The 288358-nt window shown below is 37.9% G+C and overlaps 1 protein-coding gene across 1 annotated transcript; it reads right to left on the bottom strand.

The window, feature by feature from the left end:
* Positions 1-65612: 65612 nt before the first annotated feature.
* SEMA3A (semaphorin 3A) lies at positions 65613-243378 on the bottom strand. The gene is made up of 18 exons (XM_068400555.1): positions 243357-243378; positions 242444-242644; positions 192151-192308; positions 189337-189399; positions 171429-171548; positions 138107-138200; positions 130812-130931; positions 102798-102940; positions 101530-101644; positions 101362-101431; positions 100144-100288; positions 93986-94205; positions 88728-88819; positions 84259-84300; positions 78449-78606; positions 73657-73724; positions 67852-67994; positions 65613-66280 (listed from the first exon to the last, which is right to left on the bottom strand). Exons 1-18 carry the CDS (start codon positions 243376-243378, stop codon positions 65825-65827), a joined length of 2430 nt encoding a protein of 809 aa, XP_068256656.1. The 3' UTR covers positions 65613-65824.
* Between the last annotated feature and the right edge of the window lie 44980 nt (positions 243379-288358).

The raw sequence follows: 288358 nt of genomic DNA, 5'->3' as shown, positions 1-288358 counted from the left end.
CATTTTCAATCACATTAAACCTCGTACATTGATTTTCCTGTAAGTTTTTCTGACCAAGAATTGAAATCTAGCTATTCAGATTTGACCTCTCATATTTATTCATTTGTACCTAATAAAAGAATAACCTATCAATAACATAATCATGCAGGTAGTTAATGTTATGCATAGCATACTGCCACTAAAATTAATGAAAGTATTATTACATATATTAATCATAGATATAAGTATTTGAAAGACTTGGGATTAGTTTGACAAACTTGAAAGAAAAATCCAAATTTAAATTTTAATCATTTGTGGTGATCATTTGGATGGGTGGGGGAAATTAATAAAATATATTTGCTCACAAGCACATCTACCAGGCTGCCCTTTTTAGTTAGACACTTGCAGGAACACACTATGACAGATTCCCTCCCTCCCACCATATGCATTAAAAAGGAAAGCCATGAAAGCAGGTTTGAACTTCTTGGTAGCACCAGAGCACCAGATTTCCAGTACGAATTCCTCTCTGTATAATGGTGATTCAGAACATTAATGGAACACGTCTGCTACTTGTTAATATGATGTTCATTGGAATTATGCGAGCTATTTGTTTTCCTGTTTACTCTTATTCTCTTCAAATATAACAGCATTTTCATATCACACCTAAGGTCCAGGTCCACCTCTCAGTCTTCCTTCAGAGATTTGCATCACACAATTTTCATGCAACAAAATTTTCAGCCTTAGCTAGGAATCCTCTTTCTCACTCTCTATACACCCAGTTTCAAGTTCTTGTTTCAGCTATGGTAAGAAAAGAGGCTGAAGTATTGGTAAGCTGCTGTGAACACTTCCTTTGATATCTAATTGGCAAAGTACGGAGTAACTTTGAAAGCGTGATAGTCCTGGCATTCATTCCTCTTCCTCAAAGGGTGGAGAACGTTGTCAGAGGTTCATCTTTTATGGATCTATCATTTCTTGATCAGTGGACAAAGAATTCAGCCAAAAGGACAACTTTGAGCTGTAGGATCCTGAAGGATAAATAACAGTTCAGTAAAGCTTTGGTATTCAAACAATGTCTCCTCAACACAAATAAATGCCATATTTCAATTTAATCACACCTTTTGGGATATCTGATATTTTCTCTAACCTTCAGCTCCTAGAGTAATATTTCTATATAAGAATCTCAATTTTGTTATAAAAAAACCACCACCTTAGCCCTCATGGTTAAAATGTTAACTGCTAAGTCTCATGTAAAATTGCAGAGGGCAAATAAAATGTATAAACATGATCATGCAAATATATATCTATTTAAAACCAAGATCATTATTATTCAGGGGCTAGTACATTCCTTTTGAGTGTCTGAGGTCAGCAGTACTGTAAATGACACAATTGTTAACCTAGCAATATAGAAGACTAACATAAATCAAGAAGGATAGGAAATAGTAAGGAGAGGGTGGAGAACCTGGCTGGAAAAACACTGATACCATTATGTACCCTTTCCATAGGTACTTGTGTGTGGCATAGCTGAGTAAGGGAAGCAATTGGAGACATTAGGCTTGTCAGCAGAAGTGGCCGAGTAACTTTAGTGGAGAAAGGGTGATGCTTTTGTGGATGGGTTTCCAGAGCACAGTATATAAGAGGCAATGTTAAAGAAAGTGGAGAAGCAGATAAATGGGCTATTAATGGTGACATTGCTGAGGGAGAAAAGGAGTGGCTACACATTAGTTTATCTATTTTAGGTCTGTCTAAAGTTGACAGAGATGGAAGCTCTGGTTTAGACAGAAGAGGTTGTTTCTACAACACAAAGACATAAAATATATTTTTTATATATTTTAGATTCTGTAGAATAAACGTATTTTAACTCTGATGAAAACATCTAAAGCTTCCATATAACAAATTTGTGATTTTGAAATTTTCATTCCATAATGATATTATGTATAAATCTAAAGTGATAAAGAAGAGGTAAGTATATATCTGCGTTATCATGTTAGTTGCACGTTGGTTTACAGCTCACATTCAAGTACAAATTCCTTGTTACTCCATTGACCATATACTGGTTTATATGTCAGCTCTACTCTGGGAAAGCCAAGCATGTTCCCTGTCAAGCCTTAGCTGTACAAACTCTATGGTTAAAGATATTGAAGTCACTTGTCTCTAAAATCTGAGATCAAACCTTGAGTGCAAGCAAGTTTAATTGTAGCTGTATCTTAAGTTACCTTAGACAGAATGACTTTACTAACATGGAAAGCGTATGAGAACAGGGAGATCTTCTGTTCACCCCCCTTGAACTCCTTCAGGACATACAGACAAGGGAAATACAGTTAACATCTCCTGATTGCTTTACTGTATTTAAAACAAGAGAAAGTCACGGAAGCAATGAAATATTACAGCCCTAGCCAAAACCAGTTCACTTTACTCTTATGCCAGAATCGGTGGAGCTGTCACTCACAGTGCCTGGATTGTGTGCAGAGCCTGGGGCAGTGCGTAATATCCACAGTGCAAGGTGGCCTCTCTGCAGAGCCTGTTTCTTGGCCTTTCCATGTCTACATGGAGTAATGCTTGGCGTATGCAAGCTCTCATTTTTTAAATGCTCTTTAAACATGTTTTTCCAAACTTTCCTTTGACTAGTTCAGCAGTCTCTAAAAGTGAAATACAAAGCTCTTGAGCTGTTAAGTCCAAAGCTTTGGGGCCCAGTAAATACAGAACATTTATTTAAGTTCTGTTCCTTTACTGGGTAATCTTCTGAGTTTATTACCACTGTACTACATGATTCATAGCTTATATTTCTTACTCGAATAATTTCATTCTTCAGAGAGTAATCATCTTTCTACCTGTTTGTAGCAGAGTATGCTCTCAGCTGGCCCCCTATTTATTTCTTCATTAACTATTCATTTCTAAGCACTTAATTTTAGCTGAGTTTTCATTCTCTATCTGCTTTTGAACACGGCCAACTAAAATGAGGAGTCAAGCCACAACACTATTATTTTGTATCTGTGCCTACACATGTAATATCAAGGAAAAATTAAACAGGATGTAGCCTACAGCATCAAATTCTGCCATGTAATGAATTGAGCACTGATTAGAACAATTCAGCCACAACTCAAGCCAACTAGCAGCATTGGGATCTGCTTGCTGTTGTGACCAATGTAACTTTTCAGGAACATATTCAGTCTCCATGTCACTGAAAGCAAATTCATTGCCTGAGAAAATATTCTCTACTAGCTCTTAAGACATCATGCCATGGAAATGGAATATAATTTAGTCTGGAAAATTAAATGCTGTCATGTCAACATCCTAAAGATTTAGACATGCTTGAATGCATGTGCACACACTTTATATTAGTTCCAACGTAAGGGGTGCTGTTTCATGTAAAGAAACCTGGCCTAGAGCTTAAAAAAACAGGTTCTGTAATTCCGAGTTTTCCAGTGGCCTGTTGGTTATCCTTAGGAAACATTCTGATGCCTTCTGTTTTCTATCTGCCTATTACGAAGATGATACTGCTGTCTTTTATGCTGCTTTAAGATCTATGGATGAAGTTAATGCAGGATGAGAAGACAAAAAAACCCACACTAATAAGAGTAATTACCTTAGCATCTCAAGCTTCCTTAACAGCTTAGTGTTACCAAATTATGAAAATAAGTAGAAAATGGCTAGACTGCTCTTTGATAGTCTTCACAGCAATTCTGTGAAAAGAGAGTCTGATTTTCCTCTAAAATTTCCCTTCACCTCACAAAGCACCACAAACATATATTACATCTGTACGGTCTAGGCTTTCATATCTGACTTGGCCAAACTTGCACAAAATCGTCCTTGTGCTCTGCAGACTGGAATGCCATCAAATTTAGGTCTGGCACACAACACTGAATTTATCCTGTGACAAAATGTGGGTTTGGATAAATCTTTATCCTGAGTTCAGATGTGTATCTCATGAAGTATGGATTCAATGAATACGACCTGCTCTCAGAACTGGCCAGAAGTAGAAATATGAAATGTGGTGTAGGGTATCTCTGCTCTCCCTTGATCTTAGTGCCAATTTGGCTGTTAACATATATCAGAACAGCTTCAACAAATGCTTAGTTATATATAGCCCCAGAGAGTGTATATAAACCACTGGGGTTATTCATTATTCTGAAATGATCTAACTCTGCCTCCAGCTATGTGTGCTACATTAGATAGTGTGCGGGAATCATCTGGCCAAATGTAGCTGCCTACAGAAGGAGTCATACAGATCTTGTTTATAGTCAATGGAGTGAAGGAGGTACTTGTAGGGCATGGTTCATCTCACTCTGAAGAAGACATCTAAGACAGATCAGATAAAATGCACCCTAGAAGTGCCAGAAGATGCTTCCAAGCTGAATCTGTGTAGACAAGAATTTAATTTAGGACCAAAGGGTGGTAGAGAGAGAAAGAGGCAACTCTGGAGTGCAATATGTCTGGCTAATTTTACAGGTCTATTTCAGGATAAAAGCTGAATCCTTCCTGGAGATCCCCACTTCTCTCCTCTAACTAAGAAGAGAACCTGGGATGTCAGTCTTGGGTAACAATATCCATGTGTGGAATTCTAAGATGGTAGTATGAATCCCACTCTGGGACAGATTAGGCCAAATTTGGCCAAATCTGCAGACCTTATAGACCTTTAGATTGACCAAACTGTTCATGGAAGCTTTACTGGAGCAGATGAGCTCTATTGGTAACTAAAAATTAAGAAACAATAAAAACTACAATATTATTTTAGGAGCACATTCTAAATGTTGTCTAATTAGGTATCTCTTATTAAAGATTTAGTTGCACCTAGTTGTGAAATGTGCAATTTGTTCCTTCTTATGATACTTCTGTGTCCTATCATATAATAAGGGTCGTACCCAGATCCTCTAGTTACTTCACATAGGAGCCTAAAATTACTTTGCAGTGGAAACTAATTAAAGACTTCATCTAGGTCATACCCCAAAAGCAGCGTAGTTGCATCCATGTGAGTGCAGCACCGTAGTAAGGTATGTTATTACTACTTGCAGAGTTGGTAGGGTGGTATATGCATAAAACTCCGGTAGTGTGCAGTATACCTCTGCCTCTAGCTTATTTTTGGATCTAGTCCTTAATTCTTCCCTAGCCTGACTTAATGCCATAACCTCCAATGATTCCAGTTAGTTTAGGTACCAGGTCACTGGAGTATTATGAAACCAAACAGCTCATCTGATGTATAATTTCAAAAAGGATTTATTTCATATATGGACAAGACAAAATATACTTTATTTGTTGAACAATAAAATTAAATCTTGTGAGTACTTGGACCATAATTTTCCCTCAGAGCACCTCCAGGAAATACTAACAAAGATTCTTGATAAATAATGAAAGCTCCCACACCTTTACATTACTATTTTGCTACCTATATAGCACAAAAACTCCAGGAAAGAAGTTCCATGCCACCGAGAAACTTTTCAGAACTTTAAGAAAAAATAAGCAACCAAGTAAAAGCATGAACATTTTCAGGAAGGTAATAAAATTTCTATTCTAGAATGCCAAAAAAGGAAAATCACATACTATGTGTTGCTTTTGATGGTGAAATAATCTTCACTTTGCAGAGGAAATGATGGAGGAAGAAAAGCCTTAAGCAGCAAATCTACCCTTAGGCAAAAGCAATTTATTCCCCTTCTGGCAGTAGCTTTTTAGAAGCCTGGGGTTTTTTTTGTCGAGGGTTTTTTTTTTCTTTTTTTTTTAATGCATTAGTTAATGAGATTTCCTTCTTTTCCCCAGACTACTTGCCTAAGTAATTTCTTTTATGAATGTACACATCTTTTAACATTTTGAGGAAGAGGAAGGGAAAGGAAATAAAGAATTATTTTTTAATTAGGTTTTTTAAGGAGTGAGTGACAAGTGAACTAGAATTGAGTAATAAATAAAAAAAAGGAAGTCACCTTCTAAATGCTAAGGATTTATAGGGGTATGACTGGGAGCTGAAGACTAATTTGCCTTAAATAAAAGTTAAGTTATGTACTTCTCTCTACTGAATTTAGAATATTTGATGTACCCCTATTACTAGTTAAGCTCCAACCATAGAATTATTTAACAGAGGAGATCTAAGATGATGCTTACACTATACAGTCTATCCTCATATTTGTGTTATTCAGCAATTACTTATATCTAAGAAAGCAGCAGTCCATTTAATACTGTAACTACTTTAAGAAGCAAATATGGTTACAACCTGAACTAATACATCCAATACCACCTGAACTGATGTCAGAGGCTGTGGAGAATATAGGTTTTTTCAGTACCGGAGCAGGATGTGGCATGGATGAATATTATTTGAAAGTATTTTGAAATAGAGCTTCACATGATTAACCTGAAAAAGCTATGCTACTTTACAAAACTAGGTTACAATTACTTTGGATCTATTAATTTGAATGGGGGAAATATGAATAATTTGTACATTTGAGCAAATATACATAATATGACTAATTTTCAGACTCGCTTTACATTGATAATGTAGGGAGACTAGCTTTGTAGTGTAATAGCAACAGCACTTCAGATCATGCTTGTGTACATCTTTGAAATTCATCCTGACAGGTTAAAAAGGAGAAGAAAGTTGAAAGCTAGGAATTCCCCCAGAAGAATTTGGCAAACTAACACAAGAGACATAAGAGACTTTTTTTTTAGCAATGTGTCCATTTTTTAATGACTGCCTGCTTTCACTCAATTCTGCTCAATATAATCTGTGATTATTTATTTTCTGTAAAAATCAGTTATGGAATACTTCATAACTATATTTCATATTATGGAATACTTCATTCATGACTGATTTTTAACTTTTGATGAGAGAAAAAGTAATAATAGATATATTCAAGTAACTAATGATGATTATGTCAACTATTCAATGACAGGTTGCGCTCAATCTCTCCTATGGTTCTGATTTTTCTTGAATATTTATTTAGATCCAGACTGAACTGAGGGAAATAAAAAGTGAGGTTACAGACTTGTTAATGCAAGTGATACTCAGGATGGGTAACTAAGCTTTTGAGGACTACTTGTGATCTCACAGCATATCTAAGACATTGTTGAGGCCATTATTTGGATACAGAATATAGAGGAGAAACATGACCTTCTGGAAATACAAGTAGAAGTCTAGAATACCTAAAGAAGAGGTTTTTGTTTAGGTGGCTCAATTCTACTTACAGCTTTCCGTTTTTCCTCTAATTAGTGGATAAGTATTCACATAAAGTAGAAGAGGGCAGATGGAGAACAGTTCACTGTAGAATGGTCTGTGTCATAGCACGGAATCACAGAATGGTTCAGGTTGGAAGAGACCTCTGGAGGTTAACTGGTCCAAACCCCACCCTGCTCAAGCAGGGCCACATAGACCCCCTGATAACAAGGCGAACTCCTCAATAGTGAAATACATCTTCAGAAAAGAAGGAAAGAAAGTTAGTTCCCCAGCACGCTGGGGAATTTCTCTAACTTGTTTTGTTGAACCTGAAAGCAATTTTGTTTTCCATTTTGATTAAAAAATGTAGGGGAAAATCTTGTGCAGAGGCCAACTGAAACTGATGTATTTTCCTTTCTGAGTTTGAACCTGATGAATCAAGAAGTGAATCATTCATGAATTTTTCTGGAGATCCCATTTAATCCTCGTGATGCCCCCCTTGACATGACAGCTTTCCTTCACTTTGCTCAGAACATGATTGTACCTTCACAATTTTGGAGTGGATCCCAGGGTAGCAGCTCTTATTATCCACTTGAGTTAACAAGTCTCTTTATCCTTTAAAGACATTAGCTCAGTGACTCAAAGAAGTCCTTTCAGAATAAGGGTATGTTAACCAAAGGGACAGTAAGCAGAATAATGGTAAAAACATTTACACATCAGTTTCTGTTTACCTAAATCTTAAATGTTTCTTACACCTCTGGTTCCACTCATTCTGCTTTGGGAGAAGCAGATTATGAGACTGAACGAAATGTCCAGCCTTCATTTAATGTCTCTGTCAGTATTTCTCATATTGCAGCTTCTGGTATTATGTTAAAACTTTCTTATTCCTTCTTCATATCCAAGGTATATTTTGAGTTTTATCTCCCCTGTTGTTTCTAAGCTATGTGAAAAGCAAACTCTTTTAGCCTAATTAAAACTAGTTAGTGTTGTTTCCAAATTAATATATTTCTCATTTCCTAAAAAAGTACAAGCATTCAGAAGAATTCCCTTCAGATTTCAGGTCTTTGCCATAGATTATTGTCCCATTGGATTGTTTTTAGTAGCCTCTTATTATTTAGTTAATACACCATCAGACAGAGTAATCATAATTTAATTTATTGCAAAATTGAAAAAAAAGAAACTGTTATAGAAAACCCGCTCTATCTCTTTGACTTCATATAATATTGTAATGCTATAAAGAATAAGTGACTTTTATTTTGCAGTAAGAAGTGTAGTTAGCTCAGTACTGCATGGTGTGCTGTTATAGAAACGTGCTTCCTGAACATCTCAGCGATTTCACCCTCAGTCATCTCATGTAGCAAGTGGTTTTACATACTCTTGTTTATCTTCAGGGCTAAAATCAAATACCATTGAAGGACTCTATTTTTTCTGATAAAATAATGTCCTTTGAGTAAACACAATCTTGTACCCCCAAAATAGTTTATAGGATGTGAAAACTATAGACAATATATTACTTTTGAAGAGACAATCGAGCAGCAATATAAGCATTCTCTCTTTAAAATTACAGTGCTTACTTTCTATGTTAGGTGTGTCAAAATGACATTTTAAGACACAAAAAAAAAGAAAAACAATAATGTATATGTATATATTTTAGATTCTCCTGTCATTCCGGCAATTGTTCTAACGGTTGTTATCTTGCTGCAAAAGAACAACATTGCAAAAAAGAACAGAAAATTGACATCAGCAATTTAAAATATTATTCTTCATAAGTCAAGATTTTAAGACCAATACAGACAATGACTCTTTCCTAGAAGAGAATAATGTTGCACTGAAAATAGTCCTATATTATGAAAAGTCATAGCGATAGGTTTCTTTTTCTCAATTACTTCTTTTTTTTTCTTTTTAATTAAAACAAACAAAAAAGACAGAAGACTCAGTTGAAAAATTTTAGGAAGTTTCATGTATAGTTTTCAACATGAAGTTATTGTTAAATTTCAAAAGTAAGATGTTAATTTTTTTCTTCTTCATTAGATGTACAGATGATTGTGAATTTCCCCTTTATATTTCTAGCTCTAATAATCAATACAATTTGATGGGTCTTTTCACTGTTCAGAGAATCACAGCATCACAGAGGTTTGGAAGGGGTTGGAAAGGTCCTCCACAGGTCATCTAGTCCAATCACCGAATCCAGCAGGTTCCGAATCCAACTCCTACCAGAAGTATTAATTCAATCACCGAAGGTGTTTCTGTGTAACAGTGATGTCAATCATAGATCACTTTTCGTTGAGGTTATATGACGGAAACTTAACTAGTGTTAATAAGAATGAAGCATTAAAGTTAAGTGACTATTGCAGCCATTAACACAGTGGCCCAAAGATTTTTTTAGAAGTTAGATTTGACTTTACACGTTTTTGTGTCAGAAGTTCCTGTCGGGGCTTTCTGTAGATTGTAATTAATAGACATTCTTGTGAAATGTGTCTTCAACTGACATGCAAAGTAGCAGCCAGAACAGATAGGAAACATATGGCTTACGCCGCTTCGGAGGAACAGATTAAAATTAGTGCCAATAATTAAAAAAAAAACAATTAGCATGTGAAAAATAAGTATACCTGCTGAACCTCAAAACAAATGTCTAAAACTAAATTGAACAAAACTGCTATTCCATCCATTAAATTTATCCATAGAGTTATGAGATAAGAGAAAGGAGACATTTTCAAAAACACTTTACAGAAGGCTATGTGGCAGAAAACTTGAAAGAGCTCTTTGTGAATTAAAGACTGCTGAAGGGTAGTGAATAAGGGAGGAGGATGTTTACTTCCCTTATAAATTGCTGTGAAGCTCTGCCATGAATTTATGTACAGAACAAATTACCTTGGTTTTCATATGTTGACAGTAACATTTTTGGAGACTGACATTGCCTACAGTAGTTTAAAATAGTTTAATTTCCAGAACAACAAGACATTTTCCTCCAAAACATGCAGCATCCTCTACAAAATGTTGAGACTACATTTCCAAGTGAAATGTCACCAACTGGATAATTTTGTTTTGCAGGACCCTCATACAGCTTAGGAGCTGTTATGGCAACGTAAGGACAGAATCAACCTTCAGACCAGCAAATGGTCACTTTGTGGGTGACCAAATGTTTCTACAATTCAGATGTGGGAGAAAGAAATACCTTGCACTCAAACATAGCATCTATCCTTTCAACCATAGTGAAGGGAGTCATGCTTGAGAATGATATTCAGATCAAGGACAACCTAGAGGTGCTTGACAGGCTTACTAGCCAGAATGAAATGATTTAAGTAGCTAAAGACAATATTTTTGTCTTTCAGAAATTGATTCTGAGTTACATGTTATGTTGAGGCTCAATGGAAAGTTTTTACCCACGGGATCGAGAAATAATGTCACAGCTGTGTGCATACATAGAACTTTATAACAGGGCTTTATTTTAGAGGTGGATGGGGTAAGAAAATGCTGATCCAGTTCTGATTCTAAATGACAATGTCTTATACTGTAGGATATAAAGTACAGTTTCAGTCTAACAATAAATGACGAGCAAAATCTCAGGCTTAGTGAAAACTGAATTAATTTTGTAGACAGAGGAGCAGTGTTCTATTAAACAGAAAACAGCTATGAGAACCTCACTGAAGAGTTGGTGGAAAATGTTACTCTTATGACAGAGTCCCCAGACATATTCTAGATGCTGGCTGCTATTCTTAGAGATTTATTTACAGCTCTTTTCAACAAAATGAACTTCATAAAACTTTCCAGAGGACAGCAGGTAATTATCATTATTCTTCATTATTTATCTTCCTTTAACACCTACAGAACTAACCATGAGACATTCAACACATTATTTAAAACCAAACACAGTACCAAAACTTACTAAATGCAGCTAAAAGGAATTAAAATGAAATTCAATGGAAACAAAGAAAACTTAATTCCTTATCAAGAATACGTTGCTGAACAGGTTTGTATTAGAAATCAATATTTCCTTGTTTGTGCTTGCTTCAAGAATCAGAACACTTCTCGTGTTTCTACTTTGGTGCATATTTTCAAAGGTCTTTTAAAGCCTTAAGGGAAGATCTTGGCTAATTTTAAAATGATGACAAAATTACTCTCTAGACACTTCTAGAAAGGACACACTTCTAGAAAATGCACATAGAAGAGAGTCACTGGAGACAGATGGAGAAAACCCTTAATTATTTGGAATTTACTGATGATTCTGCCACATTTCCTTCAGTAGGGTTTCCCTTTACAATGAAAGGTTATGTTTTGAACATGCTAATGGAATAGCTATCTGCATAACGAATCCATCCTAACACATCCCTACAGTCCTGTAGCAGGCTGACACTGATTCCAGTGAGAACAGAATTAAGCTGCAATACATTTTTCACTTAGGGATCTTTCTGAGAGTTTATGTTGCCAGAACCACTGCTGATTTCCCTATCTGGCTGAGTGGAAAAGAGTTGCAGAGAGTTTTGCTGAAGCCACTAATTAGGAAAAACTTACTCCTATCTTCTCCTTCAATTTCATCCACACTGTCTGTAAAGATACTCCTTTCAGCCTCTTCCCACTTGCTTATCTCTTCAGCTCTTTATCGATTACACAGAACTACCAACAGAACTAATTCATTTCAGACACAATAAGGACCCTTAAGGCTAGTAAAGATCTACTATTTCAACTGTTGAATCTATTTTGGTCAAAAAAAGATGGTCAGGGTGATGAAATGAAATTTCATTTTCTAGATCAGATGACATAGCTGCAGTTGGCTGGAGATCAGGATAAAGGCTGGAAGGAAGCCTCCTGGCATGTTAGAGGAAGTCTCTGAACCTGTCTTGATGATTGTAGGATTGGGTGGAGTTGGTTTGCCTGCTTACCTTGACAGTCCTTTACCTGGAGCCTTCAGATACATTCTGTTGGAGAGAGACATAAAGGAGATGCTGCATGAGACAACTCCAGCTGCCTAGTAGGTTTTTCTCTAGTACAACAGTAATTTCAAATACATGACACTTCAGATAAAATAGGAAGACGTATTCTCAGTCCCAAAGGACGGAATCCATTGTCACAAAGTATTATGATAGCTTGAGATAAAACAGATGCTACAAGAGTTGCAACACTGACTTATCACGCAATGTTGAAATGAGGTACACAAGAGGCAGCAAAGAGCATTTTTAGAGCCACTTTTTTGCTGCTGTTCTCTAGTAACATTTCTGTCACTTAGAGTATCCCAAGAGCATCAGTTAAAGCATCTGAAAGTCTTTTACATGAGGCTTCACTAGCTCAAGTACATAAACTCTATGGCTTTTGTCAACTCCATGCAGGACAATTACAAACTGTTATTTGTGGTAGGCTCCAGTTTTCCTTTCCTGATCTGTAAGCAAGGAGAGCCTGGGTTTTAATTACTTTCATTTTGGGTATCTAAAATGTAGGCTTTTTGTCTGAGCCTGGTGTTATCTTTTAAAGACAGCAGAGAGAAAAAGGCCTAGAAGATGTAGAAAAATATTATAGCATGAGACGGAAGTGCCTATGTCTTTTCGTTAACCAGAAAGTGGCTTAGCAGGACTAACTCAAAAGAAGGTGTCTACATCTGAAGAGATGAATCCTGTCCTTGGAGTCCAGGTACAGAAGGTGCCAATGTTTCCCGTGCATTCGAGCTCTCTGGCAGTGCTAAGCAGTTTAGGCACTATTATTTCAATGAATGAGCCTTACAGTGTCTTGAGTCTGCCCTGGCAGAGCTTCTTGATCATTTGAAAAGCAGCATTAAACAGAAATACCAACAATGCTAGGTCAACCAGTTTTCACTGTGCGGTCTTACAGAGACTACCCTGCAATAGCTGTTTAAACAGGCAGCAAATGCAGTAATTCAAACCATCTAGTACAACGCAGCTTTCATAAGAACTCAATTGTTTTGGATGCACTTAATCTTGAAAGATTAAATTTACTTGATTACCAGTAATTTCTTTAGAGATTAGGACTGAAATATCTTCCCAGTGCTAGCTAAGTGCTTGCTTAGGGATATGGTTTAGTGGTGGACTTGGTAGTGGTAGGTTAATGAGTGGACTCAATGATCTTAAAGGCCCTCTCCAACCAAAACGATTCTATGATTCTATGATCCTAATCTTTATTTTCACTTGTAACATAGTCTTCAATATGACATGACATATATATGTAATTACTACAATATTTTTGTGACAGATATATCACAATATTTGATATAATTATTCTCACTTCATTTTATTGCCTTTATATTCTTTTAGTTTTGTATTTATAGTTGTATATTCAGTTTTCACCACAGCTAAATGATTTGCCTGAGATCATACAAAAATTTCTGCTGCGAAGTAGAGAACTGAACCTCCATCTCTCAAATCATAAGCAAATGTCTAAGCACTTGTCAAACTCCGGAAAAAAATAATTAGTAAGAGCACATTCTTCTATATTGGATGCCTTTTGAAACTAACTAGACTTTTACTTAGAATCTTCAGAATTTCTTTACAAACATAACACTTAAGAGAAACACAACACCACCCTTCTCTTGATTTTATTCCTTAAAAACTATGAAAAATGTAATATCCTGAAAAATGCCAATCACAGTATAGAAAGGGAGCAACTGTGTCTGGAATTTTGTGAGCGGCATGTGTGGGCAGGCTGAGCCATTTACACTAACCAGTACTGGTCAATGCGGATACACAGAACCGTTTCAAAAGTAAATGCTTCAATGACTTCTTTGTTGTGTTGAAGGGTAGACCAGCCAATAACCACATGATCCCATCCTGTGTTCTTGGCAGTCTGAAACTTGAGTTCCTGCATATAGTAAAGTATAAATATAACTCATTCAATAAAAATTAACTGAAGGCTTTCAAACATTTTTTTAATAAAAGGCTTTTGGATTCGGTTCTTTTCTATGGAAATCTTCAAGTCATGTTCTTTCCTTCAGCCAAATCAGTTAAACTCCTCAGGTTGAATAAATAAAGAAATTTTTCCCTACTGCCTGTCCCTCCATTTGTGGAGCTTAGAAGATTATAGAAGGCTGTATCAGAACAAGTCTGTATGCGAGTGTGCTTCTCTTTTTTTTTTTTAAGGAGGAACTGCCTGATTCAATAAAAAAATCACTACCTCCCTCATTTAGTATTGCTGTTGGTTAACTGGATACTTGCAAAGCTACAATCACATAGAACAGACAAGCTTAGTGAGTTAAGCCCAATACATCACTCTTCTGTAGTTATATTTGAAAGGTAAAATGATATTAAACCTGAAACACTGCAGACTGCTTGACAGAGGTGTTGAAATGTGAGGCAGATAAAAATCATTGAAGGGGAAGGGGGGAAATAAAACATAAAGGGAATAGAGATGAAGATTAAGTTTTCATGGGGAACTTGCTTCACTGAACTCTGAATTGATATGGTAAATTACATTAACGTCTGATACAGACACACATTAGGTTTGGTGGCAAGATTAAATCCATATGTAGTTACCACTCTACCACACAAGCAATGTAGATCTGTCTGTGTTGGGCCTTTCCAATAAGAAGGCTCCCCATTCTGCTAATTATATCCGCACAAGAGAGGTTGCCTCCACTAACATTGGCTAATGTCTTGGGAGGTCTGCTATGATCTTCTTTCTGTTAGCCTGACAAAGGCAATAACTTCATTTAGTTTCATTTCTAGCCTCTGTGATACCCCTACTTTTGGAAGCAGTTTTTTCCTTCTTGTTCTTCATATCAAAGATTTTTAAAAGTGACTCTAAATTTTTGGGCAATTTTCACTGTGAAGTTTAATTTTCAGCACTTTCTGAAAACATAACTCATAATATTAATGCTACCAAAATCCCTGGAAATATTAGTCCTAGTAACACAAGTAATAGCATAAACTGAAGTGGTCCAGCTGACGGTGTAAGAACCACATCCAGTTCACAAGATGTATTAGTTAGCCTAGTGAACTTCTTGGAGGAGGTGGGTTACAGCAGATAATCAACCGAAAAGTCAGTATGGTCCAGTAACAGGAGATTTCTGCAGAGATGCCATCTGGTCTTAGAATGCTGATGTTGATGATGCAGAGAAGAGTAGCCCAGCAAAACCCCCAGCTGCTACTGACCCCATATCCTGCAAGATCTGGTCCCTAACATAGAGCCCTGCAGCTGCCAAACACCTAGGTAGGTTTTTCTGAAGGGCTGGGCAACCCATGTTACTTAGATAGTTGAGGCAAGGACAGGACAGAGAAAGGCATGGGAGACCAAGTCACTTGTGCAGAGGAAGACTAAAGGGAAAGCAAGGAGAGGCCTCCAATAACTTGATCAAGGTGGGGACATTTTAATGCTAAATTCCTGGACCTTTCTGGCCATTATAAGAAAGGAAATTCTAAGCAGCAAGCAAGATTCAATGAGATTGAAGCACAAGACTGATTCCCCTGAAGGTGTTTTGTTGCACACATGTGCTCTCTTGACCCCTATTGAAAACAGACATGGTCACTTCTGCCGAAATCTTCAAAGGTTTCAGAAACATAAGTATGCTGAAAGGGCTGAGTTTTGGTATGTAAACACTGACTATTCAGGTCATTGAAGCATATGAAATATTCAGAGGAACAAATATATGATCCATTTGTTTATGATTGGAGTTCAGATGTTATCAAGATGTTTCTGCTATTATCATGTATAAATCTGTCCTCTGCAGAGAAAAAACTCTTTGCTCTTCCCCTCTAGCAGTCCATCTCCTGTATGCCCTCCATATCTCCGCAGTGATTCTTGCTTTCTTCTGGCTTTGCTGGGTGGAAGGACACTCACTCAGGAAGGCACCAGTACCACACCCAGAGCCCTTTTCAGGCCCTACTCTCAGAAAAAAATTTATTGCTCTGAAATGATGCCACTGTTTTCCAGATGTTTTTTCTCTTGTTTTTCATAGCCCACAGAAAGAGGCCATCTTTATCTCCCGACATGAGTCATACACCTGGCAGGTAGACAATAACCCTTTCCTGGTTGACTTGTGGTGTTGTATTTTACCTTTACTGCTTCCACTTCTCTGTAACCCCTCACATGTAACCCCAGCTTGGTGAGTGTGAGGACCATGCTGAACTAGGAGCAACACATTCCCTGTACCGCCTTGTCCCGTTCAAAATGACACTGAGAGTCACTGCCTCTCATCGCACTCGCTATGGCTCTGCAGACAAAAACTGAGTATCTTCATCAGCATGTTGCTACAAGTCATTCTGCCTCTTCAGCTAGACTTTTAATAGCACAAATCTTTTATTGCAGTAATAAGATTAAATAATATCTGGACAGCAATAGCTTCAGCCTCGTCATCATGGAGTACCAGTGTAGAGTTTGAGGGCATCTACACTCAATGGTATAGCCATATGGCCAGCTGTGCTGCATACTGTATGGAAGGAGGACGCTGCTTTCGGGAAGAGTTATTTGATAACCCTGACCTGTCACTCCAGCTCTGCATCAAACATGGGGTTTTTTACAGCTCCCAGAGGTCTGCTTTTTAGGCAAATAACCTTTTTTTTTGCCTATTCTTACAGCTGTCTCTGATGGTAAGCATTGATAAACGAAAGATTACTTCAGGGACCCTTGCTTGATATGGATCAGACAGTATTTCCACAAGGAAGATTCCTGTTAGGAGAAAGACGCCTTTTACAAGAGCAGAAGCTCAGGATTCCAGACTAGTAGCAACCTTATTGCACTGTAAATAAAATTGTCCTCAGGCTGAGAATTTCTCATAAAGTGATTTTGAATAACAATAATAAGAAAAAACATTATCTTTGCTGTGTAACAGAACAATATGAAACTTCCAAAGCAAGGAAGGAAAAAAACTTTCTTCAAATAGGAACAAAAAATATTTTCTAATAAAAATAAGGCCTCAAGCTACAGCAGAATACCTCTCAGATACCTTTCCAAAATCTTAGCATTTGCATTATTCTTCCTAAGTTATGGTGGAACAAATCCAACTCATAAAGTCAAAACATATTATACAAATATTTATTTATTTAGAAGACATAATACGAAAGCCAAGTAAATGAAGAAGTGGAGTACCATCTTTAAAGCTTCAGTAAACTAACGGAAACCAGGAAGGAAATTTCTTCATAGCCAGATTATTAAATAATATTCACTGTGGAGCTTTTTTCTTAGTATTAACAAAAGCAGCTAGCAGTGGTCACTGTCAGTGACAGTAACACGGACACCTTGGCTGTTCCAACATTATTATTATTTATAATATGTACTGCGTGCACGCTTAAGAGTCCTGCTCAGGAGTGTAGATCCTAAATATAGTACAAACACAAAAAACATATCACAGAACTATATTCCTAAACATCTTTCCTTGTTTGTAGACCAGAAAACTCAACTCAGAACTGTTTGGATGCAGCAGGATTCACAGATAATGTCTGGTGTGATCATTGCAACATGTTTCACAAGAACTAAGCCTACCACAAAGATACACACACAACTTGTAAAAAGATAAAGTGCAGAAATAATCCTATGAAGCAATGAGTAAAAAATCCATTGTTGTATCTTACCTAACATCAGTATGACTTAACATTTGGCAGGAAGTGGACTGGAATCTTAACATTTGGCAGGAAGTGGACTGGAATTATGCATGCCCTATCCACTTTATCACAAAACCATCAAATGCTGCTGAATTATTTGTAATCTTGCATGTTTTACTTACTTTTGGATTTCCAGAATGGCATTACCAGGTCAGCCAAGATCTCCCAGATAAAAAAATGACATCATTCCTGCAAGATTTTGTGAGAATCACATCAAAACATAATACCTTATATTTTTTACATATCTTTATAGAACCACAAATAACTTTTCAAGTTGTTTATGTATCTCTCCGTATGTATAAGGATAGTGAATGTGACATCTCTCTGCCTTCAGCATTACATACCATGTTTAGGAAAGGAAATCCAGAGTAATGTAAACCAATTAAATTACAGGGTAATTTTGCATGGGAAGAATGTGATCACTCAAAGAGAATTTAGCTAGGTCATCAAGGAAAAGGCTCTCCAAACATTTCCCATGAGCTCTTTTCTGATATTTCAGTCAAGATCTGTTTTTTCTAAAAGATGACATATGAGAAACAAAGTGTTTTCTTAGCATCTACTGCAAAAAAATGTTATAGAGTTACCTACTGAATCTCTAATTTCCTTCCTACATACTTGGATCTTAGAAATCTCTCCTCCAAATATTAAACTTAGACTATGAAATCTACTACGATGGCAGCTGAAATACAATGGTGGCTGCAAAGTTTATCTCTTTGTCAGTCCAGAGTTTCTGAAGTTCGTCTGGATACCTTCCATTTTTACAATTGCACAAAGTGTTTTCAAACAGGGCGTTACAATCCACAGAATGATTTTTCCTAAGCAGGGGAATACTTGGATAGTAAGTTCAAAAATATCTCCTTTTGCATTGCTGGATGTAAAATTCAACATCTGGAGCAGAAGTGCTGCTTTTGTGGTCATGTCAAGGCTGTCTCTATGAGTTTAATGAGTAATCTCCAAATCTTTTGTTGTTAAGCTTCTCTTGAAAAACACACCTGGTAAAAGCAGATAAGTGCACTGATAAGTTTAATAGCTTACAGTATTTCACCTTAGTTTGAGGCAGAACTGTTAAACAATTTTACTTTTTTTAAGAAAAGCCTTTAGCAAACCTGTGCAAGAATCCCCTTACTGTATCCAAATAAACCCGAACTACCAGTCCTTCCAGCTCTCTGGACAGAAAGATATTAGAAATGATTGACTAATGTCTTCCAAGTGCCCTGTTCCTTGCTGAAGACCTGTATAATGGAGTAGGTGTCAGTAGACCCCAAGAATGATGTGGGATGAGTGCACTTGCATTAGACTCCTGGGAGCTTCAGGAACAGCTGCTGCAATACTGGAGAGAGGTTGGGAGAACAAGGAGCGACTAACTGAGGTGGTATAGCAAGGTCCTGCAGACACATTTTGAGGACCTATGGCAGGGAGGGAAGTCTGCAATTCTGCAGTGTGCTGCTGTCAGAAAGGAGTTACACTTTTGGTCTACCAGAAAGGATGAAGGCAATGAAGTCAGGGCTGCAGCTGCTGCCAGTTTCCTCTCTTGCCAAGACCTTGCAAAAGCCAGGTTCACTCAGCAACATACTCTTACTGTCATCAGTCCTTTCTCCAGGCTCAGTGAAGGGGAGACAGGAGGCAGAGAGCAGAGATAGGGGACGCATTCATGGTATTAAGGAAAATGGGCCAAGGACTGTTCTCTGGCTCTGTGAGCAAGTGGTGCGGCTCAGATTGCATCCATGCATCTTTCTGGCCATGGATGAGTCCCCTTCAGCCAAAACCAGAGAGGCAGCTTTTCGCATACTACTTATGGTAAATAGTCCCTAGTGCAAGCTATACCCTAAATTGTGTCTGGACATTTTCTTGGAGAGTGCCACTTGGCATGCTAACGATTAAACACTCACATGCCAAATCTCTCTTCTCTTGTTCTCTTGCCTCCTCATTGAAGTGAGTCCCATCAGTCAGGAAAACCTTTTGTAACTGGGTCTTTTTAGGCACAGGTATTGAACCATCATTGCACAGATTTTCAGTGAGGATTTGCTCCAAAACAAGTACCATGCCCTTTGCTGATAACAACACAAATGTCATATAGCTTCTGGCACCAGCCAATTTGAGAATTTCCAGCTCAAGCTAGTTAAAACACCATTCCCTAGGCTTAATTAAATCCCCCACATAAAATTAAAGCCCTGCACATAGAGCTTTCTGTCAGATTAACCCTGCCTGATACAATTAATGTGGAAAATGAAATTGTAATCAAATTAAAAGTAGATTTTATGTACTTTATAAACAATACCTGGACACTGAAGAATTTGTAGTGTCAGGCAGCTATAATTAGTGCAGGATTCAGGGTTGGCTAACTCATTACTTTAAGACATTTTAATCATTATTTAATTTTAAATTATTCATGCAAAATGAATCATTTAAATCTTCTTTAAGTCTTGCTTAATATTTCTGTAGTATGCTAAGTACACTACAATGTCTAAGTAAAATTCTTCTTGAGTTAAATAAGCCTGTTATCACAATTTGCGATGCAGAATTAAAGTCACTCGGCCAGAGTCTCTGATGTGTTAGTGTCAGAGTGCGTTACACAACCTAACTAGTTTAGGGACTTTATGGCTCTATTGACACAGTGCTGAAATGTCTTGATCTTGATGTATTTATACCCTGTGAGGTGGGAAGTACTACTATCCCCATCCTGCATATAGAATTAGACACAAAGAACTAATATTTGATCCTTCAGAGTGTTAGCCGGTTACTTCTGTCTGAAATTATAGAAGTGATGCTCTTAAATATCTTTATGGACCAATGCTTAAATGATTTATGGGGTCTCTTACAAAAGCTGTGGCTGGGTGTACTATCCTGAATGCCAAGCCAATGTCCTATCCACCCTTCTTAGTCCAGAAATACTGTAGAGTATTTAAAGTAGACAAAACAAGGGACTTCTGTGTTGGAAGGGGACCCTGACACTCTTTATCAGCTGACATCAGATGTTGTTAATCTCCCCAGTTTCAGTTGTCCTGGATGAGGAAGCCTAAATCTGACGAGGGGATGGCAGGGCAGAGCAGACAAGTGTGGCCTGTAAATTTAGAAATATAAATGACCACTCCGCAACTTTCACTTACTGAGTTGCTTTCATAACTGCTTTTTTTTTTTCTTTTTTCCTATTTTCCTTCTCATAATTTTGCAATATGTTTTACTGCCTGCTGAGCTGGCTATAAATCCCTGATATAAAACATATTTGTCTTTTCGAGGATTATGGAAATACAATGATATGGACATACAGCCTCGTGTGCTCACTAAGGTGAATGGAATGTAACTGCTTAAACCCTCAGGTCAATCTGTACGTGAGGTGTTCAGGAACATCATGGGCCAGTGAAAAGAGCAAAACTTCATGTTGCACCATTCTTCTCCCACCTTTAAAAGACAGTTGAGACTCCCTCAGTGTCTGGTGGTGTTTATATTATTTTCTGTTTCATCAGCATTCGTGTCACATAGGTAAGTATTTCAGCTTTCATTATAAACTGTAATGAACTGTGTTCCTCCTCTTGCTGATAATGACTGCCTTTCCAGGCTTAATGACAGGAAAGTCCTAGTAAATTATCAAACCTATCTCCCAAAACTGTTCCCCTGAGTACCTTTTAATTTAAGAGTCCCAAGTAACAGAGTGTCTACAGCTTCCCCTGAGACTTTGCTGATCATTCGGTTTGCTCTCAGGATCTTTTCTGGATATTCATCCCAGATCTTTGTGTCCTTAAATTAATCCAATTACTTGTTTAAATCAACCAGAACTTATATTGTGGAGCTGACAATCAAAAAAGGAGAAGAAAGGAAATGGAAATAAAATGTCTAGCAGGAAAATGAATACTGTGTATGGACACTTTTGTCTGCCATGTCTACATCCGGGTATGTCTACAGCCCTCATTTCTACAGCATCTAGGAACAGTTTCCAGTTCAAGCTCATTTTCTGGAAAAAGAATATTTGCATATATCATAATCACTGGCTTTCTTCTAGGTAAACAATGCAAAGTGTCTGTATGCCACCATGAGGGACAGACACACATACTTGGTGGTGCCTCTAGATGAAGAAAGAGAAGAGAGGCTCAATGGCCAGTTTTCTGTTTGCAGCTTTACACAGAGGTGCTACACACGGGGCCTTGTCTGCAGAACAACAAGCCCTATGCTCCCGGCAGCTTCAGGTGGAAAATGGTGTAAGAAACTGTCTCACAGTGAACTCTATCTCAACACAGGACAGAGTCTAAATGATGGTCTAGGTCTGAATTATCACCAAAAATACAGAGATTTTAATCTTACACCAACAAAGTTGGTTTCTTTGCTGACTCTGGTTAGAGAAGAACAAAACCAACTATTCTGAACTCCCTTGTTTACCCTGCCCTTTCTGTGTCACCTGCCAATTTTAAAAGTTAATTGCTAAGCCAGCTCTTTGGGATTTCGTTATCACAAAGTAGGAGCCATATACATGATGAAATTTAGAATTTATTTTCATACGCCTTTCTGAAGTTATGTTTCTGTTGTCATATACTCATTCAGATAAATATATGACATACCATGTTAGAGGTGTAAAGAAGATGTAAAGAGGTGTAAAGAAGATGTAAAGAGGTGTAAAGAATATTTAACACAGCAAAGAAAGAAGCCGTGCTTGTATGGTGCCCTAAGAAACCAAGGGACTAATTTGATAGAATTGAATAAAGTTGGTCAGAACTTTTTTGATAGGGGGAGGTAATTTGAAAAACACCTGTTCATTGAACTGGATTTGTTTTTTTACTTCCTAAGTCACTTCATACTTGAACTTTTCCCAAATTAAAGTTTTCAGGGAACTGTCCTGAGGGAAGTTCACTTGGATTTTTGATGATGGATCTGCCATGGCCTGGGAAGTTGATGCATCCTTTTCTACTCAACTCTTTACTTCTCTTCACACCCCCTTCTCCATTAATTAGTGTAACTCACATACAAAAAGTAGCAGGGAAACTGTCTCAATCACCTTTATAAACAACTTTGGAGAAAAAGACAGAAGAAATATTTCAGTAGAGTAATTACAGTACAACCTAGTGGTATTACCTAGTGGCTCCTTTGTCAACTCTTTTTAATCACTGTTTATAAAGGGATGAGTTATGCCATTCATGATGAAGATTTACCTTTCTTACAAATTTTTGGTATATTCCACAACACTGGGATTAAATTTTTGAGGGAACACTCTTATCTTTTCTGCTTTGAACATAAATGTTTAGCCTTGTTTTAAATGATGTAGTATTTTGGCCTCAATAATATTTTGTAACAAAGAAATCACAGATGCCTTGTCATTTGCATGAACAGAGTTCATTCTTTTGCAATTTTCTGCCAGGAACAGGGCAAAGGGATAAAAATATTTTGAGAAAACTTGAAAATGGAGACTCTCAACCTCACATCACTAACTCAAGATGTCAGACTGGTTCAGTTGTCTATCCAAGCATTTTGATTCCTACCTCAATCAAAGCTAAATGTTAAAAGTTTTGAAGTTCACCATTTCCCGCTGACTCTAAGATTTGTTAGAAAATCTCATGCCCTTTTCAGTTCTAACAGACAGAGTTTTTTGAGCTATCAGGCTGAGCTACCTTGTGAAGAAAAGTTTTGCAAGCAGAAAAATCACTGCATCTGAAATAAAGTGTCAGATAAATCAACATGACAGCTATGTGGAGTGACAGGAATCCAAAGACTTTTTTGAGTCCTGAAGTCTGTTTCCCATGTATCCTCCTCTGCCTGATATGACATTAAGTTGCAGTGTGTAGATAACTTGGAAAAGTGATCCCACATCTGTGATGTGCAACACATAGTTCCTGCAGAGTGACAGCTGCAACAAGAAATAGCTGACTTGTACCAAATGAGGGTCACTAAAGATGTAAATCAGTATCAGGAAACAGGAAAGAATGGTAATGAAAGGGAACATTAACTGCATCAAAAGTGCTCTTAAATGCTTTCTTACTCAAAAAACTTGCACCCTTTTCTAAAATTATGGGGTGTATTATAGCTAAACTGAAAAATGTTGTTGACCCCTGTCACAACCACTTGCACAAATTTTAGTTAACCCATTTTAACGAACACTGGAGATGTATAATAAATGTTATATATGGACTATATATTACACATGAAGGAAATTGTAGCTGCGCATGGGTATAGCTATACACTCTGTACTTGCATGATAGGTACTGATACACTTATGAAGAACATGTGCAAAGATGTTATTGCCAGGTATGTGCCCTTCTGCTCTGGTAATCTGTCATGGTTTGTATTTCTCTGTTTCTAGATGGTACATAAGAAAAGCAGGGTGATGGCTGCCAGGGCAGTGTGACCATACTTCCACATGACTCACTCAGACTACATCTAAGTATTTTTTGGACATTTCTGCCTGTTTGTTTTGATCTCATTTGTTGTTAACTTATTTTCAACAGGCAAGAAGAGCAGGGTTGTCTCCCCAAGACGAACAGGATCTGAACTAAACAAATTTTAGTGTATCAAAGATGGTTTGATTTACACTGTGGTTTCAAGAGAAAGCTGGATTTCATTATGCGCTTTGACTGGGTGATGCAAACCTGTTTGATGAGTTTAATACCCAGTTGCTTAGAGATAATCTTGAAAAAAGAATTTTCCAGCTAGATTGAACTGGGATAAATAAAAACACAACAGCAACAAAATACCCATCCACACAAAGAAAAGCCCTTCAATGATTCTGGACAGACAAAAAGAGAACAGATGTAATGATAGCAGAAAAAAAATATTTTTGGCATAATTAAGACAGTCCTGTGATTGCTGCTTATACTGACTTGGCTAGGTAGATGTGACTGGTTCTCTTTTTTCTTTCTGGACAAGATAAAAGTTATGTGTCTGCCAATGGTCAGAAAAAGATCCCTCTCCCAGTGGGCCAGTCACTTAGACTATTCAGCGCACAGCACACGTTGCATAGCAGTCCGATGCTCTGAAGCAGTATCTGGTTGAACCAGATGACAACTTCAGTACATGTTGTGCTATCCAGCCACTTCCCGTACTTCTCCACAACGGAGCACAGTAAAGCACACCACCACCACAGCAAATGTGACATACTTATGCTTTGTACTTATTCAAATACAAGCATGCAGCAGGAAATGTTATTACTTACAGGCTGAGACTGGCATGGAAAAAGAGCCCTTGCAGACTTACAAAGAGTAACCAGCTGGACAAGACGTTTGCCTCCAGTAATGTTGGATTCTTATCCAGGCTGTGGTTAAGCACCGTCTCTCCATGACAGGGAGTTCTTGCACTCAGGACGGTATCTCCAGGCAGTGAGATCCTGTTCTCTTAAGGATTTAAGGTGACTGTTGATGTTGCACAATTTTTATTCAAGGAGCCATTTCTGTGGGACATTATGGGAGCTTGAACCTTTCTGCACCTTCACTGCACCACCCTACTTGTCATCTCTTCCTATAGTGCCTCACAACCCTGACTCTCACCAGCAATGAATGTAATTCGAGCAAGTACCCTCTTGGCAAAGCGGCCTGCAAGGCTGTTTCAGTCAGCCTCCTGTTTCTGCTTCATCAACAGGACTCCTGGTTGATCTAGACCTTTGCTGACTATGGATTCTCCATCATCATAGGAGAAGGGATTTGCATTTCTGTAGTACGGGGAAAACCGGGGGAGGCGCGCTCGCGGGTGCTGGGGATCGGTCCGGAGTAAGCTACTTGATCTCAATGTGAGTATGGAAGCTTCTCGTTTATTAACAAAGAAAGCAGTAGTTATATAGACTATGCATATGTTAATCGCGCGCCCCGATCGCACTTGTGATTGGTCCATAGGTTTACATATTCAGAGCCGTGACCGCCCCCTCCCCTCCCGGACGTAGTTTTGCTTCCCGCGAAGCAGGCACCACGAGGTTCTTTGTTCTGCTCCGTGCAAGGGGAGTGCAAGGTCGCTAGCTCTGGGCTTAACCCTTGCTCAAAGCCTGGGTTGCTCAGACTGCTCAGTGACTGACACAGGATCGTGCCCCTTCTCACTCAACCAAACCTCTACAATTCCCCCTTCTTGTTTGTGAGCAAGCCAGGCCTGATTCACAAGTTTCATTAACGCTTTCTGCAAACAAGAAAATAAACATGGTAACATTAACAATATAACTGCAATCCCAAGAACTCCTGTAAGAACCATTTTTACCAGTTCCATCACCCATCTGATTTCTCGGGGAGGTGTGGTTTTACTGATCAGCTTGGCACCCAAAGTGGTCCCTGGTCAGTGGCCACGTACATATATCCCCGGCCACTAAGGATCACTGGCACCGGTCCTTTCCACTCCCCTGTAGCAGGTTCCCGATAAATCACCTGTAACTGAGGTATAATGGTGTTGTTATTAAATTTCAACTGCTGGTGATGTACAACAACCGGTGGTTCTTCTCGGTCCCCTGTTAAACACAGAAAATTCAAAGTAAACAACACTTTATGCAACCGCGATGTTGGATCAGTGTCTACCTCCTTCTGTCTCCTTAAATATTCCTTTATGGTTCTATGGGTACGTTCGATGATCCCTTGACCTGTCGGGGAGTGTGGTATACCAGTAACATGTTTCACTCCCCAGCGTGTTAAAAATACACGAAACTTTTGGCTGGTGTATGCTGGCCCATTATCTGTTTTGATCTGTTCTGGCACCCCCATAACGGCAAAACACGCCAACAAATGTTTACAAACCTGTTGCGCCTTTTCTCCGGACATTGCAGATGCCCAGATTAACCTCGAGAAGGTATCTACTGTGACATGTACATATTTTTGTCTCCCAAACTCTGGAATATGTGTTACATCCATCTGCCATAGCTCAAGTGCTGCCAAACCCTTCGGGTTTACACCAATACCAATGCCTGGTCCCTGAGCCCCACACCTCGGACATGCTTGAACAATAGATTTTACCTCATTTTCTGTTATTCCAACACCCAAAAAGCTTCATCTTTATTGTGGCATTTGTAGTGGCATTGGTTGTAGCCCTGGGGGAGTTCCCCCTTTTTGTTTTGCCACTGACAAATGACACCACAAACCATATTTTCACTGTTAATTACAAGCAGAGACACAGGTAGTTCACGAATGCGTCGCGATGACCATGCAGTTTGTAATTTGGCTATGATTGACCGCAACGTGCTTTGTTGAGTCTCAGACAGCTGTATGGTGTCAGCAGGGTGTGATCGTCGCAGCAGTTCGGTGAGGGGGGCAATCTCGGTGTTCGAGATACTGACACAGTTACGGACCCACTGAATATCTCCGAGAAGTGTTTGTACATCCCTCAGGTTCTTCAAATCTGTATGTAGCTCCACCTTTTGAGGCCGGATTTGAGCATCCAAAATTGTCCATCCTAAGTATTTCCAGGGATCAGTTCGTTGAATCTTTTCTGGTGCAATCACGAGACATTTCTCCGCCAACGTTGTTGTTAGTTTGTGGAGACTTTCTTCTGAAAAAGGATCGGCCTGACATAACAAAATATCATCCATATAATGATAGATGATAGTCTGTGGCCATAGCTGGCGCAATGGTTTCAGTGCCCATGCCACATAAAGCTGACATAACGTAGGTGAATTTTTCATGCCCTGCGGTAGAACTACCCATTCATACCTTTGAGCTGGTTCCGCTTTGTTGATAACAGGAACAGAAAAGGCAAACCTCATGGTGTCCTGAGGATGTAAAGATATGGTGAAAAAACAGTCCTTCAGGTCTACAATCAATATATGCCATCCTGCTGGTAACATGTTAGGTGACGGAATACCTGGTTGCAATGCTCCCATTGCTTGCATTTGCTCATTAATTTTCCGTAAATCATGTAATAATCTCCACTTTCCACTTTTCTTAGGGATGACAAAAATGGGTGTATTCCAAGGACTAACTGAGGGTTTGATATGTCCTGCTTTTAACTGTTCCTCTACCAGTCCCTTAGTAATCTGCAGTCGCTCTTCAGTCATAGGCCACCTCAAAGCAGTTGTAACATTAGGTTGGTCAATTTAAATACTGTGGCTCCCTGTTGGATATACACACTCTTTACACCCAAACATTAATGCATACAAAGCAACAAGGCATTGTTGAATAAATCAGCAACAAGTTAATTACTGCAACTTAGGCCCTATAACCAATTACACATGACTAAAATTACTTCCCACATTCACATCCACAGTACTCCTCCACCATTTAACATCTCAACCAAAACCTTACACATGTAAAACATTCACTAACAGGCAAAAAAAGTACTAAACCTGTATATTTGGTATAGCTACAGCGTCTGATTTTACTCCATACTGTGTAGCTGCAGCTTTTGTTTGTTAAAGAATTTTCCAATCACGTGATTCCCACACCGGGAATCGAACCCGGGTCGCCGGGGTGAAAACCGAGAAACCTAGCGGATAGACCACTTTCGCAACGGCGCTCGGCAATCTTGATTGACAGGGCCAAGGCGGGAGGGGCGGGTACTCCGGCGGCGTGGAGGGGAGGGACCGGCCCCCCCTCTCCGGACGCGGCTGAGCAGGGTGAGGGGCTGACCACCCCTCCCCCTCCTGTTTCCGCTCCCTTTGCCATGCGGTCCCAGGAGCGCCACGTGGTTCTTTGTTCGCAACCTCCTCCTCTAAATTCTTGCTGCTCCATTTCTCCCGGGAGTTCGCCGCTTCTACTGCCGTACGGATCTCAGCCACGGATGGCTTTATGTTTGCCAACATGCCCTTAACTGCCGGTAACCCGAAGAAACGAGCCAGAACCCCAGGTTTTTCTGTTTTAGCTGGGGGGGTAGGCTCCGGCGGCGCTGGCCGCATCTCAGCAGCCGCGCGGGCGACCTCTCCTTCTGTCCTCATATTTTTTAAAGTCTCTATCACGTTTTGCCAGAGTTCACGCACCTCCTTAATTTCTTCTTCCTCGGGGTCCCTCTCAACAGTCTTTTCCCACATAATGTCTCCCACTTCTTTCCATTCCTCCACAGAAAATACAAGCGCTGTGTCTTTAAAATGTCCCCAGCGCTGGCCCAACTTTATCAGCTTAATTAGCTGTTTCTCCACTGTCTTGCTCCTTCTCTTAGAGAAGATATATGCAATCAGCACCACTGCAGCCTCTATTTCCATGGCTGCCCTTTTTCCAGTGTCTGCTCTGCCCTTTTGACCTGAACAGCACCTGAACTCTGGGAGCTGGGTGGCCAACCCTTCCAGTGTCTGTTCTGCCCTATTTGACCCGAACATCACCGCTCCCAGCCGTCTTTTTCCCAACACCTCCTTTTCGCTGCTTACCGCAGTCTTGGAGAGAGCACGCCGAAGGGAACCATCCTCTGCTACCAGTTGTAGTACGGGGAAAACCGGGGGAGGCACGCTCGCGGGTGCTGGGGATCGGTCCGGAGTAAGCTACTTGATCTCAATGTGAGTATGGAAGCTTCTCGTTTATTAACAAAGAAAGCAGTAGTTATATAGACTATGCATATGTTAATCGCGCGCCCCGATCGCACTTGTGATTGGTCCATAGGTTTACATATTCAGAGCCGTGACCGCCCCCTCCCCTCCCGGACGTAGTTTTGCTTCCCGCGAAGCAGGCACCACGAGGTTCTTTGTTCTGCTCCGTGCAAGGGGAGTGCAAGGTCGCTAGCTCTGGGCTTAACCCTTGCTCAAAGCCTGGGTTGCTCAGACTGCTCAGTGACTGACACAGGATCGTGCCCCTTCTCACTCAACCAAACCTCTACACATTTCTGTCTGCTTACCATCCCAAGCAGCTATGACTAAATGTTTAGAGACTGTCTGAAACAACCAGAAGCTTTCTTAAAGTACATTGTAAGCTAAGAAAAATTCCTGGCTAGCATGAACACAAAGAAATAACTTAATGCCTGCTACTGTGCTGCTTGACAATATAGGGGAGTGAGGGAACCAACTACTGCAGGAGATCAGAGGATTACCATACTGTTTGGGGATCCCCAGAAAATTTCACTATGTCACAAAGTTATATTACAGGCAGGGAGCAGAAACAGTAGAACAACAAAGGAAAAATTATTCTTATTTTAGTTCACTTGCAATACTCACTTGATTAGTACAAGGTATTTGTAACATGTTGGTACTCCATATTATTGACAGTCAAGAGACGTACAAGAAAGATATAAGAAGTGGTTTGCAAAGTTTCAAACTAGAGATATATACTTCACACTCTCAAAAAATTTTAGTTAATACTTGCCCATTATTTATCTGTTAAGTGATTTTCTTACAGTAACATAAGAAATCTGATTCTAGCCTGTCTAAAACGAATCAAAAAGAAAGACAAGGAAGAACAAACATGAGATTATTGTTCTTCTCATAAAAAAGGTATTTTCAGAGTATATTAGACTAAGGACAGCTGCTTAAGGGACTTTTGCGCATCCAGTGAGGTGAAGCAGGAAAGCTGATGGTTTTGAGTTACCTTTGTTACTGAACACTTGGTCACAAATTGCCCTTTATCCTACATGTGTTTCTGATTACTATCATTCAGGACAAAAAGATCTCAAAGTCTTTGGTGAACAGGTAGATTCAAATTTTCTACTGTTCCTTCTTTTTCAGTAACAGATAAATGCAACCTGTGAGCAACCACCTAAGCCAGAATTTTAAATACAGAATTTCTAAAGGGAAATGGTCTATCATTCTTCTGGCTTATGCTTTCAGAGTGTAGGTTTCTTTTCATACAAAGCTGTAGCTGAACTGTAAAAAAACATAGAACATATAAACAGCTTTCAATGGATTACAAAATATTACTCACACAACGACATATTTTCTGTGTTAAAATTTTTATAGCACTGCAGGAATCAATAAGAATCAAGAAAAAGATTGGATGGGTGGAAGGAAAATGAAATTTTAATGAATAGTAAAAGAGAAAGTTAAGCTGCACATATTTAGTGGAAGAGGTGAATGTGTGTATCATTAAATGCTGTGCTTCTTTTCTACAAACAGAGATTATCAAAACAGAGGGATTTATTGTAACAGTGTATCCGTCTTCCTAACACAGACCATAGGATATTTTTATTTAAACTAGCATATGACTTTTAAAGAGAGAAGAAAAAATAAACTACAGCCAAAAAAACACCAAGCAAACTCCTTTTTTTTTCTTAATTCTTCAAGGCACTAGAGAAAGTGTTACAATGATTAATCTTCCTGTCAGTACTCTCCCTAAGTATATATTCTTTAAGCTGCACTGCTGGGTCACAGTCTGGTGGACTGTGGACTACAGACTGGCATCCCTGGGACATGGAAAAGTCATAAACATAGTGATATGTTTATGGCCAGATATGATGTCTGAGTAACCCAGCTGCTTAGAAGCAAATGTTCATTTTTTGTGTTTTGCAAAATTCAAGGAAAACCTTTTTGTCTCTATATTTATTGATGTTAAGCAGAAATGAAGGACAAGTATAAGACTTATACTGAAAGAAATTTCATGGTAACTGGATTCGCCCTTCTGACATCCCCATAAGATTCCACTAGAACTCCCAGAATTCTTAACACTACAAACTGGAAGACAGATGGCCACTGGATTTATTGTTTATGCTAAATTTATTAATGACATATGATTTCTCAAATAACTCATTTTGATAATACCAGAAATATTATGATTTCTGAAAATGAATAAAGCCTTTACACTGCCCTTACTTCCATTTCTTCAGCGCATTGGAGGATTCTTTGAGCTATATCAGTGTTCTTCATGGTACCTAAAATCTTTCTTCTGTGTCTCCTCAGAGACCTGGCTTCAAGTGATATCAACCAATTTAATATGAGTTTGTTTGGCTAGTTGCTCAGTTACATCACTTGATATGAAACAGTGAACCTCATTCTCCATTAGTGTTTTCTGTGCCCCTGGAAGACTATTGCATGATTCCAAACAATAACATCAACACATTGCACTCTGCTTTGCATTGAATTTTTCATTCACTGAACTTGAGCTGTAAGACTATTAAAAGTAATATCACTTCCCTAGTTCTCCTCAGGAGTCTTTGCTTCAGCCACATCTTGTTTGATGTTTCTCTGGGAGCTAAAATACAGTTAAATCATAGAATCATAGAATCATTTTGGTTGGGAAGAATCTTTAAGATCATCAAGTCCAACCATTTATATATATATAACATGCTATTTCTTCATGTCCAAAAGTCTTAGACATCTTTCTCTGTCAAAATTGTACCAATTATAGCCTGCTTTGATCTTTCATCAATTTTGTTATCCTTATTTTTTGGAAGGTGGATGATTGCCACTAAATATTCTATGTGAGGGGTTGTGGAAGCCTTAGCAGAAAAGGTAAAAACATCCCTCTGAAATTCACAATCTGATATGGATATTGGTCGTGTGATATAAGCACGTTCATCTTCCTGAGACATGTCTGGTGCTGAGTACTCTGAGTCCAGTTAAAAGGCTTCCTTCCCTTGGTGATAAAGACAAAAGGTAGGATGCTCATCTTCCCTTGTTTGCTGAGGTACAGAGGGACTTTCCCAGTCAGTACTTCCTCTGAAAAGTGTCATTATCAATGATTACTGTGGCTGAATGACTGTGAGCAGTAGATTTTTTTGCATAGCCCTGCAAGCAGGAGATACAGCAGCCCATGCTCTGGCTTCCAGTCTGAATCCACAAATCAGCCACATCATGTTTAAGACCAACATCAGGAAGTGAAAAATTATCTTCTGTTTTACTAGCTAACTTTTACAAGTACAGCTTCAAGATGTCAAAAAATACCCCAACAAAAAAAAAAAACAAAACATGCAAACAAACAGAAAATCTCTCTGTGACTTCAATGGTTTTCTTATTGCTCTGAGGAGGTTTTTATAGGAGAAATAATACCTGATGGAAGGAACTTCTGTCTGACCAATGGTGACAGTTAATTTGAAAGACTCACTTGACAATAAAGGTCAAACATGTATTAAATAACTTCTAGCCAGAGCTGCTATTGGAGATGGGCTCTCCTGGTCTGAAGTTTGGCTCACTTCTGTTAGTACTAAGACTTCTCTGATCTCTTATTTATGAACCACAAGGTAATAAGGACCTTGCTCTCTTAGTGGTCACCTACAAAAAACCTACTCTCAAAGGTCAGTCAGTGATCTAAGCCAATTCTCTGCTCATATGTACTAAGAATCTTAAAAAAAACCCCAAACCAAACAAAAACAACCCTATTTTTCTGCCTTTGTAAAGAATGGGTTGATGTCTGACAGTAAACAAGGGAGGAAATATTTTAGGTCACAGAATATTACAGTAGTGCAAGTAAGGAAGAACCCCCCAACTGAGCAGTTGGTTTAGGGTTGTATCCTAATAACAGACTAATGCTTTTGGAACCTCATCCTAGGGAATTTGAAACCCACATGAAACTTACTCATTGACAAATCCCTTTGGTAATACATTTTTCATTTAAAAGTATTGAACACAAAGTCCACTTCTATCCTACCAGCTCCATAAATATATGTTAATGTAAAATTTTATCAAATTAAAATAAAACAAAATAGAACTTCTACTTTGGTATTGTAGAGATTAACAACTATGCAGTGTATAAAAGAAAGGTGATCGATGGGCAGCGGAATTAAGAGAGACAAATAAACACTTGTTATACTTTGATCAGTGCGCATACGCATACGCATATGCGTATATGCGCATATGCGCAGATCCATACGCATTCGGTTTCAATTACAGATAACGAATTTTATCTTAATGTGTATGAACGTATGTTTAAGTCTTATTAGAGAGAAGTTTAATACCACCACTTCATCATTAAACAGAAGAAAGTTAGAGCTTTTCAGAAAGCCAGAAATAGTTTCAAAATCTTGAAGGATTTTATTAAAAATATTATTGTTTTCTATTTTTCCATGTTTTTCCTTAAGGAGTTATTTTGGAAGAAGTTATTTGAATCAAAATGGGAAACAGTTGCCAGAACTCCAGTTTTGGCAAACAAATTAAGCCTGTTAACTAGTCTGATAAAAATAGATTTGGGGCAGTATGCTGTATATTATAATTATAGATGTGTTTAGAAATGTATGAAATTGAAAGAAAATATTTTTTCAATCAGTACATTTTACATTATACAACTTAATAACATTTTCAATTGAAACTCTGACCATGTTTCAGATAGCACAATTATTACAGCTTTAATACGGATGTTTAATCATTAATATTCTTGTCTGAAATAATAAAAGAATATGAGCCCAGAACCATTTAAACTTTAACAGATTCTAAATCTCATCTTTCAAAGAACTGTTGGCTTTCTTGACTTCCAGCTGACACAAAGGAAGTGGGTAAACGTCCTCAAATAGTGATTGGCGTTTATTTAAATCAGAATGCCAAAGCAACTACAGTGAATTTTCCTACACAATGTCAGAAAGACTTAGAACTGCTCAAGTAAGGATTTAAGCATATCTCCAGGAAAGGAAGTCATTATTTCTGGAATAATAGAAAATAATTTTTAAATTTAAAAAAAAATCTTTGAAACTAAATTTTTACATATTCGATATAGAATGGATACTGCTATACTTGATTGATTCGAAGCTGTGACAAAGTTGAATGAAGCAACATAAAGTTCAGGAAAAGAGAGCTAAATTACAATTTCATACAGTTCTTTAACAACAGTTGAAGAAAGGATGTATAGTAGTCACTATTTGTATAACCTATTAAAATGTCCTAACTTCATTATTTACCTGAACCTTTGACTATTTGGATTGTAAGGGCTCTTTTAGGCACAGAGCCTAGTATAGAAATGTCCTAACTGCTAACTTGTGTTTTAACAGCAGAAATATTAACTAATAATAAAATAGGTTCAAAACTGTTCTGCATTTGACAGGCAGAATTAATACAACATAAATTGTGTTATTTTAAGTCTATCCATAGACTACTTATATCTTATTCCTGCCAAGCAAGATAACTCAATACTCAGACATTCCACAAGCTATTTGGATTTGCTGGTTCGTTTACTTGCAGCTCTTGTGTACAATGATGTTTCTGAAAACTATAAGAATATAAATGATGTCTGCTCAAATTTTAATAAACTCATTCTTCAACACTGAAGTCATTTTGTACTAAAGACTGAAGTATATTATTTATATGCTTTAATCAAACTGAATTTGAAAGTATTTAGTTTTTATTTAATGCCTGATCTTTGGGACAACATATAAGTGGTTTCAGACTTGTCCTTGCTCAACAGAAATGATTTGTGGATTATAGGATACCATGAGGCAGGACTGGGCAGTGTGCATATGCTTATGAATAATTCTGGACTTAACATCTCTCCGTGGCTGTTTTTCACTGAAGGGAAGTACAACTGGTAACCTTTGTTGTCCAACAATTAAAGAAAAGATAGAATGCAGTCATCAAGGCAAGAGTTCATATGGTGAAGTTTTACTAGACTGCAGTTTGTTTTGTTCATTAAAAGCTTAATAAGGTTTTTTTTGCCACTATTTTATGACCTGCATTATTTATGCACTTACACAAACCACTTTACTTCTTCAGTGACTAAGAAAGTGAGATTTTTATTTGATCTTCGTCAAGAAAATGGTGTGACAAACTTTTTGTTTGTCACAAAACAAAGATACTGCCAAAGTATTAGATCAGCAGCTGACTTTGAGGTGTCACTTAACATCAGAAGTTAGCTATGAAGTTGAAAAAAAAAGATGCTAGACAATATATGTATATTCCCTGTCTATTAATCTAACACATGTAGTCAACTTCAAAACTTTCCTTTAACGCCTTTCTTTTTGTCAGCAAAGGTACAAAAAATCCTATGTTGTAAAACAAGAATACTGCAACAGAAGTACACAGTCTTAAATTCAGTATTTGGGCTAAAAGTGATAATGCATATGGAAAGGACCAAAATTTTGTTTTCTACGAACTGTTTGAGATCTCTATAACTTAGACTCAGCACAGAGGAGGGATCTGTAGTATGGACTGTGATTCACTAGCTACAGATTACCATGTTTCTACCCTTGTTTATCTTCCATTATCAAAACAACCTCACCCTGGCTGTGTTTCAGAAAGTAGAAGAATGGAATGAAGAATGCACAAGTCATTGAGTTATAAGTTTCAGTGTCTCAGAGCAAATACACTTTTCCAGGGTTTGATACTAGTCACGAATTAGCTCTTGCATAATCTTTCAGCAGTCTGTGGTCTTGCTCAATAGATTTTGTTCAAGGGTGGTTTCTTCTGAGCAATATTATAATGAGTCAAATCTACTGTAAATTAATCTACCCAGGTAAATTATAGTCAAAGATTAAGTCTTCCTTCTTCAACTATCAGCTTCACAGGCTGTTATGATTTGTCTTCTTTTCTCTGCACAATTTTCTTTCCCAATTTTTTATTAATAGAAAGTGGTTTTTTGCTCACTGGAGTACAGAATCTGCCATCTTCATGGGCTCATACCTCATTCATTCCTCCAAGCAAGTCTTAAAGACATAATGCTGTATCTCAAAGATGCAATTTACTCTGATTTTTCAGAGATCATTACATATTTCACTATAAAATTAAATATGGAGCCTATTTGATCTCAATGTAATTCCCATAGAGATGCAAATGCACCAGTATTATTAAAACACTATTAATGATGGCTAGTCAGATGGTAGTTGATTATGGTTAATTGTTTTTTAAGTGAACAGAACAAGTCCAAATTGATATGACTTTGCCTTCCTACCAGCTGTTGACTACAGAAATTCTTTCTAGATTGAGGATGTCTGTCACTAAAGGTGCCTCATAACCTTGAGAAGTACCTGGATCTCTGACTGATTGCGTACTCTCCCATATGGTAGCACTGAGAGGTCTTCTCTAAATTTTTAACACATTCTTCATGTACATTTGGTCACAATGAAAACTGAATTTACAATATTTGTGCTTCCCTTTATGACACAATCCTTCCACCTCCTGGGTTTACTTTACAGGTCATGATAGTCCTTTGCATTGGCAGCAGTGTGAGCTAAACAAACACTGCTTCCTTGTATCTCTTCTGAGTGGGAATTTCTACAGTGCAGTTGGCTATTTTCCTTCTGCATCAATAGCATCCATATGCTGGTTTTTTTCTGCTCTATTTAATATTTTCTTTATTCTAGGATCTTTTCCAGTTTAGCTATGAAAGAGAAGGTTTTCTTTAGTCTGTTGCTGCAGCTAACACACTGTTAAAAAAACACAGAAATTTTGAAAAAGGGCAGTGTGGAACTTGAAAGAAGGAAAGAAGTCTGAGGAATAAGAAATGTAACAGAAATCAGAAAAATGAACACATACTGCTGCACATGACAAATCAACAGAAAGGACAACTGCTTAATCAGAGTCAATCAGCAACGGGAGATACAAAATAATTGCACATAAGGCTCAGACACATGTTCAAACTACCACTGCTCAACAAGTTTCTGAGCATGCATTGAACCCATGCAATTGTTGTGTTCTTAGCCTATAGCAACAAAACATCAAGTAACTTTGCTGAAGTTATTTTAATTACAAGTTTGATCAAATTGCATTATTTTGCTTTTGTTGTGTCCTTGCACATTAAAGGTGGATTAAAACTGTCACACTTTTGCCTGTTAATCTATGAGAACATATTTTGTTTTCTGATATGTTAAGTGAGGACTTTTTTTTATTAACTGTAGTATACTTCTTTAATATTGATTTATTTACTCCAAACATCCACTGGCTGCGTATGAATCTCAACTGACGTAGCCCAAATACTATAAAACTTGTCAGTGAGTGGCAATATGAGCATTTGTACTGTCCCAACAATCACTGAATTTCTGTACATGACTGTTGTTGTGACCCTGTGCTGGTAGAAAATGATATTATAATTCCCATTTCCAAATAGAAAAAGAAAGCAAGATCTTATATTTTGTTCACATTTACACAGAGAGACTATGCATAGCTTGTCAATGAAACCAGAACTTGTGGCTCAATCCAGACCCATCTTCTTTCAGAGGTTGCCATGTATTTAATTCTGGTTTTGTTACATATTAATAACCTGATAATACAGAGTGTGTCTGACACTGAAAGACTCAGAAAATCAGAAGAGAGAAGAATGAATGAACTGCAAAATAAAGAAAAATATTATGATGGACTTTTTAAAGAGTAAGGCAGGGCTTTTAATACTGAGACATAAAAGGAGATGTGATCATTAAAACAGACCTCTGATAAAACCGCGCAACTGTATTACTCAAGATAATTACAGTCACATTAGTTTTTTCCTGAAAAATGATAACTCTTTTCATGTGTTTATCTGATTTCTATACTGGAAACTGAAAGAATGCAATGTCCTTGTAAGTCACATTAATAACATAGATATCAATAGTCACACAGACATCACTAAGGAGAGGACACCTTCTAGTGGAGATCAGAGGGCAGGGAGCTTCGCCAAATTCATCACAAATGAAAACATGACTCAGTCTCACTGAAAGCACGTGAAATGTTCTTTGGAATCATTGAGTGGGAAAATACCAGTCATGCTATTTACTCCTTACTCTTATGAACATAATGTATTATTTTTGCCCACCCTGTATTTTTTTTAACCAGTTTCTGTTTATTACTATAACTTCTTTAATTTTGTGTTGGTAAAAACCAGGCACAGTCATGGTTAATAAAACACAAAAACACAAACCAGTACATTAAGGCAGCGGAACCATATTTTATCCGAATCAAATAACAAATCAGATTATTCCCTTGAACTGGAGTTGTGTCTTAACTGCTACTTTGATCCTTTTTTTTCTTTTTTTTTTTTTGTGCTTGAACCAGAATAAAGTTGAAACAACTTGACTATATTATCTTTTCTTCCTTCTCCATTTACATTTCTCCATTCTCCTCTTCCAACTGCTTATTAATACAAAATACAGTTGTATACTCTCATTAAAACTTCAAATAGCACTTCCATAATTAAGATATACTTAATCTAGAAATGTGGAGAGCTGTAGTTGAAATAGGACAATAAAGCAGAGAGACTGTGGAATGTTACACTGAAGTTATATTGCTGGGGATAACATACCAGCTCTAGCAATTTCCATGCTATACTAAAATTTTGAGTGGGAATCTCTAGCAGGTGATAGATCAGATCTCTAGTAGAAACCTCTACATAGATCACAAAATTGGCTAATTGGCATGTGTGGTGAATCTGAAGTGTCTAAGATGTGATGGACTCGTGATACAGGTTAGTTGCATATATGCAGTAGATTTGACATGGTTTAAGTTTGACAAAGTTTAACAATTGCCATATCAGTCAGTGTTGGCAAGTGTAAATGGGGCATAGTTAGGCTGACAACCAATTCAGTACATAGGAGACATCAAAAATATTTTTTGATACTGTTAAAAATGGAATATTGTCTTCCAGATCAATCTAATCCAAAATATTTTTTTTAAATTTATTTTCCAAGACAAGAAAAAAAAAGACAACTGTTTTCCCCCCGCCATGGAAAGTTTATTTGATAGAAATGCTTGGGATTGGGTTGATCCCCAAAATGTGATTGAAAATTTCCAGTTTGTTTTCCTTGAACTTCCAGAAGCGAATATGTATAACTGCAGTCAAACAATAGTCTCCTCTACGTTAGTAAAATTGGTCTAGAGTTAACCTATTTACATTAACCTTCACCAAAGCAAAATTTACTCCATATTGGTATTTACATAATAATGATCTGTATGTAATATTAATTTTCAGAATGTGCTGCAATTTAACAAAAAGAAAAAAACACAACTGTTAGAAAAACAAAAAAGATGAATACTCTTCTACCTCTTCTCTTCTCTGAATGATTCTTTCCATATCACGACACGCTTAATATATTAAACAAAAAATTACAAAGTCTTCTAACATTATCCAGGCTACAGGATTAGAAATTCATCACCACATATTTAAACATTTATAGGAGGATTGAGGTTTTTTGCCTTTTATTGTGGGATTTTTTTGTGTGTTTTTTTCTTCCAGCATTTTGTTTAAAATCTGCTTGTGAATTTAAGGTTCTTTTTAAATGCATACTAGAATAATTAGATGCACCATGAAGCAGCTTAAGCTAATTGAAGTGGCCACAAAAACTGTCAATGCAAATTGAGCCATCTGGATGAACAGATAAAAGCTTTGGAGACATTCAAAAGACAGGTGGCATTCAGTTACTTTCAATCTCTTCCTCACAGTATGGTTAGAAAACTGGGAGAAAGAAAAGTAAAACTACTCAGGCCACTGAGACAAAATCTAGTGTCAACAAGATATTTCTGAAAAGAACAGAACAAGTAGCCTACAGTATTAGGGAAAGGTAATGTCGCACCACATGGTAATGAAAAAGGATAAACTCAAGTACATAAACCAAAGGAGGAACAACTACTAAGTGTACAAAGCAGGGTCGGCCAAACTGTAAGATAAATCATTATCTTTATAGAGTAATGATCATTTTTTACTTAAGATACTTGACTGGACACAGAATAGCTGACTTAAGTTTCAACTCAGTCGTACATTTTGTGAAGGACTGGGCAAATCCCGTAAGTGTTAATTTTCAAAAAGTATGAACAGCAATTTTTGTATTTCATGTCTGTGAGAATTATGTGTGCTCAAAGGTTCTGAAAAATCAGACTGGACTGATTTTGAAGCCTTGTTTGTAAATGATCATGCAATTTCTTCTTCTGTATTATATATCATGACTATTCAGATTACCAGGGATTTTTTTTGTTGGGTTATTGGGTAGGGTTTTTTTTTTAAATAATGATAATTTACTGTAAACTGATATATTCCTTTGTACAGTTCAGTATTCAGCCAGGATCTCTAAACAATACTGTAAAAGATGTCAGAATTGGGCAAAATTGCCCAAACCTCCTGTTCGATTAAAATGAGCTTTTTATTAAACGGAAACTACCTGGATGGAATGTCTTCTTTATAAAACTTCTCTTTTTCATACATTTACACCTTGGCTGCACTTAAGATGATTTTAAAAAAGGCTCAAATAAAGAGTTCAGTGATGTTCTCATAGCATTTCTTCTTAAGATATTTTACATAACATTTTACAAAAACAGACAAGCCCTGAACACAAGCTTTCCTTTTTAGATTAACAGACATTTAAATTTTTCAGCTTTTAAAAAAAGTTCTAAAAAACAAGTAGGTCTAAAAATAATAAATAATAACCACAGGGATTACTTAGTAAATATCAAAAAATAAATGTTCATTTCTGATATGCTTATGGATAATATTTGAGCTCACCTGGAAGAAGCCCCTGTTGAGAAAAGCTGTTTTCACAGCTGTTTCTTTTACCCAAAGATAAATAGTTCTTTTATTGTCACTTACATGTATCGGAATAGCTTTACATTTCAAGCACATTTGGATTGTTTCACGTGGGCTACTGCACGTGGCTTTCCTATGAACTTTTTTTTGATGTGTGGAATTTCCTTGCAAGTCACCTGAGGAATCTGGTCGTTACACTGTGAAGGGCTATATGAGTACCTAGAGACTAGGAGAGACATGGCATCTGACCGCTATACAGTCATCAATCTCCTAGGTACCCGAACCCTTGGAAATCCAATAGAAACGAGCATCCTCTCAGGTCTCCATGCTCTTTCCCCGACAGGTCTTTTCTAGGGAGCATCCTGCCAGCTAGCCTCTGAGGGAAATGTCAGCAATATATTTGGATTTATAACAGAATTAAATGGGCTTTCAGATTTAGTATTTCATATCTTCACTGGGCTAATTCTGTAGCTCTGGCCAGGTTCAATGCGTGTAGTTTTTTGGAGTTTGAGACCAGCAGTGATCACAGATGTCTTAAATACCCAGTTTTCTAGGGTACAAACTTTCATGCAGTGGGTCATGTCGTGGGGTGAGAAACTGCAATATTAGGTCATATAGTGTATAAAAATGCATAGTTTTAGGCTGCAAAAGGGACAGACACCTTTTAGTGGGCTTCTTTTGAACAAAGAGGGCTACTAGGCAGTGTACTTCCCAGCTATAGGAGGATATATCACAGGGCATCCTTTGCTTTATGACCCCAGTTAGAAGGCATACCCAGAGGAGGTGATAGATCATGGATGCCATGGTGTTACGCTACATGAACAAGATACAGTACTAGCTGTGGGGTGCCACAGAGCAAAGGCAGAGGCTGCTGTATGAGTTTAGACAGGTAGGATGTGGTAGCTCTGTACCTGTAAACAACCAGTTTCCTGGTTCCCTGTTTGGCACCAGTGTTCCCTGGTGCCATCTTGAGAAATAAAGCTTAATGGAAAAAAAGACTATGAAAAACAAGCATAGGTCTATCTGGGGCTACAGATTACCACTAGAGGGTATTCTTACTCACTACAATAATTTCCAGCTGAGACTATTTCATGTTAGGCACAGAAGTCATGGGGCAATAAAGAAAAATCAGTGAAAAAAAAAAAATATCTAAGTGTAGTTGCATCTGTCAACAGTTTGCTCATTGTGAAGACCTGAAAATCTTGCATGAGGAAGTTAAAATTCTGCATATTATTAAACCAAGGTCTGCTTTAGGGCAGCTGTCCTTACTCAGGTGTACATTCTTGTTTCCAGAGTCCAGATGGAATAGACAGATATGACAATTCTTGACACTTAATGAAATATTAGAAGGAGAATGAGATCATTATTGTCATCTTGGTTTTCTTGTAAGGAAGGCCATTTGCACCTTCCTTATAGTGAAGAGATCAGGATTGATTGTTGTTTTTTGTTTTTTTTTTTTAATCTTCTACTTTTTATTTTTGTTATCAGTATAGAGAGCAAGTGTCTATGGAGTTATTTGCTGAATAAACCTTATAATCTTTAAAGTGATATATTTCAAATAACTTGTTAATTTTAAGGAACTGTAACAGGAATGTAGAATGATCAATGAAAATACACATAAGAGCATTGGTATTTCACAACTTACATAGGTACTTAGTGTCTGATCTATAAAACAGAGGTATTCGTTTCTAATTGTACAGCAACTGTTCGTTAAGTCTTTAGCATTAAACTTCAGATGTGAGAGATTACGTGTAAAATACAACTGCTTCATTCTTCTGGCTTAAATTTTACTACAATTGAGGGTCTTTTGGAAGCCCTCTATTTGAATTACCTCAAACAAGTTCATTAGTAGGATTATCATTGCAAGCAAAATGAACTGGATTTTGATATTAGTGACCAACGAGAGGTAAAATGCTTTTCTTTCTTTGCTTTTATGTTCGATAATTGTAATGTGTTTTAAAAAAAGCATTAGTAAGGGTTGTGAATGGATTTGAATAAGAATAGACTAAAATCTTTAAAAATAATCATGAATGGTCTCTTGAGTAAAGAAAAAAGGCTTCTGATCTTCCTAGGTGGTCCTAGCTTAGATTATGCTGGAAACAGAAGGCAAAATTCATTTGTCAAACTTAGGCATCTTTACTGAACTAGCCACACTATGGTCTTCACGTAGTCAAAGAGAAATAGGCACGTCCAAAGGGCAATTCAGCTCATCTTAGCATAAGTGTCTAAGATAAATAAGTTGAATAACCTTAGAGGGTAACTGCCTCATATTTAAATGTCTGATTTTTAGATGTCCGAAGTGAAGCAGGGTTAATTCACTCAGAATGACCAAAACCCAGAAAAAGCGTCTATGCTTCCAATATCCTGAAACGAAAGATTTCATTCATTTCAGTTAGTGTTCACTCTCTGATCAGATTCTTCCATCTGAAGGGCTGGGACAGAGAATGGAGGAAATGGGAGAGGGGTACTGCTCACCATAAAGAGAAAATGCTGAGGTTTTTAATATTGTAACTTTGTATGAAGAGAATGAGACAAAAGATTCTACGGTCTCTGGAGGAAATATAAAAGTCAAAACTATTTTTAGGAGCAACTTTTTTTTCCCCAAAAAAAAACCCATTCTTAATTGTGTTACTAGATATATGACTGATTGAAATATTTTGACATTTCACATATGAGACATTTTGAATGTGAACATTCTAGTATTTTCCAATAAAAGTGAGCAGCTGTTCCCTAGATAGTATTCCCATTTTTAAACTTACTTCATATGTTTTTCTTCTTCTCTTTCATCAACTGTAACAATTTCTGCTATTCCTAGCAAGTATTCCTAAAAATAAAAAAATTTTTACAAAGGACTCCACATATTAAAACATACTAAGGTCAGAGAAAACCTTGTGATAATCTAGTTTGATCTGTGGGGTAAAACAGACTATCTGATTTCTACCAGTAAACTCATGTTCCAAAAGAATGTTTTCCAGAAAAATATCTAAATTAGGTTTAAACATCTTCCCTGATTCTGAATCTACCACAACTCCTGTTAACTTGCTTCTTAAGCATTCTTACTGTTGGCATTCATGCCCTCGTTTGCATCTGAATTTATTCCATTTCATCTCAAGAACTGAATCTTACTAAAACTTTGCAGTCTGCAGTCTGGAGCTCTTCATTAACTGAGTTCTGTCCCCCAATAAAGAGCCACTGAACTGTGGTGAAACTATCCCTTTGCTTTCTTTTGGTTAAACTAAACAGAATGATTCATCCTTGTTAGAGAGTTTATTGAAACAAGAGTACTTGAACTTAATAATAACACTTAGAAAAGACAGTCCTCTATCTTCATTGATGCCCTGGGAGCCAGGGGGGCTACTAAGAAGTATTAGCTGGGGAGAGGCAGAGTGGAAGAAGTTGGTCAATGTGTCCTCCTTCAAGCCTTTTATAGACTTATGTCTTGTATAAACAGTATCAAGAAGTACACAAATACTCTCTTGTTCCTGAGGAGCTCGAAATCCTTTGTAATTCACAGTGTATTGAATCTCACATCTTGCCTGCAAACTAGATGAGCATTATCCCTATTTTAGACAGAGGGAAATAGAGCAGAGGGAACTTATATGAATTGCCTCAGGCGCAGATTACACTTCTTCCTTATTCACTAGCCTGAGCTTCATCTTCTCAATAGATAAAAACATTTATGTTTGAGTGGGATCTGAAAGGGGATAAACATCAGGAAATTTCCTTCTAATGTTACCTGTTGGTCTGTAGGTCCCTGGAGATAGGTATATCTAATATGCATGACAATTTTCCTCCAGATTGCATAACTTCAGATTTCCTTTTTATTCAAACAGGGCCAGATTCCAAGCCTGTTGAAGGATGAAATGATTCTCAAGAGCTTTGAATTAAGCTTATAAATGTCTTCCATTTTAAAATGTGATGTGTATTTTAACAGAACAGTATTATTTCAGCTATAAGGCATCTTTTTAAAATTATTTTATGCTTTTCTACAGTTTCGTGTAGGCAGAATGACTCCCAAGTTATACATGTAAAACCCAAGTCAACAAGAAGAAAAGCTAGTGATGATTTAACATAAGCTAATAACTTTTCTTTTCTCAGTGAAGTTTGCAGCTGGTGTGTTATCTAGGTTAAAGTCTAAACAAAAAATAAAGAAATTAGCAAATTAACAGATCCTGATTTAAACCAAGAGAACATGAACATTTTCTCCATCCTCTTGCTTTTAAATTCAGTTTTGTACTGAAGAAAAGCCGCTGGATGGCAGCCTTGCTCCTCACAAATTAGAGGATCCCATCTTAGTTAAACGTGTTTTGTTATAAACCTGCAGCCCAACCGTGTCCTTTGCCTGTGCCTAGTAACAGAGGTGCCTTTGCCTGATTGTTCAGAGGGACAGGGATTCTTCACATACAGGTGCACTTAATCTTTTCAAGATGTAACAAAGCCCTATGAAGCCACATTCTGTTGTGTAAAACATAATATATCCGCTGCTCTTTCATGTTTATTCAGCTTTTTTGGGGAGCGAGGGGGTGCCACAACAAAAGAGAGGTAGAGCAAAAAGTATGCAGCTTGCATGTTTAAGCAATAAGGAGATTGCTCCATTGTCTAACGTAAACCCCATCAGCGTGCAATTTCCTTTTTCCTGTTCTCCAAATTAGTTGGTAGGACCAAGTTCCCCCAGGTGGGAATAAGTTCTCCAGACTTCTTGGAAAAAGCTGACCAAAAGTTCTCTGCACAACTCCACTTTCTCCTTAAAACAACTGAGGAGTTTTGCCAAGATGCCTTGTATCCTATTGCAGTCCTACCCCTAAACCTGCTGATGTCAATGTGGAATTTTACCTTACTAAATTTGGGATTGAATCTTTTGTCCCTGAAAAATATGTTTTGAAACAATAATAATATTCTGCTTCTACAATAGTTAGATTTCTTCATACTTCTGTGAGATGTTTTTGTCCAGATGGGTAAACATAGGCAAAGAGTAGGTCAGAATAGGTAGATTAACACACTGCAAATACAAATCTTTTGTAGGATCCAGGTGCCCCAGTACTAAATGTGATCTTGGTACAGTTCTCAGCGTGTCAGTAAGGTTACAGCTGAAGAAATCTCTTCTCTACTGCCTTGGACACAGAGCAGATTCAGTTACCACTCCTTAGTTGCTTTCTCCTGCCATGCCCCTGCCAATGCCCAAGGTATCCCTCCTCCATGACCTGCTTCTGCCAGCCGGCAAAGATTTCCCTGTTGTGTCTGTCACCTTGTAAGCAACTATATTATCACTGTTCGTGATTTACCACACTCCTCTCTGCTGATGTTTTGCTGCTTGTCGTTTCAGCCTCAAGGAAGTAGCACCTATTCCAAAACCTTCTCATCTCTGTGAAATACTAGCACTTATTCATGGTCAGTAAAGATTTCTGCTTGTCACTGTGTGGCCTGACATTGCTATTTAGAGCTTAACAGAAGAACTTTTTAACAACAGAGCAAGGACCCTGCTTAATCAGTGGGGATTAATGAGGAGACTACTGCCCTGTCTCCTCATTCATCTCCCACTGAAGGAACAAGTAAGCTGCTTGTGAATGAGCTCTTGAACCACCTTTGTTTGCATGTGGCCTGTAAAGGAAATTCATTAGATGTTTTGGTACCAGTGGTAATTCCAGAGCTGATGCCCACATAACAAGGCCAGTACGCACCACTTAGAAAGGCAATCTCATGAAAAATCACAAGCAAAACTGTCATTGCTCATTCACAAACCTCTGAAAAATTCTTGCTCCAAAAGCATCGTTCTCTGCTGTTTCAAACACAGGAGAGTCTGCATCAAAAGATGAACTGTCATGCAGGTATCTAAGCCTCAGTCTAGGTGAGAAATTATTGCATGCATACCTGTTCCAGTTTATAGCAACCCCCTGCCACAGAATCACAGTTCTTAGTAGAATAATATTTCCACAAAATAGTGTCTGTGTGCTACACAAGCACGTTCCTCCCTCACTTAGGTCTGCAAAACAAAATGTCTAAGTCTATCACTGGGAAAGAGACGCTGCAATTTTAAAAGCATATTCGTCATCCCATATCTCATAGTTCTCATACAGGGTGAAGGCCTGAGACAAAGTAAAGAATTCACACCATTTCAGCTGAACTATGCAGACGAGGTGCTTGAAGTGGTGAACTGGTGACCGGGAGCTCTGCTGAGTGGAGAAGAGTGCCTAGGGTATCGTTTAGTCACCTAAATTAGATGCCTAAAGCCACAGGGTGAAGAATATTTCCCTTTTCACATGTTTTATTAAGATGTTAAGATCTGAATGTTTCTGTCCAAATCATACTGCATATTTCTGTGATACATATTTATTTTCTTGTTCCTGTACATTTGTTTTGCACGTGGTAAAGTATTGCACTGTGCTGCAGATGTAACATCAAAATTCAAGACCTACCAGGTGGCTGCCTCTCGAGAGCTTTGGATTTACTTGTAGAATATACAGCTATCACTTCTGTTGCACCGGAAGGAGCCTCAACAGAAAACACAATCACATTAAGATAAAATCCTCCACAAGTTACTATGACCCTTCTGCACAGCTGAAACTGAGAACAAAGAATCCTCTTTTGCTTTACAATGCAATCTGAACACAAGCCACCCTGGAGCCTAGCTCTACATTAGCAAAGTACAAAAATACACTTCTTAAAGAGCAGTTAGCATATCTGAAATAGAGCCCCAGACAGCAACAACCATCCACTGAGAAATGCCTAAAACACATACCAACTTCTTTCCAACCATTTAGCACACCAGAAAGTAAGGTATACAAGAAGTGCTAAAGGAACTCTGAGTCACTCTCACTGTTTCAGGCTTGTGCCTATTGTGCCTGATGAAAGATGTCCATATTCTTAGCGACTTTGTTGATAGACTTTGTCAACACCGTATTTGAAGAGGCAAGTCTATCACCTACGCTGCAGCCTGCCTAAGGCTCAAAAAATCTCAACAGATCTTATGTGCCATTGCCTTGTAGCAAACCTTCTATTTATAAATAAGATAGGTGATAAACAGTTAAGGAAATAACAGCAAAACTCTCTTTCCACCTTTAATATCCTAGATTGTTATAAACGTCAGCTGGGTCAAGCCAGAGAAGAGAGGAAGCTTCGGCAGTGATAGTGGATGACTTTTTCCTCAAAATAGTTACAAAAATAGTTACAATGATCTTTAATTCATATAACATCGGCAAATAACATACTCTTTCAGGGCAAGGATGATGACTATAAAGGACACATAACTGAGTAAATAAATATTCATATGATAGATTTTATTAGTTGTAGTTATGACCTTTGGTCTTGTTTTTCTTACTTGCATAATAAAATATGTTTACAATGACCATCCAGTGGAATATAAAAATTTCCATTTTGGGAATAACTACTTATTCAAAGGTTTTGAGACAGCTCTGTAGTGCCTAGGACCTCTGACGGAGACTAAGCACTTGCATCGAGGTTCAGCCTTCAGTTTTCTTTTTTTGCATAGGTCAGTCCCCTCAATCTGGCCTACTGGAGTGGTCACCATTTCAAGATCAGGTACCTCAGGCCTTCACCTCTCTTGAATGGGGTGAACCATTCACTCAAACACAAGGGTGGCAGTGTCGTGGTTGCTCATGGGGTTTTGCCAGTTTGTGCTAGTAAGTGAACGAGAGCCACTTTTGGGCTCTTGAGGGCTTGGGTTCAGGCCCTGGCTCACAGTTCTCCACAATGTCTAATTGTTAATGAATACCCTCTTACAGTTTTGGCCTATGTCAACTAGGGCTTCCCATACTTACAGGAGTGAATTGAGGGATAGAAGATGCTGTTCCCAATAGGCAATTTGGTTGTGCCCTGCCTGGGTGAAGAAGAGAGCTCAGTTGTGTGAAAGATATCATGTTGTGCCATATGCCTCCAAGGTCACCCAGCAGTAATACAACCAGTATGTTTTATCTGTTCTGTACAAGTAGCAATAGTGACCATAGTCATCAACAGAACCAAAATCACTACTTTGTTATCCCTCTTTTTTCAAGTATTTAGCCAAATTCATGGCTCTGTGAATGTTTTCTGTTTGAAGGAAAAATTTGAAGGAGGTAGAATGTCACTCTTTTTTTACTTTTCTTTTTCTTTTTCTTTTTCTTTTTCTTTTTCTCTTTCTTTTTCTTTTTCTCTTTCTTTTTCTTTTTCTTTTTCTTTTTCTCTTTCTTTTTCTTTTTCTTTTTCTTTTTCTTTTTCTTTTTCTTTTTCTTTTTCTTTTTTTTCTTTTTCTTTTTCTTTTTCTTTTTCTTTTTCTTTTTCTTTTTCTTTTTCTTTTTCTTTTTCTTTTTCTCTTTCTTTTTCTCTTTCTTTTTCTCTTTTTCTTTTTCTTTTTCTTTTTCTTTTTCTTTTTCTTTTTCTTTTTTTTCTTTTTCTTTTTCTTTTTTTTTCTTTTTCTTTTTCTTTTTCTTTTTCTTTTTCTTTTTCTTTTTAAATGTAATTATTATTTACAAAGAATGATCAAGGATTTGTTTTCCTCAAGAGGACAGGAGTTAAATGTAGAAACAACAACACAACCACAACAATTTTGCTTAAATATTCAACTTATTTCCAGGCAGCACTGAAATCAGTTAGTATTTCTCATAACATTTCTCAGAGTCACATTCTGAGTATATATCTTAAACATGTTTTTTCTTATTTTACTTTTCTTGCTCTTCTATTTCTTTGATTTTTCGCTGATCTTCCTCGTAAGTGCACAAAAAAAAAAGAAAAAAAAAAGAAAACCAGAGTCGAGGACATTAATATGCCATTGTTTTGGGTAAAGGCATGTATCTCCACTCTGTATGTGGTAGAGTTGATTGTTGTTTCCACTGTTTAACTAAGTGAACTAATTTATCTGTAATTTGTTGTTATCATAAGTGAAAGGCAGTTAGTATACTTATTCTGTAACAAAATGTGGAAGTGAGTAACTATTCTAAAACAGAAAATACCTTCTTGCACCTCTCTCTTGAGTTCTACCAACACAAAACAAAGCCCTCATCAGCTAAGCTTCCTCACTTACAGAGATCTGGTTGCCAATCTGTTCCACTTCGACTCTTCTGGTTTGAGGTTGAAAGTATTTTTTAACCTGATGTTGTATTTTCATTTATAGCCATTTGGAGCTGCTTAACAGCAGAACTTCTTAGCAACAGACACAGTGCGAATTACATTCATATTCTGCTAATGCATGAGATATTTACCACAGTATCTTGCTGTTGGACCTGCTCCCTCTTCCCCAGCAGTGTCCCTGCCTGTGATTTCTCACATCCCAGTTGATTTGAGATGTGGGTTATCTGTTTATCTTGCTTTCAAAGAGCAGTACTTCTGGAGGGATGTGGGTTATCTGATTATATGTGAGAAACTATATTCACTGTTCCTACTCTCAGCCAATTTTTACTGTGAAAAACCAGATGCAGATTTACCAAAGGCTAAATTTGAAAACATCAAAGCCTACCAAATGGCTATGCTGTGAACTGAGGCGGCTATCTGGAAACCACTGTGCATCTGTATAGTGTTCTTAATATATTACCTCTATGAACCCAAAGAGTAGTAATATTTACAATGCTCAATTAACATAGTAACTTTAGCATTCGTTAATCTTCACAATCTATTCCAAGTCTGCTACATTAAGAATGAGAAATAACAGTAGTAAAATGATCAAAGAAGGTTATTTTATTTGTTTCCAGGATCTTCTCACTCAGACAACTCCCTGCAGTGATTGCATTCTCTTTTGTGGAAACAATCCTTAACTGAAGGGAGCTGAGGACATCAGGAGGTGAATGATAATTTACAAAGAGAGGTCCAGGTGGAGGAAAACACCAAGCAAATCCTTCTTGTGAATCATAATCAAAATTGAATCATATAAACAGAAACAAAGGTAAGAGAGAATAAAACACAACTGACAAAGATCAACCAACTCATCTGAATGGAAGCCATCATTTTGTGGGAAACAGAAAGAAGAAGGAAGTGACCATCAAGTGTTCCCTTTATAACAGGCTGACATTACTCAGTTCTCCGCTGGACAAGGATATCAAATTGTCTGTGCTTCCATTTTCGGACAGTGGGGAAAGCCTTACCTGGCTGTAAATTTTACTACCATTAAGTTTTTGTTCTCTGGAGATTCTAGTCTGACAGCAGGAAGACAAATATCGATACCTCAATGAATGAATATTCTTCTGGGTGATGACCTTTGTGAATACTCTTTTTCTGCCCTAATAAATGGTAATTCAGAAAATTGTTGTCTTTTAGTCTTCTTTTGACAAACAAAAGGGAAAGAATAGGCCTTACTTCCTGAGTCACTGGATTATCAAGAGCAGTAGGAGATTAGTGTATTGGGAAAGGAAGGAATAGCTTTATGAGGATTTGGGAATCTCTGAGACCTCATCACCATCAGTGACCTTCAAGACCTTCCTATTTGAAAATGCAGCTGGACACCTGCTTCTCCCACTCTGTGGTTTGCAACTCTTTACCTATTATATTTGTCTGAGCATATTATGTTCTCCATAGAAACACTGAACTCACTTATGTGAAAACCAACCCATATGGAAAAATCATATTTCCCAGATAGTTGATTAAATATATTTCATATGTTGGAAAGATACTGTGTAGTTTATACAGAGCTGACTTGAACTCATACCACATATAATCTCTGCTATGGAACAAGATATGTTTTAAAATGAGTGAGAATATGAAAAAAAGATTGAAAGGCTATATTACATACAAAAAAAAGGCAGTTATTTTAGTATCAGACAGAAATTGTGGTAAGGAATCTGGGTTATTTTGTAGATGTCATATATTTTGTGAATGATTCTGGGGTAGTACAAACACAAAGCATGTGGAAATACATATTGCAAGCCCATTTATTTAGGAAGGATGGACTGTCTTGTGGTTTCAGACTTGGAAAAGCTGGGTTCATTTTCTGATTGAGGCACTCAGGTAATGTACCCAACCACTCTGTTTATCCTCAGCCTGAGTTCTCATCTGTAGAGCAGTGAGAACACTATTTCCTACACATTTCATGAGGAAGAAAGAAGTCTGTAAATGAATATGTGGCTATATAGGTTATCTAAGAGCCTTTATAAATCAAGTCACATTCTGATTATATGCCTGAAAATTTTACTATGATTGATTATAATTAATAAAAATCCATCTCTGTTGACTATCAAGATGTGATAACTCTAAATCCCAAACTGTTTGGTCAAAATAGAGACATACTTACTAAGAAGACTTCTAGGAGAAATCCAAGTGGTTTAAGAAGTGATTTTTCAGTTGATTACTCCTTCCCTACAAAGAGCTGTACCTTTTCTTGTAGTATTCAAAGGAGCCCACTAGATGGAAAACCATTCATAAAAGAAGATTAGGAAAAACATACATGCTTTTTAATTAAATATTGGAGGCACTTTGGCTGTCTCTACAATACATTAAAAAGGTTAATGTTTGATAGAGATCTAATAAATAATCCTTCAATTTAGTTTAAAAAATTAGTTGACTTTTTATGGAAGAGGTACTTTCAGTCTAATAATAGTTACGAACAAATGCCAAGATAAATAATCACTGTGTTTTCAAATATATACAGATGTCTTTCCTCTTTCAGTTATCTGTTATTCCACTCCAACACTGAATTCTGATTGTGGGCAATGTGCTAAATGTTCACATATATACACTGACATCCACTGCAAACTCCACCCCCACCACGGAAGACACAAGAGTTTGTACACTAAACAACGAAGTCCTGAAGGTATTTTGAAAGTTGCTTAGATGGGGAGTGCAATGCATATAAAAAACAACATGAAATAATCCTGACCCTTCTATGGATACAAATCGTATTTCTAGAAGCAAAGTTGTTTCTTATCTATGTAGGTTTCATTTGATTATTCACTGAATTCAGTTGTTTTTACAGAGCTGTTAGGGTGAATTAACAAGACACTAGGCTATACTGGGCATGTAGAATCAGGTTTATTTTTCTTTCTAGTTATTCCTCATATGGATAATCTGAAACAAGTGATAATCAGCACAATTTTTAACGAAGACTTATCACAGCTGTCATCATAATTGGTTTCCCATGATGCTTATAAAAATAAAATGGATAATGATAGAAGAAGTATACTCCTATTTTTTGCATTGTTCTACAGAGTTCAGCTGTGCAATTGGTTTTCTCACACAGTCTTCGGTGAAAATGTCTTTGGCATTTTTCTCATTTCATATGACAATACTCGGCAATAGTTGGGTAGCTGTTGTGCTAAAGCAATTGCTTATTAGACTAATCACTAGTATCTCAGTGCTGTCTGGTGCTTCCTCCCAGCTGACTGCTATAGTGACCTGCTTTTTCTTGCTTTAGGCTGTAATCACACTTTTGGTACAGGTGATCTTCTTATTTGTGTATTTTATGATTAAAATTTGTAATTCATAACTCTTTTTACAATCTTGCAATATACATCAGTAAGTGAAAACTAGTACTGAATGCTACATATCACTCTTAAATACCTCTTTAGGGATCATTGACTTTTTAATATCTGATATGTATACAGGATATTTTTGTCATTTACAAACAAGGATCTTTATTGTCTAACTGGAATTCCTATGCAGAGGAATATTTGTATTTATTAGTCTGATCTGTTTACCTGCAAAATACTTCTCAATGTGAAGACATAGAGAATGCCTTAGAGTCTTATATTCAAGAATTAGATTATTCAGTTTGAAGCAGAACAATTGTTGAACTACAACAAATGCTATCAATATTAAAACAAGAACCAACCTATCATTTAATCTAAGAAGAAATATAGAGAGAATATTAGGCAGAAAGAATGCAATTAGCAAACTTCAAAAGCAATTAGATTTTGGAACTACCATATGTGTGGCAGAAAACAATGTGCGAGTGAATCTTCTACTGTAATTATTTAAAAGATGCAAACAAAGGGTGGCTATAGACTGATAACTCAAGTACTGCCCCAGTAAAAATTTGAGGGGTGCCATTAAATGAAGTTAGCAGATAACAAGCTCAGAAAATGCAAAATAAGCTATCATCTTTTACACAGTAGGTTAAAATGTGAAATTACTTACCTAAAAGTTATTGTAGGTGTTAATTTTTTTGAGGATTCAAAGGAGCACAAGTTCATGGAACAGAGGTTTGCATCAATAGAGGTACATAGAAACTACCTCTGGACCATGAGCTTCCTGGGCTGCACATTGCTGAAAGCTAGGAGATTATTCTGGGGAATTATCACTATGGTTGTTTCTTTGTCATAGTCTTACGTGCACATTGACTTTTGTCTACTGTTTCAGACAGGTAGTTGGGCAAGATGAACATCTGGTCTGACTCAGCATACTTGTTCAGATATGCTTTTATGTTCTGAAGAATTAAAAATGATTGCATGTTCTCAGAGGGATTTTCTAAAGTACCCATGAGACTTAAGAGAATAGATCTCCATAAAGGAATATAAATCCTATTCTTCAAAGGGTTAACAAAAAACTCTTAAGAACTCTCAAGTTTAGTTTAGCTAAGAAACTCCTATCTTAGATATTATCAGAAGTTAATCAAACTCCTGGATCTGCAATAACAGTTTCATAACAAAATAAGAATTCTTACCAGATCCCTGGGTCCTTCTGTGCCAAGCTACTTCCCAGCTGGATGGCCCCCAGCATATACTGGTGCAGGGAGTTATTCTTTCCTAGGTGTAAGATTTTGTGTTTCTCCTTGTTGAACTTGATGAGGTTCCTGTCATCCCATTTCTCCGGCTTGTTGAGGTCAAAGTAGATTCCTTTCCCCAAGAACTGAAATCAGGAACCTGATGACCTTCAGGTCCACTCATGGCTTCTCCAGCTCATGACTAATACTCTTCTGCCATACCCCATTTCAGTTCTGCCCTCTCCTTACCCCTTGATTCTTTCTTCTGGTAGTATTCACTAGACCCATCTTTGATCCTTGACTTAGTAAAATTCAGCCTCTTTTTTTACACCATTAAGAAACCATGAGCACCGGATGAAACAGATAAATAAAGACACACATACTTCACAAAAATAACACAGAAATTTACCACTTTATCCACAAAGATATCCAGTCATGCTTGAGGAAACTTTGGTTTATAGTACCTTGGTAAAAACCTGCAAGCTAATAAATTTGGTGCAGATTTATTTCAGCCTCCCAAAGCTCTATCAGGATTATGTCCACCTCTAATTGAATGAGCAGCCCTGAATGCTTCCAAACAACCTAACTTCCCTCATCATTCAAGAAAGAAGAGAGAAAACTGTCTTTGAAAACTTAAAGCATAAGGTATCTTCTAAGTAATGAGCACTAGGAACAAAGTTCCCATGTGAGTAGGTTATCTCACTACTGCTGATTGAACAACTGTTTACACCTTCCTCTGAGGCAGCTAGTACTTGTCTTCTGAAACATGGGACTGAATGACACACATCAATTATGTAGGTCAGTATTGTAGTTTCTATATTAATCTATTCCTATAAAACATCATTTCAGGAAAGATGCTGAAAAAAGAAAACCCAGACTCGAAACTGTTGGCTTAAAATTCAGGCTGACCTCTTTTTATGATGTGAAAATATCCTTCTCGGTAATACTAGAAGCTTATACCCCCTAGAGGTGTTTATATGAAAAACTGACAGTTCTATTTAGTTTTCTTCTTCAAGTCTATTTCAAACATTAAGATCTACTGCAGAAATCTGGAGAGTCGTCATCTGGTGTTAGAAGTGTTGTCACTCACCTTTTTGAGTGACAACAGAATAACACATAATTCCAGAGGTGGAAAAGAAATGTAAACTCTTATGTAAAACAAATAGTGAGATCAAATTAACATTTCTTGCTGTTATATCTAAAAAGCAAATGCAAAATCAGGGCTAAAACATGTCCTATATATAGCAGCTTCACGGTACTAGATATGCAGCCCTGTTTCTACACCCCCTTCTATTCAGCCACTATCAAAACAGGTTTCCATACAGGGCCTGACCTTGTCAGAATGCCTCAAGCCATTGTTTTTAGTGACTCATGGCACGAAATGCAAACCCTGGCTTGATCTCATTCCATTAAAGATAATGGTGGAATTTCCAAGAGTTATGATGGAAACAGATTTCATTCATTTCCGAGAACTTTTCATGATTTTTAGCAGTCCATTACATCTGTAACACTCAAATGAACCGGAAGAGCTCAGTGCATGTGCATGTACATATTCACCCTTCCAACAGAAAACTGGGTCTTTAGAGTTTACTAATAATTGTAACCAATTCTTATATTTCTTATGAAAGTATTCCATATTTTAAATTCTTTTAGCATTGTAGTTCTAATACAATTGTAATGACTTCAATAAATCCTTTTGGAGGTCTCTGGTGTAGGAGTAAAGTGTTAGTCCAAAGGAGAGACAGACGTAAAATACGGCAGACTTCATTCAGGATCATCTACCTGCTAGGAGTCACTGGAATACTAGATAATGTATTAGGGATGTAGTTCTTTGGCACTGCTAAATTAAGTTTCAGTTTGGGAAAGCAGTCTAAGGGGGGAAATATTAGGACACTGCCTTGCCTTGGGAGAATGAATAAGTATTCCTCAATAGATCACATTACCTCCTTGTGATATACATGCTGGTTCTACAGTATAAATCTAACTGACCCAACTAGCCTGAGAGCCAAGGTTTACCAGTTATACAGTCCATTTCATGGCCTTAATATACATTTCTCTTCTTAGTGGTGGATATTTTCAGCTGTTTTACAAAAAACTCAGAAGTGTTCAATGCCTGAAATAGAAGTAATTTTCATACTAGTGACAAAATAGGAAATAACGTGTTTAACTTTAAATACTTAGATTTGAAAATAAGACAAAACAAAATTATAGAAGACTGTAAGACTTGAATAGAGACTGCCATTTTGTTATCTTTTTTTTCCATGAATATTGAAGTAATATTTTTTCATGTTTTCTCAATAAAAAGCATCCAGATACGATGTTCTGGTATTCTTCATTTCTCTCCACAGTCCACCCCTAACCTTTTTAGTGGCCACAGAAAGATTTACATGGAGATTATACGCAAAATGCAATTTATGAGGGCACCATACTTGGGAGTATCCTTGGAGCCTTATTTAAGATTTCAGCTTCTTCCAGATGCAAGAGCTACAAAAAAGGGATTTAGTGTTAACAATAGCTCCAAACGTTTGCAGAAATGCCTTTCTATTAGGCATCAGTATGTACAATTACCAACATATTGTTGAAGCACAGTGAATGCCAAACAGGAGAATTTCCAGGACACAAGGAATCATTATTTGCTGAGCATGCATGTGTTCCACCCAGTGTCCAAATAAGATATTTTCAGCTGCATTGTGTCTGCTATTTTGACATGCAGCAGTGAACTTAACTATAAACAGTTTAATTCTTCTGCCGTTTCTCCCCCTCCAGCTAGTGAAGATCACAAAGATGTATAATATGTGAAATATTTATCGTAGTTTGAAGCCCTGTTATATTCAATTGCTTTACACTGGCATCAAACTGTTTAGCTTTCATAAGTAACATTTTGAGCCATAGTGAATAGCACAAGGACTAACATTCATACCTTTTAGTACTCTGACTGTTTGACAGATTCCAGTTAATGAAAAAGGTGGTGGAGCACACAGCTTTATTTATTTGGGTGAGGATCTAGCTAAGTATGCTGGTTAGCATTAAAGACAAAAAATACAGCTTGCTGATTTCTAGAAGCATTGGCATGTTTGTAAGAGCAGTGTGTGCACACAGTTGATTAATAAAGGGAAATAAAGTGAAAAATTCCACACTGCTCGAACAGACCTAGATCTGTTGCATCCTCTAAATTTCACTTACCACAGAACAAAAAAAAAAATGACTTTGCCTTAACTGTCTAGCATGAAAAACAGCACAAGCAAACTTTTCCTTCTGTACTGGACATTGGACAGCTATTAAACTGGGGCAAGAATTGAGCCTACATTATCTTTACATAGAACGGCAATTAAAAATCAACTTATCTAAAGAAACTCAGGCATAAAGCAAGAAAACATTCTACTACAGAATATACCATATGAACAGCAACACGTGAGTAAGTCACAAATAATTATGCAAGAATGTGCTTAAGCGGGTATCTGATTCAGGACCTCTGATGAGCATGTTTCAAAAACAAGCACAAAGTCCAGTGAGGTGGGAAGCTTTTCATTATGCTCACTGAGGTTTACTCAGCTCCTAATTTTTTGCAGTACATTCACTAAACCAACCACTTGACATGGCTAACATTGTAATTTCTTTTTTATTTGTTTTCAAAACTGAATTAATCACATTTTAGAAATTTTCTTTTAGGAACTGTAAAATTATTTATTGATTAAAAGCTTATATTTAAAACATTTAACCTGTACTGAATTACCTTAGACAAAGCTATAAAGCCCTAAAAATAAAAATAGGGCTTTATATTAGAAGTGCTGACAAAACCCTAATGAAAAGAGCACCAGAGGCCCTACTGTAATAATAAAATTACAAACAGAAGAGGAACGTTAAACCTTCTTCAAAGTCTGTCTGTTTGTCCTGGTTTATTGAGCTATTCAATGTGGTATTGTTCAGCGAAAGTAGAGTTTATAGGAATGCATTTTTTCTATGTAGTGCTACAAATGAAGAAAAAAGTGACATGTGAAACGAAAGGGCCTAAGGGACTGGTCATTGCAAAACATAGCTGAAATATCTGCATTTCTTTTGTCTGCTCTTTTCCTCTCCTGCCCCCAGCTATAGCAAGAAATGAGAAGCTCATATAAAGTCGTATTTGATATTTACTTGATATACTGGATCTAGCAGAATTTCTGTGGTCTCTTTATCCTTTTTTTAATGCAGAAACATGCATCTCCATTTGACTCTGCGTAAACAATCATAACTCATGCTAACACACTTACAAGAAAAGATGACCATGAAACTCCCACAGAAATGAATATTATATATTTGTATGAAGCATAAAAGTAATACAGGCTGCAGGGGTACCCCATATTGAGGGGTGTAAAGAGGAGTTTTGTTCCCAGGGCAGACCATAAGATTTAATTTACACCAGGCTGTAAGGTGGAACAGCCTGAGAAAGCATTGGGCCTGTACATGAAACAAGAGTCATCCTTCAAAACCTGTTCAAAATCTTCAGACATAGCTCTGTGGTACGTGTTAGTCTGTTGGCAGACATGGCAGGCTCACACATGGAGTGAAAGCCTAGCTGGTTTTTTTCATGAGGTTGTCTTTGCTCAAAAAAAAAAGGGTTGTAATCCTGTGCACAGTAATTCCTAGTAACTGTTTAGGTGTACATTTTACCTTTTTTTTTTTCAGCATCAACTAAACTGGCTCAATTACACTAAAACAGATTTGTACTGTTGGGGTACAGTTGGTTATTGTGGGCTTTCAGAGGGCAGAGAACTACCTCTAAATCTGGAAGACAAATAACCTCAGATAATCAAGAGCAACTCAGGAAAGGACTATTTGAGCCTCTTTAGCTGCTAACACCAGGCTCCAGCTTATGGCCAAAGAGTCTTTTAGCAGTATAGAGCAGTATGGAGTAGGACCTCCCTCACACCTAAAATTTGTTGAGGGTTCTTGTATGTTAGCCTTCATTGCCACATTAGTGTCTGTATTGCTTGCTAAGACCCACTGCCTCAAAGGGCCCGTCTGACATAGCCCCACTTTCTTGAGTCTTCAGAGAGGAAGATGTTTATAAGGAAGTTTATTGACCCACCATCAGCTCCTGAGTGCACTCATGGGCCCTAATGTCCTTTCACACCCCTGGGGCTCCCCCCACCCTGCCCATGGCCCAGGACCTCATTCCAGAACCTCAGGCCATCAGTGCCTGCCCCAGTGAGGCCTTAGGATGCCATCTCCAGTCCCACTACAGCCCTGCCCATGGGCTGTGCCAAGCTGGGCCCACCTGCAGGTTAATGCTCAGTCCCCATCCCCAGGGAGACAGACACCTGAAGCCCACGGTTGGGGCAGCCCCCACTGCCCCCTGGTCTGCCCTGTTCCTGGCTGGGGAGGATGGGCCCTGGCTGCCAGGTCCTGCCCTGCCACCCCCAGGAGCCCTCACTGCCCCCAGCCCAGGAAGCTGCCATCCCTCGCGATGTCCTGATAGACATCTTCTTGTATCAACTACAATGAAGACATGCTTTTTACTGCCCACCAAGGCCTGATTCTATCTTTATTGATAAGAAAAGAACATTTTTAGATATAGTACTAACAGATATAGCAAGAGTAGACTGCATGCTAGTTTGACTGGAGCACCTGGACAAAGAGCAGTTCAGGGAGGGCTGGTCATCAGAAACAGGGTTCCCCGCATGTGTTGAAGAAGACCTCAGCCTTCAACAAGGACTGTAGAAACTATATAAAGACCTTTTCGGGTTAATATTGAGGCAAGTGGAGCTCCATTTCCTAAAGGTGTGAAAAACTGCTGTGAAAGAAAGGGAATTTGCTTTCTTAACCTAAGTGAAACTTTTTCAGTGTGGAAGTTGCTTCACTAGAGCTTTGGGATTTATCTCAGATTATCCTGAAGTTCTCCAAAATGTCAACCTTTGATAAATTCCAGGACAAAAAAAGTCCCAAACAAGGCCTCTTCTCCACAGTTTCTAGTTTTACTATGAAGCTCCTTCAACCTTTCATGCGAGTATTTATGGGGAGCAAAGAAGCTGGCTGGTTCACTAATACTCTGATCTACTTGTATCCTGTTCCTGAGCATTCTGGGGAGAATAGTCCTTTTGTTTTAGACTTTGGAAAAAGCCATCATAACTTTGCTTCACATTAAATGTGTTTGATGGGGAGCTCAGTTAATGTGACCTGTAAGGAAATAAAATAGTGTGTTTTCGTCTTCACAAAGGAAACATTTATAACAATTTATAGCTGAGGCCGCCAAATGTGTACTTCAGAGATGCACTAGAATTACATGTAGAGCCTCAAATGCTTTAGGGAAAAGAGGATTTCATCTCAGTGAAGACTGGCTGTTTAAATGTGTGTGTGTGTGTGTATATATATGCATACATATATAAGTATGAACAAACAAGTATTAAACCCCAAATGTTTCTTCTGTCTTCCCACTCAGTGTCAATGAAAGTTGTCCCTAGACATTTTACATTCCTGGCAATGTAGCAAAGTAGTAACAGAGGACAACAAGTTTAGCTGTGCTCTGCAGAGAGTTCTAGCAAAGGACACAGCGTGGCTGCATCCAGAAACAAGGGTCTTCCTTTGTGAGTATTCATAATCCCTGCAATGAACAGTCAAAAAAACCCAAAACTACTCTGGTCTGTCAGTTCGTGGATTCATGGCTTGCCACATCCATTCTGTCCTTGTTGTATTTGCAGACATCTTTTGTATCCCACTGAGTTGCCTGGGTGCTGCTGAGGGATTATTTTCATTCTCAGAAGACAGTAGTAACCATAAAATACCCTTACAACATCCTTTTGAACTGGACATCTCTATCCTTGCTTTACAGGAAGGAACATGGGCAAAGTTGAATGGATTAGTTATTATTAAGTACTACTGGTTATTTCTTCAATTCTGTATGTGTGAAATGGAAATAATGATACTTTCTCTTATCCACTTCTTGTCTGGTATATTTAAACTTCATGCTTTCCAGAGCAGTGTTTGTCTCATTAGCTGTTTGCACAATGCTTAGTGCCGTGGCATATTACATTTAGACAGAGCCCTTAGGCACTTCCAACCAGCTGCTAAGTTTACCTAAGGATACAAGGGTATGTCAATAACAGACAGAACCTGATTTATTCTCCTTGCTGTCTGTGCAAGACAGTTTCCAAAAGGAAGCAGCATAGCTACACAAAGCCATTAGCATCGCACAGAGTGAATTTCATCAAATACAGCAACTTGCTAGCATTCCCATGGCTTCCAGGCTGATTTACAGTTTGGTTCATGGGCAGACTGGGGGGGAGGGGGGGGTGTGTGTATGTGTGGCTTTATCTGCACAAACCCCTGCAGCTGTGCCAAAAGATAGGCTGAAGATAAGTTTGTAGCTTTCATTTCAGGCATTATTAGTGTGTGGTCTTCAAAAAGAAACAATAAATGCCATTAATAAAAATAGTAACCCTTCTGGCCTGGTAAACAGTGCTCATATACATTGACAGCATTATATTGGCAACAATGCACTCCTTATGCTCATGAATGTTACAGGGCACATTTCCATGTAAACAGTCAAGACAGCGAACTTCAAATATTTGGAAGAAATGTTTATTTAACAACTGAATACATGCTAAAAGAAATAATTTACAGCAGCAGTTTCATTACATTTTTTTCTCTCCAGTTTTCTAGTTCCCATCTGAATTGAAGTGATTGATAAATACAGAAGAATTATTTACTACCCAGTGAAGAATGCACTTAAGAATAAGCACATAACTTTGGCACTGATATAGCAAATAAACCACCTTATCACCTGTGTGGCAAAATCTTGCATTTTAGTATTATGCTGAACACACCGAAACGGAGTACCTCTAGATAACAGTACTTTACACTGTACCTCCTTATCTAGTCAAAAATATTTACATCTCTTTTGGCTAAAGTGTAGGTAGCAAAAACTGAACTATTAAACACATACCATTGATATTCACTAAATAATACATAAAAAGGATCAGTAAATGCGCATTCACATGCATTTAATTTATTTTTTTACATAGTCACTTTATTGGGTCATGAAGATTTAACTCTGTTCTGCAAAGATGCACATTTTCTCAGTTTGATGTTATAGTTTAACATACTCATACATTTTTTAGAAGCCATTGAACAATTCCCATCTTCAGTGATCCATGCAAGTGCAAAGTGTAGATGAGTAAGAATAAGATTCAATGCATTTTTATTCTTGCAAATGGATATCTTAAAACAAATCAAAATAGATCTTTCTGGTTATAAATGAAATCCTTTATTTCTCTCCAGCTTAAACACAACTTTTTACTTACTTTTTCTAAAGTCTGTAACTACAGGTTTAGAGGGTTTTAGTGATGATTTACAGAAATACCATTTTTACCTTTATATTCAAACCTTATGTTGCTTTAAAAAATAACGACCCAAATAGGGGTATGAATTTTACTGAAGCTGCAGGGCGTCTTTCTATACATGAATTCATTAAGGCTCATGTTCTTTGAGTTCATTTCACATCATTTCACATGTGGAAAAAAAAAGTTCATTTCACATCAGTATTAAATGCTGTTTTAACTTGACCATAATATGAACCTGAAAATCAAAAATTTCCACTGTTGGCTTGATCTTCTGCCTTCTTATTTATATAAGCAAATACAAAGACATAAACAAGACTACTCATGTCAGTGAGGATTGGATTGAGGTTTGTAAGATCTGATCATATCAATTGTCCAATTAGATTGCCAGGTTATGGTAAAAACATTGCAACTTCTGTAATTTTGTTCCCACAGATTATCTTTCTCTGTATAGAAAAGCATATCTTAGAATCCTGACTTAATTTAATCTGTTTCTTCTTCAGTGGTGTTGAAAGAAGTTGGTTTTGGTTTGTTTTTTTGCAGCAAGTTGCTATAGAACCAGTTGCTATGAGCATGGTAGAGAAAAAAAGTTAGATAACAATTCTATAAATATGTAAAAAAGGAAACAAAGTTATTTAGGGTCTGTTGAAATCAGTCTGTTTTTTTTCCACTGAATTCTCTGCGGTTCATTTTAAAACTGTTTCCTTTTGTAACAAAGAGGATTCTAATGACTTGATGGTACTAAATAGCCCTACACAAAAAGCTAAAGAGCATTCTGTGCTTATAATTAAATAATTCAGCTGACAGCAATATTCAGAAATAAATCATAAGCTGAGCTGAAAAATTAGTACTTCTGTACAGGAAAGTACATAGTTGAACCTATGTTTTAGTACATCCCTATTCAGCACATCATGAAAGTATGGGAATTTAACAGCATATTAAAGTTCACAGGAGTCAAGTTAAACATAAGAGAGAGTTAAAGTTGCTTTAAAACTAAATTCCCAAGTGCTTTCCTAAATCATGGCCTTACAGCCTTGTCCTGGTCTATTCAATGAATTTTTTTCAACAGAATTAAATGACAAAAAAATCTTGCAAGTTCATCCCCTGCAGAAGATTCAAAGGGGACTAAAGTGACTGGGCTGTCAGTAAAAATCCAATTGCTATGGAGGCAAGAAGCCAAGGCTTCACTAATCAGAAGGATGTTTGAATTAGTGAGTGGCAAAGAAACTGGGGCATATTGTGAGAGATGCTGTCACAGCAGTTGTGTTATATTTTATCTGATAAGGCTGACAGTGTACTGATTGATAAATTAAATAACCTGGAGTGAATAACAACAAAACAGATCAGTCATTAATACAGACACACTTTTATATAAAAGTTCCTTTAGCAAACTAAGGACTTTGTTCTAGTAATTTTCCCCACAATGACATTACTTGAAATTATGTCATTTATGGATTCTACCAAGATAAAATATGGGAGGCTGGAGAAAGATGACCCCAAAAGAACTGGACACCATAGAACTGGGGACCAAAGGCACATCTGTGCTGAGGTGAATAAATCCACTACTTAGTTATAACCCTAAACTGACACTTACGGTGCAAGTGCATTGCCTGTTTTACCCTGTTGCTCTCCTGTATATAGAATAAGACAGAAGTGCAGGACCAAATTATCTGTTTGTGTAAACTAGTCTTAAGCTGAACTTCACCAATTTACTACTGCAGCAGACTTCACCCACAGATAAAACCATCCCTTAGATCTTAAAACAGAGAGCTGGCTTTGAGGTTACTATTTACGTGGCCTAGTGCTGGTTCTTTGCATTTGGGTGATTTGTCCCACAGAAAGAATGGAGCACTGAGAATCAGTAGTGTGGACATATTTCTAGCACTGAGCTGGGAACAAAACTGCTTAAACTGAATGTGAGCTTTGCTCATGGGTATATGACAGTCTATGAGCCACAGTATTTAAATATTAGCATTCACAAATATTTACGAACCAAGAAAGCAAGAGTGTAATTAGTAAAGGGTATTTTAATGCTATTTACTTTTTTTAATAAAAAAAAATATACAACTGAAAATCAATGCTCTCCTCTTCATCAATTCAATCTATAGCAAGGTATTATACAAGTTGAATCATTTCAAATACCATACTTAGAAAAAAAGAATGCAGAAGACTTCCATGCTATACAGAGACTTTCATGTTAAATAGCTTAGCTTAACTTTAAAATTGTTTTGAAGTTATGTGTCATACAGATTACTGAGAGGGGAGTGTGACTAGCTCCCCTGGAAGATTTTCCAAACAAAAGAGTAAAGCGGCTCATAATTGGAAGTTGTCCTTTTTTTCCTCTAAACCAATAATTAGAAAGTACAATATTTCTAAGACAAAGTCTAATCTATTTTAGAAAAGAGCTAATGTTTATTTGCTGCATATTTTTCATAGTACATTTAAATTACAGTTTTAATAAAATACATCTTTAGATCAAAGCTGAAAGAAGTCATCAGTAGTAGGCCAGTGTACTCCACATTTTTTGTTCTTCCAGATGATAGATGGCTTATGTTGTTCAGATTTCCACAAAAAAACCTCATTCAGTGTTGTTTTTCCTCTTCTAGTACATATAAACAGGAGAACTGGTAGACAAAACAAGAACAAAATCCTTGTGTCCAATCATGTGTTTAGACGTTCATCAGCTTAATGAGTTCATGCAGTTTTATATATAAGTCTAGAAAGGGTAGTGCTGCTGATGAAAGGTGGGTTTTGTTTTTCTTTTCTTTAAGATGACGGCATGAAATACAGCATTTTGCTCATATCTCAGGCAAAAGAGAAAGCAAAACTTGCCTGCTGAACACTTACAGAACTTTTTGAGCAGTAAGCTAGGTCCAGGTGAGTTATCATCCTTGAAACTCTGATCTTTCTGGTCTTAGAATAAGAGCAGAGAGGAAGGACTTACTAGGAAAGTTAGAAATGGATTTCATTTAAACCTGGTGGAAATTGTTTGAACTTTCCACTCTTGTAAACATCCACATAATGCCATGAAAAAGTTCATGAATATTGCATTTTTTTCCAGTTATCTGTCTATACAGTTTCTACTTAGATGAGGTTCCTAGAGGTAATGAAGCTCAGACACTCCGTGGTGCCCTCTCAAATTCATGGGTCCTCCTGTTCCTACCTTTTTTATTCTCTTGTAGGTGCTTCCACTTATTTGTATTCACCTGCGCGTTGGCAGGCCTTTGCCGGCGTTGTTTGCGGTCTCTTTTCCAAACCTGCTCACAGAACTCATCCATTGTATTGAGATTGGGGTGATTGATTAACTGCATGAAGTCTCTATACCAGATCTTTTGACTGGGGGTCATGCTATTGGTAGCATCCTTCGTCTTGGAGGCATCACCATCTTCTTCTTTATGGAGCAGCTCTTCCAGGTGGTCAGTATCAATTACTTCCAGGGTCACTTTAAGCAAAGTTTGCATGAAGCCATGCTCCACAGCATGACAAAAATAAATACCAGAGTCTCTCCGTTGAAGACTTCGTAGCAATAGGCCCTGTTCTGTCCGGATCTTGTGATCATCCACTCTTATCTGTATTGGAAAAAGGTGGTAATTTCAATAGTTAACTTTCATATATATGCAACATTATCCTCTAACCATACTAGTTCCTTAGTACTGCTCCTTTCAGCTGGTAAAACCTGGCAAAAATCCCCAAAATCATATGAATGGAAAACTCCTTGCCAGTCATCTGTAGTTATGGAAGGGTCAAATACTTGGGCAAAACTACTGATGTACTGCAAAGAGTCTGGGGGATTAAGAATTTACTCCTTAGTCCCTATTGCTGCTGAACAAAGATCTATATCAACTCTGTCAGATGGACCTGCTGGTAATATTACTGAAGGTGCAAGCCTGTAATCAGCAGAGTCAACATGGATGTATTTGGCTATATTACCAAGGTCACATTTATCATTATCTTTTAGTCAAGCCTAGATATATTTGTGGGGAAGGTTCTCTGTCTTCATACTGTTCCTTACTACAAAAGCTCTTATGCATAGAAGTGGGTTCTGCATAAGTGAAGAATTTACAAAGAAACAATAAAGATTAAATCTCAAAATGTTAATATTCAAAAAGCAGCTGTCCAAAATATGCTGTATTTTTCTGAATTAATTAATATCTATAATACAATTTCATTCTTTGAATGCACATGTCACTGCAGACAGAAAGGGTGCAAACCTGTTTGCTACTCCCTCCACCCAGAATAAATTCTAAATAATTTACTACTTATGCAAACAAAGCAAACAGCAAAATATCTAAAGCTGCTAAAGTAACTAAGTGTTTAGTACATGCTTTAAAAAAATAAATGCTTCAGAGTAGTTTGGGTATATTTACAAATACTTCAATGCAACAAAGAAGTTTTTGTTTTCTAGCTTGATCTCCCTACCTACCAGAGCAGATTATTCTCTTAAGATACATGCGACCTGGCATGCGACATGACTTGAGAACCTGGGTAAGTAATAACATAAGAATGTTGGTGACAATAGAAAGAGAAAAATAAATTATCAGCTTAGTGTAATGCAAGCAGGGAAAGTCTGTGCTTTTGCCTCTATGAATATTGCTTTTGATGAAAGAAATGTACAAGTTTTCATACTCTTGTGTCCACTACAGTTTCCAGTTCTTCTTTCTCTGTCTTATCTGCAGTAAAGTCTTAGAGCATGCAGTACATTGGAAATGCTCCTGTTAGACTACATTTCAGTCAAACAGTATAATACAATTAATGCAGTTAGACTTTTTTTCAGAGGCAGTTTTAAGGTAATATTTAAGTTCAATATAATCCTTGTATGATGGTTTAGGTGGCATTTAGCATGGTAACTTTTTGTATTTCTGAGATATCTAATGGAAAACACGTGTGTTTTTCAGGAGTTCTGACCAGGGAGAGGATATGAATGTTTTCTGATGTAAGAATCTGTGAAATCTATTAGAGAGCTTATGGGATTTTATGGTGATAAGAGGAAGAATATGGTGAAGAACAACAGAAATTGTAAGATTCCAGTGAAATTGTGCTAAACTAAAATACAGACGGACATTATTTTGTGAAGGACTCAGGTTCAAGTATATCTTCATAGAGAAGACTAGTTGCATCTCTTAATTTTTTTCTATTGTACCTCTTCTTTGCGGTCATCATTTTGCTTCTGGAATTGCCAGTAGACTACAGCACGCTGAGATTTTGGACTGCACTCAAGAAAAGTGCTGCTATTCTCTACTCCATAGATAATTTTTTCCTCCAGGGTCTGAGCACTTGGGTTATCTGTAAAGCAAGAAAAAAAAGAAAAAAAGAATTGAAATTACCAGGAAATAAATATCTTAATTGCTAAGTGTATTTGTTTGTTTAGAAATTGGGCTCCCTTAAGGTGTATAAAGATAAAAACCTTAAAATAAAAAACTCCCCATATCAGTATGCCATTTGGAAAATCTCCATCAACATCTCTATCTTTGTAAGGACTCCTGGCAGGGTGGTGATTTTTTTTTTTTTATTTTATTTTTGTATTTTAGATCCTAACAGCTGTTAACATCTCAATATGTGAAGTTAATGAATTTAATTGTGAAAATTTGTGTAGACCTCATTATTATTCATCAAGGAAAACATCTAGGACACGACAAGCATTTTTAATAGCAAGCTGTATGCAGTGAGAAAACTCAGGGTGTAGTTGCAGAATGTCTGTAATGATGCCTCCTGGGCTCTATCATCATAATACTTTAGAGAAAAGCAATAAAACATGAGGCTATTTAAAAGTAGTATAATGTGTTTAGATTATATGGCACTGCAGTTTGCTGAAGCTGTTAATGACCAGGAATAATGTTTTTGAGGAAACAATCTTCAATTAATCGTTTCCTCTCATACTGATAAAATTTATGGAAATGTAATGAGGTTAATAAACCAGACATTATGGGAGGGGAAAAAGAAAGTTAAATAAATTACTTCCTTTTGTAAGAACAATGCTTCAAGATATTCATCAACTTGCTGGAAATACCATATAGCTATAGGACTTATATGACATTTGATTCTTCTCCAATACCACAGAGGTTGTAAAGCATCATATTTCAGCTCTCCGCCTTAGCTCTTTAAAATGCTGTTATGGACTTAAGCAGCAACAGTACAATAATCCTGGAGAGTAGATGGGGAGGAAGGGGTTGGTAAGCTATTTAACACTGTGTTGATCTCACGGAGTTTCCTGTCTCTTTGCCGTTATTTGTCATTCTTTCCATTTTCCACTTTTGATCTTTAGCACTGGAAATATTTAAAGAACTTCTTTTGATATGTTTTAACAGGAAAATGATGTCTAATTAAAATCTTCTCAGAGAAATCCTTTGTCAAATTTTGTTTGCTTTCACTGTGTCTTTATCATATTCACCATGTTGTTTAGCAAACACAGTCTGTTTGCTAGATTACTGAGCAACAGGTAAAAAAAAAAATGATCTCCTGGTTTATGTTGATACAGCAATTGTATGTTTTTCCATAATGACTTGCAGCCCTGAGACAGGATGGGATAATGGATGGGGGACAGAATAGGAACTGGTGCTTTTCCAGTTCTCAGTAAGGAAACATCAAATGGTCTATTAACACTAAACAAATAGGGAATGGGTTAGCTTGCTTTCCTCTGCTGTATTGTGAACTTTTCCAGCAAGTAAGTGGGGTGCTATATAAACAACTAAGTGAAACAACTTTTATGACATCTCTCTGAAACCACATCCCTATGAAGAATGTCAGTGCAGCTTTGGGCCAGGAAGATGAGCAATGGATAAATGAAATAGCAAAGCAGCAAGAGAAGGGTAAGAGAGCTGGAAGAGAATGTAGTCAAGGGTACTAGTGGAAAGGTCTGAGATGGAGCATGGGTGAACTTGTGTCAATGAAACAGAGAAACTGGAAGTATGTGGAGAGATTAACTGAATGTAACTACAAGTGATAATATAAAGTTGGAAATGAAAATGATTGTCTGATAACTCATGGGACCAGATTCAACATTGCGAATGGCTGACTGATGTCCTCCTGACTCTTCCGTTTCAAGTTAGGTACTCTAATTTAGGAACAGAATTCACACGGCTGAGCAGGCAGCCAAAGATCCTAACATAGTCAACAAGAGGCAGTTTGATATCTGAACTGGGATCCACAACAGATAGCACATTTAGGGCTGCAGCATAAGACAGTCAGTAGGAAATGATCCCTTTTATAGCCTGGGACATGTACGTTATTGCTCCAGCAATGTGTTTCTGTGAAACAGAGATTTACAGGCTTCCAGAACAAAGGATGAAACCACAGGGATTTGACTCTAGGATGCCTGCTGTATTTCAATTCCTCTCTCCCAGGCTCCATGAACTTTGAATCATGGTTGCAGAATGACCCAACTTCAACAAGAGCAATCTGATAAGTTTGGGTGCTTGTATTGGTAGTAGAGCTATCAAGTCAATCTCCTAAGACTAAGTGGACTTTGAGTCCTCTTCTTGCACATCCTAACTGATTTAATCAGCAGGTTACTAACCAGGTGGATTGCAGCACCACTTGGCTATATTTTCCTGAACACAATATAGTCCAAGTGAATTATATAGGAGCAGAACACATGTAACACTGGTCTCATTAGATCCAAGAAGACAGTGTCCTAGATCCTAATATCAGTAAAAAGGAGAAAAATAGATATTTATTTGGCAAGAGTCCTACTGCCCATAAGCAGTAGCATATTTTTAAGTATATAGAGAAGTTTCTGCTGGAAAAGTTAGGTACCTAGGATATCCTTAGTATATGAAAAGCTAGTTAAAAGTTTTCATGGAAGTTACCCTGAAGCTGGGTGCTCTGACACCATGTGAAACTTCTGAGTGTTTTCTTGGATCTGGTCCACGGCATTCTAGCGTATTAGAGATCACCATGGAAAGTGGCAGAAGCCCCCTTTAAATTTCCTCACAGATCCAGAAAATATAGTCTGGGTGACAGTCATGCAGTGAGAGAGGAAGGATTTAAGAGATCCTTCAAATTCCATTTCCATGATTTAAGGGAACAGAAGGCAGGTCCAGAAACAACTATAAAGTTCATGTAATATTGAGCACGTGGAGTGCAAGAAAGTAAGCAGAGTGATGGAATAATCACAGGATCAGAGTGCAGCTCTGGGACTGAGGGAGAAACTGGAGAGACTAGAAGGAAGAATGAAAGTCTGGGAAGTTCAGAAAGACAGCTGGAGGAATCAGAAAACTATAGAAGTCATGAAGTTGGTTATGAAATTCAACCCAAAATCCTGTCTGAGAGCTGTAATTCCCAAAATTAACCCAACAGCAGTATCAGTTTACTACCCTGATAAATAACGTTTAAATACATAATTTCTGATACAACCGAAGAAGTATTAAAGGCTAAGTACTTATACCAAGATTGCCTTGCAGATGAACGAATCTCACTATACAGTTAAATTCAGAGTGATTCTTTGAGCTTCTCCTGAAATAGATCACCTAAAAAAAGGTGCCTCTCTGTTTACAAATTCTTAAAAAAAAAGAATTTGATTAATTTCTTAATAGCACTAGTATGTTACGCTTAAAAAAAAATGTTCTTTAGCTGACACAAAGGTGATCATGCTTTTAGATTTAAGTATTAATGTCTGGTCAAACACCTGTACAGCTAAGGATCCTCAGCCTCCTCTGATGTTGCTGTGTAGTCATTTTATACTACTTATACATTTGCACAAAAGGGCAATGGAAAGAATTACCTAAACCTTATTAAAAGCATTATTGCTTCAGATTGATATCAAAGTAAGTTTCTACAATGTCTTTAAAAGTGAGATATACACTAAGAAATTGTTCTTTTTTCCTGTTTTTATTAGTTCACATGAAGAATCAACTGGCAGTTACTGCACAGGAACGTGTAGACAAGTAGTAAATGATTGCTGGAGCTTATTTTTGGCTATAGACAAACCCAAGTCTTCATCTGTTGTCCAGGAAACTACTAGACACAACTAAGGAAAAAACTCAGCATAAGTTGGCATAAGAAGTTTACGGGCCTTGCAGCTGTCTGTACAATGCATGATCATGTGTAAATGACAAGTAAATATAGGAAAATTTTACATATTATAATTCAGAATTATTTAGAGAAAATTTCACTCAAGAACAATCTAAAACAGTCATTAAGTATTTTGACAGTTCATCCTTAAAGTCTAGGATCTAGAAGTGCATTCCCTCAGAATTTCTTGTAAGTTACTGATTATTCTAATCACGTTGTCTTCATTTCACCATTAAGTAAAATTTTCAGTGATATCTTGTCTCATACTTGCTCTGCTCATTTTGACAAAGCTGTATTAAAGCTCCTTGTGATCAGGTGTACCATATAATAGCTTTTTCCTGACCTTGAGTTCTCATGACTGTTGTCATGAAAAAACTACACTGAATTACTCTCTTCCCTTTGGACAGAAGAATTCTTTTCAGACAAATATGTTTACCGAATATGGGAAGACATAAAAACCAAAGTGTTTTGAAATCCTTTTCTTGTCTATGAAGATAAAGAACAGACCTACAGTTGTATAAAGTACAGTTGGCAAGGGCAAGAGAATGGTAAAAAAACTGGACATGTGGTAGCCCAGATCATCATTTTATTTATGAGTAAAATGTCCAGATAATAAGAAGGTAAAGCTAAGACAGGCTTCTTCTGGTAATAAAATCCACATTTAGTGCCTGGAGAAATTTTCATTTTGAGGAACTGAAAATGTCATCTCAGCCCCAATATATGGATGGTCTTATCTGCACTGTATGAGCATTACTAGATATCACACAACTGGAAATTTGTGAACTTTCTACTAGTCCACATTGACTAGTTCAAATCTAAACTAGTTCTGCATTCATGAGTTCTCAAAATGTGACAACTGCATATTGATCATAGCCTATTCATGCACTTTTCCAAACCTTTTTCCTCTCTGAGTAGCTTGACCTGAGTCTGACAATGATGAATTAAAAAGAAAAGCTATAGTAATGTTAGCTGCGAGTTTCAAATGATTAAAAAGGAAGACAGAGAAAATTATTACTGAAACATAGTGGTGGTCAATTATAGCTGACGCAAAAGTACAACTTTGGACTATTTATCATTCTTGCTATTACAAGGACTGGAAGGATATGAGGGTTTTGAGGTATCACCAGTTTCAGCCATCTCTTCTTTATTTATCCCAGAAATCTGTCCAGTGGTTTAACTATTATTATAGATGTACCACAAACATGAGTAATCATTTTTTCCAGCAGAGGGAAGCATTGCATAAGTGTTCTCCTCACTAACAGCAAAATTTTTCATTTTCTGAGTGAAGATCTTCTGAAGAGTTTGGCAATAAATTAGTTTATCAGAAGTTTATCAGCCTGAGAAGTTTATCAGTCAAACAATTCAAGAAAGGAAGATCTAGTCAATATACTGTGAAAATGAAACAACCAACAAAAAACAAAACCAAAAGATGTCAAAGAAAACCCACACTGAAAGCACATGGGACAGGCTTACTGCAAGGAACACCCTGATCTTAAGGGCTGCTAGTGTGGCACCTACAACAAAGACCATTCCATATTTAGTCAAGGTAGTTAATTATGTGCTTTGTTATCAGTCTATGCAAACTGTATGAAGCAATATGTACATAATTCTTGCTGTTCTGAAGGAGATATGACTCTTTTCTGACATAATATGCCTAACCTGGTGGTATGGTATTATCAAGTAAGTGAAGCAGAAAAATTAAAGTGGCTAAAACTGTTAATTTGAGGAAAAACAAAACAAAAAAATAACAGCCTTTAGTGTCTCATCCAGGTCATTATAAACAATCTAAACTGGGATAATGATGTATTATATTAATCTTTCACAGATGTTCAAGACAATTTCATCAACAAATCATTCACGTACTTCCTACTCTACTCATGCAGAGTCTGTAAATTACATACAAATTAGCTGTACTTCAGTCATACCCATAACTCACCATGATGCTGCAGGTCCGAGCAGTGGGTAAGCGGGTCTCCATTTCGGATGTCTTGTCGTCTAGTACGTCTGCAAATACCATATTTGAAAACCGTTAGTGACCTTCTCAGTGGTCAGCATTCACATTTGCCACGACTGAAGAGCAACAAATGGAACATATATATAATTACATACATCACAAGTGCACCTAAACAACACTAGGAAGGAAATCATATTGTTACTACTCTATTCATAGAATCATAGAATCAGAATCATTTTGGTTGGAAAGGACCCTTAAGATCATCAAGTCCAACCATCAACCTAACACTGCCAAATCCACCACAAAACCGTGTCCCTAAGTACCACATCTACAGGTCTTTTAAATACCTCCAGGGATGGTGACTCCACCACTTCCCTGGGCAGCCTGTTCCAATGCTTGATAATTCTTTCAGTGAAGAAATTTTTCCTGATATCCAATCTAAACCTCCCCTGGTGCAACTTGAGGCTGTTTCCTCTCATCCTATCGTTTGTTACTTGGGAGAAGAGACCAACACCTGCCTTGCTACAACCTCCTTTCAGGTAGTTGTAGAGAGTGGTAAGGTCTCCCATGAGCCTCCTTTTCTCCAGACTAAATAACCCCAGTTCCCTCAGCTGCTCCTCATAAGACTTGTGCTCTAGACCCTTCACCAGCTTCGTTGCCCTTCTTTGGACACACTCCAGCACCTCAATGTCTTTCTTGTAGTGAAGGGCCCAAAACTGAACACAGTATTTGAGGTGCTGCCTCACCAGTGACAAGTACAGGGGGACAATCACTGCCCTAGTCCTGCTGGCCACACTATTTCTGATACAAGCCAGGAAGCTGTTGGCCTTCTATGCATTATCACAGTTTGTAGAATCAGCCTTCACTCTTACAGGTAAAGTCTTCAGAAACTGGTAAATACATATCTCTTGCACTGAGCCTATGAAGTTTATTTTAACTATGTTGGTAATGTTGTTCACAGACAAATTCATTACTTGATTCATATATACAGGGACTACTAAGGGATCAAAGTATATACAGTACAGTTTAACATGTAGCAAAAAACATGAAAAAGATGCAGCTTTTCTGCAAGTACAGAATTCTTTAAGTATCACGGCATCTTTTAGCTAAAATGAAATATTAGGATGGGTCATTTTGAAAGAATGTCAAAGTGCTGTATTTTCTACAAAATGTAAATTAAAATACATAGATCATTTCAGGCACTACAGATCTCACCGGAACATTTCTGATAAAACCTTCTCCAGAACTGTTGTAAATGGCTTTGTCTTCAGAATAAACAGAATAAAACACTTGGATAGAAAGATTTTGAAATTTCATTTATTCCATCCTTCGTAGTTTGAGTCTGGGTTCTAGCTTTTACTGCATGTCCATTTAACGTAGTATATTCTTTCCCCAGCTTGATTGCCACTGGCTGTTTTGGAAAACATATTGATCTGTGCTAAAAAACGTTGTATTTCACAGGAGAAAGCTTTTTAACACAGTTTTATTTTGCATTTGTTGTTCCCTCTTTGTCTGCTCCTATTTTTATTTAAATAGCTGTGACATAAAATACAACCAAGCCAGAGAAAAGTGTTTCATATATAAAAGAAAAAAGAACAAGGCAAACAAAGATGTGTTTCAAGTGTGAGCACTTTACTTTAGGAATCAGAGAAAGCCTGAGGGCTTGCAAAATTAGAGGAGAACAAAGAAGATTAGGCTGCTGAACAATGCTGTGATTTCAGATTACGACATCCAGCAACGGATATGCAAAAGTCAAGTAGCCTTGTAAAAAGCACTGTCGGTCACTCCCTTGTGACAACAGCCCACATTTTTAAAAAGCCATTGTTCTGTAGTACAGAGACCATCTCTCTTCTCTTCACTAGCCCTGTTTTCAGGCTCTCACTAACAGCCCAGCATCAGCACATACTAAGAGTTCTTACAGAGGCACCATCAACTGCACAGCAGACTCCTCTTGGATGAAAGATTTTAACCATATTTTTTTCCACTGAAAACTACTGAAATGTTAAACTTGAAATTACTTATGTGAAGTATGGCAACAGGGGTTTTTTTGAAAAAAAAATTCAGAATGTGCATTTTTAAAATTCTTCTGAATAAAAACTTCTTTAAAATTATGAATTAGGACAACTTAGCATGCTTTAGTAAGAAAGAATCTTCTACTGCTTGATATATGGTTCAAAAAATGTACTAATCCTAATTTTAGATATCATCTTCATATAACTCATTACCAATGAATAAAAATACACCAAAACATAAGGAACCATAAAATTTTGTTACTCCTTCCTAAATTTTGAAATGCAGCATATTTATAGGATACTATTTGTAGAAAATAAATCTGTAGAACGACTCATATTACTGTCAATGGAGTTTGAATGAGAAGTTTAGTTAGAATCTCAGGAAAATGTTTCACATATTACCATTGTATCAACACGATGATTTATGAAATATGAACATGGGGCAAAGTTAAGCGGTCACACTACAGGAGCTTTGAACTGTCATTTAGACTTGTAAAATACACAAAGAAAGAAAAGTAAATTAAAATAATGGCTCATAAAACTCCTTTTTTTTTTTTAAAAAAAAGAAGAAAAAAAAACAAACAAAAAAACAAAACCCCAAACCAACTATTAGTAAAGCATCTGTGCAATTGCCTCAGGACTCAACTTTCCCAATACTTCTGGAGCCTAAAATTACAAAGATTCATTATTAGGAAAATGTTGACATTTAAACTGTTTCCAGAAATGCTGATTTTGTCATGCATGCATTCAAAGCTGGCTTGAGGCAGTGGATACAGCAGGTACCAGGTAAACAGAGGATCCTCTCCCCCAGTAACATAGACCTTTATTCTGCTGCTGCTGCTGCCAGAAGTAAAACTGGGGAAAGTATTGGGGGACAGCAGCTTTTTCTGGATGCATTGTCAGGATCAGAGCCCCCCAGGACTTGCCTTTTCTTTCATAGAGGCCTCAAGGAGAATAAATTCTGTACCCCAAGGTTTTCCTGTAGCTGTGCAACCCAGTTTAGCCCCAGTAAATCTACCCCTTAATCCCTGTACGAAGAGGTCTCAGTCCCTTTACCCCTGATGGCAACAGTGAGCTTGGTCTGATGTTTAATAAGTTGGAGAGATGGATACGGAAAAGACAAGGAGTCCTATTTCTTCCATCAGTGTAAGCAGATGAATGACAGGACGATGTGCTCTATGGGTCTTGAGATGGACTGGGAGTAGGAATGGGTGTTAGTGAATGCTGAGAAAGGATGAGGTTCAGGGATAAAGATTAGAAGGGAGGTAGCAGAGAAGAGTGGTTCAGTGATTCCTGGCCTTACTGTCTCCTTCGACTCCCAGGCAGTACTCAACCACACTGACTTATAACCGTTAAAACTTTCAGATCAAATCAATCTCTCAAACTCCCCTTGAAAACCTCACTGTTCCCTCTCCTCTTTTTCTGTCTTCTACAGAGAAACTGCCCTGCTCCCACCACAAATGTGACTTTAGCCCACGCAGCTGAGAAAATTTGACCAGCTCTTCTTTTGGGATGGGTTCAGTTTCTCCTTGTTAGTTCTTTTCTAAGGAATTTCACAAGAAGTTTGCCTCAGATTAACTCTGTTTCCTGGTGCAAAAATAGAACCTGATGTTCCATAAGCGGCTTTTTCTTTTGTCATCAGTATTTGTTTAGGATACATTGTAACGTAGACTTTGAAATTTTAATCCCCTCCATCTGAAAAGTCTGTGACACAAATGCTACTTCCCACTCTCTACCACGTTTAACCTCCTGCAACAACCAATCCAAATCTGGAATTGAGAGTCCTGACATTCTCAACTAAGTACTTGCTATCATTCATTTTATGTATATAAACCCTTAGGTATATAAACCCTTGAATTCCTTGTTTCTTCATAAGTGCAAGATGTTTGACATATTTAATTTAATGTGAGCACATTTTTATCATTTTAGCCAATTTATCATGGGAATCTCAACAGTACACTAATGTCTGTTCTTATTTGCAAGTGATTATCTATTCAGTTATTCCTGATTTCTACTTCAGTAGCTAAGAGCTGTTCAGTAACTAGCTTATATACTGTAAGTGAAAGAATTTCAGAGATAAAGGCAGGCAAAGAAAACATTATTTTAAATTTTCAGATCAGGAAACTAGAACTTGTATATTTTTTATAAAAGTGATATTTTTCATTTGCAGAGTCTGTTTTCCCTTATTCTTTGCATTGAAAAGCATTTAGCATCAGTGCAGAGTGAATGTAAAATAGTGGTTGTTCTGACGTGGTAGCATTTAGGCACACATCAACGCATACAAGTTATACTTTTCAATAACAACAATAATGTTATATATCATTAAAAAATAACTTTCCATTCATGTCCAAACACTTTATAAATGTTTCCTTTGAATTAGAATTAATGAAAATGCAGGACAATTTACTTGGGCAAGTAGTTCTTTTATTTTAATATCAAGGCCCTTCCTAATGTTAGAGAAAGGGAATTTTTTCTTTTTGCTGTTTATTATTGAATATAAAGTTATGAATCCATTTCAGAGACAACTCTTTTCTGAATGTTTTTTTACTGCAACGTTTTGAGCCAGCCCAAGAAGTAGCAGTGTTCACTTTAAATCAACCAAGACTTCATATTGCTTGTAACTCCAACAATTATGTTTTCTTTGGAAGAGAAAGGGCACCAGTTAACCATCCCATGAAAGAATCTCCAAAGCCCTCTGGTCATATTGAGACCATCAGTTAAAACAAATAGCAAACCATGCAGACATCTGAAACTGTCCCTACCTCTTAGCAGTGGGGAAGTAACGTGAGCAAGATGAACCATCCCAGGCACAGTAAGGGTCTCTTGCAAGGCAACACTCAGCACATGCTTTTCCATATACATCACAGCGGTGTAAAGGAAGCTGTGAAACTCCAGTGGCTGAGCCAATGTAGAGCTGTTGCTGTCATAAAAGTTAAAAAAAAAAAAGTTAAAAATTGCCAATGACCAGCTTTTTGCTAGGAAAATATAAAAAAAGTCATATAATAATATGTTAGGATCATTACAAATACAATAAGGATCGTGATCCTGATGTACACTAAAGGAATGATATGAGAATTATCCTCAGGACTAAAAAAATCAAATAGGAAAAACTTTGATTTTTTTATGACGCTCTCGGTGGCTTCTCGAAATAGTAAGAAAAATTAAAGTACTCTTCCATTTTTTCTTTTCTATTCAGATCCCTGCACTGGGAAAGCACTATAATCAGTGACAGAACACAAAGGAGAATACGCTTTTGAATTTAAAAAAAAGAAAAACAACTTTAACACAAATTTCCTATATATGACCTTGATTTGTGTATGGAGTGGGGGGAACATAAAGTAAATTATTTCAGATAGATGCTAAGATATTCAGCTTGGAGGTGCTGCCACACACACACTTCTTTGCATGTCTGATAATTCTGATGCTTCATACTCTTTTTTATAGGTGACATACTCTAATTGAAACATATCTTTAATGTGGGGAGACGGCTTACTTTATTTTGAAGGAAAATCAATGTTGAGTGGAAGATGTAGTTCAAATGCAGAAAGAAGCCATGAAGTAAAGAAAAAATGCAAACAAAATGAACCACAGCTTTGTATGGCATCACAACAGAATATCTTGTCTCTCTCAATTTCCTCTCTGATATCAAATTCATGTGGTCCATTAGGGAAGTTAGTCCCCAGAGGGGCATAAGGAAACTGAACTACTGATCCCACATGAAAGTCCAAACAGAGATATTTCAGCTTAGCACTAATTCACAAAGAAAACAAGTATGAGTGTAGTCAGTAAATACAGTTCCCTCTTAGATGCAAAACTAGGGGAAAACAAAATAAATAGATAAAAAAAATTAAACGGCATAATCCTTCTGTTTTGGAAACACTGACAGTTTGCTATCAAAAGCTTAAACTTTGTCACTCAGCACCCGTGGTGGAGCAATTAACACGTTTCTTTTTAAGGTCTCTCTCCAAATAGTCCCACCAAGAAAATACAAATTTGTATTCATTTTTCTTTCTTAGAAAACATAAGGCTGGTGTAAAAAATAGGATTTCAAGAAATGTTATCAAAATTCTTCATCTCCTGCATTGTGATGTCCCAGAGGTACCATTTCCAGGGAATTTGGGGATGACATGTGGTTGAGGTCACCTACCAACTGGAAATGATGAGCACTGGATACCAGGAGGCAGCAAAACCAAAAACACTCATAAAAGGTGTTGCATTAACTTCTTTCAGAGACAGCAGCTTGGCAGTTTATACAGACATATTAATTGTAACAGAAACATCCCGTGCATTTATATAAACATCAGTATTTTCTCAAGGAAAATATGACAAGGAAAGCACCCAAAGGAAATTTCACTGGTAAATTGAAAACTAAGCCCTTCGTGAGCAGCTGCTTCCATCTATTATAGTGCCATAGCTGGGCTGCAAACCCACATTCTCTGGGCAAAAATCTCTGACCACACAGAGCTCTACACAAAGCCTTGACTCTACATACCAGTCCCCAGTTAGTGCTATATCTTTGAGAAGCAGATGACTGGCAGCAGACGTGAAAAGCTGATTCTTACTAACTTAAGTCACTTAATGAAGTACTCAGCTTAGGGGTACGTTCTGCAGTAAAAAGAGCAGCAATTCAAATCTTAAGTGACCTAAACATTTCTCAAGGGATGCCTTTTCTCTTTACCCATTAAAGAGGCAGCACAGGTCAAATTAGAGCTTCAGTTAAGTATCTTAAATGTCCAGATGGTATTGATCCGAGCCCTATGTAATTGGGGCATTAATATCTATATAGGTATGTAGCAACGTGTGGTGCAACTAATATAAAAATCAACCCAGATAATACATGTGGGAAAATAAAGAATGGTAAGATGGTTTCCTATGCACCCCTGTAACCAATTTCATTTGGTCAAAAACCCCTCCCTATTTTCTAATAAATGTCTTTAGAATTAAAGAATGACCAGAAATGCATTAAAAAAAAAAAAAAGTGAGGCCAAAATAGGTTTACTTAAAGACTCTATTGCTTGTAGATAAGTTCATAAAGTTCAGTCAGTGAACTACAGCATGTGTTTCAGGTGGTGCACAGCCTGAAGGTTGCTGCCCTGTTTGCTTGATCATGGTTTTAGACTCCAGCTGGTGACCATTATTCTGGACACTACTAATATATAAATCCAGGCAGTATGAAATTCAGAAAATAGTAATAGAATGATTTGCATCAATGGCCTGACCTTACTTCGCCTTACACAATCAAACTGCCTTTTGGGCAAAGAGTCTCTCCCAAGAGGTTGTTAATTTAATAAATCAACTGATTATCAGATCAAATGGGGTGGGGGAGGGGGGGAGTTGTCCTCTAAAAGTTCTTGCAGAAGTATCAGAACTCCAGAAAAGCTGAGAAGACTAACGTTTTAAGCAATCTAGTGGTTTCTGTTTGCCCCACGGTGCTGCTCAAAATGCACTCTTTCCCTAGAAGTCGGACAAAGAGATAACTGAGAATTTTCCATTTGCAATTAAAAAAAAAAAAAAAAAGAGAGATGAAAAAATTTAATGCTTAAAAAGAAGAAGTTAGGCAGAATTTTAAAAGGAACTTTAGGGAGCATGAAGTTCGAATTCCATTTAATTTATTTTTATGTCTTGAAAGGTAACTGATGGAGAATAGTTCGGGGGGTTGTTTAAGTGACAGATCCATTTTGATGGGAGCCTTAGAGATTTATAAAACTTAGGCTAAAATCTGCTTCTGAAGAATTTTATAGATTTTGCTCTTTAGGAAGAAGAGTCATTTGTAACATAACATATTGGCATGATGGCAAAAGAGGCAGTTTTGAACAACCAGTGTCATAAAAATAAAATTAAAAAAAATAAAATAAATAAAGAGAAACACACCATACCATGTTTTTATAATTGGACGAAAGAATTGTTAGTGAAAAAATAAAGTGAAGTGATTGCTTTAAAGTTATTCAATAGGACATGCTGGTTTTACTGTTTATATTAGATGAGAGAATGGATTGAGAGCAGCCCTGAGGAGAAGGACTTGGGGGTGATGGTCGAATACAAGCTCAACATGAGCCGGCAATATGCTCTTGCAGCCCTGAAGGCCAACCGTACCCTGGGCTACATCAAAAGAAGCGTGGCCAGCTGGTCGATGGATGTGATTCTGCCCCTTCAACTCCACTCTCTTGAGACCCCACCTGGAGTACTGCATTTAGCTCTGGGGCCCCCAACGTAAGGACATGGAGCTGTTGGAGAGAGTCCAGAGGAGGGCCACGAAGATGATCAGAGGGCTGGAGCACCTCTCCTATGAAGAGAGGCTGAGAGAGTTGGGGCTGTTCAGCCTGGAGAAGAGAAGGCTCCAGGGAGACCTTATAGCAGCCTTCCAGTACTTGAAGGGGGCCTACAGGAAAGCAGGAGAGAGACTTTTTACAAGGGCATGTAGAGATAGGACAAGGGGGAATGGTTTTAAACTGGAAGAGAGTAGATTTATATTAGATATCAGGAAGAAATTCTTTCCTGTGAGGGTGGTGAGACACTGGAACAGGTTGCCAGAGAAGTTATAGATGTCCCCTCCCTGGCAGTGTTCAAGGCCAGGTTGGATGGGGCTTTGAGCAACCTGGTCTAGTGGAAGATGTCCCTGCCCATGGCAGGGGGGGGTGGAACTAGATGATCTTTAAGGTCCCTTCTAACCGAAACCATTCTATGATTCTATGGTTTCATGCTGCTGCTTTCAACAATGCATAGAATCATTGTGCTGTTTATATGAAAAATGTCCTGCTTATCAAAACAAAATGAGCAAAGTGTTTGAGCTATAAAACTACAGCATTTTAAAATCATAATTATAAAATGGAAACATGGTGCCATATCCTTATTTGATACAGAGACACAGTGCCAAAATCTTGTCATACTGTATCATGATTCCATCATTTTTAGCCTGAGGCTGATAGATTTTTCATGAGCTTAACTCTACCTGAGTAACTTGTGTTTTATGCTCTTTTTTAGCTTCAGACAATTTTAGCAGTGTAAATTTGTTTTCAAAAGACTCAGGGAAAAGTGTAAACTTTCCTGAATAACTAAAGATGCTTTGAGGAAGAGGTTGTGTGAAAATGCACGGTTCATTATCAAATCTGATTGGCTGCTTTAAGGGAATGTACTTATAAAAATAATCTAAAGCAGAGCATTTTGGTATGATATGAACATATATACAACTTGACAGGTTTGTTTTTAAATATCCCAGCATTCAACAGTACATTTTTTTGTGCTGCCATATCTGTTTTTTTAGATGGCAAATTATGTTAGAAGAGTGGCCCCAAACAAAATGTTTTCTGTCAAATATATGAATGTTTTGAGACAACTTTCCTAAACAGAGTGAATTCTGAGTTAAATATGCAGCATTTCAAAAATAATATTGGGCTCTGTCCATTGCAGAATGAATTGAACTTCTGTTTAATAATGTATAGAGTGTTGTAGATGAATTAACTAAATCTTTTTTATAACACACACTATTTTTAGTGCACCCAATCCTTAAAGTAATACCAAATCCTCTCTTTACTCACAATGACATTGACAGAAAAATTAATGAGTGTGAATAAGTTGCTTGTGTTTACCAAATTAGGCTCCAAATGAAGGCAAATATGAAAACGGAAAAAAAAAAGTTTTGTTATGTTAAATTTGACATTGAACTTTATATCTTAGACTTTTGAGACAGCAAATGACAGTGTCTGGGGTCTATCTGCCTAATTCCAGGCAGAACTGGAAGACAGGTCCCTCATACCTACTTCACTCCCAGACTGCAACCCAAAGGTCTTTGCATGACTACATAATTCATTAGCTGCTTCACTAAGAATACTAATAATAATTGCCCATATTTGCTCAGAAATGCAAGAATCACCTTTACCGTAAACCAGACAAAACTTTACCTCCATCCATCAAGAAGTCCAGTTCATTTTAGTTATGGTCTGGTCTACAATGAAGGCTGTAGTACATAAGTTTTCTTTAAGAAGCTAGTTATTAGTGCACTCAACAGAAAGTAGGAAATATAAATTCTGGAGTCTGGAACACATACCCTAACCACGTCACTGAACTAGAAGGAATGGAAAACTTGGACTAAATCAGATCTACCCTCTTTGTTAAATCTGAATGGTGCACATCCAGGAATGGAATGGGCATTGGACAGAAAGACAGGAGGATGTCTCATTTCCAGTCTTTGCTTTCACTATCTGCACTTTGTACTAGACTACATCTACAGAGACTAGAACTAGTCCCATTAAAGCAAGGGACCATGCTTGGTTACTCTTTTTGAACAGTTTCTCTATCATAAGAACATTCCATAATGTGGATTTTTTTTCTAGAAAGCCTCCAGACGGCTGGTTAGTTTGTGTTTAGTTTCCACCTTACCAGTAAGTAACACAAACTAGACTTTTTGTTTCTCCTTTGCATGTCACATTTTCCTGAGAAACTACTGATGTTTATGTAAAGGTAAGGGATGCTGCTGCTGTAATTAATATGTCTCTACTGACTGCCAAGTTACTGTCTCTAAAAGATAGAGACCAATAAATATTTAGAAGTGATTGAAAGTTTTTGCATATAGTACCTGTTTTGTGGAAATCTTCATTGCTGAAATAACAGTGGGTTCCTAGGAAAAAGAAAAATAAAAAAGAGTTAAAATACAAAATGAGCTCTATAAACATAAGAATTCTGCTACAATGCTATTTGCTCAACCTAGAAATGCTGAAATTAAACTAGACACTCCTTAGCAATAGTGCTGCTTCTTGTCTTTTGCAGTGGAATAGTTTCTAGCTGTAAGTGAATTAGAATGCATGTACATATCTGTGTGCATCTTTGAAGCAAATGCCACTCCAGTCTTCAAAAAGGGCAAGAAGGAGAACCCGGGTAACTACAGACCGGTCAGCCTCACCTCCATCCCCGGAAAGGTGATGGAACAACTTGTTCTTGGTGCTGTCTCTAGACACATCAAGGATAGGGGGATCATTACGGGCACTCAGCATGGCTTCACCAAGGGGAAGTCATGCTTAACCAACTTGATAGCCTTTTATGAGGACGTAACCAGGTGGATAGATGGTGGTAAAGCTGTGGATGTGGTCTATCTCGATTTCAGTAAAGCATTTGACACGGTCTCCCACAGCATCCTTGCAGCTAAACTGAGGAAGTGTGGTCTGGATGATCGGGTAGTGAGGTGGATTGTGAACTGGCTGAAGGAAAGAAGCCAGAGAGTGGTGGTCAATGGGACAGAGTCCAGTTGGAGGCCTGCGTCTAGCGGAGTCCCTCAAGGGTCGGTACTGGGACCAGTTCTATTCAATATATTCATTAATGACTTGGATGAGGGAATAGAGTGCACTGTCAGCAAGTTCGCTGATGACACAAAACTGGGAGGAATGGCTGACACACCACAAGGCTGCGCAGCCATTCAGAGGGACCTAGACAGGCTGGAGAGTTGGGCGGGGAGAAATTTAATGAAATATAATAAGGGCAAGTGTAAAGTCCTGCATCTGGGCAAGAACAACCCCATGTACCAGTACAAGTTGGGGGCAGACCCGTTGGAGAGCAGCGTAGGGGAAAGGGACCTGGGGGTCCTAGTGGACAGCAGGATGACCATGAGCCAGCAGTGTGCCCTTGTGGCCAAGAAGGCCAATGGCATCCTGGGGTGTATTAGAAGGGGTGTGGTTAGCAGGTCGAGAGAGGTTCTCCTCCCCCTCTACTCTGCCCTGGTGAGGCCGCATCTGGAATATTGTGTTCAGGTCTGGGCCCCTCAGTTCAAGAAGGACAGGGAACTGCTAGAGAGAGTCCAGCACAGAGCCACAAAGATGATTAAGGGAGTGGAAGATCTCCCTTATGACGAGAGGCTGAGGGAGCTGGGTCTCTTTAGCTTAGAGAAGAGGAGACTGAGGGGTGACCTGTCATGTGTTACATGTTTATAAATATGTAAAGGGCAAGTGTCATGAGGATGGAGCCAGGCTCTTCTCAGTGACATCCCTTGACAGGACAAGGGGCAACGGGTGCAAGCTGGAACACAGGAGGTTCCACTTAAATATGAGGAAAAACTTCTTTACGGTGAGGGTGACTGAACACTGGAACAGGCTGCCCAGAGAGGTTGTGGAGTCTCCTTCTCTGGAGACATTCAAAACCCGCCTGGACGCGTTCCTGTGTGATATGGTCTAGGTAATCCTGCTCCAGCAGGGGGATTGGACTAGATGATCTTTCGAGGTCCCTTCCAATCCCTAACATTCTGTGATTCTGTGATTCTGTGATTCTGTGATTGCTATGTTGATTGCAGACATATTGTTTTTCATGATTATTACAGTTTCATTGTGATTACTTTGTTACTAGTTTCACATCTTGAAATTAATTTCTATACTTAATATTGAAACTACATTTAAAGAACCTCCCAGCTAATATGAAAATAATAATGGCTGTATCAAAAAAGGTAGATACTATATATTAAATGTGATAACACTGAAATAAGCAACATATTTTAACCATATCAAGGTGAAAAACCCATTCCTGAAAAATTTTGTTCGTAAGAACAAGCCTTAATCCCAAGCATAATCTTGTTGACTGCACCACACTATTCATGTACAAAGAAATTACTCATATTTGCAGAACACAGAACTAAAACTGGCAAGAGTTTTTTTGCACCCTGGAATATCCATTATTTAATCAACCAAATGGGTCACTAGCAGAGTTACTGTTCTCCTAGCTAAGTCTACCCTTAATTATACTTATCTATAGCAAGCAGATGTCAAACCAATATCTACTTTCTTACATGAGAAACTGTAGGAAATATTTAACAGAGTAAGTACTTTTAGATGTGATTAAAAGAATGCTACACCTTTTAGGTCCAGCTGCTTGAATGGATTTTAATGCTGAGAGTAAAAGTGGCATAATTTGGTTGCAAAGTGTGCAACTCAATTCTGTATGAACTTTATTCCATCTAAGAATCTGCTATTGATCCCACACATCATACTTTTGGTTATGTACATTAATAAAGTCCTTATTAAGCTTTTACACTTGTGTAGCTTTCAACTTTCTTATCCTGAGAGAATTTGATATGGGTCAGTGGATGTTAAGCATGTGGACTTGCCTTTACAAATGGGTTAATAGACCTTATATTAGAAAGCATCAATTAAGTGTAACATTTGAATGAAAATTGAACTCATTAGTTTGTTTGCTCAGCTGTTCAGAGAAATATTGCACAACTGGGGTTAAAAGAGGCATTTGTTGTCAATGTAACAGATATGGAAGACTTTTATTTTCATGGAATTATAAATGAAAAGCATTGTATTCAGCACATTGCAGTTTAAACATCAAAATACATTGTTTATGATGCATGTAGACTCTTTAGTAACTAAAGAAAACTGACATTTGGTTAAGGTATATGTAAAATCTGTTGCAAATTCCTTATTGAAAGATCCATATCTTATGCATACAAATTCTGCTTATTTGACTGAAGTACATTAATGTCCTCTTAAAGGCTTAAATACTTGCCAAAGGAGATGATCTTTCAAGTAAATCAGAACACCAAAATCCTTTTGTGTAATGAATAAATACAAATGTAAAGTAAAATACCAGATTTGAATTTGCCATTAACCATTCTACTTCTGTAAACCTTTTCTGAAATAAAACTTTCACTCCATTTATTTTGTTTCTTTTACTGTTATATTTCCCTGATCTCTGCTAGCTTGGCACTTCTACTTGATTTAGTGAAGAGAATTGCCAAATTACCCTGCATTAACGTAATGACTTTTGTGCGTATAAAAAAGTAAAAAAGCTGGGAGCCACAAATTACTTGTCTCATTTTCTCCTTATAGTTTCTACTTTATTTTTCTGTTAAAAAAAAAAAAAAGAAAGAAAAGCCCCCACATTTCTGCCTTCAAAACAGCCATGGATTGCAGAAACTGAGATACCCATTTTTCAGTGGTATCTTGCGCTCAAAACAGTGGTTTCTGTGCAAGAATGGTATCAGTAAAGGCAAGATTACCCATAAGAAAAAAATAAAAACAATATTGAAAATAATAATAAAAAGATATACAAGCTCTGTTTAGATATCTTGGGTCTGTTCAGAAACCAAAGATAAAGGGATGGCAAGTGAGCGTGATGAGGACATGGTGGCTGGGCCCCTGTGGCAGGTTAGGAGCACAGTCCTTGGCAGCACGTCTGGGGTGATACCACGCGATGCGGGGCTCTCCGAGCATACAAGCATCATCTTCACGCTGCCAGATTAACCTCACCCTCCCAGATAGGTATCAACCCCCCGAAAGCCTGGAGCCTGGGAAATGGTGCCATAAAACGGCACTGACAAAAAGAATAACGTGGGCAATGTAAATGATTTGTTGTTGTGTACAAAACACAAGACATCCCTGGGTTCTGTCTGGAAAGTGTTTGAAAGGTTTATTCAGCCTCGAATTGCAGCAGTGCCTATAGGATGCCTTATTTTTTAGGTGGCTCAGATAGGAAAAATGGGAGAGAGAGATTGTTTTTCACAAAAAAAGTACTAAAGATTAGGGGGTGTTTATGGTGTTTTGTGTCAAACCATGAAAATGAGCCCGTAAAGTCACCTTTGATAATAGAAACATTTTCTTTGTTTCTCACATTATTAGGCATAAGAAAACTGTGCAGACCACTGTTTTTCCTAAAGTACCTTCCTAGAGTTACGTTATGCTAATAGTCTGAATATTGTTAAGAGTTAGTGCATCTATAAAATTTGTGTATTGCATATCTCTGTGGGAGAAGACAGACAAGCTTTATTCCCAGACTTGCACAGATACATATTTGACTACAGCATATAACGGCACTAAGATTCAGAGATACTAATTTATTTTTTAAACCACAAAACAAGTGCCCAGAATGCCATTTCTTTTATCATTAACCGCCAGCTAGCACTGAATGTTTCAAGGTTTATTTTGACTAGTGTCTGGGTCTCAAAATGACAAGCTAATTAGAGGGGTATGCCAGGCTATTCCTTGGCTAGACTGCAAGAAGTTTAGTTTGCAGCTGTCCACAGAGAAATCTACAACCTGACACTTGAAATTTAGCCGCACTTACCCGAAAGACTGTCATTTCTTCCAGCAAGACTTCCTCTAATTCATGCCAAGTCTCCTTAGGAATTGAAACCACTTTAAGAACTGTTCCAATATCTTGAAAAGAAAAAAAAAAATAGTAGTTTTCAGGTGCTTAAGAAGCTTACTTCATTTTCAGAGCAGCCAGAGTTTCTTGAAGTATGTAATTACTTCACATATAAACATTGTGAAGCTACATATCACTGAGCACTCATTGTTCCAAATACCAACTGCTATTTAAAATAACCTAGAAAAACATTGAATTTCAGTAGGACATTTCACTGAAGTCTTTCAATCATCAAAATGCAACAAAGAGGATAAATACTACTACAGTTATTAAAGAACCAAAAGGACTGAAATGCTATTTAAGTGACAGTATAAAATGACAGATGTTTCAATCATTTAATTGAGGAAGGAAATGTACTAAATTTACCCAGGCATGTTTTATTGCCCATTTTGCATATGATGTTTGTAATTCTTAAAATGCATGTGAAGATGTTGTCAGAAGGCTCAGTATGGATATAAAAACATCTGGACAAATGTTGTTAAGACAGATGAAGCTGTTAGATCTCTTAAGTACATGCAATCTTCCTCGTGTCAAACAAAGTACCTAGGACGTATAAACCCCTTAAGGCATCTATATTTCTCTCAGTGTTAGATACTAGTCTTCGCTGAGGGGTAAAAAGTAATACAACTTGTATCTTCTGTTTAGAAGTAGGTGTGTGCCAGCATTTTAATACTATATCGATTTACATTCTTGGGGTTTTGCAATTGGCTTTAACATGAATAAGGTCAACACTTCAAATTCCAGAGCTATAGCCTTTGGTTTTGTGAATATTGTGAGACTTAAGACCATCTCTGTTTTACAGCTTCTGCATCTGTGATTTATCTGTTTGTTTCCATGAACAGAATTTTCAGGGAACAGCAACAAAAAAAGAATCATTTCTAGGCTGGTACACATCACTGCAGACTCTCTGAAATGGAAACTCTCTGGATGTGTCTTTTCTTTTTAACCAGCCAAGTTCAGTGCCATGTAAATATATCATAGGAATAACCACTACATCCCTGAGGACTTTTCATGTTGCACATTGTATATCAGTAATAGTTTAGGAAAATATAAGGCATTTTAAATGGATAAAATTGTCAAAGTAACAGAACAATAAAGGTCAACATTCTCAAAAAAAGATTAACTAACAATTACACAAAATTGAGACATATTTTGTATGTGTATGTATGTATATATTGGTGTGTTAGTTGAAACTTCTGATTACAAAGATGACGGACTCACCTCTTCTATATTGAAAATATGTATAAAATTGAAACAAATAGATTACACAGGTTGAAAAGGTTTTTATAAGGTGACTAACTTAAAAGCTATTGATTTCATGAGAAAATTCTGATATTTCAACTTCTTTACATGAATTTGGATTAAAATATTCTAGAAATCCTAGAATAGACTATAGAACTGAGATAGTAATTTTTCCGTCTGCTCCCCTTTAAGCAGATGTTGGTTTCTAAGCACATATTTTTGGAAGCTTAGAAAGAAGTTATTTTTTTCCACAAAATATCTACATCACTGTTTTCTTTCATTAGCCACAAATTCATAGATTCTTTTTTAAAAAGAAAAAAACAGTTCTTTCTTAAAACAACAACAACAAAGCAAAGCACAGCTTTTTATTTAGGCAGCTACACATACAAACTAAGCTATTAAAATATACTAGATAAGTTGTTTTGGAAGTGGTTTTCATTATGGTTACTTCTATTAATTGAACATATTTAATTCAAGAAATATCAAGGACAATACATAATAAATGAATTATAAACTTTAAAACAACAAGAAAAAATTCCACATTTCTACAACAGAGTAATTCAGAACAACAGATAATTTAACGTTAGTTATATTTGTAATTTAATGGAGGAGTTCATTTCCTTAATTAACCTGATAATTTGATGACTGTGGTTTTGAGGAAAATATATTGTATGGGTAAAAAAGAGAACTCTGATCTAATAAATATAACAGTGTAGCAATGTGTCATGACCGTATTCTGTGTTGGACTATGGCTGTTCTCAGCCACAATCCTTCAAATGCCATATTCTAGAAATAAAGGGGGATTTCTGACAAGACAGCACAAGAGAAGCTGTGGGGCCTGAGCTGGCACTGAGCAGACATGAATTCCCCACATAATGCTGTTTCAAAAAAAGATCTGACTTTTAAGTGGATCCTGCAACAGTTACCGTCGCTTGATGCTTGAGAAAGCCTCTGAGGTCAAAGATACACTGTGTTAATCACTACGGCGGCTCTGGGCAGGCCACAGGTACCAAAGTGGGGCTTTATCTGAGTTCTAGATCAAGTTTTACAGAGTAGTATTTCAAACAATTTCACACAAATGGAATCAGGCTTCTCCTTTAGGATCAATAGGCTCTGCTGAGTAAGATAAGATTACTGTTATTAATTTGCTTTACTGACAGATGTACCTTGACTGTGGCAAACGATCCCAAACATCAGACACTCAGGATATGCATGAAGTGCATATCTTAAATCCTGTTTTTTTCTGATATAATTTCAAGCATGCCGATATGATTATATTTCCATTGAGAAACACACTGGTACAATCACAGTGGGAAAGAAACTGCTCAGCTAAAGATTTCACCCACAGGAAAGGAAAATGTGACCACACTGGATGGCTATTAATTATGTTGTGCTCAATTATCATCAGCTATTCAATTAAAAGGGAAAAAAAAGTATTTCTTCAACATACTGAAGTTCAGCAGCATGTGGGAATAATGCAGATTGCTGCAATGGCAATGGGAAAATACAGAGAAATTTATCTAATCTGATGGGACAGACCTGCATAGAAAAATCCAGTCATACCCCAGAGAGCTTAATTCTGGCTTTGTCATAGGTTCAGATCATCAAATGGAAAACTGGACTGTGACTAGAGTTCCTAATCTGCTCCCTGGTTTGGTCTTTGCTTGGGGAAGATGTAATACGTGCTGATTGTGTAGCTGTTTCTGGTTGCTTTGACTTTGACCAGCCAGCTTAGTGCAGCTTTCTGGCAGGAGGCAGGCAGGGCCTCAGTTCTGCCTCCTTTCCTTTCCCCCTGCGTGGAAGACGCCTTTCCTCATTCTGAAAACCACAATAACGATAGTGAGCTCAGAGAAGCACCTTTTGTGCTCCAGCTCCAAGCGCAGGTGTTGTAATGCCTGCTCTTGTCCCATGAGGGTATAACCTCCTGCTGGAAAAAGAACAGTTTCTATAGACAAAAGTAATATTTCAAGAAATAATAACACTGCACTTACGAAGCTTTGGTTTTGGTGCTGAAATATCTTTTGGCAAGTGCAAGTAATAATCTTTCAATACTTTTCTAACAGTTCTTGGGTACAAATATCAGCAATATTGGATGGGATCCAGAGCACTTACCACACACCTGAATGTTAGTGGTTTAGGGAATTGAGTGAGTGTCTGAATTCCCAGCTCAAAGGTAAGAGCTAGATATCACTGAGGCTCTTTCAGAGGGAGACCTTGCCTGACTAATTTAGATATGAACCACTATACGTAACGATAACTATCTAAAAGCTACAGCTCAGGTTTAAGCAAGTCTTCCTGTACTGTCTGAAAACAGACAGGAACTTCTGTGAAACTATTCATCTTACTCTAATAGAGATCCTGAAGAAAGTATAATGACTCTCTCTCTGGAAGTACTTATCTCTCTCCCTTGCATAAGCCAAGGCATCTTTCTTAGACTGAATGCCAAACTTTGGTGAGATAAATGCCACCTCTTGTGCTCAAGATCAGATATAAATCAGCTCCTTATGTTTGTTCAGCATCATACTCTGGATGCTGAAGGGCTTGTTCCCTCACATCGCAGCCAAGGGGAGTATTGCCATTAATGTTTTTTCTGGGCTGAATCAGGTTATAGACTTGTTGAAAGGCACAAAACACTGCCAATTGTAGATGGCATTGAAGTCTCTAATGTGTGATGGAAAATATGTGTGTTGTGTAAAATCATATGAAACTACTTTTCAATGTTTTATGCAAGAACATATTGTAGCACTGGTATCTAATAACTCAGTTCACAGCTTTAAAGATCTGGAACACTTTCTGTAGAGCTGCATTTCCTGCAGTAAATGTTCTGAATTGTTATGCATGCACTGTGTTTGGTACACAAAGCTTCATCAGCTCTCAGTTTACTCATAATATATTTCAGGCATCAACATGAAAGAGACTTTGAGATTTATTGCTTTGGAAATCCGACTCCAGGTTTAGAGCACCAGAACTGTACTTAAAGCAAGTCAAAAATTGGGCTGTTATAAGACAGACAGCCAGACAGATATTTTTTGGTCCAAAGCCGAAAAGAAACAGTGGGGTTTTGGTTTGATTTGTTTTGACTTCATGATGCCAATGTCTAATTACTAGCAATTATGTTCAATAGAAGTTTAAAATACTTTTATTCAACATAACTGAAACACCAGCCAACTAATGGAATATCTTCAAACGTGAAGAATCAGATCCGCCAACTGCATCAGCATAGTTCTGAAGCCACTGAACTTAGGCAAATGCATATCAGCTAATTTCTGGCCACTATTATTTCTCTTTATTACCTTTCTGGAAAAAAAAGTCTTTTCTGAGTGCATATTTCCACTTTTATAGAATGCCCAAAGTGTATGATTCTGCAAATGCTTTGGAAAGGATATCATGTTTCTATTTGAATACCAGTTCTTAAAATACTTCGCATGTGCCAGATACCTTCGTCTTAAGTAAAATGATGAACTCTTCTGGCTAAAGAGCTGGGCATTTTAAGGCAATATTTGAAATACTTGAAAGGCACACAAGACATTTCCCATACCTCGATACTTGCCCCATTCATGTTAATATTTCTTATGCTGCACTTCAAAATGGGTACCTCAAAATCTACATTTTAATACTAAATTATAATTAATAAGGCAAGATATTTCTAATAAAATTCCCTAATAACAGTAGTTGAAAAGAGAGTGGTTTGATCTTCATCCAGTTGGCGAAGCTCCTTAAGAATTAAGCTATGCAGGCCACAGCCTGAATCTGTAACAGTGAATGTATGTAACAAAAACCTCCTCACATGCACATTTTTGAGTCTTGCCTCAAATTTTCGCATATGTTCACTGGAACACAAATCAGTGTTCTGTCTTTCAGAGTATGAAATTTTATCTGATCTATGTCTCTGTAATGCCTGGAGGAGCATACAGTGTACATTCAAGACTTCTCACCTGTGCCAATGAACATCACATCGTATTGGCCATCTTCTGCATCTACTCTATCTACTACTATCTGTGTGAACTGGTAATCCACGTCTGTTTTGATCATGATTGGACGGTTGTTGATGGGGAATACTGGGTTGTACATGGCTGGATGACTTCTTGCAAATGTTATAACTTCATCGGGAAGGTCTTTGGTGGAATCAAAGCCTCCAAATGTTTTACTGGGACACTGGAAATAAAAAAGAAAATGTTTTACATTTTATTATTGATCACTAGTAACATGTTAGAAATCCATTTCACTGCAATCATCCCAACTACTGCAGTCTATAATTAAATATGACGGGGGATCTAAGTGTTTCATGACAGACAGCAAAAGCTAATTCTGTCACTAAATGTCTTTTTTTTTCATTTTGGATTTAAATCAATATGGTTAACAATGTAAATGATCCTTATACATAATTTTCCTTACTATCACGCAGTGCAAAAGGATTTTCAGTCATTTACTGTTTAGTATTAATCTTTAAGTGGCAGAAGGAAGAAATCCTGAATTATCTAAAATCATTCAATACGAGACAAGCAATTTCAGTATTTGGTTATGTATACAACAGAAAATTAATTAATTATGCCACCATCTTAGTTTCAAAGTATTGTCTTCAGAAATTGACTGGAAATAAAATTCTCTGTGAGGAACCAAATCCTTAAATGCTGGGACAATTCCCTGTTCTACTGATTTTTCAAACTCCTGCTTGTCTCAGCAAGCCTATGTCATCCATGTAGTCCCGATAACATGGATCCTGTTACACTAAATCAAATCAAATGAGTCATGTCCTAAATGTATCTCTTCTCTCTCAATTGATTCGGAAGAAAGCCTCGTGTGAGTGTTGCTGCTTAACAGTGTCACTGTTAATGTGAACAGTTAGGTGAGACAGCTCTTGCTAAAGACCTGAAATAAGTCCTCACTGTTGTGTACCGTGTGGTAACGCAAAAGTTGGTGTCCCCTTGGAATGAAGCTCATCCCCATGCAGTAACACAGTAAAGAGTCCCTTTGCCTCCTTATACAGCCACACATTCTCCCAACATGAGCAAAACGTAGAGGCTGAGAAGAGGAGAGGTAAGACCATGGCTCTGGTATCCCCAAAAATATTCCTCCACTTTCACCTACCTCATGTCCCCATGGGGAGACAAGACTGTGGCTGTTCACTACTATTTGCCCTTGTCTCTTCTGTAGAGTTGTTAAGTATTTTATGAACGATGAGAGATTACTTTAAAGTAAGTATTAGCAGCGTGTTAGTAATGTTGAATGGATGAAGAAAATGAGCAACGATGGCATTAAATCACCAGTCCGAAGATACTCGGCAAAGAACTTGGTGTCCCCCACTCCTAATCTGTTTGGAGATACCTATTTAAGACATATAAAACTCTGAAATCCAGTTGACAATTATTATGTTTGCAGCATTTGAACCTGAAATATAAACAGCTGGTGTTAAAATGCCCTAGATAATTTGCCCTTTATATCCACGTATAGAATATCTTCCAATTAAATTAAAAACCTAGAGGACAACATCTTATTATCCAAGAATACAGACCTTGCAGGATGCTCAGCAGAAGAAATCAATTGTCTTTGCTATCACCTTGATCCACATTATTAATAATTCATCAGAAATGAAATTAAAAAATCAATGTTGTCAAAAGGAGTAGTTGTTATACTCAGCAAAGGGATGTTTCCAGCATGGACATATAAAGGGTAAATTGTCCCTTTTTGGTATATTTGTAAGTAAGCAAATTCCCGCGCTCTGTTCCATTACATGGCATGGAAAGGAGGAAGGGAGGGAGGGAGGGCATTTGATTAATGCATGGGGAGCAGACTAAGCAGAAAGCAAGTTAGTTATCAACATTTTTCAGCCTTTTTATTACTATATGTTCTTGGTCTCTTGTACAGAAATATTACAAAGAATAAATCAAATAGGGTTTTTATAATCATTGGCCAAATCATTGTCTATTTCAAAAATGGTGTTTAAAATTCTACACTTCAATTTTAAATTTTTAAATTTTAACATCTTGATTAATATTCTAACTACAGTTCAATACTAATTACTCATATTAATTAGATAATGATTAATTAGATAATATATGTGAAGAGCTTTATGTATAAAAATCACTACACAAGAACTAAGTATTGTTAATTGCAGCTGGGTAAACGTTGAAAAAAACAGTAAATGAATATTCATTTCAATTTTAAGTAAATGAATTTCAGCTGTGTTTCAATTGCTTGAATATTTACTCTCTGACTCATTTTCTAACAAAGGATTGTACTCTCAGCAATGTTGACCAAGATATATTTTATGCAGGAAAATCATAAACTAGAATTAGTGTCATAATTCTACGGAGTCTAGAGACTCCCAATTCTGAGAGACAGCTTACTGCGTGGATCCCCTGCTTTTATGAGAATAAAGAAACGACAGTAACTTTGTGTCTTTACATCTAAAGTCTAAAGTGCACTACCTGGGCTAGTCTGTGGCTCACATTCATCCCACTTCACTTTGGGAAACTAACCGAGAATAAATAAAACTCTCTTTGCTATAACTCCCTCCCTTGCCAATGGAGTGAAATGGGCACCATCAGTAGGTGAGATTTAGCCCATCCATAGTCCAAATTGCTTGCAGAGGAATCCCAACACACATAAAGTCAGAGTTGTCCTGAGAAGGAAAGTCCTGTCATGTTTACTTATGTTGTGGTCACAAAACCAGAATACACAACACAAGCATTGTCCTTGATGATAATGACACGACTGCTATTGATATTAGCGGGTCTAGGTCAAGCTAATTGGCAAGGTGTTTCATCAGAACTCATGTTTATATACCTGATTGATCCCAGTGATACCAAGGAAATAGAAAGTTTTCATGTGCCAAAAGATAGGCATGAATACAAATGTCATGAAAAAGTTTGGAGAAATGAGCTTGATCTTGGATTTGAGTCAAAGAACTCTTGCATTTAACATCCACTTGAAATTGCTAGCCCCCAGTACACTATGTCAGGTGTTTTGATCAGTCAGGAGGAGGTAACTAGGCTATCACCTAACTGGCCTACTAGGGAATCCAACAGCTACACTTTGGTTGGAACAAAAAGTGCTTTGGTCATAACTGAAGATAGACTCCTGGTATCATGAAGCAGAGAAAGCTTGAACTCTGTTAGCTGAATTCACAGAAAGTCAGGTATGAGTTCAGGATGAGGTACCTCATTCAAGATAAGGTATATACAAAAATCCTCCCTCTTCTCCCAAATATTGTTAAAAGGTTAAAAAAAATTCTATAGATCTTAAAAGAAAAATTCTGGCAACTTCTTTGTTAAATGTGAAGCTGATGTAGAATTGTTTACAAAGTTTTTTAACTTTTCAAAAGAATCATTAACTTTCCTTTCTCTTTACTTGTACTGGGCAAGTCACCAGATGCTCAAGAAGTTTACTGGCACCTCACCTATTAAATTCCTCAGATGATAATCACAGAATCACAGAATCACAGAATGTTAGGGATTGGAAGGGACCTCGAAAGATCATCTAGTCCAATCCCCCTGCTGGAGCAGGATTACCTAGACCATATCACACAGGAACGCGTCCAGGCGGGTTTTGAATGTCTCCAGAGAAGGAGACTCCACAACGTCTCTGGGCAGCCTGTTCCAGTGTTCAGTTACCCTCACTATAAAGAAGTTTTTCCTCATATTTATGTGGAACCTCCTGTGTTCCATCATTCAGCACTGTTTAACTGCAGTGTGATCTGGAACTGAATCACTATAAGAAGCTCAGGTTTTGTTTCTCCCTTTCCTTTCCCTGTTTCTTGGAAAAGGAAGCCACAACTCTGACATCTACAGGAACTTCAAAAACTTTTCTTCTTTATTCTCAACAGGTTTTCAAGCCATCAAAAATACATCCAATTTTATCACTTTAGAAAAAAAAAGATTATTTTCAGCCAGAAATATCTCTCATTTTAAAATGCAGTTTTATTCTACTAATACAATAGAATGATTTTGGCAACTGTGAGGGGAAAAAAAAAAGATCTTGAGAAGGATTAGTGTCACTGGAAGTGGGCTAGGAGAAATTGATGGCCTCAGCCACTCTTTAATTAACATCATTTATGGTGGCATGGCCTCTTGCATTACATGATGATACTGCAGGGTTATGTAGAATTGTATAATTTGTGATCACATTCGCCTTTAGGCAAGAAAAAAGTTTACAATGAAATCTGAACATCTTTGCACTTTCTTTGTGAATCTTAGTATAAGTATGTTATGGTGGAATTGTAAGGGTAAAATCCATTCTGAGAGGGTAGCTAGAAAAAATAGTATGTGTAACAACTGTATTTCCCTACTTTTGGCAAAAGATCCGGTGGCTTAGGTCACCTGGCCACCTAGGGGCTGGATTCAGGTCCCTGCTTTTCTACTTGTTCTTGGGAATTTGATCAAGTTATTCTTCTCTCATATGGATCTCAGTTCAAGACCCTCAGACAAGTCTTGGAATAACTCACAGCCTCTGAGGCAGGCAGAGCTGTGTTGTCAGTCTCTAGGGCAAATTTTGAGTTGTGCATTCAGAATCTCAATAGAGCTTTGAATGACCTCTGCTCAGGAATAAATGTAACAGAGCCACTGTGCAGCAGTCAGTTCTTCATCTCAGTCTATTTCTATGACAGAAAAATGTAACACTCGTCTTTGTCTGTAGTTTTACATAATATCTATTATTTGTTTTTGTTTAGAAGAGTTAATCAATACTGGAATCAAAAAGGAATATGACTAAACAGAATAATGAACACTAACTTATTAAGTCTGTCAGACTGAAAGGAAGATGACATTAGCTATACAAGAAATACCAAAAATTTCTACTCATTCACATTTCCACAGGGGTGTAAAACAATACAACTTCAAAAAACCCCTCAGACATATCAGCATTAACTATAGTAATTAAAAAAAATTTTTAAAAGTTCAGCATCAAATGAGAAACGTAACCTCTCCTGTGCTGTAGAGCCTGTATTTTAACTCTGGAAAAAATTAGGAATCCCTTCAGCAGTCATTGTGAGGGAGCGAGGAGTGCTGAGGAATCTGGCTGTCAAGGGAATCTGGCTGTCAAGGAGCCACTGTTTTCTTTTACTTAGGAACTCATTTTCATTAGGGTGAGCATATATATTGTCTAACTGTTGGAGATCAGTTGAAAGACCAGGTTTGAAGGAACAATTTCAAAACATACCAGGCAAAAGCAGAAAATCTGATCATTTAAAAGAAACGATCAAAGTTATTCCTGGTTTGTTTTGTGCCTTATATTTAAGGAGACTTTTCAAATAATATTATAGACAGATATATTATTTACATTTATATTTACATGTTTATATGTATACATTTGCACACATATATTTAATCTTCAACAATGGTATTTCAGAACTTAAATGTGCCAAGCTGATTTATACTAGCTAAGGAGCTACCCCAATATATACAATTAATGCTTTTTTCATAAATGTCCCATCTTCTTAGACTACTGGTAATTTCAGAGGCAGTTAAATATTTCTAGAATGTGACGACATCAGTTAGGAGTTGTAAATATGGATGTCTTACATACACTGATATTTTAGTTACTCATAAACTAGAAACAGAGAAACAGGTAGAAGCATAGATTTTTAAAAATGCCAGTCGAAGTTAGAAATGATTATAGTCACTCTATCATCCATTGCAGAAGTATCTTCTTACTGTACTAGATTTAATGTCGAGAACAATTGAAAGTTTCTTAACAGCCAGGCAGATGCTCTGTTTTCTGTTCATTCTCACTAAGAATGACTCAGTCAATATTTGGAACAAAGACAAATTCCAAGCAAAGGATAATGCAGAGCAATTTATTAAACATTTGACTTTCCATAAAATTCTCCAGCCATTGCTCAAGCTTCTGCTGAAGTTGTTAATATGAATGCCAAAATTAAAATCCAAATGAAGTTGTTATTGCAGTTTCATACTTTACAAGAAAACCAGGACATTTTGGACCTGGAAGAATTGTTAGCTTTCCCTTCTGCCAGCCTATCTATTTCATTATCTTTTTCAGTTTCTTTCCTGGATCTCAGCTCAAGGACCATGTAGTGTGTGAAAATATTTTCCATAGTTTTCCCTTTTTAGATTACTATATTTCTTAGGGTACTTACAGTTCCTGGCCGTGGATATGGCACTCGCCCTTGGTAGGGAACCCACTGGTAGTTTGGGCCATCTCGGTGGGCATAGGGACCAAGAAATACCCTCCTCACATCAGTCATGCTGTACATACACACTGCTGACCCCTTGAAGATATTACTGAAAATGAGGGGAGAAGAAATCAAATCAGGTTCTTTAAATTATCAGTTCGTTTAATCGAGTGGAAGAGCTACGGGAATAGCAGCTTGTTACTTTCTAATTTATTGCATGTGCTGATTATCAAAACTCTGACATGCTCTCAGAGCAATCCTAACTCACCTCCTGTGAAAGTTCAGCAAAACCGATACGATCTCTCAGACATTTTCCTAAGCAGATGGCTGCTATTCCACTATTTAAAACATATTGTCCCCAGAAGGCCAAAGCCCCAATTCGAGTGAACTTCATCGGGGCTGTCCCTAGAGGACTATTCAATTCTTTCCTACGCTTTGCATTTTTCTATTTTTTCTAGCAGTCTCTTCCGTCATTTGGGCAGCACACATGCAAACTTCAGTGTTGTTTCTTACCTTGAGATTTCTTACAGAAGACAGTAAGGACTTGTAAATCTCCCTCTTCTATGCCTGGTTATCACTAGAAATATTCTTTCTGTTTAGAAACTCAAACTTTTGTCCTTCACAGATAAATATGGCAATGCAACCAGTACTGCAAACATTCCTCAGGCCGCAGTTACAAGTATAATTTTGGTCTCGGTGAAAGCACAATGAAACCAAAACATTCAAGTCACAGTTATGTGTGATACAATAACAGAACTTTTGAAAGATTGTTAAACTTTCCAGATTTCAGCAATATTTTTTACTACTACCTCCTTGAGTAGCCAATTTCTCACACCACAGATTTTCTATTTCACCCTGCTCCCAAACAAGCGTATTTATGCCTGTGTTGTTTTTCCAGGTCTGTGTGAAAAGGGCTACAAATTCTGATCCTCACTATTAAAAGCCATTCAAGGGCAAGAACAGCCTGAGAAACTGATAGTCTTTGTGATTACTTGCTTCAGGGTGATGATGTACATTGCTCATAAGAAAAGAAACCTAATTCATTACTTCTTACTGCCACTGACTTCTCAGTTCAAAGGTTAAGAAAATTTTGTGTTTCTTAAAAACATTTTTAACAAAGAGACCTCTTTAAAACAAGCAGCCACCCACGTTTCCATGCAAGTAAAATGATATGTTCTATACCTGGAAGTTGTAAACACTCCATAGACTATTGGATTTTTAGGGTCTTTTGAGTTCATTAGGAACACATCCTCTGTAACAATAACAAGAGACGGAAAAGAAAACTAAGTTAAAGTCATATGGATAATACCTGAGAACATTTCTTTATTCAAAGCCATTTCTGCCACTTACGTAGTTCATCAAAGTGTGTGTCAATGCCATTGGGTCCTGGCACAGAACAAATCAGACGTGCCTTGAGGAAAGTTGTCCATTTGTTAACAAGGCTCCTGTGCCCACCAAAGTCATTCTAATAACAGAAGTATTTTGTGTTAATATCTAGTACCAGTCTGTTTGAAATACCAACAGAGTACAGAGAAAATACAGTAAATAACCACAAGATGCTACTTACAGAAAACAGAGAAAAGAATTCACCTTCTACATACAAAAGCGTTATTATGTTGTCAAGGACAATAATTCCAAATTGCTTTTATTTTACATTATATTGTGACATATTTCATAGTAGCACATCATCAAAAAAACAAAACCCAAAAACCCCAAACCTCTTTATATATTGTAATACATATATAACACTGGAGAAAGACAAGCAGGGTATTTTGCTCCAGAGTTCCCAGGCTGCCATGTCCTGGTAAAGCTTAAGGGGTTTATTATTTTTAACTGGATAGCAACAAAGTAGAAATTCAAGTTGCAAGTGAACAAAGTAGATAAAAATGCCAGAACAGTGGGATCAGTTGTATAGCTGCAAAACTTATGAATAAAGTGCACCAAGGACTCCGTACTTACGGAGTAATTGGTTTTCAAGCAGTTACCTCTGGATTTGAGGAGATAGATAAATTGAAATTGTGCTTATGGATTAACATGAAATTTTACTATAAAGATTATAGTTGTCAAAGCTACAACATTTATTCATATAATTTCATTTGTAGAAATGTTTTAAATTTGTCAGAAAAATATTTGGATGTTTATGAGTGGGGATGAATGATTCAATCTGCAGTCATTAAGGGTCTTCTGATTTGTTGCCCATTTCTACAGCTAAGCTTAATCAACTGTTTCATTAAATCTTCCTTTGCCTCTGTTTTAAAGATTTTCAGTAATGTGGGAATGGAAAAGTATAAACATTCCTTTAAAAAGTAAATTCTTCAAATGTTTTTGGCCTACCTGGAAGTATCACATTTCCTGTAAAATATTCTCTCTTTTGCAGACACATTCTAAGCCTCAGAAGATGCCTATGACTTTTTAAATAAAACGTTGTCGTTTGTGAAGCTTCCCCAAGCAGAGAAGAACTGAATAGTATACCCATGGCTGTGTTATTCCCTAACTATTTTTCACAATGCCAGTGTTAATACTGAATAGCTTATAGGCAAGAAAATGCCATTTCTAAAATCACTCGCAAAGCATCCAGCAAGTGCATTCGATCTCACACAAAGAAGTCATCATTTTACCTTGCAGATCTGCCCTATTCTGGCATGAGTGGCTTTCCCAGTGTGCTCTCCATCAATTGCATTTTCCCGGAAGAAGAAATAGATTTTGTCATCTTCTGGATTGTCGCTCTCTGGTATCAGGTGAGCACTAATAAATCTAGGATCTGAGAAGACAATGATATGCATGTTACTGCTCCATGAATTGAACCACTTGCCTTCCTTATACCAATGAATTGTGATTTTGCTTCCCAAGAATCAATCTTTGCATGAAACAGCAAATATATCTATGTTAGGTACATCATCATCCATTAACATGTGACAGGTATTTACATTCCTTTTATATTTAATACATAGAGGTGTTTGCTACAAACTTTTAATGAACATATCTTAACTTTATTATTGGAGCAATTAAATATTCCTGAAATCTCTTTACAAATGGCTGTATAACATTACAGCATGGCTTCCTAATTCCATGTATTTATTACTGACATTTTTCTTGTTTCTTTGGATGTTTTGACTTTGGTCAATAATCTTTCTCTATGTGTCACACATAAATGAGAGAATTATTGAGACAAATGTAATATTCCTAGCTTTAGCAATAATGAAGACTATATAAAGTATTTTATATCTAGACAAGTATTAATGTGTTACTGTCGAGAAAATTGCATTAAAAAATGCAGTTTTGATTGAGATTGTCTACTTTCACATTATGATACCCCAAACCGAAACATTTTTTGATACCCCAAACCGAAACATTTTTGTCTCTTTTTCAAAAGAGAAATGCATTTGTGAATTTCTATTCAAGTTGTTGAAATACTGTGCCTTGTCATTTTTTTAAAGAATTTTTTTACATAAAAAACTTTTCTTTATTGACAGTTAGGATGATAACATTTTTTGGTGATAAAGAAGATACATCAACACATGAAAATACATAAAATGCAGACACACTGATCGGTTATGTAAAAAATGGTGTAAAGGAGTTTTGGGAGTGAAATTTATAGAAATCGTAACAGTAAACTCATACCAGTGATGAATCTGGCTCATCACTGTATTTTACAGAGATACTTCAGCTGGTATCTTTCACTATATTTGGAAAAAGAAGGCATATCCAACAGATTTACCAATCTGTTTTATAACCATTTTACATCCTGCTGGGATAATTAACTGTGAACTATATTTAACTACTCAGAGTCCTGTTCCTATGTGAAATTAAAAGCTATTTTAGTGTCATGCATTAACGTCTTTTCAGTGTATGTTTATTGCTACATAGTCATGGAAATAATGAACTGTACTTTGTTTTGCCAGTTTGCTCTAGGTGTCCTGTGAAACCTATTGCCTTATTAAGGACGGCAGTGTTTGTAAGCAACATATTTTGATATATTTATATATATGCATGTATGTGTTTAGATGTTTCTATTATATGAGTACATACTGCATAATTTTTTATGTCTGTGTATATATTCTCATGTACTCTATGTGTATGTGTGTGCATATATATCTACACAGTACATGAGAATGACCATACTTGCTTAGACTAAAGTTTACTTAGATCAATATACAGACTCCAACATTGTCCAGAAGTAATTATCTGGGACAAAGAAAGAATATGATAAGTACAAATAATACTCTCCCAGAATAATCTCCCTTCCTCCAACTATTTTCAGTGTAGCTGATTCCTTGAGCTTGACTGCTTTCTGTGTGCTTAGTAACTCTCAATATTTTTCATGCAGTTATTTGTCTACATTCTTCTTGAACCCATGCAGATTTCTAGCATTCATAGTGTCCTTTTAGAATTTGTTCCTCACGTACACAATCTAATGAACTAAAACCTACTTCTGATTTCATGTTTTGGACATTGATCTTACTAACTACATTTGGTGCTTCTTAATTCCTCTATTGGAAATACCCACAGGGTTCAGGTGGATGAATTATGCTCATGTTGAATTCTCTGTTCTTTTTCTATTAATTCCTAACATTTAATATGGATTTGACAGTTCCTAAGCAGTAATCTGAAGTTTTCGTGGAACTTTACGTTCCAGAACCCCAGAACCTCACTCTTAATTGGTAATGCTTAGTCCACAGCCCATAGTTTTGTACGTGAAGATAGCCATGTTTTCCTCATGGTTTTCCCCATGATTTATCACTACATCATTCATCAAGAATAATTTAATTTGTCATTTGATTTCTTAGCTACCCAGTTGCATAAGATCCTTTTGTAATTCTTCACAGTCTTCCTTTGTCTTACCATGCTGAACAACTTAGTATCGTGTGAAAAGTTTTCTCATCCTGCTGCTCAACCTCTTTTTCAGGTTATTTATGAACATGTTGAACAACACAGGCCACAGAACATTTTTGCTGTGGAACTGTGTCTATTACCTATTGTTTATTAAAATAACTCTTTAGACATCCAAAAACATCAAAAATCTGTAAGTAGCCTAAGCTCTCTACCCCAAACCCCAAACTCAAGCAACTAAATTCACTTCCTTTCTTTCTAGCATGCATTTAATAGTCTTCTAGTTACACTAACACAAGGCCCAAGATAAACAATATCTAGACTATATTGTACCATGGTAAATATCTGTTATTTTACATACGATCTGCCAGGGCTTTGAATGAACTTGTATCACAAGAAACACAAGGCTACAGCTGGAAAATTTCTGCATCGCAGCCTGTGGAAGGATACATCAGAGAAAGAGGATACCCATTCGCAGACACTGTTCTGGGCTACTGGATCGGGAGAACTTCTTGTCTGAATACACTGTTTTTATAATCTTAAGGCCTTAGTGAAAAGGGTAAAAAAATCATTCAACTAAAACCTAAATACATTCCCAAATGGTTGAATGATTTGTTTCTAGTGCAATGGCTTTTGTAAATCACAAGATATCAAATTCTAAAATAAATCACTGTATTATCAGGCATCAAAAATCTAACTTTACATTGGCCTACGAAGATACTGTGGGGAGTCTCATTTGAGTCAATAATATAGTACGGGTTATATAAACTTGCCCTTGGTTAGCATATTATTATTCTTTTCTTTCCCTCTCACAATTTTGTAAGTGAACCTAGAAATAGTAAGAATCTAGTATTAGAGCAGGACTGATACAAGAGTGGTATAAAAATAGTTTAAGAAATTGAAAATATGTATTTGAGATAATTCTGTCAGAGTGGTAGTAGAGGAGAGCGGTGTGAGTAAGGCAGATATAACTAATGCCATAGCCAAAGCACATGTGAATATGCTTGGTATACATTTCTTACCAGTACTTGTCTAGGATGAATTCAGATTTTCAATTAGTGATTAATAATCCAAACTACATCTCTGAAAATAAAGTGGTCACACAGCCTCATAGTAGAACACATCCATTGTACATGATGGAACAGTTTTTGTTGAGTAACACTGATGTGTCTTACTGAGCAAACCTCAGGCTGTTTCACCATCTGATTAAATCGATATGTTTTAGTCAATAAAAGAGTGGTTCTTCATGTTATAGGGCCCTTGCTCTTATTAACTGGTGGTATTTTGGTTTTTTTCCCTCTTCCTTATAACAGGTCTATGTTTATGCAATGAAGCAAATAAAGGAGAACAGGCTACATGTGTTCTGTTGCGTATAGAAATAGATTCATTTCTGTTCAGAATGAATACAATGATCATAAAAGCAACATCATGATTATACGTATGGAGAGAAGGAGAGAAATGTGGTTGATAATTTTGAAGGTTATAAAGCTAAGAAGTGGGTGGTGTGAACTAGTGATCTGTAGTGTGTTCTTTATTGTTTCATTAGCAGAGGAGCTGTTTGACTTGCCTGAGGCTTGATGCACACTTGCATTTAACTCCAGGGCTTCAGACCATGCTTACAACTAACTGTTTAGGGTCATGATGAATCAATCAGCCAGATGGCTGGCAGTCACGCAACATAGCCCTCTCCATGGACTACGTAGCATTTCTTTATTACTCTTCTTTGAGGAAGGGAAGGGAGATATTGTCCACAGGTGAGGGACTTCTCCTTGACTCTCCTAATTGCTCACCCATGCAGCAGAGCAAAGAATGTCATCCATGTACATGTAAGTTCAAGTATTGAGACTGCCCTGCCTTACCCTGCAAAATTAAAGAGGTTCAGTATCAAGGGGTCCCCATGGGAAGTTTAAAATAATTCAGTCAGGGCTGACCTATTTCATACATTCAACACAGCCACAAAAGCAGTGCTGGAATGAACTTCAAGCAAGTTTTACTGAATGGAAAGTGGGACTTTGATCCAAACCTACTAGAGACAATTGTAAATGTCGGTGTATTGCAGCTATTGTGGATAGATAGGATGACTTCAAATTTCTGTGTATGAATTATCGGGTATTCTGTGACCCTAAAACTGTCTCCAATCTGTGAAGCACTCAGAAATGCTGTTACAACAGTTCAACACTTCCTTGTTTAAAAGCAGTCTGCCATTGGCTAAAAGTCCAGAAAGCATGTTTTGGGAAAATGAATTTAAGAAATAATTTGATGGCAAATATTTTACAATGATTCGTTGCTTTAAAAAAAAACAAGCAGGCAATGTGGAAGAGTGCTTTAAAAAACAGCATACATCAAACAAACATGTCTGAAACATGTTTAAGCATGATCAAAGGAGAAGCAAAGCCACAGCATAAACATGATCAAAATAAAATTACAACTAAAAACACTTCTCTGATCTTGCAGCCAATGTGAACAAGCTAAAAATAAAAACTTAGATTTTTACTTAAAACAATCAGCCTGGAGAAGCAAATTATTAAAGCACACACCTTTTTCAGTCTCCTTTTTTCAGTTGTCTTGGCTGTGGGGTTATTTCTCAGCTCCCACACGACACCTTTCTAGCACCACTTTTTGTGTGCCCTCCTGCAATTACCAGTTCTGCAGACATTTCACTGGCAGCAGCCCATTAAACTGTCCTTCATGAGAAACCTGGCTCTTTATGAAAACGACACCTTGGTCCAGCTGCCTTTATGATTTATACGCCATTGTTTGCTTAGTTAAGTAATGGAAACATTTTTTGCTTGTCTCAGCACTTCAGGTTGAGAAAAAGCTAAAGAAAATCGATCTGCATTTGTTCTTTTACAAATGTTACTCTTTAACAGCAACAACCACACAAACACACACACCCTCCAACAGCAAGAAACAGTAAAAGTCGGAAATTGAATTTCTAACTGAATTATATTAGCATTTTAATGAAGATCTATAAACCTGAAGGCACAGAAATTACCTTTAGCTGTCAAGACTGAGTAAGCTGAAGGAACAGAAGCTGGGGTCATCTCTTCATTACTTGAGAGGAGCCAAAGGGCAGTTCTCTCAGGAAATGTTTTGTAAAGAGCTTGAACTGGATGCCCCTATTATTGTGTATTTATGGTCAAAATGACTAATTTATCAGTTCACAGCAAGATAATTCTAGGAAACTAGGGAAATTTTATGCTTGGTAAAGCTGCAATTGCTATAATTTAATGAAAAGTACTGGAGGGTGACTGGGGCCCTAAGGAGAGGAACAAAGACAACAAGTTGAAATTAAAAATTTAGCAACAACAAAAATAGACAGCTACTTAGGACTTCATACCGATGTACAGTGCCCATCCACTGAGAGCCAGCACAGAGACTGAAGCACTGTCCTCAGAAAATCTGTGCTTGCAATCACAGCGAGCTCTACTACCCACAGAGAGGAGGACTTGCAGCACCAGTCACAAATGTGCACAGCAGAGCTGTCTGGCACAGGCACGCTCGGCAAGGTCACCAGAGGACAAAGCTTTTAATATATGGTGATGAGAGAGCTAAGTTGGTTTGTGGTTTTACACATGCAACTGTAGTTTACAAAACACCAAAGCTTTTATTGGTGTTCTTCCAAAGTCCCTTCATTTTAATTCTTCAGCTTTCACATCCCTCTTGTTGCCAACAACTCAGGCAAACACAGCGGAGCTCTCATGGACGCACCACTTATAGTGAAGCTCCTCAACAACATGGACGGCATCAGACCACATCCTCAAGGTGGGAATGCTCTTTGCACAAGGGATAACTTGTGGCTATTATGGACCTAATATGAGGGTTTTGTGGTAACTTACTGTCAGATGCTGACATGGAAGGTAGTACCAGGGACAGACCACAGAGTAGAGATGTGATTTAAAGACAGTGTTTTCAAAGCTGTGGGTAGGCAGAGGTGGATGTGTGGCATGCAGGCCATGCATGATTGAGATGTTAGCAGCTATCCCAGAGTAAGAGGCACTATGGTCACTCACTGATGTTGCAATGGAAATTTTCGTCAGAAAGAGTTTTAAAGACTGATGATATTTATCAAGCAGTTTGGCTTTGAGTCAAGCCAGACTGATGATGAGGAACGATGATCTTAAAATGCTTCATTAGCTATGACAGTTAGTTTCTCATTCTTAGAAGTCATATCCCATTGTTTTTAAATTTTTTAAAAGACTAGTAAAAGCAATTTTGGTGACATAGTCAGATTATGATATGGGCTAATAAGTTTAAAGTTTAGCTAAGGCTTCTTGCAATTTCAATTGCATACATATTCTTCATTTTTTTTCTAATGCAAAACTGTTTTCAGAATTAAGAAAAAAAAATCTTACTCTCTGCAGAATCTGGCTGTTCTGTTTCAGTGGTGACTTGTGTGAAATTTTTTGTGACATAAAGAGATTATAGATTTTTCAAGGATGAAAGGTACTAAAAATAACATTAATATATCACTTTTCCATCATTTCAATACATGGATGCAACAGCAACATAGCAAGCAAAAAGACACATATAAAAAAAGACACACAATGCTTTTACACGTATAAATTCCTCCACATCTCAGTGCTACTCTTATGTATACAGCAACAGGAATTTAGTAGTGGGTTTTCAGTGCTTTGACCTTGAGTGTCACCTATGGATCATTCTCATTGTGAGAGATGTTAAATCTGAATTAAGTGAAGGGGTGTTTTTTAAGAATTACAGATTTATAGTTGGAGCAAAAGCTGAGAAGGCCAGGCGTAGTTCGGAGCATTAATAATATATTGAGGCATATAAGCTCCATGCTGGCTGGATAGCTATAAGGAGAAGTGAAGAACTTTATAAGGTCAGTCAGGGGCCTGAGCTCCTGGGTGCCCCTCCAGGAGAGCCAGGCTTCCTGTGACAGCAGCAGGCCGAGGGGAGGAAAGGCGAGAGCAGCAGCAGGAGCAGCCGCTGGTCTGGCAGGGCTGGAGGCGGCGCCTCCTCGCGGGCGGGAGGCCGGGGGACCCGCCGAGCTGCGGCCCCGCACCGCGCCCGGGCCCTCCCGGTGCCGCAGGGACAACGGACCCTAAGGGGAGCACAATCTTCGTTTGCAGTACTTAACACCTCTAAAGTAGTGTAAATGAGCCTCTGAGAACCAGACAAGGCTTAAATCTCCAGGCAGTGCCACTGCCCCGAGATCTCTTTCTCCTCCTCTGCCTTAGAGGCATAAATCGGTATGAATATTTCTTGGGAGTAATATTTCCTGGCAGCTGTCTACAAGTACCTGAAAGGAGGTTGTAGCGAGGAGGGTTTTAGTCTCTTCTCCCAGGTAACAAGCTATAGGACAAGAGGAAATGGCCTCAAGTTGCACCAGAGAAGGTTTAGATCGGATACCAGGAAAAATGTCTTCACTGAAAGGGTTGTCAAGCACTGGAACAGGCTGCCCAGGGAAGTGGTGGAGTCACCATCCCTGGAGGTATTTGAGAGATGAGTAGATGTGGTGCTTAAGGATATTGTTTAGTGGTGGACTTGGTAGTGTTAGGTTAATGGTTGGACTCGATGATCTTAAAGGTCCTTTCCAACCAAAATAATTATATGATTCTATGACTCTATTTTAGCTCACGCAGGAAGGAGAAGGAAGAAAATGTTGATCTCTGATGCAATTAGCTGTTTCTGAAGCCTTTGTTCTAAAGAGACAACAACAGTTTTGATTCCCTGTAATGTCTAATTATATGGTGAAGAAAAGTGAATTCAAAAGTTCAGTAAAATTATAGCTTAATTCTCAACGTAAATTAGATTTCTCACAAAACAATGCTTATGATCTACCCATCCAATTTAATTTAAAGGAGGTGATTATTATCTCTTTAACAGAACAACAACCAAAATTAACACCTCTTTTCCATTGCTGACTATGTTTTAAGGTGTTGTGTATCTTTCAACACAATTAATTTTAAACTCATTTACTTGTCCCTCAGAGAGAATAACTGGGCAACTGAGAAAACTAATGTCCTTCACAGAACAGAAAGTAAAGCTTGCAGCATATTGTCTCTATTTAGAAATACTTTAATCTCAATTTTCTGTATTTCTTAACTTCTCTGCACAAAAAGCTAATGAGAGTTCCAGCTAAGAGCCTATTCCTTCCTCTCTCGGTCATTTATCTGAAGTTTTTGACATTGATGCTTGGAAATAAAAACACTGGAAAGCCTGTGCCTTAACTGTGTAACCTACATCTTTAGAGCTTTGGATGAGTGATAAAAACTAAATATCACAGTCTTTATGTTAAAAAGTGATGTATTAGGAGAGGAAGTGGAGCATGGAGGCACTGAAGGCAAAAGATGATTTGGGGTGTTACACTCTTCTGGCAATCAGAGCCATGCTATGGGCATGCCTTTTGTAAGCTCTGAAGATTCACAGGTGGAGCACAAATCCCTGGAGATGCCCAAGCAGTTTATGGTAGATGACCCAAAACTCAAGAGGCCAAACCTGTTCCGTTCCACTAATGTAATTTTCTCAGGCCTTCCAGAATGCTCAGAGATGTGTGATTATGTCTTGGTGGAATATCCTTCATCTTTGCAACTTGGACATTATAGGGTACAAGAAAGCATCTTGAAGGCACAGAGAGCATGCTGCAGCAACACCATCAGCCAAACTCCTGATGCAGAACATTGCAGGAGACAAGTCCCTGGCTCAGTGTGAGGAATAGCTGGGAATTAACAAGGCAAACACGTTTCACTGACAGGAAAAGGGGACAGCCTTCAGCAGCACAATTGGCAAAAGCATGAAACCCCAAACTGAAAAACAGTGGCTTGACAAGTATGTCTTCAGCCTCCATAGCTCTCCTGAGACCTAAACTCAAGATTTCTCTGTCAGCTCCATGCAGAGCACAACCCTGTCTTCAGCAGAACTGTTTGTCCACAAAGATATTACATTTTTTCTGCCTACAATGTGAACAAATATGGCCTTTTTGTCAAAAATCATCTATTTTCAAAATAGAAGAAAACTTCCAAATTTTATACTGCCAGGTTCAATCTGAAGTGTGTGGAAGGGGTTGTGTAGCTGTAAAAACAATCTCCTTCTAGACATCATGTCAAAAAAACTGGACGGGACTCTGCCATCATCTCTATTCTCAGTGAGGGATGATCATTCATCAGGAAATTATCACAACAACACCATGCAGCGCTACAGGCTGGGGGAAGAGTGGTTAGAAAACGGCCCAGCAGAAAGAGACCTGGGGGTGCTGATCGACAGCCAGCTAAACATGAGCCAGCAGTGTGCCCAGGTGGCCAAGAAGGCCAATGGCATCCTGGCCTCTATTAGGAATAGTGTAGCCAGCCAGCCTAAGGAAGTGATCGTCCCTCTGTACGCAGCACTGGTGAGGCCGCGTCTTGAGCACTGCGTTCAGTTCTGGGCCCCGCACTTCAAGAAAGATGTTGAGGGGTTGGAGCAAGTCCAGAGGAGGGCGACCAAGCTGGTGAAGGGTCTGGAGGGTCTGACCTACGAGGAACGGCTGAGGGAGCTGGGGTTGTTTAGCCTGGAGAAGAGGAGGCTCCGAGGTGACCTTATTGCAGTCTACAGCTACCTGGAGGGAGGTTGTAGTGAAGTGGGAGTTGGCCTCTTCTCCCGGGCAACTAGCGATAGGATAAAAGGACATGGCCTCAAGTTTCACTACGGGAGGTTCAGGTTGGATGTTAGGAAGAATTTCTTCTCAGAAAGGGTTATTAGACATTGGAATGGGCTGCCCAGGGAGGTGGTGGGGTCACCATCTCTGGATGTGTTTAAGAAAAGGCTGGACATGGCACTTAGTGCCATGGTCTAGTTGACAGGGTGGTGTCAGGGCAATGGTTGGACTCGATGATCCCAGAGGTCTCTTCCAACCTAATTGATTCTGTGATTCTGTGATCAGCCTAAGCCAGTTCCCAAAAAGTGATCCACCCAACAACACTCCTGTAGCAAATTCCTAACTTATCCAACCACTTGTAATTTAGTTTCTTTGTTAAATCCTTTAGATTTTGCCACAAAACTGAGGTCATTTTGTCAAACTATGAAAAAGGTTTTGTTGATATAATTAACTTTTACAGCTAGTGTAAAGCAACTTGACACAAAATCCATTAAAGTAAGATTAATGAGTGATGGCAGCAAAAACTGAAAAAAGGGCTGGGTGAATGACTGGTTTTAACTGATCTGTCAGCGTAGCACAGCAACATAAAATGCAGTAAGGCATCTGTAAGTGGAAGCAAAACCCCTCAGCACAACCTGAGGTATTCAGTGTGACAGCATCAGTTATGACAACCTCTTTCAGTAGTCATGTGAGCATAATATGTGATTCCAACTTCATTTAGTTTCAGTCAACATACGATACTAACACGAATTGTACCCAACTGAAATAACGTACTAGTTTATTGAAGATGTGAAACTTAGTTCTGCTCATTAAAAAAAAAAATAAAAGATAAACTCTCTGATAGCACAGGTGTGATGAAAACCATGGAGTTGCTTCAGATAGAAAAGTCTTGCAACATTACCTTTTGCACTGCTCTGTCAGAAAGTTGTTCTCAAACTCTAATTGGTATGTACTTTTGTTCCGTACAAGCAAACCCTCCTTTTCTTTTTATTCACTGACAGCATTTCAGAAATTTTTGAAATAATTACTGTAACTTTTAAGAATGAAAACCTTCTTGGAGTAACATTGTATTAGACTCAAAATTCTAGCATTTTTTAAGAGCAGTGAGGAAGGAATTTGCAGCACACTTGCTTGTGATACATAAACAGCAGGGAAAGGAATTGGCAGAGAGTTTAGCAAAACCATTTAAAAAGTAATAAAAGAATGAAATGCAGTAAAAATATAGGTCCTGTAATAAATGAGAAACTGTGGAACATTTTTTTAAAGAATGCTTTCTACCGACTGGTCTGGCAAAAAAAAGAATAAAGCTGAAAGTATGTCAAATATGGAGCAGAACTGATTATTAGTAATGACAACCCTTTTACACAATCTTGTGGAAAAAGCTGATGACTCACTAGTCCATGTAAAATATCTCATAGGAAGGTTTTGCACCTTTCCCTCTCATGGAGCTTTTTCTGCCTTTAGTGGAAGTTCCTTTAGGAAAACAGAATAGGAAACAGAGACTGAAGAGGTGGGTAAGTGAAGAGAGCTGTGCCCCTTGACTGTCAGATTTTACAGTGTGTCAAATGTTATCATTGAGCTCAGGAAATATGATTAATCTCACTGACATCAGTGGAACATTTTTTACTATTTATAAGGGTATTGAATTTTGCTCAAACTGCAGTAAAAGAATCAATAAACACCAATCCTCAGGTATATGGCCATATTCACAGATAACGTAATATCACTCAATGCTTTCAAATATTTCATAAGAGCTGTGGAGTGAATGGGAAAAATATGTAATCCAGTCTTTAAAATAACTATACTTCTGCTTTTCTGAATGATTATGTGTAAAAAAGCTCTGTCCCTGAAAGGTTATCTGGTTTCTTCTTACATCAACTCATCTAACAAAATCTTCCTACAAATCTTGCTGCGCTTACCTGAACAGAAAGCTTTACAAACCTACCAACAGGAAATGAAATTTATACATATAAACATATGTTAAAAATACTCTTTTCCATAATCCAAGAATCTAGCAAAAACACAGGGTAGCCTATAACTTTAAAAGGTAAATCAGAAAGGGAACTATTTTGTCTTCATTTACTTAGTATGCTTGTGGTAACCCTAAGAACTCAGGAACATCAAATTCTGCTGGATGTTGTACAAGAGATGTTGGTCTCAAAGATTTACAGTTGAATCCTTGCCTTTGAAAGAGGTAATTTTCCCTGATAACACTACAAGACAAGTCACCTTCCTAGCATTTGAAACATTCAGCCTAGAGTCACCAGTGACAGGGGTCTGAGAACAGATGGAAAAAGAGCTAAAAAAGGCATATCAGCTGGCAGTTCAATTTTGGTGGGTTACTCTCAACAGTCTTTTGGCTATGGAAACTTTCAGACAACACTGCTACTTTTGAGACTGAAACTGAGATTCTTAAAAGCAATGTTACCACATTTCAATAATGTAGTCATTTATCTGTACACTATCACATCATCTGAGACATTCACTGCTTCTGGCTATCAACTATTAGCTGGTGAATACCTGTACACTTTGACATATCTTAAATATTACCATAAACGTTGTCTTTTTTTACTCTATGGTATGTAAAAGCGTGTATCTACATACCTAGAAAATCAAATCTAACAGCCACATGTCCAAAAAGGATAGATTGATACAAGACTATGGAACACAATGGAATAGCAAGGGATGGGATACTTTGGACACCACTTTGAAACCTAAAAGCTAGGCATTGAAGCCTGAAATAAGTAATATAGGGTGCTCTAAAGATCAAGGAGAAAAAGAAGTACCATAATGCACCAAAATGGGATGTTCAGGATCTCTTGCATCGTCAAAACTTAAAGGCATCAAATGAGGAACAATTTGTCAAGCTGCTTTTTGTGTGTGTGTGTGATCTGTCCATCATATCTGATAGCTGCAGTTCTGTTAATAAGGTATTTGGGGCTTCTTTGTTTATTTTCTCTGTTATTTAGTCAAACACGCTACCTTTACAAGTGAAAAATAAGTATCAGTTTTTCTCTCCCATTTGTCCTTTTCTCTTCCTGCTCTTTCTTCCTTACACCACGGTCATGAATAAGGCTTTACGGGCTACTTGATGCTGGCGGTGACATCTGTTTCACCCTTTTGTTTTGAAAGTGTTGCCTAGTGGAACCTGGGGAGAGACCCGGTGAAGTGGCTCATGTGGGACTGGAACAGTACCTATCCTGGAAACACTGAGTTTGCAGAAGTAAATGAAGAAAAATCACTAAAAGATTTTGTACCAATTAAAATCTTGAAAAGGATGAAAACTGATCTGCTGGGAAATTACATACCAAAACATTAAATATACTTTTGTAACTAGGTGTTTTTTCTCCTCCTCTGTTGTAAGGCTACAGAAATATTAAGATGTCCTACAGTTACAGCACAAAAAGGTCTTCAAGATGTGAGATTTGATATAACCTAGCATTTCAGAAATAATGAAACTATAAAATCTGCAAGGAGTTAACAAATCTGAATTTAACAACAACAGATGCTCTATCTACATTTCTTGATCTTACATGCTCTTTGTGCCTACCTAATCACAAAGTATTGCATTAGATTCAGTCCTGCTCTAGTAAAGTCAACAGCCATAACTCTGCTAAATACAGAAGTCAGAATATATCCTTGAGAATGAAGCTTAATAGTAGCTTTGCAATTCTTTGCTAGTGTGACTTTTGAATTGTGCTCTTGAACTACGTGAATGTGTTATCAATGTTTTAAATACATTGATATTTCCACTTTGTTGTAAAAATAGGCTTTTAATACAAGACAGCATTTAGCAATCTAGTACCAGCCATCAGTTTGATATCAGCCGTGACATTATTTAATTTTCAGAATCACAGAGGTTAAAGCTCACTGAACTATAAACAGTTGGAAACATAGAGTGTAATCCCAAGGCACAGCTCTGCACAAGCTGTAATTTAAATCATATTGCATGCTAAGCTGAAAAGGCAGTGCAGGTCCCAGAGGGCATGAATAAATCTGCAGTCACTGATTTGCCACACACATTTGTGTTGGGATTCTGTAACTGTGCAAATGTGATGTCTTCCTTTAGCGCAGAGGACCTGTCATCTACTGAGATTTGTAATTAAATAACCCAAAGAACAAAAGCAATTACTTAGCCTTACAAGCATTCAGACTGGAATTCACATGATTTCATGAACAAAGAGAAGGGGAAGTTATGGAGACAAGAGAGAACAGGAGGCTTTGAGTCTGCAGCTTAATTCAGTTGCGTCTAGTGTGAGCTGAGATTTTAATGTATAGACCAGGTATTCAAATACCTGGTTTACTTTGAACTAATAATTCCGTCATTGCAAACTCCCCTCTGAAGTGAATGTTTCTCCATCTAAGGAGCCAATTATGTTTCCAGCTGGCTACGTGCCACATCAGGTGCTGGCTTTGAGCAATCAATTGTGTTAATTGCAAGCAACACTGAATGCCTTTTGGGACAAGCAATTCATGGTTCAGGAATGTTAGTGTAAAGGAGGTTAGGTTCAGCCCCATTACCAAGCACAAAGTTTGTATAGGTTGCAGACAGTTGTAATTTTATGGAATGGGGGGTAAGAGGCAGGAACAGACTAAGGGGCTGTATCCTCACATCATTAACTCTGCTGGGTGTGTTGGGCATCTCAGTTACTTGATGGGGTGGTGGCTATGTGGCTATATGGTGGAGCCCGTTATATTTTCAGCTCGGCAGTTCTGTCCTCCCATTCCCCTGGTTCTGTCAGGTATCTGGTTCCAGGCTAACAGGGCCAAGACATTGGCTCAAGAGAAGACTATATCAATTGCCCGTGGACAATTTCCTCCACATTTGTTGGTATTTTCCTTCTTTATATTTATCATACTGGGAAAATAATAATTAAAAAAATGCGTAGGGGTTGTTTGATGTAAAGGAAATATTATAAGGGCATAAATAACAGTGAATGTCATAAATAGGTGTTGAAGGGCAGATTTATATAAAAAATAGACTTTGAAGAAATAAAGCATATTAATGATATGAGCTGAGCACTGCAGTCAGTAGAAATCAGTAGAACTTTCCAGCTGAATTGGGGATATTCTCTTTTATTATCAGCTAAAGATCTGACTTGTGGTACTTTGTAGTATCTAACTTTTGTCTCAGTACCTGAATAACAAGCTTTATCTAGTCTATCTATTTACAAGGGTTGATTTCTAATACTTTTTCCTGTGAGTCTTGGCACCAGCACTATTTAAAAGAAGAAGCCTGCCCAAATGTTGGAGGTGATGAATAAGAAGTTTGGATTGTATCATTAGAGATAAAGGGAGTTAGTGTGTGGCAGGGAGGAACTCGTACAAACCAAAGTCTGCAGGTGCTTAGAAACAGCATGGAGGCTCAGGAAGTGTCTCTAATACCCTTTACAGGCTTAGTCTCTGGCATCCCACATGGTTGTACAAAGAAAACTTCTTAAAACAAAGCCATCTTATTTCTCCCTTTAACACAGACTAAAACATTGCCAAACACTTTTGCATCTGAAGCTGTGAATTTCATTAAATTCAATGCAACTCGCTCAACACTCTCTATTTTTGTGTGGCTGAAACCTCTAATTCTCCCCCCACCGCCCCGCGACCAGCATGCTCTAGTCACATCACACTTAACCTTTGCCTTGGCTTCTCAAAAAAGAATTTGTTTCACTCTATTCAAGGCTTCAACAGTTTGGCAAACTGCACTTGAGTGCCGCGCTGGGCCTTTATATTGAACACACTAATCTGATTGTTTTTCCACTCTACAAACTTTGGGTCAACAATCAAGCTGCTGCCAGAAACTAATTAATTTGCAAACAGGCCCCATTTTCACAGGGGGAGAGCTTTTGAAACCTATGTCAGCAGAGCTGGTCACACCATGGTGACATACATTGTCATGGCATCCACTTTTCTGGGTAATTCTCCTCACTAATTTTTCACCACACACATGAACTCAAATTACCCAGTCAACAGTAAATCTCTGTTGAATGCCCACCAAACTTTGAACGTGGTGGCCTGAGAAGAGGAAATTGGTATTGACAGGGTCAACACTCATTAAATTGATGGCTAGAGCAGAAGAGACAAAAAACCCACCACAAGAACATAAAAAAAAGATTCAGATGTATGTCATATCCCAATGAAGGGGCTGTTACAGACCCATTCCCGCTTTGTTTAAGTCAATTAGTATTCTGCTGTGTGATTCCCTACAAGCAGATTTCTGCTTAACTTTTCCTGAAAAACTGGTTAGTTACTTTGTGAACAGGAACGGACGCACAATTCAGTAGCTAAAAGTCACTGTTACCCAAGCATCACATCTGTGATGATCTCTCATAGTGATCTCAGAGATCATGGGAAACCTACTTGAAATTGCAAGGCCTATTAACACATAGGCTTTGTCTTTGGCATCCTGCCACCTAATCTGAACTTTCCTTTTTCTTAAGATGATTTGGATCTTTGCAAAAACAATAATTACAAAGAAAACCTTGTTGCTTGTTTTAAAGTGAGACCTACACCAAAAGCAAAGCAAAGTGCAGTCTAAGAATCTGAACACTACACCTGTCCTGGACAAATTACCTTTTCTTTTTCTCTACTGAAATTCATCTATAGGTCAAGAGAACAGGCTTCCTATGAACTGATAGATGTGGGTAATATGTTTGTGTTTATATATATATGTGTAGACAGATACGGTGCTTTTAATGATATATTAACTGATGGTAGTATACAGAGCTTTCAAGTAGAGATCATCGCCGCAGCTAGCACTGCTTCAGTTATATACTGAGTTTGTCACCTTCCTTATGCAAACAGACCATGACTTTACAAAGCTGTGCATTGCCAACTCCACAAGTTATCCATTGAAATAAATACATACAAATAAACAATCCTTCTTAGCTTAAAAAAGAAAAGCTTTCTAGAGAACATAGAATAACGCTGGGACTACTGGTTGTCCTGGTTTGGCCTAAACCAGACCAATTTTCCTTTCAGTGATTTTTACTTTCAGTTAAGTTTCTTCTAAGTAACTGCACTTTCTGAAACTAACTGCATGTTTTGCAGAGAGTGTCTGCTTCCAGGGCTGATAACGTTCAAAGTTTATAGTTATCACTGGGGCACCAGTTGGGATGTTATGCAGAAAGGCTCTTACTGTACTTATTCCTAGAGAAAACAAGGTGTCACAGTTTAAAGCTGGGCCGGCTATTAAACCTGTGGCAGACACTCTCTGTTAACCCTCCCCCTCCCCACCAAAGGGAAGAGGAAAGGGAAAAGGGAGAGCGACTTATGGGTTGGAAAGTTAGAACAGTTTTAATAAACTATAATAATGAAAAAGAGTATAATAATAATAATAGAAATAATCAAATATCACAGAATCACAGAATCACAGAATCAATTAGGTTGGAAGAGACCTCAGGGATCATCGAGTCCAACCGTTGCCCTGACACCACCCTCTCAACTAAACCATGGCACTAAGTGCCATGTCCAGTCTTTTCTTAAACACATCCAGAGATGGTGACTCCACCACCTCCCTGGGCAGCCCATTCCAATGTCTAATAACCCTTTCTGTAAAGAAATTCTTCCTGATGTCCAAACTGAACCTCCCCTGGCGAAGCTTGAGGCTATGCCCTCTTGTCCTATCGCTAGTTGCCCGGGAGAAGAGGCCAACTCCCACTTCACTACAGCCTCCCTTCAGGTAGTTGTAGACTGCAATAAGGTCACCTCGGAGCCTCCTCTTCTCCAGGCTACACAACCCCAGCTCCCTCAGCCGTTCCTCATAGGTCAGACCCTCCAGACCCTTCACCAGCTTGGTCGCCCTCCTCTGGACTTGCTCCAACACCTCAACATCTTTCTTGAAGTGCGGGGCCCAGAACTGGACACAGTACTCAAGGTGCAGCCTCACCAGTGCCGAGTACAGAGGGACGATCACTTCCCTAGACTGGCTGGCTACACTATTCCTAATAGAGGCCAGGATGCCATTGGCCTTCTTGGCCACCTGGGCACACTGCTGGCTCATGTTTAGCCGGCTGTCGATCAGCACCCCCAGGTCTCTTTCCACCAGGCCGCTTTCTAACCACTCTTCCCCCAGCCTGTAGAGCTGCATGGGGTTGTTGTGGCCGAAGTGTAAGACCCGGCACTTGTTCTTGTTGAACATCATGCCGTTGGTCTCGGCCCATCTATCTAACCTGTCCAAATCCCTCTGTAGGGCCTTCCTACCCTCCAGCAGATCGACACTCCCACCCAGCTTGGTGTCATCTGCAAATTTGCTGAGGGTGCACTCAATCCCTACGTCTAGATCATCTATAAAGATATTGAACAGCACCGGCCCCAGAACTGAGTCCTGGGGAACACCACTAGTGACCGGCCGCCAGTTGGACTTTGCCCCATTCACCACCACTCTCTGGGCTCAGCCATCCAGCCAGTTTTTAACCCATTTAAGAGTCCACCCATCCAAGTCCCGGGCAGCCAGTTTGTCCAGGAGGAAAAATACAAATATATATATATATATACAAATATATATATATATACAAATATATGTACAAAACCAAAATCGAGCTCCCCCGATGTCGGCCACGTCACCACCGGCACTGCAGGGCAGGCTCCGGGAAGGCCCAGGCTGGGCCCAGCGACGGTCGAGAGCTGGATTCAGGGATGCACGGATCGGGATCAGGGGCAGCAGGAAAACGGACAGAGTCCTCTTCGGACACCGGCCATAGCAGAAAGAGAGTGAGACCCTCGTGATCCCCCCGCTTTATACCGAGAATGACGTGTATGGGATGGAATACCTTCGCTGGTCAATTTTGGGTCACCTGCCCTGTCCACTCCTCCCTGCAGGTGCGACCCCCCTTCGGCTCTTCACTCGTAAGCAGTGAGGAATTTAGCAGTGACCTTGGTTTCTCTAAGACTAAGTACAGCAAGAGCCTTTCTGCATAACATCCCTACTGGTGCCTCAGCGATAACTATAAACTTCGAGCGTTATCAGTTCTGGAAGCAGACACTGTCTGCAAAACATGCAGTTAGTTTCAGAAAGTGCAGTTACTTAGAAGAGACTTAGCTGAAAGTAAAAATCACTGAAAGGAAAATTGGCCTGGTTTAGGCCAAACCAGGACACAAGGTCACTGCTAAATTCCTCACTGCTTACGAGTGAAGAGCCGAAGGAGGGTCGCACCTCCAGGGAGGAGCAGACAGGACAGGTGACCCAAAATTGACCAACGAAGGTATTCCATCCCATACACGTCATTCTCAGTATAAAGCCAGGGGCTCACAAAGGTCTTGCCCCTTCTTCTATGGCCAGTGTCCAAAGAGGGCTCTGTCTGTTTTCCTGCTGCCCCTGATTCTGATCAGTGCATCCCTGAATCCAGTTCCCGTCCATCGCTGGGCCCAGTCTGGGCCTTCCCGGAGCCTGCCCTGCAGTGCTGGGGGTGACATTACCAACATTGGGGGAGCTCAATCTTAGTTTTATATATATTTTTATATATTTAATTATTTCCATTACTATTATACTCTTTTTCATTATTATAGTTCATTAAAACTGTTTTAACTTTCCAACCCATAAGTCTCTCTCCCTTTTCCCTTTCCCTTCCCCTTCTGGGGGTGGGGGGCAGGGTTAACAGAGAGTGTCTGCCACCGGTTTAATAGCCGGCCCAGCTTTAAACCGTGACACTGGTAATCAGACAATTGCTGGTGTTTATTATTCAGTATGAGAAGAGTACAGAGCTGAGACATCCAGGATCAAGAGTGTGACTCCTGGAGCATACTCATGCAGCTGGGTTTTTACACAGCTCCTAAGGCTGGAGGTGTCAGATGAGACTCAGATTTGTTCATCTAAAGCTATGTCTATAAAAAGCAACTCATCTGGGTCATCAAATTTGGTTCTGAACACCCAAGTGAGATCACCTGATTTGCCCTGTACAGCCAGGTGCACTGATTTATCCACATCTAGCCAGAGGTTGTTCTGGCTCATTCATCCAATTTGCTTCCCAGAAAAGTCAGAGCATAGGTGATGGGAAGGACTACACTCTCAGGTCTCACCCCAACATGAGGCTCACCAGGATTTACTGGGTTGTTGACCTGATATCATATTCACAACCGACATAAAAACCCTAAAATTTAGCAGTTCTAAGGCACTTCACCAATAGATCAATTCAGTGTACATGAGTGAGCATAGACACCCAAGGTGGCAATCACTTCCAAGTCTCTGTTTAGATAGAGATTATGCACTGATCCCTTTGGGACTGGGGTCATATCCCACAGTGCTTGTTTTGAGAGCTATGAACTTCTTTCCTAAAACTGTACTACAAGCAGAAAACTTGTCTGGTCTCCAGTCGAAACAGTGCACAAAGCATTCTGAGCTCCCTCATTATTTTTTATCTTATATACTCTATAAAGAGAGTCACAGTATGAATTGCAGCAAAGCACAGCTTCTAATCTACACTCCCAGTTATTATTTTTTGGTGTGGATAATAAGGCTGACCAAGCTAAAACCCATAAATAAGCCCACGGTTAACCATGTAATATACACATATCTTAAGTGAGGTGTTACTGGACTAATTTGTATCCTAACTTCCCCAAGCATATTGTGGCTATAGCTCAGACCAATATATTTACTGATGCAAGTCTTTTTGCCCCAGGTCATATTACCTAGAGTCTCAGGAAATCTTCAAAATGTGCTGTCAAACCAGGGGAGTGTCCTTTTCTGCTTCATCTTTCCTACTTGCTTTTTCCACTCCAGCCTCAAAACTTATCCTTTGGCTACTTTTACCAATTTTTCATACCTAACCACAACAAAACCTCATCACCAGCCCTGAAATTTAATGAAGAAAAATGACCTAATCCTGGACTAGGGGAGGGAGAGAGAGAGAGAGAAGATCTATTTCCTAGAAGGATTCAAAATAATTTAATTCAGGCCACTTGATGAGAGATTATAATTTTCCTGGTTGTCTTTATCCACCATCTTCATGATCTTCCTCACATCCAGAGGAACTGTAAAGCACATTCTCTAATTGTTGCTTGGTCTTCGATTTCTGAATCAAATGCTTCTCTTACTTTGTATAAAGGTACAGGGAGCAGTTATCAGACAGGATGAGTCAACTGGTTCAAATAAATGAGTGTATTCTGATCAAATATTCAGCTGGACCTATGAGTTCCTGAGTTGTAACCATTTCAGGTTAGTGACAGTATAAACATAGAGTAATAACATTAACAAATAAGTTATTATTTTGTGATTTCAGAAATTCTACATTTCTTCCAAGAGAAAAAGAATGGGTTGTAATAAAAATGTATAGAGAAAAGACTTGTTAGATTGCGATGAGAAAACAATTTAAAATTCTTATTCAGTCTCTCAAATTTGGATCTACAGACTTAAGGGAGAAAAAAGCTCTGTAAATTGAGTTTGTATGCCATCCTGTTCACATTATTATGCTACCGTCACCATAGTTTCTGAGTACTTCCTAGCACTGTGTTAGGTGACATTAGCATTTGTCACACATGGAATTTATCACTGTGAAATTATTTATTACTATTCTTAGCAATGAAGATAATGGGAGTGGGGGTGGGAGGGTGTATTGAGTGAGAAATGAGACTTGCATATAGAGACATGTTTTGTTCCTGCAAGGGTCGGAGTTGTTCATGCCTGTATAAGCATGGGTGGAAAAGTGCAAGACTTGGTCCACGCTGCAGCCTTCAAGATAGGAGATATCATCTGACTAATTTGGTTCAAATATAGAAATGCATATTTTAAATGAAAGAGGTCCTTGTGGGGACAAAGAAAACCCCAAAAGGACAACAACAACAAAAACACACACAAAGAAATCCCCTTACTGTTTTCACTGGTAAGGTTGTTTAAATATGCTCTTGTAAACTTATGGGAATGGAGACCTGGGAGAGACTTCTTGGTCTATTCACTGCAGTCCCTTGCGACATCAGGCAAGCGTGCTATATGACAGCACATAAAATGTTATCTAAGTTCCTCTTAAAACCAGTTAGGCCGCTTCACTGACTACTTTTATTGGGCAGCTTTTTCTAATTTTGTTCCCTCCATGGTTTAAGACTTCTGATTTGAAGACTAAATACATTTATATGAAGTTCATACTCTTTTTTTTCCAATGATGTCTTTTATTTAATTAGCTTTTTTCTTGCTGGAGATTTATTGTATTTGTAGCATGCATCACCTCCTTTCTCCAAGATGTACTTTATGAAATAACCCCTAGGTACCAGGATAGTTAGGTCAGGTCAGCCATTTTTCACACCTGCTTACCTTTGGTGGCATGTATTTTAGTGCCTTCTGTATATCGGGGTTGGGAATGTGCAGGAGGTGAGCTGGAAAATGGGAATCTAGGAAGGCATTTAGGGACAAGGGAGTGGCACAGAAGAGGGGGACATCAGTGGGCATGTATAGATGGGAAAAGGGTTTGGTGTGGGTGACCAAAGACAAATTATAGATTCAAGGATGCAGCAAATGAACACACCCAAGTCTCAGCACGAGTAGTTGCAAGAGAACAAATATTCATTTCTAAACATCTTGACACATTTAATACCTTTTTATTAGAGAGGTAAAAATCATATAAACTAGCTGCAATTTTGCCTTTCTCTTTCCATACATTCCTCTACTGTGCAATACCTATATATTCAAAATTATGTGTATATATTGCCGGTACTGGGACATCCTACAAACTGCCATAAGCAGAAACAATATAAAGCGACGGCTAAGGTTCTGTATGAATGCCAGGAGAGTATCAAGTCCATGTTTCCTGCCTTGGAGCCTGTGAAATTTAAGAGGGCATTTTCTTTTTTATTGAATAGTTGCTTAGCTTCTATAATTCTCAGCTGTTTATGTAACTGTAAAGTAAAGATTACCAAGGACAATAACCCCAGGGGACTAAGCACAGCTGCTATCCCACTTTCACAGAATCACAGAATCACACAGAATCAACTAGGTTGGAAGAGACCTCTGGGATCATCGAGTTCGACCGTTGCCCTGACACCACCCTGTCAACTAGACCATGGCACTAAGTGCCATGTCCAGTCTTTTCTTAAACACATCCAGAGATGGTGACCCCACCACCTCCCTGGGCAGCCCATTCCAATGTCTAATAACCCTTTCTGTAAAGAAATTCTTCCTAATGTCCAACCTGAACCTCCCCTGGTGAAGCTTGAGGCTGTGTTCTCTTGTCCTATGGCTAGTTGCCCGGGAGAAGAGGCCAACTCCCACTTCACTACAACCTCCCTTCAGGTAGGTGTAGACTGCAATAAGGTCACCTCTGAGCCTCCTCTTCTCCAGGCTAAACAACCCCAGCTCCCTCAGCCGTTCCTCGTAGGTCAGACCCTCCAGACCCTTCACCAGCTTGGTCGCCCTCCTCTGGACTCACTCCACCCCTCAACATCTTTCTTGAAGTGCGGGGCCCAGAACTGGACACAGTACTCAAGGTGCAGCCTCACCAGTGCCGAGTACAGAGGGACGATCACTTCCCTAGACTGGCTGGCTACACTATTCCTAATAGAGGCCAGGATGCCATTGGCCTTCTTGGCCACCTGGGCACACTGCTGGCTCATGTTTAGCCGGCTGTCGATCAGCACCCCCAGGTCTCTTTCCACCAGGCCGCTTTCTAACCACTCTTCCCCCAGCCTGTAGAGCTGCATGGGGGTTGTTGTGGCCCAAGTGTAAGACCCGGCACTTGTTCTTGTTGAACCTCATGCCATTGGTCTCGGCCCATCTATCTAACCTGTCCAGATCCCTCTGTAGGGCCTTCCTACCCTCCAGCAGATCGACACTCCCACCCAGCTTGGTGTCATCTGCAAATTTGCTGAGGGTGCACTCAATCCCTTTAAAAATGAAGCCATGGAAAGTATGCTAAAATAATATCATAGAGCTGGTTTAAACCCATAAAAAGCAAGGAAATTCAAAGTCAAGGCTGGAAAGCCAGACTGACAGTCTCTCTTAACCCCAGGTCTAGTAAAAAGGGCGAGCGAGGCCAGTATTCCGTCACTCTTCTGAGGTGTAAACCAGATTCATAATACTACCTTAATGCAGCTTTTGTGATTTAGTTTCCTTTCAAATCTTCTGCAGCCCAACTCTGTTTTGCTTTTAAAATAAATGTTTATGGTTATTCATTTTACAAAATGTTAACAATTTAAGGCCAGGTCCTCTGTGCTCCAGTCAGGGAAGATGAGAGCGACTCTAAGCTTTCCTTCCACTGCCTTAATCTTCAGCTTGAAAACTGCCTTCAGTGCATTGCTTTTACATTGCTTAGCATTTGCTTTGGTACACTGCACTGCCATTTCTGCCTTCTTGCCTCCAGCCATGCCCTCAGCCCTTGCATGAATGCTGCTGCGTAAGGTGTACAGCAAACGCTGCATGTAGTTCACCAGGGAACTCCCTGGTACCAGGGGAAGCTGCTCCGACCCGCTTGGGTCTCCTACTTATCTTTTTTTATTGCTGAAGCAGTTCATAGAAGCAGGACCTGATCTACGCTGTCTTGAAATAACACTAGCTTCTGATGGCATGAACTATAACAGGCAATGGCACATTTAAAGGCAAACATGGTTTTTGCCCATAGGCAAGACTCTGTAAGATATTTGTGTAACATCAAAGTCATTGCTCCTTATAGTAAAGCTGGACAGGAGATGTTTTTTCAATTTCAAGATTTTTTTTTCTGAGAGTTCAAAACTATTCTTGACCCTCACTGGGACCATCTAAGACTGTCAAAGCTTTTTGAGCAGAGAAACTCCATGCACTTACCAGAGGAGCCAATAATGTCCAGGGTGAGCACACACATGGCTTATAACAAAGTACATGATTCAGTCCGGGGCACTGAACTGCGGCTTTTCGTATCCAAGATGACTTCCCTGAGCACCAACATATTTTACTGTGTTTTTGCAAATGCCTCCATGTCATGTCTGGCCAACTGTGTATCATAATTAAATATACATTGCTACAGTGACTGATGTATGGACCTTCTAGATGAATGCTCTGACTACATGACTATAGAATCAGTCTCCCTTGCTTTATTTGGCTTGGTGACTGTTTAATTATTTACACAAAATAAAATGTCTTTAGAAGCTTGTGGGTATTTAATATTTTTAAAAGACTTAGAAAGTCTTTAAGAGCTGCTGGTCAGCACCTTCCCTTGGGCTGGGCACAGTTCAAAGCTCTCTTCCCAGCAACATTAGCTTCTTATGAAGGGTGAAGCATCTCCAAAAAGTGACTGTTTGATCTCTATAGGAACTCTGTGTTCATACTTAAATCCAAAAAACTTAATCACTCTGTGCAATGTTGTCCTACTTTTACATCAGTTCAGGATGATACTTAAATTCTGGGAAAAGTTTGCAAGCTCTTCATGTGCAACTGTCTTCTCCTCTCCATTTTTGGTACCAAACAGCTGTGTTTTCTGCACCCTGTCAGCTCTGACCTTAGCCTTAGTATGGGAAAAAGCAGTTTCAAGTTCCTGCCCCGAATGAAGTAAACATTAGCAAGGACTTACAACTGGATGTCTCACCACGTGGCTATTAAACTCCACAGGGATGAGGATTTCTCTCTGAAAGTTTGATCAGAACTGCTGTTCTTATCCAGCTTTCAGTATATGTCTATTAGGATAGTGGTTTTTAACCTGAGGCTAAGCACACTGTAGAAAGCAACTAGAAAAGCGAACCCACCACTACGCAGCAATCTATGTCTACTAAAAAATGTATAAAGGTCTGCAAACTTAAGGTTCAAAACTAGTTTATACAGAAAAGTATTTCTTTAAGAAAGCAGAGTACACCTCATCCTTCAGTCAGAGCTTGTTTCATTAAAAGTATATCCACTTTAAATATGTGCAAACACAAAGCTTCATTTATAATTATATTTAAATAGACAAATGACAAAAGAAAAAAATAATCAAAGGACTGGCATGCCTGCAGAATTTCAAACACAAACAATTATCTTTTTTGTATTTCCCTGTTAGATGCTGAAATTAGGAGTACTGTGCGGAAAGGCTGCCAAGATCTTATCACTGGGAAACTAACAGTAAAGTCTTAGAGTCTTTAATAGGAATGTTGTAGTGCAAATTTTAAGCCAACATTTCCATATTAGGAAGGTAAAATTATTAAGTAGCAACAGAGATAGATTTCGAAAACGTACTTAAGGATCATTCTCTATTAAATTAGAGACAGTTACAAGAATCATTTCTAAAGGCCACAGTTTGAATCTTTTACCTTTTTTTTTAAATTAGCTTGAAGCTTTCCATACAGGAATATAGTGCAAGAACTACACTTAGAGTTGAAAATCATCTTTCCCCTGTGCTACAATAAATACTGCCTTTCTACTTTTTTTCTCATTTTGGATAATACTTAAATTCTAGAGAGCTTGAGGTTGATCAGCTCTTAATGTGCAACTGTCTTCTCCTCCCCATCTTGAGCACAAAGCAGTTGTGGTTTCTGCACCCTGTCAGATATAACCTTAGTGCTAATTTGGGAAAAGCAGTTCTCACATTTAGTGCTGAAAGACTGATAACCGAATCCACAAAGGAATGACACATTTTCAGCGATGAAGTACAGGGGCTGTGGACAATGGCTGTGCTTTCCCACTGCATAAATCCTCCTGACTCAGCTGTCATTGTGCAAATCTACTGCACAAAAGCAGATTTGACTTGCATGATTGGACTTTATGTCATTGTGACTATCATAAAAGAAGTGGGTGTTGTGTTATCTTTAACATATTATTACTATACCAGGTACAAAGATAGACGGATATGTCTATAACCCTTGTACTTTCCTGTCTCCTTAAGTCTAGAAATCTTTTGTATTATTATTAATAAAATAACCCAATGAACAATATTTCTGGGTTACTGGGCAAGCATGGACTATAGAACTGAAATGTAATAGACCTGCATCTGTTCTCTTAGTAGTCCACATGAATTATGACAAAACTAAATTTAACAGGACAAAAATCAGATTCATACAACTTGTCATATTAAAATACAGATTCATGCAACTCATCATATACACATTTATCTGGTACATATACACAATGCATATGTCATATATAGAGTTGTCTATCCAACCTGCAATAGCACTTTGTGGTTTTAATCATGCGTCAGGGATTGGTTTTGTTATGGATTGTATATACAGCTAATATGATAACCAGTATGATATTAGAAGTTCCTGACTGCAGCTAATAAGAAAATGTGTTGTTAAAACATGATCTGCTCTTACACATTAAAAATTTGCGTGAACAGTTTGCACTAAATTGCAAAACCACGTAAGAAAACCTGGACCTCGGCACAGACATAAATAATGTGGCTAAGAGTGAAAAATACCTAAGAATAAAATACTTTGTGTATTCAAAAACAGGAGTGCAGATGCAAGCAGCATGTACAGCAAAATTGGCTAGTTAAGTCTTTAAAAATTAAAATATAAATTTACTCAGAGTAACTACAGTTAGTATTACTGACTCACTTATATCAAATGTCAGCTTTTTCAGATGATGAATTCTCATTTCCAAAATGCTCATATCCTTGTATAGCTAAAGCCAAGTGTAATTCCATTTAAGCTGTAGAACTTGCATAGAGTACTCAGATGTGTTTTAAAATATTTTGGTACATTAAGTCAAACCCAGATTTTCTCTGAAACTATCCCTCTCTCCCCATACATGCAAACAAACAACTACAAGCCTGATTAGTAGTATCCATACAATAATGTAAGTTATTATGCCTTGTTAAACTATTGAATATTTTGAAACCCAATAGTTTGGAATGCCCAGGACCCCTTTCACTTTTTCCAAACTATTGACAACCCTGGCCTGCTCAGGTAGCTCTGCTGATCCACTTTCTGCTGGGCTTTACTGGCCAGTGTCAGATTCCCTTCAGTCTAGCCAAAAATTAAAGCCTGTGTAAGGCACAGTCCTGCACAAGGCTCTGTAGCTACTTTGTGTTGACGTGTGGCTGATGCCTCCACAAGCCTTGAGCTTCTGTCCAACTTGCACCCTACAGCAGTCTGCTCCTGTGGCATAACTGCGTTAGCTGTAGTGTCTGTATATGTTTTAAATTTAATCACACTCCACAAATCTCAATGTAATTAAACCAAAAATGCTTCTTTATAAATCACTTTTGATTAGTTTAACTGGTTTAAGACAAAATTCTTCTCCAAATAAAAGAGGAATGTATATGTCACAGATGTTGCTGGAACGAAGCTGTGTGCTGGTCTTTAACAGCTAGATGAACGTAGCTGGTTAAATGTACATTTTACATACCATTTAGCCACCGGGAGTCATGCTGCTCTGTTCTGATTGGATGATGATGCCCCAGAGTTCGGAAAATGGCAAAGTCCCTGCCCATGAAGTCTGCTGCTGTGCCAGAATACAGTTCTCCATCTGTGGGAGGACGCAATTGTAAGCAACATTTCTCAATTTTCCAGTCATGGTAAGTCAGAGAAAGCTGCCAGTCCTATGTTTATATTACGCTAATAAGGATAATAGGGAAATTACAAAGCAAGAAGCCATATGCAATGTATTGTCATTGAAAATATATAATTAGACCCACTTTCTCACTGCAGAGCTTAACTGCAACCTCTCTCAAATGAGCTGTATCTCCTGACTGCTAGTGCAGCCACCTTTCAAAAATATGTTTGGATTCTTAGGCTGGAACACTGACAGCTTGTACACCTATCCTTGGCAGACAGTAGTATGAAGCCCCAAAAAAGCCTACCTAACTGTGAAGCAGCCCTCTTTTGAACAGGAGTTTGGACTGGAGACCTCCAGATGATCCTCCCAGCCTTCTGGGTTAGAAGAGGAGACTGAGGGGTGACCTGTCATGTGTTACATGTTTATAAATATGTAAAGGGCAAGTGTCATGAGGATGGAGCCAGGCTCTTCTCAGTGACATCCCTTGACAGGACAAGGGGCAACAGGTGCAAGCTGGAGCACAGGAGGTTCCGCATAAATATGAGGAAAAACTTCTTTACGGTGAGGGTAACCGAACACTGGAACAGGCTGCCCAGAGAGGTTGTGGAGTCTCTTTCTCTGGAGACATTCAAAACCCACCTGGACGCATTCCTGTGTGATATGGTCTAGGTAATCCTGCTCCAGCAGGGGGATTGGACTAGATGATCTTTCGAGGTCCCTTCCAATCCCTAACATTCTGTGATTCTGTGATTCTGTGTGACTCTGTGTTGGGAATTGGAGAGCCCAGCTCATTCACTCTTGGTTCAGAAAGTCATCAAGTCCCTTGAATTTTTCATATAGAAATTGTCTTTTGGTTGATCTTTAGTTTTGTTTTGCTTTTTGCTTTTTTTTCCCCTTCTTTTTTTTCTGAGCAAGCAAACCCTCTGAAAACAGTGTCTTCTACAGGAAAGACAGAACATGTCTTTCTCCTCCTGCCACCTCTGTAATTGTGATACTGGCAACCGGTAACAGCTAAGGGAAAGAATAAATGAGATCATTCCCTGCTACCTTGACCCCATGCATATCACAGTGAACAAGTGAATTAAAAATTGACCTGTGATATTTCAGCCCATAAATGGCACATACATAGCCTAGCTGGAGAAGAAACTCGTAATATTAGAGTCCCAGTGTGCCACTCCTCAGCTAGAAGTATCATGGAGGAGACAGAGAGACACAGTCTAAATTCAAAGGTCAAGTTAAACACCTGCCAACTGATAAAGAGAATAATAATAATAATATATAGCAATCAATCAGACCCACAGAAAACAACCAGGGATCAAAGAACAACACGTATCTTTCTGGCTTTAATGTAGAGCTTGTCCATGAAATTACTCTGAATTCAAATTGCTAAAAATGCATTTTTTTAGGACTGTGCCCTTTTACACTTGTATGTGAAATGAGATACCCTACTCTATGCTTTCAATATGAAATTAAAAAGTATTATTCTTTCCAAAAGCTATTTTCAAGCTACCCATCTTAAATGGGTCTTCTGTGAAAAAGACTAGTTTGAGGATAAAATAACTCTTTCTTTAAGCTAAGGTAATAAATTTTTCATGGTCATGATGAACTCTACCATGTCCTCATCTTAAAACACCCTTTAGGAACAAGTTCATAATTCTCATGGCAATTTTAGATATTTCCATGGTGGGACAACCATGTCCAAGCAATGCTACTGGATATCACTGACATCTTTTCCCCAGAACACTGACACCATGAAATTATCAATTGAACTTACAGTGGCTCTGTACCATATGGTAGTCATGAAAGTCAGGAAGGGTGAAAACATGATAGCAGAAAGGCGTGGAATTGAATGAATTCACAGCAGAGATTAGAAGCAAATAGACCAGTCGTGCCCAGCAGGAGGTGTAATCAGAAGTGAAACAGAACAGCATATCATTAATTAACAATTTATCATTCCTCTATGTCATTTTCAACTTTTTTTAAAGGGGAGACAATCACTTAATTATAGTGATTATTATGTACAGGGTATGCAGCTGAGATTTTAAAGAACACAAAATCTTTTTGCTTGTGAAAAGGGCTTTCATGCTGTGCTTAACCTTTCTTTAACCTTATCTTCATTTTCTTGTCTTTCAGTCCCCAGTGAGTTCTGATAAATCAATATAAATCAAAGGGGAGAAGAGAAAACCAACAAGCCCTATTTTGCTTCCTAGTTATCAACAGACCAAAAGGTCAATCAAGAAAGAAAAAAAAAATCTATATTTAATACATTACTAAAATTAAAACAAATATAGCTCAAAAACTCATTAAAATTATATATTTGCAATATTTAGAATTTTAAGTGTTTTTGGCACCTCAGCATCTAACTCAGTATATAAACACCACTGAGAGTTACCTATCTTCCAGGTGTGACTTAATTCAACCCAAGACTATTTAATACTGCTAGACTCTTGTGGCTGGTACTTTTCGTCAGTGGTGATAGTGTAAAAGTTTTGCCAATAATTGGCTTCAGCATGTTCCTAAGGAGAAAAAGTCTGTAGGAAGCTAGCTGACCTTTCTTTCCTTTCTGCTACAGCCCCTCCAAATTTCAGTGTACCTAGACCAGTGCCTGCAGTTTGAATTGATTTGCTGCAGTCATGTAAATTTTGGCTTCTCCCAGATAGAAATACCAAGGAATACCATTTATTTTTGTAAGGCTTTAGATTATAATTTTTGCTGAACTCAGGGTGAGCCTCAAGTCATATCCCAGATGTGCACATCCGTTGAGTTAGTACTATTCAAAAACTATATGAGGATTTTGCCTCCTGTCTAGATAGAAGTATATTCATCTTTGTTTTCCTGTACAGACCTTCTTTTGGACTGAAATTTGCTCATTGCCAGTCTAGAAAATGATTCTTTTATGTCATGGATAGTTTTCACTGTGCTATTTCACACATTAGCCTGCTCAAATGGAGATTGTTTAGTTAGCAGCACATAGATGGGAATGGATGAATATGTTTGTCAGTAGTTTTAAAAACAGTTTTCATTAACTTTACAAAGCAAGTGGAAATGAACAGTTTGAAAACTGACAAATATTTCTCAAGGGGAAAGAATGAAGGAGAAAAAAAAACCCCAAACTTGTCACTTTGCATTTCCACCCCAGCAGCATAAAGTAGTGACTGTCCAGAAAAAGCTGATGGCCCTCAGTTGTTTGCTTAGGAAAAAGCTTTATGTTTTGGGCACAAGCTACTTTTTTCTAAAGGAGTAGCATGTTGACATATGAATGCAAACAGAAATAAATATATTGACTATATTAAATAAAAAGGCAACAATTAAAGCCCACGGTAATGCTTTCTTTTGGGGAGGAACCATTTTCCCGCATACTGTACACAAGCAACAGGAACCGTGAACATCTCCCCAAGCTCATTAGATACAAAGATGTCAAAAACTAAGCAGTGTACTTGTTTCTATTCAGCTTTTAAAGAAGACTGCTTCTTACAAAAAATATACATTTTTGGAGAGTGCAGAAGTGTAAGCTTCCTTTTTGAAAGAAATAAGAAAGTTGAATGGATGGGGAATATAGAAAAAGCCAAGTCTTGAATGTCCTGATTGCTGTCACAGGTAAAAGAGTTCCCAAATGAGATCTGCTATCCTTGGTTAAGAGATTTACTCACTAAAGTTAAGATTTTCAGACGTACACAGTAATGTTGATTTCATTCCTTTTAAAGTCTACGACTAAAGCTTCCCAGAAAGTAGAATAAACTCTAAAATCCTGAACCCCATATGTACTTAGTAGCTAATTTCTCATAAATAGGGTAGCAATGTTCTTCCTTGGTAAGAAGCCACTGTATTTCAGATCACATTGATCCATATTTGGGAGCATTAAGGCACCTAAACTAATTTAAAAGATAATAATATTTTTTAAAAAAATAACTTTTTTTTTTTAAAAAACAGTGATACATAGGAACATAAATAGCTTTGAGGATTCTGGAACATCACAGCTTTTGAAAATCCCAAAGGGTCATTTCCTAAAGAGCAACTGACTGACAATGGGACAATGCTGTCTCCTTCTCTGAAGTTTTCTCAACTAGCCCAATACAATTGCTTTAGACTAATACATTCAGTGACAATTTTCTCCTGTGATTGCATTCTTTGAAAATCCTGCTGCCTGTCATTTTCCTCATGCCCTGGAATAAACACTAGTGGTGCCCAGGGACTGCTTAGTCTCTACGTTTTCATACATTAGCCTGCTCAAATGGAGATTGTTTAGTTAGCAGCACATAGATGGGAATGGATGAATAATGTCTTACATTACTAGGAACTAGTTATATCATGTTCCCAGCTGGTGTTTACTTTAGAGTAGAGTAGCAATAACTACCTTTAATGAACAACTCTTACAAAAATAATGAAAAATGTTTGCAGGTGGATGGAACAAGGAATGTATACTGGAAAAATATTGGAACAATTTAATAATGATGAACTGGTTTGTTTGGGGTTTTTTTTAAATATTATTGGGTTTTTTTAGGAGAGAGGGAAAACTGAAGATCCTTTTTACATTTATAAGTGTTTCTTTCAGCTAAAATATAAAATAAGAATCCGTTAATAGCACTAATGGTTCTTAAAGATCTTAAGTTACTTTTTGCAAATTAACCTTGGTGTTTTGCCCAAATTCCAGCTTGGATAACTGTGTTTCACTTGCTTAAGATTTACCTTCTAGTTAGAGAGTCAAGAACATACACTTCTTCCACACTTTGCAAAATCTCTGTTTAGTGTTTCTGATGAATAACAGAGGTTATTTTTCCCTCCTGTATTTAACCATATAAGTTACTCTTACTTCTCAGCCTTCTTTTATCTTCCTGATAGTTACTCTGTGTTACTAATTATAACATTGCATTTTAATGAGTGCTGGGTAATTGTTTTACACAGTTGCCCTCTTGAACTTAAGATAAACCATGGTTGCTTGTGAGGACAAATAGTTGTGGTACACACGGGGCCAGGAGTAGCTGAGCTATTATTCAGCTCAGGAGAAGGGAAGCAGAGTCCATCCATGTTCTTCTTGGTGTGAGGCATTTGCGGTCAAGAGGCTCCTCTGGCCTTCATGGAGCTATTCACTGCTTCACTCCAGTGCTACTTACTTCAGAGAGCAGCTGGACCAAACCTTTCCATGCAGTCGTTGTTGGGCCAGTTCATTCCCTGTTTCTCATCTATTTTGAGGGGAGGATATTATTTTGCCTTGGTTCATCACTTTACCATAAAATTTATGCTTTTTTGGCAAAGATAAGAGCAAGCCATTGTGAATCAGTGGTGAATCTGGTATACACTTTCTGAAATATCAGGGGAACCTCTGCAGTAAAGGATTAAAGTAAATGCAACATTATAATCAGTAACACAATATGACTGTGAGGTAGCTATGAGGAGGCAGAGAAGAAAGGATGTTCATGTTCAGGGAGCAGGAATGTTAATTTCAGCTTCACTCTGAGTTTTGTATAAGTCACTGAAGTAGAAATTAGTCACTGGCTTTGAATGTTGAATTTGTGCCATTTTCTATAGTGCTGTCCATGGCTCTAATTGAAGCCTGATTCAAAACAAAATATCATGCTCAGTCTACTGTTTATTAGGAGGAGAAATACATGGAGTGAAAATTATAGTGATAGGGAGTGGGCTCAAGAAAGCAAAGATGTTTTAAAGACATGAAATCTAAGCCAAGGGAAATAAGATAATCATATTTGTGCCGGACTGAGTGAAAAAAAAAGGAATGTGAAAAGTTAGACGTTGTTGACTTTGTGCAGTTGCATACCGGGTATACCATGTAATACTGGCTTGTCATCATTCTCTTTCTTTATTGTATATTAAAGTAAATAGTAAAGACATTCCCTTGAGAGTAGCTCTGCCACAAATTCAAGTCGCTCCAGGCACTAATTTATACACTGGCCTTTTACACATTTTTTTCCTTTCTGTTTGTACAGGGTAGAAGTTGGAGCAAGATGTGGACGTCTTTCTTGTTTTTCCTGTTAAGAAGTGCGTGTCCCCAGGGTAGCTCATCACCTGTGATCATTAGAGGCTTCGAAGATCAGGAAATGAGACACACTCAAGACTAAATTTTTGTTGCTGGCTATTTTGAATATCTTCATTTTTAAGTGTAATGTAAATACAATAAGGCTAGCTGGTAGGCAAAACCCTAGACTAGCAATAAGGACAAAGTTCTGGAGAAGACAGTGCATCTGGTTATGTGTCATTTCCCGGAGATTTCTGAGATAAGAGAATCTGCAATCTTCTGAAATGATTGTTGTCCCCTGGATTTGAAGATGTAATAAAGTGCCAAAAAGTTACCTACTAAGGATAAAGTGGCTACACCTGGGCACAGTTGTTACTGAAAGAAGAGTCTAATTTGTTTCACTCTTAATTTCTTCATACAAAATATCTTTTTGCCTTTTTCATAAAGGAGCGAGAAGAACAATGAACACAATTAATTCAACTAATAAGTTAAATCAATTAGATAAATTCAATCAATTGGATTAGTTCAATTAGATTAACACAGTCCAGGTGCACTACACTTACATATGCCATATCTTTAAGTATTCAAAAATACTTAATTAATTGAAATCTCTCTGTTCTGGCCAGGAGTTTAATTGTATTCACTGTTGGATATATGTCTTCAGCTGAAACATTGTCTTAAGGCCTGGATCTGTGAATGCTTGTGTATCTCCAGCTCACATACAGGTACATTTGGGTGATAGGCCTTCCTTGGAAGCAAAACCGGTGTAAGAAGTTATTTATTTCTTTATTTACTTGTTTCTTATTTCTTACTACTCTCACTTTGCTCTCAGCTGTGCTGGTGCAACTGTCAGTGAGGCCAGCCTGTAAACTGGGCTATTAAAATACCTCCAGAGTCATCTAGCTCTGGGGAGGAGAAACACTTTGCAGAATTAAGGTCTTACAGAAGTATACAGTGGTTCTTGTGATACTTGCTTCCTGGCTTACATGCACCTTGTTTCTCAAGACACCTGGGTCAACTGTATTAAAAATGAAAACAGAATTACTTTAGCCTGGAAATAAAATCCATTTAAAAAAAGCTCTATCATAGGTTCTACAAGGAGAAAAAAAAGCAGAAAACTGGCAATTATTTACCGTGAATGCACGTCTCATTGAACTCGTATTGTGGCACCTACCTACTAAAAGAGAAGCTGTCAGCAGTTTAGGATCATAAGGGCTTTTCCCTCGGCCATTTTCAAAATGTGAATCTTCCATTCTAAAAATGTTGTCCTGTGAGTTGGAAAAAAAAGAAAGAAAAAGCAACATTATTTGATGAAAGAACATTAAAAATAAGTTGAACTAAACAGAGTGAAATATATGTGATTCATACCGGGTTTTGTGGCTTCAGGGAAGTCAAATTACACCAGGTGAGTATCTGGCATAAGTGCCCACCTTCTAATCAGCATTGTGCTGCAGGCTAGTCAAAAGCACAAATGCACATGCACAGCTTGTGTCTCATCTATTCTACTTCAGGTATAATTGCATAACTTCATTGAATTGTTTCTGCTTTCACAGAGAATATGTCTGTGTTAACAGTAATTCAGCTGAGTAACAGCTAAAGAAGCTGGAATTTGAAACTTTTGTCTGAAAAAAGACAAAACATTTTTCACTGACTATACTTCTCTAAAATATCCTGCAAGTGTAGATTAGTGCATAATACAATGCTAAATTCTGCTTTTCCTAACTTGAGTATTTAGTGACTTACTGTTTCATGCATCTTCAAATGCATCAGGAGAACCTTTCTTTTTTTATTTTTCAGTACTATGCAGCAAAACTTTTAAAATATACAGGCTGAAGGCAAAGCATATGGGGATATAAACCAAGATGAAAAAGGGTCTCAGTCAACACTAACTCAAATCAAGGTCAGTGAATCCAAAGCAATGGGCTTTTCAGTACCTTTAATTACTTCAGTTTTAACTGGGGGACCAAATCTGTCAATCAGTTTGAATAGTGTGTTTATCTTACGTTTTGCACTGAGGGTAAAACCAGAATAGATGCTTTTTGCACAGCAGACATATAGACCAAAGACTTGTGGAGGCCACACGTAAACCTGAAATTTCTATTTCCCACGTGCACTGTGGTTAATTTGCATTGACACCTAACTAACTCAATGAGCCCCAAAGTTGGGACAACCTCTACCCCCAACAGTTTCTCTGGCTACTTAGGCCTCTGCGCACAGTTCTCAGTTGCTTATACCTAAAAATTCTCTATGAGGTAGATGCTGAAGGACTTCCTTTAATCAATATTTGCAAGACTAAGTAGCTTAGGCTGTAACAGGAACTACAGCTTGATACAGCCTCTTTTTTTCTTAGTGACTAATCAGAGATCAGTCGTCTGTTTTAAGAAAATAAACAAAAAATAAATATCAGAATATATGTCTAAAATATATGTGTTGATAGTAGAAAGTAACTAAGAAGATGTTACAATATTTTCCCCTATTTATTTCATAACAGATCAGCTCTTCACCTTGATTCTCAAGAACTTATTGTTTCCACGGACTATCTCAAGCCCCCTTTCTCATTCTCATCATCCCTTTCTGAACACAGGATCATAGAGCTGCTGGCTGGAAGGGCTCTCTAGATATCATTAAGTCCAGGAGGACTTGAAAGAAGACTATTTTCAGCACAGGGTACGGTCAGATTTGGTTTCGTCTTGCCAAGTCTTGAAAACCTTCAGGAATGGAAATCTTATAACCTAACAGGGCAACTTCCATTGCCGTTGCCCTGTTAGTGAAGAATTTTTCTTCTAAACCGAACCTTCCAAGGAACAACTTGTGACTTTTTGTCCTTATTATATCATCTGCAGTGATGGCAAAGATACAAACAGATGTCAAAAGCATCCATCGTAACTACCCTTCAATCAGTTATGGGCTGTTCCTAAGGTGCCTGCTCAGCTTCACTTCTCCACTCTAAGTCTCAGGCTAGAATTTCATGAAAGCTTAACTAACATGTAAACTCCAGAGTCTTACATTGTCCTGTGTTCGCAAGTAAAAGTCTCAAAATTGTACCCAATACTGACACCTTCAAGGGCAACGCTCCAGTGCTCGGTGCTGGAGACTTGGCAGTCCACAATGCTGTGGAGGATGCAAAAGAATATCAACAACTCAAATTTTATTTAGCAATTGCTTTGGTAATGTTTTTTTAATGTGAAGATCATTCAGGCAAATAGCTGATGTCTTTCTTATGGGCAGTGAATTCAAGTATTTGGAAGCAGCGCTCTTCCTGGCACCCTGCCTTCCCCATCTCGCTCGTCTATACTGAATCCAGGCATGGGCCAGGCGAGTGACCAAACATACTTCCAAATGGTATTATTTTAAACCTATTGAGTCCATGTTTCTGTAAGTGGGTCACAGGCTATAGTTTTTATTACAGGCTTATTTAATTATATCATGCAAGCATCTATCTGTGTGTGTATTACATATTTTCAAAGGAACATAAGAAGGATTTCACATTTCACTCCATTTACTGGAGAAAAAGGTGGAGGGAAAATGGACTGTTAGCAGAATGGTCTATCTGGAGGGGCTTACTGCACTGTAAGATAAAAAGCTTGGACACAAGTTCGTGAAGTTAGATCCCAGAATTCAAGATCAGTCTCCTAAGGCATGTTCTTGTAGATGTAGCCTGCCTGGTTATGTTTATATAGTCATCTTGTATCTGTAGTATCTTGCACAGTATTAAATTTCTTTCTTTCCCTTTGTCTTTCTTTCTGTTTCTTAACAGTCCATACACATTCCTTGCTTCTATTAAATTTTCTGACTTTGCTCCTTCTAACCAGAAATGAATAAATAATGAAAAAGAAAACTGTTTTTGAAATTTGACTGAAGGGTCCATATCTAGATCTTGCACAACAAATAAAAGCGGTAAATTGAGGAGAGTGCTAGACCTCAACTACAATAATAGAAAATGGCACTAATGCTACAAGCCATTACTGAAAAATTTTATTATCAATCTGCATTTTCTTGGGATTTCTTCTTAGTTGAGGATAATTGCTCAACCTGCACACCAATGGATATTTGATAAGGCTATAAAGTCAGTGGCATGACAGTTAAAGCAGAATATATTCCCAAGATAATCCCATGTGTCATTATAAAACAAATAGGAAACAGATGTGGAAAGTGATTTGGTGTAGGAAGGATCTGATTTTTTACTGTATTCTTCTGGTTTATGTCACTGTAAATCTACTGATATTGGTGTGTAGCAGGCAAGAAAGAGTGGAGAACTGGGTCAGCGTAAGTCAGAGATGATCCACCCTTCTCTTTGTGTTTGTGGAAGACAACATTTGAAATAAGAGGCATGACAGGGAAATCCCACAGTGTTTTTGTATTTCAGTTAAAATGCAATATAGAGACATGTACTATACATTTCCAAATGTATGGGCAAGTAATAATGACAATAAATACATCACTGTTAAGTGCCAAATAAATGTATCATGGTTAAGTCTGAGGCCCCAAGGAGTTTTGATAAACATGCTATAGGAATTCTAACCAGTCACAAATAGAGCAACTTGCCCAAATAGCTTTTTGGGTGCTGAAGTTGAACTACCTCTATCTACAAACCAACAATAAATACAGGCAACAAAGGAATAGACTCTTTTCTATGTACTTCCCCACCCCTATTTTAAAAGCCTAGAAAGCAATATGACTAATGATAGGTACTCGATCATGCTAGTCACTGGTCTGTGGCATTTGCACCCCAATTCTGCCCTGAGATGCCACAACAGCAAGAGATGAGATGAGAAGTCAATGTCAATATTTGAGGGTAAAATTTAATCTCTTCATTTTTTTATAAAAGGTGTACTTGATCTTTTTCCAGAGAGTTAGCCTCTGCGTCAAACTGCAAACTCAGGTTATGCTCCTGGTGTTATAAGTCCTGTCCACCTAAATTACACCTGAAAACCTGTGTGGAGGCAGCAGAGGGAGCGAGGGCAGCTCTTGGGTAATGACTCAGGGCCAAAATCATTCTGCCTGTAGCTAGCAAAGACTAAGGCTCTGCTTGGAGGCTTAGAGGGACTTTGAGCTGTGTGAGTGTGGCCTTCTATTGCACAGTACAGCCAAGAGCTTTTAGCTGAAAAGAAACGCACATTATCTGCTCTCAGAAAAAATTTGCTACCTCTTGGGATTTACAGTTAATGGAATGCAAAGAACGATACTGCAGTGAGTCAGCAAATACCTCAGCCAGAAACAGCAAAAAAACCTGTGTATTCACCAAACGCTCACTGTTTCAAAGTTTTGTGAGGGCTATTATATCTTCAAAGACAGGAATTCAATACAAAGCAAGCTTGCCAGGCCAGAGAAAAAAAAAAAAAAAAGATACTCAAAGAAAGGCCTTTGTAACTCAACAATGAGTCCAATTTATTGTCCAAAAGCCTTCTTTAGTTGCACTGACAGCCCAAAAGGACATTACAATGTACTTCAAACCTCTTTAAGGATCCTTGTAGCTAAAAACCTTGCTGTAGCATGTTTTATTTAGTTGGTGCTGGTTTGTTAAACTCTAGATTTATATCTCATTGATGCTTCTCTATAATCCATAACAAAACTACTGAAAATGAGAGATTGTTTAAGTCTTGAAATTCCACAGACTCATAATGACAACAACTGACTGCAAGTTACAATCACACGACTGCTGGCTCATGGTATGGCATGAATTGTTTCACCTAGCAAATGCTTTGCATGGTGAGAGATTATGCTTCTGGCTCCTTAAAACACATATTTTCCTGTAGCACATAGCGTGATAGATGGCAAGACTCAGACAGAAAGAGTTACAGTTCAGTCATGGAAATTAATGTAGAAGTTATTGTGATTCCTATTCTTTAGCCTGATGTTCTGCCATTTCAAGGCTCTAGAGATTCACTCTCAAATGGCTGAAATATGGCTGAAATAATGCCCCATATTATGACACTGAGTGGTGACAAGACATTGCTATTTGGCAAGACTTATTTCATATCTTGCTATTGGATAGCTTCAGTCAGCCAGTGTACCAATAGGTTATAAAGTTATATATACATATAAACATATATATACTGTATGCTCACATATACATATATATGGGTATATACCTGGTATGATAACTTTTTAAACCATTTTTTGTATCCCTGTCAGCAGCTAGCCCATCTAGAATCATCTCAACAAAACAAGGACAAGAAAGATGAAAGTATACATTTTTGGTAAAAAAAAAAATCTTCCTTCCCAGTTTAGTTCTATTTCTGGCTTGTGAGAAAATGTGTGGTTAGAGGGGAAGAGCTAACCTACCAGAATGATAGCAGTGACTGCTGAGTTTCAGAGAGATTTTTTTCCTGAAACTTTTCCAGCAATTCACACAACAACTGTCCCAGAATAAGGCAGCGAAACTGCTGGTCAATAATGAATTAATGCAGTACAAACAATTGATCTGAAGAGGCTGTGTTGATGGAGTGTGTACAGCTACTAAGAAGGTGTTACTGGTTTAAATTATAAAGCATGAAAGATGTAGAGAGGTTTGAGAGCAGTGATGCTCCCCAGCTGTTCTGCTGCAACTGAAGGAACTCATATCCTTATTCTTGTAACCCTAAAACCTTAAATAGAAAGGAGCACATCTCCAGGGTATCTTCCAGGGGCTAGCTGATCTCCACAACATGGATGGTCCAGAAACATTCAAGATGCCAAGAGCCTTAGGAACTAAAACATCCTTTGTTTAATAAAAAAGGTAGAGTTGGCCACAGCTGTGAGTTTTACTGATGCTAACATTTCCTTTGCTGTTCTCACAAACTCTTGCAGTACCATGAAGCATTTTATAAGACAAATAGATTACAGGTCAAGGGTTGTGGGGAACCCAAAAAACACTCCAAAACCCCAGGAAAAATAACCCCACAAGTTGGCGAGACAGGGGTGTCTGTAGTTCAACATTGAACTGTGAAGGAGTATCCATTTGGAGGACTTTAAGGCCGATGGTAACGTCTCTTAACTGAGTCAGAAGTTGCTGGCATTGAAATACTGTGTTCCCTGTATTATTATTTAGTGTTGGTGATAACAAAAGGAGAGCCCCACTTCCCACCCAGAGAAAAACTTTCAGACATGTTAAGGTTTGGATTTATCCCTTCTACATAAAGGCATTAAGTGGGGTGGCTACATTTGCTGCCCTCTTCATAGTCAGCAGAAAGCAAGAGGTTCCTCTGACTGACGAGTCAGACCAATCAACTCCAGCTCCCAAGGGCAGGATATCTCTTCATTGACCATACAGGAAGCTTCATATGAATTTAGGTCTGAGCTAAGAGTCTTTCTGAAATGAACACTGCTGAGGCAGCTGATTGGAGACACCTGACTTTGAAAACAGATGCTGATGGTTTCGCTGTTTGGGGTTTTTTCCTCTTTTTTTTTTTTCCCTTTTTTTTTTTCCCCTCCAATATAGTAATTTCAGTGAATTTTTGATTTTCCTCCTGCCCAATACAACTTTCTGTGCACACATTTTATGACTATAACAAGGATATTTTAGAGAGCCTTTTAAGTACATTTCACTATGAGAAATGATTTATTTATGAATTGTGTTACTTTTCAAAAATAACTTTAAGTGGAACAACTGTGCAGGATATGGCTATGTTGTTATTGTTATTATATTTCCTATTTCACACTTAATCTATTGAGTCATGAAAACTGTTAAATACAAGGACTTTGGTTTCAGGTTTGGGAGTCATGCTGTTATGGAACTTTTAATAAGAAACTTTTATTAAATTCATCCCCATGGAATGCTTTATTTTTAAAAAAGTGCAAGTGAAAATAAATATAATGTGAGAAATTATGCAAAAAATACAAATATTAAAACAAATATAAATGTTGAGGCAAGTGGTAACCATTGGGGAAATAGGTGAAAAGTGATTGAAGCAATAATGCAACTGTTTTAGATCATTAATTATTAAAAAGAAAAAAGAAAAAAATAAAAGAAATACATACAATGGGCTTCTGACTTTTAGTGTTCAGGCTCCATATGCTATAGGGTTTTTGCCTGCATACATCTGGGGGATACCGGGCTCTGGAACACCTTTATTATGTTTTGGTTTTCCAACTTGAGGCTGAGCAGAATTGAGTTGTCGGAAACCAGTTTTAAAACCCTGTGGGAAATCACTCTAAGTGACAGACCTTTAGTAAAATGCTGTTCCCAAGGAAAGGTCTTCAGCTTCTGTAGGACCTGGAACTGAAACTCTCTTGGGCTGCTGTGCTGTGCTAAAGGAGATGGAGAAGGAACTTTACTGAAAAGCATTTACCTGCAAAACTGATCACCAGCTCCTAAGAAGATCTTCCCACCTCTTTGTGCCTACCCTCAGGCAGCTTGCCCAGCTTCCTGATCACTGCAAGACCTCTCAAACAGTCTCTGCATTAATCTGTGTCCTCTTTTATAGACCCAGGAAATGCTCTTTCCACTGAGCCACTCGTAGACATTCACCGAAATTTTGGTACTTGAAAATCTTTTTTTTTTAAGTTGAGATAAAAGAGCTGTTGAGATGACATCCAGCTCCATGCTTCATTCTGTAGAGTAAAGAAAACAGAACTGAGCTCTTGATTTCTGTTTCTCCTTTTATCCCCATATGTATGTCACTCCTACTGGAAAGTTTTCCTGGCTTACAATGTTCAGAAGATGCCTTAAGATGCAGTAGACAACTCTGGTAAGCACAGGTTTCGAGAACTTGTCTTCCTAAACTAAGCTGAATTTGGACAACTCAGCCCTGTCAATAGCTATCTTTCAATCAAATATCAAGTCCCACATTTTTCTGCTTTCTTCTGAAATTAAATGAATTGATATTTATTAAGTTACCATAAACCTTTGCAAAAAGGGAAATTTTTTGTATCTATCTATCTGCCTACCTATCTATCTACATAATTATAATTCAACTTTAATGAAAGGGAAAACATAGTCAAATGGGCTATTCAGGAACAGCTGGTTCAATCTGTTCATTATTCCTAGTTTATGATCTGTAAGTGCTTCTGCTTCTGATTGGAAGACAAACCAAGTGTCAATGTCAAAGAGAGAAGACTTGTTCACACCTGAACATACTAGTTTGCATACTAATATTGGTATTTATATGAAGAATAGCCTCTTTCAATTAACTGTGTAACATATGTAAATAAAAGGAGGGCAGGCACAGTCAAACTGAGCAGATGTTCAAAAAACAAGTTTATGTTTGTGAACTTGGTTTTCCAATATTTCACGAGCTAAAGACACCAGACTTATCTGACTTTCATGCAACAGTTTTTTTGGGGGTTGTGGTTTGGTTTTTTTTAATGATGTCATGTACCTATTTGCACCAATTTAAAGCACTGCCTAAATTTATATTTTGGATAAAATATTATTCTGATTCTGGATACCACAAATAAATGAACAGTCATGAAAAATATAAAGGAGTTTCATTATAGTGTCATTATGCTACTTATCCCCTTAGAAAAATCTGCAAATATAGAGTGATTAGAAAAACAAAACAAAACAAAACAAAACAAAGACCAAACCAAACCAAACACACAGTTAACAAGAATGACACGTTAACCTTGACTGATTAGTAAAGACACCAAAAATGTCATCCCAATGGCACACGAGACACTAGATACCGTCAAGGATATTGAACAATACTCAGAGGACACTGAGAATTAGAATGCCTTTGTATTGCAACTTTCTGGGTTGTCAAGTACAATACATCATCTAAGATCACCGTCTGGCTCATATAGGACGACCTCTGGAAATATAACCACCATACAATGACTGTCTGTTCTAGTCAAGTTATTAAGTGGTCTGCATATGTAAGCAATAAGATATACAAACCTAAAACCAGTACACGTAACTGAACTACATAACCTAAAAGTCTCAATTCTTTAAATGTTCTTATTCTTACCCCCAACATATTTTCCATTAAAAACATTTGGAACAGATTCTAATTGCTTTAGCAGATTCTACTATTATGTTAAATAAATTATTGGGCCATACTCTATTACACGATTGTACTAGTTTTCTATGGTTATTTTTAGCATTCAAGACCACTGCTTTCCCCCTTTGTCTTCTGGATTTCCTGTATGTTATTAGACTGTGGTGAGGTCAGGCATCAGAGGAAATAACAGCAGTGCTAACTCCTAGACCCAATGTTTTATGAATTACTGAGCATCAGTGATGTAATGGCAATAAATCTAACCCAGTCTCAGCCTTGTGTCCTGTTGTAAATAAATGAAGTTAGCAAAGGTGTTATTTTATTCAAGAGCCTTCCTGATGAGAACGAAAATGTTTCCCCCGGGGGATTGTTTGTAAAATAGCTTCTATAATTAGGGTGCTGTTTAACAAGAGAAAGGTTCTCTAGTTTTCCTGGGGAACTTTCATGTCTGAGTCAAGGGTATCTTATTTACAACACAAAAACGACTGCAAATTGGGGAAGCAACATATAGAAAGGATTTAGTCAAGTGGAGTTAACCTATAAGCATATGGCCAAGATTTTCGAATTTCCCAAGTGATTTTGCATGCTCCTGAGTTGGGCACCCAATTTAAGACTCACTCAAGGGCTCTGTTTTTCACCAAATACCTTCTTGGGCAATTTAAAATTCTGATACTTGAAACTGTTAATCAGTTCTGAAAATTAAGGCATATATCTGTGTTGCTTTTTAGCCTATCTGCTTTTTAATTCCTAGCATGGAAAAACCTCTAATATGAGCACATGTCCTAACTAAAGTCTTCCAAAATCTGACTCTAAATGAGTGACAGAATAAGGAGTAAGCCTAGAAAAATATTATTAACTCTCCCTAAAATAAGTCTTACTGAGCATGCTTTCAGAGAATTTGTGCAAGTAACAAAGAAGGGACAGAGAATTACACTCACAGCAACTACTGTAACAACTACTAAGCTTTGTTTTTTTCTCTAAGGTATTGCAATCTATCTGCAACATTTCACCCAGAGAAGCCTGTAAAGTGTCAGGTCTAGCCCAGTGTTTGATACATATTCAGATTTTAAAAAAAACATAAATAAGGTCTGGAATAGAGAAGCTGAAATTTCGACCCTTTGGGCAATTTTTCTTTTCCTAAGGCAAAGATTAGATTTGAAATCTCTGCAATATGCACTTCTCTCTTGTCTTTGTTCCCTCCACTCGCTCTCAGTGTGTCACCACCCAGCCCTTCTGCAACCTCATTTTATTTTTCTTCATTAGCAAAAAATAATATCCTGAACATGTTAATAACTGGTATTGCATTAGAGAACAATGCATTTGAAATGCTAACTTCTATTGTGCACATGGAGACATAACTAACAGTAGACATAATTATAACCTCTCTCTCTGACAAGTTGCAATTATTCCTCATGGCACTGTGTTTAAGAGCAATGCATTTCTCATACAGGTTGTTTTTTATTAAAAAAGTGCAGAATGTTTGATATTCTTTTCCCAGTGCAACAAAAACTTTGCTGACACAGAAACAGATTGATTTAAGTGTGTTTGATTCAGGGTGACTGAAAAAATGCATTAAAATTCACTTCTTTATTCACTATCATCTTGACTGTTTTTCTAGCAACCAGGAGTCCCCAGAAGAACAGAGAGTCAGCGAAGCTGGCAAGAACACATAATACACTCAGCTCACATGTCTATATATGTACACTCACTAATAAGATTGCAGTGTCAGTGGGGCTAATCAGCATCCAACCAGATAACTCAATTACTGATATTCATATTTTCGAAGAAGAAATGCTGCCTTTCATTTAACAGAACTTTGGCTCAAAATCCTGGCTGTTTCATCCAGTAAGATCATAGCATATTGTAGTGTAGTGTAGCATAATGTAGTATAGTATAGTATAGCATAGCATAACATAGTATAGATCAACTTTGTTGACTAAAGTAAACTGACAAGCATTGACTCTGTCCCAGCCAAAACCAGCACACACAGGAAAGAAGCAGTTCTTCTTAAAGTTCTGTTGATTTCTGGTATAATTTTCTGTACCCAACTTTAATGGAATCCAAATGATTAAGTTATTCAGCTTTACTTGAGAGAGAAAGACGACATTCAGATTACTTCAAGTTTCATCACCCACGGCCAGATCACAGCCAGTGTGGAGTGATTATGGTCATGGATTGAGGTCGGCAGGACTTACCTTTGTGCCCAGGGGAGGGTTAAGGACTGTAACAATAAACCCTACAGACCGCAGCTAAGGGTGATGCCATCCCAAATGTGGTGTGATCCCTGAGACCTTCATGCATATCTTCTCAGGCCCTGCTCTCAGAGCTTCAACCTGAAGCCCACTGAAGTCAAACAAAGATCCCCTCAAGTTCAGTGAACGCCAGAAGAATCTTTCTCATATCCCTTGCCATGTTTACATGTTAACTCGAGGTCACAGCAAATCCTTCCAAATGACTATGAATTAAAACAGTTGTTCTCCATCACCATCAATTTAAAAGGTTTTAACTGACGAATATACGACTTCTAAACTTGCATCCCTACCATCACCCGTCTGCTTTTTGTCATCATTAAAGTAATGGCAATAGACACTGAGAAGAAAAATCATGTGTTCTTAATCCATACCAATTACTTGTTTTAGAATATCTGACTGAAATGCAAGCTTCATTTGCATTTATGCAGATAAATGTTAAATGTTTAACTTAGCTGTTGATCCTTGAAATGTGTAATTACACACAAACACATACATGCACAAATAAAAATAGTAAGACCTGAAATATTAATCATCTCACCTGCTGTGCAAAATCACCCTTTCAATTTGTTGTTTGTGAACAAAAGCACCTTTAGAGAATCAGCTTGTGCACCCCCCGTGAAAGCCAATATAACTAAAGAAAAAAGGTTAGTTTTGGAGATTATCAAGCAGGATGAATATCAGAAGATCCATGTGTTTTTTGCACATCCACAATATACATGTAATTTTTAAGTCATTGGATTGCTTCTAAACCACCTTGTCTTAGTTCTACAACTGGAGTGTTCCCTTACTGTAAGTTAGCCTTGGATGCAGAAAATTTGATCCTAATTGGCAGGGAAAAAATACGTGCCTTTGTATTTATTTGTTAAAATGTTCTCAGATCATCTGCAAGATAATACTGCTCAGCTTTCTATCACCTTGGATGTAAACATTTCAACAAGAGAAGGCGTTTGTGCTGTTTGAGGCACCTTCTGAACTCTGCTGAGCTTATCTTTTTCTTTATAGACAAAACTTTGTTTACCTAAGATTTGAACACCGATTACAGGCCTGTGAGAAATAGGAGGCAGTTTCGAAACATTGTCAACTATAATTGGTTCCTGTTGAAAAAGGTCCCTAGAAAAGGGAAGAACTCAAGAGGTATGGTGTTGTAGGAAAAGCGACCAAACATCTGCAATGATGCTGGAGTTGCCTTGTAAGAAAAAAAGTCTCACAAGGTCTAGCAAGGTCTGCTAGTCCCATACTGCACATTTAGAGATGCACAGAAAAAATGTGGGAATGAAACGTATCTTTCCCCTTTCCTTTTCTTTTTTATGCAGGCATTAAATCTAACACAAACAGAATCTGAAATAGAATAGCCCAGCTGTCTTCCTGTTTCAGGAGGTGTTAGTGGTAGCAGACAAGTCAAACTGCAGGACTGGCATTTTATTTTCATATCAATGACTAAGCATCTACTCCAAAGCCCATCCAGTGTATGGCACTCTCCTCTCGTCTTTCAGTGGCCTCTAAATTAAGGCCTTAAAATACCAGAGGAGGCATCACTTTTTATATAGATTAAAGAAACAGGAGTTTTAAAACTACATTTCTGCCTGAAAATGTTTTATTTGTTAATGTTAGAGATAAAATCTCATATTACTGACTGAAGGCAGCTAGAATAAACCAGAACAACTTGTATGTTTATTTACTTGAAGGACTTTCTGGAACTTTGTGTAAAGCTGTGTTCACTCTTTCCTTCTGTATCTTTCCACAGAAAGCAATTCTGCAAACTCTAGTACAGTACCCCATTTTATAGATCAAGAACAAGATTTTAAAGTCACAATAGCTTTTTTTAAATTTTATTTTATTTTTTTATGAATGAGGTGAATGCCCAGTAACAATCAAAAACACAAATTTAATTTTAGGAGTTTCAATGAAAGAAATAAAGAACAAAACCCAATAGCATCTTTATGCCTCTATAAACATGCAGGACTCCTGTATTTTTAGTACTGCCCGAAGTTATAGTACTCTAACTTAGAAAGCATACAGCACACTGGAGGAGATATGAAGAAAATAAGACTGTTCTCAGTTTGTTCTAAAATGAGAAACTGGCAGCTAGAAGGTTTAAAACAAAATAAAGGGATGTTCCTCATGTTACAATTTGTAGGGCATGGGTTGTTGTGGATACTTAAAAGATATATGAGCTCAAGAAATGCCAGTACTAATTCATCAAAACCAAGTCATTGAAAAACATTAAACACAGAGATTCCACTCCTGGTTCAGGAAATCCCTGAACAATGAGTGCTGGAGCCTGGGAGACTATATCACTAAGCACTGTTGCATGCTCGCCTTCTATTCTCTGGCACTGGCATCCATTATGGGCCCTTGTGAGAACCGAGATACTGGGCTAAATGAGCCTTTGGTCTGAACAGATTTGACTGTTCTTATGAAATGAGGCAGAGAGAAATTAGGTAATTTAGCCAGGAGATCTATGCCAAAGCAAAAAGCTAATGTTCTAGTTCCTGAGCCTTGTCCAGTGCCATTAACAAAAGTATATAGTCCTGCCTCAAATCCTGGTGAAACTGATGGCAACTGAGCTTACTCAGCACATGCAAAGCTACACACAATGGTGTGCCAAGTAAAATTGGTAAGGATCACTTGTGATGGAGAGAATGCATCAGCCTTTGTGCCCAGTTAGCCTTTAGTCTCCCTGTGATTCCCAAGGAATACCTCCGTTGGGTTCCCAATGCAGGGACAAATTACCATATGCAAATAGTCACTTGGTTTTTATTCACTTGAGTTTTACAAGAACTAGCAGCGGAAGCAAAAAATCCCTCTCACAGATTTCAGGCTCTAAAGCAACTTAATATTAATTAGCTAAACAATCATATAAATAAAAATTAAAAAGAAATAGGTCATTTAACTTAGAATAAAGATCAGATAATGCATACCACAAAATTTCATAGAGAGAGATATGTTTGGAGGTTTTCTGACTTATGTTTTAGTATGCAGTCAGTGGAGATTCATGTGACAATAGTATTCTAAAATTTCCCATCACATCCAACACTTATTAAAATAATCTAATCTGTTTAAACATATTGGAGGGAAGAAGAGCTGATACGTAATTATCTCTTTCCCTAAATTGTTCTTTGATTTGGTTTCAAGGTTCAAAGATCCACCCAGTTTTTGTGTTAATAGCCAGCACTGATGTCACTGGGAGAAACAGAACGGAAGATAGCGGTGGAGGCTGAATTTAAAGATAAATTTAATAAAAACATTAGAAACCACTGGATAAGAAAAGCAAACAAACATCCAACAAATCCACCTCTGGTTTCATAACTCTTCCTTGTTTCTTGATGTGTCATAATATCCTTCCTTTCCCTTTTTAATCATGCAAACTTACAGCTGTCTTTTTAAACATTTTTAGACTCAACTTCAGGTCCCTCACTTGATACCATATGTCACACATTTCCTCTTCTTTTTATGAAATGGCTTCAGATAGAATGGTTTAACCTTATTTTCCTGCTGTCTGGATTTTGTCTCTTGCTATTAAGAAGCCTCTTTCTATCTTAAATGTCATTCATTTTAAGTCGTTTCATCAATTTTTGGTCACAGGTTTTAAATTCTGCACCATTAATCTTCTTAACTAATATAAGAAGTTAAAAACTCATTTATTACAATTTGTACCATGATGAGGATACGTGCCTACATAGAGCAGCTAAAGGACAGTAGAAGAATCCTGGAAGAAAATTAGTAAGTGTAAACTGCAAACAGAAAATGAAGTGACAATAACAGGATGTAAAATAGACCAGACTTGCTCTATCTTACAATGTCCAGATGCTTTTTTCTTTCTGCTGCACCCCTACCTTTCCACCACCTCTACCTTGTCATCACATTATTTTTTAGACATTTAGATAATTTTCAGCATGGAGATTTGATCTATTATCTTAGATGACAATCTCTACGGAAGAAGAGCAAATGCTTCTAGTAGAGTTAAATGTCAAAAGTTTGAACATTAAAATCTAAGTTTAACAGCAGAACTAAATTCATGTTTTTTCCTAGGACTGATGTGGATTGTTTTAAGCTGGGTAATAATTTGCCTCAAATCTTGTACAATTAAATTGTATCTGAAATTTCATACTTCTTTCTGGGTTCCCTGCTTGGATTCAGTTTCCATAATTTTATTCTTTCTTGTTAATACAAATGTAAATTGATATCCAGGAACTTTTCTGAAACGTATTGCTTCTGAGTGACTGCCTCATTTTATCTTATTATTTTTATTTCATGGTCATGAACATCCCAGATACTATGGTAGGTGTGAAAGATAAGCACTGTTTCTGAAGAATTCTCTCCATTGACCAAAGATAAGGTTGGATAACTGTAACAGCTGACTATGTTTCAGGAGATTTAAATCAGGTAAAATAACATCTACCCTCTGAAATTAGGCTGTAACTTAAGTCTGGAGGGAATAAATTAACTAATACCAGGAAAGAATAAAATATTGAAACTCTCAGATCCTCCAACATACTTCCCTGTTGCCATATATTGATCTTTCTCACTGTCTTTTTTTCCTCCATTTCATGACCCAGTATTCCCTGGCACTATAAGAAACCCCAAATCTCTCTCCCTTTCTACTTCAGAGTGCCCTGTCTATGGTGCTGCCTATGGAGAGCCTATGAAACTGAAAAACAGTTTGTCCTTTTGAGGCATCCAAATGCAGAAATACTTTGGATTTGGTTTTACTTTACATTTATGAGTAATCTCCTTGAAAACAACGAAATAATTTGCTTAAGTTCCTTCTGAATGAAGTTCTGAGACTGCTTTTCATAAAAGCACCTTAGTGTGCACTTAAATGCATAGATAATTAATGCTCAGATTTGACAGATTGGCACATAAAGCCTAATCCTATCTCTACAGAAATTAAAAGTAGCCAGTGATCACAGTGTATCAGAAATTTGGCTTTAAAAGCAACTTCAAAAACAAATGTGCAGCTCCCATATTCTTTCCCTTTGTCTCTAAACATTCATTGAAACCTCTTAAAAAAATATTGCTATCTCTTTTTAATGAAATAATTTGAAAATTTCTCTATTGCAACTAAACTCAGCATTATGTTTCATTCCTTCATCTATGTAATGGTAGTGGTAGTTGTTCATGCTTATTTTTATATGTCTCCTCATCTCACCTCTTATCAGATGGCTAGTACCTTTAAAATCCTTACAGCAGGCACTAACCTTCATATTCAACTTTTATTTCCCTGCTTAACATATTGGCTTCTACTACAACATTGCTCCTGCTCTTTAGAAGTCTTTGGGTGAATTTTGTTGCAGTTTCTCATGCTCTTCTTTCAAATTTTACTTCGGTAAAATGGAGGAGGGACTGGAGGAGTCCAAGTGATTTAGAAGTAGTAGTCCCAAAAGAGAAAAAAGCAGGTAGGGAAGACTGAATTACTCATCGTGGTTGACTACTGAAAGAAAAACTTGTGTTCTTTTTGTCAGGTAGAAGATCTGAAAAAGTCATTTTTCTAGAACATAAGTTTGAAAAATGAGAATAAAAGCCCACTTATACCGTGATGCAGTTATTAGACACCAGTCTTGTCAGTAATGAATTTGGCCTGCAGTACATAAAATTTGGAATTCACCAACATTAGAAATTTTGAAATAAGGTATGATCATTTGAAATAAACATTTCTTAGAAATTCTTAGAAGCACTGGAAAAGACTGAAGCTTATTAGAAATTATCACATCTTATTATTACAATGAACAGTTTCAGTGTTTATTCTGAGGTATAATATTCAATTTCCTTACAATTTTTTTTCTATTCAAGACCTCAGGAAAGATTGAGGAGACATGTTTTCCTTAAAAGTTTGTTTGTATTGTTTTCATACATCCTTCCATCTTTGTTTTCCTCAAAAAAAACTTAGAGACAATTACTTTTAATGGTCTTTAGATTGTTAGGAACCCCATTGAAAATGAGACTGAAGTTACTAAGCCAGATAAGAAACCATGAATATGGTGCCTTTGATGTCTTCTAATTTACATTCCACTACTTAGGCATGTAAATATGAAAATACAAATTCAGGTAGCTAAATTTTAGGAGTAGGTTAAAATTGTTTTTCTGGTATCTTAAGTCCAAAACTAAGGAAAGCACTCGTTTGTTTTTAAATACAGTCCCTTTTAAGACACAACATGTAACCATGTATTCTTAAACACATAAAAGCTATTGCAAATGTGGTATTTTCCTGACTCAAGACCAGTGAAAACTAGAAAGCCACCAATCAAAAAAGATTTTTGCTCCAGTTTAACTCTTGCAGTAATTTAAATCCTAGTTAATCCCAAAGGATATTATTTTTATCTCTTTGGGAAGTTTTAGAAGGCTTAAGTCTGGATTTGTTTCTAAACATACTGCTTACTACCCAGACAAACAAATAAGAAAGATGTGGTAGGTGTAAGTTGAAAACACACCCCTATTCTTTTTGGTTTTTTCCACCAAAGGAATAATTTTGGACCAGGATTTGATTCTGCTTACTCAAATGGTGGATGTGGCTCATAAGAGTAATTCATTGCTTCATATGAGTAAGAAGTCAAGCTTTTTGTAAGTAACCGAAATCTCCAGTTTTTCTTACTGTCTTCTATCATCTATTTTAAAGTATTTTCTTATTTATTATCTTTAATATCCCATGAAATATACTGATCGTAAAAATAATATCTACGTCATTAAGTGTTATCTAAACTACTTGCTGCAACGTCAGCTAAAATAAACCACATTTTTTAAGGGATTCTATATCATCCTTCTACAAAAAATAGTCATTTTCCTTTATTTTCTTTTAGCCCTCTCTTTAAGACTTTTATTTTGTGGTTCTGATATGCGACTGTTTTTATAATGTCAGGAAAGTACCTTGAGTTAAAAAATTTATTGTGCTATAATCTTTCTACAGAGAGATTTAGCATTTCTGTATTAACCATCTTTTACACTGTAGTCTTACTATCTCCCTTCAAGGTAATCCTTTTTACAGAGGGTCATGGCTTTTCAGGGTCTGCATGAAAACGCATTTGCACAAAGAAATAAAAGCCAAATTCACAAACCTACAAATGACAAGCAGAAAGGGCTTGTATTCCAGATTGCTTTCCTGCAAAACCCTTTGAAAGGCTAAACAGCCTTTTCAGTGTGAGCACTAATCTGCAGACTTGTATCACTATGTTTGAATGTAATGAGATTCCAGTAAACACATGCACTCCATGTTGACACAGTGAGCTCAGTTTAAGAGCAGCTTATTTTCAGTTACTTTCAGGCATCGAAGAACAGACCTGAAATACTACTTTAACTGAAATGAGAATGCCTGTGCAGGGATTTGCACTACTTTAGTGAGACATTCACAAGTTTGCTTATGGACAAGGCTTAAGCCATGCAGAGAGACCTTTCACAATCAAAACTTCCACTGTCTTGTCCAAACTTTCCTTTTTTGGCTCCCTTTCTTGATTAAGGTTAAACAAAGTCAACTTTCCCCGTTACTGTTCTATTTATCCCCACCAAACTTTAAGACAATACATAAATCTTGTACTTCTGTCTGAATTATTTATTATTTTATTATATCTGTTAAAATAATATTTGTGGCCTTGTTCCGTATTAAATGATGCTCAAACATTTCATGTCCTAATTTTGGTATGAGTTTCAAAGCTTTTTAGTTAGGAATTGAAATTCATGATCTAGACTAAACTCTACCGACTTCAAGGAATTTGTTCTTCAGTAAGTATTCCAGGAAAAGACCCTAGGTATAGAAACAGTAGGTTGATGAAGACTTGCTCTTTCATTACTCCCACACTTAAGTAATGAAACCAGACCCGTCTTCCTTATAACAAATGATGATGAAATGCATAAACAGAAAGGTTTGTTAAATCAGAATAAAATAAATTGTTATTCAGAAAAAGTAAATGAAGCTAAGCACCTCAACCAGCTATAATTAAATTGAATATGCCAGCATGACTATTGTTGATGTTCCACCTTCATGACCATTGATGCTTAGCCAAACAGAAAATGAAACTTGGATCAAATAAAGGGAAAAACCAACAGCACTATTGCTCTGCAGTTTTCTGCTGTTTGACACATGGTTTGTATTGTAGGTGCACTCATATCCCTTATGAAACCCTTTGAAAGCTTGTAAATAAATGTTAGCAACAGAGAGTAATGTTGATTTATATAAATGGCAAAACGCTTTCAGGTTTCGTGTTGGTTCCACACTTCAAACAACCTGGAAGTATAGGATGAAATGATTAGAGAGTTACTGCTTTGAAAAAGTAATCAATGCCATTTGTTTTCTGATTACATGTTTACTGGTTCATAATTAAAAAGAATAAATAATACCTCAGGGCAAAAAAACTCATTGGAAGAGAGTCTTCCTCTCTTAGACCGTTTTTTTTTTCAAATCTTCTATCAAAAGCTGTTTCCAGGTCCAATATATACAATCAGTATATATGCTTTTATTGCGGCCAAGAAGTAAAAATCCTTATTATCTGAGAAACTGAAGCACAGAAAACTGACCAGTTCTTTGAGAATCCTGGTATTAAGGCTTTTTTCTTTTTTTTTTTTACACTTACATGTTATAACTTTATGTAGGCTTGGCCCATATGTGTGTGTAGAGGGTCTTTGAAGGGCATCTAAAAATTATTCAGTGGACAGATAGCTCCATCACAGCTATTTAGCTTGTCTGGAGATTTTTTTTGGCCTGGAGACATGGGATCATTTTCACATGACAATGACTGAAGCTTCACCTTTCAAGAAATCTGAATTACAGAGAGCAAAACCAATTAAGGCCAAACCACTTGGCCTCTGCAGAAGCCTGAGGACTGGAGAAGAACCCATAACATTGGTGTCATCCTCAACCAAAATGTGCAGCAGCTTTACGTATCACTGATAAGATGGTGCCTCCACTGCTAATTATCTCACTGGCATAAAAACACATATCATAGCATGAAAAAGGCAGACTTTTATCATGAATTCTTCATCTTTCCTTTTCTTCTGCCAATACTTTCCTAGCTGTGTTGTGAACAAAGATTTCTGAAGCATGAGATAGATGTTTTTTTCTTTTTTTTCTGTTTTGTCAAACGACATGATCAGGCAAAACATTTAAATAAGGGTAAACTTAAGGTATGTGAATAATGTCGTTGCCTGGAGCAAGGCCAATGTTTCAGGAGGACAGCAGAGGTCTGAACTTTACACCTTCTTGCTTACATATGAAAAGGTCTCAGATGAATGATCTGTTTATCTGGTAGATCGTTTTTCTTTAAACAAAAAAAAAGCAGAATATACTGTGTCACTGCCAGTTTGCATAATGCTAGGAAATTATTTTTTAAGTCAAAATCTACGAAACGAGATTTCAATCCAGCATGGAAATTATGGGGAAAAAATAAGTTTCTCTCATTCCTATAGTGCTCTGCTCTGTCACTGGTGTTGCCCATGTCATATTCCCACTTGAACGGGTGATGAGAAATGTTTATATCCAGATCAAGCCGCTTGCTCAACTTTCCTGGTGTGGTTTATATTAACTACAGGAAGGCAGCAAGCTAATAATCCCTGAAAGCATCCCTCTGATGAGTCAGACTGAGCTGTTAGCAAAACTCTATAGTCACTCGTTACCAGGCTTTTAACTCCATGTAGCGCAGAGGTGTGAAAAAGATCAAGTGAATTTTAATACTTCTCTCATTCTGAGTGATGCTACTTGAGCTTTACACTCACGCAGCACATGGATCGCCACCATGATAATTTGGCGTTCCATTTCTCTCAATTTTATCACTGTTCTTTTTAACTCAATAGCATAAGCATTATTTAACATATAAGTACAACCAAGACGGTTTTATGTTTAAAAACAAATGGGCATATCTTCAAGTCCTCAGCTTTCTGCCACCAATCATATACATTTATATGTCAGATATTCTGCACATAAAACAGATTACTACAAGGCTGATATTTAATTTGCTTAATTAATTTCATTGTGAAGGCATGTTTGAAGCCACATTACTGAAGGATTCCTCCAAGGTAACCATTTAACAGCTAAGTAACCTTTAATTACTTTGCTGTAATGATACACATCTAAAACAGATATTATACTGTGACATCTGAGCACTTTAACCTAAAGGTAGTTATTAGCACTCCCATGCAAGATTCATTATGGATCATATTTCATTAATGGAGAGCATTGTGTTCTCATCTGATTATGTACTTGCAAACGTTTATTAACATATCTCCCTGAGTGTGACCATGTTGCAATTCAGAGGAATTCATAGATTTTCATAAATCAGGTAGCATTTCTTAACTAAAATATATGCAATCATATAAAAGAAAAGTTATATGACAGCTCTTCTGGAACTGTTTGATACATACACTAAATAGGAAAAGAGTTGCTTAGGGCTGGACAATGTATATAATTATGATTAGCCATGCAATATTTGAAAATGAAATAATTAAAATGCAAATTAATTCTGCACTGTAAGAATCACTAGCTGTGATTTATATCACTACAGGTGAGAAGACAGTCCAGACTTGCAGATGACTGCAGATGTACACAAATTAGAATAGATTAGATGACATAGCAAGTCACCGCCAATTCTAATAGGCATCATGATACATTATTCATTCTACACAATACCTCTTTTTATCTAAGTTTTCCAGCGGTGACTGGTTTTTCATCCAGTGTGTTTCTCACATTCTTTTCTGACTCACTGAGCTAAAGAAAAACCATATTTTTAAAAACAAAGTTTCCTTCTGGGAATAAATAAAAATAACCATATGTGAATTGTCTATGGCAAATAATCCAGAAGCTGAAGAGAAAGAAAAAGCAGGTATTAGCTCATCTTTCCTTGAGTTCCCGAGTAATGGTGGAAAGTTACTCACCCTTTTCCAATGAAATGAGTTACTTAGGAAATAACTAATTTACTCAAAGTCCACAGAGACACGAACGAGTCAGAGGCATGTATTTCATCCGAATCAGGTCATAGTCACTAAATTATTTGTCTTACATAAACGAGGGAGAGCTGAAGGAAGGAACAGAAGGGCATAGTACATTTCCCTCACAGGAATGGTATTTGAGGGAAGATACAGAGATTCTGTATGTTTTATGCTCAGGAGCTCAAAGAGGAGCCAGAACATTTCCAAAGAGACTTACTGAGTGCCACAAACAGAAAGCAAATTGTTACAAAGCTAGAACTGAGAATGAATGGAAGAGTAAATAATTTTTTTTCCCAGATGACTTCAAGTGGTTTTATTCTTAGATTTTTGAGGACAGAAAGAGTTGCTGTGATCACTTAGTTTGATTTCCAGCATCACACAAGCGGTAGGCATATGGGACAAGCACAAAGATTTAAGAGACTGCCTGTTTCAGTACTGCTCTTAATCTCCCACAGTCTTTCAGCAGTAAATTGATTAACTCTTCATGGCAAAAGATATATGGACTGATGTATAAGGAAGATAATTATTTATGCCTGTGCACTGCTTTCACATCTGTTATTTTTAGATAATTTTATGCACAGTCCCATGTTCATTATGTGCACAAAATACAACCTCTGTCTAAGCCGTGATCCATTCCTAAAACTGGATTTTCTTTCTGCTGACAGGAAGCGTACATTGCAGCAATCAAGCATACATTGCTGTACTGAGTCTCTATTCACATAAAAGTATTGTTTAAAGAAGGATGAAGTATTTTCTCTTCTGTAAGACTTTTAAGATCTTGAAATACCTGATTGTTAATCTATCTGTGTCATCTTATGCCAGCAAAATATGTGATGCAAAAAGATGAAAGTTGTGTACTGATAAAAAACATTTTCTTTATCCTTTGTAAAGGTATTTAGCAAAGCTAGAAAGTGACACAATGGTTAAACTGTATCTGCTCTTGTTTTGCAGGGATCCTTCCACTTGCAGACGTCTTCTCTGTCTGTATGGCATATATGGGATTACTTCTTATTTGCTTTCTTAAGTGGTTCAGTTAATTAGGTCCTTAAGAAGTACTAATTACTAATCAAAGCATCAATATTTAACATTTTCTTAGCGAACTACGGAATGGTGGAATTTTTTTATTTGAACGTACATAGTAACAAATTTGAGACACTCTGTGTAACACAGGGCAGAGAAGAAACTCAGTTTCAAAATGTTGTAAAGGCAAAGAGGCACCTGGAAAGTATTACAAAAGCTTTTTCACATGAATATGAGTCTGTACATAAAAATGGGGATGGTCAAGATAGCAGGAGAACAATTATTTCCTGTTCCACCAGGCAATCTCTGGAAATACCTATGTACTGCTATTTACACAGAAATAGTAGCTTCACCTACAGTTGCTCTGCTTTTAATCAAAGGAGAAAGAAGATTTAATCATTGTGGAGAAGCCAGTTTTGTCATGCCAAATGCAGCTGTTGATGAAAGAAAGAGATGTACACGGAGCTTGGAAGCACACCAAGGAGGCCTCCCGTTGTGGAAAGTGACTTTTTTTCTTTCCTGAATCTGTTTGAAAGATTGCTTTTAAATCCATGAGTGTTCTCATCTTTCCTTTGGGGAAATGCCCCTTTTCTGGGAATTCTGAATGAGTGAGACTCTTATGGCCAGAAGCAACATCAGGAGGAAGTTTTGAGGAGAAGCTCAGGCATGAGCCTCTCCATCATTGCTGAGCAGCCTGCACCACGGACGTACACAGCCTCCCTGGACCCCTTACTGGGACTAACCACATGCCAGTCACCATGCTGATGTACCATTAAGCTCCCACAATGTGAACATGCAGAAACTATAAATATTAGGTTGGTCTGAAAGCATGGAAATAGACAGACCCGCACATAACTTCCAAGAGTTAAATATATCCTATGGCCTTTAAAAATCAGGCCTGAAAGACACTTAACAACACATTAGCTCTCATAAAATTTTAGACAAAGACCAGTGAAGTTAGTTAATGTCAGTAGGGTCTTGGTTAGATCCTCATGTCTGAATATTTAATACAACTGGTTAGTTTGCTGTTCTGCATTTCACAGCCCCGTGGCCTGTATGTGGAGCATCACCCACAGATAAAACCTGCTGCGTGACTTTGCTTGTTTAAAGCCTATTTGACAAGATGTTTGTACTGAGCTACAAACACAATACAGTCACTTCCTTTAGCGTCAGAAATCACACTTAAAATGTGATTCTTCATGAGGTCAGCCCCTGCCAGATGAAGTCTTGTGACGTGGATCCCACAATGAATAATGTTGCTTTGATGCTGATCTATCCAAATCTGAGCTCAGTAACTCCTTCTTTCAGTTTTGCTTCCTCCTGAGCCTCTAAATCAAGAAATAATTCTATTTATAAGTCATTTCCTCAATTAAGTCAGGCTATACTATAGGCCGGCTTTCCACTGTTTTTATTACATTGGTTTCCCAGCAGATGGTGGTTTGTTATTTTATTTTTTTTTTCCCATGTTAGTCAAGAGATCAAAGGATTCAGCCATACTTGTCTTTTGTTTCGGGAGGTGTGTAGATGAAACTTTGCATATGTTACATGATTGTGAAGTTGGATTAATGGTTTCAATTGTTACTCTAACAAGAGGCAAATGCTGAACTTCTGTGCTACTAGAAACATTATGGGCTCTGCTGATGAACGAACATAATATTCCCACCCAGAAAACTGGATCAACATCTTAATATGATTGCCATCTCTCTTAAACAATTTAAGTCTGTAATAAATTAGGAAAACTGTATCATCTCATGGTAAAGTAAGGTAATCATGTGCCAGTGGGAATATTTACTTTGTGGAAATAAGTAATTCATCATATCATCCTTTAATTGATAGGAGAAATAATGAACATCCAAATGCAAACAGTGGGTGTATTTTCAGCTCCTCTGGTAGCCATCACTAAAATTAATTTTCTTAAAGCAGTCACAAAACTCTCAGTCATCATTCTAACAATGCTAGAAATTAATATTTTTTTCTGTGGCTATACAGATGAAGAGTGAACCTCAGTCCTAGTTACACCAGTATAAGTCATAGAGAACTCCACTGAAGGCAGGTAGTACTAGGAAAAAACACCCCACATTTTAAAAAAAGAAATTAGACCCAGATCCTAAGAGTGTCTTTAACTTGAATCACTCATTATCTGAGAATATTCAAAGTTACCCATGATTTTAACACATGGACTCACAAAGCAAGACATTGCATGTGGTATAAGTGAAAATCCACTCCACGGTTCTGCATGTACACATGTGCACGCTCCACGCTGCAAATTTACTTCCATGGAGGTCTCTTTCTATCTCACTCTTTTTTTTCTCCCCTCCAGCAGCATAAACAAAAGTTTTCCCACAGTTCTGAGACTCATTTCTTTGAACCTAATGAATATGTCGACTGGCTGTAGTTTCTTATTCATGGAAGTCATTCAGCTGTGGTATACTGTATACAGTTCTCCACTGTAATCAAACAGCATTTCTCAGCCATGGAGGCGAAAGCCATGTATGGTGAGGGAACAATGGTCTTCTCAGTTATCTCAGTGGAAGCGTGCTAGTGCATAGATTCCTCTCATTAGGAGGCAGGGCATTCAAATTTGACACTATGGTTCACACTGGACTCTTTTTGCACTGAGAAAATCTAAAAAAAATCCTGTGTTATCAGTTGCTTTGTGTGAATTGGGTTTTTTTAACAGTGGAGGAGAATATGCAGGATCTTGTTACTATCAAGCTTCATTTTGTGTCATCACATGTCTCTAGTGATCAGACCAGATCCACAGAAACACCAATGCTCTCTACAGACCATATCCTTATGAGTTCTCTCTCATCTCAGGGAAGTTTTTAATTAAAACCAAACTGTAGAGTGCTGGAACATCACCTGTGGAGTGACTTTCTTCACATTTTTTTAAAAACATATGTAGAAAGCAGTATTAAAGTACTATGGTTCTGGAATTGATTGGTTTTTTTGGTTTGTGTTTTTTGGTTTTTTTTTTTACTTAAGAATAAACTGGGAGGTCTGCCATAGCAATTTGGATATATTTATCAAGTCCTAAACAAAAGTTTGTTGCTGAATAACTGAACTGATCAGACTTGAATAGGGGTTTCATTAGTAGTTTCTGCTGTGCAACAAATGGCCCTTGTGGTTGTAAATTCCATGCCTCTGTTCTACTTCTCATCACATCTTACGCCTCTCCTCTCTATGACTTACTAAAGAACTATGCTTCCATTTTGCCTAAACCATTTAAGTCTGTAGACTGAGGAATAAACATGAAGAAATAAAATAGCCAACCACACTGTTTTGACTTGCGATAGTTTAAAACTTGATTTCATTTCCTGCATGTAAATGTTCAACTTGTAAATCTCAGAGTGAACCTCAGACATAATTACTAACTTTCTGTCACTTTAGACATAAATAGATTCCAAATTGCTTAGGTATAATTATGAAATATGCAAGGGCAGGACTGAATGCATTAAATGACAGCTGAAAACCTACGACGTTCACATTTCCTGTCAATGATTAAATCATGACCCCTTTGCTAAATGCTTTCCCCTCAAAAATGATATTTGTACTGCATCTGAATTTTAAGATACTGAGCCAGAGCCTTTGCCTGCATATGATTTGGAATAGTCCTATTCTTACAAATATACCTTTACACTGACAAATGGAAGATCAAATGGATCAGCTAGTTGTCAAATATTCAGCTGTTATAAAGGCATGTCCTTCTTAATTGAATATGTCAGGATAATGAACACTAGCTAAAAATTTAAAGTATTATACTTTTAACTGTATGTTTACATAAAAAGTTTAGTATGTATGATAATTTGCATTAGGAAATTGATTCTTATTTTGTTAAAATAAGATACTTGGAAAAAAAATTCTTTCAAAATTTTTCTCTTCAGTATCTCACTTTGCTGAGGATGAATTATCCGTAGCAGCTGTGTAGACTTTCCCAACAGTAAGGGGTAGGAAAGATGTCAGCCGTTGCTGCCATGTGTGCTACTCAGTTGAGAGAAGTTTACCTCATAAATTAAACTATTCCATGTAAGCTTAATACTCCTACTTTAAAGCATCTACTGTGGAAATAAATTTTTATTGGAATTATATTTTGGTTTGGGATGGCAGGATGAAGTTTTGAAAAATTTTAGTTTTCCTGGTTTAAATTCAAAGTACTGATCAAAATACAGCTAAAGTCAAAGGAGATCTGCAGTGTATTCAAAGACAGGCCTTCATAAATAATAGCATTTAAGCATGAACCTGATTCATATTTGTTTACAAAGGGGTTTATGGAGTTTTTCAAAAAGTCTTTTACATGGGAATCATGTTACCTTTTTATGGTGACCTTCTACTTCTTTAACTCTATCACAAGATAATACCACATAACAGGAGGTGTTATTTGGGACATAGCACTCAGCCTGTAAGAAATATATGCTTCTGCATGACGGTGCTCAAAAATGTGTAGACCTTTCAACAACACATCCTGGTTTCCTTACAGAAATGTTTGTCAGACCTTACCAGAACAAATGACTCGCTTAGGTTGTCTGATGAGAAAGGGCTGTCATGCTCTCTGTCCCTTTCCTGTACTCCTCTTGTAAATATTGTCTTCAGGCTATTGGAAAGTTCCCATAGCTTATCCCTTCCCAACCAATGACAGTCAATTATGGCTTGGAAAAAGAATTATATGCTATATATAGCTACATATAACAGTATATAAAATGACGCGTTCCTGCGTGATATGGTCTAGGCAATCCTGCTCCGGCAGGGGGATTGGACTAGATGATCTTTCGAGGTCCCTTCCAATCCCTAACATTCTGTGATTCTGTGATTCTGTGATATACTTCCAAAATGCTAGGAAGCTTATAGCTACACCAAGATTTATTCTTTTTAACAAACGGAGGTAAATTGTACATGTGTGAAAAGCCTAATTTTATTCAAAGAGTTTTCACACAGGGTAGCCTAAGGGACTGGAAATCGATGTCATGTGGAGCAGCAGAAGTGATGATTTGCAGACCCAGCAACTTCCAGAGGAATCAAGCCCCTTTATTTTGTGATTTTGGCTACTGACCCTGTGAGATGTCTGGACAGATGTGTGCCTAACACTGACTGTCCTGTTACCTGCCATCTTCCACAGACAAGAAACATCAGTACACCAAAAATGTCCAGTACCTGGGATTTCCCAATATAACAGAAATTGTTATCCTGCTTTTTATGAAACAAGGTGAAGGATATCAGCCTTGAAACTTCTAAGAGGTGTTTTCTTTTTTTTTCCCATAGTAAAACTACTCAGGCAATTGAAAGAAGTGTTTGAAAGGTACTTACACTGTACATAAGCTAGAGATCTAGCTCTTCAGTTTTATTATCAGGTACTATAGTAACAGGATATCTAGTGGTTTGAGAGGTTAAAGCATCTCTGAACTAAAATAGGCTGTTAAAGTCTGTAAACTAGATCTTCTTTATTGGCATTTCTCTGGGATTATAGTGATGCTTAGAACTAGTATGTCACAAAAAATTTTCATATCACACAGTTGTTACATCACAAATGAAAGTCATCCTTTAACAGTATCCTTTTCCTTCATATTTTTTTTATATATTCGGTAAGCATATAAACGTCATATAATTAATTAGATGGAAAGTAAATTAGCCTGAGGTGATTCTTAACTTAAAAAATCATTTGCTCAAATGTTTCACTTAAAAACCAAAGGTCAGAATCTTAACTGATGTAAACTGACACAGCTCTGCTGTCTTCAATGAACTTAGGCCAATTTATCCCACATCTGCTACTACTGAAGTCAATGTTTCACCCTGAATTTTATACTAGGTAATGAAACACAACATGTTTTCTACCAGCAGTAGCACTGGTCCTTCAAATAATGTGTTCCTTCAAAGTCGTTCTCTTAGGAAAAAAACTGCTCTTCCATCACTATATACTTATATATAATACATACAGATATATATACAGACAGACAAAAAAAACAAATGTGTAAAGGTATCAGAACAGGATGTCCATTACTTAGAAAATGCACTCTAGACCTCTTCTAATGTGAAGTACAGAAGGGATAAAAGAAGTGGAAAGTATAATTCAGCAAAATTTTATGAGCTGAACCAAAGATTTTTAAAATACACAGTCCGGAAAAAGCAAATATGTTACAGGTGGTAGCATTATATAACTTCATATGCTATAACTTAATGTTTTATGTACATCATAAATCTGAACTAAATTTAGAGCTTCTTTATTGATTAAGAATGAGAAATAACCTGCAAGTAAAGTGATACCAGATCTTTTAAGTTCAGCCAGTTAAAAATGAGTTCTAATCTGTTGGTCAATGACAAGAAATTTGGAATTAGGAGACAATAAAAGAAGCTGGGTTAGTTCTTCAGACAGCGTCTATAGATTTACCTCCATTGAAGAAACCCTAATGTATTCTTGCTGAGGATCTGGCAAACAATTTTGTACAGGTCTTGCAATGCCTGTCTGAGTGTTAAAAGAAAAGTTCTATAGGGCATTCTCTATACCTCCACCTGTGTGTAAGGGTTAAGTAAATGGAAAATTCTGTTCATTCCTAAACAGGACTGTTCCCTGCTGGTTCACTCAAACTACCCCAACCGGAGCCCTGGGGAAGGGAGCAGGGCTCCTTCCCCCTGCTCAGGCACGCACAGGCAGGTGCATTCTGCATCCTGTTGCGATTTTCTAGCGGGTTTAATGCACCTCTGTGTCTCCCTGCAGTTGGATTTGTTCCTTTCAAGCACAGATCTGACTTGTGTAATTTTGCAACCGTTAAGTACAACATTCCTACACATTCAATCCTGTTTCCTCAGAAGTCAGTGGGAGCAGAACATAGCTTTACTAATTACTTTCTTGTTTTGTCTGGCAATTGGTTTCTTGTACTATATTGCGTTATGCGGAGAGAATGCCACATGTTGCCTAACCCCAGATCCCTGAAGCTGCTGTAGGTGTCTGCGTTAGGTCATCTCGCCTAAACTCAGGTACATACAACATAGACATCTGCATATGAGCCAGTTTGCCCCATTCAGTGAAGGTACAAATATAGCCTCTTCAATGGATGATCTCAAGCTTTAAATTAAGCTCCCCTCAGGTATTTTCTGCGTATACACATGCTACGTTCTTGCTAAATATGTTCTTTCCTGCTTACTCATGGCTTACATGCTTAGTCTATTCAAACATGAACTTTATTCTTCTCTCTAAATACTGTGGTTACTCACTTACACATCTGGAATGGATTTAAGTGAAGATTAGTCTGCTTTACTCCTTAGACTGCAGTGTAATTCGCAACATATTAGGTTGTATACATTTGTGCAGATCATTTTTAATCAGATGCACAGCATGCTGTTCATATCCTTTTACCTTTTTATTATTATTTCTGATACTGTACTTCATCAAACTCAATTAGACCTGCCTAGTTTCATCACTAGAAATGGTTTTCTTCAAGTATGGAATGGGGCTGCGATATGCTGCTTCCTATCGAAGAGATATTCAACAGATATAACAATTCTTATTCCCATTACTTTATGACTATCACACAAAGTAATTTATTTCCTTTCCCCAGTCTTAAAAATTGTACCATATTCCAGCCTCCTGCAGCCTACTCCAATTGCTTCCCACGTCTCCTCTATCACTTGCCACTCTTTTCTTTCAATTTCACTTCTCCATCCTCTTCAGTTTGGCACACATTAATTCCTCTCCTCCATCAGGCTCAGGCAGGTGGGATATATTCAGAGCTCACATAAACAAGCAGTCTTATTAGACAGTAGGTACATTCCCTGACTGTTCTCCTAATCAGTTCACATTTACCTCTCTAAGTGCTTGAAAAATAAATAAGCAGATGGTGAAGTCAGTTAATTTTCCACAAGTGTTGTGGCAGAAAATGAATCTTCAGGAAATGTTTTAGATGGCAATTTTTTAATTCAAAATCAACCACTTGCCTTCAGTTTTGCTTTTTACCTTTTTTAGTATGCTAGGGAGGTATAAACTATACATGATACAGAAGCAGTGGCCCTTTGACACATCCAGTGCTGCTGTCTGACATGACTACGTAAACCATCTGGCTCTCACAGATGCAGTGTGCAGGGGTGAGGGGGTTAATATTGTATCCCCCCCCTCCATTCCTGGTGTCTCTAATAGCTACTGTCAATCAGGCACCCTCCTCTTCCCCAGCTCTGGGAAGGGATGTACATTTGAAATTCCTGGCTAGGTGGTATGGGAAAGGGAGGAGCAGACACTAGCTGAGAGACAGAAACAGGCCAGATGATTATTTTTCATTGCAAATCTAGTAAATTCATTTATTCACATGATTTTCACCTTTGCAAGGGACAGGGCCCAGGCTGACTGTCAGATTTGTCAAAGCCTGAGAAGATGTGGGTACTTCTGCCTCTTGCCTGCCCCACTTTCCCTCTCCATGGACAGACCTGGGCTGAGAAGGTAATGACCCCTCCTGCAAAACTGTCCAGAGGATACAGAAACTTGTGCCACTTGAAGGGCAGGTGAAGATGATTTCACTCATAGCTTAAGTATGAAAAGGAAATTAAAAACTAACAGTGTCTGAGGCAGTTCAGATAAACATACTCCTGACTTCCCTGGTTAGCAAAGATGAAACCAAAGGTCATGAGAATGATTCAAGCACACGGGGACTAACAAACTTACTGCATAAATGACCAAAAAAGCGCAACAATTTAGATTTTGTTGATAGTCAGGAACAGCTAAAAAGAAGCTAAAACAAACATCCTCTTTCAAATCCAGGGCAAAACACATCATTGCCTCAAGTCTTTCAAAATCCAGAATGTTAAACCAAGGTTGGATCTGGCCTCTCATCTCTGATCATCCTTTCTATAAATCCTTGATAAAGTGTGTGTTAGTTTTATGGCACAGTCATAAAACAGCCAAATGTAGAAGTAAATGACCTCATACCAGCTATCTCTCTGCAGAGAGATTCACTTGGCAGATAGCCAAGAATTGATTGACACACATCTTACGGAACTAGAGTTAATTAATATGTCTACCAATTCCCAAATGGATCTCAGGAAGCAGAGAATCTGTTTAATGCAGTAAGCAATGACATACTGTGTGTGGTCAAGAGACAATCACTAATTGCCAAGAATGCATTCTGGAATAAAGCATTAAAGAATATGAAAAAAACCCTTCTACTTTGCAGCTCCTTTATCCCTTCAAAACCTTATGCTTAGAACATTTTAAAGACTCATGTTTCAAACATCAAAAGACATTTTTATAGGGAAAAATGACTCCCGGACTATAAAGTCAACACTCAAAAGGTCTGTTAATTTTTCTACAAGAAGAAATTCTGATTTTTAAACACCTGAGTCCTCATTCATTTAACAATGATGTCTTTATTTTCAGGGCAATCTGCAAACCTGAATTGCAAAACCATAAGTTAACTTGAAAGAGCTGTTCTTTGGAGAGTGCAGAAGCTACAAATAACACAACTATGGATTCACCAGTAAAACATATCCATAAATTAAGTTAGTGACTGCTGAAAACACATCAAGAGCCTGGCTGCTAAACTGAAGCAGTCCATGGAGCAATACTCAAGTAAGTCAGACTGAAAACGAAGTGGACTAATTTATATTACACACTCATCTTAACAGGAAAATAAAAGATTGGCTTTTCTGCAGAGGAAAAGGATTGAAATGAAGCACAGAGACATTCTAGTCAAATCTTCAGCCAGAAAAAACAGCATAGTCCCATTGCTTTCTGTGAGTGATACTGTTTTTCACCAGGGAAGACCATGCTTATCTATTCAGTTATGAAGATAACTGACAAAACAGGACAAGAGCTACTGCAAGCTTTGTGCAGCACTAAGCAAAAATCAGTAAACTACAGATTTTAAAAAATGGGTGAAAAGAGAGAGGAAAACATTATTTATTTTTCACTAAAAAGTAAAGAAACAAAACCTAGGTCACATATGAAAACCCATCAGTATGTTACGACAAATGAGAGCAGTGGGATTTATGAATATGTGACACTATTTTAATTCCCAGTTGGGAGAAAGCTGCCACGGTGTCAGACTGTACTGACTGGTAAGAGACTAAAGGACAGAGTTGGCCCCAGAATAAACACTCAGGCTGAACTACCCCTCTTATAGCTGGTATCTGTCCTGATCAAAAATAGAGTGTGCTTCTAACTTCATGAACCAGGCAGAATGGGCTTATTCATATTTATTTAAGTCCCTGGGGGAAAAGATGCTGTGTAGGGGAGAAAAGTACAGATTCTGCTGTGATTTATCAATCAGCACGTCAGCACCTGATTCAGGAGCCGGTCTTACCAGATCCACTCACTGAGCCACAGAAACTAGTGAGAGTGCATTTTGGCAGGAAGAGATCATGGCTAAACACGAATAAAGATTAAAAAGAGGAAAAATAAAAATATTGTTTTAAGATCGTTTACCTCAGGATGGCTTCCAACTTCAATATATGTGCAGACTGGATGAAAAGCTCCTGTTCCGCAGGCATACAAGTGGGTTTGGTTGTAAGCCTTAAGCACCTTGATGAAATTAGCACATTCTCTCTGCAAAGAAAAGAGGGGAAAAAATGGAAAAAATGTATCCACAACATTAATTCAGTGTTTATGACTAATGGGAGCTCTTCTGTGTTAGGGATGTATGGCTGAATGAACAGATTTTGAAAGTGTGATCATTTCGTGTTGTTTATAATCTTGTTTGCTAAGCATTTAATAAATAGCCTGATTTAGGCTCTTATTTAAATATCTTTTGTTGTCATTTAATAAAGCATCCACCCTTGAAGAAAAGAATACACACAAAAAAAAAAATCCTGATTTTTGTTTCAGACACGCTTCATCTTTGTAATTTATGATATTGCCATGCTTGTAAGGCAAAACCCATTTATAGAAATGTGTCAGAATGAAATAATGAAGAAAAATGGACCAACTGTTTGCTTATATTCAATTACACAAAAATTAGAAGAAAGACGGGCCAGATGGGAGGAATTGATGAAAACCAAATCATTGATATAACATTTCTAACAGTAATATGAATGCTGCCTCACCCCCATTGTCTGTGTTTAGGGGCCAGTTTTACAGACATTAATACATATGCTAAACTTCAATACAATTGTTGACAGCTCCTAGAATATAAGCTTTGCAAGACTTTACATTTTCTACCTAAGTAAATTATCCATCATGAGTAATTCTAGTTCTCAGCAATTAAAAACTTAATAGCAACACTAACAGTCTCTAGTACAAACATTATCTATTATCTGTTAACAAAAGTGTCATTATTAATGTCTAATGTTATTAAAATGGAAATGTCTAATCTGATAGTCAAGATGTCAACATTTTCTGTTAATTTAATATTTTTATTTCAATTGAGTCTAACAATGAAAAGAAATATGTCTGTGCCTGAGAATCAGTCTGATACAATTACAAATAATGGATTTCAAACAGGAGAAAAAGAAGAACACTGAAATAAAATAACCATTTCCAGTAAAGTTTGTGTTAAAAACGAAGGAAACTTTTCTATGCATATTTGATGTATTTTTTGGTACAGCACCCAGCTCTACCTCTCCAAGTGGACCGGGGCCCATGGAAACAGCACCTGAGCTACTGCCTCCACAGAAATCTCATTCACTAGCATCATCCATCTCTGTAACTTGCTGCTAATTAAACCAGATACTCTCAAACATGGAATAATGGCTCTGCCAGAAAAACACATGTGCAATTTGAGTCATGCCTTAGGAAAAAGCAATGAACTTGCACAGATAAAATACTGTTTCCCTGTCTTACACAAAGAACTGTACTGAAACGACATTGCTCTTCCAATGTTGTTGCTTATTTGTGTAACAGATAATGGCAATGTATTAAAAAGAGCACCCAGAGAAATCATACAGAATCCTTGGCTTAGTGCTGACAACTTATCATTTTTCCAACTGAGATGGAAGAGAAAACATAGAGATAGCTAAGGTAATCCAACAGGAAATTGAAAGAAATAGAGATGGATGTTACCAGAGGTCCCTCTTAATTCTTTCCATTCTGACCTTTCTTAATAAAAAAACACACAATTTCTGGTCCATACGAATTCTTCCTCCCACACATATATAAACATGAACATACATATGTATCCACAGGCTGTCTTACACTGTAACAGTGGTAGAGTACTAAAAAAATACCTGGCATAAATCATCAAAATTACAATGTATGTTTCAATACTGTTCTTAATGCTGTTGTCCTTTGTTCCTTTTAATAAAAGAAATATGGAAAAACCATGAAAGTGTGTTAATAATTCAATACCTGCAAGAGTAAAAATGAGCAAATACTGTGAATTCATGTAACATTAAAAATGAACAAAATTGAATGGATCCTTTCTTAAACTCTGATATTCTCTGTTTCAGATGGAGCATCTGACTTTGACTCTACATAATTTAAAACTGACCAATGATTTGTGCATTAGTAAGTAATTCAGCATTTTCTCACTTAAGAGTTGTATCTGTCCAAATTTAATCACATCACTGTTTCAGTAGGACTATGTTGTGCCTTGTCTGGTTTGATGTATCATCATTTAAAAACATCTTTGTGGTCTACTACTATGTTTTATCAAAGCTTTCAAAAAATTGCCTGCCTGAAGAATATGAAATATCAGAGGCCAGTGGACACCTACCTTTGCAAAATGCTGGGAGTACATGGGCTAGACCCGCAGCCTGTGTGACTCAAAACAGATTGGGCTGATTTCAGTGGAGCTATTCTGATTTATAGCAACATGCCACCTGTGACTCTATATGCACTCGCTAAATACTGTTCAGCTGCTTATCTATAATATACAGCAAGAAGGTATTAGATAGCTAATACTTTAAAGGTGAGATGGAAAACCTTACTTAGTTTAGGGGCAGAGTCTTTGATTTTTATGGATGGAAATTAAGAAAAATTCTATCATCAGCTTCACTGAATGATTCCAGATTAAACTGGGGGGGGGGGAATTAACTCTATCATAGCCATATTTGCACTTCAAGTGTTCATGATTGATAGTAGTGTAACTGTGTTAATATCAGTAAAGTTACTCTGGATTTATAATGTATTTCCAAAAGCAGATTTGGCTTATTCGTCTGTGCTTTTAAACTCTCCTTAATTCCTTGTACTGCATGCTCTTTACCATAGACGTCTGAGAAATACACAACCTAGTTAAACAACAGGGAAGGTAAATATCTACAGCAATAAACCTTTGACTATGACAAATAAATTTAGGTAACATTTAAAGTTCCCAGTCCAGTTCAGACTACTCTTATAGCTTCCCTGTGTTTTATAGCTGCATAAACGAACCATTAAGGTCTACTCACTAAATTCTCATACACCTCCCTAACAGATTAGGTTTCTTTATATATTTTACGTGATTGTAAAAAAATAAATAAAGAGGGGTATTAAACCACAATAAATGACATCAAAGTAAAGTTACAGTTCTGATTTAAGCCCTTGTCAACTCAGGAAGTTCAAAGTGAAGTTCCTGCCCTGCCTGGGAGACGGTGCTATTCTCCGTGGAACAATAGCAACAGGCGCATTGATTTCAATTGCAGGTAATCAGATTCCTTCCTTTGTCTAACTGTGCTCAAGCACAGCTGCACAGGTACAGCGTGATGTGTGGAAATGTTGTACCTTTGCATTTGATGTTCCTAACTCAGCAAGAGTTTGCTTTGTGATGGTGAATATTAGGTTTTCCTAGTTTATGTGTCTCAGGGAAGAAAAAGCTTCCCATAAATCTATAACAACATTAACAGCTTTGAATGATTCATTCACACAGACTCCAATCTCAGCACACATGCATGACAAAGAAGATATTCTGATCTGATCAGGGAAATTGTGTGTGCATTGAATGCAGTTTGGGCTCACCACTACATGAGACTTGAGCGACTGACATTCTCAGTCTCTGTTTCACCATTTCTGCCCTCAGTGCAAGGCTCCTACAATGGCATTCAGGCACCGTCAGTTGTGAAACCTGACAGATGGCTCTGCCAGTCCCGACACCAGTGGCTACCTCAACTTGACTACAAAGCAACTCCCAGACCCCCTTGGCTGAAGGCCTGGAATGACTTGGGTGTCTCCAACTGGGCTTGTCCCACTTGGCAGCAGCATCTTCCCTTGCCAGACCCCCAGGCCAGGGCTATATTGTTAATGTGAAGGTCTGTGCCAGCAGAACAAGGCATTTCACTACATGATCTCAGGGTGTAAGGCACTGGAAAGGAGACAAAGACAATAAAAGAAATGCAGTATCTCAGTAAAATATAGCAGATGGGAGAAAATATCCACTGGAGGAAGAGGAAGTAACCCAGAGCCAGAAGCTGTAAGGAACAAATTGTCAGAGAATTTAAACATTATGTCTGCATGTGAGTTCAGCCCCCCAGTACCTTTGTATCCATTTTCACTTTCCCCATGAAAAGGATGTTGTTTAAAGGGAACATATTCTGCACATATCCATGTCCTTTGAATATTGTTCTTCATCAAGTAAAACAATGAAAGGAAGAAAATTAGACTTTAAAAATTATTTTCCAGGTGGAAAACAGGTTTTTTGCCATGTGTGAAGACAGGGTGGTGTGGGAGTTTAAAATACTTTTAGCCTAATAATGTGAATAAAAATGAATGTAAGGTTTGCAAAGTTCTCCATAGGCAGGAAAGAATTGCTTGGATGGGTTATGAAAATAAATCTTAAAGGAGAAGAGCACTGGAATCACCACAGTGAATCATTATAATTTCTTCCACACAATAATCCTGTTTACTATAATGGGTAGCTTAATATTGGGAAACTTCTCTTTATATAAAGCTAGACACTGGTTTATGCCCTAAAGCTCGAGTTTATATACACGTACGTACAGCAGAAAGTATAAGTGATTGCATATGGTACAGAATGATTGAGGTAGATATTCAAATAGAAAATTAGGTACGTCATGTGGGAGTTACTGCAATCCTCAAAACCCCCATTCATTTACCTTGCCTACCCCTGGAGAGGATTAATCTTAATTTGCATTTCAATAAAAGGCATAAGGTTTCCGCAAGAGCTGTAGGTTCTGCCTTTGGCCTTGTACAGAAGTACTTCTATCTTAAAATCCAAGCAGCTAAGCCCCTACATCGTGTCTGAGGCCTTTTAGCATAGCCTGAGAGGTCTTTCTCTCTCTGTCCTGACACAGGGAACTTCTTTAGGTAGCTACTTTTTGAGGTTTTTACAGTGTAACTGCTGGATCTGCTTCTGCAAACAGTCCTGTGATGGCACGATTGCCAATATCCTCCAAAGTATGGCCAAAGAAATGGTTCGTGCCCTGTCCTGGCTCTACCATGTGCGGTGGCTGAAGCACTCACCCCAAACGTGGGGCACAATACAGTTTGTTTCTCTGCCTGAAGGAATATGGACTGTATGCCTCACCAAATCCCTGGGGTTAGTTTGGTATATAAGGGCACAAGGATATCCAACTGAAGTCATTCTACCTTGTGCACAGAAGTTAAAAGTTCATTTGGCCACCTGGAAGGAACAGTGCCTCAGAAGTTTACTGGGCATTCCTGAGTGAGAAAAAGGTTTTAACTTCAGGTCCATTACGGATGTTTACACTTCCTCTAAACTTGACTGAGGAGATTATGGGGTTCAGATTCTCAGCTCCACACTGACAGTTGTCATTTTCAGAAATGAAAATGGCTAAAACTGTTTGCATCATACTACGGTAAAACAGCCAAAGCACTAACCCCACTGCAAATTCTGCTGTACTAAACTCCTACTTGTAGAACAAGTTGAGAAGTTCACCACACCTGTGCGGTGTGGTCAACATGCTGGAGGGAAGGGATGCCATCCAGAGGGACCTTGACAGGCTTGAGAGCTGGGCCTGTGCGAACCGCCTGAAGTTCAACAAGGCCAAGTGCAAGGTCCTGCATGTGGGTTGGGGCAATCCCAAGCACAAACACAGGCTGGGCAGAGAATGTATTGAGAGCAGCCCTGAGGAGAAGGACTTGGGGGTGATGATTGATGAGAAGCTCAACATGAGCTGGCAATGTGCGCTTGCAGCCCAGAAGCCAATCGTATCCTGGGCTGCATCAAAAGAAGTGTGGCCAGCAGGTCGAGGGAGGTGATTCTGCCCCTCTACTCCGCTCTCACGAGACCCCACCTAGAATACTGCGTTTAGCTCTGGGGCCCCCAGCATAAGAAGGACATGGAGCTGTTGGAGAGAGTCCACGGAGCTGTTGGAGGGCCACGAAGATGATCAGAGGGCTGGAGCACCTCTCCTATGAAGACAGGCTGAGAGAGTTGGGGTTGTTCAGCCTGGAGAAGAGAAGGCTCCAGGGAAACCTTCAAGCGGCCTTCCAGTACCAGAAAGGGGCCTACAGGAAAGCTGGAGAGGGACTTTTTACAAAGGCAAGTAGTGACAGGATGAGGGGTAATGGTTTTAAACTGAAAGAGGGTAGATTTAGATTAGATATTAGGAAGAAATTCTTTACTGTGAGGGTGGTGAGACACTGGAACAGGTTGCCCAGAGAAGCTGTGGCTGCCCCCTCCCTGGCAGTGTTTAAGGCCAGGTTGGATGAGGCTTTGAGCAACCTGGTCTAGTGAAAGGTGTCCTTGCCTGTGGCAGAGGGATTGGAACTAGGTGATCTGTAAGGTCCCTTCCAACCTAAACCATTCTATGATTCTGTTCTATGAAGTTATAAAGACTGTCACTTACATCCTGAGTGTTTATTAAAGTCAAAGAGGTCCAGCATGTCTGGACAGAGATCTTAACTCTAAATTTCAATTCTGAATATTATATACAATGTATAAGGGCAGAGGGCCTGTCTTGAAGAGAAGGTAAAGTGTTAATTAGGTTTTCCAGAAGGGCACCCACTATATGAAGATCAATATGTCTGACTTACTAACCAAACATACACATTTATTTTTAAGAGTTTTCTAATATTTATATATCAAATTGATAGAAGGGCTTATGCAGAGAGAGATTAGCCTGAAAAAATAAATTACAAAGAAAACGTCTGCAACCAAAAGCATAGGAGCCAAATACAGAAAGATTAAAAAACAAACACTACAGATATGTAACACTGATTAGCTTGTGTTATGCAGACTTTTCCCGGACAGTTACAAAAATAAAGTCCATCCATCTGTCAAAACATCTGCTTTGCGTATGAAAATTAAAACAGAATTTAGGTGGTTTTTATGAGTTTCCAGTAATTATCTCTCCTCCAGAAGCCTGGAACTTACATCCCTCAATCTGGATTACTGACACAGCAAAGAGTTTTTAATTACATCTTTTTAAGTAGAAGTTAAAGAGAAGTCTCTGTGACCAACTAATATCCAGATTTTTCTCCGTATTTCAAGAAAGCTGTTTCGTTTTTTTTTTAACCAGCATTGATGTCCATACTACTTCTCAGATATTACAGCAAATGCAAATGCACAGATTACGCAGGGCAATAAGTAGTAAATCCCAATAATCCATTACAGTATTATTAGCTTCAACAGTTTTCTGCTGATTTAATCCAGATAAGGATCAGACCCTGTAATACATTCTTCTTTTATTTCAGCCTTCCCACATAGTCAAGTCATTAAAATATCAGAAGGTTTTGTCTAAACTGGATGGACAAGGGGATTTAAAGCTATCATCTAACAGCTGGACAAACAAAATAAATACGTGTTTTGTCTTTCAAATCAAAGTGGATGGACAGTCTCCATGTAAAGTCCCATGCATGAGTTTAATTAATATGTTTACTTTTTTTTTTCCTTCTGTCCAATTAGTTGAATTCTCAAATGGCAAGGTCAGGGATATCCATGGAGAATAAGTAATCCCTGATATTACTGCTGTCATTCAAATTTATCACACTGCTGAAAGATGGTTCGGACTTATCAAGGAGCTTTTTAACTTCTCTCTTTTGCTAGTGGGCTACTGCCAGCTGCAATCAGTTCAGTCTGTGTTGGCTAGGTATGTTTTTCAGCATGCAGCAGCATTGTTTCAAGGAAAATATTTCTGGAGTGTTACTGCAATAAATATAGGTGGGATTGCCATGTATGCAGATGATCGATTATCAGCTAGATTCTACAAACATCTTAACATGTCAGTAAGCACATGCAAGGAAGTCCTCTTCTGGGTGAGCTCTACATGGCATATGCTTTCACAGTTCTTGCTGCTTGTGTGAAAGTTTTTGTAAAATGCAGTGAGATTATTTAAAAGTTGTTTCTGTTTCCCTCTTTCTATTACAGTAGCACTTAGAAAAATATTGATCAAAGAGCACGGTCTGCTTAAACAGGCCCAGAATAGGCAGGGAACAAAGCAAATTATTCCAGTCCTGTTAAAATGCAACGATCTTTCAAAATTTTATTTTATTGGAGTAAGCTAGTTCGCAACACTGCTGCAAGGCTATCATGCTAAGTCCTGCATTGGCAGTAGTGGGAAAGTCCCCCAGTACTAGGAGCTTTGTACAGGCCCTAATGGGTGGGGAAATGATGTCTGGCACCTGTACTCGATGAGATAACCTTCCAGTTGAACCTGTATAGGCAGGCGCATGATTTTAGAGTGGGAGAAGCTGGCTGTCATGAAAACATTTGCAGACTAAGATTTATTACTGTGTACTCCTTGCAGTTTGCATCAATAATATAATTTCCATCCCTGTTTTGTCAGTATTGTACCTTGCAATCAGCAGGATCAATGTTTTATAGTCCTACCCTCTGAAAAAGAGTCAGTCTGCAGCGCTGAATGAAGTTAGTTGAGCAGCTGAAGTATTGGGGTCTGTGTTACAGAAAGGGCTTTCTATTAACTTAGTTCTTGGGGATTACATCTCCACCAGTCAAAGCCTTACAAGCAGTGTGTATTGCACCACTCACACACACAAATCCAATATAAACCTAGAATATGTCTAGGTAAACAAAATACCTAGTCTCTTTAATAAATATATGTTGTTTTGTGGAGTGGACTGAATACTAATTGTACTTGTCTTCCCACCTCAGAGCTTTGAAAAAGCTGACAGGTCCTCAGATTCAGTGGCCCTTATATTGTGATCTGGAAGAGTTTATATTGGATCGTGATCTGGAGGACTTGACCCCTCTGGAGATGTCAGGAATGACACTACTCTTAGGCATGCTGACGACTGCCAACATTACAGAGGAACCCTTGATTAATTCCATATCTGTATTTTCCTCTGCTGTCAAGATGTGTCCTGAGAAATTTCAGGCTGAAGGTGCTGATGAGGGTTGATAAGATATTTTTTGGTTGCCTAGCACAGCTTACTGTACTTCCAGTTATCTTTTCAATTAAGTTATGCCTGTTATCTGTCTGATTTTTTGATATGACAAGTGTTCATGAGAATATTTAAAATGTATAATTTACTCAAGTTGCAGGATGTCTGCATGAATTTAAACCATTAAAGCATCATGGCAGGAAAAAAGAAGCCAACTAACAAAGCATATGATAAAAAAGAAACAACACTGAAAAAAAGCAGATATAGCCTGATTCCTTCGAGCCACAAAACTGCACGCCATATTAGCAAACAGTTGTATTGTCAGCACACTTGCACAGCAGATGGAAAGCTCCTCTGCTTCTGCCTTTGTGTTAGTGAGGGTAAAACACAAAATGTCTCCCTGCCCATCTACCTACCTACTTGAAGACCTGGTGGTCACTACTGGTACTTGGTCATTTGGCCCAGAGTTTACCACTAAGGCTAATCCTGGAGGTAGCTAAACCAGGTGGGATACTCCCTAGGGTCTGTCCTGAAAACAGTCGTAAACCAGAAGCCATTAGCAGAAGTCATCAGAAGCCATGCTTTAAAGATGCCTCCCTTGACTGCACAGACTAAACACATCAGGCCTTCAAATCTTTGTCGTTAGGACTAACCATCTGACCTAGCAATCTTAGGAAGTAAAATTTCTCCAAATTTTTCCATATTCAATGTGTTTAAATTACAAGACATGTTTCCAGTCCTTAACTCTTCATTCAGCAGATGCAGATAATAATCATTCTGGACCTGTGAACAGCTAGAAGGATGCCAAGAAAAGGCTGCAGCACTAAATACCTGATTTAATGACCATGTCATTTTTTTGTACATCTGGTTAATGCGTAGTTAACAAGACGAAACAAAGTCTTTTGTGGATGCAGTCCAGCAAACAAGTGGGTTTTCAGGATTTTGCAGCCACAGCACGATTGTTGTACATGAAACCTTTCCATGAGCATTAGCAAGCTTCCTTTATTTTGAATTGTTATGTTTTTCAGTAGTATGTACTTCCTATGGCAGAGAATGAGTTCATTTAAGGAACAGAAGAGTATTTCAGGAATAACTCAAAACATCGGGAAGCCTTGAGGTCAAACAGAAGGCAGTTCTTTTCTGACCGTAACTTTAAAACAAAATTAGTTTTGCTCTGTAGAGTAAACCTGTCCCACATTTTGGGCATGGCTTTATGAACAAAGAAATGAACAATACTGCTTGGTTTCAGCTCAAGCAGTCTCACCAAGCCCAGCAGCAACTTAAGTTGCGACCACAGACTAGATCTAAGGAGTCTCTCTCATCTATCTCTTCTATCTGGGTGGGGTAATCACCTGTCTGCTGGAGAAATCAGATTACACCCCACCTTTCCGAATAGGATCAACACCTGCTAATTGGGTGGAGTATTTCAGACAAATGGGTTGTCAAGCCTGTTGGAGGCACATAAAGCACTTTGTATCAGTCAGCTTGCCTTTATTCAGCTTATTGCAGGCATATCCTGTAATGACTTCCACTCACAGCCACCTCAGATAAATATACCCAAAACTTCTGTGTTGAAAGTGAACATAAAACCATGAAGTGTTGAAAGGAAGCAAAAGATTTTGCATCTATAAGGGACAGTTGCTTAGCAATATGTGTGCCTTTAAGTAAACATACTCTGTAAGGTTAACTACGAAGTTGCATTTGCCTTACTATGGGAATCTGGAAATTTGTGTGTGGATATTAAACTATTTTGACACCACAGAGAGATGCTGAACAGAGAAACCTTAAGTGACAGAAGCCTAAAATTCCCACTCAGTAAAAATTTTTCTCCAAAATTAAATTGTTGAAATGAGAGTTTGCTGAGTGGTTTTTGTTTTGTTTTTTTGTTAGATTGGTTTTGGGTTTGGTTTTTTTTTTGTTGTTTGTGTGTTGTTTGGGGTTTTTTTTAATATTCATGATACATATTAGTAACCTAAAGTTTTGGAAGATGTTAATTGGGAAGGAGTTACCCAAGAGAAAAAGAGATCAATAGATGATTTGATCCGACACAGATTACATCACTCAGGAAAAGAAAAATAACAAACAAAAAAAACAAAAGCAAGAGAGAAAGATATAGATTCTCCCTTTACTTACTGTTCTTACTTTTCTTGTTCCACCATCTTCAGAATACAAAACTTTCTCTAAACTGAAAAGCTTTTTTTAAAGATCTTCTGTTAACATGAAAATGTGGCAACTGAACAAAGCACTATTTTCGACATAGGAAATAATTGCATATTATTTCCTAGGTTATTTTAAGAACATTCCCCTTAAATAGTATTTAGTTCTTTTACTTATTACAAAAGAAAAAAAGACAATATTTTCAACATGTGTGCAACAGGGAGGAATTTAGTGGATCTATTTTTGGTATATGTAAGTAACAGGACTACAGAAAGAAAATTACTTGTGGGCTAATTTAATAGTGACATAGTGACCACATCTTGTCTATAAAGGAACTGTGATATGTGATCTTTCAGAGTAGATCTATCCTTAATTTTTAAACTATCCTTCCTTTTACTAAAGCAACAGAAAAACACCCAAAACCTAAACCAACCCAAACCAAAAAAAAACCCAGTCTGTTTGCTAAAATAGAAAAAATGTGAAGGAAATTCAAGGTGGGGGCGGGGGGAAAGATGTGACTGGCTCTAAAAGAAAGGATTTTCTCTGACTTCATGAGCTTCATACTGAAGCCCTGAAAGAAAACAGGGACTAAACATATCGATCATTTTTACTAGTTATCCAGTTAATGTGTTTCTCTGCAAAGAAATGTACAAAGGATAAATTTACTCTGTCCATCTTGGGATGTGATAAATCATAACAAGGAATTACCCAACATAATTTTGAAATAGCAATAGGTGGTAACTCAGCCATAAATAAAAGTAATCCTCAGACTTTGCTAAGGCCAAACTAGGGCTCATGAGGAACACTTATTGATAAAAAATTAAACCACATAATTTTAGGAACGATTTTTCCTTCATTTCTCCTTTACTACCCCTTTGCTAGTTCTGTGACTTTGTGTTTCAAAAGCAACAAAGAAAATATTTCTGCAAGACTGCATTAAATCTAATGAATATTAAGTTTCCTTCAAAGGCAAATTTCTATAGTCACACATATAAACAGAAAAATAAGCCTAAAATTGGAAAATTAGCTTTATCCTTGATCTATATAAATTTGTTCCCCATACTCAAAGACTTAAATGAATTCCCATGATACATAAGTGGGTAAAATATGAAAATCTGAACAACTGCCAACATAATTCTTCCTTTGTATAAGTAACAAGTTATTACCTTACAGAAACTGATTTGCCTTGGTCAGTTTGTATAAAGAAATATATGCAAACACCTAAATGAACACAAGCTGTAGGACCAACATCTCATCTAAGAGCTATAAATGAGGCTTTATGCTTGTGGTGTGTTGTGGGGGTCCATCCAAGAACTTGAGTTGGCGCAGCCAGATTTTCCCAGGGGGAAAAATTCTGTTAGAGAACTCCACAGGACTTTGAAAGGCTCCAGTGTATTATACTCCTTTTTTGCTAAACTCAGTTCACCTCCAACTGAAGGGATTGTAGGTTTGTCTTTTTTTTTTTCCCCTGTGTGTCTTTCTGTTTTGTTTGTAGTCTATGCAAAGAAGTTTTACGCAGCAGCAATATTAAAGCAGCACACTACTTACAAAATGTCTCGCTCTCTCATCTCCCAAATGATAAGAAATGCTTTGGTAGGAAATCATGCCTACATTAAAGATTATGGACAAGATTAAGGAGTGAGCTAATAATCCCAGCATACTAACCAGGACAGCTGACAGAGTTGAAAGGGATATGCAGTGGCACCATTTGTCTACAAACGGCTCAAGAGCCACATTTCTCCTTTTAGTAGGTAATACTGAGAGTAAATTCTGTCCCTAACCTCACTGGAGGTCCCTTGCTTTGGATTTTTGCTCTCTTTAACCCTTCCTACTCCCAAGGGATGTGAACCTTTCCCTTTTCCCCAGGCTGGATAAGGGACCTGAGTTTTTAGGCTCTGTTAAAGGATTTCAGTGCTACACTGGAGACAGGGAGCCAGAATATAAACAGGGATGGTGGTGAGGGTCGGTGATAGAACAGCTGGAAATCTGGCTGTAGATGTCCTCCAAAGGAAGAACCCTGACAGATGAACTCCTCTTTGGCACGTCCAAAGGGCCAGAGGTAATTTGACCAGAAAAACTGTGCCTTTCAGATGGATTTAGAAGCAGGCTTTCTAGATCCAGCCAACATTGCATATTTAATTTTCAGATTCCCTCTTCAGATCTTGCTTTACAATAACAGATGAAAAGAATTACTTTTACTTTCTGCCTTCATGTTCTTCTATTTTCCCTAAGGCAACAACAGTAATAAAATGAGTTAAAGGGAATAGTGCTCATTTATTACCAACTTTATTTTTCCAAAGTATCACCAGATATGGCTGAGGGACACTTGCTAAGTTACACACCACTTTTTCTTTTTTTCTTTTTCTTCTTTCATTTCAAAGTAGGTCGTTGCATTCTGATGGATCTATAAGCCTATGGAATTGCTAATCTTCCTATGCTTTGGGGAGGGGCTGGAAAACTGTAAAGGAAGCATAAACTGCGATGGCATATAAACATTTTGTCTTAAATTAAGTATTATCATAAGAAATGAGATGATTAATTAAATTACAGCCACGTGACTCTACCTGAGTGAACCATAAACTCAGTAATTAAGTTCCAGCCACACTTAAATGCAAAGCAGCAAGCAAAAAATATAGCTATGTGTAGTGTAAAGAGTCTTGCTTCTTCTTAAATAGGAATAGGTTTCTGAGCTACAGTGATTCCAAATTACCACCAAGAGGAATATCAGTTACAAAAAAGTGAATCACGGTTGAATTCAGGTAAGAGTTAATAACTAGGTAAAATTTAATAGCAATTAAATAGCCCAAGTAGATATCTATCTCCTATAAATTATAATACAGTCAGTGCTAACAAACACACAATAGTGCAGACACACTTTATCTGTTAAGGGAAATTACAGGAAAGTGTAACTCTCTGTATGGACCTGTTTGTTCATGTGACAGAACATATGCAGAAGGTTGCTGGTACCAAGTAAAAGTACTTGGTACACTTTGTATCTGTTCGTACATCAACATTTATTTCTCTCCAGAAACATCCAGGGAGAAGCCAATTTCATACAGCATGCAAAGTGTGTATAAGTATCTGTCATCATGTAGCTTGTCCTATGTGACTTTGTTAAAGTACCTACTGAAATTTTTAAGATTTATACACGTCAAGGCCAGAAGGGGCCATTTCAACAATTCAATTTGAGCTGGGATCTTTAAAAGTGGCTAAATAAATTAGATAGTCAAATCACACTTGAAAATAACATCCTAAGGTGCCCTTCAGAAACACATCTTTAAAGCTTCAAGTCATAGAAATCTATCATACTCTTTAATAGGGATTTCTCTGATTAATTGTGTACCACGTGAACTACTGCTATGGTGCCTCAGCCAAATCCAGTGCAGAGATGTCCTCCAAAGGAAGAACCTAGGACTAAACAGCAGCCAAAACAATAGCAAATTAATAGTTTAAGGACTAGATGAGCTTTCCAGCCAAGAATCTATCCCTACCCTAGCCCTACCTGTAAAACTAACTAGTGTTTCTGGTAACTTTTGTAAATCACCCAAGCTTTGCTTTGCTTGTTTATGACATCCTAGCAACATCAGAATGGAATTGTAGCCACAATTTTTTTTGCAGTTACCTATTATTTAACCCATATGTAATGCAGAGGTTGCCATGTGTTTCTGCTGGGTCCCAGGTGCCTGTGAGATCTTAAAATCAAAATGTTGAGGCTCACTGGTGAGGGATATGACTAGCAGCATGTCTGTACTATAAGTTCAGCATAAAAGCTGAGAAGTATTCTGCAGAGACTTTTCTTCTTTGATCATTACCAAGGTCTGGTCAGGAATCGTGAGAAACATTCACAGGACTTACAGCAAATAGAATAGATCAAATGAGAGACTGAAGTCCAGAATACCAAGAAATCCTCACAGAATTGCTCATTTAGTTGAATTATATAAGCAAATATCTTATTTGTTATTCATACTCTTTAATTTTTCATGGACAATATTACTTTGGTGCTTGTGATACTCTATACTGAGGAAATGGAAATATATTGTAATACTAAGTACTTACATGGGACAGAAATTACTATTTTATTGGAAAAAATCTTTATTTTGTGGGAAAGTGTAGCAGTTAACTTCTATCAGAGAAGTTCTGCTGTAAGTATTGCATAGCTGGGGTGAGTCTTTCAGCTTCTCAGCTTACCGTATTAAAAAAAAAGATCCGAAGCATACTTTAAAAGGTTTATGTATCTATACAGTGAGTAAAGATGATCTAATTAACATATACTAAGCTCTTCAAGAAACAGAAATGAGAATGACTGCTTAAGGAACAAAGGGATATCAGGAGAGCAGGAACAGCCTAAGCTGGCTGCCCTCCTCAAATCCCGCGTGGACTGTCCTGAGCTACAAATCTGCTGCGCCTAGATTGGCATGACTGACAGCGTCAGTACGAGGAATCCCTCTGAAGGAGTGAAAACGACAGTAAATTACCTCTTATAATTATGAGAGGAAATCTTGGAGGTCATAGCTGAGGTTAGCAGCAGGGCAGAGCCGGGGTTATACTCGCGCTGCAGCTGCTGCAGTGCACCTGGCCTATTAGTGGGGACGTGCATTTTCAGCACTGACATCCCCTGGAGGTCAATAATTAAAAAAAAAGTTTTTAAAAAAGACCTCATTGTAGAAGTATAGACTGTCATGTAGAAAGTTTTGAACCATCACAAGTGAAGAGTATCTGATATCTTCGCAGTGGTACATGCTGAAAGCAATATTAAATCAAGCATGTTTTATATGCCACTTTGTTTGTCCTCTATTACTCTTGTTCCCTGTAATGAGAGTCTGTTGAGTTATTTTTATGGCCTTTACATTTCACACTCCCAAGGTACTGACAATGGCTTTAAGGAATAAACGAGGGAGGAATAATACATTTCTTAAATGATCTATAATCTTTATCTGTAATTACAGTTAAAGCAGTTACATTAAATACTTTTTTCGTAATGCACTATTTTATGGCAAGAATAGGTAGCTGTAAATATTTAAAGATGATGATCCGAACACATTAAGATATATATTCCATCTTTCCAGTTGCTTGCCAAAACTGGACCCATGTTAAATATGACCTATGCATTTTTTAATTTTTCACTTACACTTGTAGAGAAATCTAAAATTTAAAAAAAGAAAGCAAAACCACCCCCAACAATCCATATATGTGAAAATTAGTTTTCAAAACAAATTATCAGATTCAAGCAACATTGTGCTGTGCTACTGTTATCCTCAGTTTGGGCTGCTGAACTCTGTGCTCCTGTTCTGCCTTATTCTTTTCCACCAGCTCATGGGAGTGCTGCTTAGAACGCACAGGATCACAGTGGGCAGCTAATGCACCAGGATCACACACAGCATTGGAGTGGGGTAGGGGCTTCACCTTTTACTCATGACCAGCAGGTATAGTTGTCCTAAGCAAAAGAATCAAGGGGAATAAAATAGTTACAGTGTAAATAGTCCTCTCAAGCTTACAGCAGTTAGGGAATGGGGACCTGAACTTCCCAGCTCACTCCAGAATAATAGTGTCTCTATTTACAATGAATGGATTGGAATCACCTAGTGCAACGTATAAAACATACTCTTTCTTACTATTGTGAATTTCTAAAAATAATTATTAAAAAACAAAAGAGTATAATTTCATTCTACGTGCTGAATCTCTTATTCATTTCCTAAGTTTCAACCCCAGCTATTAAAAAATCTACTAATGTAATACCATAATACTTAGTATAAGATCAAGCTGTAAGGTTAGTTAATTTGGTCAGACATTTAACACTAGCCTTATTTTTTTTAACTTTGAATATTAGATATTCTAGTCCTCACCTTGCAATATACTCCTGAAAATTATTTGTGAACATGAAGATGGATTAGTTTAAACGTATTACTTCTATGTAATGAGATAGCCCAAGTATCTGGCACTTTATCTATCCCTTCACATATACAGCTTAGCCCGTATTTCTTAGTTTTTACCTAATCCACCTCTGCTATTCCCAAATGGCTTTTTATGAAGACAAGTGTCCTCTATGGCCTAGGTAAAGACTGATGAAACTATTTTTATTATGACCTAGGAAATTATTCAAATGGAGCTCTCTAGAGGCATATGGTTGGCATTATGAATATTTTACAGAATCATGTCTGAAAATCAGGCCAACAGCATATACACACGGGGCCAAGTTCCACTCTCAGTTATACCTTGGCAACCACAATGATTTCCGATTTGGCTATGCTATGCAAGTATTTGTTTGGCTTATCACATACGTGTATTTTTTATCTTTTTTTTCCCTTCTTCAGCCCTGTCTTCCAATTTCCCATGTTGTTCTAATAAAGAGGACAGTTATTATCAGTGTGGAATGATTATTATTTGAAGACTACTAGCTGTGTCTCTGCTACCTCATAAATACAGGCAATAAGATGTACACAGGAATGAGGGAAAATGTACAGAAAATCATGCCTAGTGTAACAGTGCCTTTCCTCAGGCATCAAAACTGATGCAGAATGTTAAAGTCGCTTTAACCTCAATCTTTCTATGAACTCCATGCAGGAAAGAGCTCAGGGAAACCCACTGACTCCAGTGAGATGCCACAAAGATAAAGCACTTCTTGGAACTCACTGTAGGACTGGGACCTGGAGCAGGGCAAAAATAAATCAAAATATTATGTAGCCTGAGATTAGGAGACAAGTAGACAAGGGTTAATATTTCTCATTCTGATGTTTCTCCTCCCTTCTCTTTCTTGTTTTTTTTTTGGTAGATAAATTCTATTTCATTTGCATGATTTCTGTTTATAAATTTAAAGCCTTGTTCATAAAGACAAAATTTCATTAATTTGAGTAAGAAGGCTGAGATAACTCAAGACTGAAGTTATGGATCAGATGTGTGACCTTGCAGAGGGGAAAAATACTTTAAGAATTAACACAATAAGATATAAGAAAATATTCACAATGTTTTATAAAGAGAAAAAAATGCTAAAAATATTGGTACTTACCAGAATATCTTTTCCAGCCCACTTGCACTCATCCCTTCGGGAATGAGATACAGGCCAAACAATCTAAAGACACAGAACAAAAATCACGTTGTGTTATTTCATGCTTCAATAATCACAAATTGCAGACCAAATGCTACAGAGTGTCTTTACCCAGTTTCTCTTTTCCCCATTCTTTTCCTTATTTCCTTTTCTTCCATAAAATTTGATGGCAAAGAAATTAAATGATAGGAGCAAAACATGGATAATAGGAATCACAGTAAAAACAATCTTGAAATATAGTCTGTATTGTGAATCTCAGCAGCGAATCTTGAATACTAATGATAAGAGGGTTGACTCTCCATTAAGCGGTTGTTCTTCTACTGTTTCAAATCTGACATAATGGAATGGAGACTGAGAGCAAAAAATTGCAGATACTTACTAACAATAAATTGGATCTATGTGAAATGCAATCTCATGTTAGAGTTACAGCACCAGAAGTGAGGTGTTTGCTTCCTCAGTGTATCTACTAGTTCACTCGTTTATTAGATTTATCTAATTAAATAATAATAAAGAAGCCATGGTATTTGAAAAGTATCACACCATCAAAATAGAAATGTTTATGCTGTTCCTATAGAGCTACCCTAAAACAAGTAAACCTAAACCTAGGTTTACTGTAGTGTTTGCTTAGCAGAAAATGGATCTCACCTCATACAGAGAAAATCCAGAGACCCTCACAGTCAATTATTCATGTTTTTTTGAAAAGCTTTTAGGAATTACATATAGAATAAAACATGATCTTCCCATAAAATGCCAGGCTATTCATTTGGGAAATTCAGATAATGCAATATGAATAGCCATAAGTCTGGATTACAGCCTTGGTGTTCAATATAGTTTGTTAAAAGAAAGTAAAAGGCAAAGCATTCAAAAAAAGAAAAGAAAAAAGAATGAATATGGATGGCAGAATATATCGAAGGAGATGTTATATATGACATTTGAAAATACAGTTTGCAACAACGTTTTTAAATTCAAAATTTTCTTAAAACTTAATGAAATCCAAACAGCAATTAAACATAATAAGTCTATAAAATAAGGCTGAAAATTTTATGAGCATATTCTCTCTCAAAGGATTCCTGCTACTTCCTGTTTCTATTCACAGCTTTAAAATGTGCAGAGACATGTGAAAATTTAAATTTACTAGGTTGAAAAACATTAACCAAACTTCTGAGATCTCCCAAAAGGACTAGTTCAAGTTCAGTTCAAATTTTGGGCAAAGATTTCCATATTATGCAAACCAGCATTCTAGACCATAAAATGAATGGCTAGATGTTCCTTTTCCTAATTCTCATAGCACAATATTTTCCGCTAATTTGGTTTAAAAGTCAGCTGAATTGAACCATTTTTAATAGACTGGAAAGTCTGGCTTTTTGAGTTGTGCTCCTTTGGAGTCATATGATGCCATCAGCATTTAGACAGAAACCTTAGTTCTTTTTTTACATGGTAGAAACAACAACTGGTGAAGTTCGAGCTGAAATGCAGCACCGTTTGCATTGTGATTTTGATGTGTCTCTTCAGTGACCCTCCTGTCTTTAATAAGCAGATCCTGAAATTCTTTAAGCCTTTTGTCTATTTTTAAATCTAAAGTCTAAATTGTAAGTCTGTTCTTAAAGTCTGTTGCCAATGTTCAGTTCCATGTTACCAACAGCAATTCTTTATTTAATACAGTAATAATTGTATATAATTTCAAATGGCATTATAAAGGCATCTGAATACATAAGTATGCAAGACACAATTCCTCCCATTCTGCAGAGCTGTTTTCTGCAATGGAAACACCTTCTTTGCTTTAATTATTCCAGATGTTTTGCACATTAAGCTATCAATCCCTCAGAGAATTCAAATAAATAGCTAGTTTCCTTTATAGCTGCTCTAAAGAGAATAGAAAAGAAAATACTCAGTTTTCCTTTTATCCTTTTTCCTTAGAGAACACAAATGAATAGCTTGTCTTCCCTCTGAACAGAAAAACAAGGTATTTATTGCTATCATCTTAGGAAGCTAATAGTCAAACGGGCAAAAGGTCAGGAACACCAAGAAAAAAAAATCTCTAGGTATTGAAGCAATGGTTCTCTCATAAAACTCTCTGGATTTTAAAATGTGCCATCAAAATACTTAAATACAACAAATCAAACCTCCATCTCATTGTTTCTCTTCCCAGAATTTTGTCTTATTAAAATAAATGAAAAATTAAATGATTTATTTAGACTCCAACAAAAGAACATCACTGAACAATTTGTCAGCTTTTAATCTGTCACCAATATTTACTGGAAAATTATGCTTTCCATCAAGAATGGCAAGCTTTTATGGACCTATTCCTCTTTTCTTAATACTGAATCTATTTTGATTTGAAAGCAGCAGAAGCAGAGTGCCTACAAGTGCTGGGCTAAAGGACAGAAATCAACACTCAGACTCCCAGACAGCTTCTTTTTATCTGCAAACAAATACAGAGTAATAAGGCCTTTTTGTGTAAACTGCCATAATAGTTTTTTGCGTTTTTTAGCAGTAAACATGAAAGTATGTCTTGTTTGGGAAATAGCTGGATTATTCACTTATCATTTACTTTTTCATAGTCTGAAAAAAGCATTGTAGATTATACAGTCATAGGTTATAGGCTCATTATAAATTTCTCTTCATAGAGGCAGCAAATGTTTTTGTTGTAATAGTATTCCTGATATCCAAACATTTACTACATAATTCATACAGTGCCCAACATAGTCTGAGTAATAACAATTCTGAAATATTAAAAGTATATATTTACATTGTACAAAACACAAATGAAAGTACCTTTTGATATTCCTTGATGTTAACCAGGTTGAAAGAAAATATGTGATCCTTTGCTCCAACGTACAGCCGACTCCGTTCTTCATCCAGAAGGAAAGTATGGTAACTGGAGCTATTAACTAGTCCATTGAAATTTATTATATTGTTGGATTCCAACATTTCTGTAAGATAAAGGTGATACTTTCCTTGTTAATATGGTGAAATAAAATGCAGACTTATATTTTGACTTGTATGAATTTCATTTTAGGAATTTATATTTATGGAGTAGAAACCAGTGAAAGTGTTATGTACCTGGGCCCATGAACAATTTTATTTCAAGTACCCAAAACCAAACTGCTTGTGAGATTCAGCTCTGCACAAAGGTCAAAACATCATTGAAATCAATTAAAATTCTCTATGAGGTTTTAGGTGATAAAATTCTGTCCATGTAACTCATCAACTGTTGGACAAATTTCAATTTTGTTCAATCAATGAGATTTACAAGGATAAACCTGAACATGACCAGCCGATAAAAAACACATCTAAACACTAGCCTCCTACTTCCAGCATACAAAACTATTTCATACAGATCTGTAAGTTATGAGAACAGGGATAGGAATGACGAGTTGACGAGATAAAATAACAATTACAATCTATTCTTACATGTATTATTATCTTCCCAGCTCACTGTCACAGGCAGCATGGTGTTCCTTTTCTTGGAATTGTGTATTTATCCATCACAAGAATAAAACTAGAGAAGGTAACTTTGCTTCTACGCAAACCCAAGAGCAATTTTCTAGTTCTCATACTCCTCACAGAGCCACTGCACTTGCCAAGGACAGGAATTTTTTTTAAGTACAATGACCCACAGAATCCTCTTAGCTATTCACAAATGTTAACAAAGAGATACACATTTTCCTGAAACCGCTTAAAAATATTTTTTCTGTAAGATAATACAAACCATATTAGTATAAACTTTTATGAAAATATTCTTTATTCCTGTGTACCTACATTCATATTGGGACCAAAGCCAAACTATCTCTATCATTTCAAGGCATGTCCACACTAGCAAGTCATCGATAAGAGACTTTCCCTGTGATGACAAATCCTACACAGTTCAAGCCCCGACCTTGTGATGTACGGAGGCAAACACGCAGTTAGTTTTAGGAGGAGGAGCAGTTCTGTCGATGCCAGTGCAACTCCTCACACAGCATCCATGAGGACAGATGAGGAAGGGAGCGAATCGGAATCCAAAGGCTGATGGCTAGAGAGCATGGCCAGACCTTCGGGCATTTAACGTTTGTGTTAGCTCTGCCATATGTGCAAGCCAAGGACATGTGTCGCTTCTCTCAAAACATCTGCCGCACGCCTAGATGTCTAGGATTCGCCTAACAGTGCAGCTACCTGCTATGGCTTTTTGGTTTTCAGTAAGATCACTCCCATTTTCCACCATTACTCCAACTGATGAGTGAGTGTATGATAGCATCCCCTATGCTGCTAAAAATCAAGGTGAAGCTACTGTTAAAACAGAAGCTTCTGCTTAATTTTCTTTTTAACCTCATTTTCCTTCTTTTTTCCCCCTTCTTTTATTTTAACCAGAACAAGGAAGATGTTAGGTGGGGCTTTTTTGAACCTACTTAATAGTGGTACTTACGGTTTTACAGAATTTCATCACCTGCAGCTTAATAGTCCCATAGATGTTAAAACTATTTTTTACATTCACCTATATCAGGTGGATTTTGAAGCAGGCTGATGCTCTACAATGGCAAGAATTAGTACGCAACATATTCAAGGAAGGTAAAGATAATACTAAGAGTTGCATACCATTCAGGCTAGCTTTGCCCCAGTATTCTTTGCACTTATTTGGAAAAACTCCCTAGCACCAAAAAGAGTTAATTTAGTTAATTTGCATAGAAGTGTAGCAAAGTGTCAGAGCATCCGCTATATTTTGTTCCTTATTTTACATTTTTTCTGGCTAAATATAACTATACATTTGTATTATAGAATAGTTTTTAAAACTTGTACTGCTCAAGACTTAAGTTCTCATTCTTTTTTTTTTTAAATGTAACAAGAAGAAATCAAATCACCCCAAGCAGTCTTGTCAAAATAATTCTTCTGGCTTCCTGCCAAGTTCTAGAATTTGACTGTATTGTCCTCTAGTTCACTTATTTGCATTTTGTTAGAGACTTTACTAATTCTTTTTACATTGTAATGACTGATTCAGGTGTTGAATGTCGACTCGCTGAATAGTGAGTGATGCAGATGATTGATTGCTTAACTTGCCTTAGAACTCTCTTGGCTAGAAATGCTTTGCTGTCATCTGTATCTGATCATTTTTCTTATAATATAGCTGTCAAAAACCTTTGTAATTTTTTCATCTTTCTTGATTTGAACTCACATAGGTATGATTCTGCCCTTTGTGACTGCGACATAAAGACAAGTGTCTGCTGAAGTCAATGTTACACAAATGTAAAACTGATATAAATGGAAATAAGATCAGTTAGGCACACAGGTATCTGGTTTAAAACAAGCCTGATATGATTTTGCTAATGTAGAGTTCTAAATATTCACATCTACAGATGGCGATTGATGCTTCCTTTTCTTTCTAACATTCATGAAAAATGCCAGAGCATAACATCGGAGTCTAATGTTTATTATGGACAAGAGTAAATTACATCATCATCTTCACTGTTCATATGTCTCCACAGTATTAACTTAAAAGGACCAGGTGTAGCTGTGCGGGGAAATATATATATGTATTTTTTTCTTTTCATTTTCTGTGACTCTTTAGAGTATGTAACAATGTTAAAGGTAACACTGGTGGGGTTTTTTCTGAACTTGCAATTGAAAATCAAACTAAAAGCTAAATCCCTGTTGTCTTCTCTGAGATTAGGACACTTCTCCTGGGTTTTAATCCAGTATCCGTTGTATTGTCCCATTATTGACTTTTGCAGGAGATGACCAGATTTCCAGGGTCTATTACCCAAAAGATTAGGCCTAAGCATATCCCAAGCAGTGTATTTCAAATCATGTGAAATCAGGTTTCTCCTGATCAGGCATCAAGTTGAGAATATAGGTTGAGGAGAAAAATGTCACTTGGGTGCTGATGATTCTCTTTCACTATTAATTTAGTTAGGATTGAGTTACATCAGAACTAAGAGGTGAAAACCTAAATAATCTCTGCAGTTCCTCTGCTGTTTATTCTAAATTGTGTGTATTTCTCCGGTGATGAATATGGCTTCATATAACATTCTGGAAAGGGCTGTTGAAGAGCAAAACAATGGCATTTGCACAATCAATACAAATTAAGTATTCCACTTCCTCAAATTAATTAGTTTCAAAGTGTTTACCATCCAGTGGCTTTTAAGCATCCAGCCAGTGACTATCGCTGAGAGAGTGACAGAAACAGCAGTGACAGGGCACGCTCCCAGAAGGGCACTGACATCCATCATTTCTGTTAAATGTCAATCAGTCATGACGGCAAAGTACATGGCTGATCAGTGCTAAAATAAACCAAGATTTACAACAAGGATTGCATTGCAATGTCAAGAGGAAAATGATGAATGCCTTCAATAAGTCAATTAAATTAATACTGTCTACTATACATACCCTAATTCTTTTCCATTTTTTGTTGTCATTGTTCTTACTAAAGGTTGGCATATCCATGACCTATGAGACAGATAATGGTTGCCTGTACTTAAAGTAATTTTTTTACTTCCTCTGTACTTTGTCCAGTTATTTTTATTGCAAAGATGGCAACATTACTCCACCAGATGTTGCAGCCAAGCACCATTTCTTCAGTAATTGCTTAGAGAGCATTTTCTTATTTCCTTTTGACACATCCTCAGCTGTAGTCATCCCTGCTGTTTTGAACAGGAATGAATGAACCCTATAAAGCTAACTACTGCACATTATGACTGTAGTATTGTCTATAAAATGCTGTATGAGGTAGATTTAGAGTAAGTGGTGATATTTTGAAGGTAATAAAGACTTCATTGCTTTTGTTATTGGTGCTTACTTCCCACATTTATTATGTGTTGCAGGTTACCAAAACAAATGGTTTGAAATGCACTGTGTCTTAAAAACCCATCATATTATAATGAATTTTCACTTGTGATGATCACTGAGGCCAGCTGGATGTTGAGTTTCTGAAGGTTTCTGAAGGTTTGCGGGCCAGATTCTCCTACTAACCATTTCACTTCTACTACATTTAATTCACAGTCCTGACTTGCTTGCTTCATCTTATTCTGCTTTCTCTGCCAGTGTCCAAGCTTCAAGTATTTGACCTTTTTCAATGTGCCTTTCTGTAGACTCTGCATGGCCTTTCTTCTGTTAACTGATGTTTGTGTTGATCCAGTCTGACTTGTGTCAGAACATTCACTTTGCCAGATAAATGCTGGCAAATTTACAGAAGAAAACCAGTCCCTACCTCTTGTCTTCCTTTTAATACATGGATATTTAATTTGCTAACGGAATCACAACTTAATAGTATGTATACACACAGAGGACCAAATTCCTGCAGTGAAATCCATGGAGATATGCATGCACAAGGAATGTAGATTTGGCTTATTTTTATGACACTTTTTTCATTAAAGAATAAGCCAGAAAACCACAGCTAAAGCTAAGATGAATACAATCAGGCAGATCCTGAGGTTTGCTTTATCCATGGTTGGTATTCCACTGTAAACCTTGTTTTATGTCTGTGTTCCTTCAGTGGAGTTTGTCAAGAGGAGAACATAACAAAAGAAAACCATCTTATTTTTCATTTACGTACTACCAGTCAAACTATATTTTTAGTGAGAGGGAGTTTGTCTGTGTTAGAAAATTTGTGAGCTTTGGCCTGCGTTCCTGTTACAGACTTCACAATAACATGCCAGACAAGATTATTTTTGTTGATAAAGGTCAAAGGGCCATATAAATTTCTAGAAAAATGAGAGGAAAGGTCTCCCAGTTTCCTCACTAGGATTCAGATCTGGCTCTGTCCTATTACTGGTGACTCTGCAGAGTGACTTGATTATACAGGCAGTCCTGCTTGTCGTAACACGTTTGCGAATCAAATGAGTGGGTTGTTGGTTGCACAAAATTCTCGACCTTCATTCCTTTGCCAGCAATGATAAGATCTCACTGTATATCTCCTAGCAGTAGATAAAAGATGAGTCAATGTGTATTATGCCATCAAACAGTGATTTTGCTGAATTGTGAGCAATGCCTCCCACAACGTCATGCTAGAACATTTCCTTCTTCTCTCGCCAGGCTTTTACTTTAGCTACAGAGTATCAGGTGGCTGCATGTTTGCACATGCATTTGTTGCTTACACAGATCCATATTGTGCCTGTTCTGTATATCAGCATGTATATCTGTCTAAATAAACCTGGGTATAAATTAGTCATTGCTCTTTGAGTGATTATTTGCTGAATTCTAAGATACTAATTCTACCGTACAAGGAAAGAAGTGGATACTTTAACTTTCAACCTCTCCCGTAACTTCCCTCTTTTCTTGCTCTGACTGTGGATGGTGAAGTCAACGCTGTCAAACAGGAAATCAAGACAGCTTCCTGCAAGGCATTAGACAGCACCACTTATTTGGCAAGACCAGGGATGTAAGCATGGAAAAGGCATCAGATTTGTTGTGAGTCTGTTCCCCATCCAAAAGCGACAACAGCTGTCATGCACACAGAGGGATGTTTCATGGGTGTATTTCCATGTATTATAAAAGTTGACAGGGTCCAACTCAGATGCGTGCTTGTCAGATGTCTGAAATCAGGTGAGCTTGACCCCATTCCAAGTTTAATACTTAGTAACGTGGTCAATGGCCTGAAGGATAACAACTTTTTTTTTTCCCCCTCCAGGATTTGACTGTTTTATACCTCAATTACTTTCTTTCGTCTACACCTCAGACATCACTGGAACCTTAGGATTTAGCACTTAGTGAGGAGAATGGTTCATCCATCCACTCTAAGAAAAAATAAGAATCTTGCTAACAGTCTTTGGTATAATTCACACTTCTACAAAGTAATTAATTAAAACAAAGGACAGCTAATTTATCCATTGTTTAATATTTGCAACAATAATTGCAGAAACCTTCGTTTTGTTACATCTTTTACTTTAACTGGTCAGGTTATCAGTCCTGTAGTAACATCCAAACTGTTCCAACATGTCCGAATTATTTTTAGCAATTAGCATTTGATTTCATATTAGGAGCAGAAGAAGAAAAATATGGAAAATTATTTTTAAAAAATCTCAAAAACTTATGCTTTCACATAATTTTAGAATTACATAGCTTGGGAGTATCAGAAAATGGTCATTTTTATCTGAAATTATACAAAAAACAGGTTTATAAAGTGTATGTGATCACATAGTGCAATAAGTGGTTTATCCATTTTTAGAAATGTAACAAGAAAACTTTTGTAATCAGCACCTTTGTTTTTTTGCTACACATGAGCCAGATAAACTTGAAACTACGCAGCATTTGTTGTTGATGGCAATTCAGTGTTATTGTAATTTGAATGAGATAAATCACTTGAGAGAAAAGGGAGGGTTATCTTATCAGTAATCAAAATACAATTGGAACAGAGCCTCTCACAGCTGTTCAATCAGTCCTAGCTTTCATCCTCTTCATCTACCTTATCATAACAGTTGCCAATCACCTGGTTTCACCAACTCTACTGGAAGGAGAAAAAACAGAAGCATTTTTTTTATTGTAAAACTTTTGTTTCTGAGAGAATGTCTAGTTCAGAAATATAGTTCAGGGAACAATGTTTTCATTATAGTTTATCAATTAGAAATATCTAGGACAAGATATACAGTTTTTAGTGCACTCATGATGTAAACCAAGCATTTTAAATGAAACACTCCTGCCTACCTTCCACTGCAGCAAAGAAAACCTGAAGGCCATGAGTATAGTTTGATTAAAACCAGATACTTGGAAGGAGGAATGTTGCACCAATGTTTTGTTTCAGTTGCACCGGCATAAGCATGGACTCCTTTGACTTCAAAATACTGATGCATATGTTTTTATACTGTAAAACTGAGAGAAGATTTTAGCTCATTAATGTCAGCGCTATTTAGCTACATGACAGCCCTTAAAGTGTTCTTGATTTGAATAATTGAAGGGGTCACATGATATTTCAAAGACATAAAACATTTAGATTTCTAAAGCCAACCTGGTTTCCTTTTACTATTTGCATTATTTGTCCTTTTTGTCTCTGAAAGCGATCCCAGATTATCTCTATTGCACAGTTCTCTCTTACGAAACATGAGAAACCTCTGAGCTAAACAAAGACTTGTAAAGCTTGACTTCATATATTTGTAAAATTATTGTAACATCCCATATTATGAATTTGGCTTTGTGAGAAAGGTTATGGCACATATTTAACTGTGAACTTTACAGGTATTTAAGCACAACATTATTATAAAATCATAAATGATAAATATAATATTTTTGTGTGTGTGATGAATCAGCAGAAAAATATGATGGTGAAAAGAGACCAGGATGTGGTTTTACTAAGCAGTTATCCATCTAAGGGAAAATTTATCTGGCTTAAGATTTGAGTAGGTAACATCTTTGCTACCTCCTATTTGTATTAGTATAAGGAATGCTCAGAAGAAATAACAGAAGTGATGCATTGCACCAATGACCCTCAGATATTAAGGGCAACATCTGTAATTCTCGAGGTTTTCTAAAATGTAGCAATGTAATATGGCAAAATATTGAGCTAGTAAGAATGGTTTCTAAACATGTTAACTCAAACAGTAGAAACACGGTAGGCATATTAACTCAGCCTTCTGCCTTGAGTAATATATCCTCAGTGAGCTTGGTAAGCTCAATGTGGCACTGTATGACCCTAAATTGCACCATCTTCTGAGCTAGCACAGGTAAACAGCGAGCTAAATCCCATTCATTAAATAGCTCAGTTATCAGATCTAGTTAGCAGTTCATCAATTCTCAACCATTTGTATGATACTGTTGGAAAGTAAGTCTTCAGTGAGCAGAACCGGTACTGGCTATCAAGAAAGTGAAATTGTAGGTAGCTGTCACTTCAAGGATTACCTTATCTTTAAACAGTGCCATCCTTGTCTCATTAAATATCACATCACAGAGGCATGAACACCTTTTCAATGACTAGCAGCACAGATAGTTATTTTCCCAGGGCACAAATGTATTTCATTTGGCCAAGCAAGTATAAGATGGGAAGACTGTCATGTCCTATCCTCCACATAGCCTATCCACGTGTTGGGTCCAAGCATAGCATGGAGCACAGATTTTACTCACTGGCTGTTCCTCAAAAAAGCAAGATACAGATTTCCAGTTCATGAACTTTTTCTCACAGAACAAAAGCAAAGCAGGAAAAGAACAGTTGCTCTATAGGCACACCTACTTGCTCAAAATATTGACCATGCTGCAGTATAAACACACCTGAGCTAGCTTGAAACTCAGTCATGTACTTGTAATGTCTAAAACAACTGGCTAAGAAACCAGCAAAGATTAATTGATTTTGCTTCTCATCTAACTGCGCCTTGATGAAGCTGCATATTGAATGATTAGGGTGTTACATCAGGCTAAGCAGGCAAGCTACTTTGAAGTTAGCTCAGAGAATATGAGTATACTTTATCATAATCATGATAATGAATGAAAGTCAGGTATGCTCAATGCAAAGACAAAATGTCTACATGCTGGTTTTTGTACGAGTACAATTTGAAAAGTTTTTAAAGTCAGTTTCTCTTCCAAAAAACCATTATTTCTGAAAAAAAAACTTCTCAGGTGAAAATAAAACTGTAGGTAATGTCAAAACTGTCAGGATGTTTGGGGACTATTAAGCAACAAAGTGCTTAAAATACCATGATGTTTTAGAAAATTCCTTTCCGAAAAGCTGGCCTAGTGAGAAGGTCAGTTCATTTTTTTCTCATTCATCTCTTAATGACACAGTCCTTTATCCTAAATTCCTAACAATTGAACCTGAACATCCAAAATCCAGTCAATGTCTTTACAATATACATACCATGGACAATTAGGAAACAAAAGTAACAACGTTGCCAATAAGTGTATTGGAATTTTAATTTTGATTTAAAAAAGCCCTCCTTCTGCAAGTGTATACCTTCTTCAGGGCAAAGAGTATTAAAGATTTTTCTAACTCTTAAAGAAATCTTGGTTTCAGGTACTAAACCAATGTACTTCAAAAACAAGTGAGCTCATTTTAAAAAAATAATAAATATGAGTTTCTAAGTTTGTTAGGGATATCAGGGAAAATTCTAAAAAAGCCCAGTGGTTCTATTTTCAAGTGTGACTTTGGTATTTGACAACCAAGTTACCATTGACTCTTGGTGAGACTTACAAGGCAGGTAGGTCCATGAAGGATTAAATGTCAAATTTGAGACAATGTGAGACTGCGGGTAACCTACAGTACGTCAGCCACTGCACAGTTTACATTAAATAAGTCCTTTTTTGATGTATTTTATTTTTTTTATTACTGACCTGACAATATAAAACTGCACAAATTATTTACTAAAGTGAATTAGTTAATATGCACAGTAGGATTAGGAAGCTTCCCCGGAAATTTAGTTGCATATGCAAAATTGCAAAATAGAATAAGGAGTACTTGAGTTTACAGAACTCCAGGGACAGATTTGTGATGGAAAATGCATTTGACCTGCTTCAAAAAAAAGGTCTTTTAATGCTTGAAAATCATGTATGAAACTCTTGTGTCTATCTGTCTAACAACTCTTCAAAGTCCTGTGATTAATAAGATGCAAATAGACTTCGAGGTAGTTCTGCTTGTAGGTAAATCATTATATAGCAGCTGGCTTAGATGGACTGAGTCCAGCTTTTCTTATATGGGTACAAATCAGTGACCTCATATTTTCAATTTTAGACATAGCTATCAACACTCCTTCTGTTAAAATTTGTTTTTGCAGAGTGGGATTCACCCTTCACTTTGATCACATATCCAGCACTTTGAGGAATTGTCTTTTCACATTAATAGGACAGATGAGTAAAATTCATACTTGGATTTAAATCCCTCTTCTGATAGCTCTTGTTTCTTCTTATCCACAGGGGAGGGTTTGGATGGATTTCAGCAAGGGGCTGAAAGCACTGGCTGCAGTTTAAGTCTGCGTAGCTCACATATAAATACACACAGCTCTGCTAATGCACTTTAATTGCAGCAAAATAAAGGAGGGACTTCTAACCACTGACCCTCCTTGAACAGAATTCAGTGCCAAAATAGAGTAAGTGATGATGCCCAATTTTGCTCTTAATTTACACTAATGAAAATCAGTGGAGTTACACCATGGAGAAAATAATCCAATTGCTTTGGTTCTGCAATGTGTGGAATATATTTAGTGTCCATTAGATCAAATAATACTTCAAATTAGTTACCATTGTTTATCAAATGTTTCCAGTAGCACCTACAATCTGTTAGGTTCAGTTATGTACATCAAAAAGGAATTTCCAGTTCTTCCCTTCCATCCAAATGTCATAAACATAATTAATAATCAAACAGCAGCAAAGCCTCCAATACCATTTTTCAACTCAAAGTAAATTTTCTCATGCTTAATGCTACTCTATCAATCAAAGTTTTAAATTTCTTTCAGGCTACACACACTAAACTAGCTCTGCTTTCAATGTTTTCATAATTATTACACACTCAAATGGGGAACAAGAAATTTCTAGTTAACCAATAGATTCAAAGGGAAAATAAACCTTAAATACGATTTTTACATTAATTTTCTGGATTCTGGGCATACTCCAAATGGGCTAGGAGGAGTGCATTTCTACCTAAAATTTCACTACATGCAAGCAAACTTTGAACTGTAATTCTGAAGCTCTGATAACACCAAGAAATTATAGTGTAAAGTGCTTTAACTACTTTTAAAATCTCCCCAAAAATGTCTTAATCCACTTCACACAACACACAGTTAAGCTGTAGAAATTCTTGACATGGGTTGTTGTAGATGGTAAAATTGTTTATAGTTTCAAAGGACAAAGTGATAAGATCAAGAAAAAGAAATCCTTAAAAGGCTATTAAATTTAGAGACACAGTCTCTAGCTCACCAAGTTCCTGAAATTGAAATTGTAGGAGACTTAGAGAGTATTCAGGGGAAATATCGCTATCTGATTGACCTAACCCTACTATATTCTCCTGCTAGAAGAATCCCTATTATGGAAACCCCATATTATGTGTTTGCTTTTGCTGTGGTTGGAGACAGCATATTTCCTTCCTAGTCACATGTGGATAAAAGTGAGGCCATGACTTGAATCTTGAGAAGAAAAGTGAAGACGCAAGACATGAAATGTAAATGACCAAAATAACTGCTGCTACTCCCTTCTCACCTGGACCGTGCTCTGTGGCTGCCAATGGGGCCTCCCTGACCCATCCTCCTCCCCACTCTGTCTGCCCTCCTCAAAGCCTCTGGGGCCTCTCTGGGTGAGCGGAAGTATTTGCGAACAGCATCATTTCACGCTGATTGAATCCATCTTCTGTAACAGCATTTCAACCTCTAATTCCTTCTAAATACCTTCTGTTTTGAAATAACTTGTCCATATTTTAAGTGAACTTGTTCATCTTTTAAGTGAACACTAGAAAGACCCATCAGCACTTTCCAGTAGAGATGGAAGAGGGAAAGTGAGTGGATTATCAGCACTCAGGTAGCACCTGCTGTCTGTCTGGGCTTAATGCATGACAAGATTTGGATACAACTTTGTGGTGCTTGACCTCAGAGCACAAGTTCATTTGCTTAAAGACGCGTCAATGTAAATATTGTTGGATTTGTTTGAACACCAAATCATCTGGTCCATCAGGCTCTATTTAAAGCAGCCTCAGAAGGGGATTCAAAGATAATTGAAAGTGACTTTAGGATGTTTTGACTCCAAGCACACTTGGCCAGTCCCACCTGAACCAGCCTGTAGCAGGTTCCCGGTGGATACTATCAATTGAAATGGCCAAACTGCAGCATGTCCATCCGCCTCTCCTCCCACCTTCTGCAGCAAGTGTCAGTAAGAGAGAGGTGACATGCATACAAATTAAAATTGAAAAAGTGAAAATACTGTTCCAAAAGTAACAAAAACAAGCAATATTTTGTTCAATGAAATTAACTGGGAGGGGAGGAGGGGAAAGCTGGTGTCACTGCCTACCATGGTAAAAATTAATCCGTTCCCAGTTAATTTTTTTTTTATTCTTTTCCTCTCTCCTTGTACTAGCACTAAGAAGATCTAGTCCACACCACTGATCCTAGGTGTCTCATCAACTTAAATAAATTACAGTTTTTTAATTGTATGAACACAATAGCATCATTATCCTCAGTGCTAGCATCAGGAATAAAGTTCAGTGGAATTTTGCATCAGGGAAGAGAAGTAATGAAAGTTTTATGTTTCTGAGGCTCCAGTGGAATATCAATGAGAATCAGTATATCAATTTTTCCTCAAGCCACAAAAACTGCCCTATTCTTACCAAGACAAAGATCGGAGATCAAATTAATATCATTTACTTTGGGTCCTTTAGAAGCCTTTAGAGGATGACCTGTAGCCTGAAAGCATTAACAAAATGGTCCAGGCACACTGAAATGGAAAGCAGGGTTTGCCTTTTTTTCTCTGTTATGCAAAATGAGAATTACCAAACTGTAACAATTTCTGCAAAATGTACTGGGAATGTTAATTTAGTTCATTGTTTCACACTCTACATTTCTTTGCACTTTGATTTAAAACAGGACCATTTTTCACCTGAATTAGGGAAACATTCTCCATTGGCACCAAATTGCCACGCTGGCACAATAAGTTTAATGAATTGATGACGCAGGTTGTGTAGCCTCGGAATAAGTTTGGTTTATGTAAAGGACACATTAAAAATTAGAATGTTTTGGGGGAAAAGGCTGCGTACTTTCCACTTACCCTTTCAGACCCAATGATATTATTCATTCTCAGCAGCTCTGCTGGTTACTCCGCTAATTTCCCTCCAAAAGAATGCTCCTTTGGGTGCAATATTCAAGTGTATATGTATGTCAACTGCTGCACAGGCTTCCAAATGCCCACATTGATCCAAGATACCATGAGTCACTGTTGACAGACGAGGAACATTCACAAAAAAATCTCCACTGAATGTTAAAGGAGAACTCATATTTTTCCTTGACGGTCACACGCTAACACATTATGGTTAACGGTATACTCCACAGATTTGGAGAAAAAAATAAGGTTTTAAAGTTGCAATTCACATAAAATTGAACAGGACACTGATTCAGTCTTTCCAAATTAAAGCAACACTGGGTGGTTCCAAATAAGTTCTAAAGAGCCAGATTTCAGCTGATTGATAGAAATCGGTATAAGTCTGTTGCTCTATTGCTTTTAGTAAACCCAAATTAATTTACAGCAGATGTGGATATAACTTAAAGTCTTAAAGTGAAGGGTACGAAGTGTGTCTCTAAAACTCTTTACCATCGAGCAGGACTTTGATTAAATCTGGAATAAACTAACATCACTACAAAGTTTCTACATGTTTATAATGTTTGAAGACTAAGTAATATCCAAGAAAGACATTACAAAGCAGCAGCATGACGTTCTGTTGCAGACTACATTCACACTTGTAAAACAGCTGGGGAAATGACTCCTTGCCCTGATGATGAAGAGGTTTCCTATTGACACATACATATTGGAAAATCTTCAAGAATGGATATCTCACAGCCTTTAAATCAGTGAATCCTGAGCCTCAATGGAGCATTACCAATCCACGTACAAGCAATGCACTACTTTTTCCAAAGTTAAAACTTTTCCTAAGTTTTCAAAAGTTATTGTAACCATTTCTCTTTCCAGTACTGTCAAATAAATATTCAAGATAAAGTATTTTGTTTTATTTTATTTTTTCCTTAAATGTAATCCTAGCAGCAGCTGACATGGCTTCTAATATAATGGCAAACACTTGAGTTTATTTCTAGCTAGTGTAATTATGAAAGGCATCAGGGCAGATGTGTTTTATTTTTGTAGCCACTAATACTAATTTGACCTACTGGGGAAACAATTTCAAAATGTCAACATTTGCATGCCTGAACCCTGCTATGAACTAAAAGAATTCATGTGCAGAGGTTCTGCCTCAAGCTGTGACACACTACTTACCTCCTCAGAGGGAGTTAACACATTAATTTGAAGAAATTAAATTAGAACAGCCAACTCTCCATGGTGGTCAGAGGAAAAGTACCCTAACCATAGTGGCTGACTGCAGTTGAAGTGGTATATTGCTTAATTAAATTGTAGTACAATAGCTGAATAAGGAGTGCATAAACACCCCACAAAAGAGGAGGTCTTCAAACTTGGAGGTATATATGAACATAGTGCCCAGTTCCCTAAGAAGAAAGTTACTGTTGCCCTTTTTAGAAGTATAAGCTTTGAGATTTAAGACAATAATTTACACATTTGCTGTATATGCTGGTTTCTGCAGATGTATATTCCAGAAAGCACTCCTGAGATTCAGATGCTAACAAGTTTGAACAGAAATCTGGTAGAAAGGTCTGCAAGTTGAAGAAGCTTGCATCTGCTCCACTGCTTAGTTCAACCAGTTCACGACCCTTGAGGTCTAATCCAAAGCCAAGCAAAGGCAGTGGGATTTTACTGATTGTGCTGAAAACTGAATCAAGCCAATGGATTAAGGGTATGGTTCCTCCAGGACCTGTATTTTCAGGAACTTCCTCCAAAATATTTACCCTTATAACCTCAGAACATTTTTTAAAAAGCACACACTTTAAGCTAAAACACAGGGTCCCCATGGATGTCACTAGGTAACGCTCTTATGCGCAGTTCTCCAAATACATTTCTTATCTTGTGATTAAATGTTCAAGCCGACATGCTTTACAATGATCTCTTTAGGGAAAATACAAGCAGTGGGAGTTTTCAATGTTGCCTTAGTCTAACTTACATGAGTTGAGAGTGGCTTTTGGGAAGCGGAATTTGGTATTGCTTCAGGTATGTTATATACATAACTTACCGTCTCCCATGCTATTTGAGAACTCTGTTTCAGAATAATGCTGAAATAATGGATGGTATGCACTACACCTAACTTGGATATCTGACCTGGGCCCAAGTTTTAGTTATGTCATGAAGCAGTTTGCCTAAAATAAGTGTTAAGTAGGTCAATGGAAGTCACGAGGTGCCCCTGAGGATCTCCACAAAGAGATCAAGTCTGCCTAAATTTAAGAACATAAATTAAATTACTAAAATCCCATTTCATTCTGCAAAAGAGATATCAACACTAAACCAGATTACATCATTTTCATTGTAGGTATTCATTAATTGCCACGACTTACATTAATATGTATACTTTTTGTATGTTATTCTTCATTTGTTCAGTGTGCAGAGTGGATGGAACATCAAATTTATCTTTCTTTTTGAGCTGTTTCAGTATTTGCCCTAATGACAACGTAGCATTCAAATACTGGTCTGGAAGAGAGAATTATTAAATTGCTTTTTATCTTTCCTATGGCAAAAATCTGAGTCAGATACATGATGCAATTGACGAGAATCTGTTATGATTCCTAATTTATGTAGTCACAGGAAGAAAGAAAACAAAAGTACCCTAAAATAATAGGCATTTGATTTGACTCAACAAGCCCTGATCTTTGAGAATACTTAGCATGATGAGATACATCAATGCAAACCACAACTCCACATTCTGCCAAGTGCAGAAATACTTTTGGGGATCCACGGGGAAGATAGCTAGATAGTCAGAAAAATTGTGAACTGTCATTCAGTGACCATCTAGCACAGAGCACACAGGAATGACAGATCAGCAAGATAATAGTTTAGATATCCAGGACAGAAATCAAATACCTTAACCTTCTTGTCCACTGCCTCACTCGTCACACAGATACTAGATTCTGAAAAAAAATGAAGTAGGGGTTTTCTACACAACAGGCACCTCTGATCTCACCTTGCTTCTTTATCCAGCCCCATCCTGTGCATCAAGGGAAACAGAAGTCCCTTAGAAATAGTAGATGACAATTGTGTAATCAAAGGTTGCATAGGACTGTTGCATTTCCAATGTGAAATGGGCTGCTGGATCCTCCAGTCATGTGAGGAGAGCAAGGCTGCTTCTCTGGAATTCAGACCCAGTGGTAGTGGTAGTCCAGGCTTTATGCCACAGATTCGCATACAGATGTGATTGTGTTGGCCAAAAAATTCCAAACAGAAAGAAGCAGGATGCTCAGCATGAAAACTTCCAGTCCAAACTATGACAGGTTATGAACAACTAAACCCACTGATTTACCATGGGAAGTACCAGGCATGTTTAATTAGTGTTCAAATAATGAGACAGTTACTGTGAAGAAGTGTATGACTTTTTCTAGCCTTAAAACTTAGCACACACTCATCTCCTACTGAAGTCAACAGCATTTAACTCCTTATTTAGATAGACACTAAAATGTTTCTGTAAATCAGGAATGTAGACTGTTTTATGATTAGGTGAACATATTCCACATTTTACTATGGAGTAAAAGCAAAGTGAAATGGACAACCTGTAGTTTCCTCACATCAGAAACCTCTGTATCTGCATGCACTTCCTAATTCCTGTATAATCCTGAGTGGTTTACCTCTTAAAATAAACAGACTCTACCTTATGTCCTTACTGGATTACTGTGAGTAGGATGTTTACATAAAGGATATAGCTAAGTATTCACTGAACATAACAAGAGTGCAATTCATTCCCATGCATTAAAGCCCATTATAATTCGGTGGCTATATTTAAATAAACCAACATTTAACTATGCCAGCAATTACTGCCTAATGTTAATACTCTAATTGTGCCCAATCCTTTCCCTCCAGAGTCTGATTCATTGAAATTTTTATCTGCACTGCCATACCCATGGAGTGTAAATATGACAATGAGCATTCTGTGTGAGAGAAAGTAAGCATAATTTATTGTCCAGGTGTATTAGACACCTATTTAGTAAACATTATTATTTTCATAGCTAATAATACTAATTACACTGTGCTTTACCCTTCATGCAAAGATCTAGCCACACTAATAAAAAATAGGACCTGTGTCTCATTCTCAGTCATTTATTTGGGCAGTGCATAAGTGTTTCAAAATGGAAATAAATGTTTTAAAGCTTCTTCGTACTATCATAATTGTGAAATACCTCCATGACATGAAGCAAAAAAATCCTGAAGTTGTGCTGATCTGAACCATGGGGAACTGCAATGCTGAGTGCCATTTTAGACTGCCACAGCATCACAAGACTGGAACTTACTGTGCCTGAGCAAGTAACGTCTGTGGAAAAAAAAGAGATGGCTAAGGGGTGATCTAATTGTTGTCTTCAATTACCTGTTGGGGGATTATAAAGAAGAGAGAACCAGACTCTTGCCACAGGTGCACAGTGAAAGGACAAGAGGCAACATGCACAAGTTGCGACAGGGAAATACTGAACGGGATATAAAGAAAAAAGTCTTGAATGGAACATCAACCAGAGAGGTTATGGAGCCTTCATCCTTGGAAATCTTTAAAACTTGACTGAATCAGATGCAAAAAACCCTGACCTAATTCTGAATATAGTCTTTATTTCAGCAGGAGATTGAATTAGTCCCTTCCAATCATAATTTTTTCCCTATGAATTAAGTGTACTGATTTAGCTTTGATAAATTAGGATCTAACAAAAATAAAGGGCATTGCAGGCATGTTCCTCCTGTTATTAAAACAAAAAAAAAACAACCCAAAACCGCCAAAACTCATTAATCTCTCTTAAAGCTGATTTTTCCTGAAGTATTCCCGAGGGTAAGGATTTCCTAACTGTAGGTAACAGCAGAAAGCAACCAAATGGCCAACAGGAGATATGGCACATACTGATCCTTGTAGAGCTGCTGAGGGATACAGTGGAGCGTAAGTACCCCTGCTTCTGCATTACTGGGCAAATGAGGATCCACAGCTTTCTTTGAAAGAGAGAGGATTGAAATCTCAAATGTTGTATTGTAGCATATGCATGTCAGATATGTCAGATATAGGAATTCAGATGTAATTTCAGCCAGATTCTCAAATAGCACAAGTATATTGCAATAGAACTATGTAGATGTTCATCTACTAATCATGTTTTCATTTGTCGTCCTCTCATATATTCTCAACGCAGTCTCTTTTTAAGTAACATTTACAAATCATGCAATCATGAACAGGCAGTATTTGCTCTGGATTGATATTTTCTACAAAATAGTCCTCCATTTCTTTCATCTAAATCTAGTCTTCAGGTAGAAAGAACACATCACATTGTTATTACTGCTGTTTGCCTTTATTACAATACCACATTAAAGTTCCCTGTAAAAAATTTTTGTGAGACAGTGTGGTAAATATCAGGTAAAGGGGGCACAGGTAAACACCATCTTAATGGTGATTAAGTAGCAATCTCAGCACACTGAACAAATTTTGGTCCTTTTGACTTCAGCATTCCCCAGATCTCACTCTAGCTGCTGGACAGCGTGTGCACCATGGCCATAAAGAGCACAGTGAGACTTAACAAACACAACCAGTCTATTTTGCAGAAGAATAGTCTGGAAGAAACAGTGAAGGTACTTACTGAGTTCAGAATGAAAAAAAAATACTGTGCTAACATTGTAATACGTTATGGCTATTTAAGAAACAAGGGAATGTTGATATAGAAAGACAAAAGAACTGCAGTGTTAAGAATAACTCATTTTCCTTTTACGGCCTGTTGCTGCATGGCTGAACGTTGCCACTAACTTTGTATTTTCAGAACATACTGAATTTAAGACAACTCTTTTGTTCCATTTGCAGCCCACATGCTGACACAGCATCTCATCTCCTATTGTTCCAACTTAACTATTATCTGATACATTTGATGTGCTGAAAGATAAAAAACATGAAGATTCCAGTTACCTTAGAGATAGCAAAAGAAGAATTACTTAGCAAAAGAACAGCTGAGAAGGGGCTGTTTCTGGCAGTTTCACTCCAGTGTGTGTGTTAGACCCACAAATGTGAGTTCAGACCCTGTAAGTCAGGAGTCTTTGTTGGGGCTCTGCTGTGCACTGAATGATCTCACCCTCTCCTGACTCCCACACATGGAGGTATACTGGGAAAAGCAGGCTCAACCAGTCTTAAATTCCTTTGACAGTTCAGACTCCAGATAGACTCTGTAGCAGTAAGAAAGAAGCACGACTCATAGCAACAGTTAGAGAGAGATATTTTGAAGATACAGATTTATTCAAGATTAATAAATGCTTCTACCGTCATTTGCCATGGATGCTAGTTCTGGTGATGAGCAAACAGTGAGCTTGCAACCAAAAATGGCTGTTAAGAGACTTTTTAAAAGCCTGCAGCATCTGATAAGGTACAGTGCTAGACAAAAAAAAAGACTGGTTCTCATATAGTTGCCCTGAAAATTTTTGACACACAAATGCTTCTCAAAGTCTGAGTCCCTATAGCCCCAGCCTTATAACTCAGCTATTTTATCTAGGATAGACATAACCAAGCTGTACTTCCTCAGTATTGCACTGACCTGACTTGTAGCAAGAATCTGGAGAAGCTCCCAAGAAGTCTTATTCTATCAAACTAATTTAAAGAAAAAATTATGCTGTTTCATTTCCCCATGTAATCATAGGGAGTAAGTTCCATGGGTGTGCCAAAAAATGGGAAGTAAATGACCTGATCAAAATCAAAATCTGTGACTTTTTTTGGAAGATAGAATAGGGCATGGGGTGACTTCATCATTAAGATCACAGCAGAAACTAGGAATCTCCATAGCTCGCTAAGCGATAGTTTCACTTACTGAAGAGGAAATTTCAATGAATACATGGTATAAAAAGCAAATTGCTAAAGAGTACAAGTTCTTTTACCAAACCAAAATCGTACTGTGGTTCCAGGAAAGATAAGCATTCTTAGCTGGGTTCATGAACAAAGGCCATCAAATGAAGGCAGGAGAAAATAAAGCCTGACTCTACATGATTTATGCCAACTGTGGTCTCATAAAGCCAAGAAATCTTGGAATGCTTTGAGTACGTAATATTTTTAGAGCTCTAATAAGGCACACCTGAGCTCGTCTTTACCACATTTAAAGATATGTGCCACAGAAGCTAGATTTTGCTATGCATTTTTGCCTATTCCAGTAACCTGTAATTAATAAGCACTCATGTGGAGGAGAGCAGAACACTCAGTTGCCTATTCAGATTCCTCTGAATTACTCCCACATACTTTTCTAAAGTGCTCAACATATAGTAAAGTTCTTGAATTATTCTTAAGTAATTTGGCTGAGAAGATGACACTGCTATGTCTACCTTGTTGAAATCAAATTTTCTTTCTCCTACAGATGTTCTTCCTCAATTTCTTGACTTACTGGAGTGTCTGTCTACACCAGCTGTCTTCCTTCAGCATCTCCACAATCCTGAGCCAGAGTGAGAAACAAACCTCTCCCTACCATTAATAAGATTTATTTACTTTTTACCTAAGTAGTGCAATAAAAGAGAAAACTGTAAGAATTAAGCTCCTCCATACAAAATATACTAGCTAGAATAACCTTACTGCCCACCCTGTTATTCATGTTTTGGTATCAAAAGTCATAGTGTATGCAGAGAAGTCAAAATGAGCTATGATAGCATGAAGGAACCGAGGGAACGTTGGTTTCATTCCATCCAATTTGGGTGTAAGAAGAGGTGATGTTACCCAGAAGCCAGATGCAGTCCCAGCAGCTGCCAGAATAATCGGACCTCATATATACAGTGTAAGTGAATCAGAGGTGGAATATGTATAGCCAATCATTTGGAACAATTATGTGCCAAATAATTATAGTAGCACAATAGTAGAAAAAAACATGGAATCAAAATACACGCTGGGTGGTATCAAAACACAGGAGGACTAGAAAAAAGTTCAAATACCTCAAGTTTTCCAAGGAATACTGTTACATTTTTATTAAAAAAAAAAAGTCTAAAAATTATATTAAAATTAAATGCTGTCTGCTTTCATGTCAAGGAATTTAGTCTGTATGTCATCCAGGAGTCAGTATACCAGTACAGAACATATATAATTATTCTATCCCAGTCAGAAATTCAGCTGGCACTTTCTGTACTAGCTGATCTCCTATAATCTTTACAATTATTTTTTGTGACAGTATATTGCAGTACTGATCCCTAAATACACTGGTTGCCCACTAAAGCAACACCTTATTGCTGACTTCAACTACCCAATGGGAGGCTACAGAAAAAGCTGATGCAGACTCTCCCTGAGGTGCCTAGTGAGAGGACAAGAGGCAACACAGCGAATTTTGATTAGAAATCAGGACAAACTTTGTCAGCATGAAGGTGGTCAAACACTGGTACAGAAGACCAGAGAAGCTGTAGAATTTCCATCTTGAAGATACTTGAAATTTGCCTGGACAGAGCCCTAGGCAGCCTGATTTAGTCAGCCCTGCTTGGGGCAGGGGCTGGATGTTAAACTAGACGACCTTCAGAAGCCCCTTCCAATACACAGAATTACTCTGTGATTCTATGATAACAGACACACCTTCCCACTGTCACCATCTATCAGGAGAAAGCCAAAGGCTTAGGATCAAATGGACATCTCTGATACCCTGTTTCCCATATGGTTACTTATATTCTCTTTTTAACAGCTAATGTAGTTTTCACACAGACATTCAAACCTACTTTTTCATATATCCCACCGCTTCTACAGCAGTCTACGTGGCAAACTTCATTCCTCAAGTAGGAAGGCACAAACACGATGATGAATTAGGGTTTTGTGTCATGGCACATAGGCACCTAAAACAGAAGCTAGCAAAGCAAGCAAAAATATCTAAGATAATGGTAGTGTATGTGTACTATATCTTGCGCAGCTGAGAGTAGACACTCTAAGACTTATCAAGTCCCACTAAAAGTGAGACCTTGTAGTTCAGGGAAAACTATTGCAATTTCTTAAAATTAGAAACTCAGATGAAACTAAAACAAAATCTTTCCTCAGTTTTCTATCAGTGAAAACTCCAGTACTTTTGCTGCTGTTGCTGTTGTTGTTGAAATAAAGAGATCCCAGGAGCTCAAGAACACTGTGGGGGTGGATACAGAGAAAGTGGCAACCACAGACACAACTTCAAGCAAGCAGGTTCAGACTTTAATGACCTGTGTAGGAAGATAAATGAGACTTCAAGAGAAAACAGCACTGTTAGCATGAGGATGTTGTTAGGTGCAGAAGGCAAGCACTCTCAGTGCTGATGAATTGGTAGCTGACAAAAAGCTGCATCTTATAATGATAACTGTGTAAAGCCACGATATATTTTTTTCCTGCTAGTTTTTTGTCTTTCATCTCATCTGTTTGAACGAATCCTTAATGAATATCGTGTTCTGTTTGAAATCAGAGAGGAAAAAGAGCAAGCACACTATTGCCACTTATCAATCATATTATTTTATCTCTCAATTATCTTTAATTTAATAATTGTGTTTTCACTTCTGTTTCAACTTTAAGGCCTTGTATTGCAAATACTGTATTTTTGCAGGTGGTTTATGTTACCAGTAATTTTCAGTAAGAGCTCTTTTCCATCTTTTTTTTTCTTTTTTTCTGAAAGCTCTTCTCTATACCATTATTTTGTCTAATGATCAGTCTTCCTGGAAATATTAATCATTATCTCTACTAGACTTTCAGAAAAACCTGTGTTGAGTTTCTTCAAATTGCTTCTCTGTTTATTTTAGCCACAGTCTGAATGAAATTATTTGAATAAACAGGTCTGAAGCATATCCTAAATTGTACAGTTGGGATATGAACCTGAAATCCAACATAATTCCTGGCATTATAGTAATAGTATTTAGTAGAAAGAAAGACTTGTATTAAATTATAAGTGCATGTGGAAAGGAATTCTGTACAGTTAGCTATATTTTCCATAGTAAAATACATTTTATTATCCTTTATTACTTATACAGAAGAGCATGAGTCTAATCTGATAAGAATTAGGAGAGTTTTGCCACGGCATTTTTTGGCTGATCATATACTCCACCATTTGCATGTCATTTAGAACTAGTCAGCTGAAAATATGGACTTAATGACACCACGATGTGAAATTCGGTGACAGCATGTTATGTAGAAGAAGCAACAAGGTTAAGATTATAGAATATCTAGTCTTAAAACTTTAGTCAAACTCAGCCTAAATACTACAGTTCTTTGTGGGACATGGCACTTCAATGGCTAAATTACCTATGTCCAACTTCCAGTTCAGGCCAGAGAGTGATCACAGTTTTGAAGCTCCAGTGTGAGGTTTCTAAACTCTCTCATTTACCTTAATTTCTTTGCAATATGTGGCCTGAAGCCCTCTATGTAAGCCTATCACAGATGGATGGACATCATCTGGATGAACAAGCACATGTGGTCCTTACCATTTCTCTATTTCAGACCCCCAAGAGACTTTCTGCATTACTGATCTTAGTTTTCATTTGGTCCTGTATTCAGTAAAGAGGTCTGATCTAAAACTTTATATTCTGAAGACTCATATATATTTATATCTCCACAGGGACAGAAGGTGTTAATGAGAGCACAGTTGTAGCTCTAGGAACTCACAAAACTAACGTAATTATTTTGGCGGTTCAGAGAACGCACAAGGACATTTCAAGATATCACTAGATTAATATGGCTTGGCATGGAAAGTGCTTTGACTATTGGTCTGTGTTTGTGCAAGTGGCTCAGCCTGCGCTGTACAAGGGATGAGCTGGATAGAGCTGTGGCAAGGGTACCCACACTTATTATTAGGCTTTAGCTATTGCCTATAATTAAAAACCAACTGGCTTGATATAAGTCTCATAAAGTAACGGCTACAAAAGTGCTGGCGCTAACAGCTCACACACAGTATTTACTGTTTCAAATTTCACCGGTTTAGAAAACAAAAGGGCTGGTTAGCTAAACAAAACTAGTGTAAGAAATAGGCCAATATATTCTGAATAACAACAACATAAAACCAGTTTAGCTGAATGACAGCATAGCTTCGTTTTGCTCATTGAGCGCTATTGATTTTTTGGCATGGAAGAAAACAAAAAAAGAACAGATGGTGAAAGAAATAAATTAAGCTGCTGGTGATGGAATACAATATCACACTGAATTATAAAGAATGATGAACAGAAATCCCTTTAAAAAGACACTTACGCTCAGTATAAGAGGTTCATACTGTTGAAGTTCATATCTGAATATTTTGGTTTATTTTCTAGTTATTAGAGTTTTTACTTTCAATACAAACCGCAATATGAATTCAAAACAGAAATCCAAGGTGATGTACAAGAGATGCAAAAGGTGCCCCTTTTCACTGTGTTCAACCATAAACCAGAGCTTCTAGTAATGTTCTAAAATGTATAGTATTGTAAAACCAATCAAACAAAAGCTTTATACTTTTCTTTCTTAATAGTCCTTATTCCTTATTGCAGATTTGAAGTGTATGGCCAAAGCCTTGACTACATTTTCCAACTCTTCCAGTTTCAATAAAAAAGTGTTTCTCTCCTCTCGAGATCTTGCTTTGTTTATATCCTTAGCCTTTAAGAACAATAAACTTATTGTTAAAAATCAATACCTTTAAGAAAAAAAAAGTAAGATGAGTTCATGTAAGTGAGTGGACAAGAACTGCTGTGCAGGGTACAACTAAATTCCATCTATTTTCAGAAGCACAAAATTACAAAGCCAAACTTTGTCCTGGTAAAGTGAGTGCAATTTTCTTCATTTCAGTAGAGAAGCATAACTTTTCAGGATTTCTCAGTTTGAGTCTTCAGTAATAACACTTCTCTTTTTTTAATGTGACCTGATGAGCATTTGGGTCACAGACACATTATCAAATGTGGTGGAGAAGTTTATTTTTCACATACTGCAAATTATTTTGCCTCACAATGCTCTCATCTTTCTGTAACTTAATGTTCCCCCAAGACACAACACTATGTGGTAAACAGAAGTCTATTATCAGTGTAATTGCCTCAAGAGAATTATAACTCTGTCCTAAGTTATTGAAGGCAAATCTCCTTTAATGTCCATGGCTATCATTCGTTATTAATAATATCAATACTTTTTATCCTTCAGCCTCCAGACATGTTTCAACGATGATTTGGCAGCACTAGCTCCATTTAGCAGTTGAAGCATGAAGAAGTTTAATTTGGTTTTGAAGGTACAAAACATGGTTTAGGACTAAGCTCCTCTTACTGAAACTGGTGTGAAGCCTCGCACTCCACTTCTGAGAGACTGCTGCTTTAAACTCTATGGAAAAGTCACACTGTCAAGCCCATACACTCCTTTTGCACTTGCTTTTGGTAGAGATGTGGAGAAGAAATGGATATCAGTGTCTGGATCCATTTTATTATGGATTTTTTAAGCATAGGGCCATGTTCCCAAGGTTTATACTCTCCATTTCTACTTAATTGTTTTTATTTCAAGACCCATTTAGAGAAACTATATTCACATCCATAGGAAAATTTTAGACCTGTCTCTCTTTTTACAGAGCACCATTCCCTATTCTGCTTCTTGCTGCATTTCCTCATGCCCTGCAGGGATGGGATGAGCAATGCCAGTCAATAGGTATTGCTAGCCCCAACCCTTAGTCAACCCTTACTTCATCAGACCCTGCCAATAGATACTGTCTATATGACTGGAATAATTTCCAGAACTCTGGGCCTAGTATGCCTGCTGACAGACAGAATATTTTCTCTATAGATGAACTCTGCAGTAGACTGAGCTCCTTATTCTTGAGCAATTTGTATGGTGAATGCATAGTGACAACTGCACTAGCCATCTTAGCAAGCTCACAGTTGATCTTCGAGCACATTTTGTGGATGCACCAAATGGAGCTGGCATAATGCCATACATTTCTTGGGAGTTTTGTGATCACAGAGAATAGTAAGCTTTGGCTTATTGAAAGTTGTAACATACCTGTATATATTTTCTACCAAGCATGACAGACTAACATCTAGGGTAATTTTCTACCACTCATGCAAGAAAATATGCTGTTCACTACATATTTAGGATCTTCACGGTGGCTTCAGTGGATCCTATATCAAACTGCTTTCCCAGACCACTGTAATATGCAGGTTTCTTCTGGTAGCCCCGCCTGCAATCTGTGTGACCTTCATACTCATCTTGTTTGTCCAGCAAACAAGCAAATAGCCACAAATCCATAATAGTCATCCATGCTGGGAAGCTCCTCTAAGAAAGGTAGCATGATTAAGTAGGTGACATTTGGGTTATGCAGTGCAAACACTTTTAACTTCAGTACATGCCTGGTGCCACTGGAGTCCTGTCTCCTGATTGACCAAATATGACCTTGAGTCAAATCTACAATGGAAACGGAAATAGCCACACATATTCTAAGGAAAAATGTGCCAAATTCATTGGGGTTATCACCAGCAGAAGAAAACAAAACACCTGCTTGTATGACATAATTACAACTTGAGGAGTATTGACCACTGTCATGAACAATTAAGAAATCTCTGCACTGAATAAACTTTGTAAAACCTTCAGTCCTTGAGTTAGAAAGTATCCTATATCTGAGATCTTTGGCATTTAGATATCAAAATTTGCTTGCTCCCATTACTCTTAGACTCTGCCAGGGTACTGTGCACCATCTTTGGAAAATATTCAACAAAGTTAGTATCTTGTCAGATCTCTCTGATAAAGACAGCGAGATGATCTCACCTGAAAGATTGTCATGTAAATAATCAAGATGACAAAACAGAAAATTCTTACTTGAGATGCAAATAGAATCTCATGGCAAAAGAGGTGAGCAGCCCTCTGATGCAGTAGAGTGAAAAATATCAGAAAACTGGTACGGCCTACTTCTTCAGGACAGTGAAAACCACTATGCTAAGTAAAAGAAACTACTACATAAGAAAAATGATTGAGTAATATGTTTCCAAGTCTGAAAAGTTTGGCTTGGATTTCTGGCACAAGGTTCAAGATTTTTTTTTTTTGTGATTTGCTTCTCTCTCTCCCTCGTATCCAGGAGACATTATAATATAATGTTCTTGCAGTATTTTTATCTTACCTTATATTACATATATTAGAATATACATATGCATATATACACTAGAAAGTACAGAGAATACCTTGACACCCGATTAAAAGTGATCTATGAACTATGGACGTGATTTAAAAAATGTATAGTGTGGGGCAGAGATGAGAAGAACACAACTTTTAAAGGATGAATGAGCAATATTATTTTGATTTGGTTTGTCTCTCTTAAAAGAGTACTTTTAAAGGTGTTAAACATCCAACACTTCTGCTGACTAGCTACCTTTGAAAAATAGAGGTTCAGAGCTGCTTTAGAAATATCAAAGTGTGTAGATAAAAGTGAATATAATTTTAAATCAGTCAATCAAAGAATCTAAAAATTCATTATCACTTTGTCCTGGTTTTGCTTCGAAGAACTGTTAAAAGAGCTGCAGAGGTAAAATGACAGAAAACAAAATCTAGAAATAATTGGCAAGGAGTTGGGCATGTTCAGCTCTAAAGGAACATCGTTACTTCATGCCTTCTTTCATAACACGGGTTGGATCATGATGGTAGTAGGGAGAACATAAAAAGGGAGGAAGAGTTGGTACAGATGTACTCTGGAACAGAACTATGCAGGATTCAGCTCCTGTTCCTGTTGGAAATGCCCTTGTAATCAGTTGCTAGGCTTGAAATGATTCAGAGTGGATGTTGTTTTAAATGCCTTCTATTGCTTAGATCCACAGTCATGTTTGGTTCGGAAAAGCCCAATATGCTGATATTCTCTTATGATTACAAAAGAGAATTTAAAGACATTATTTGCTGAAAAGAAACAAATACAGAAATTCTCAGTGTTTATTTTCCTTCTTTATATCTCATCTGTTTTTTCTCAGCTATCAATCTCAGTAGCATCTGCTAAAGATCCTTATTTTTACTCCTCAAAAATAAAATCAATTAATACTTTTTTTTTTTTAGTTTTTCCCCATTCGAAATTTGGATAATTCAGGACTGATGTGGTTGTGTCCTTTTCCCATGTCTCCCAAAGAGCCACAGGATGACCTTGGCATGACCACTTATCCTACAGTGTCTCAGTTCCCTGTCTACCTTAGGGCTGGCTTGTTAAATGGACTGTCAGGTTTTCCACACAGCAACACTGTTCTGCATTGTACAATGGCATCCAGTCTTCATGGGGAGATTTAATTTCTCCTGTCATACAAATAACAGTACAAAACTACAGCAATGAATGGACAAATGACCAAAATGACTGAAAGCAAAATTAATATAATCTCTAGAAGGTATAACAGACACTCAGAGCATTGTCTTTCCTGAAGTCGATAAATATTCTCCTCATACTAATATACTTCAGCTTATAATATTATCTGTTTTGTGCTAGAGAGGTCTCCAAACTATTGCCTTGGCAACCAAAAAACATTAATCCATGTGAGATTTTCCTCTTGAAATACTTTCTATATTGGAAATGTTATGTAGGAGGTAAATTTCGCTTGAACAGGAAAAGATGTGCAGATGATTTGATTCACATTTTTTCTGGATTTTGCAACAAAACACGGTCCTGGATATTTCTTGTGTGAAAACAAATTCACTATCCATCTAATGGAATTGGCTCCAGTGGGCACGCCTGGACTGTACATTTATCTGCTCCAGAAGACTTACAGCACCCCGAGCAGTCTGACAAAAGACACTATACAATTCGCTCAAGGCCCAAAGTAGTTTGTGTAACACCAGGTCCTATGCTGCTTTATGTTACCATTCTTAAGTCTCAGATATCACGCACATTTAATAGCTAAGTTTCAAGGGACCAAACAAAGTGCTGCATTTAGCTGGCAAGCGCCTGTGAAAAAGTTGGCCCTTGCATCATTCCTGTATGTTAAAGCACTTTCCAGCTCGCACAGCAAGATCTAGCACTGTTGACGCACCATTTAAAAGATTTTGTCAGAAATCCCAGGCAAGCAGATAACGTCACACCTTGGCCTGTCCCCTTGGGTAAGGCCAGCTGTCGGGATTGAGCTCAGAAAGAGAACTGGTGTTGTAACATCAGCTATAACCAATGACTGTGGCCTGGTTTGTAGGCCACCAAAATCAATAGAATCTTAGAATCATAGAATGGACCTTAAAGATCATGTAATTCCAATCCCCCTGCCATGGGCAGGGACACCTTTCACTAGACCAGGTTGCTCAAAGCCTCATCCAACCTGACCTTGAACGCTGCCAGGGAGGGGGCATCCACAGCTTCTCTGGGTAACCTGTGCCAGTGTCTCACTACCCTCACAGTAAAGAATTTTTTCCTAATATTTAATCTAAATCTACCCTCTTTCAGTTTAAAACCATTACCTCTCATCCTATCACTACATGCCTTTGTTAAAAGTCCCTCTCCAGCTTTCCTGTAGGCCCCCATCAGGAACTGGAAGGCTGCTATAAGGTCTCTCTGGAGCCTCTCTTCTCCAGGCTGAACAAGCCCAACTCCCTCAGCCTGTCAATAGGAAGACTCTTATTGAATTTAATAGGCTTCAGATTGCACCTCCATAGAGCAATACTGAGGACTTGAATTACATCCAGAATATCATACAGACCAAGGCAGTAGCAAGCAGGCACAACCGGTTTAAAGGACTGATCAAAGTCCACTGATGTCTTTCCAAAAGCTTTGAACGAGTGCCATAGAAGGGAGAGCAGCAATCCAAGAGGAAGGCGACAGAGGTTTAGGATGATGGTGGTGAGGCCCACATCCTAATGCTGTTGCACAATGCACACTTGAAAGTCGAGTATTTTGGAGAGTATTTTATTCATAAGCGCAAACACTTTGGAGCATTTGTCAATGTGAAATAACGCATTTCTTGGGTCTCTGAAGACATGATGTGAACCATAATGTGTGTTATTTCAGAATAACACATAGCTTGTCACTTATTATTACTATAATAATCTGTATCTGAATGAATCAACAATGGCAATGCGTACTTACAATGCTCAAGGAAGGAGCAACTCCAGCAAAGGAGAAATTCTGGTTTTGTATTCCTTATGGAAAATGAAGGAAACCTTTTGTAAATAAGGACCATTGTTCCAGACTTACCTCCTGAAGAAAGGTTAAGCCCCTCAGAATGAGTAGATGGTTTCCTTAACATTCAACCACAACATGGGATTAACTTTTCAGAAATGTTTTCTATGCCTAGTAATGCTCATATATTCGTCTATGCCAGAGCCTAGGGGACTGCACAGCTTGTTTTGGAAAACAGTCATTCTTCTTGTGTGACACCTGGAAGTCCCCTGATAATCTATTACTGTTCCAGTCGACTGATATAACAAACTACACCTGAAACCACAGATTAAAAACTTTTTTAAAAAAAAGTAAAAGAGGAGAATGCAGAGTTTCAGCACCAATCCGAATGAAAATAAAACTGCTTCTCCTCAACAGAAATGTGAGACAAACATGTCTTTTCATATTGAAATGAATGTATGTTACAAACTTGAATAATTTTGCAGCCTTTATATCTAGAGAACTGCAGAACATGAAGATGACATATAAAGGAGAAATTTTGAAAACAAAATTGTTGGCTTTGGAATTTTATATGTAGTGGAATAATTACTTAAAGAATCTTTATGATCAAAAGTGAATTATAAAAGTGATATTTTTAACTAACAATACCTTTTTTTCCTCCCTCCAAAAGGGACAGGCTTCTAAAAAAATTCACTTTTCAGTTGCAAAAGTAATGCAGTCAGAAAGGTATCTTTCAAATGACTAGATTTTTTGGGTTTGTGAAATTAGGCTGCATATACTGCTAAGGAATTGTTCAAAGGGGTTTTTTAAAATATACTTAATCTTTTTTTTTATTACTTCTTACCAGAAAGCAAGAGTAAGGCTTTTTTCTTCGTACTCAGATGTTTGTTTGAGCCTTGAACTAAATACTCATATTATTTATCAGTTGTACTACTTGTTCTGAAAAGTCCAGATAGAATCTCATTGCAAAAAAGCATAGTCCTTGCCTCCAAAAAACATGCAATGTCAATGGAAAACAAAACAAATGTGTCCAAAAAGTGATTACAGATTGGAAGTTAAGGCACAGAGTCACCATATGACACCACATAGAAAGTTTGTGTAAGGTACTGGAATTGAAGATCATTTATCAATTCAGAGTTTTAGCCACAAGACCAAACTTCCTGACATTATTAACATCCTTGAAATATGAAGGCGAACACATATCTCAACTTATCAATGTCTTAAAAGCTTTATTCCTTAAAAGTAGAGCAAAAGTTCTGTTAAGCAAACTATAACCAATATCAATACTATTTTTTTTTAAAATAACATATTAAATTATATTAAAGAATCAGAGATCAATTTTTAATGCTCTTTTTGCTGTTAGAAATGTTGAGGACTATGTTTTGACATTAACACATAGCTGTATGTGTCAAGATGGTTTGGAGCTTCACAACTCACAGAGAGGCTTTGTGAAGCACTGGGACAACACAGTTTCATAGCAGGAAGAAGTAAAGCTGAGAAAAGCAAGGTATTTTTTCGTCTCAAGGGAAATTACAATATTCCAACATCTGTTTTCAAATTAAGACAAACAGTCAAAATGCTAAATTTTTCACAGAGTGACAACTTAGGAAAAAATGAAATCTAGGAATGCATAGTTTTTTCTTTTGATCATTTTATCTATGTCTATTCTGGTCTGGGTGTCCAGCTTTCTTAGGCTTTAATGGGGAAAAACAGTGCACATACTCCACAGCCAAGACATAGACAAGTTGTATCCCGAAACTGAGAAGCCTGGAAATGCTTCTGAGTGTGTCCTGTCTTACATGGCATCCTCTGACACCAAACTGCATCTTATACAAAGGATAAATATGCCTTATCCCTGATTCAGACCTGTCGGCCAGGATTTGATGCTGGGCTATATGTTTTACGTGGTCCTGCTATCATATAAGCCTTATGCTGATTTCTGAGGTACTCTCAAAGATTTTAACGGGAGATATGGTCCTGTACAGGAAAGAACCAGAAAGAAAGCAGCAAAACTACATGAAGCTGTTAAAAACCTTGCTCTTACCCTGAACACACAGAGGTTAATGTCAGATGAATACAATATTACGTGCCTTATATCAGCACAACGATCCAAAATAATGTTTTCGTTTGGACAGCACTGGTGGAAAATTTTGATTAAATGGAAACTTCCTTTTTCATTGACAGTTCATTTTGATGGAAAACGCCTGCCTAATCCTTATAATACACTACCAGACAGTCCCACAAGGCAAATTCCCTGTTTATGCATGACTTAAAAGGAATGGTCATCAGCCAGGTTGCTTCAGTGCTTTGCCATCACAGCTCAGCTCTGTCCTATTTGCCAGCTCAAACCTGGGGTGCCAATTGTGGTGGTGAACAGTGTGAACCGGTCAGTCACTCATTTCACACACGCCACGGATCAGTTCCTGTATGATAGTGCTTTTTCATTTACCACATATGCTGAACTGCATTTGACCTGGTGGTGAAAGGTTTCATTTACCATTACAGTCACTTCAGCTGTGCAGTCTCCAGTCTGTACGCTGATTTATGGATGGATTTGCATATGGCAAACATCCACAGAGCTTTATAAGTTTGCATTTATGCCAATAAATGTAAAGTCAGGGCTATGATACTAGTATGAGTAATGTTTTTATTAGAAATAGCTCTGTTTGGGGTTTTTGTTGTTGTTGGGTTTTGTTTTGTTTTGTACTGGGTTTTTTTAAATGCACGTAAGGATAAAACTCCATTCCATTTCCAGTTTAAGACAAGTGGACACTGCTAAAAAACCCCAACCCTTTATTTCTTATTTTTTCTTCTTCTTCATTTCTTATTTCTTTCTTATAACTGTTCCTTAGCAGGTATACATGGGGATCATTTTGTTCCTGGGGGCAGGACTAAGCACGAATCCTGACATTGATGGAGAAATCTCCAGGCTGATCTTGGAGTTGGGAACATAAGAACAGAGATAGCCAGCTAGAACAAAAGCCAGTCTAATGCAGTGACTACTGATGACCAGCCATGGATGATTAAGGAAAGAACAGGAAGACAGGAGAAGACATAGTTCCTCATAGCACTTATGTCAGAGCTGAAGAAAATTGTGCTACATTTTTTTGGTGTGGGTTTTTTAGTTTGGTTTGGGTTAGGTTTGAATTTTTTGTTGTTGCAGTTGTTTTTTTTAAATAGCATTTGATCAGCTCCATATCTGGCCTAATTAACTGACTACTGCAGAAGGCTCATGTTTGGATAATTTCAATATCAACACTGCTAACACCCTGCACAAATACTAAAAGCCAGTGTCCTGGTTTTCAGAAATTTTTACTGTAAGAAAGCCGTCATTCTCTCCACAAAGTACATGTGTATCTTCAATTAATGTTAACAATGTCTTGAGGAAACATCATGACAAATATTCATTCATTCTTTTTTTCCTGGTATGAGCAAAGGAGAAAAGATCCACCTCCCACCTACATTCTGTAACAGATTTAGGAATGCAAGACCTTTCATGCTTAAATCATCTATTATGCAACGCAAACGTTTATACTCATTAAAACACAAAACACATCATTCATTATTTTGAAACTTAATTTTGAATTAGACATTTACATTGAGGAACAGCTAAAAATAACTTGCATCAGGGTGTGGTGTAACTCTGCACTGTTTATGGATTAGGTCCAAGTATGGGTATGTAAATAGCTTCATATTTGTATACATTATGTAGGTAAATGCATGCATGCACCTAAGGATACTTTCAGAATCCAGAAAGTTTGGAAGTTTCTTCCCCTCAGCTCAGCTGCACAGAGGAATAGGCTGAGCTTAGCCAAACCCAAAAAATCCCCTTGGAAGAGTAGTCAGGTGGGAGAGAGTTCTTGGTCTCAGGACAAAGCAGGGGAAGGAGATTCCTGTGTTACATTTACACTCCATGTACTCTGCCACTGGCTGGCAATTCCATATAGATGTCTGATGTCTGCATGTCCTTTAGTTATCACTTGAACAGGCTCAGAGACTTTCTTACAGTAAGTGACCTTCTTTATGTATGAATCTGTTGTATATATGTTAATATATAATGCAGTTTCTACCTTTTAACATCATCCTTGGCCAGCACTAGCGAAGTGTTAGGATGCCTCTGTTGCAAGACATCATAGACCTGTTTACTAATGAGTTATTTTGTGGGTTGTTCTCTGATCGCTAACATAGTTTAAGTAACAGCTCCAATTGATTAAATTGAAGCCCCTCACATCCTACTGAAGGACTTCACAGCCAACTCCACCAGAGACCAGAAGTAGTGCAAATGTGTTTCCTATTGGATTTTATGCCACAAATGGTTTCCGCTCCTATTTTAATAGAAAACATTCTTTTGGCTTCCTTCTTTAAATGTATACCTATCATAAAAAGTGAAAAATTTTATTGCCCCACCACCCTCTACTGCATTTGAGACTTTCTGCATTTTCTTAGCGTGTGACATAGGCCACAATAAATTTTAGGATAATAGAAGTGTCTGCACAAGTGGCTACATCTGAGTGGCTGCAATCTGAGATTTCTCTGGCTGTTTTACAAAGAGCACTGAGAGCCCATTGACAAGATGTCTGGGGCGAGGGAGCACTAGGCCCTGTGCTTGCTGTCCCACTTTGTCAGACTGATGTTTGAAAAGGAGCAGGGATTCCTTGCTCTCCTGCTAGCTCTAGTAGCTATTTGGGGTGGCAGAAAAGCAGCTCTGGATTCTCGTGCTGCTGGGAGATCTCCTGGGCCCTCTCCAATGAGCTCATGTGAGAAGCAGGCAGTAGCAACTTTCACTCAAAGTGCCTGGAGCCATAGCTGTAGTGAATAAGTAATACTCCAGTAAGGGATAAAATTTTCCACAATGCTGTGCCCTTTTTTGGTAGGTATGGGAATGATTATTGAAACAGAACAACTGCATTATGGAAACTCTATTCCAACATTGAAGTACTACTTATCTAAAGTTATGGTGTTTGAATCAGTAGAAGTGCTTCAAGGCTGATTTTTGTCTAATGTGTGCTCTATGTTACATTCACACTGATGGACTTCTGCACAGAAGCTTTTAATGGAAAGACCTGTTAACAGGGAAAATGGGAGAGGGCTTGGATAAGATATGACATTCCTTTGCTCAAAAAATCAGTTTAAACTTGCTTGGGCATTCACAGAATCACAGAATGTTAGGGATTGGAAGGGACCTCAAAAGATCATCTAGTCCAATCCCCCTGCCGGAGCAGGATTGCCTAGACCATATCACACAGGAACGCATCCAGGCGGGTTTTGAATGTCTCCAGAGAAGGAGACTCCACAACCTCTCTGGGCAGCCTGTTCCAGTGTTCGGTCACCCTCACCGTAAAGAAGTTTTTCCTCATATTTATGTGGAACCTCCTGTGTTCCAGCTTGCACCCATTGCCCCTTGTCCTGTCAAGGGATGTCACTGAGAAGAGCCTGGCTCCATCCTCATGACACTTGCCCTTTACATATTTATAAACATTAATGAGGTCACCCCTCAGTCTCCTCTTTTCCAAGCTAAAGAGACCCAGCTCCCTCAGCCTCTCCTCATAAGGGAGATGTTCCACCCCCTTAATCATCTTCGTGGCTCTGCGCTGGGCTCTCTCTAGCAGTTCGCTGTCCTTCTTGAACTGAGGGGCCCAGAACTGGACACAATATTCCAGACGCGGCCTCACCAGGGCAGAGTAGAGGGGGAGGAGAACCTCACTTGACCTGCTAACCACACCCCTTCTAATACACCCCAGGATGCCATTGGCCTTCTTGGCCACAAGGGCACATTGCTGGCTCATGGTCATCCTGCTGTCCACTAGGACCCCCAGGTCCCTTTCCCCTACGCTGGTCTCCAATGGGTCTGCCCCCAACTTGTACTCATGGGGTTGTTCTTGCCCAGATGCAGGACTCTACACTTGCCCTTGTTATATTTCATTAAATTTCTCCCCGCCCAACTCTCCAGCCTGTCTAGGTCTCTCTGAATGGCTGCGCAGCCTTCCGTTGTGTCAGCCACTCCTCCCAGTTTGGTGTCATCAGCGAACTTGCTGACAGTGCACTCTATTCCCTCATCCAAGTCATTAATGAATATATTGAATAGTACTGGTCCCAGTACCGACCCTTGAGGGACTCCGCTAGACACAGGCCTCCAACTGGACTCTGTCCCATTGACCACCACTCTCTGGCTTCTTTCCTTCAGCCAGTTCACAATCCACCTCACTACCCGATCATCCAGACCACACTTCCTCAGTTTAGCTGCGAGGATGCTGTGGGAGACTGTGTCAAATCGAGATAGACCACATCCACAGCTTTACCATCATCTATCCACCGGGTTATGTCCTCATAAAAGTAGTTAAGCATGACTTCCCCTTGGTGAAGCCATGTTGACTGCCCCTAATGATCCCCCCCCTATCCTTGATGTGCCTAGAGACAGCACCAAGGACAAATTGTTCCATTACCTTTCCGGGGATGGAGGTGAGATTCAAAAATATCTGATCAAATTTCATATTGATACGCATCCTTAAAAAGACTCAAAGATCCACCAGACTGAGTGAGTGTCTTTCATAGTGACTTCAGTTGTTGTATCCTACTGAACATGAGGATGAAATGAAGCACAGCAAGGCAGTGAATGTTCTTCTTGTGGTATTTTAGAGCACAGAGGAACCATGGGATAAGCAGGATGAAGAAAGATCAGTACTGAATGAAAACGTTCATTTGGGAACAGAACAATATTCTGATCTGGTTTGGTCTCATTTCTTCCCATTATCTGGAAAAGCTCAACAATTTCAAGTGACCTTAACAATTGATTGGTTTTGTTGCTTTATTATTTCATAAGTGAAGAACTCGTATAACCTCCCAAAAGGGCACTTCACGCCACAAGTGCCATGTACATTGAAATCAATGGGACTACTCATGTGAGTAGGAGTTTGCAAGATCAATCCTTTTTTTCATATTTAATCTCCTGGTAAATACCGAGACAAATTACATTTCATTACAGGAATATTAGTGTGATCGAGCAAATCCCAGAGCCTTTGAATAATTGCCCTTTATAAATTCAGTGACTGAAATTGCATTTAACTTTGTCTCTGTGAGTTCTTTTCAGCACAATGTAACCAGACCACATCAGTGCGCAGAAGCTTTTTGAGAAAGAATATGTGTCCTGTAACTGATTACAGAGGTGACACAAGCTATTTACTGAATTATGCATCTTGAATGCAATACACCATAGTATTTTGAGGTAAGTAGATGGAAACTACAAAACAATATCAGGGGAAATGATACTGGTAAACTACAGCAACAGCCCCATGTTACCTCATGATTAAGGGGTAGGTACATAATCCACATCACCTTTGGAGGTGAACTTTACTTTGGAAACATTTTCTGGTCCTTGCGCCTGCCTAATCAGTTTTTGGAGCTGTTTCAGGCATAAATGGCTTAGTAAATCTTTCTCTCCATATATATACATGCCAATTCTACCTAAGCAGACACGAGGTACAATAAAACATGCAGAAAATTGTCTGGCTCAGAGCCTATTAAGATATTTATTTTACACTGTATTCCTCATTTTTATACTGTTTACTTTCACTTTTTCACCTTTTCAGATGCATGAAGAACTCTACCCTTTGAAGGATACATTTAGTTTTAAACTAAAACATTCACCCATTCTACACAGTTGAGTATGTATTGAAGTACAACAGTGGAGCAGAATAGTGAAATTCTGAGCAGTTTGTAAGGACAATTAAAGTAATGATTATTTTGGGTGCCCCCTGGGTCAGATACTGACATAATTCAGAATAATACTCAAATCCTTTACATTTCTTCCACTGCTATCACACTTGTCTGCCAGACTTTCAATGAAGGTCTACATTTGCTTACTGCTTAGATCTTGTGATTTATTTTTCTTTTTTTTTCCTTCCTTTTTTTATTTCAGGGAGGGGGAGGGACGGTGGCTTTTTTAGCTTATCTTTTTTGAAATATTAAAAGAAGTAGAAAATGTATAGTAGTGGGAGACCTGATATTGCTTTTTATGATTCATTTTTCCCCAAATGGCCATTATTACAGCAGATCTATTTAAGGCATGGGAGTTTCCATACCTGTGAATAGGTTAAAGTTTTATGGTGTTGCTTTTCGCAGCACTTTGAAATGCAATGATCTTTGCAGGAGCTAGCTAGAGAATTATTTACATATTTACCTTCCTACCTCAGCTGACCATTCACATGCAAATAGGAGCTTTGACAGCTTCTCCACACATTTATGAAACCCAGTGATCTGTCCATATTTCAACTCAGAATGAAAGATATCACAATGCCTTAGAAAAAAGCCCTGCCAGACTTTAGATTAGTTTCTTACTCTGCAATACTGAATATGAAAAAAAAAAATCCAGGTTTCTTGGAATGGAAAATTTTGGGAGCACAATGAATGCCTTTCAATCACAAAATAAGTATTGATTTCGTAAAGACCAGCTGCAGGACAGTAGTTTTACAAACTATTTGAAGGGCAGAGCTGACTTAAGCTCTTGCTTTTTCCTTTCTTGGTCATTTAGAACCCAACAAAATAGTTCAGCCCCTCAAAAAAACCTGATTTTTAGAGTAGATTCAAATCATTGCATGGTGGACACACCATGATATGAGGGGAGGAAAATGATCAGCTGAGACTTAAGCTGGCCCTGCCTGTTAAACCTCATGTTTGAAGAAACTTGACTTGTAGTACTGAGCACTTGCCCATTGTATGTACTCTCTCATAAGTGGGTCCCAGAACAGTTCACCTCTGCACAGAACAGGTTCACAGTCTGGCCCTGAACGTGCAAGCAATTGCCTCTTAAACTTCTGTGTCTGAAAGACCTGACTGAGTGGTTCAACTCAGGACAATACTGTGCTTTCATGGTGATTATAAAAAATCATTGCTATGCTACCCACTCACCAGTTGTTATTTTAAAGGAAAACTTGTCTTAAGACCTAAAGTCTCCTTCTCTGGTGTGATTTCAGTGTCTTATAACCAGAAACAAGTACACATTTCCCAGCCTAAAAAGCTGTATTTCACCTCTCCTCATGTAATTTACATACATTGATCACTTCCATATGTCTGGCAAAAAGTAAAATAATTTCTATGCATAGTAATGGGGTGAACCTACAGTGAAACAAAATTCAGTGTTTGTCATATTCCCACATGCTGATAAAAAAGTTTTTAAGAGAATGGCATTTATGAGAAATGTCCTTTGAAAAGCTGTTTGTGGTCTCAGCTATGGAAATTGTGTTCAAAACCAGAAAGCTGCATTGCTTGGTCTTGTCCTCAGTCCCTTTGGTGCAATGTCATTTAGCAGTATCAGTGGTCTAATTCCCTTCTCACATGCATCACTGCAGTCACAGTCAGTTAATGAAGTTACACTTGATTTACACCAGAATAATTGGTGATAGCTTAAAATTTCTAATATAGAATAATAATACATGTAAGACTTGATACTGCTCTCTTTGAAGACAAATGAAAAAGTTTCTTTACTCCAGTAAACGGAACCTTTTACGTTGGTCTCTGTTGGTCTGTTTGCCAGCCTCAAGAATTGGACTCAGATCTTCTAGCACCAGCAAAACCGTCAGAAAACTATGTAGCAAGAGGTCAAGTAAGACACTATAGTCTAACAAGTCAAACCACAAACTTGTGCCTGACGTTCAAAGGTACACCAAAATCATATAAAATCTTGTATTTGCTCTGTATTTCTTAATTAATGGCATGAAAAACGGTACTTTATTATGGAAAAAGAATGCTATTCAAAACAACCATTACATCACGTAAGTGGCATGAGGAAGTATAAAAGCAAAGAAAAAAAATTCCTTAAGTCACTGAAGGTAATATTTAAATGCTGCATTTAAGGTATGTGGAATATGCGAATAGCCAATTTTATTTTCACATAGGTCAGGCTGATGAAGTGAACAGGTGCTTTCTTACTTATTTTACGAATGAGGATGTGAATCTTAGAGATGCAGAATTCCACTTCTGAATTTATTATAGTAGTTAATCCTCATTATTAGGTTTGAACTAGAGCTGTCAAGCAACAGTTTTCCAGTGAGCGAGTAACAAATGATAAGCAATTATATCTGACTGAACTGATTACTGAATATTTCCCCAAGTGGCTAAAAAAGGCTGCCCTCATCCTGGAGAAGGTTGGGAAGCATTTTGGGTATGGAAAGTCAGAAAAAGGGCTGTGTGCAGGAAGAAATAGAAGTTTTATGTCCAGAATCTGTTGGGAAGGAAAACACGTACACTTGTAGGGGCAGAGGAGTATTAAACACCAGTGGCCTGGTAAGGTGTGTTCAGACTGGGTAGAAAGGGGAGTAAGTGCCCAAAGTGAGGTTTTTAGGTTTGTCTGGTAAGCACAAGATGATTACATTTTTAACTCCCTCTTAATTTTAGAATAGGATTATCAGTGATGATTATGAAAAAAGAGGAGCCTAGCTTAAAGTCAGAGAAATAGGCCAGGATCTTGCAAGCACTCACACACCTTTGGTAGACAGTATTGCAAAGACTAAACACAAAGGCACATCTCCAGAGTCATCTGTAATCACCTTCACAGTGTATTTAGTGTGAAATAGAAGTGTATACTCCACAAAACATTGTGAAGGGTTCCTGTATAGAACCGTCTGGAATATCCAAATTGAATTAAATTAGATATGCTTTCTGGATAATAGGCATGTGTTTCATGTCACAGGAGTACACATATGTGAATATGATTATTGTAATAACTTTAAAGTACCTGTAAGGCCTTTGTACGTTTATCAAACATAAGTTCTGACAGAGCTTCAAATATACACATTAATGGGATTATTCTGAGAGTAGGATACAGCTCTGAATAAGCATAGCAAGTCTCTGACCTCGAGTAATGCCTCATGAGATCACTTAATACCACTTTACAGGTGAAGAAGCTGACACAGAAGAGCCAAAGAATTAATAGGATTTCACATTTATGGTACTTTCTTTGATTCCCATTACAGTACAGACTTCCTGTGTATCATCAGCTCTAGTGCTGGGTTTCTGTTAACCTCCAACCTCCATTTGTAGCTGAGGATAACAAAACTTTCCTAATTTGTGGGACTTGTCCAGTAAATAGTGTGAGTTCCAGTGAGGGTTAAAAGAGTGATGAAAGATACAAAACTGTGAAGGGATGCCAGAAAAAGAAGTAGAGTACCCAGTAGATTACAGTTCCATCACAGATGGGAAACAAATTCTGAAAAAGTAGAATTGGAGTTTTATATTAATCTTGATCTCAATACTCCAGGCTGGAGAGAAAAACAAAACATATATTATTATTATTATTACTTCATTTTGTAACACCCCTTTAAAAAGAGCTATGAGGAATGTTCTTTCAAATTTAACAAATTCCTAAATCTTTTCACTTGAGATGAAATCTTGCTTGCCTATTTGTTGGAGGCCACTTTATGGCTTGAGTACAAATGACCGAGGGTACATATTTAGAACAGCAAGATGGATGAAGGTTTACCATACTGATAACCTCACAGCCAACATCCTGCAAACACTGCTTCGCTAATGTTTAGGACATTTCAGATAAGTGCTAACAAGAGCTCTTTCAAAATGTTATCATACCTTCGTATATATCTGAATATACACTTGGTCTTAGTGGGTGGACTCTGACACATCTTGAAAGAGAAGCGATTTAGAAATAAAGCAACTTCCTAACTATGCAATTTGCAGGTAGCTCAGGAACACATTTACATTGTTGTCTGCAAGGCTGTCAAATCAAGAGGTTCTGATACAGCTATTCATCTGCTGTAGTTGAAGGGAATATGAAAAAAAAAGCAATCTGGAAGACAAAATTTTCTTTCCCAGATCCCCAGACATGGTTTCTGCTGTCCCTTCTACCACTCAACAGGAACTGGCATTTACCACATGGGCCTTGCAGAATGGACACCTTGTACAGGACCTAGCGTGAAGGAGATGAGACCACGTTGGCCTACAGATACTAAAGAGCAACACTCATCATCACTGACATGTATTCTCGTGTTTTGAGAAAAAGCTTCATCAGGAGTAAGAAGCATTTCAGACTATACATTCATGCAAAAGTAGTAAAGTTGCACTGGGAAATCCATGAAGAAAGTAAAAGTAATATTAACACCCTGAAAACTCCACTTCATCTCAAGAGACCTCACTCTATGCCTTGGCCAGGCGTGGGATCTGTGTCTAGCAAAGGATAGCTATTTCTATTTCAGTGTCAGCTGGTGATGAAAGTTGTACCCTGCACTCTCTGCAGCTCTTTTGGATGCTTGTGAGCTGTATTTATAGTCTGTTGCCTCTAGAAAAGGCCACCAACCCCTCCCCTTGAAAGGCAGCTCTAAATCCTTTAAATTATCTCACAGAGCTTTTTTGTGTCCTTTTCTCACACAAGGCTGGAATTTCAAAAGGAGCCAAGAGGGGCCGTCAGAACCAACATGAGCTTTGCTTCATTAGAGTGGAGACTAAAGGAGAGCTTTCTTTTTTGTCCTTCCACAAGTTAGATGAAAGCAAATAACTACTTCATTCCTCAGATTGCTCCCTGCAAAATCCAACATTCACGAAAATATTTATAAGAGATGAGAATTTTATTTGACTGCTCACTTCTAAAGTTTCTGCAACATTCAGCTGGAGAGATAAGCAGGCGGCCCAACAAATGTCAAACAACTTAAAAACATTAGAAGAATGGCAAAAATGACTTTACTGCGTTTGGCTATCAAGCAGAAGAGGATGAAAACTAGATGTGACACAAAGTAGACTAGTGCTCACACGTTTTAGGGATTGCTGTAGATTTGTCTAGCTCACGGGGAAACTGTAATCCCCAAACTGAGAAAAGAATCCCCCAAACTGTAAGTCTATTTAGAATTTTTAGAAATTAACCTAAATTAGGTTTCATCCTGCTCTCACTGTTGAAATAATTCAGCTGAAAAAGAGAAGAATCAGGGTCGAGGCACCTGTCCTCTGAGTTGCACGTAGGTATATGTATTTTTATTTGCAAACTATGCTATACGAAATTAAGTCTTGAATATATTCTTCCTTTAAAGTGTAGAAACATTTAGAAAGTAAGAGAGCTGGTCAAGGGACAGCTTATTGAAAGCTCAGAATGATTAAGCTATTAAATTAGTAAAGCTCTGCAGCCCCAGACAGTCACTTCCAGCATGTGTCACTGGATTTGGGATGAGCTTATTAAGGAGGAGAGACATGGGGAATGTGAGATGTAAGTTAGGTAATTGTTTCAAGAATATGAAGAATTTAGTGGTACTGTATATTTCTTGCTATGACTGAAAGTTTGATGCGAATTTAGATAGCGTCGCAGGTGACTCCAAGATCACAGACACTGAAGGCATACCTACGTTTAATCAGCTGGATTTTTTCACAACTTTAAATACTCATTTAGGCAGAGACAGTTTCTTAAATTAGTGTGCTTTAAGATCAGAATACAGCCTAGATTTTTCCTTAGCATTTAATTGGTACCTTCTTTTGATACCTTCCCAGAAAGAAACTAAATGAATGAACAAGGAGCTTAATTCCTTTTACAGTCGCTGAAAAGCGATGAGCACCCTTAAAGTCTCATTCAGCCTGCCTAACCCAAGATTAGCTCTCTGGAGGTACCTCTCCTCCCATTGACAGTGAAAAGAGCCTAATGTGGCTGACTATGTCAGTCAAAAAAGAAAGAGAAAGACACCACAGAGAATCTCCTGTGGTGCAGGAGAAAGGCTAGAGCGCTCTTGAGATTTCTGATGCTCTCAACAGCTGTGGCCATCGTTTTCTCTCTTGTACATTGGGGCACTATTCCACATGGAAAAAAATAGGAAAAGTCAAGTAAATGCACTATCCCCTCAGTTATTCTCACCATCCACAGCTGTTACTGGAAGAGAGCAGCTAACCTATATGAAGGCTGTATGTGGGAGGACCATGAACTTGCAGACATTCCTGAAGGCAGCTTTAATCCTGCAAGGAAAGGAATTCGCTGAATTGCCCACCAGCACCAGCACAACACCAGCAGCAACTTTCACATGTAACCTTAATTAGGAAGAACACCAGGACAAGCTACAGAACTTCCACATAAAATTTTGACATAGAGCTGCCAGGGTCCACCCCACACATTTGCTTAAAAATAAGCATGTGGGAGCCTGAAGACAATTTTACCCTTTTTAGCTTTGAAACAACTGCAAAATATCACAACCATTGACACCACTTAGAAGGATTTGTTTTCTTCTCAGTCACTTAGGCACTGCCTCAGGTGAAGGTGTGATTTTGCTTCAGACTGAACTAGGGTCAAGTCAGGCTCCAGCTGATGTAGAAAATGTTCAAAATATTGGAGCAATTTTGTATTGCTTGTGCTTCCGTTGTAATGTTCCACTTATGCACATGAGAGAAAAAACCTGTGGGCCAGAGGAAGTGAATAAAAAAGATGTCTCTATAATAGCAGCTGTACGGGCATTAAAGGCCGCATGCAGAATCAGTGATTAGGCAAACCAAAACCATATTAAAAGGATCAGAGTATAGCAATGCATTAAATAAAAACTGAAAAACAGTTCAAAGCAAAAAGAGTGAGTTAAAAATACAAATCATTTCGCGGTTTCTTCTAAGATGGAACTCCATGTAAATGCTTTCTGTACATACAGAGGCACACGCAGGACGGATTATCATAAATAACCCATTTACATTGTAGCAACCTGCAAAGACTGGGTTTCTTATTTTACATACTGTTTTGCTAAACGTTATGGAATAAATACACAGCTGAATAAGCAAAAAGAGAGGTACTTCGGTCCTGCTCAAAAAACTTCAAGCACAGAAGTAAATTTTAAGGCAGACTTCACATACCAGTAGATCCATTAAGTTCAGTGTAACTATGGATGTTTAAACACCTCATTAGGTCAAAGTTTTAAAGATGCTGAAACAAACAGTAAATGTAAGTGCTTAAACACCTTGTCCACAGCAAAAAAGTAGTTTCCATTGCTATCAATACGGCACCTTCCATGAATAATTCAGTCATTTGCAGATCGTACAGCACAAATAATTATAGAGAACTCCAGCTTCTCAGAAAAGGGAGGCTCTGTAATTCAGAAACCACTTTTTCCACTGGAATTAAATGGGAAAGTTGGAAACACAAAATGAAAATGTTGGGCTAGGTTTTCACCCTCCTTGTTCCAACTACACTGCTTGTCTCGGGCCCTAATTAGCTAGCTGAAAATTTCCCTATATAGGCAAGATCTGAGCTTACGCACCTCCTTCTTCAGTTTCTCCTTTCTGTCAGCCTGTGGGACACATCAGAGGCACACAGGGCAGTCCTACCATCTCCCCTGACGGCTCTCAGGTCTCGTGAAGACCCCACCCAACCAATGTTAGAAAGACCAACACCCAGATCTTCCCTGAAAGACTCACTATTTTGGGGCAAAAATAAGGCTGAAGAGGCTGTGGCTGCATCTGGCATCTTCACTGCCTCCCAGCCTCCTTCACTGACTCAACGGTGAGGTCTGAGAGCGCCGGAGTTGTGCAGAAATGTTGTCAGGAACGGCGGAAGCTGAAGAGTGTTACAAACCCATGCCTAGACTGCAAATGTCACCGGTTTGCCTCCCTTCACAGTCTTCTTCCTAAGTCTGGGCTGCCCTTCTCTCCTTTTCAGGCACGTTAGAGAGGCTTTTCCCTCAGACAGTACTCTAACAACATAGTTTAACCAAAAGTTTTTTAAGTGGATACCTTGAAAGCTGAGACAGACTTTAATATTGGTCCCAACTCAAGAAAGACAGGCTCCCTTGCCAACATTTCTTTCCCCATTTCCTTCTCCCGCTTTGTCTGCTTTCCCAATATTTGTGGAGGTATTGAATTGTGAGTTATAGAGTTTGATGGAAAGGAAAAACCACAATCAAACCCACCGGCAGGTCATCAACTACAACCAGACTGGATCAGCAAACTACAAACCAGGTATCATATTTACACTAGCATACGTACAGGTAATTCAGCACGGTGTCATTCCTCCCTCGTCACGGCATGTTGGACAGATTGAAACGGACAGAAGTTTTGCCATTGCTTTCACTAGGGCCAGGATTTCATCCATACAGAAATCCATCCTATAAAATTATAAATCAGCCGCACATCAAAGATGGACTAGTTCTCGCTATCACTGCAACTTTAAACAAGACACTTATTTTTAATATGGCTTGAATTGGGGCCAGGGAGTAATAGAGCTAAATCTGTGTGCAATGCTTTTTCAGTTACTTATTCTCAAGTAATATGTATCCAATTGAGCAACAATAACAAAGGAGAACCACACATGTGCTCTTACAAAACATAGTTACAGCATTTAGTAATTTTCAATAGAAAAATAGGACGTGACAGATGGATTTGAGAAAGTTGGGTTCACAAGATTTATTCATGTGGAGACAAAAATTGGGGTTGCCTTAGGAAAAATCTGTAAATCAAAAAATCGTTAATGGAAACTCTCTGTTTCTTTGGGCTTATATGTTTGTATTTAAAGGTTACTGTAGCTGGTTCCATCTCTGTTTGTCCTGTTACCTCCCCATACAGAGGACAGCAAAAGAAAATAGGAAACAATAAACGATACAAGAAATCCATCTGGAGTTAAGGCTATATTTATTGTTTTAAACTTTGCACACTCAACTTGGTCACCATCTTCCTGAGAACTCTGTGCTCTATAGAGGTTTCCTGAACAGAATCTGTGACCTAGTGATACAATATAGAGACTTACAACCGACACCGACATTGAAGCCAATGAGATTAAAATAAAAACAACAACAACAACAACAACAAAAACAAAACAAAACAACAAAAAAAAACCCAACAAATCCCTCTACGTTCTTTAAGGAAAGATTCCTTTACTTCTGACCTATCAACAATGACATTTCTTGTTACTTCACAATAAGGAGACAAAGTCTTTGAAGGACACAAAAAGAGGAGCTCAGAGGTTGAAGGGCTCAACTGAGCTTTCAGTTTTATAGCTGGTTTTACCACATTTAGGCTATGATCCAGAACTTACTGACTTCAACGAACTTTGGATTGGGCCTTTAATCATATTAATTCCCTTTGACTGAAATAAGGAGATAAATATCATCTGTGCAAAACCTTCCCAATCCATGCACTAAGATGAAAATGCTTGGAAACTTTAAAATGTACAGAGCAAAACCCTGATGCTACTGAACAGGAGTTTCACCACAGATTTCATCTGGACAAGGTTTTCTCTAGTGTTCTCATCAAATTTCTTTCCTTTAATATGTCACCAAAATCAAGGTGATATAAACCAAATAACCAGACCTCTGTTTTACAATAAACAGAAAGAACATTTTCAGACCACAGATGTGGCCTTAATATATGCATTTATACGCTTTCCCTTCCTCTTCCTATCCGTAACATGCCCTGTAGGATGCTTCTAATCTTCTGCAAGACTGAGTGACAAGAAGTTAAGAGGGGGCAAGAATAGGAGCTCACCAAAACTTCTGTCCAGCAACCTGGGAAATGGCAGAGCTAATACTGGACCTTTGAAAACAAGTGACCATAGGAAATCAAGGCTGGCAGGGATTTAACCCTTCATGACTCATTTTGCTAACTTTTAAAGCAAACGCCTGAGCTTTTTAACCATGTTTGACAACTAATTAGTTGAGAAAAACAAGAAGTTAAAATACATCCTTGTTTTTCTTTTGAAATAAAGCACCGACAATTAGCTCCAAGGTATTTGTTTAGGCAAAAAAAACAAGCATGCATGTTAAAAGAAAGCACAATAACAGCCACTGAAAGAGAAATCACTTAGGTCATTCTTTTCACCCTGCATGGGTTTTTTTGATATCATAAGTTTATTTTACTCAACCACAGCTCTTCATGAAGAGGCAGAATGGGTAAGTAACTGGGTAGCTTCTTTTCCTAATTGCAAGCAGTTTCAATAGAGATGAATCACTTAGTATCACGTAGTCATATACCGGTGAGGAATACCCTGAGATACATATTAGCCTATAAGATAGTCAGTCTGTGCCTAAAAGACATATTTTCAATATCTACAGCTGTTAAGGCTGTTCCTACGCAAGGTGTTAACACTGATCTGTGCATAGAATACTGTGCTGGAAGCAAAATTTGTCTGGAAAATCACCAGCTGATAAGGCTTAGTTTTCCCTGACTAATAATGATATCCCCATCCTTAGGGATCAATGCAGCAGCACAGGCAACACGCTCCTCTTGACCTGGCCAAGCATTTACACTGGTACTTAACATTAAGTATGTGAGTAGTCTGATCTGATTTTTAGGGCTACACATGTTTTAAGTCAAATATGTGATTAAGTATACATATGACTCAAAGGCCAGTGTGTGAATTCCTGTAAGTCTTCAGACTTTAACTTGCTTTAAATTACTTATGCATTTACGTTCTTTCCTAGATAGGAAATAGAGTTGCCTCATTTTCTTTTGACAATGATCTGCCAATTATAAAAACAGTTTCAATGTTCCTTTCAGTTTCCTGTTTTGATCCTATAGGATTGACTGTACATTAAAATCTGATGTCTGATGTGTTTAAAAAATGAAAATGAGACCTTTTCTCCCAGCCAGAGCAGAACTGGAAAACAACCAATCAGCAGAGAAGCAAAATGTTGCTAAACTGTATATGGATACAGTAGCAGCAGGGTGGAAAAAAAAAAAAAAAAAAAAAAGAAAAAAATAACCCCACTATCATCCAGATTTGGCCATCCTTTGAAATTAGTTTCTGTGAATTTAGTCAGTACGAGCAGGGGTAGCAGGCTTGAGCCATAACAAACTTTAAAAGTGTGAAAAATAATAAACAATAATTAATTAGGCGTTAAACCACTTTACAGGATATTTTTATAGCATTTATGCTTCTATATACTAATCTGAGTTTCAGTATGATTGTGAAAGTTTGGAAGCAATTAAGAGGTTTTTAATGAGTTTTTGACTTGACATGTAGTTATGGCAGAAGCTTTCTTCAGACTCCATTATTTAAAATAATCAATTTTGTGTTAAATACAAATGGCTTTGCTTATGAAAACTGAGTTAACAGATTCTGAACCTCTTAAACTGTTGTTTTCATATATATCTTTTCAAGTTTAAATACACACAAATATGCATATATGTGTTCTTTAATAATACCCTGCACATGCATTTATTCCATACAGCGCATCCAAGTTTTGCAGGTGTTTAATATTTTTTTTCACCTGGAGTGTGAAAATGACGTCTGCCTTTTATCAGAGAGGACTTTTCCCCCCTCTCATTTACAGCATGAGAAAGATGAGAAAAACTGGAAAACGCATTTCTACTGGCAAGAGATGTATTGACACTACACTGTAAACTGAGATTGACATCTATGACCAGGCATGCACACACATGTTCGCTTTTTTTCCACTGTAGAAGCAGCGTGTTACTTTTCCTCCCTTCTTTCAGAACCGTAGCTGCTGCTTGTTCTCCCAACCTTCAATACTCTGAGAATTACGATAATGCAGCTCTTCAGAGACACGTATATACACATAGATGTACGGATCTCCTTTTCAGAAATAATACTCTACAGCTCTTAACATTTTAAACTTCTTTCCCAGTTGCACATGCTCCAGATTTGGTGAATCCTTCTGAAAATGTACTTAGAGAGGAACTATGCTGATAAAGAAAGGAGCCTGCCTACTTCAGAGTCCTCCTTTAACACTGGCAGTGTTATACCAAAGTTAATTACTGACAATTGCAGTGTGAATGGCATTACATTATTTCAAACCTAAACGTAATCTCACAGCTCGCTCTCTTCAGTTACACCTTCCCTGTGATCTCTAATGAAATACATCAGACCACACCGAAAACAACCTCATTTCGAATAAACTGCACTGCATTAAACATCCATAGGCAGTATTTTCTAGTGCATAACAGTCCTTTCGTCCTTTTCTGGACTGATCTCTTCCTTTCAGTTTATAGTTTCTTGGCAAACCCACCATCTACTGCTTATGTTAGGCATCTGATTGTCAGATTTGTACAAACTGAATATTCATGACTTGAAAATTAACCACTTCATGCCTAAAAAATGGAAAATATAAACCTTCATCTATCCCATGCTGTTTGAAACAGATCTGGTATGTGGCTGCACTACATGCCCAGCACTGGAGAGATGAGCTGGGTGCCCAAACGCGCCTCATCGTTTTAAAGGGTAAAGTCCGATGAAACAGCACAAGACTGAAAAACACTCTTCCACGGATCAGCACGATCCGGAGTCCTTGTCGGCAAATGCAACTAACTCTTCTTTGTCTGTGTTTAAACTGCGTGGTACCGACCGTAACACGGCGTGGCTTTTTAAGTATTTTTTCAGAATTTTTTCCTAATGCCAATTTCCCCCTTGGAAGATAAGAAAACCAGGGAGGAAGCGGGGGGGGGTGGCGGCGGGGCAAGGAGGAGAAGTGTTGAGGAAAACCGAGAGTAAAAGAGAACAACAGACTTACCTTTATAGGATAATTTGAGCCTTGGCACATTATTCTTCACATGCTGGCAGTTCGCTCTTCCTGCTAGTAATACTCCCAAGGAAAGCAAGGCAATCCCCCTGAGCCAGCCCATGCTGCAGCAGCCGCTGGAGGGTCTCTGCGAGCCGGAGCCGCGGCGCTCCCCGTCCTGCCGGGCGCCGCCGCCGGGGAACTTCAGGCAACCTGGGGAGCGGAGGTAACAGGTGATGGGGGTGGGCTCCGCGCCCCGCCGCGCCCCGCCGCGCCCCGCCGCCGCCAGCTGCCCCGGCCCCCCGCCTCGCCGCCGCCGCCGCCGCCGGGGCAACTTCAAGCCCCTCTCACGCACACGCCGCGGGCCGGAAAAGGAGGCAGCCCCCGGGTGCGAGTGGCGTGCGGGCGGGGGGGCGGCATGATGCGGGCGGCGGCGGCGGGCCGGGGGCAGGGGCCGGGGCCGGGGCCGGGCCGGGCCGGGGCTGGCGGGCGCCCCGCTCCCCGCGCGGCGGGCGGGTCCCGGGCGGGCAGGGGCGGGCGCGGCGCGGCGGCGGAGCCCCGCGCTCCCCGCGCACATGGAGGCACGGGGGACACCGCTTCTCCCCACGCTCCCGAGAGCGGCTGACAATGGGAGCGCAGGAGAGTCGACCCCCCCTTCCCCTGCTGTCACAGCACACGTTAAAAAAAAAAAAAAAAAGAGAGAGAGAAAAAGAAACATATCGCGGCAGAGATGAGAGGAGGGAACACAAACCTCCACCGAGCTTGGGGAAGGCACGGAGCTATACATTTCACGAGCTATTTTATGTCATTGTCCAGGTTGTTGTTGATTTTTTTTTTTTTTAATTTCATTTTACGGTTTGATTAAAAGATGTACATCCCCCTTTAAAAACAACAGCACAACACAGCCCACAATGTTGCTACCCACATAAATAACGTCTCCTGCCCATAACGCAATCCTCTTCTGTTGCTCCCAGTTAAAAACAAGTAACAAAGTCTTCCATCAGCATAACTTTACCGCTGAAGCTTTTAAAGCCTTGTTAGGGAAGGTTGCTCCAACCCTCCCACCCTCCCCACCTCCTGCACACTACTCCAGTTCAGCAAAAGAAATTCCTAGTAAAGCCCACTTCAACAATCAGTTCAAGACATGTACAGGTCTAGAGGGGCTTATAAATTACACTGGAGTATTCTCTGAAGTGTTCTTCTAAGTTAAAAACGTTCCAAACCTTCCAATTTCTAGGACTGTGTGATTATTCTAATCTTATATTTTAATGCAATGAAACTAGATTATGATTTTTGTTTGTTTGTTTAAACAAAAGGACACACAAAATCCCCAGAGGTTTTCTAAATATTAAGGAGCTGTAAATACAAACATATAAGCAAACTTAAGCTCTGCCCTCCACATATCTGAACAACCCCCTTCTAGTGAGTGACAGTTTATTAAATTTTCCATGCTATGCTGAATGTCAATTTAATGTGCATTTTGGAATGTAGCGTCTTACACAGATATGTACCCTGTATTACATTCCTAATGCAATATTGACAGAAACTCTGGCAATCGACCTTTACAAAACATTGGCATCATCAAAGAAGTGTGATGACCCCTCTTTATTTTGTTCTATACTTTCCTAGAAAAAAAGAGTCTCTGAGTGCTTTATGGCGACAGAGTCTATGGGATTTCAGTGAGATCTCTTCCTTCCTTTTACCATTATTTACTGTGGGTTAAAAAACAGTTATCTAGTCCCACCGACGAAGGCCATACTACACTCCGAATTTTACAGAACACAGCATCTCTTTTCTGTGTTCAGACCTAGCTACTAAACCAGCATCCAGGAAATAGTCTTAACTTTGAAACTGAAGTTCATAGTTGAAAATGCGGGTGTCAGTATGGTTCTAATTAAAATGTAAAGACTCATGCAGAGCAAGACTTGATGCTACGATAAAGCAAGAGCTAAAATTCTGTCATTGATGCTTTCATTGCTTAATATTCACACACCAGTGGAAAAGAAGGGGCTTTCCCCTCTCCTCTTTAACAAATTCTTCTGCTTCCTGAGCTTAGTTCATTAATCCCATGGCATTGTATCTGCCAGATTCAGCAATTCCATTGATCAGCAGCATTGTTAAGAAAACAAAATCCAAAAATAATGTTGCTTTTGGTCATTCCCACACTTGTTATCCTGAGCATTTTCATGCTCCAGGCAGTGGATTAGAGCTCCAAAATGACAAGAGACGCCTGTCTGTTTTCCATGGATTACTTGCTACAGACATTCACTCTGCAAAGGAATTCATGTCACTTTGAGATTATTTGGAGAATTGGCCTAATGAACTATCCTTTTGTATTGAGCAAACAGTTAGAAACAATACACAAAAGATGCACCGTATTCAGGACTTCGTAAAGCACATCATTTTACAGTGATGTTGTTACACTCAATTTACTTCTAGTTGCATAAAGATGGCACAACTACTTTTTTCTTATAAGGAAAAGAGAGTATAAAGCTAAAATTCTATCTTTCTAAAGTAGAATGAATGTGTAACACGCCAGACTATTTTCCAGCAACCAAATAAAAAAATCATGGTCCCCAATCAATATATATTTTGCCTAGAAAACATATGGATTCAATACAATGAGTACTAACTTATCCAAGATGGCATTTTAAGAGATAAAATACAGCATCATTTTAGGAGAGATGAGTCTATCTTTTTGCATCCTTCATGTGAGAGACCACTCACATTTTGCCTTCCTCTGTGGGATATGCCAGTCTAAACACACAGAGAAGGGTAAAAACTGATCCTGTGGGTTGTCCTCCTGCTATTTAGCTCTAAGTAGTGCTAATCAACTAGTCAGGATAGCATATGCTGCACCCCCTTATAAGGAGAGGGGCAATGGCAGCACTTCAGTGGTGCTTGAAGAGGCTTTATATCTCAAAGACACCAATTGCCATATGTTGCTTCTGCCAAGGCGAAACTGGGCTCTGCTTGGAAGGAATGATTTGGCCAACGCTCCTACAGCAAATGCCAGAAATGTAGACTCTGGGAATTTAGGGTGGGCAACAACTCACTTTCAAATGACAATCTATTCACCTTTTTTCTTTGGTCTTTTGAAAGCGATCTAGTTGCTGAGTTTAAAGGAGGGGAAAAAGGAAAATCCAAAGTTTCCTCACTTCTTCAAATAATACCCTTCTCCTCTGAAGAAAAGACCACAGTTATTAGCTTAATTAATTATTCTATTAGTCGTCAGCAAGTTCAAAAGGAATAACAGTTCTGCATCGTTTCCCATATTTGTTGCAGATTTTATTTTTATTTTCTGTCATGACATTTATGTGACATTCTATATAGTGTTTTACATCTCAAAACCCAGACAAGCACTTGTGGGCTCTGTTTAATGTTTCTGGTCTCATGCTGTGTGGCATTATGATTTGGAGTTTTTTATACCACCTTTCAATATGTGCAGCAACTTCATATTGATAGATCCTGTAAAAAGTTATACTTGGATGTGTTTGGACTTTCACTGTTGAGCATCCATGCAGAATTACTCTTTCTGTCACTTACAGGTAGGCATCATTTGGTGCTTCTCATTACTCAGAAGTAGTAGTATTTGATTCATGATTACTTCAAATCTTCTTGCTGTTGCTGTGATTTTTATATTTGGCAGCTCTTGAAAGCTTAACTGCTCTAAGTCTTTAGTGTGCTTTAAAAACGTACTCATGTACAGAATTGTTTCCTGTGTTTTAGATGAGTCATTACTTGTTTATACTGATGTGATCAGGTCCTTCTCAGAACTACACAGGAATTACCAGAATCCGGTTTTGGTATGCAGTACTAATCCAGTAATTTTTGAGGGAAAGATTTCTTGGGTTGAGTGTGCAATTTCTGCTTGAAATCAGAGGAAAAAAAAAACCTCTCGGACTGTATCTGATTGCTGAAAACCTCCTTAGAGAACACACTCCTGTAGGAACTGTGAAATCTTAACTCAGCTGCAATCCCTGCTATTTTCTCCCGTAGCAGGTGAGTTGCTTGATAAGCAGAATATTTACAGTTCTGCAAAGGGTACCTTTGAAATTGCTCCAGTTGTATACATAATGATACTTGTAACATGCTTTAGAATAACTGAGTCATTATTAGCCCAAAAGGAGGCTCATTCTAGAGCCCAATTATAAGTGCATTTGTCACGTGGTGTGTGAGAGACCCAGGATGCAGTTTCACAACACATTGACTTCAGAAGCAAAATCCCATTTAAGAAGATCCAGACATCAGCTACTGCATTTTGCTTTTATGTCACGGGCTGCCACTCTCTCATTTGGGACGCTGCAAACTTTGTAGGGACATACTAGAAAGATGATGAAAAAGAATATTTAAAAATAATCCTTGTGGGGACACGAAAAGGGTTGTTTTTCATGCAGATGCATTGCATGCACCAGCTAATGGGGTAGAAAGAATTGTGAATTGGCATTGGGGAAAAGCAGCAATGCAGAGGAAATTCGGATGTTGGCCTCTCTTCTGAAGACAACATGTCATGAAGCTCTACCTCTAGGTTCAAGTGCTTTGCCTATACCAGACAGGAGTCTAAACCTGGAATCTATTTGACATAGAGCTTAATGCTGACACAATTATTCTTCTCGCTTTCTTATGGAAGAAAAAAAAAAAGAAAGAAACCTGTAAAAGGCCTATACAGTGAAGAAAACTGCTTCTGATATCCAGACCTGCTGAACTGGATATCGGCTACTATTTTTACAGTGTTGGTGATTATCACATTAGCTCAAGAGGTTATAAATAGATGCTTCCACCTGGATTTTACAGGATTTAAAATTCTGTGGAGTGGCACTTTTTAAGTTCTGAAGCAATCACAGAGCAAGGTTACTTAGCAATGCATCAGCAAAAAGGGAGCTGAAGGTGTAGGGTTTAACATTTTATCACACTGGTCTTGGCAAAATCAGAGGCTTGCACCTAGATCTGGAAATATTCTTGCTGTTGGAAGTCTAGACATGTCTTTCCCCAGGGCTCCCTTGGGCTATGTTGCATTTGGTAGCCTTATTTGAATCTCCTGAATCTACACAAATCCGTAACATTTCTTATTATTGCATGTGATCGGGTTGCTAACCACACCAGTTAGTATCTGCGTTCTCTCAATAACACTGCATCTTACCATCTTGTCACAATCAGCTTTTCCTTCATTTCTCAGGACTAATGAGACTGTACTATATGTGATGCTTGTACTTTTGGCAGCATAATGGGATCTATATCAGTATGATGTGTTTTATTCACAATGCTTTCAGGTCTATTAAACACCTCATCAAATTCTTCAAAAATATTCTTTGCATCCTGTTCTGTAGACAGGTTATATGCCTGTCTGAACAGCAGCATTTTCAGATTGCTCTTCAAACCTAAACAAACCTTTTTTATTCTCTTGGCCTCTCCTGCCTGATTTTCATCTCATACACAAATGTATGGCAACTGTGATACCCAGACCCATGGTGAGAAACCCGCTTTAATAGCTCAGTGCCAGGCATGTGACATTAATAAGAGTTAGGAAAAGCTTATTTTCCCCAACTCCTAGTATGGGTTAGTAGCTTCTGTTTCCAATGGATTAGCTCTGGAGTACTCATCCAAACTGAACAAAACTTCCAAGTCTATTAACTTTCAAATACAGAGACTTCCGTCCCTCTGATTGCTTATGTTTATTGGCTGTTGGGCCTTCGTTGAGGAAATACTGGCAAAGACATATGTTTTTTTACAGGAGATGAGGGAAATGCAAAGAAATATTTGATGTTCTAATTCTTCAGAGTAAAGCCAATTTAAGAAAAATAATTATAAAGGGGAAAACAAAGCAACAGCAGCCATGAAACTTTTGGATCCTTAAATCCTATTCCAGGCCTGACACGTTGAACTTTGTCGAGGGAAATCTAATCAAGCCGGAAGGTCTCCTCCCAAGTGACCAGCTGCAGAATGACTTGCTCCTCTAACCCAACAGATCTAATGTTTGATGGATCTCTGAAAAGTTAGATAATAAACCAGTCCTGTCCTTTTCCCCACTGCTAGCTGAAAAGCTTGCAAGGTATATTACACAGACATGCATTACAGATTCAGTTACTTGGGCATTCAAATCCAATTTCGGCTTTTATCACCCATTTTTTTTTCAAAATTGGAACAACTGACGATACATAAAATATTTTCCTGCACAAAACACAAGAAAATGCTTCAACTCAGAAAAATAAGACACAGATCAATATCAAAGTATGTTTTTCAGTATTTCCTGCTTGTCTTTGAAAGTCCCATTATGCTCTGATTTGCATCTTTAGACCCCTGTATACCTTTCAAGGTCTGATCCTAAGGGATTTGCTCAGGGCCACACACTAAGACATTAACATGACAAGAAATTGATCCTGCGTTTCTCATGTACGATGCCAACAGTCGCATCCTTACCTCTTCATTTGTCATAGTATGCAAGTCATTCCTGTCAGTCCTAAAAGTCCCTCCTTATCACTCCGTATACAGAAAATCCCCAGTTCCATTGTATCTGGGATCTATCATGGCCAACCTTTTGGCCCTATGTAATTTTGCTTAGTAACCCTTACTGCCAACTGTCAAAGACTTGAAAGACACAACACTATCCTGTGTGCCACACATTCATCACAGGCTTTTAAATAGTCTAGGTAAATTGCAGCAAACCACAAACTGAAAGCATATGCAACTTATGCTATGATCATTGTTCTTTTCTGGACCTTTTTTCTTTTCTCTTCCCCTCCCCCCCCCTCCTTCTACTGAGTGGTTCATTAGTATATGACAAAGATATAAGACCAAAAAAAACGTAACCACTGGCTCTCATCTTCATACATCTGCCCTATTGACTTTCAAACTGAAAAACTTTTTAATGAGGATGGCTTTTTTTCATAGACAAATTACAAGTCTGATTCTGCTGAACAGAGTGTGTGGGTGCAAACTGCCTTTGGAAGGTCAAACAATATCACACAAAATGTAGGGGCTAAAGAGTCAGTTTATGGCTTCTGATGCCAAAGCTGGTAGCTATTTAATGACTTCTCAGGTAGTCTGTGGAAACTGGGAACAGTAGGTAAACTATGATAGCTCAGGAAAACTTGTTTGAACTTGCAATAATTTGACCTCTGTGAATGCTTTTAGGGTCAGCAATATGTAGAAGTGTGTGCTAGAAGAGGATGGGGGGAATTCAAAGAAAAACAAGCTCTAAGAAAACGCTAACTCTCTCTTTCCCTCCCTGAATCCCCAGTGAATAGGAATTTCAGCAGAGGAGGGGAACCTTATCCTCCTCCTCTGGATTGAATTTGTGATCATTTCAAGAACCTTTCCACTACGTTATTTTCCTAATTGTTTCTCTGACATTAGAGTTCATGATAGTTTAGGCAGGTAAATATAGACAGAGGAAAGAAAAATTCCTTCTGCCTCCTGAAGTGCTGAAATCCAAAACAAAGTTAGGATGGAGCTGCACCAGTCACATAAATCTTGTCCGTGAAAATTCAAATGTAGGTTGAACACATACATACACATATACCATTAGGGCAATTCTCTAGGAAAATAACAGAAAACCCAGCTTGTTTTCTGTTTCTCAGGCATTCTAGAAAATCTTCAAATACTTTGCTATTTTGACATATGTATGTGCATAGAGAACATAACTACGAAGAGCAACAGGTAATGAAACACTCATCCCTGACTCTATAATGAGTTTTTTCCACCATCACTTGGGCTTGGTGAAAGTGCAGTCAAACCTAAGTCTGAACAGTTGCAGTCCATCTTTCCCCCTTTTCTCTTCTCTCCAAGCAGGGTACGAGCTGCAGTTTCACTGCTCAGAGCTCCCTGGAGCAGCTCACATGGTGACTGAGGACTAACGGCAGTGGTAAAGGTAGTAAAAGTGGTAAAGGAAACATATGGCCAGCTGTGGGAAGGAGTTCTGCACCACGGCAGCCTGACACCCTGTTGGAGGTTATACGATAATGGAGATCTGCTGACACTGTATAACATCTTTCTGCTCTCTCAGAGCCTGCCCTCTTCCCTGTACCAGAGGAGAAGACAAAGATGCTGGTACTGCCAGTAAATATTTCCCATGACAATAGAAATTCCTAATTCTGGACCAGAATAAGCTACTTAGCAACACCTTAATGATTTGTGATCAGACAGGGAAATTCATATACCAATAAGCTAGATATTCTTTATATGCAAAATAGTGTAATTACAGTATATTTTATAACAAAACAGGCACGGAAAAAGACTGGACTCATACATGCACACTATCTATATACATACACATAGAGACAATACATACTGTATTTGGATAGTATAACATAAAATTAGCATAATTAGCCATCTTCATTTTTCCTGGCAATTCACAGTGTCTCACAGATGGATCCCCCAGGTTTTCTTTTTTGTTGTTGTTTTTTCTTTCTTACTAGTCTCATGAATCTCTCAGCCAAATTCCAGAGCATTTCTTAAAGCTTTACATAACAGTCTTATAAACTATAAATACAGGTCTATGAAGGTTTCTTTTCTTCTATTTTTTTTTTCATGTTCATATCTACCTTCAAGTGAAACAGAACAAGAATACGTTCATAAAGACAAAAAATCCATTGTTTATTGGTACAGACCAGGCGGTGAGGGGGAAAAAAATGAGGCATCTGTTGAATACAAATGAAGACAGCAGGCTGGTATGTGAGTACTTAGGTTCTGAAGCTACTTGTCATTTGCTTTTAGTGGCTGAAACCTCACTCTCCTCCTTTATCCTTGTCACAAGACAAATTTATGGAAAATACAGCGACTTCAGGAAGGTGACTTTACATGAAATTACAAAAGCTGATGCACACAAGCCCAGTCTTTACCCATTTGAAGCAGTGTTCCACTTCAGACCTAAGTTTACCAATGACAATTTTGTTCTGAACAGTCCATTTTAGCTGCTGCTAAAGAGCCTTGAAGCTCCTTGCATGATGTTGCTAACGACAGAGAACAGTGTGCCGAAGCCTAGAATTAATGTCTTTAAAGGGTTTATTATGATGGGAAAAGCAACTGTTAGGAGAGCTCCCTTGTGCCCAAAAGGTCTATATTGTGCTTCAGCAAAGGGGGAGTTTCACAATAAATTGTGAAAATTGGAAGGAGAAGAAGAAAAAAACAGCATCCCAGGCTTCAAACAAATCTTGCTCTCCATTTTTCTTCCGAAGTGTTGAACGATACATGACGTCATATGATGTGTGGTAATTCCCCCTTCTCTGTTTCGAAAGGAATAAATGGGTTCTATTTCTGAGAAAATGTGTTAAAGCCAAATTTTACTCTCAGTTACCCTGATGTCAATCCCAAGCAACAACAATCCAAATGCAGTTCCTCTGGATTCACACTAATGTAACGGAGAACAGAATGTGGTGCTTGAAAAAGCAGCTGTCACCTTATGGAAAACTTTATGAAATATCTTATTTGGAAACAAGCGTTCTTCTGTGCAGTGCGTTTCCCCGTACTTCTTTTCTCTCATTCTTTCTTTCTGAAGACAGTGCTTTAAAACAGAATCACTGTTGTTTCTTAAGGATTTATCTCCTCTGCTCTTATTTCCCACCTGACATGATAATCCTCTGTTTGTGACATAATAATCTTTTTTACAATGACCAATTGTGATACTGCAAGCTGGGCTTAAAGTCTGATCCGAAAAAATGCATTTTACTCTGATATCTTACATAATGTCATATCAACTTTCAGCTCAAGAGATAATTATTTCAACCAAGTGACATCAGTTAAGTTTTCATACAAGGGAGTGGTACACTTATTATAACTCCCTAGAGATAATTCCCTCTGGAGTTTACATTTTTATGATTTGACCTTTAAGAATATTTCCACTCTCTACCCAATGCTTGGTTATGCAAGTCTAATGATTTTGCCAAAGTACAAAAACATTACGTATACAATTCAGTCCTGTCTCCCACAGGAGTTAAAAGTTGCAACAAGCAGAAGCGCAAGAAAAGGAAAATCAAATGCAAATATATTTCTCATGAATTGTTCAATGAATTTCAGATACCATAGTGATTTATGAGAATAACCTGAAAAGCAACATCCTTCTTGACAAGTGCTGAGTGAGTACCCTTCTGATGTTTGCAGTCTTATGTTTGAGGATACAGTTTCATCCTGTATTTTTGCTCTGAAATTCAGTGGTTTCTCTGTTCATCCTACCATCTTTGGCAGATATAACTGGAGTTATTCATAGATTTTGAATTGTGCACATGCTTTGCTGGATCTGCGCCCGTGTGTGTTGAAATTTTGTTATGAGTAGGACAGCCAGCACAATCCAGAATCAGGGAGAGCCAATTTTTGTTCTTTAGCGCACTTTGGACTTTGAGGAAAGACCTTCGGGAAAAAGAGGAATCTAGAGGAACAGGTTATGAGACGCTGTGTAGCCTGAACCTTCTCTTCCTGACAACTGAAAACACTTGAAAAATGGCAGACTATGCCTAAACTTAAGTCTGAAGACTAACTCAGCCAGACGCAGGACCAAGATTTTTAGTTTCTTAAAGTTTTGTGTGTAAGTAGACCATCATACAGAGATTTGAGCTGCAAATTATTTTTAATAAATATTAAACTCTGTTTAAATGACTGGATTTCAACATGATTCCTTCTTTAACAGATATTTCTAAGTAATTTTCTTCCTCAAATTAAATATTTTGCTTTTTATAAGGTGATAAACATATAAACCACCAGGTGGAAGAAATAAACTAATATTTTATGCATATTCTCTGCCGCAATTGTTATTTTAAAGTCATTATTTCTCATTAAAAAGGTCAGAAGTTCCCATCGTTCCACAAGTTTTGTGTTCCTAAGTCAAAAGAACTCTGGCTGGTGCAGGAGTTATTTTTCTCTTCGTAAAATGTCCTGCTATGGTAAAATGTTCCATCTGGAGTGCCCAGCTATAGAGCTGTAAAAGTAAATTTCTCTGTACTATCATCTCCTTGAAAGACATGTGCACACAAGATGAGTCTCTTACACCATAAAATGGATCTCTGATGACATGAATTAGTATATAACATGTGTTGCTTTGGAAAACTTTGTTTAATATTGAACACTGGTTGATGATACTCTCCAGTGATATCACATTACAAAACTGATTATAAAAATACCGCAGCCACATTATGGATAAAGTTATCCATTCTGCTTGCCACACCAATGCCTTACCATGGAAATCCATCCTAGATTTATTGACCGCAAATTATGGTATATGTGAAATAAATTAGTTGGAGAAAGAAGCATATCTTTATGGCTTTCAGCACATCTCCTGTGGAAACAGCATGAAAAATGTGAAACCTGTTTCACTAATCTCTTCCAATATTTTCTATATGCAACAGCCGCTGCCTCAAAAGCCATGTTTCTTCACTGATCACATTTTCAAGACTTCTGTAACAAAACTTTCAAACTGCAGTTTGATAGGAACTGTTAACTTGTTTACTTGTTTGTATGTTTCTTTTTTTAACTTATTATATAGTTCAATTACTGCAAGGGATAAGTTTGAGACGGTTACTGTTGTTATTGCGTGAAATTGGTCTGGGCTCCAGCCAAACGCACGTCTCATTCTCATTAAGAAAGAGACATTCAGATGAAAATTAAGACCCTTCTAATGAAATATATTGGAGGATTAAGTTACAAGTGGCAGGACACATTACCTTATTTATCTAGTTGAGCTCGCATGACTTGCTAGGCCAGCAGTTATGACAAACATTCTTTGCACAGCCTGTTTTCAAGACTATTTCCATTAAAAATAACATGATTAAGTACACTGCTTTACTCATAGTTGAGATTTGCTTCAATGTTTATATCAAACCAATTAAACTGTGTTGTTTTAAAGCAATAAAAATGGTTCTGTAATTGCCACACGTTCTTCTCTGCCATTTTCAAGTTTGGAGACTAGAAAATAGTTTGCAAGCATTCTGTGCATGTTATTTCATCCCCACGCATTTGACCTTTTAATTTTTTCTTGCGTTGATTTGTATGATAAAACATTTTATGTGTCTGTGTGATTGTAATTCTTCCGTATCTTTTTCTAACATTTAGAATAAAGATACCTAAACTGATATTATTATTGTTGCTGTTATTATTGTTATTTCAAGGACTTTTCTTGCTTACACATTATCACAGTTGTACCTAGCATGTCACAGGCAAAATCACTGAGAAGCTAAGTTAAAGCACTGTAGTTACATACAATCTTATCAGTAACATGCTCTTGCTGGAAGTTGAAAAATGTGTTATGTAGCTCCCTCTGACACATCTGTTCTTGTGCAATATGTACCATCAACTTCATAAGTGTGTATTGATTCTGAGTGCCTCCATCTGAAGCAAACTAAAAAAGCCTGAATTTCAAATAATGGGTGTCCTGAAAAATGTCTTTCATAGAACATTTTATTTGGAGGCAAGTAAAGTTAGCTACCACTTCTGAAAGCCTCTTGGAAAGCATTGTTGGTGGATTTAAAGTTGGGGAATTAAACTATTTCTGTGCTAGTTCTGTGCTATTGGGTCTCTGTATGCAAGTAGACAAATAAGGAAGGGTCTTTCAACACCTGAAATTACAGAGAATATTTTTCTCTATGAATGTTTGGTATCTTCTGTGAAGCATTTTCCTTTGCATTCATGTAAGCTAGAGTACCAAAGGCCTGTTCAAAGTTGGCATGAGGTAGAAGGAAGACATGGAAGGATTTAGGGCATGGAGTTATCTGCAAGGCTGTCAGGAGTATTTGTTCATGCTAATGGGATGTAGCAAGACCCTTTAAGCATTAGGCTTTAATGGCACTAATATTGCCTGCCTAGAAACAGCCCTGGGTATATGGAAACAGACCAAGGAACAGAACAGGTAGCTTAGTGCATGGATAGTTAGATATAATTTTTCTCTGAAATATGAAACAACTTAAGACTACTCAGCAGGATGTGTGTTTTGAGGCTCAAGATGTAGGGCTGAGATATAGGACTGTGTAAGTTGCTGTGCGTCATCTGACTGTGTGAACACTCGACCTGTCAGTGCATGGTAAAAATGTGTGAACTCATACCTCTGTCACCAATGCAAAAAGCACCTGTGGGGTACATTTCTTGTCCCTCCACTGCACAGTAACTCCATTCACTGCTGAAGTCTTACTCTTCTCAAGGTAGCACATCACAGAAACAATTCACCTAGCACTGAGAATTCTTGTTGGAAGTCTCAGTAGAGGCAGGAGGGAAAAGAATGGAGAAAGAAATTGATAAAAATCCCCAAAACTTAATGAAGTTCTCTGAGTTCAGAGGCTGTTTACGTGGTGGGAAGATAAACTGAAACTATTTCCAGAGAATGTTATGATTAGCAAAGACATTAATGTTTGAGCTGATATTTGCACTATATTTTGTACATTCTCTAAGAGAAAAGAACCTGAACAGGTCAAATGATGAAAGAAACAGAGATACAGAGATGAAGGCACTTTCCCATGAAATGCTATAAATTTAATCCAATGTGAGTATTAAGTATATTAGACCATCTTGTGTCTCTGAGAGGTCTCAAGTTAACAGAGGAAATCACAGTGTCAGCATACACACCTGTAAAGGAGAGGGCTGATGCTAATACTGTGCTTCATATATACTTAGAGAGAGAGTGAGAGAAAAAAGAGAAAGAGGGCATATGTTTTTATTAGCTGCCATATATTATTTTACAAACAATCTATGTTCCTGGACCATATTGGACTGCAAACTTCACTTCTCTTCCTGTCAAGTGCCCAGTTTTAGCCAGCAAAGACCTGATAGTAGATATCTACAATCATATAACAGTAAATGGAGGTCTTTGAACTCGTTTGTTTTCATGATATAAATAACTTCAAGAGACATGGTTAATGGCATACTTATCTTGTGCACAAGTGGAAGAGTTGACTGTGATCCACTTCCGATTTTGAATTTTTACTACCACAGTTAGTATCAGATAAAAGCTGTTTTCAGGAACCAAGAAAATTGTGTTAGAGAGAACAGCAGGGTTCTGCCTCCTTCACAGCAGTTGGGAGTTAGTGGAAATGCTGTAATTTCACTTCAGTAATTAATGTTAGGACATCTCTCAGTCAGAAGAAACTCTTTGTATGCACATATAAACCAGAATATCAACAGTGTCTGGAACAGGACAGGTTAATGTTATAATGATGATAAATAAGTAACACAAACTTCAACTCAGAACGGCCAATAGTATGGGTTACAGAACCATCGGTCAGCTAAGGAATCTGGCCAAGGCAGATGGTGTTTACCATTTAAAGGATTTTCTAGTACTTTTTCTGGGACAACAGTTCACACTACAAAAAAATTCTGTCATAACACTGGTTGTCAAAGGAGAAACAAAAACTGCACAAGCATAGAGACTGTCTTATGCTGTATTACCAGCAGGTGATGAATCCAGAACACAGCTTAGTGAATGGGACAGGATTTGCTGTATACACTGCTATATCTATGCTGCTTCTTTCTTTGTATTTAAAATGATGTCGTTCTTCAGTGTGTAATAAACTCCCTTTCAAAAACTAGCTTAGCTTCACCAATATTTTTTAAATTAAAAACATTTCACACAAACCCCATATCATCTAATGTTCAAAAGCAAAGATATTTCTCCAGTGTCTCTGGAACATAAGGAGTCTCATCACTTCAGGGGAAAAGAAAAGAATATTAGATTCTGTGTTTCTACTATGTTTCAACCATTCTGTATTTCTGCTCTGTGTTTCTACTGACCACAGGTGAACAGCCTCCAGGGGTGGGGAGGCAGATGATTAAGCAAATCAACAATGAAGAAATATCTCTGTTCTTTTCAGTACTGATAGAAGTTTAATCACTATTTTTGTTAGAGAAGGGTTACAGAGTTTTGGATGAATTTCAGCCTTTAGTTATCTGTGTTTAAGTGGGTGTGATAATTCTCTCTGTGACATCTTTTTAGACGTAGACCAAAAGCTGCGTGAACCGTTTGCTGATTCTATGGGGACACGGCAAAATGGAACACTACTGTCAGGTGGTGTTTCTAAGTATCACCTTAATGCAATGAATAATAGTCATTAATAATATATACCACAGAAATCTGATTGCTTGAGTAAAAGCTGTCTTACAGTTTTACTTTGAAAAACAAATGGATACTCTGTCCACTTACTTGTGGACATGGCTCTGAGATGTAGACATATAAAATACGGAGATTAGAAGGTTGATCCTGTTTACACTCAGAAGAAATAACGCACCTGCCATATGCAAGAGTAATAGCCTTAATGGGGAATGAGATACCTGAAAAGAAGACTGAAAACATCAGAAGAACAATCAAAGTAGTGATAAATAATGCCATCAATACACAAAACCCCCTATCTAATCACTTGTAATTTTTGAGGGTAGAGGTAGAGTTCTCCTCTCAGCCACCATGGAGCTTCTGAGGCTGCCATGAATAACCCGTGTATTTCAGTTACATATACACAAAATCCCATGAGCATGAAGGACCCACACACAGTACTGGAGCCAAAGAAATCTGGAATAACTATGAGCCAGTACAGTTATAGCTGAAGAAAGTAGCTGAATAAGAAGGTAACCTTAGGAAGGAGGAGTTCTCAACTTGGCTTCACGTAAAATGTTCCCTTCCTACACAGTGAGACTCACAAATCTTTTGAATACATATAAGTGAGCAAGAGCACAAAACTTTTAAAGGTGAGGGAGGATTTTCCAATAAAAACGTAGAAGAAAACCAACATTTTTAACTTTAGCAGAATAATCGTCGGTGATATCTGAGTTCATATATTTTGATTGCCTAAGTCTTGGCTAAGTTTTTCCTCCCAGCATTGTCTTGGGGTAGTAAAAATCAAGTTTGAAGTGAAAAGAGAGTGACTCCCCTAGCACCCTTGTAAGAATAACACGAAGCAAAGTACGTTTTTCAAGAAGGTGGCATTCATGGCACTCTTTGCCTGCTTCCCCTGCTGTCTTCTTGGGTACATCTGAATATATGTCCCTGCCACCATTGAGCTGATGTAGCACCAGCAGCTAAAAGATGGGCAATGAGAGGCCTCAGTGTGCTACTTTCATTCTCCAGATATACTGTACACTTGTCCCAGGAATATCAGATTTATTATGAAAGTGCAAAACCAAAGCACAGTGCAACCTCGTTAAAAGTGGCCTTCCTGAGAAAAATGGATTTACAGAACACTTCTAAAATAATAATTACATTCATTATACACATATTAAATGACATGACAGAGAGAATGACCTAAAAGACTCTTGAGGAGGGTAGAGACCTGGACCAGTGCATCACCTGGGAAATTCTTCTGGCTCACAGACTTTTTCCAGTTTATCCAGAAAAAGAGAAAACACAAAGGGACAGGGACTATATTATATATTTCTTTAGGCTGCACGTAGATGGTTTATATAACACGAGTTGTACATCTATGCTATAGACAATACTAAGACCTGCCCAAGTAATATTTTTCTTTAGCACAACAAAATAAAACATTAAACAGCCATGACCAACAGCTCTGATCTGTTGGAATTTTGAAAAGAAACAGAGATTGTGGCCCAAATCTGAATAACCATAATGCAGGTTCTGTATCCAGTGGAGATCTTAACACAACTAGGTATATGTGCAGATTATAATAAAGCTGAATTCATCATTAAAATGCCTGATGCAACAAAAAGTTTCCCAAACTCCTCTCAATGCTACATCATACAGGGACATTCATAATAAATCTTGCTGCCTAAGTTAAAATGTGCAAAAATATCTAATGGCTATCATAGAGAAACTTAAAGGGGTTATGAAACTGATGGTTTTATTAAAGGACCCAGTAATACATAGCTACTATTCCAGAAAGCAGAAATCTATTTTTTTCTATGAAAGTTCTAAGAAAGGCTCTGGCAGAGTCTGCTTACAGTAGTGTGATTGAAAATGATCAGCACTGGTTCATGTATCACACTAACCACACTAACCACTAACCAAAAATTAGTTTCAGTCTGCTCAAAAGAAGGCATTGACCTTAAGCAATGGAAATAAGAAGCTTCATGTCCTTCTTTCTAACTCTTTTTATGGCCTTTTAAAAATAAAATTGGTCAGACGTTATTTACTGCTATCAGACAGGGATCCTGCAAACCGTTCCAGTGTTTGAGAACCTGGAAATGATTAATTTTTTAGATAAAAAACTGCACTTTCAAATTGATAAAAAAGTGGGAAAGATTTAATAACTACAGTAACACTGTCTGGGCAAACATGCAGTGGAACAATGTCTGTTACTAGATTATGGAGTTGTCAACACATGAACAAACTCATCAGGTCTTGGGTTAGATGTGGACTGAGATTGCCAGAGTTACATCTGAGATAACACTGTGGAAAATCATCAAAGTTACCAGCATGGGATGGTAGGATCAGAATTTTCCAAGAGCTTTTCAAGGGAGACTATTCAGTTCTAGATGGGGTTTTATTTAAAGGAAACAACCTGGCAATTGCTAAGGTGTTACAGGAATATGTATTCAAAAGGATATGTAAAAGTCAGTTTATAGTCCAAAAACACCTTAGAGGAAGGGCAAAAATATTTTATAACAGCCCAAAGTGAACAGTGAAATAAAGAACATTAGCAGGGACTACCACATGAGCCAAAACTAAGTGAGAGAGTGATAAAGTCAGGCTAATGATAAAGGAAAATCAGCACCTTGAAGGAAAGCAGACATAGATGATATTGTTTAAATTGGCAAGGACAAATATACTTGTGTTAGAATATAATACTGACTCCCTAGGGATTACTTTAGCAGAAAATACTGCAGCTAAACATGTAGCCATATGTACTAAATCTTTTTTTGCTAAACCAGCTCTACCCCTAATAGAAACCTATTACATAGTAAATTCTGCCACAGATTAGCTAGTGTTATTTTAAGCTGGTTTAGTACAGGTCTAAAATGCAGCCATTAATTGGTATTATCCCTAATGTTATAGGTAAGCAAGAAAATGGTGCCGGAAAAAAAAAAAAAACAAACTAATAAAAAACCTGTGGAGTCACGCTCTTAATGATGCTAAGCATGAATGACTTGTGGAGAGCTACCAATGAACCTGACATGTGGTTCTATTTGTTCCACAGAGAAGAGGAAACACTAATAAGATGTCAGACCCAACACTAAAAGTAAAGAGACAGTTAGAAAAAAGTAAAAACTTAATTTGACCTGGTGCCACCAAGAGAACTCACCGTTTTATGAAAATGAAGTGAGAATATGTTGTGAGAACAGATGGTCACCAGTGGCACACTTTGGATGAAACTGTCACTCTAAACTGACGTATTGAAGAAAGTGTAATATATTTATAAAGTTTGGATAGACATTTAAAAAGGTCACTTCCCCTAGGGAAGTGTCACTTGGGTACGAGTTGCAGTAAATTGACACAGTGAAACCTTTGGGCATGGCATAACCGAAATAAATGGGACTGATGGTCCCAACGGGAAGGCATGAAGATTTCTGGGACAGCATGTCAGAAGCTGCTGGTCACTTTAGAGCATTTACAACTAATGAATAAAATATGAGTAAAAAAGTGGTTATAAATATTTGAATTTCTGTATTATGCTAACGATGATTCTTAATTTTATTTTTATGCTTGGTTATGAAAAGAAGACATGAGTTTCTATATTTTTAATAAGCCTTGTCATGTGTCTGTTGAAATAATGCTAAAGTTACGTGGTGTCTCATACAAATAGTAGTACTCAGTTAGAAAACTCAGGAGCTAAATGATGTACAGTTTACTCAAATTTCTGGACTCTCAGCAATTTTGGAGGAATACAGCAGTAACAAAGTCATAAAAGAGTTGGGGCAATATCCTTATTTCTCTTCTCTTGCCCGTCTGAGAGCGAATTTTAAGAAAAGCACAAAAAATAGGTGAACATACTCAATTTCATGGCTAAAACAACAGCAGCAGAAGAACTTGAGCAACATGAAAATAAAAATATTTGAGTGCCACCCAGAAGAACCATTTAATCTTTATTTTAAAAACTTTTATCTAAATAATTTTCCTACACCTTTGTTATCCTCAGAAATATTTAGTGCTGCTGCTTCTTTGAAAAATGCTACCCTGACTTGCCTTTCCAACTCCTTCTATAATTTGTTTTCCCAGTTGTCTTCCGGTAGCATTAACATCACCAGGATAAGCTGCTTGCTGTAAGATGAATCAGCTTCTGATTCTTTGATTCCCACTAATGGGTATTGCTACTCGCAAGTAGTGTAGATTGGGTGGACTCTTGCCTCTGATATTCCTGATAATGAATCTTCAAGCCACTAACTTTACAATGAAACATCTCCCCCAAAATGGTTACAGTTGATTCATTTATTACTTACAGGCCTTTCATTCAGTCTCTCATATCTGGCTATGTCTTATCGCCTAAAAAAATGGATTTTAATCCAAGAGTCTAAAATATGCTAGTACGCTACTTCCATCATCAGAAGAGGATCAGCTCTGTTATAAACACAGCAAAAGCAATTATTCATGTAGTAGTTTCTGCAGTTCATCTAGCTGGAGTTTTTATCCCTCTGTGAAAAATCATTGATGATCTTTTATCTTTTTTATTTTTTATCTTTGCTTCTTTAGATCATTAATAACAAATTCTCCCCATTCTTCTGTTGCATAACCAGGGTTTCAAAAGTGTATTTGCTGTTAATCTGGTTACAGTTTAATGTGTGTGTGTATCATACATGATAATGATTTACCAAGTAGTATATTGAAGATGAAACCAATTGCATTTGGATATCTATTGAATAGCACCTTAGTAATCTGATTACTATCTGGAGACAAAATTTCCACTGCAGTCATTGAATGGCATTTGTGTAGAGCACAAACTCCAAGACCCCCTGCCCTGACAATGGTGTTTTATCACTTCAGTACTTTTATTGATTTCTTACTCATTTCAGCTGGGAATTCCATTTTTCCATGAAGATTAATTTTACAGTCATAAAAACTTTACTTTGTTGTGATTCTTTCTTTGTTGTTTTCAGACTAATATGATATTTTGGAAGGGAAATGTTGACAGAGATAACTAATGAATTAAAAAAGTCTCCATGTAAAGACAACTTGAAAGAATTGTCCAATGACTAAGCTGTAAATCATTACTTCTTTTTATTAACCTTCCAGTCAGTCATAGCTTTTGCTGAAGCGGGAAGCTAAGGTGACCTCTTAAATTTAGGCTGCTCCCATTTATGTTCAAATATTTCTATGTCTGCTGTATGACTGTGCTTCTATCTAGGAACTTGTTTTATCCTAGTTATGACAGGTAAATGCAACCTAGAGAGAGGTAGATTAGGGGGGTAAAACAGATTGGGTATTAGGTGAATAAAGTCTGAGTCAAGGATTTTAAGCCTCCCATGCAATCCCTAGGAACACTATTAATCCTAAGGAACTGACTTGGCAAATCTCAAATCAAGGCTGTAGGTGTATGAATTTTCACAGATTAATAAGGACAGTGTTTTCCTTTGGGGAGGGTGCCAGTGGGTACTGCTGCAAAGATGACAATTTTTCCCATCACTTTGAGTAACATGATCATTTCCAGTTGCCACCAGTAACACAAACAAACAAATCAACAAACAAACAACCTCACAAGCCAAAAATGTTATCCAACTCCTGTTGTTCTGACTACAGAAGTTTTGACAGACTTGTTTGCTCAAATTATCATCAAAAGAATGTTCTTGTATAGCTCTAGAAAACAAAAATAAAATCAGTGTATTTGTTACAAATTCATGTTTCTTACATCACACTGAGTTGAAGCACTGTCTGCTTTTGATTGCTGTGTTTTGCTATCAGTTTCATGTTTGCTTTGGAACATAAGCTCTACAATGTCTTTGATGCCAAATGTATGGTAGGTGTACCAACGTGTTCTGCACCAACAGTGAGCAAGCTAGAGACCTTGTTTGGTGAAATAAGCAGGCTATTGTTTGGGTAGTGATGAAACAATGTTTGCTTGAATTCCCACAATGCCCTTGAGAAGGCTGGTACACGTTGCCTCACGAGCTTGTTAGCTTTAGTGTGAAATGTAGGGTGGCTCTTCCATGAGGTCTAGGAAGGCTGGTGACTCTATTTCGTCCCTCCTTGTTCTCCATGCAGTCAAGAACCAAGACTGTGTTTTTTGTTTACTAGGACAGATAAGGAAAGAAATTTGACGTTATAGTAGTGTATATAGAGGCAACCTCTTTGTGCCCCTGTATATACAGCTTAACAGGATTCTCAAACACAAGCAAAAGGATCGTACAACTCATGCTTGTATGAGGTATCTCCTTGCAAAGCACAGATGTACCGGCCACGTCTGCCATAGCTGAATTAGTATTCACCGCCCTTTTGTGCTTTTCATGACCTGAAAACTCACAGTTTCCTTCACATTAAGTCTAACTTTATCTCTGTCTCCACACGAACCTCTGCTTTTAACTTGTGCTGGCTCAGCCATAAAAAAGGACAAAAGCTAAAATTCAGATAAGCAGAACCTCATGATTCTCTAACAGGGTCAATTTGCGATGCTGATACAGAGAAGATCCTCTCACGTCAGCTATTGGGGTCACACAGGTGCTCAGAGATACTGATGAATCACTGAGGAAGAACTGGTGAAGTGATATGGCTCACTGTTGTGTTGAGAATCACCCAACATGTCGTCTAATTAGGTTATCAGTTTTGCTCCGAAATGACATGCAGATAAGCACAGTGCCCAGGTGGACTTAGGATCAAGAGTGCTACTCCCCAGGGGGATTTTCACACTTAAACTTGCTTAACACAAATGATGTAAGTGCAATGCAGACCCACACCTAGAAACAATCCCAGGCCTCTAAGCAGGCCGTACAATCTTAGCTGGAGCAATGTTACGGATAAAAATCATCCTTTCACCATGTAACATAACAAGGGCTGCCCTTCTCACATATTTTAGCTACACTAAAAAAAGTCTAGTCAGAGAATAAGAGGGTGTTTTGTGACTCAAGAAAATCTAATTGCAAACCTTCCATTGACTTTTGAAGCATAGATGAAATACGACCTATTCTCTTGCAACTCACTAGGAACGATAGTAAATGGCTGATCATACAGTAGCATAAAGTCCTCTGGAGTCAAAGAAGAATCCATGTATACTTGGACCATGCTTGGCATTCAGGGATAGCGAGTTGGTCAGCTCTCGAGGAAACTTCCAAAGTTAGTTAGAAATCAGTTGCTTAAGATGTACTAAAAATGAAGTCCTCCATGATTTATGAGTCACAACACAAAATGTCCTTTATGCTTTGATATTTCATTTTACAATGGTTTTTATTACGGAACAATGGAACAAGTCATGACCAAAACTTTAGTCATTAACTCTTTTCTAATCTACTACCAATTTGGAAAGTGATGACCACATGACTCATATATATTATGCCAAAACAGGAGCGGCGTGAACGATAAATTATTTGCCATGTTCACAGACTGTCAGATGGGGCAGATAGCCAGCTTTCCAAAATAAGTGCAAAAAGATCAGCACAGCTGTATCATATTTTCAGCTTGTACTCCTTTACTACTGAAACCAACATCCAGTGTTCTCAAACCAATGCTCTCTTTGATGAACATGGTTTTCAATTCATATTTCTTCTCACATCAAATAAAATGAAAGAAAAAAAAGTCTGACTGGCTAGTCTGATCTATAATTTCCTCCAAAGCAATACTGTAAAAATGTCACACTTGCAAAGCAGGAATAAATGAAGAAGGTGATAAACAACGAGTGTAGAATTGCTGCATGGGTGACATGAATAGATGAAGGGCCTGAACTAATTGTGAGAAATGAGAAGTATGAATTGAGGTGACAATACATAATCAAATTCTCTTTTCAGTGTTTCGTATCTCACTTCTGCAGTGTGTTGACCTCATGAGTGTCTATCACTAAAAGAAGAAACATCTGCTTTTATTCTACCCAAACTGCTTCAGTTGCTATTTATCAATCTGTTTAATTAATAAATAAATTTCTGGTCCCTATTGTCTTGGAAATGCTACACAGTACTCCAAGATTATAAGGTAAGAAGGTGTATTGGCAAAATTGTTACAACTTAATATAAAGTAATTATGTTATTGATAACCTGGAGAACAAATCCATCATTACAACTGTTCCACCACCCACACACCCCAATTAGGAACAAACACTGTTCAAAGCTCTGCAAGACACCCTGCCTCAGAGAGCTTACAGTCTGAGGATAGGGCAGGAGTGGTTATGGGCAGATTGGGAAAGCGGAAGATAATGGTGAAATGGTTATGATCAGTGCAATAGTTTCCGAACATTTGATCGGGAGCCTGCCACTGGGGCAAAAAAAAAAGCTTTTATTCTATTCTTCCATAAAGGGCTGCCTACACCAGAGTATGTTAAGATGATAATTAGGGTAATGATGTAATTAAAAGTGAAGCTGGAGTCCCAAAAGATTTTATGATATGGGAGAGGAATTGTATCCCATATTATGTTTTTAATATTCAGTACAGTCTGGCTTTGCGAGACATCACAAATGCTTTCAGACAGATAAAAAAATGCCAGCTTCCAGAAGCAGAATTGGTCTGTTCCTTAAATAAATATTGTAGAAAAGGGCAGTGGATAGAGCGAACAGCTTATCCAGCTTGCAAGGACAAGCACAATGACCACCTAACTGTTCCTAAAGGGGCATTTGGCAGAGTCTGGAGGTCAAGGAGAGGCAGAAAGGGAATGGATTCAAGCTGGCAAATTGTCCCTCCCGGAGCAGTTTGCCTGTGTTGATGGAAGTGTGCTGCAATAATGCGATGAGATAGTAGTGCTCACCCTCCCTGTGAGCTCACCATCAGCCCAGTACAGCATTAGCAGGCCTTTCTGGAGGAAAAATATGCCTCAGTTCTCCCAGCTCCAGCAGAAGGGAGAGCTGTGTTAAAATAAATCAGTCAAGCACTTAATAAGAATGACCTGTGAACTCCCTTTCCTTTCGAAATGGTGTTATTGTTAGAAAACTGTTGTAAGTGAGAATATTTGCTCCTTGAGATTTATTTTTTCATGATCCCCTAAACTAACTGCCCCTTTTATTCCACAGTGTAATGCAAAGAGTGTGCTGATACATTATAAAATGGCTTTGTTTGCTAGAACCGTTTGACCTTTGAGGGTTTCTGAGTGTGCATATTGCCTGGCTCATTGTGCCTGTATTGATTGGAATTCATTAGCCTCTACAGTGTCCTCAATGTCAATATGTCATGCCTGTAATGTAGCAGGAAAAAAACCCCAACCCACGCAATAAATAAAAATATGCGAACTTCAAAAGCATAATTAATTAAATTTCTGTAACATTGAGAAAACTTTGAGGTATCTCTCCTTCCTGTAAACCTCTGTCTTAATATACTAGATTGCACAGACCCAGATTCTCAGTCAGTAGGTTTTAACTCTGATAGCGTCCCCTCCACAGACAGCTTAAGTCAACAGAAAGACTGTCACCTACTCAGAGGGCTTTGGATCAGCTTTGGTAGCTCAAAGTTTTCCTGAAACCTGACAATTTAAGCATAACTACACCTATTCAGAGATAAGATTAAAACTGCTTGAAAAATGGTACGTTTTCCTGTCATACTTCACAGGGGAAAAAACCCTCTGGTTTTCAATTTTTTGGCTACAATCTAGTCAAAAAAACTTTGACTCACAGCTCTTCCTTCAAATAAATGGGCCTGAGAAAAAAATTAGAAAAGCTTAGAAAGGCATGTAAATGTTTTGCTTTATGTCTTCGGTTGGTTATTTACTTTTTTCTTTATTTCCTTTTAAAAAAAAAGAGAAATATAAAAATATGCTGTTAAGGTCACTCTAAGCCCTTTTGCATAAATAAACTGAACTGAACAAAAATTTTATGCCAAATTCCAACACCTCCCACCATAAAAAAACCCACTGCCCCAATCTTGCCATTACAATTTTTTAAATTATATTTTTTCTGCACTTAGAATCAGGAAACTGATTCAGACATATAGCATCAGAACTTTTCAGTGCACCTTATTATTTAAATTTTTATTTTTTTTCCGGTTTCCAAAAATAAGCACAATCCCACACGAGGAGGGAGAGATTCAAAACTCTTTTCTCCTGATTCAGAGTAAGGATTAAAGGTAGGAGTCACACGTCCCCTGAGGCTCCTGTAATCATCACAATCTACAGAATTCTTTGAATGCATTTTTTCTCCACTTCTCATGCAGAAGGCTTTTACTTTGCATAAAATACTTTATTATTTATTGAGCCAGCGAGAGAGTGAAAATGACTCTATAAGACAGTGGGTAGACAGGTCCCAGGGGATGCGAGGCACCTGGGTTCCCGTTCCAAGTCCAATGAATTTTTAATTGTATTATAAAAAGTGGACCAGCTTTAAGAGGAGAGACAAAGCCTGACTCAACTTCTCAAAAGCAGATGACCTTCATTCAAAGCCCTAACGTTAATCAAGCAAAAAGAGTATGTAAATCCTTTTTCCTATGTTTGTATGACTGACCTGATAGCTGTGCCACAGGATTTAATGAGATATTATTACAATAGTGCATCTCTCTGGTTTGCAAGGGAAGTTGATTTCTATGATTCTATGATTTTATGATTTGGGAGTTTGACTGTCAGTAGAAAGAGACTGGTGTGATTGCATTCAATACAGGTAAACACAAAACCAACAATCTTTCAAAATGTCCAAATTTCAAAAAGTTAAGATTTTGATTCCTAACAAACTATGGCCAAGATGAAGAGTCAGCCATTTTCACAGCTCATGGAGAAACATTTCATTTTACCATTTCCCAGAACAGTAACTAATTTGTCTCTTTGTTCTTTTTTCCTTCTAAGAAAATATTCTTTGTAGAAAGCAAATACAGAATTTTGTTCAAAACAAATACATTACTTTTGTCTCATGCAGCCATTCATCCTGCAGTATCTTTTTCTGTGAACAAACATCTAAAGTAGAAAGGGTTTTGATCCCACTTCCCTAATGCCTACGGTCGCGTACATCTATACTGTGACGGGATATGAAATGAATTAAATTCAGCACGTGTAACACTAGTGAAAGGCAATGAACTTTACATCAGGAAGGAACTGGATTCATGGTATATATATGAGGAAGCAAACAGCCTTCAAGTCTGAGTTTCATGAGACACAAGAGGTATGCACCTTTTTCATTATAATTGAATGTAAGTACTTGTATGGTTTTTAACAACCAGTGATTGCTCTTGTGGTTTTATGGCCTGGTCATATGCCCACGGAGGTCAACAGAATGAACTGCAAACGGCTTCTGAGCTTGCTTAAAAGTGCAGCTCAGTGACACAGAACAACCTAGCTGCCTTATCAACAGAAAGGATTTGGACAAAATGATGAAAAAGAAATTAAAAAAATTACTAAAGTGAAGGTGATTGCTTACAGAGTTTAAAATTTTTAGATCTACATGGTTTATACTTTCCCATGCTCCTTTTCCCATCAATAATCCAACCATTCATCTTCTGTGAAATCTAAACCTTCTGTGCTTCATGTTTTATTCATCCTAAGGTGCTTAATTTATACCAAAGGACAGCAGAGGGTCTAAGAGTAGCCTGTGTAAGGGGAGATGCCTTTAAGGCTATTATTCATGCCCTTTGATCTCAAGTTTTCACGCAGGAAACTTTGGTTCTGTGGGTAATTAAAGGCTGCCACTAACTTTTACCCTATAAATTACAATAAATCTGAAAAAAAGCCAAGGATCTCTGAGACTGTAGCCATGTTTCAATATCTACAATACCCAGAACAATTATAAATATGTTCTAAAATACCAAAGTTAATTCTGACTCAAGGCTAGTTATTTTCTTTTAAATCTACTGTTCATAATGTAATTGATAAATGTTACCAAATCTAAAAGCATTTATGACTGTTTATTCTATACACCACTTAGACTAACACCTAACAAACTCCAGTATGATGGATGAAGAGTGACACTAAACTTAAACTTTCCCATGGAAATATATGTTATGAACTGTACACAATCAATTATTTCAGACAAAGCTCATGCTGTTTCCTCTTCTCCTAAGACACTGCTACATATTTAGGGTTTCAGCTTGAAAGCCCATTTTGGCACCACTAATGAAATAAATTATGTTTCTTGTCAGATCTCCCACTGGGTGGCGTGTGGTACCTCATGTACGTTCATTTGTCACCCTCAAATAGAATAATACTTCCTGCAGGTTCCCAGCTCAGATAACTGCCCAAGTGGAAGTTAATTAAGTCATTGGTTCACTTTGCTCCAGAGGATGTTAAACTACCGACGCTAAATGAGATACTTACAGTACCACACTGGAGACACATCCAATTAAAACACCAGAAGAATTCAAATACATATAGAGCTGTCCTCACAGATTACGGTGAAGAGAGGACTAATAGATAGTAAGCCATTTAGAAGGAAACACAGAACCAGAAATTAATTTTAAAGGCAGTAGAAACTGTCATCTTTGAAAAATCTAGATGGAAAAAATCTGATGAAAAAAGTGCCATTTTCTCCTATTTTAAATTTGACACTTGACATGACATTTAATTGTGTCTTGTTTCCAGTAGTGATTTTTCATTTATCTACAGTAGATAATAACAGAATCCCCCTTTCTAACTGCAAACTTGTCCAAGCCCAAGGAGTTGGTTTGTTTCCTTAAATATAGCTTAAAGGAAATATTTACAACTACTTAACTAGTTAAAAAATGCTGTCAACAAAGCGATGGCATACTTTTTTTTAAAATTTGGGTTTTTTTTTCTTGGACAAGGAGAATACTTCCATAGCTTCAACAGCTAAGGAAAAAAAGTTTCATATCTACAGAGGAGCATGAAATAGTAGCCATGTAGCCCAGAGTGCTTTTCTAGGCAGAACACAAAGTTCACCAAGAGTTTCGGCTCTCGAATAACTATGAGCACAGGACTTCTACCCATTACCAGTTTGACCAACTCCCATTACAACAACAAAACCAGGCAGGCAATAAATGTTGACATTTTTCTTTATACTCTACTGTAATCTTTTTTCCTCCTGACAGTAAAACTAATTGAAGACAGGTGAATGGCTCAGAACAATAGAAATGAAAATCCTTCTGCTTCTGGGTTCCCAGTTCAAAAATCATACTCCAGTATTAGCAAATGGAAACTCTGCTTTGGTCTAGAGATTCTTCAGTGGCCCATTGGAACAAGTCTGGTGATGTTTATCAAGCCCTCAGGGGCATATTGCAAAATCTCCACTTTCACTCGCAACCTCAATAGTAGGAAGAGTAGGTAGTTACCTCTACAGGCAACGAAGGTTCTGTGAGGAACTACCAGTGTTATAGTATAAGGAGAAACCTTTGCCCTGAAGACTGCCAAATTTGCAAAATTCACACACAAATTAAAGTGAAGAAAAAGAAAAGCAAAATATCTGGCTGCATAATTTAGCATATTGGCATAAAAGAATAATAGACCAATTTTGCTGTCTTTGGAGAGATTTCCTGCTACATTCATGAGGAGTGAGGCAGGCTGGATCTAGGATTTCCCATTCCCCACTTCTGTGAGAGAACCATATTCAGACAACATTATTAATTTTGTATTACAAAGATTTAATGAGTAGCTGTCCTGAAGTGAGTAGGCTCATAAACAGAATGGGGAGGTGGCTATGATCAGGGTAAAGCATCTGGTCCATAGCTGTAGGTAACTTGAAAGGGCTGTTTTGTGGGGTATTGCAGATGAGAACTTGTCCTGTTAAAGGATGGAGCACAGGGCCTTTCCATGACAGATTCTGCCCTCACAGAAAAAAATCCTCCCCTGAACAAAGGATACACATACTCTGTGTATAATCCTTCAGGAACAAGCATATTCTAGGGCCAGAACAGTTTGAAGATCATAAAGATGAGCATGGTTTAGGACCTGTTAGGCAGTGATGCAGAGGGTAATGCCTCTGGGTAATGCTTCCATGGGAAGTAAAACAAACTGGAATTATTACCAGGGGCTGTGAAGTGTCATACTATCTGCAATAAGAGTCTATATCTATTAAAGGCAACCTAGTTTAGAGACAAAGCTGGTGCATGCTGGAGGCACTGGCCACTTATTCTATATATGTCATCGAACAAACAAAACTATTATTAAAAGGCCAGATTTGAATTTCTTTGGCTTTCTTTAAACTGAATAGCAAATATGTAGCATAGAAATTGCAAATTATTTGCAACTGGTATCCAGCTGCTGTTTGCTAAATTCTCCTCCACCTGGCGGGTTTGGTTCTCTTTCACCTGAAAATGAAGGTGCAGGTGGCCGGTGAAAATGAAAGCTTTGTCCCAGAATGGATGAGGAGCTCACAGACAGACAGCCCTACCGCCTGGATTTTAGATTTTAATTCTAGATTTAGCTCTGATGTCTCTGCAATGTGTCTGTAGAATGTGGACAGGATTTCCTGCCTGTCTTGTTCATGTAGCCTGGAAACTTTTCCAGGTATTGATTGTATCCCCCTAAGTGCAATGCTTAACTTAATAAGACTGGTCAAAGCTGGAGCCTTCCTACGAGAAAAGTGATCACAATGCAATGTAACTTCTCAAAATGACTATAGCAAACACATTAATACAGCTCTAAAAATGAAATACACGTTTATGGTGAATGTCTCCAGATAGTTTCGAAACTTTTCCAAGAAGAGTTGCAGAGAGATTGTTATTACTTAATGGAAGGGCATTTATAGACATGAGGTTAAAATGAAATTAAATTAAATTCAAACCAATAAGGGGGGATATGTATTTCCATGGACAGTACGTCCTTAACAAAGACCTCAGTGCTTTTATCCTCAACACTAGGAGTTTAGGACTGCACATAAGCTTTGATCAACCTTAATTAACTCTGGATTGGGTCTGTGTCTGTGAATTGTTTATATTATCTTGGCTGAAAGCAAGTCACTAACCAATATGTTTAGGAAAACAAAATCCCTAAAACAGAGTTTGACTTGCTGGATTAACATTATGCCAGCTAGGTTACAAAAAATAAAAAAAAGTTTAGCCTTAAATACTTCACTGTTCCTCTCGTGAAAAAAGGAAATCCTTACAAATCAGGATTTATGGCAGTGTTGCCCATATACAGTATTTCTGTTGGAAAACCCGATGAGAAGCCCTTGGTAGTGCTCTGCGGCTGGGCTATGCCCTGCAGCTGTGCCTGGAGCTGAGTGTCAAACACTGAGGCTCCAGTTGTTTTGAGAAGCCAGCTGGGGTGTCGGTGGGTGGTTTCCCAGCTGGCATCTTCTCATGACTTTTGGCCAGGAGTCCTTCTGGCTGGTCTGGCAGCTTGAGAGTTGAACATGTGGCTGGGATAACATCATCTCACTGCTGTGCTCAGCTGACCTTCACAGTGTTTTTGTTTTGACTCATATTTGCTTGCAAGGAATTTGCCTTTTTTGTCATTATATAAATACACAGACAGACCCAGGCCAAATCCTGAATCCTTTGCTTTGCAGGCTCTGAGCCCAGCCACAAATCCAAGCCCTGGCTGGGATCTGCACCGCAGAGCGTTAGGCAAATACAGCGGCTGTGTGGCTTTATACGCACCCAGCCCTAATGCCTCTGCAAGGAAACCCACTGGAGCACCCGTACCTGCCCTGATCCGCCTGCAGAAACATGCATGGGGCTCACTGGCAGCTAACAAGACAGAATTAGGACAGCCAGATCCCCTTCTTTCAATACCCAGCATAACTGACCACTCTCTGCAAGCTGTGAGAAATCACCACAATGGCTCCTATAGCTTTTTATTTATACAATGCCACCAATACCCACTCACCCAGAAGGGACAGCTCCCTTCTTGTGGAGAATTCACAGCTCGATTCACAGACAAGACACAGCGTAGGACTGGAGGAAAGACACAGCTTTAGATAAACTGAAAGCAGGTACCAAACAAGAAGAAAGTGTAGGTTTCTGAAAGTGCTGATGCCAAAGCTGAGAACTGTAGTAATCACGGCGGTGTTTGTTCTCTCATTCCTGTACGTCACTGCAGGCATCAGTGAAGTCATAAGAATGTTGCAGAAGTAAATCCAGAAAATACTGTTTTAGTCAAGGCTTTTTGCACCTCTTAGACAGGAGCAATTCCAGTGACCAATCTTACCTGCCAGAATCAAGTCCTGGGATTAGCTTTGCTCACCTATTTTGAAACTGTGGTTCCCCAAAGTGCTGCTAAATCATCTGTATGTGGTCTCTGGTCTATTAAACAGCATGATCTCATCAGCCCTAAATAGCTGAGTTAAACTCTGTGAGAAACTTCGAGAGCTGACAACAGACTTGGCACCAAACTGTGGGCGTCACTGTCCTCCACAATACTGTCATTAAAGCAATGTGGGGGTGGAAGCTTGGAATCACCACTACTGCAGAGAGGAAAGACACACTATGGCAATATCTACATTAAATATTTGCCCTGGGCTAGGGATGTCTGATTTCAGACAGATCTTAGGACGCGGCAAGTTTGACTTTAAGCACTAATGGACATCTGCCTCTGCAAGAAGGTGGCACTGCGCAGCACTGCCCTTAGCTGAAGGAATGATGTGGGTCTGGGATCTGTGATGGTCTCAACTGAGCAGGTCCTGCCCTGCTGCTTCTGCTTCTTAAAAGCTTTGTCTGGCCCTCAGAGCCCTGGAAGGTTTTAAGATGGGAGCTATGGAGCTCCAGCTTCTGTTTCATGGTTTACCAAGGAAGTGAATTAGGACAAAATAATATGCTCTGGTCAAGACTAAGTAAAGACATGGAAGAATGCATTGGAGAGAGAAGACAGAAGAGAAAAACCAGAATGAATGTAAACATTCTTTCAATGGAAAATGTTCAATTTTTTATTTGCTGCTGATGTTTCATACACACAGCAATTACAGAAGTTTAACTTTCCCCCCACAAATATAGTCACAGGTCTAATGTGAGATTATTTCCTCTTTTTTCTTTCTGGTGTAACATTTTCATGGATATTAAAAGAAATCAGATGTTTGAGAAAACAAACAAATCAAAACAAATACTTCAAACTATGCAAAAACAGAAGAAAAAAAACACAAGTGATTGTAAAATGATCATTTTAATCTTTTCAGTTGAAAAACAATTTTGGAAGAAGGTTGCTTTACAGGTAATTTAAACACTTTCACCCAAAGAGAATTCAGTCAATATATTCTAGCCTATTTAAGCTAAAGCGTTCCACAGAAGCATCTCAATATTGATGACATTTTTAAACGAGAAGGATTCTGAGGTCACTTTCTGATAAAAGAAGAAAAAAAGAAGAAAAAAGTACTGAAAAGCAGACCCTTACAATAGGAAAACATGTTTTACGACGTGTCCAGCTGTGGGGAGATGGGGGATACTTCTGAAAGGATTTTGCTTTTATGTTTATTTTTTCTTTTTCTAATCCACACCAAAACCCACTCTCAAGCTCTTTTCAGGATTTGGAGTTGTCCATTACATCTCTCTGATCATCTCCACCTCATTATAATGTGACCTGTGGGCTTGTGCGGTGCTATGCCCTGGAGTCCCGCTGCTCCTGAACATCCTAACTAGGGACTTGTTGGGACATGCAGGCTGGATGGGACCTGCAGCAGTTTTCTTTTGTGGGAAACCCAGGACATAGATGGGGGACCGAAGGCGCCTGCTGTACCATGCTGTCTCTCTCGCCAGGGAGCTGGGCTGCTCCCAAGTCTGCCTGAGATGTAAGCTCCATTTGCCTTTTTCCCCCCAGCTTTATTTCAATTTGCATACACCTATGCTTGAAGAATAGATGTACTGTGCATAAATGCCCTAACTGGCATACAAACAAGGATGTTTATACATAAGCAAATTCATCCTTTTTTGGCTATTAGAGTCATTAGTCTCTTTCAAACATTTGAGTCGAGTCGTTCCATTCATGGAGCAGAAAGAGTACCACTGACCTCAGCGACCCATCACAGACAAACCAGTGAGCAGCCAGTGATGGATAAAGAAAGCAAATTCTCACTTAAAAAAAAAAAAAAATCCACGAGCTTAAAAAAAAATCCATGAGCTTAAATTTGTTTGCATAAGCTGTGCAAAGAATAGTAAGTCAGAGCTTAGTGAAGAAATTAATTTTTTAAAAAATTAACAATGTGGAATGAAGATCGAGGTCTTGGTCTGAATCTCACTGCAATCAATGTAAAGAATCACTGTTTAGTGGTTTTGGGGAATGCTTCCTGCTTTCAAGTGTGTTTGAAAAACCATAATTTCTAGCCCTTCCAACCACACAAGGAGATGGACCATCTTTCCAAAACACTTAGATATATGCAATATCCAAAGACAAGGAAAGTCAGTTTGAAGAGATACGTCAGCTCATGAAGGGAAAGCGGGCGTGTGGGGAAATGAAGGAAAAATAAGACATTATTTTCTTCGTGTCCCTGCAGAGTGGGATGCAGGACAGAGAACATAAATTTAGGCCTGTGCTGCTGGGAACAGGAGAGGTGTCAGAAATCACACATTTTGCAGTGTGTTCCTCTACAGGAAAGTCCTTTGAGAGAAAAGCCTCTAAGTGTGTGAGCAGAACCCATAAAATTTTACACCCACCCCCCCAAAAAAGGAAGAATCGAGAGTCCAAACCTGCCACAGAAACCTTGACCCTTCATTTAAATTTGTCTGCAATGCTTTTACAAGACATAGCTTGAAAAAGCCTGAAAGCTTGCAGTAAAAAAGTTACATCTATAACTTTTTCATTGTAGCAAGCTGTTCTTGCCAGCGCCAAGATATTATTTTCTACACTCACAACAGCATGTATGTATGGTTTTAAAATTCTGCACGGTAGTTTCATACCAAACTGTTCATTGTTTATATAATTTTTCATGTCAAAATGCATTCTGTGTGCCAGAAATAATGGAACATATCATATTTTAATCGTTTTGCATAAGTTGTGAATGTTTACTGCAGGTTTAAAAAAAGCTTTTTCCTCCCAACTACCAATCTGATTTAAAACAATTATGCTTCTGGCACAAGACTCTGAACAATATTCAGCACAAATTACATTTCATTCTATTATTAATAGATGTGATATGTGAGGAATGAAGATGTATGGCTACTTGTTTCTGCTTATAATTATAGAAATGCCATTCTTATTTTCCCTCTTTTATATATGCTTTCTAGAATCTTTGGGTTGGATACCTATGTGTTTGTGATCTCTTATCCAAAGGGCAAAATGACAATGAAAATAAGAGCAGCTATCCTGTTACAAGATTAATTTGGGAATGATAAATGAGTGTTTTTAGAATGAATTGCATAGGTTACCACTTAAACAGGTCTTGGCAGCAAACCAGCCCTTTTCTTCAGCAAAAAGGGGGAAAAAATGTAGAGAATGTATAAATGAGTTGATTGCCCCAGGATGTCTCTCTCAAGAAGGATTAAAGAAACCTACTGGGGCTTTTTCTATCCCCACAAAAGCACTATTTGTGCTACAGAAGTTCACCCCTATAATCACATTATTACAGAAAAAAGGTTGAAAAAAAGATTTTCTACTCCTGTACAACCTCTTGTAAGAGATTTGAAGTCATAGGTGCGACTGAGTCAGCTGGGTAATGCAGGCTCAGACTATCCAAAAAGTGGGAATGAGAACAAGCTCTCTCAAAGACTCTTCAGCATAGACAGGGAAAAACCAAACAACATGTTTTCCTGCTAACGTTGAAGAAGTGCTGTGAAATCAAACTCCGCAGACCACATACAACTTCATCAGGGCTTTGCGGGTTTTAACTTCAGGTTTTAACTGCACTCTGCCATTAGGTTCAGGTTATGGTTGGCCCTGCATGCGTACTTTGTAAGAAAAAAAAAAAGTAGTAGTATATGAAGGGCAGCTCCCAGTCACGCACATTCTTGTTCCTAAAGCTGCTTCTTCCAATTGAGAGAGAAGGATTTCAGAAATGCCCAATCAGTTATGAGTAAGAATCCAGCATGGCTTAAGGCCAGTCATGATATACATTTGATGAGATGGGACATCTGTGTTTCAGTTTGGTCTCTTTGCAAGAAATTTATTGGCAGGAGTAAGTCTAAAGCCTTGTCTAGGTATTACTCTTCTATGTAACAAGACAACTGGAATATTTTTGCTGGAGGTTTGTAATTTTTCTTCCCTTTGTTTTGTTTTTCTTGCAAGATCTCTTCCTATTCTTAACATAGGTATTTAATGAAGATGGAATATCTTCTTCACCTTGATCATTGCATTTTTTACTCTAACTGTTCTGTACTTAAAACCTTTAAAACTGCCATAGCTGTTCAGATCAAGAGCCCAGTTCCTGTCTGTGAAAGACATCAGTAGATGTTTACGGAAATAATATAAGAAAAATGGAAAGAATTAAGGGAGCCATCCTCCCATCATTGTGTAATCAGATCTTCCAAGTATGCAGCTGATGGGGCTCTCGTCTATGAGGTATTTTTTTAACCCATTTTCGCTTCACTTATTTGGCTTTCTCAAAATCCAGGAGCAACAGGCTTCAGATTATATTTTTTTGCTGTGCAAAAACATACTTCTTTTAAAAAAGGTATATTACCTGGTAATTTTGTTGTCTCTTAAACCCCAGGTTATGGGAAATAGTCAGCAACCTTTGATTTTTCCTATACACTTTTTTTTCTAAACTTGAATTGGGCATGGCAAGAAAAAGGCCAAACAGTGAAACAAGATGGAACAAAAATAAGGAAAAAGAGAATTGTCAAAAACACTATAAGCAAAAGTAAAGATGAGAGAAAGACTGGTGATGGGCATATGCTTAACACTGAAGGAAGAGATTTTCCAAAAGTGAGAGAACTTGAAAGGGGATCTAAATAACCTGAACAGCAACACTGTCTTTTAATCACTAGTCTATGTACTCACCAGATATTTTATTCATACTAGAGAGCTCTGTTCATTAAAATTCATACATCTACAAACAAGCAAAACAAAAAGCCCAAACCAACTAAACAAACCAAATAAATGTTGATGCATAACAGAAAAAAAAAGGAAAGATTTCTTCCCTGGCTCCAGCTGTTCATATTTATATTGACTTGGCAAACACCTGAAAGAGTTTCTATGTGATCCATTCATGAATGTCTGGGGGGAAAAAATGGATCCCTGTTAGATTCATACTGAGATATTGTTATAACTCATGGCAATCACAACCATTTTGATGACATATTATGTTTCTGTTATTCTGTTGTTCTGTGTTTGAGCTACACGATGAGTTTACAGGATGGAAAGGACATGGATGTGGCTTTCAGAAATTATTTCTTTCAGGATGACCTGTATGAAGGGTTGCCAATCAGTCCATGGTACATGGTTCATATCAGAAGAAAGCAGGGAAATACACAGCTGTTTTATAAGTGGGAGAGTGGCATGCTTGCGGGTGAGCCAGGTGCTACAGGAACACTTTTGTTAAATATGAATGGAAATATGTCCTCCTGGTGAGCACCATGACCAACCTTCACAGACCAGTCTTTGGTTAGCAAAGTACGAGGCCAGCTACTCTGCTCCACTTGCCCCTGGCACGATATTTGCAAATGAATGAACTGACTTGAATATAAATATGAACCATCCGGAAGAGCTGGTGCTCAAAGCTCAATCCAAACGAAATAAATAATTTCCCCGAGATCTGAAGAAAAAGTAAATGTATTCATAAAATTCTGACTGTGAACTGTGATTCTGCCACTTGCATTTGAGTGTTGAAGACAGCAGTCAAACTTCCCATTGTGACACAAACTGTTATTGATAACAAAGAAACCTGTCCAAGTGGAAAGCTCTCTGGCACATATACTATCGTAAAATTTATAGCCTGACTTTAAGACAAAGAGCAGTCGGGTTGTAGGCACTTCTTGGGGATGGTGGAAAAAAAAAGAATATTAATTCTATTTGTATTTTGCATTTCAGGGAGTAAGACAGACTCATCCAAAGCCCAGTCAAGCAAAATATATTCCAATTGCTTTCACTGAACACTGAGACTCAAGATCCTCAGAGACCTGGATGTTACACACACCAAGTAAGGTACAATGCCTGCCCCAAAAAGTTTGCTGTATAAACCTCTGAACCATTAGTGCATTTTGTAACATAAACTTCTGAACATTAGTGCATAACTCACACTTTTTTTAGGCCTACAGATACCAATGCAAATAGTTGCTTGTGTCTGAAAGCTGAAGATTTTAGCAGCATTTGGAACCAGAAAAGACAAACAAAAGAATAACCAACATTCACAGATTTTAAGTATGTAAACAGAATGATCATTAAATCCGGTCATGCAAAATAATTTTTCACATCTAAATTTCACCTTTCCAGCCCAGCTCAGATGCAGATGCTGATGCTGTCAACACAAAAAAAAAAAAATTCTGCTTTGAATACTCTGAGTTCTCTTATTTTGTTTTCATAGAATCATAGAATGATTTGGGTTGGAAGGGACCTTTAAAGATCATCTAGTCCAACCTCCAAAAGACAGAGTTTTAAAGAGGATATTTCACCAGTGAGACACAGGACAATTATGCAGGGACATGAACAGTATGTCACATTGTTTAATGTGTTATAGCTCCAATATCCACACAGTTTTGCGTGGATAGACAGAAAGACAGACTAGGCATCAAAGGGTATATGTGTATGGAGACACAATGTATTTCCAGTGCCAGTATCTGATAGAGTTAGGTTGGTCTGCACTGCTAGTTACAAGTCGCTCTGATCAAAAGTTTAAGAACTATGAAATCAAAAAATAGTTCTGTTAAAAACATTGCAGATGTTTTCCTGATTTTGCTTTTGGTTGTTTATACTTCATGCTGCAGATGATGTATATCATATAGATGGTAACCACTTACAAAGAAATGTCACATACACTGTTGCCCGTTCAAAGCAATTTCCTTTTCTTTGTTTGTTTGTTTTTTCTTTCTTTTTTTTTAATAACTATTCTTCCTGTTATAATGTTACTTCTGACAGCTGATACCAATGCACCTCAGTCACCAGAAAACAAGTGGTTCTGATTTTTCTTCATTGTTAGCTAGATGTTTGTGGTTTTCCAGCCCTGGTTGTTAAAGTTCGTTCAAAAGCAGCCCAAGGTAAAAATCCAAGGGCTCCTTTTACATTCCCCACTCTTAACGTTTTCTCCTCTCACAGTAAAAATTTTTACTTCAGGCCTGCAGGGACTGAAAACACACTGTGATCATCTCTGAGCACTTCAAGAGACACAAGGGAGATATGTGAACTATCAGTTAATGAGATGGAGGGAATCCTCAGCCCTCCAAAGGGCTATGAACCTATTCATTGATTGCAGCAAACTACACTGCTGTATTTAGGAAGTAAGGGTTGCAAAAGGCACACACATCATATTGCACAGGCACAGGCTATGACACTTGCTTTTGAACTCCAACCATCCAACGGTTATTCATGTCTTTATCACCTTGAAGCTGAATTATTGCTCAGCCCTCCATCTCTGACTGTGCCTATAAAACACTCTGAAACTGCTGCCAGTGCAATGTTACAAGAAATATTTTTGTCTTTGATATTCACTAGCCCGGTGCATTCCAGACTAAATTTTTATATGATATTTTTGACCTTAGTTAATGCAAATTGTTGGAGAAGCCTAGCTATTTGTGCAGTGCTCTCCTGTGAGAAACAGGAGATATTCAGGTTCAAAACAAGCATACTTTCTTATGTAATGTGTCAATAGCTCTGCTACTGAAGCTCAAAAAGCCATAATTCACAAGTACTGTCACTAACAGGTTTCATTGATTAAACAAGAACTCTGAAAATCAGGAATTTGTATAAATAAAAAGTCATTATTGTACAGTTCAGACATTTGAAAACAGAGATGTTGTCCATTGAGCTTTGGAAGAAGATGACTTTGAAGTTATCACTTGAAGAAAGGACTTTTAATTTCACTTGGACTGTCATTGGACTTGAGCAGCAAAAACCTAATGCTGTGTCTATCCAATGTTCCCTCTCACAACGCAGCATTTCCCAGCGCTTCAGCTGAGTCTTGTTTTTACAGCCCTTTCACTAACCTTGCTCAAGGTACTAATTCATACAGCAACCCAATGGAAAGAACTTGGAGATCCCTGTAAAGTTAGACAGTGGGAAGTCCAAAAATCCCCCTTTCAGCTGCACCCTCTGAAACCTGTACCCAACGCTGGAGTTGAACACACAAACTCCAATTTTGTGAAAAAAATTGTGCCACCAACTCAGTGATGTTAACAATGACAGGGCAACCATTTTACTCAGCTTGTTGCAATCACCTGGAAGGAAACAAATTTACTAACACTGTTTTTATCTTAGACAACTAGATTAGATAGAACAGTATTGCTGTTTCTAGCCAAGTTTGGGTGGATTGGGCAGCCACTCAAACTCAGGGACTGGAATTCTCCACAGAAAAAAAATAAGCCCCAGAGTATTTAATTAGCATGAAACACATACTTTTTTACTCAATAAAAAGATCCAGATTTGCAAACTTAAGTGGCTTGATTTTCTTTATTTCTCATTTATTAGACACCGATGGAAATACATTAGCCTGGTGAGTTGACTTGTGCTTTTTAAGAGATGGTGGGAATACAGCCACTGTAATTGCCTCTATGGGTTTTATATAGCCTGCTCTAATACCTATTACACGTATGAATTTGCTTCCCAGCCTACAGAACACACACATGTTTAGTGTCAGTATATTGAGAAAACGTGCAGATACAGGAGAAAAACTACCAAAAAGGCCCTTAAGAGTGAATAAAAATTGCCAGCATGATCTTAGCAGAAGCAAATCTCCTTTGGACAAGACTTTGTGCAGTGAAAGTACTAAGAAACTTATATAATTGGACCAACAGTTTGGGGGCTTTTTCCAGCATCTGGTTATCACTTGAGCTACAATGCAGCTCCAATTATATTTTATAGGGAGCAATTTAATTTTTATAGTTTAAGAATCCTTTGGAATTGGTCTGTGAAAAAAAAAAAAAGAAGAAAAAGAAAAACATCGGCTGGCTTCAGAGAGTCTAAATGGAGGGTGAGATCAGAAGGCGCAACCCAGACTGGCTGTTTATAGTGCCCGCTACTGAAACTGTTAATTCAAAGCAGTGCCCTGAAAATATCCGTCAGTCTTATTCTCCCAGCCCTTTTAAGGGGAAAGAATGAAATCCCAACGAATTATTGGGGAGCAGTCCAAAAGTTTCTCTCATCTCTCCTCTCTGTACAAGCTAGGCTGTATCAGCAATAAAGACCTCAAATGACAAAATAACTCTTCTTTTTATTTGCTAAATAAGTCCTCCCTGTTGGTGCTAGAATCAAGGACAAAAATACTGTCCCTTATCCTGAGTGCAGCATCCCACTCTGATCTCCTGCTTACAGGAGATGGATGTCCAGCTGGTAGAGTGCAGGAAAATCAGTGACACTCCGTGTTTAAAGAGAGTAACCTGGTTTATCAGCTCACGCATCAGACTTCCAACAGACATCCTCAGTGAAAGTTTAGGAAATTTCTTCTGTGAGAGACCTGAGTGCAAAACCCATGTGCAGTTCTCAGAGATGTAGTTTGCCTCAAGAAATGGGTCCTGCTGCTCAGGTAACTTCATCGTGTGCAACAGCATTACCTGGTGCATCCTATTCTGAACTAAGTTTATTTTGTATAGTATAGCAATTCACAGTGGTCTTTTACCTGGACGAGGCAGCTGCTGGAAGATGGGTTCAGCACGAAGAGGTGCATCAGAGATGGAAAGTTTGCAGGGCCGTTCAGTAGCTCTTTTCTCTGTTGCCAGCAGTGAGACAGTGACAGTAAGTTACAGTCTAAATGTCACTAAACACCACTAACCCCTGCCAGGTTAAATTACCTTCCAAGCTAGCCTTCAGTTACATTCAGGCTAATATAACTTATATTTTAGGACTGTACAAGGAAAAAACATTGATAGAAAAGTGATAGAAAGATCCTGTGTCAGGTATAATTAAACAAGCTGCTGAATCTGAGCTTGTGCTGGTTTCCTAACTCAAGTGCAGCTTCACACATGCTTTGGATATCCTGCTTGTAGAGGCCAAAGGAATAAGACTACTCTTTGTGCTACGCTGGCATGGCACAAGAACAAGGATCTTGCCACCATGATCATTATATGATGGAAGTATTACCTATTTCTGTTCTCATATCTAGTTGTCTGCTTGCTGATAAAATAGTGTCTGCACTATCACATTTATGTCCTTCTTGTGTCTAAGGATCCAGTATTAGAGGATACATAAATCATGCCATGGTCCAGTAGTCCATCTATTTGGGAGAGGAAAAGGAGATTTATTTAATTAAGAGAGTGGCATACTACACTGCAGTTGCATGTTCGGCTGACATTTTAGTATTAACTATTCGGATTCAAATGCTCCTGAATTGTAACAGAAAGCACATTTCCACCAAGCTTTCATACTCTCTTCTCTCAGACAAGTCAGAAAAAATTAGACTCTTATTTTGTTTTAACATACAAGCTGTGACAGGTGCCAATCTTGCCCTCCATCCATTCAGAACATCAGTCAAATCAGTGCCCCTTTACATGGCTTTACCTCTATTTTCATCTATAGCTTCAGCATTTTCAAAGCAGCTCCTCATAAATGATAAGCTCTGTTCTAACAGCACACTGCAACTTTAGAGTTTTAAATGAAGAACAGTCCCATTGAATCTGACAAATTCTCATTGCTTTAAATTTGGAGCAAGACAGATCGAAATATGCTCCTTCATGCACCGGCTGTGGTTAATTATCAGAGATGCACAGATATTCGTGCAAGAATATTATTTAGTCTTTACCATTTACAGTAATGTTTTGAGAAGTAAGAGCCTGATTCATCCCTATGCAACCCCACTTCTATTACTGGGAATCCATTAAATCTTTTTCGTATTTGAACATTTTGGCTCTATTGACAAGCTGTTTTTATTGCTTTCTCTGCATAAAAAAAGACTTTCTTTTTGCCAACAGAAGATATGCCACATAATTGCAAGCTCTCTTACAAATTGTAAATGCAGTGTTCTCCTCCTTTCCTGTTCCCTGCTGTTTTTGTCCTTAAGCCTTGCAACAAGCTTGAACAAGATAAACACTTCACAGGATACAGAGAACTCTTTGAAAGAGTCACCTCTTGTTTGGAGGTGTGACACAGGATCACAGAAATATTTTACCATTAACTTTGCAAAGATTCACATCTATACATGAGCTATTTCAGTAACATTCCTTCAGGGTAAAAAGGAACCATTTTGCAAGCATCTTACATAATGATAAAATTAGGCATGCAATTCTTCATTTGGGTTATCTATAAAAGCCCTAGTCCCCTTTCAGTCAGACAAGTTTCAATAAACACTGTGTCAATGCTTGCTTATAGAATTAGAAGAACTTTTTTCCTATTCTTTCTTTAAACATACCATCTTTCTAGGACTCTTTGATGTGTTTTTATGCTTAACAGCAATGAACCTGCAGGGAATTCAATAAAGACTCCGTTTAGACCCATAATATAGCAATGCTCACACTGTAAGTGAAAGCTGTTTACACTACCTTCCATTTTTGAGGAACAGAAAAAACAAAACTCGTAAAGGGCAGATCTCATCCCATCACATCATGTAGGTCACTGGAAGGCCAAGGTTGAAAATTCAGCTGTGATATAACCTTGAATGGAGTAGAAGAGTCAATTCCCCATCTTGCAATTTAAAGCTTGGAATGGGCCAAATCTGCATTCCCCATCATACTGCTCTTCCACATAGCCTTGTCTTTTCCTGCCAAGTCACTGAGTAGAAAAAGCTAAGGCATAACTTTTACAGGCACATCTCCAGCACACAGTAAGTCCTGTCCTGCAAAGTGGCTTGCGAAGTGATGACAACCCTGCAAAGATCAGACACTGAATGGGGGCTGTGTTTGGAACTGTGAAGAAACTGATAGTGTTTAAAACAGTGACACTCCCAAAAAGATTTAGGTGAAGAAGTTTGGCATGAACTTAAACAGACAGATGCATTGTAAGAGTCAGGGAACTTTTTTTTTCTTATAGTACCTTTTTTGTCAGTGAGGGTTAAAGCAAACAGTCCTCCATGATCCCACTGTGTAATTGCTTCCATTTTGTTTAGGCAGTTTAACCTCACTTTAACCCCTCTGACTACTGTTCAAGACGAAACAAAATGACTTTGATGATCTTAGACCAGCAATAATAATAAACTGCTCCGGTGTTGTAAACCTCTTTGTGTTAAGGACAGAGAGACTGATTACTCCTCCAAACTGTTTGTGCTGTGTGATTGATAATGACCAGTTGAAATTCCCCTCACTTCTCCTTGTGTACCTCCATACAAGGGTGATTTAATTCACTGGCACTTGGGAGGAGTTTACCTCAAGGCATGGTGAGGGTTCAAAGGCACAGTGAAGAATGGCTTTCTGTAGACAAGTTTTGGGGTCAGAGCCTTCTGAAACCTGCAGTCTCCTCACTTGTATAACAAGCTGGGGGTTAGATCCTCGGCTAGCATAAATAACTTCAGTGAAGATGTATTAATTTTATTGCCAATGTATATTAGTTTTATTAAAGCTTGTTCTGAGGTACTGTTAACTGTTCAAAGACAAAGTTGTCCCATTCAAATTTTCTCATCACTTTTGGATGCTGACACATCCAAGGCATCTCCAGACCACTCAAACTCTATCGCCACTCAAACCACCCATACCTGCAATTCCAGCATGACAGCATGCTCTGCAATTACCACAAAGTGCAGGAGTCTAGGAGAAAGACATGCTGTGGCAAGAGGAGTCTTTTAAAAATATGCAGAGTAAACACAATGCTGAGTTAAACTGACCTGATTTGCATTCATAAATGAGGTAGGGTGAATTCAATTATTCTGTGGCCATGAACTAAAGGTCAAATGTCATGATTTTTAATTATAAACACTCTACCAGCAAAACAGCAGTGATGTACAAATCTTGGAGGCCATCCATTTAGTAAAGTTCTAAAGTCCTCAAACTGACCACAGACGTATGTGCGTGGTAGGGGGGAGAGAGCATGAGTAAGAGAGTCCCCTTTGTTTATAGTCCATGTTTTGTCAAGTTTGCTGTGTTTGGAAACATATTATTAGCCATATTGTGTGATGAAAACGAAGTTTCCAAAGTAAATTTCCATTCAGTTAATATTAGTGCTCTAGTTGACCCAAGTTCTCGTTTCAAAACTAGAAAGAGGTAGGTTTCTTTTCAAAGTCTTCTGCCATTTTGACTCCTTGCCTGCAAGAATTTTTCATAGGCTACAGTATTAACCATAATTTTTTTTTTGTTGCTGTAAAACCATCTCACTTGGCCCCTTATTAAGTTATTAGGGGTATCTAGTAGGCAGACATAGCAACACGTAAGCCGTTAAAAATAATGTGGAAAAATGCTCATACTCCCACTGCTGATGGATCCACATTGCCCCTACAATACACCTGAGTAGCTGGTTCTGGAATCAGTCTACACCGGGCTAAATTATGTTAGTTTGTGGGGCTTTAACTCTGCACAGCTGCTTCTACTAAATTGTTTTAATCCTAGGTGGACTATAGTTAACTCCTAAAAACGTTATCACAGACAGAAGACTTGTTAAACAAAGCAGAGTTTGCTTTTGCTTTTTTTCTTTTTCTTTCGAGGACATTAGAAATGTCCATGCCTGGTTTTAGGCTTACATTTTCTTACTTGTTTTGGGGTTACTAGACTTTAGAAAGGTGAAAAGTCTGAAATTTAAACAGCGCATGTTCCTCAGCAACTGGGGCTTCACCAGCTCATCTAAAGAACTAGAGAAAAAAATTTAAACTGCCGACATATAAGATACAATAATGACCACATCTGAAGTATGCAATCCTAGCACAAAAGGAATCCTAGACCAACCTTTTGAGTGCACCTGTCTGTGTACTCTATTTATTGGGGCAGGCTATTCCCTAAACTTTTGCCTTCCACATGGATCCAGCAAGTTATGAACTTTAAAATCAGACTTATGCGTGGGTACAACCCTGACACCTTTTGAGGACAGAGTAAGGTCCAATAAGTGATCACTGCAAAGTGAGATCAATTAATTATTTGAATTAGTGCTCTCACAGCTGCAACATTCTTTACTTGCAGCTGAGACAGACATTCTTCCCTATGTTTGAAACCCTCCAAAGGTTTTCATTTTTAGTATTTGCTTTAAAACCATAGTCCTCATTGATCACTACAAACAAGGGTAAAAGCAACAACACACCAAGGAGTGAAGGAACTGAAGAGTATGATGTTAATTCGGAGCAGCAAGGACCATCAACGCCCTGGAAATCCACCCCAGAAGGAAGATCCTTCAGCGGACTTTTGGTTTCAGTGTTCTTTTTGCAATGTTAGATATATTAAACATGGTCCTTCCATGATCCAGATCTGGCTCCTATACTGAAGTGGCTTCAGAAAGGTCATATTTCAGCTGTGAAGGACATTTCTATAATTTGGCAATCCTTGCAATGATTTCTTGCACCACTTCACACATGTGTCGTAAGCCTCTCTGATAAAGTTTTCATACAGGTGGAAAAGATGTTTTCAAGCAAATTCCTTTCTCAATCTGAACATCTATTTAAACGCAAGCAGATTTTTTCCTCCAAAAAACACCTAACAAATTAAAACATCTGCTTCAAGGGAATCACAAGTTTATTGCTGTCATAACAACCTGACATTTGACATGTTGTACTTTGCTGAATTAAAGCCACAGTAAACTGTACTCCAGAGAAGCAATGATGGGTTATAGATTGTTGTAACATCTGCAGAGTACAAAACGCATGTTTGCTCTGAAGTTCAAAGAGCTCTTGGAACTATATTGCCTGAAAACACAAACTGGAAGATGGCATATGGTTAGCTCCTTTTTTTTGTTTTATTTAAAACTTGTTTGTGAGATATAAATATACTTAATTCTGAACCCTAAAAATCTGCCCCTGAACAGAAACACTAGCAAGACAGGCCAAATGAAGGATTCTTTCTATAGCATTGTGCTCAGAGGAAAAAAAAGTGTGTTGGGAGAAAGAGGAGAGGGCTAGATAAGCACCTCCTGAGGTGCTCTCCCAAGTAGGACTTTACTGATGAACCAAGGAAGAATTTAATGCATTGCTCTATTAGTGGCTTACTTGGATGACCTGCTCTGCAGCTTAGTT

The sequence above is a fragment of the Nyctibius grandis genome, chromosome 5, assembly GCF_013368605.1.
Source record: "Nyctibius grandis isolate bNycGra1 chromosome 5, bNycGra1.pri, whole genome shotgun sequence".
In the NCBI taxonomy this organism is placed as follows: domain Eukaryota; kingdom Metazoa; phylum Chordata; class Aves; order Nyctibiiformes; family Nyctibiidae; genus Nyctibius; species Nyctibius grandis.
Note: the sequence above shows the minus strand (reverse complement) of the source record. Positions and strands in the feature narration are given on the sequence as shown.

Bases quoted from the DNA above. Each gene is read 5' to 3' on its own strand.
- SEMA3A (XM_068400555.1), bottom strand. From the start codon at position 243,378: ATGGGCAGGAGACGTTATTTAT. The intron at 130,932-138,106 runs GTAGGTGCCACA...GTCCTCCCACAG, and splicing joins GACAGCTTCTCTTTTAGTAG to ATGGAGAACTGTATTCTGGC. The intron at 101,645-102,797 runs GTAAAATGATGA...TTCTGTTATTAG, and splicing joins GAATAGGGCAGATCTGCAAG to AATGACTTTGGTGGGCACAG.